This window comes from Saimiri boliviensis, chromosome 19, assembly GCF_048565385.1.
Source record: "Saimiri boliviensis isolate mSaiBol1 chromosome 19, mSaiBol1.pri, whole genome shotgun sequence".
In the NCBI taxonomy this organism is placed as follows: Eukaryota; Metazoa; Chordata; class Mammalia; order Primates; family Cebidae; genus Saimiri; species Saimiri boliviensis.
Genome location: NC_133467.1, coordinates 30,083,855 through 30,366,702, shown reverse-complemented (window position 1 = coordinate 30,366,702; position 282,848 = coordinate 30,083,855). Strand labels below are relative to the sequence as shown.

General features: G+C 40.1%; 5 protein-coding genes and 2 pseudogenes across 12 annotated transcripts; 6 read left to right on the top strand and 1 right to left on the bottom strand.

The window, feature by feature from the left end:
• Nucleotides 1–21,451: 21,451 nt before the first annotated feature.
• Nucleotides 21,452–34,675, top strand: FCGR2B (Fc gamma receptor IIb). Of its 2 annotated transcripts, XM_003943370.4 has the most exons (8): nucleotides 21,452–21,649; nucleotides 26,685–26,705; nucleotides 27,789–28,046; nucleotides 29,433–29,687; nucleotides 30,426–30,545; nucleotides 31,886–31,942; nucleotides 33,942–33,979; nucleotides 34,090–34,675. In XM_003943370.4, the coding sequence occupies exons 1-8, from the start codon at nucleotides 21,538–21,540 to the stop codon at nucleotides 34,174–34,176; spliced, it is 948 nt and encodes a 315-aa protein (XP_003943419.3). In that variant the 5' UTR covers nucleotides 21,452–21,537; the 3' UTR covers nucleotides 34,177–34,675. The 2 variants fall into 2 exon arrangements, with proteins under 2 accessions (XP_003943419.3, XP_074246329.1); XM_074390228.1 differs by lacking the exon at nucleotides 31,886–31,942.
• A 17,174-nt stretch (nucleotides 34,676–51,849) lies between these two features.
• FCRLA (Fc receptor like A) lies at nucleotides 51,850–61,147 on the top strand. Its single transcript, XM_003943374.4, has 5 exons — nucleotides 51,850–51,966; nucleotides 56,002–56,154; nucleotides 56,457–56,723; nucleotides 57,185–57,469; nucleotides 58,318–61,147. The coding sequence occupies exons 1-5, from the start codon at nucleotides 51,891–51,893 to the stop codon at nucleotides 58,611–58,613; spliced, it is 1,077 nt and encodes a 358-aa protein (XP_003943423.1). The 5' UTR covers nucleotides 51,850–51,890; the 3' UTR covers nucleotides 58,614–61,147.
• Nucleotides 61,148–69,366: 8,219 nt separating this feature from the next.
• Nucleotides 69,367–75,635, top strand: FCRLB (Fc receptor like B). 2 transcript variants are annotated; one of them, XM_003943377.3, is made up of 6 exons: nucleotides 69,367–70,079; nucleotides 70,361–70,381; nucleotides 70,740–70,994; nucleotides 73,268–73,534; nucleotides 74,173–74,463; nucleotides 74,660–75,635. In XM_003943377.3, exons 1-6 carry the CDS (start codon nucleotides 69,941–69,943, stop codon nucleotides 75,073–75,075), a joined length of 1,389 nt encoding a protein of 462 aa, XP_003943426.3. In that variant the 5' UTR covers nucleotides 69,367–69,940; the 3' UTR covers nucleotides 75,076–75,635. The 2 variants fall into 2 exon arrangements, with proteins under 2 accessions (XP_003943426.3, XP_074245953.1); XM_074389852.1 differs by having other exon boundaries at nucleotides 74,318–74,463; nucleotides 74,660–75,021.
• A 17,056-nt stretch (nucleotides 75,636–92,691) lies between these two features.
• Nucleotides 92,692–102,611, top strand: DUSP12 (dual specificity phosphatase 12). Of its 3 annotated transcripts, none has more exons than XM_010331241.3 (6): nucleotides 92,692–93,032; nucleotides 94,919–95,032; nucleotides 95,120–95,238; nucleotides 95,616–95,712; nucleotides 96,359–96,545; nucleotides 100,411–102,611. In XM_010331241.3, the coding sequence occupies exons 1-6, from the start codon at nucleotides 92,704–92,706 to the stop codon at nucleotides 100,570–100,572; spliced, it is 1,008 nt and encodes a 335-aa protein (XP_010329543.3). In that variant the 5' UTR covers nucleotides 92,692–92,703; the 3' UTR covers nucleotides 100,573–102,611. The 3 variants fall into 3 exon arrangements, with proteins under 3 accessions (XP_010329543.3, XP_003943427.3, XP_074246323.1); XM_003943378.4 differs by having other exon boundaries at nucleotides 92,692–93,089; XM_074390222.1 differs by lacking the exon at nucleotides 100,411–102,611 and adding an exon at nucleotides 99,217–99,753 and having other exon boundaries at nucleotides 92,692–93,089.
• Nucleotides 102,612–109,308: 6,697 nt separating this feature from the next.
• ATF6 (activating transcription factor 6) lies at nucleotides 109,309–272,747 on the top strand. 4 transcript variants are annotated; one of them, XM_074390220.1, is made up of 17 exons: nucleotides 109,370–109,458; nucleotides 114,478–114,682; nucleotides 115,307–115,383; nucleotides 119,137–119,224; nucleotides 121,156–121,262; nucleotides 130,399–130,528; nucleotides 131,093–131,296; nucleotides 136,385–136,605; nucleotides 149,244–149,429; nucleotides 150,357–150,448; nucleotides 166,445–166,576; nucleotides 171,534–171,647; nucleotides 173,001–173,100; nucleotides 180,266–180,333; nucleotides 183,239–183,353; nucleotides 228,095–228,179; nucleotides 267,237–272,747. In XM_074390220.1, the coding sequence occupies exons 4-17, from the start codon at nucleotides 119,176–119,178 to the stop codon at nucleotides 267,443–267,445; spliced, it is 1,812 nt and encodes a 603-aa protein (XP_074246321.1). In that variant the 5' UTR covers nucleotides 109,370–109,458; nucleotides 114,478–114,682; nucleotides 115,307–115,383; nucleotides 119,137–119,175; the 3' UTR covers nucleotides 267,446–272,747. The 4 variants fall into 4 exon arrangements, with proteins under 4 accessions (XP_010329544.1, XP_003943429.1, XP_074246322.1 ...); XM_010331242.3 differs by lacking the exon at nucleotides 114,478–114,682 and having other exon boundaries at nucleotides 109,309–109,458; nucleotides 183,242–183,353; XM_003943380.4 differs by lacking the exon at nucleotides 114,478–114,682 and having other exon boundaries at nucleotides 109,310–109,458.
• LOC101043421 (proteasome activator complex subunit 3 pseudogene) lies at nucleotides 213,274–225,298 on the top strand (annotated as a pseudogene).
• On the bottom strand, nucleotides 256,780–260,809 carry LOC104650141 (transcription factor BTF3 pseudogene; annotated as a pseudogene).
• Nucleotides 272,748–282,848: the final 10,101 nt, after the last annotated feature.

The window sequence follows — 282,848 nt, the reverse complement described above, 5'->3', positions numbered from 1 at the left end:
TAATGACCAGTGATGATGAGCATTTTTTCATATGTTTGTTGGCCTCATGTATGTCTTCTTTTGTAAAGTGTCTGTTCGTATCCTTTGCCCACTTTTGAATGGGCTTGTTTATTTTTTTCTTGTAAATCTGTTTTAGTTCATTGTAAATTCTGGATATCAGCCCTTTGTCAGATGGGTAAACTGCAAAAATTTTTTCCCATTCTGTTGGTTGCCGATTCACTCTAATGACTGTTTCTTTTGCTGTGCAGAAGCTGTGGAGTTTGATTAGGTCCCATTTGTCTATTTTGGCTTTTGTTGCCAATGCTTTTGGTGTTTTGGTCATGAAGTCCTTGCCTACACCTATGTCCTGAATGGTTTTGCCTAGATTTTCTTCTGGGGTTTTTATGGTGTTAGGTCTTATGTTTAAGTCTTTAATCCATCTGGAGTTAATTTTAGTATAAGGTGTCAGAAAAGGGTCCAGTTTCTGCTTTCTGCACATGGCTAGCCAGTTTTCCCAACACCATTTATTAAACAGGGAATCCTTTCCCCATTGCTTGTTTTTGTCAGGTTTGTCAAAGATCAGATGGTTGTAGATATGTTGTGTTGCCTCCAAGGCCTCTGTTCTGTTCCATTGGTCTATATCTCTGTTTTGGTACCAGTACCATGCTGTTTTGATTACTGTAGCCTTGTAGTATAGTTTGAAGTCCGGTAGTGTGATGCCTCCAGCTTTGTTCTTTTTGCTTAGAATTGACTTGGCTATGTGGGCTCTCTTTTGGTTCCATATGAAGTACAAGGTGTTTTTTTCCAGTTCTGTGAAGAAGGTATCTTCTTCACAGAATGGTAGCTTGATGGGGATAGCATTGAATCTATAAATTACTTTGGGCAATATGGTCATTTTCACGATATTGATTCTTCCTAACCATGAACATAGAATGTTTCTCCATCTGTTGGTGTCCTCTCTTATTTTGTTGAGCAGTGGTTTGTAGCTCCCCTTGAAGAGGTCCTCTATGTTCCTTGTTAGCTGTATTCCTAGGTATTTTATTCTCTTTGTAGCAATTGTGAATGGCAGTTCATTCTTGACTTGGCTCTCTTTAAGTCTGTTATTGGTGTATAGGAATGCTTGTGATTTTTGCACATTGATTTTGTATCCTGAGACTTTGCTAAAGTTGCTTATCAGTTTCAGGAGACTTTGGGCTGAGACAATGGGGTCTTCTAGATATACAATCATGTCACCTGCAAATAGAGACAATTTGACTTCCTCCTTTCCTATTTGAATACCCTTTATTTCATTTTCTTGCCTGATTGCTCTGGCTAGAACTTCCAGTACTATATTGAATAGGAGTGGTGAGAGAGGGCATCCTTGTCTAGTGCCAGATTTCAAAGGCAATGCTTTCAGTTTTTGCGCATTCAGTATGTTATTGGCTGTTGGTTTGTCATAAATAGCTTTATTATTTTGAGATACGTTCCATCAATACCTAGTTTATTGAGAGTTTTTAGCATAAAGGGCTGTTGAATTTTTGTCAAAGGCCTTCTCTGCATCAATTGAGATAATCATGTGGTTTTTATCTTTGGTTCTGTTTATGTGGTGAATTACGTTTATACACTTGCGTATATTGAACCAGCCTTGCATCCCTGGGATGAATTCTACTTGATCATGGTGGATAAGCTTTTTGATGTGCTGTTGCAATTGATTTGCCAGTATTTTATTGAAGATTTTTGCATCTATGTTCATCATGGATATTGGCCTGAAGTTTTCTTTTCTTTTCTACCAAGTCTCTGTCGGGTTTTGGTATCAGGATGATGTTGGTCTCATAAAATGATTTGGGAAGGATTCCTTCTTTTTGGATTATTTGGAATAGTTTTAGAAGGAATGGTACCAGCTCCTCTTTGTATGTCTGGTAGAATTCTGCTGTGAACCCATCTGGACCTGGGCTTTTTTTGGGTGGTAGGCTCTTAATTGCTGCCTCAACTTCAGACCTTGTTATTGGTCTATTCAAGGTTTCAACTTCTTCCTGGTTTAGGCTTGGGAGGAGGCAAGTGTCCAGTAATTTATCCATTTCTTCCAGGTTTACTAGTTTATGTGCATAGAGTTGTTTGTAATAATCTCTGATGATGGTTTGAATTTCTGTGGAATCTGTGGTGATATCCCCTTTATCATTTTTTATTGCATCAATTTAGTTATTCTCTCTTTTCTTTTTTATTAATGTGGTTAGTGGTCTATTTTGTTGATCTTTTCGAAAAACCTGGATTTATTGCTTTTTTGAAGAGTTTTTTGTGTCTCTATCTCCTTCAGTTCTGCTCTGATCTCAGTTATTTCCTGTGTTCTGCTAGGTTTTGAGGTTTTTTTTATCTTGCTCCTCTAGCTCTTTCAATTTTGATGATAGGGTGTCAATTTTAGATCTCTCCTTTCTTTTCATGTGGGCACTCATTGCTATATATTTTCCTCTAGAGACTGCTTTAAATGTGTCCCAGAGATTCTGATATGTTGTGTCTTCATTCTTGTTGGTTTTGAAGAACGTCTTTATTTCTGCCTTCATTTTGTTGTTTATCCAGTCAACATTCAAGAGCAAGTTGTTCAGTTTCCATGGGGCTGTGCGGTTCTGAGTTAGTTTCTGAATTCTGAGTTCTAACTCGATTGCACTGTTGTCTGAGAGACTGTTTGTTATGATTTCTGTTCTTTTGCATTTGCTGAGGAGTGATTTGCTTCCAATTATGTGGTCAATTTTAGAGTAGGTGTGATGTGGTACTGAGAAGAATGTATATTCTGTGTATTTGGGGTGGAGAGTTCTGTAAATGTCTATTAGGTTTGCTTGTTCCAGGTCTGAATTCAAGTCCTGGATATCCTTGTTAATTTTCTGTCTGGTTGATCTGTCTAATATTGACAATGGGGTGTTAAAGTCTCCACTATTATTGTGTGGGAGTCTACGTCTCTTTGTAAGTCATTAAGAACTTGCCTTATGTATCTGGGTGCTCCTGTATTGGGTGCGTACACATTTAGGATCGTTAGCTCTTCTTGTTGCATCGATCCTTTTACCATTATGTAGTGTCCTTCTTTTGTCTCTTTTGATCTTTGTTGCTTTAAAGTCTATTTTATCAGAGACAAGACTTGCAATTCCTGCTTCTTTTTGCTCTCCATTTGCTTGGTAAATCTTCCTCCATCCCTTTACTTTGAGCCTTTGTGTATCCTTGCATGTGAGATGGGTTTCCTGGATACAGCACACTGATAGGTTTTGGCTTTTTATCCAATTTGCCAGTCTGTGTCTTTTGATTGGGGCATTTAGTCCATTTACATTTAGGGTTAATATTGTTATGTGTGAATTTGATGTTGCCATTTTGATGCTAGCTGGCTGTTTCGCCCATTAGTTGATATAGATTCTTCATTGTGTTGATGCTCTTTACCATTTGGTTTATTTTTGGAGTGGTTGGTACTGGTTGTTCCTTTCTATGTGTACAGCCTCTTTCAGGAGCTCCTGTAAAGCAGGCCTGGTGGTGATGAGATCTCTGAGTACTTGCTTGTTCACAAAGGATTTTATTTTTCCTTCACTTATGAAGCTTAGTTTTGGATATGTAACTCTGGGTTGAAAGTTCTTTTCTTTAAGGATGTTGAATATTGTCCCCAACTCTCTTCTGGCTTGTAGGGTTTCTGCTGAGAGATCTGCTGTGAGTCTGATGGGTTTCCTTTTGTGTGTAACCCGACCCTTCTCTCTGGCTGCCCTTAGCATTTTCTCCTTCATTTCAACCCTGGTGAATCTGACGATTATGTGCCTTGGGGTTGCTCTTCTTGAGGAATATCATTGTGGTATTCTCTGTATTTCCTGGACTTGAATATTGGCCGGGACGAGGCAAGTTTTAATCAGTTACAGCCTCATTCATATTTCTTCAAATGTTCTTGTCAAGCATTTATTTGCTACTAAGCAGGACAGCCTCAGCCTTCCCCAGGACCATTTTCCAGCATCCTTCAGCATGTTTGGCTTGAGACCAAGTTCCCACCCTCCTGCATCTTTACCCTTGCTGGAGATACACACATATGATAACAGTTAAAGGACAAAACAGGTGTGACTGGGAGGTTCCAAGCCATTTGAGTTGCAGACCCTAGGTGTTGGGATCTAACTTCTAGTTTTCTACTACAACTTCAAATGCCACCCTCCTCACTGAGGGTCTAAAAGCCAAAATGTGGATGAAGGAAAGCAAGCCTTTCTTTCTGAATACCACTGCTTGAAGCCATGCTGAGGTCAAGAGACATTCAATCAGAAGAGCAGACCAAGTGGCTTAAGGTAAGGGCAGCCCCAGGTTCTCTTTGCTCTGGACTCTGAATCTTGCTCCCTTAGATGGTTAGCTGACTGTTTCTTGCGTTAAACCACTCAGATCTTTCTTCAATTTTCTTTAAAACTGGGTTCCTTTGTCCTGCAGAAGAGATGTACACTGCCCACTATCGTTTCAACAGAGGGCAGCAGACAACAGCAAACAGCTTACATTTCTAAGACCAGAAGAAACAAAACAAACCCATTTCCAACATTCTCCCCAGGTCAAGGTACCCAAAATATGGCACACTGTGCTTCCTGTGTTCATAAATGGGACATGCCTTTGTGAAGGTAGGACAGACCCCAGAGAGTCGGCGACTCGCAGACCACCCTTCCTCTTGCGAACAGTAGTTTAGGTACGTGTAACTTATGGAAGGCTTTATGGAGAAGGAGTTTGATCTTCAAGGGTAAGTATGAGTTGGCAAGATAGCTTTGTTCACAGAAAGCAGCACGGGCTCAAACATGGAAACAGCATGGCAAACTTGGGGAAGTTCGGAATTGGATTGGGGTGGGGGCAGCCTGATATTTACATACACTCTCAGATGCTATGTGCCATCCTGAAGTGTTTGTATGCCACTTAGAATTTTGAGCAGGGTGGTGATCTGACCTGTTAGGCAATTTGAGATTTTTTTGTTTGTTTTTAATTGAGGTATATTATGGTCTTGTCAATCTTTTAAACTTTAGCCAACCAGCTGGGTATGTAGTGATACTGTGTTTTTTGTTTGTTTGTTTTTTTGAGACGGAGTTTCGCTCTTGTTACCCAGGCTGGAGTGCAATGGCGCGATCTTGGCTCACCGCAACCTCCGCCTCCTGGGTTCAGGCAATTCTCCTGCCGCAGCCTCCTGAGTAGCTGGGATTACAGGCAAGCGCCACCATGCCTAGCTAATTTTTTGTATTTTTAGTAGAGACGGGGTTTCACCATGTTGACCAGGATGGTCTCAATCTCTTGACCTCGTGATCCACCCGCCTCGGCCTTCCAAAGTGCTGGGATTACAGGCTTGAGCCACCGTGCCCGGCCTGATAGTGTGTTTTTAATGTGCATTTCCCTGATAAGTAATGACTTATCGAGTATGTTTTCATGTGCGTATTTGGCCATTTGGATAGCCTCTTTTGTGATTATTCTGTTTAAGTCTTTCGTACACTTAGGAATTAGCTTATCTTCCTCTCATTGATTTTTTAGTAGTTCTTTACGTATTTTAGATATGTAATACACCTATTACAAATATTTTCTCCTACTCTGTGGCTTGCCTACTCACTTTTTAAATGATGTCCTACCTTTTTTTTTTTTTTTTTTTTTTTTAATTGGCAGAGTCTTGCTCTGTCACCCAGGCTAGAGTGCAGTGGCACAAGTGTGGCTCGGAGTAACCTCCACCTCCCAGGTTCAAGTGATTCTCATGCCTCAGCCTCCAGAATAGCTGGGACTACAGGCACATACCAGCACACCTGACTAATTTTTTAATTTTTGTTTAGTAGAGATGGAATTTCACCATGTTGGTCAGGCTGGAAAAAAATATTTTAAGCATTATATTTTGATAATGATTATACCAAGAATATATTTTATATTATTGGACAACATCCATAATGTATATTTAGGAGATTAATGAATACAATTATGAAGGTCATGGAAGCATGACTGTCCTAAAACAAGTTAATAATACATCCTACAGAAGACCACTTAGACATTATAATTTCTAACCTATAAAATGGAACTCTAAATACCTTTTCACCATCTCAGTAGTAATTTCTGCCATAACACTTTTAGAAGACTCATAAGCCAACTCACATACAATCGTAGTATTAACGAGGAAAGCAGAGAGGGTCAAAGGAAGAGGATTGAAAGGAGAAGTGTTATGAAACTCCTCTTTTACTTTTTTGCACACCGTCAAAATCACTGCCAAGCATATGAATGTCAGGTCAATTTCCATGGGAAAATCAGTTACCTTTTACCTCTTTAAAATACAATTTTTGTAGAAGAGGGCTGAAAATTTCATGAGCCATTTCAGCACCAAGAATGGAAGTTCAGTTCTCACCATGGTACAGCTCTACCCTGCTGTCATCTTCATTGTGATGGTGGCATAAGTTTAGCAGGGTGCAAGTGACCACTAAATGACAGCTTTTTGTCAACAAACAATTGAAAAATCTTTTCGAAAACCGTATGAAAGATGAATTGGAATGGAGCAAGACTGGGGCAGGAAGACTAGTTAAGAGCTTGTTTCAACCCTTCTGCCATTTGAGGACACACAGAAGCCACGAACTAAGAAGCAGAGAACAAGCCCTCACCAGACACAGAGTCTGCTGGCACCTTGATCTTGCAATTCCCAGCTTCTAGAGCTATAAGAAATAAATTTCTGTTATTTATAACTAGGAGGCAGATGTACTATTATTATTACTATTTTACAGTTGAGGAAACCAAGGCATGGGGAAATTAAATGACTTGCTTAAAGGTTTTCTACTGCTAATAGTTGGCAAGGGGAAAAGAAATGTGCAAGAACTTCATTATTGATTGAATGGGAATGGTAAGGGACATACACTAACTTGAAGGATTTTGTCTTTGATCCTTCTAAGTAGATCATAGAGAAAAAAGACTAAACTCGGGAAAAATAAGTGAATTTCATTTTAGAAAAAAAGTGTGTGTGTGTGTGTGTGTGTGTGTGTGTGTGTGTGTGTATTTTTTAGACAGAGTCTCTCTTTGTTGCCCAGGGTGGAGTGCAGTGGCATGATCTCGGTTCCCTGCACCCTCCATCTCCCGGGTTCAAGGAATTCTCCTACCTCAGCCTCCTGAGTTGCTGGCACTATACACCACCATGCCTGGCTAATTTTTGTATTTTTAGTAGAAACAAGGTTTTGCCACGTTGGCCAGGCTGGTCTCAAACTCCTGATATCCTTGACCTCCCAAAGTGCTGAGATTACAGGCATGAGCCACTGTGCCTGGCCAAAAAACAAGTGATTTGAAGTGGAAATGCCTAATAGGTAGCTATCATTATATTATATATGAGATAAATATATTAATAAATATATTTTTCTAGAGTTAAGTTGAAAAGTGTTGGCCAGAGACGAGACTGAGGAGTCATCAGCATATCGGAAGTGAAGCAAGGCTCTCACTCTCAGCACTATTGATACGTGGGGCCAGATAATTCTTTGTTATGAGGGGTTATGCTGTCCACTGGAGGACATTTAGCAGCATTCTTGGCCTCCACTCAATAGATGCCAGGGGCAACCCTCTCTAGCTGTAGTAACCAAAAGTGTCTCCAAACACTGGCAAATGTCCTCTGGGAGCGGGGAGCAAAATCAACTCTGTTGAAAATGACTGGTGTAGAGGAGGTCATGAATGTAGCTAAAATCATTTAGAAGTAGTGAGACATACACAGATCATGCTTCGTAGCCTTTTCAAGTTCATTTTCAACCTTTTTGAACATAAACATGCTTTCTTTAATTTTACCTTAATTTTCATATCTAGTTTGTCAAATTTACAAGTATTAAGTTGTATCGTAATGCTGAGTAAACTTTTCAAATTATACTTTTACCTCTCCTTCCCCCTCCAATTCTGATATACCTCTTGAGGGAGTCCCTTCTCACTTAGAAAATTATTGACAGAGAATTACATAGAGGACAAAAAGCTGAACAAACACCAATATTGAATGGGCAGGTGAAGATAGAGGGGTGTTAACAAGAGTCATCAGAGGGACACCAGGAGGAGAACCCTGGGAAGTCATGATGAAGCAGATGGTGAATGACTTCAGAGTATTTTGGCCCTGCAAACTGCAAATGTACAACCTAAAAGACTGCATACTGCCCCTGTGGTTCATAAATCACTTCTTAGAGAAGGGAGAGAATTCTGAGTTCTCTCTGGGCTTAGAGTCAAAAAGGCATTTCCAGCGATAGGGCCCAATGCAACATTTAGGACAACTCAGGGGAGAAAACTGAGATTTGGAAAGAAAAATGACTTCTCACGCCAAGGAAGAGATAAGGAAGACTGCAGATGAGGAGCTGGCCAGAAGTTTGGTCCTGAAGGAAAGACCAGAAATCAAGGTCTAGATTCCCGTTTATTTTGGAGGCAGAGTATTATTGTGCATTAGAAACTAGGCTCGGCTGCTGTTCTTTTGCTCATCTTTGTATCTTATAAAAATTTCTTTTAAAATCTTCCAGCCAGTTGAGTCGGCTAACACAAAGATTTAGATATTTTTGACATTTTTGCCAGTATAACTTCTGATTATCTCCTTTGTGGCTGGTTAGAGTGGGGCCACTGGCATCCTAGCTCTCCAGTTAAAACTTTTAAAATTAGGACCGATGAGTATTTTAATAATTTTCTCTTTACTGTTGATTTTCAGTAGTTTAAATATGATATATTTAGGAGTGTGTGCGTGTGTGTGTGTGTGTGTGTGTGTGTGTGTGTATTTTAGTCTGCCTATGGTTCTCTGACCTTCTTGGATCTGTGGCTTGATAACTCTTCCATTATTTTTGAAAAAATTGTTGGCCATTTTCTCTTTAAATGTTTTTCTCTCCCATTCTTTCTCTCCTCTTTGGGATTTCAATTACATATATGTTAGGCCAGTTTGTATTGTCCCACAGTTCTTGTTTTATTTTTTTTATTTTTATTTTTTTTAACTCTTTGAATTTCAGTTTGGGTAAATTTCTATGAACCCATTTTCAAAGTACTGATTTTTTTTTTTCTCAGCTGTATGGAATCTACTGATGACCCTGTTGAACACATTCTTCTTCTCTTTTACTCTGTTTTAAAATTTTCTAACCTTTCCATTAAACTCTTCCTATAGTTTCTATCTTTCTGCTGAAATTCCACATCTGTTTATGTATGTTGTCTACCTTTTCCACTAGAGCCTTTAACATGTTAAATATGGGCCAGGCGCGGTGGCTCAAGCCTGAAATCCCAGCACTTTGGGAGGCCGAGGCGGGTGGATCACGAGGTCAAGAGATCAGGACTATCCTGGTCAACAAGGTGAAACCCCGTCTGTACTAAAAATACAAAAAGTTAGCTGGGCATGGTGGCGCGTGCCTGTAGTCCCAGCTACTCGGAAGGCTGAGGCAGAAGAATTGCCTGAACCCAGGAGGCGGAGGTTGCGGTGAGCCGAGATTGCGCCATTGCACTCCAGCCTGGGTAACAAGAGCGAAACTCCGTCTCAAAAAAAAACATGTTAAATATGGTAATAATTAACAGTTTGATTCTTAAATTCCCTGTTCGATAGTACCAACATCTGAAGCATCTTTGAGACACTTTCTATTGCTTGCATTGTCGCTTGACTGGATTTTTAAGTCTTGCTTTTCTGTGTAGGCTCGTTGTCTTCATCAAATTCTGGACATTATGTGTAGGACAGGAGAAACTGGGATAAACTGTAATTATGGTTGGAAATGAGCCCCCCTCTTTTTCTGGTAAGCTCTTAGTGAGGGCCAGTCAAGTCAAGAGTCGAGTTGAGTTAAGGTTTTGTTGTTACCATAGTTACCTTCAAATTCTTCTAGTGTTATCTTGGGCTTGGGTGCGGGGTGGTATTCCTGGAGGGTATTTTCTCAATTTTCCTGCACTACCCCAACTTTAGGCCTTCCTAAAGTATGCGCCTACACCTCAGAGTCTTTCTTCAGTGATAGAGTACTTTTGCTTCTTACTCAGTACTTGCTAGCCTGGGAGGTAAGGGGGAGATGTCTCCATTGTAAAACTTCCTTTGCAGAATATATATATATATATATATATATATATATATATATATATATACACAGAGAGAGAGAAATCTAACCAGGGCAGTGGCTCATGCTTGTAATCTCAGCACTTTGGGAGGCTAAGGCAGGTGGATCACTTGAGGTCAGGAGTTTGAGACCAGCCTGGCCAAGATGGTGAAGCCCCATCTCTACTAAAAATACAAAATTAGCCAGGCATAGTGGCAGGCACCTCTAATCCCAGTTATTTGGTAGGCTGAGGCAGGCAGAGTATCCCTGGAACCCAGGAGGTAGAGGTTGCAGTGAGCCGAGATCCCACCACTGCACTCCAGCCTGGAAGACAGAGCAAGACTCCATCTCAAAAATAAATAAATAAATAAATAAATAAATAAATAAAAATAAAAACAAATTAATAATGAGATAAACCTAACATGACTGACTCCATCCAGCTTCTGGGCCCACAGGCTATTTTTTTTTTCTTTTGTTTATTCTAGTATGACAATGGTAAAAGCCCCATAAAACTGCATACTTCAACCATACCTCAGCTTTCTGTTGAAACTGCTCTCTACATCCCTGCTGTGACAGGCAAGCAGTCCAAACCCACACCATCTTGGCCCCTGAGACTTGTAATAAGTAACTAAGGTCTGTAATTTCCACCCTACCCAGGCAATGTGTAAACTAACACTTATCTTGACTTCTGTAAACTACTTAAGTAACAATCGGAATATCCAAAGTCCCCTGGCCCTCGGAATGTTTGGAGCCCCTCATCCTCATCTCTGCCCAGGAGGTGATTTACGGAATCCACTGGCCCTCGGAATGTCTGAAGCCCCTCACCCTCACCCCCAAGGTGGTTTACAGGCATAAACGGTCTTGACACCCTCCTTTCAGGGCCAGGGGTCGGAGATATACGCGTGGCTGCCAGCAATAAAGACCCTGCAATTTTTTCTCCCTGCTCTCTTCACTTGTCTGGCTCTGCAATACTTTGGTCTTGGTGTTGACTTTCTATGCTCGGGCCAGTACAACACTAGCATGGAGGTCAAAATAGCTATGAGAGGAATTTATAGTTAAAATTTGAGGTAGGGGAGATTGAACTCTCTCCTTGTTCATGACTGAAGCTACATTCATAAGGCGAGGTTAAAATATGGTAGACTTGAACTTGGCTGAAGAATAGACTCAGCTAAACAATGACCTACCATTGCTTGGTGTGTCTTCCTCACCTCCTCGCTTTCCGTGTGTCCTTACAGTAGCGTGTTGCTTACTGCTCCAGAGTCACGTAACCGGGGGTCGCAAAATTTATAACTTCCCCAACTACTCCTGTAGATAACATCACTATTGTGAAACCTGAAGAAGAGTCTTCGAGATAGTTTTCAGATTCAGCATTTAAGTAGACAAAGAGACGCCACTAGGTCCTGAGATCCACCCCCTCCTGGGAACTTACTTGGCTGTGCGAAGACAGTTTTAGACGCCCCTGTGATTTCATCCCCAGCGAATTGTTTCAGTTTCCAAGCCTCCTGCCCGCCAAAGTACCCTTGAAAAATCCTAGTCTCTGAATTCTTAGCCAGACGGGTTTGAGAAATTGCTCCCTGCTCTCTTCACTTGTCTGGCCCTGCGATTATTAAACTCTTTCTTTGCTACAATACCTGCTGTTCTCATTGATCTTTTCTGGGCAGTGACTGAGAAGAACATGGGGGGCTGGGACAGCTGTTCTAATCCTACTTCAGTTTTAGTCGGGCCTCTGTCCCTGGATCTTGAGGATAGGGCTTTTTCAGTGATCCTGGACCTTGCTCAATAGTAGAAGACCTCTAATCATCTAGGCTTGGGATGGTTTCCTGCCCCTTCCCCAAGGGTAGAGAGTTTTTTTTTTTTTTTTTTGTTTGTTTGTTTTTTCCCTGCTCCTTTCCTCCAGGTGTAATGGGCTCTTTTCTTGTGCCCTGGGGCCTTCATCTAGTGATTTAAGTTATTTGTTCCTTAGAAAAAAGGATTCAGGTGGGCTTCATGCCTTTCTTAGAATTTTGGCTGCATTACCTAGGTACGTGTTCCCTGCCCGCAAGCTTTTCATGAGCTCTGGTAGAGGTCCATGAAGACACTTCAAATGGGTGGGAATAAATGCCCCTTGTATCATCAGCTCCCAGTTCTTGGTCACATCTGGCTTTCGGTGGTTTATTAAAAATTTTAGCTGAATTCTTCTAACCCATTTGAATGGTAGCCTTGTCTTCCTTCCATGCTGCCTTACAGGTGAACCTGTGCTCATGTCCTAGCCCTCTTTAGAAACACCTGTCTTTTCTTAGGTTTCAGGGTACTTGGTTGCCTTGCTACCCCAGCACTCTGATGGGGTCAAGAAAAGTTATCACTTTGTGCAGTATCTGTTTTTTTCAGGTGTTTCTAATTAATACAGGTGTTTCTAATTAATACATTTTAGTGAGGCTGGTTTTCACAGCTGTTTTTAATACCATAAATCAAACCATCCAAGTCCAAAATGAAAAATCACGAGAATGGCAGGGCGTAATGAGTCTAGGCACATCTGTTTCTCACATGACTTGATCATCTAAAAAGCAGAAAGTAAAATGGTGTGTTTTTAAAGTTCTTATCAAAAGTGTGCTGGAGGTAGGCCCCCAGTGTGTCCTGATGGCCATGCAGGCAGGAGTTGTGCTATGTAGATAGGCTCTGCTATTTGCTCTTCTCACCTCTGGCTAGTTTGCAATCTCTCCTTATGCTAAGCTTCCACCAAAGCCTGATATTGGCGTCTGTTTTCCTTGAAGCTGTGTTGTTTCTCTCATAAACATGATGTCCATTTTATGACTGTCCTAACCTTTCATGGTGCAAGCCTGTTTCTCTGAGCTACTGAATTCTTCATATATTTATGTTATTACTGCTTCATATTCAGAACTGCCTTGCAAATGACATGCAGACATGTTTGAAATCAGAATCCTTCTGATTAGAATATTTTGGCTCTATAATCAATTATTTCTTCTAACACTCACATTTTTCCTCATTTTCTTTCTTTTTTTCTTTTCTTTCTTTCTTTCTTTTTTTTTTTTTTTTTTTGAGACAGAGTCTTACTCTGTCACCCAGGCTGGAGTGCAGTGGCATGATCTCAGCTCACCGCACCCTCCGCCTCTCAAGTTCAAGCAATTCTCCTGTCTCAGCCCTCTAAGTAGTTGGGTTTACAGGCATGTGCCACCACGCCTCGCTAATTTTTTGTATTTTTAGTAGAGATGGGGTTTCACCATGTTGACCAGGCTGGTTTTGAACTCCTGACCTGAGGTGATCCACCTGCCTTGGCCTCCCAAAGTGCTGGGATTACAGGCATGAGCCACTGTACCAGCCTCAATTTTTAATTCTAATCTTTTCTGTTCTAATTCAGGTGAAGCACAGGATATGTTTGTATTGCTTTTATATCTGTCTCCTGCATGTATCCTGTCTTTCTCATTATAATGAGGGTTCCTTAGGACAGAGACCACTGTCTCTTCTCATGTCTTCATCTTTTCCTCTCATCCCCACCCCATCTTTCTTACCTAGCAGAGTCAACACTGGATTAGAGCACTGGGTATGGACTGAGTAAATCAGTCACTAGTTGATTCCCATGAGTTATTGCTTTCCTGCTCAGAATTTGTTGCTATTGCCACTTTCAGTATCATTTCCCTCTAGTGATTCCAAAAGTCCTCGTTTTACTTCTGCAATTCTGCCAGGGCCCAAGTTCACTGCAGCCTGCCCTCCTGCTCTGGTCAGAGTAAATTCTTCTCCTAGGGCCTCTACTAAGACTGAAGGCCACAGGAAAGAACAGGTGCTAAGCAGGAACTTCCACTGTCCTCTGTATGAAACACTTTTCCCAGTTTCTAGGATAAACTGAGACCCGATTGAAGGGCTTTTCTGTAAGGCTACTCAACCAGCAGCCATACTTACCTCCGTATTTGCAGCTTTACTTAAATATCATGGTCGGAGAAGATCTCCTTTTAATTTTTGCTATTTATTTACTTTGTAGAGACAGAGAGCTCCTTTATTTCCATTCCAATCACTTTTAGGATCAATCTGCCAGTAAATGCACAAGAAGAAATGGATGGTGGGAACTTGATGTTAACAAGATTTGTTTGTTTCTTCCTTTTTTTAAAGATGGAGTCTTGCTCTATTTTTTAAGACAGTCTCCCTCTGCTGCCCAGGCTGGAGTGCAGTGGTGTGGTCTTAACTCACTACAACCTCCACCTCCTGGGTTCAAGTGATTCTCCTGCCTCAGCCTCTCAAGTAGCTGGGATTACAGGCGTGTGACACCATGTCTGGCTAATTTTTGTATTTTTAGTAGAGATGGTGTTTTACCATACTGATCAGGCTGGTCTGGAACTCCTAACTTTGAGTGATCTGCCTGCCTTGGCCTCCCAAAGTGCTGGGATTACAGGTGTGAGCCACTGCGCCTGGCTGACAAGATTTGTTTCAAACTGGCCCTGGACCAGCACTCTCGCATCTGTTCTGACTCCTTACACACCAGTCCTTCTGCTTTGGATGCCTGATTAATGGGCATTTCTGGTTCTTGACCCTTTTGCTTTCTCTTCAGGGTATGGCATACCTCTTTCTTCTTGACTCAGTACCTTTTTAGGGTGGCACTCACAATTAGCTACCTCTTTGTCCTGACCCTTCTGTCTGTTGCCTCAAGGAGCCTGCCCAAGGATGACTTAAGATCTCAACTCTCTTCTATCCCTGACAGGTTGTGGCACATTGGACACTCCTATACTGAAAATCATCATTGAAGAGAGAGTAGACTCTGGAGCTTCATGGAGGTGGAAAGTTGTGATAACTTTCCTCGCCCATCATGAGTTTCATAGCTGACACTCAAAAGATGGGCTAGCAAGAGAAAAGCATAACAAATTTATTTCATCAGAATTTTACGTGACACAAGAGCCTTCTGAAATGAAGACCCAAAGACTCAGGGAAGACTCTGTTTTTATGCTTAGATTCGATGAAGAATGCCTAGCCCTGTAGAAATGTGGTTGCACAAAGGTCTGACGGGGAAAACTTAGCAAGGCCTGTGTATTGAGAGTCTTCCTGGCCTCTCTGTGTACTACTCCTTCTTACTGAGCGTGGGGCAGGACCCTTCTGAAATGAGGATCTTTAAGGGAGGAGGGAGAGAGTAACCTTTCTAAGTTTTTTTTTTTGAGACGGAGTTTCGCTCTTGTTACCCAGGCTGGAGTGCAATGGCACGATCTTGGCTCACCGCAACCTCCGCCTCCTGGGTTCAGGCAATTCTCCTGCCTCAGCCTCCTGAGTAGCTGGGATTACAGGCACGTGCCACCATGCCCAGCTAATTTTTTGTATTTTTAGTAGAGACGGGGTTTCACCATGTTGACCAGGATGGTCTCGATCTCTTGACCTCGTGATCCACCCGTCTCAGCCTCCCAAAGTGCTGGGATTACAGGCTTGAGCCACCGCGCCCGGCAACCTTTCTAAGTTTTATGGTTTGCTTTGGGGAAGAGGGATTTTGGTTTCTATGACTTGCTTCAGGGAAGAAGGGTAAAAGACAAGAGGTCAAGAGTATGACCCTGCTTCTGGGGCCTTCCAATCTCCTTTAGTTCAAAGTACTCAGCAGGCCAAATTGTCACACCTTCGGGTATTGTTTCTGTGCCCCAACTGGCAACACTGGGTAAAACTGGAAATGAATCAATGCTTATCGTCATTAGGGACATGGTGGTTAGAACCAGGAAGAACTCGTAAAAAGCATCCAATTATTGGTGAAAGAATAGACTAATAGATTAATGGAACAGAATAGAGAGCCCCCAGATAGGCTCATATGAATATAGTTGACTGATCTTTGACAAAGAAGCAAATGAAAGCAACAGAGAAAAGCCATCGCCTTTTAAAGATACAATACCAAAGACAGGGTCTAGAAAAGAAATCATTGACAAGCTGGGCTTCAGTACAATTTAAAACTCTGCCCTATAAAGGACAACATCAAGGGAATAAGAAGACAAGCTACAGACTGGGAGAAAGTATCTACAAAGACGCAGCTGATAAGGAGCATCTAGTCCATCCCCGTCACTTTACTGAGGTTCGCAGAAGCAACACCTTGCTCAAGATCACACCGTGGCGTAGCTGGGTCTAAAACAAGGTCTTCTCTGTCCCTTCCTAACTTAGGTTTTCAGTGATAAATAGCCCTTTGTTGTCTAAAACCCTGATTTTGTCAAGAGTCTTGGTAGTCTTACAAAGAGCTCTGCTCCCATGTTGTTCCTTTTATCAAAACTCTTCAGCACACTACTGCTCTAAAGAAAAGTGACCAGTGAACAAACTCACACTCCGAAGTTAAAGATCCACATAGCTTAGGGTATTTGCCTGCCTTCCTTCCTCCTTCCTTCCTTCCTAGACAAAGTCTCACGCTGTCACCCAGTCTGCAGTGCAGTGACATGATCTTGGCTCACTGCAATCTCCACATCCCGGGTCCAAGGAATTCTTGTGCCTTGGCTTCTCGACTAGCTGGGACTACAGGTGTGCACCAGCACATTCAGCTAATTTTTTTGTAATTTAAGTAAAGATGGGGTTTCATCACATTGTCCAGGCTGATGTGGAACTCCTGACTGCAGGTGATCCACCCATCTCAGCTTCCCAAAGTGGTGGGATCACAGGCCTGTGAGCCACCACCCTTGGCTAAGTATTTGCATTTCTAAAAGGTTGTTAGAGATGATGATGCTTTAACACAAAGACCTGAATTTCCTGAGGACATGATGCTGATGCTTAGTCCTGGCTGAGACCTCCCCAACCAAAACCTCCCTCAGTCAATCATTCTTTCTGTTTGTTTTCCTGGTGGTTGCCTTCCCTGCCAGGCTTTCTTCTCCTTTGGGATTGGCAGCTGATTGCAGTGCCTGGCTGTCTCAGTTTAGGGGGAAGTGGCCGTAAGGAGGAAACTGTAGAGAGGATTGATAAAAACAACCACAGGGATTTACTGAGCCTGTGGTCAGAATATTAAGAGGAAGAGAAACCAAATTCAACTAAGCAGAACAAAAAGAAAAGAGTGCACTTATGAATCAAGGGGCTGAAATCTGAGAGTATGTAAAATGGAACCGTTTGAGTTTATAGCATTTATCTGCCTTCCCAAAGTGGGTCTATAAACACTAGTCCTCACTGGAAGCAGAGACTAGACTCTTCTAGGCTTTTAATGATAATAATGATAAAGACTAAATTTATATGACAGGTTCTGTGTTTAGCATTATTTATGGATTTTCTCATTTAATCTTCACAACAACATTATCAGGTGAGTACTAATGCAATCTTCATTTCACAGATGAGACAACAGAACTTAAAAAGGATGAGTAGGCAGGGCGCAGTGGCTCACACCTGTGATCCCAGCAATTTGAGAGGCTGAGGCAGGCAGATCACTTGAGGTCAGGAGCTCAAGACCAGCCTGGCCAGCAGGGTGAAACCCCGTCTCTACCAAAAATACAAAAAAATTTTAGCTGGGCGTGGTGGCGGGTGCCTGTAATCCCAGCTACTCGGGAGGCGGAGGCTGGAGAATCACTTGAATCCAGGAGGCGGAGGTTGCGGTGAGCTGAGATCATGACGCTGCACTCCATCCTGGGTGACAGAGTAAGAATCTGTCAAAAAAAAAGAAAAGAAGAAAGAAAGAAAGAAGGAAAGAAAGAAGGAAAGAAAGAAAGAAGGAAGGAAGGAAGGAAGGAAGGAAGGAAGGAAGGAAGGAAAGATGAATAATGTATCCAAGATTGCACAGCTGTTAAGAGTTGAGATGAGGCTTTTAATCTCGGTCTATCTCCAGGCGTTTTCATCATGGGTTCTCATGATTTTTGAGTTAGTCATACTTTTCCCATTTCCAGAATACACATTTTATATCAAATCATCCCTTTCAAAGAATTGAATTCTCCTTCCTTTTTTTCTTTAGAGACAAGTCTTGCTCTGTTGCCCAGGCTGGATTGCAGTGGCATGACGTCAGCTCACTGCAACTTCTGCCTCCCGGGTTTAAGCAATTCTTGTGCCTCAGCCTCCTGATTAGCTGGTACTAAAACCTTGTGCCACCAAGCTTGGCTAATTTTTATTTTTATTTTTATTTTTTTCATTTATATTTATATTTATATTTTTATTTTTTTATTTTTTTTTGAGACGGAGTTTCGCTCTTGTTACCCAGGCTGGAGTGCAATGGCGCAGTCTCGGCTCACCGCAACCTCCGCCTCCTGGGTTCAGGCAATTCTCCTGCCTCAGCCTCCTGAGTAGCTGGGATTACAGGCACGCGCCACCGTGCCCAGCTAATTTTTTTGTATTTTTAGTAGAGACGGGGTTTCACCCTGTTGACCGGGATGGTCTCGATCTCTTGACCTCGTGATCCACCCGCCTCGGCCTCCCAAAGTGCTGGGATTACAGGTGTGAGCCACTGTGCCCGGCCCATTTTTAATTTTTATTGAGACAGGATTTCACCATGTTGGCCAGGCTGATCTTGAACCCTTGACTTCAAGTGATTCGCCCACCTTGGCCTCCCAAGGTGCTGGGATTACAGGCATGAGACACCACGCCCCGCCCAAGAGTTTTCCTTTCTGACTGGCATTGTTTCGGTTTTTATAAATAGTGTGCCCCTCTATTTGTAACCATTTTGTTTTAGAACTATCTCCTTGTATTTTGTGCTTTCCCTTTCCCAGTTATGATGTGAAAAAGACACTCATTTCTGTTTTGATTTAATGTCCCTGGAAATATCCTACCTGACTCTGTGACTATCTCCTTTAATAAGTCATCTAAAATATACTGTCTGGTTCTTTTATCTCAGTAAAATGGCTAGGAGTGGTATTTGGATCCTGAGACAATTCAGGGAAGTATCATGTGCACTGTTCAGGACTTCCTGACCGTTTTTATATGGTGGCACAGAGAAAACGATACAAGCAAAGTTGTGAGCAGATGAGGCTGCTCACAGCCAGGGGTGACTGAGAACCCTAGGCCTGAGAACCGCTCATTAGTTCTGTGTGCTGGTAACTCATACAACGCATGCAGGTGGTCCCTGCACACTGTTTGTGAAGCTCCTTTAGTATTGTAGAAAACCTAAGCCTTCAGCATCAGGCAGACTTGATTTTGTATTCTGACTCCACCACTTACTAACCATGTAGCTTTGGACAAATCATTTTAACTTCTCTGAAAGCTAAGTTCTTCAAGTGCAAATGAGGATGATAATACTTATCTTCTGGGGTTGTAGAAATTAGAAATAATGTGAGTCTAGTGCCTCCTCCATAGTAACGTGAAAGGAAATAAAAACTCAGGACCCTAATTCACTATGCCAAAAGTAAAAAAAAAAATTAAACTGAAAGCTGAGTCATGCAAGAAGCTGACTTTCCTTTCACTCCTAAGCAGGTAACTGCAGATAAAAGGTTAAAAATCTCCACAGGTGGCCAGGTGCAGTGGTTCACACCTATAATCCCAGGCCTCCTTTGTGAGGCCAAGGCAGGTCGATCACATGAGGTCAGGAGTTCAAGACCAGACTAGCCAACATGGCGAAATCTTGGCTCTACTAAAAATACAAAAAATAGAAATAAAACTTAGGTGGGTGTGGTGGCACACACTTGTAATTTCAGCTACTTGGGAGGAGGAGGCAGGAGAATCACTTGAACCCAGGAGGTGGAGGTTGCAGTGAATCAAGGTCACACCACTGCATTCCAGCCTGGGCCACAGAGTGAGACTCTGGCTAAAACAACAACAACAAAACAAACAAACAAACAAACAAAAAACCTCCACAGGTCACTCTTATTTTCACTTTATCTTACATAAAGTGCCGATTTCCTGAGAGCAAGGAAATACATGATTGACTATTCCCTTACCTGCTCCTTTTCCCTTACAACATGTGGATCACCATACTTTCTCTTTCTCCTCTGGCCTGCTTTTTCTCTAAATATTGAAGCCCTCAAATTGATCTTTGGAAAGAGGCACAGACAGACCACGTACTGTTTCTGTGATTCTGCGTTTTCTCCTTCCGGGCATGTCCTTAACCTTGGCAAAATAAACATCTAAATTAACTGAGACCTATCTCAGATACCCTTTGTTTTACAGAAAGAATTCATATGCTTACATAGTAACTATTACTTTTGGTTTCTTAGTGTGTTACCTGTATATTGTTGTACGCCTTTGTTTCTAATGATATTTATAAAGTATTGATGCCAGCTCTTTGGTATCTCATTTCGAGTTAGGAAATATAAAATTTTAACCTAAAACTTAGATGAAAGCTGGAGATAGATTTGGGGGAAGGATGGGGCCCATAGTAAAAGCATGAGTCAGAGTGGGTGGGGCTGTTGAAGGTTTCTGTAGACCACAGAGTGTAAGAACAAGGCTTTATAGTGTCATTTCCTTAGGTTTTACAGCTTGCTTCCTGAGAGGGCATTTGGGAAAGAGTCCCAAGGAAGGGGCCCCAAGAGAGATTCCAGAGAAACTTGTGTTCTGGAGCTGTTGCGGGTGAACAAATGGTGACGAGGATGATGACAGAATGCAAGAAAAGGAAGCCAGCATTGACCCAACACATGTACCGATCATTTGCTAACCCTCATATTCGATTTTACTTTCCAAAAACCTGTAGAACTGTGTCTCTCAACCAGGGGTAACTCGTCCCCTGGGGGACACTTGCCAATATCTAGAGACATGTTTGTTTTCACAGCTGGGCTCTAACGGGTAGAACCCAGGGAAGCTGCAGAACATCCTTCAATGCTCAGGGAAGGTCCTCACAGTAAGAATAATTTGGCCCAAAATGTCAGTAGTGCCGAAGCTGAAAAACTGTGCTTAAATGGTAGGAACAATAATATTCATTTTTACAGATTTGGAACCTGAAACTCTGAGAAGCCACCTGGCATTCAAACCTAAACTTAACACAGCTCCAAAGCCCATGATCTTTCACCATGCCATTCCAGTGAGAACAGGGATAGAAATGAGGAGGGCAAAAATGACCAAGATAAAAAACCAGGGCACAGATTGGTGCTCAATAGATCATTATTGGGATATTCATTGAATGGAAGAATGAATAAGTAAAAGAATGACTGATGGCAGGGGAATAATGAGGTTGAGTGTGGTCATTCTATTGCCATCCTGACATACCTCCCTGTCCTGGTTCCACAACCCAAAAGTGAGTCCAAGATTATGATAATAGAGAAAAATTAAATGATGGTAGGTGCCCCGGAGCCCCCATGCTCAGTCTCAGGAGGAGTCCAGATTCTAGTGCCTGGGTCTCCAAGGAAGATTGCTGGTGCATGCTGTCTTCCATCACCCTTTTTCAGGAGGATAGGGACTGAGACAAGAGGTTCTGAGCTGAGTTTTGGTGACCATTTCCCTCTTTCTCCCAGAGACCCAGGCCAGCTGTGGCCTCAGAGGAAGAAGAAGGGAGTTGCTTCCCCAGTTTCTAAAATTTCTGTGAATTTGAACATGGGCTAAGCCAGATTTATTCTGGGAAGCTCTGAATCTTCTAGGAGAGAGCAATTGAGAGGAAAGAGGGTGGAAAGGGAGGAGCCTATGATAAAACAGAACATTTCTTTTCACTTCCTCTTTCAGACTCCAGAATTTGTTTGCCCTCTGGGGTAGAATCTACCAGGCTTGGAGAGAAGGCTGTGACTGCTGTGCTGTGGGTGCCGGCTCACTCCAGGAGGTGATGGAAATCCTGTCATTCTTACCTGTCCTTGCCAGTGAGAGTGACTGGGCTGACTGCAAGTCCCCCCAGACTTGGGGCCACATGCTTCTCTGGACAGCTGTGCTATTCCTAGGTGAGTCAGGGCCCCCAGGAGGGAGAGAGGAGCAGGAACCTCAGTTGGGGCTGAGCCTGGGCAAGGATGAGGGGTGGCATGGGAAGCCTGGCAGCACACCCAGGGGAGGGAAGGCAGGCTGGTGAAGATGAATCCCTGATAATCCTGCTGGCTTTTGCAAGGCATCCAATGTGGCAGAGTTTGGGGTTTTCTTCAGCGTCCTTTACCCAATCTCACTGAACACCCAGCCTTTTGACTTTCTGTTACTTCCCACATCAGAACCTGCTCTGAGGAAGATCTAGTAACCTACATTTGAATGACAAATGAATGGCCAGAGTGTTTGCCTTCTTTGAAATTTGTGTTTCATAAGAAACCAAATCTCAGGCAATAGGGCCAATGCCGCCTTAGCTAAAGGGTAGGGAGGAAGTTATAAGATGCATTTTTTGGAAGGAGGTGACAGTGGCCATTCTCTGTGCCCCTGAAACCACTTCATGCAGCAGAAGCCCATTGTCTTCATGTGTAAGGATATTCCCCTGGGCCGAAGCACAGGGAGATCTGGGTTATCCGGGGAACAGGGGCTCTGAGAATACACAAACATGGGTAAGTCCGGAGTCATCCGCTGCGGGACCAGAGAAATCATGCATGCTTCTTTTTACTACACAGACCATGAAGGGGAGCTCCTGAATCTGATCAGCAAGAAAGCCAGGGTCTTAGACCAACATAAAGGGCATTTTTCTGACCATGTTCTCAGCTGCTGGGCAGGGGACAGGGACTGATCATGCCGGATGGTTGGAAAAGCTTAGGGGAGGCCAGGTAGGGAGACCTACTGCCAGGACTCTCTCTCCAGGCTCAATTCCTGGGGCTTCCACCCTCACATCCCAGAGGACAGCATACTGTCACTTATCCAAGTCGTGTGCTATGCTTGCTAGTGAAATCTAATCAGCTCTGGGGGCCCTCGGCTCTTGGCTATCAATGCAGGATGATACTGTGCTACAGGAGGCAGACATCAGGAAGAGAGAGTATTCCCCTGTGAATGGGTTGGGATGGATTAAAGTAGAGGAGAAGGTAGAGTGAACTACCTCATTTTTCACATGGAGACGCCCAGGCATACAGAATTGATGCACTTCTCTGTCTCTGCTACTAGTGCCACCAATGTGCCAGGCACCTGGGCAAGACTCCTGGGAAGGATCTTTGGTATTTTCTTCCATTTCCCTTTTGCTAAGTCATCAAAGATTTACCCCATTTTTCTCCATTCTTATGGGGGCTTCCACATTTAGGTCTTCATCACTTGATACCTCAATGTTTATAGCACCCTCTGATGGAGTCTTGATTGCTCCCGTCTCCCCTCCCCTGTGCCCATGCTGCACAAGGAGGCCACAGCATCTTCAGGTCCAGCTATGGCTGTGTCAGTGCACTTCATACATGCCTTCCGTGCTGCTCCTTTGCCTACTGCAAAAACTCCAATTCTCCCCTGCTAACCGTGTTCCCCATTGCACTGCAAATGGATCTTCTACAGCCAGGCAGTACGTACACTGCATTTTCTGTATTTACCACCTTTGCTCCTGCTGATTCTCCAAATTCTATGTATAGGCACTGTTCTAGGACTTAGAGACTTATCAGTGAACATGACCGACAGCTTTCCTAACTGGAAGTACAGGTCAATGTACGTATTGCTTCGGGTAGGAACATATTTGGTATTTATTACTATTTAATAAATGTGGAATGGATAAATAGTGACTTCTTTCTCCTTTCCTCATCATTTTCTTTCTTTCTCTCTCTCTCTTCCTCTTCCTCCTCTTCTTTCTGACCCTCTCTCCCACCACACCGCCCCTTTTGCCAAGCCTATGTACTCAGGTTTTTAGCTACCACTTCTATGCTAATAACTCCTAAGCCTATTTCTTTTGCTTGCTTCTGTCAAGCATAATTTTATATTTCCACTGATGATTGGGCACCTCTAAAATGATTCACCAGCCCCAAAGCAAAACATATTCAAAATCCAGCTTATCATGTCCTCCTTACAAATGCTTTTCTTCTCCTAGCATTTGTATTTGCTTAAGCGCAGCCACCCTTTTCCTAGTTATCCAACTTAAATCGCCCCCATACTCTATTAGATGCCAACTTCTCTCTGCCACTTAAACTTCTTTTGCATCTGTTTCCTCTTCTTCACTTCCTATTGCCAATACAACTTCGGGCTCTCTAATCTCCCACCAGTGAATGATTTCCAGAGCAATGGCAAATAAAATTAAATGGCTACTGCTCTCTTTCAATGTATATTCTACTGAGGGATATAAACAATAAGCAAGCAAACAAAAAGGCATAAGTACAAATTGAAAAGGGCTATGAAGATGTAAACAGTGTATTGTGATAAGAGTAGTTGTGGGAAGACAAGGGAGCAGCCTACTTTAAACAGAATGTTATGCAGAGTTTTCCGAGGTGGTAACATTTAAGCTGACGCTTTCAACATGGTAAGAATTTAGCCGTTTGATGATCAGAGACACATTTCAGGCTAAAGGAATTGGCATACAGAAAAGCCCCAAATTTGAACAATGTCAGGAGGGCCATCGTTAATGGAGCTCAATGAGTAGCGGAAGAGGGATCTGAGGTGAGCCTGGAGAGGTGAGCACGGACCCCATCGGGTAGGGCTTGTAGGCCATTTCCATTTTATTTTAAGAGCAAAGAAAGGCAACTAGAGGCTTGTAAGTCAGGGAGTGACATCATCTGTTTCTTTCTTTCTTTCTTTCTTTTTTTAAAGAACTAACTTCTTTGTGGAAAAGGGATTGTAGGGGGAACTTAAGAAGTGAGGGGACAAATTGAGACATGGGAAAAAGCTAATGGTGACCTAAACTGAGTCATCATGGCTATAATGGGGGTGAAGAGAAGTTAGTGGGTTCAAGGTCTAAGTTGGAAGGAGAATCATCAAGAATTTCTGGTGTGGAAGGGGCTGGTTTTGGGTAGACACGTTGAAAGATGGCTTGCAGGTTTCTGGCCTGTGCAGCTGGGTAGATAGTGAAGATAGACACTGACATGCGGAAGACTGGGAGAGAAACAGGATGTGTCCAGTTGATTTGACAACACAAAGCCATTGGCAACTTTGACAAGAAAAGTTCTAGTGGACTGCTGAGGGCTGGGTCCATACTGTAGAGAATTAGACAGTGAATGGGAGGAGAAGAAATGAGGACAGCCTGTGTAAGAAAAACAATGAAGAAGTTTAGTTGTGAAAGAGACGAGAGAGGTCGGGCACAATGGCTCAAGCCTGTAATCCCAGCACTTTGGGAGGCCAAGGTGGGTGGATCACTTGAGGTCAGGAGTTCAAGACCAGCTTGGCCACCATGGTGAAACACCATCTCTACTAAAAATACAAAAATTAGCTGGGCGTGGTGGTGCACGCCTGTAATCCCAGCTGCTCGGGAGGCTGAGGCAGGAGAGTCACTTGAACCTAGGAGGTGGAAGTTGCAGTCAGTTGAGATCATTTCACTGCACTCCAGCCTGGGTGACAGAGTGAGACTTCATCTTAAAAAAAAAAAAAAAAAAAAAAAAAAAAGAACAAGAGAAACGGAGCAGTAGCTGGAATTGTCAAGGAACAGTTTTTTTGTTTTTAATGGAAGATACTGAAATAAATTTACCATTGATGGGAAGATCCAGCTAAGAGGAAGTAACTGGTGATACAGAAGAGAAAGTAAATAACAGAGAAATCCTTGAGAGGATTAAAGGGAATGGGATCAGAGTACTTGTGCTGAGACTGACCGTAGACAGGAGGAGAGAGACTTTCTCCAATGAAATGCAAGGAAGGAGAGGACAGGAAGAGATGCAGTAGACTGGTAGATTTAGTCAGGGGATGACATGAGATCTTCCATGTAACCTCTTTTGTTTTCTCTGTGAAATATGAGGAAAGGCAAAAAGCTAAAAATGAGAGGGGACTGGAGGCAGAGGGTGGGATGGGAAAGTTTGGGGAATGAGGAAAAGATGAATGTCACTACTCAGAGTAGCAGAGCAAATTTCTTGGAGGAAAGTGCCACAATGGCAGCTCTGTGTCCTTTCGAATGCCGTGATCGTAAATTTACTGCGTCAACAATTTGCCTTCTTGTATGGTAATCTCAGTAACACGCAGCTGAGCAAGTAAAGGCATGGAGAGTACAGGTGCATTTGGTGGAGACAGAGAAAGGCAAGGAGGTTAAGGAGATTAGCATAGAGGTAATTATAATGATGCCTCATTGAACTCAAGCTAGATAGGGGTGGGTGGGAAGTGCAGGCAAACATGGGCTCAAGGACAGACAGTGGCAAGACGGATGCTTTGGGGTTCTTGATAAGGTCAAAGATTATTCAGGGAGCTGTACTTGAGAAGAGAATGTTCATCTCCAAAGAAAGTAAATTTACTAATTACGAGTAGTTCAAGTTATGAAGAGGCCAGATGTTTGACAGGTTATCCACATATTCTGGATCACTGCAGACATCTCTCTTTTTTTTTTTTCTTTTTCTCTGACCTCATTCTTCCATCACAATTAGTTTCTTTCTTAATTAATCTCTTTGGCATTTACCCTGTTCCAATGTATTTGGCACTGCACTTTCAGCTCCAGTTTGAAAATTCTAAGTGACTTGCCAATGTATACTGAACCAAGTAGTGAACTTATAAAATATTAAATGTATTTGAAATTCACCATGTGCCATTTGGCTCACTAAATACCTAATCTGTATTATCTCATTTAATCCTTACAACAAGCCTATGAAATCGATGCTGCTGTCATTATTTTCATTTACAAGCAAGAAAACTGAAGCAGAGAAAAAGTTAAGTAATTTGTGAAAGGTCACTTAGCAGTAATGTCACAAAACAGGTGGATGGGGGTGTCATATAATTTTATTTCATTTTCGTATGCGACTGGGAAGGCGTTCTCGGTTCTTCTGAAAGTGCAGCTCATCCAGGAAGTCGCAGGGGATATGGGGTGAGGGCTGTGCTGTAAGTGAAGGGTGCCCTGGGCCTGGGCAGTCTCTGGGCCAAAGTGGGGGTGGGTGTCAGTGCAGACGCTCCACTGTGGGCTGATCTTTGCTTTCTGTCTTACAGCTCCTGTTGCTGGGACACCTGGTAAGTACTCGACCCACAGCCTCTCCTTCCCCCAGCCCCACTTTTCCTCTCCTCCCAGTGCCCTGTCTGGAGGTGCTCTAAATGCACCAGCAACGGAGCCCAGTACCAAGTCAGGGTCAGGAAAAGGCAATTGCTCCTGAAAGATCTCCTGTTCCCTCTTCTGTTTTCCTCCTTCCTTTCCCTCCTTCCATGGGGGCAAGTGGTAGGTAGCCATGGGGGAGCTGTCCCAGAAAATGAGAACTCTGACCCCTCTCTCAACTGCCTACTGCTGTCCAAATAAAACCAAGAGCTTCCTCTCCCCAAATAAAATTCAGGCACATGCAAAATCACATGGCCTTCGTATGTTGTCCCTGTGTTGCTAAATCCTTGACTGTACGTGTCTCTGAGAGCTTCAAGACCTGTTCCCTGGCAGAGAGCGGTCTCTGCATACCTCTGCTACACTTTGTTGGGCACTTCTGTTTGTGCCACTCAGCCTCCATGACCCCAGGACTGGCCCTCCAGCTTATCTCCCTCTCTCTCTATCCTTCTGAGGCCAGAGGGGCTCAACTATGCTTGGGTGTGAGGACAGACCATCTTGACCTCTTTTTAAAAGGAAACAGAATGACATTCGGTCAGAACAGAAACCTAATATCTGACTCCCATGCCTGCCATCTCCACCAGACCCCCCACTGATCTTGAGCCAGCCCAGGAGAAAACTTACCCGCTAGTATCCAAATGCTTGTGTTTATCAGGGAGAAAAGGTAGTCTCAAAAGAGTATGTATGCATGGGGTGTCTGTGTGTGTGGTGGTGGGGGGAGGTTGGTGGGGAGAGAGCAGGAACTGGTGAGGATACCTCTTGGTGAAGTCTGTGTGTTTCTAGGGTGTTTCTCTTGCCCGCTCCCTGCCTCTTCCCTGTTGCCCATTCTGAGTCCCTGGGTGGTGGGATGTATGCAAAAGCAGCTGCCTTCAGTTGCAGAACCATTCTGGACCTGACTCAGGTTTTGGTGCCCATAGTAGGACCACAGGTGCTTCTTTGAGATTCAGAGCCTGCTCAGGCTCTTGGGCTCCCTGTTCCTCATGCTACCTCCTCTCTCTGCCTCTCAGCCGCTTCCCCGAAGGCTGTGCTGAAGCTCGAGCCCCCCTGGATCAACGTGCTCCAGGAGGACTCGGTGACTCTGACGTGCCAGGGGACTCACAGCCCTGAGAGCGACTCCACTCAGTGGTTCCACAATGGGAATCTCATCTCCACCCAAAAGCAGCCCAGCTATACCTTCAAGGCCAACAACAATGACAGCGGGGAATACAGGTGCCAGACCGGCCGGACCAGCCTCAGCGACCCCGTGCATCTGACTGTGCTTTCCGGTCAGTGGAGGAAGGTCCTGGGGTGGACCTGGGAGGGCCAGGATGGTTGAAATCTGTTTATAGGCAGAGGTTTACAGGAAACGGGGGTGGCCTGCTTCGTGGGAAGCATTGCTATGAGTTGCTCACGTGCTTCCCATTTCTCCCTCCTCCTTTGCTTAGCATGCATTCTGGGGGTGCATATTCCTCAACATTTCCTTAGCAAATATCAGTGGTGGTTTCTGCCTCAGTCCTGATTGACCAGAAGACGGTTACAAGGCCACAGACAGGCAGCCAAGTGTGAGCGAAGCAGAAGGAAATCCCTACTGCATAAAGCCCATTTCCATTTTAATGGCAGAATTGAAAAGCACAAACAGACCACCACTGAATCCTAGCCCTGGAACTGACTCACTACACAAACCTGATGAATTCATTTAGCCCTTGCGTTTCTGTTTCCTCACCTGCTCCTTGGGGCACAAACACCTCACGTTTCCCTGCCCCAGGGAACTCCCACCCTCCATACCCCTTCTCTACGTTCTGAAGGTGCTGGGGTGCTCTTCTCTTTCTCTTCCACCAGCCTGTGGGCAACTGAGGTGAAAGTTCTGTCTTATCCATCTTTGTATTTCCAGCACCTGAAACTGGGCAGGGCTTAATAAATATTTTGCTGGAGACGTTGAGGATCTTACAAAGCCCCCAGTGAAAAGTGGCTCTCTGTAAAGCAAAGTTACAATGAGATGATGCTGAACATTTTCCTTGTTACTTTTCACTTAGTCCTCTCCCTTCACCTGAATAGCAAATTTTCTTCAAAAGTACACAGCAGACGAATGACCCATTGGTGCCACTGCTGCCTTTAGACAAAGACCCCGCTAGAGAGAAGCTCCACATTTATGAATATTCCCCAAGTGAATTTATCAAGTAGCATTCATCAGGTAACATTTGCTGCAGGTTCATGACTGTACTGTCCACAAAGGCATATGTCATCCTGATATGCAGTCTCCTGGTCAGATGGGATTTCTCCTTCCCTCCCTGACATGGAAAATATGGCATCTTAGGGTCTCTCATGTTCTTCCTGCAGAGCCTGCTGGGCAGGACAGGCCTGCAGCTGCCTTCCTGGGAGAAGGAGGAAATGAGTATGTCCTGAACACCTATTATGTGCTAGGGGCTGTTGTAGATATATGACATTATTGTGCTGTTTTCACAAATGAGGAAACTGAGGCTCAGAAGACTTAAATTATTTGCCCAAGATTACAGAGTTCATAAATGACAGAGCCAGCATTAGAGTCCAGGACTGTCTGATTTCAAACCCAAGCTGTTCCCTCTGCCTATCATGTCCCACCAGTGAGGAAGGTCTCGGTCTCAGAGCTAAGCGAAGACCTCCTGAGTCCTCTAGGTTTTTTTTCCATCTTTCAGAGTGGTTGGCGATCCAGACCCCTAGGCTGGAGTTCCACGAGGGAGAAACCATCATGCTGAGGTGCCACAGTTGGAAAGACAAGCCTCTGGTCAAAGTTACATTCTTCCAGAATGGAAAATCCAAGAAATTTTCCCGTTTGGACACAAGCTTTGCCATCCCACAAGCAAACCACAGTCACAGTGGTGATTACCACTGCACAGGAAGCGTAGGCCACACGCTGCGCTCTTCCAAGCCTGTGACCATCACTGTCCAAGGTATGGGGAGTCTGCCAAGATGTAGGGAGAGAGAGGAGGGGCTGGACAAGGGCTACGGTCACATGGGCCTACATGGAGACCTGACAAAGGCCACAGCAGCAAAATTGGGTCCTGGAGCAAAGAGGAGAGTTGTGGAGACCCGGCTAAGTATTGGCCAATGAGCGGGAGTAAGGGCCGGAGCTTGGAGCCCTCAGGTTTCAAGTAATAGGTGGCCAGGCTGTTGTTCCACTTTGAAATGCAGGCCCCAGACTAAAGATGGCAGCGGAGCAGAGTTCCCTCATTGATGCAGAGGGGCCCTAAGCTCCTGGGCATTCTTAAGAGCTGAGGTTCCCCTCGTTCCTCCTCATGACTCATGGTATAGCCACTCGCTCCAGAAGGCCTGGCACGTCATGGACTGTTCAGGGCTGTGCTCCATAGAGTAATGATGCCTCCAGCTATGGGAAGCTATGGGGCCACCCTCCCCACTGCCCCGGAGGGCTAAGGGGAACTCTTCTCTCTGCTCCTGCATGCTCACCAGCGCACTTTTATTAGTTTGGTGGAGAAACCTGGGTAGGGAGGAAGCACAAGTCCAGCCACAGAAACCCTGTGCAGGTGCAGCTCAGGATGTGGTGAGTCTTGCATTGGTGAGTGACTCAGACACAGAAGAGCTTTGGGTGACAAGCACTGGGGGAGGAGGAAGGTGGGACAAGGAGAGTACTGCCAGTCCTAAGTACTCTCTGCCCGTCCTGTCTTCCCTAGTGCCCAGCACGAGCTCTCCGTGGATGGGGATCATTGTGGCCGTGGTCGCCGGGATTGCTGTAGCGGCCATTGTTGCTACTGCAGTGGCCTTGATCTACTGCAGGAAAAAGCGGATTTCAGGTTTGTAGCTCCTCCTGGTCCCTTTCGTTATCAGTTTCCACTTGGCCCAGGCCCTAAACCCAAACATTTCCAGAACCCCTCTTTTTGGGCTAGATGTGCATTCAGATCTAGGCCCATATTGTATTATAGTTATTCATTCATTTATCAGGTCATTCATTTGACAAGACTTGAACTGGCTTATGTGTCAGCCAATGTGTGAGACATGGTGGGTGATGCCAAGATGAAGTCCAGTCCCTGCTCTCGGGGAGTTCTCAGCATTGTGAGGAAGACAGAAGTACACCTAGGCCATTGTAATAAGATGGGATAAGAGCAATGATAGGGATATGAAAAGCCTCGGATAGGAGTACAGAAGGGGTTTCATAGCCCAGCAAGGGCTGAGGCAGTTGAAGAAGGTCTTGCGGGGAGCAGTGTAGCGTGGTGATGGAGTGTGCATGTAGTGGGGCCGGACTGCCTGGTTCAAATCTAGTTCCACGGTGTACCAGCTATATGACCCAGGTGAGCCTCTCCACCTCTCTGTGCCTCAGTTGTCTCATGTGGAAACTGGGGACACTAACAGGACTCACCTCACAGGGTTGCCATGGGGATGAATGAGGCTGATGCTGTTACACCAGTGCCTGGCAGGCAGTAACAGCGCACAAACAGGAGCTGTGGCCATTATGGAGGAGGTGGTGTGAGAGGGCAGCGCTTAGCTAGGAAGGAGGACTCTCTAGGCATGGGGCCAAGGCAGGGACTCAGGCTGGGTGGGGCTCATGTGGGGGTCGAGAGGGGAGGTGAGAGGGTGCTGCAAGCTGCTGAGAAAGAGAAATAATCCCACTAACATCTCACAAAGCACTTTGCAATTGGTTCATAGCCAGGACCTCAGTTATTGATGATAAGTAAATACAGAGAACTAGAGAGAGACTGAGACACAGGGGTGTTTTTTGTTTTGTTTTTTTTTTTAAGACGGGATTTCACCATGTTGGTCAGGCTGGTCTTGAACTCCTGACCTCAGGTGATCCGCCCGCCTTGGCCTCCAAAGTGCTTGGATTACAAGCGTGAGCCACCACGCCCGGCCGACACAGGGGTGTTTTTAAAAGGCAGAGCAAGCCTCAGACAGATGCCATGGAGTGGCCTTTCTCACACTCCTGGGTGTCCCCATGGATGAGCTGAATTCTGTTTCCATACCAGCCCTTTTCCAGGTGGGAGCAGTCCCTGAGCAGGGGAGCTGGGGGTGGGAGGACAGGGGCATCTGCCGGAGGGAAGGCCTCAGCTGGTCCCATCTAATCCTGGCCTGGGTCATTGGTCCTGAGGACTCAGGCCCCACCCCATAACCTTACTAACTTCCTATGTGCCCCTCCCAGCTCTCCCAGGAAACCCTGAGCGCAGGGAAATGGGAGGGACCCTCCCTGAGAAACCAGGTGAGTACAGCGTTGTCTCAGGGATTTGGTGATGCCTCACCAGGGCTGCTGGCTGGACTGGAACCAGCAAGAAAGCACTTGTGTGAGTTCAGCTGGGAGCTGGGGAGGGCGCAGCGGTGTGGGGTTGGCCGGGGGCTCAAATCACTTGGTCAGCTCTGAGTCAAACTCCCGGGTCTGAGGAGGACCTCAGTGGAGATGAGAAGAGAAACACCAGTCTCAGATACAGAGGAGAGGGCTATGTCCAAATTTCTGGGGATATTCCAGAGCAGGAAATCAGAGATACTTTGGTCTTTCCGTGGAGCTTTGGCAGACCTGGAAAAGGAGAGGGCTAGGGGCTATAAACCTGAGACCAATCGGATGTGGGAGGCAGGAGTCTAAGGAGGAAAAGGAGGGGCCTGGAAACCCTTCCATTTGCTGAGGAATCTGCCTCTGTGGAGGGATGGGGCGGAGTGGCCAGGCTCGGCTCTCCTGGAACACTAAGAGGAGATTTGGGCTTGAGAAAATTCTGGGGGATTAGGAGCACTAGTGGGCTCTATCCTGCAGGCAAAGCTCAGTTCTGATGCCCATGCACTCAAGGTTGATTGAATTTTGGCCTGGTTCTGCCCCCCTCACACAGTGGAGCCTTGAGCAAGATAGTCTCCCTGATGGGGTTCAGTCCTCACTGGGGAAATGAGTGGGTGTCCGGGGTGACCTCTCAGCCCTTCTAGATCTGACATTCTGAGAGCCAGGGGCCATCGAAGCCCTGGCCCGGGTGGGAGTGTGTAAAGGAACAGGAGGATGCCGGGCAACTTCCAGACTGTGGTTAAAGTCAGAGCACAAAGGACACTGGGGCTTTCTCTGGGAGCCTCCAGGACAGTAGGAACAGGCAGAAAAAAGAGGTCCTGAAAGACCCCAACTCAGATGGCTGGAGTATGACTCAGAGCAGAGCCAACAGATTTGAGAGCTTGAGCAAAATAGCATTCTTCCAGCTGTGCTTTCAGCAGGGTCACATGTCCGCTGGCCTGGCCCAGAACGGATACCAGCCTGCGTTCACACCAGGGCCAAAGCAGATGTGGAAAAAAAAAGAAGTCCAAGCAACTGGATTAGCCGCCTTGATGTGCAGTTCTGTCTATACTAACAGAAGCACATTTCACAAGGCATTTATGCAGCTAGGTACCGGGGGCTGATGATTTCCCAAAAGACAGAGCTGGGTTGCTGGGATTTGCGGGGAATGTATTAGAATGGGAATTCAGAATGTGGTTTGCTGCAGAATTTAGAGCATGGCAATAAATGCTCTCTGTGTTCAAGGGGTGAGAGAAGAGACTAGATGCATTGTCTCAGACTCCTCCCAGCTTCCTGAGAAATGTGGCTTACAGACACTGAGGCTGCTTTTCACGCTGGCTAAGTCAGTTCACAGCAAAATATGAGGGGATTCTGTGTGTTTCAGACACTAACCAGAGAAAGTCCGTCCTTTCTTTCTTCCTCCCTCCCTCCCTCCCTTTCTCCCTTTCTCCCTTTATCACTCACTCTCTCTTCCTTTTTAATGCCACAGAGTACCAAATTTTTCAAGTTCCAACAAAGATGCACTACATTTAGTGGAAATGACCCTCAGCCTTCTCTCCCTGATGTGGTCAGCAAAAATCTGGACTTTACTTCACTCTGATCCTGAACACCAGGCACCCTCCTCCCCACCCCCACCCCCAGCCTCTTCCCTAATATCTCAGATCCCAAAGCTTCCTGGTTTGCTTCTAGGAAAGCTCAGCAATTCCATGAAAAGGATGTGGCCCAAGTGACGGCTTCACTTTCTCAGCGTGGCCTGTGGGGAAGTCTGTGGCTGGGCTACCCCAAGTGTGGCTCCGTGAGGCCGTATTTGCCCAGGGCTTGGCCTTGAGGCCCGAGACAGGTCGTAATGCTTGCTTTGGCTCTAGTTTGGGTGCTGGTTTTGCAGCCTCAGCATCAGCACAGGCAGGCCCTCTTCTCCAGGAGTGCTCTGGCTGACATTTCTTCTTTTTGCCCACAGCCAATCCCGCTCATCCTGACGAGGCTAACAAAGCTGGGGTAAGTAATCCCAGCCATCTCCCCCTCTCACCTCCCTTGTTGCCTTTTCTATTGCCTTCTTTCCTAGGCCCTCTCTGTGGATCCTCACTGCTGGTTTCTTCCTTCTCTAGGCTGAGAACACAATCACCTACTCACTTCTCATGCACCCAGATGCTCCGGAAGAATTAATAGAGCCCGATGACCCGAACCGTATTTAGTCTCCATTGTCTTGCCCTGGGATTTGAGAAGAAAATCAGAGAGGGAAAGATCTGGTATTTCCTGGCCTAAATTCGCCTTGGGGAGGACGAAGAGATGCTGCCATTCCAAAAGAGAAGAACTCTTCCAGAGTCGTCTACCTGAGTCCCGAAGCTCCCTGTCCTGCAAGTCACAGACAATACGGTCCCAGATGACCAACTGCACCTTCTGTGCCTCAGCCCTTCTTCACATCAAGACTTTTCTGTTCCACATCCACATAGCCAATACAATTAATCAAACCACTGCTATTAACAGATTGTAGCAACATGGGAAATGCTTACGTTACAGGTTACATGAGAACAATTATGTAAATCTATATGATTTCAGAAATGTTAAAACAGACTAACCTCTACCAACAGATTAAAAATGATTGTTTCTGGGTGATAAAATTATTGATGATTTTTATTTTATTTTTCTATAAAGATTGTGTATTACTTTTATAATAAAACATTATAAAAACAACATTCTGCTTACTTCTCAAGACTGTATTGGTTGGAGTGTAGACTGTATTGGTTGGAGTGTAGACTGTATTGGTTGGAGTGTAGACTGTACTGGTTGGGGTGTAGACTGTATTGGTTGAGGTGTAGACTGTATTGGTTGGAGTGTAGACTATATTGGTTGGAGTGTAGACTGTATTGGTTGGAGTGTAGACTGTACTGGTTGGGGTGTAGACTGTATTGGTTGAGGTGTAGACTGTACTGGTTGGAGTGTAGACTGTATTGGTTGGAGTGCAGACTGAACTGCCTGGGCTCTGTTTCTCTTCAGTGATGAGACTCTTAGGAAGGCAGGAATGGATAAGATGTGGGGGAGAGGAGAGATGGGGATTTGGAGTGTAGGGTGCCCCTCTTCTTAAAACTGAATACAGTCATGCACTGCATAATGATGTCGATTCAACAACAGACTGCATATACGATGGTGGTCCTGTAAGATTATAATATCATATTTCTACTGTACCTTTTCTGTTCATATGTTTAGATATGTGAGTATTTACCATTGTGTTACATTACCTACGGTATTAGGTACAGTAGCATGCTGTACAGGTTTGTAGCCCAGGAGCAACAGGCTATACCATACAGCCTAGGTGTGTAGTAGGCTACACCATTTAGGTTTGTGTAAGTACATGCTATGATGTTCACATGACAAAATTGCCTGCATTTCTCAAAATGTATCCCCGCATTTCAACAATGCACGATTATACCCTTCTGCCAATGACCTTGTAATTTTGTTTCCACGTCTTCTTCTCTTTCCTCCTATGGCAAATAAAACACTGTTTTGCAACACAAGTTCACAGGAAGGTAAACTTCAGAAGAGCCCTAGGTGGAGACTGCTGACATGTCCTGCTCTGCTGTTCTCCCAGTGTAGTTACCAGAGGATGTGACCTTCTCAGAGAGGTCACCTCAGGCAGATTAGAAACATGACTGGCAGTCTCCTTGAGGGTTTGGTGAGTGCCCTTGAAGAGGCTTCATTTTCCTGGGACTCTAACACAGTATCGTTGTGCAACATTTGTCTTGCATTCAGGACTCAGCCACTTTCTTTGCTGGGTAGTTTCCATGGATTTCTATGATACTCACTTTTTCTGGTCCCACAGTCAGTTTTCACATGTACACATTGTTATAGTAGTAAGGGATAGTAATTAAAATTACTGAGTTATTAATGGCTTACTTTGTGCCAAACTATGTGCTTTGGAATTTAAAGAATTTAAGATTATTAGACTTTTATATTTCCTCTTTTGTGAGTTTCCTATGTATTTATTCTTTACCCATTTTCATAGATACAATGCATGTCCCTTTATTTATGAATTACATTGTAGTGACATTTCTTTTTATTTATATGTGAATTATTCACTACACTAATAATATACTCTTCTTATAAAATTAAGATACATATAGGCAAAATGAAACAATTAGATCCCCCATAAATCCACAAATGCTAATAATTAATGATAATATTTAAGGATATCAATCCACATTCCTGTCTGGTGGCAGGTGTGTATTTGTGTTTTAAAAACTGGATCATGTCATATATTTTTACATGTTCATAAATACACTCAGGCAAAAGTATATGCTCATTGTCAGCAAGTAAGCCCAAATAATACAGAAAAATAAGGAGGAAAAAGTAGAGGTTCCATTTTGTCATCAGTCCCTTCTATCCTATTCCCTTTTCTTTCTTTCTTTCTTTCTTTCTTTCTTTTCTTTTCTTTTTTTTTTTTTCTTTTAAGAGATAGGGTTATAGCCCAGGCTAGAGAGCAGTGGCAGGGTTATGGCTCACTGCAGCCTCAAACTCCTGGGCTCAGGTGATCTTCCCCCGATACCTGGCTAATTTTTAAACATTTTTTGGTTTGGCACAGTGGCTCACGCCTGTAATCTTAACACTTTGGGAAGCCAAGGTGGGTGGATCACCTAAGGAGTTCAAGATCAGCTTGGCCAACATAGTAAAACCCCATCTCTACTAAAAATACAAAAATTAGCCAGGCATGGTGGCTCACAACTGTAGTTCCAGCTACTTGGGAGGCTGAGGCATGAGAATCACTTGAATCTGGGAGGCAAAGGTTGCAGTGAGCCGAGATCATGCCACTGCACTCCAGCCTGGGCAACAGAGTGAGACTTGGTCTCAAAAAAAAATTTTTTGTGTGTGTGTATAGAGACAGGGTTTTGCTGTGTTGCCTAGGCTGATCTCAAACTCTGAGCCTCAAGTGATCCCCCCACTTAGCCTCCCAAGGTGGTAGGATTACCGGTGTGAGCCGCTGTGCCTGGCCTTGACATGCTATTTGAAGTCTGAAACTTGACTCCTGATCCCCAGGGTCAGTTTCTTTACTAATAGTTTTTCAATAAGCCTAGCCATTTAGATAGTTGGCTTGATTATGTAGCCAGAGGGGGCATAGAAATCTCTCTGTGAACCTCTGCTTTGAGCTTTCCCATACCCAAGATTCCTTACATGGATCTTGGTGGTTCAGCCTAGACCAAAAGTGCAAATAAGGTACAGTGACTATAAGGATGCTGGGGAGCTTGCACGTGGCATCTCTTGGACTCCCAATAATTGCCTAGACTCTCTTTCTCTTGCTATACTTTTAAATAAGCACTTTGTGTGAGCAAGCTCTGCAGAGTTTGATGAGTTCTTTCAAATATCCTCTTCAGTAAGGACATACCTGACTACCCTTCCCACACTTATTACTCTGCTCTTATTTCCTTCATGGCATCTATCACTATATGTAATTATCTTATGCATTTTTTTGCTTAAATATTTACTTACATGTTCTAAAATGTAAGCTCACTGTGGGCAGGGTGTTTCTATTATTCACTGGTGTATTCCAGAGACTAGAACATGCAATCACTATTACTGAATGAGTTAATGAATGAAACTTTTACTGTTTCTGGGTTATGTGACATGCGTAGGAAGGTCTTCATCCTAAGAGTCCAAAAAGATAATCCTATGTTTATTAATTTCCCTTGAAATCTTATTATCTTTATCTAAAACTCTTAAGTGCTTTGGATTTGTTGTAAGGTGAGAACCTAACATAATTTTTTCCACATGAAAGTCAGTTGTCTCAATACCCTTTGTTGAATAGTTTAAATGATTTGAAATCCTAAGTTTTCCCTAAATTCCCACTTATAGGTCTATTTTTGGCGCTCTTCTGTTATACTGTTCTGTTTGTCTGTTTCTGCATCAATACCACATTTTTAGTTATTGCAACTTTATAGTGTACTTTGATATACAGAAGGTCAAGTTTTCTCTTATTCTGTTTTTTTTTTGTTTTTGTTTTTGTTTTGAGACGGAGTTTCGCTCTTGTTACCCAGGCTGGAGTGCAATGGCGCGATCTCGGCTCACCGCAACCTCCGCCTCCTGGGTTCAGGCAATTCTCCTGCTTCAGCCTCCTGAGTAGCTGGGATTACAGGCACGCGCCACCATGCCCAGCTAATTTTTTGTATTTTAGTAGAGATGGGGTTTCACCATGTTGACCAGGATGGTCTCGATCTCTTGACCTCGTGATCCACCCGCCTCGGCCTCCCAAAGTGCTGGGATTACAGGCTTGAGCCACCGCGCCCGGCCAGTTTTCTCTTATTCTTTTGCTTCAAGGTTTTCTTGGCTATTACTGTGCTGCTTCTCTTCCAGATATACTTAAGAATTCCATAATACCATTAAGATATTGGTAGAATTGCATTGCATTTAAAGATTATTTGGGTAAGGTTTGACATCTGAGTCATATTGAGGCTTCCCAAGTTACAACTCTTTGTTCATTTACTTTTAGAATTCTCCTATACTATCATATGAGCTTGGTACCTTTTTTGTGATAGATCTTTTTTTTTTTGAGACGGAGTTTCGCTCTTGTTACCCAGGCTGGAGTGCAATGGCGCGATCTCGGCTCACCGCAACCTCTGTCTCCTGGGTTCAAGCAATTCTCCTGCCTCAGCCTCCCGAGTAGCTGGGACTACAGGCGTGCACCACCATGCCCAGCTAATTTTTGTATTTTTAGTAGAGACGGGGTTTCACCATGTTGACCAGGATGGTCTCGATCTCTCGACCTCGTGAGCCACCCGCCTCGGCCTCCCAAAGTGCTGGGATTACAGGCTTGAGCCACCGCGCCCAGCACTGTGATAGATCTTTAACAAACTTTTTTTTCTTGTCATTTTTGGTCAGGTTAGGATTTTCTATCTCTCTTGGGAGTCAATTGTGAAAACTTTTGCTTTCCTGGGAATCATCCATTTTATTGGTATGCAGAGGTACATTGTACTTTTCCCCTATTTTTTGATAATGAGTTGTGTGTTGTTTGTATTTACATCCCTCCTCTCATTCCCAGGTTTTGGGTTTTCTTTCTTTTATCAGTTAGGATGACTTCAGTTGGAAATAACAGGAAATTGTGATTCAAACTGGCATAAACATTAAGGAAATGTATTATCTCACATAACAAAAAGTTCAGAGACAGTTTCTAGCAAATTCAAACTCTTGGTCCATTCTTCTACAATTCTGTGAGCACTGCCCTTGAGCTAGCAGCAAGATGATTACAGTGATTCTAAGCAACATCATACCCAGACCTCTGTAGAAAAAAAGGGACTAACCATCTCTTTTATGTGTCTTTTTTTTTTTTTTTTGAGACAGAGTCTCACTCTGTCACCCAGGCTGGAGTGCAGTGGCGCGATCTCAGCTCACTGCAACCTCTGCCTTCTGGGTTCAAGCAATTCTCCTGCCTCAGCCTCCTGAGTAGCTGGGTTTACAGGCACGTGCCACCAAGCCCAGATAATTTTTCTATGTTTTAGTAGAGACAGGATTTCATCATGTTGACCAGGCTGGTCTCAAACTCCTGACCTTAGGTTATCTACCCATCTCAGCCTCCCAAAGTGCTGGGATTATGGCATGAGCCACTGTGCCTGGCCTGTATCTCTTTGACAATGAGGAAAGTTTTCTCAGAAGTTCTGCAATCATGTTCCCATCATATCGTATTGGTCAGGACTGGGTCATGTGCTCATTCCTAAATCCATCACCAGAAAGGGGACTGAGATGACCACAATTCACTTAGCTTAATCATCTGGAGAGTCAACCATCTCAACACTGCATCTCTGTTCATCCTCATCAGACTTACCAAAGGTTTGCTTTATTAGTTTTGTCATAGATTTTGACTTCTGGATCAAGTAATTTGCCTTTTGCTTTTTTTCTAATATATTATTTCTTTCTTAGGTTTCACTTATATTTACTGTATTATTCACTAATTTCTAAACTTCAGCTTTTCCTATTCTGCCATTTTGGTCACACCCATTAGATTTTGAGATGTTTGTAACTCTGTCATTGTTGTTTCTAAACAATCTATAACTTTAGCTTTATTTTCTTCTTAACCCAAAATTTATTTGGAAGGGCATGTTGTTGTGTTTGTTTTGTTCAAGAGAAATGAGGACTATCTTTTTTGTTTTCTACTTTTATCGCAGAATGGTCAGGTGGTCTGTACGGTTTTCCTGTATGTGAATATCTTTAAGTATATGTACGAAGACAATGTTTTCTTTCATTTTAAAATAAATTTCTGTTTTTTGTTAGAGCAACACACACCCTGAGTTTACATTGTATAACAGAATAGAAGGCATAAAACGAGAAATTGCTGTTTCTTGCCCCTTCCCTCACATCTCAGCTCTACTTACCGGAGGCAACCATGTTCAATTCTTTCAACTATGTCTTCTGCTAATTTACCTACATATTTCCAAATAATACAATATGCTTCTATTTCTAGATTTTTCAATATTAGACATTATCTATTTAATTTCTCACTACAGAATGTGAGGACTATTCTTTTTATACTGTGCTTACTCACTTCCCACCTTCCCTACCATGTGCTCCAACACAACTTTATCACAATTTATGATTACTGTTTGTTCCTGAGACTAATAGTGTTGTCTGATTGCGTTTCCCTTCTTAAGCAATCTTTTTTTCCTCTAGAGATAAGAAGTGCCTCATTTTTTTTTAAGATTTCTATGTGTTTATCAGCTTTTCCAAATATGTAGCTTTTTAGTTTCTCTTTTATTCTTCCTTTTTTTTTTTTCATTATCCAGATGTCCCTCCTTTTTTGACACTATTTTTGGTCATTTGACCTCTAGACCTCTTGCACAGCTGCTGTCCTGGGACTTCTCTATCTGTCTTTTACATGAAATCCTGTTTCCTGCATCTTATGCCTTCCTATTTCTTGGTTTCTTCCTTGTGTGGCTGCAGCATGTTTGCCAAGGACATCCTGAGAAAGGATTTGCAGGTGATATAATGGAGGCCATAATGCCCCATCTCAGACTCACTCAACTCACCTGAATTCACCTGCAGCTGCTGGCTGGTTTAATTTACCCTTAGAATTAAACCATGACAGGGAAAACAGTCACCTGCAAATAGTCACCCTGGGTAGGAAAGAGGCCCTAAGAGTCTAACTTCCCCAACCTAGCAAGACAGGCCAAGATTCAAATTCAGGACATGCAGAGAAAACCACTAAGATACTCTTTAAGAAGAGCAACCCCAAGACACATACTTGTCAGATTCTCCAAGGTTGAAACAAAGGAAAAAATGTTAAGTGCAGCCAGAAAGAAAGGTCAGGTTACCTACAAAGGGAAGGCCATCAGACTAACAGCAGATCTCTCTTCAGAAATCCCTTTTTTTTTTTTTTTTTTTTGAGACAGTTTCGCTCTTGTTACCCAGGTTGGAGTGCAATGGCGTGATCTCGGCTCACCGCAACCTCCACCTCCTGCGCTCAGGCAATTCTCCTGCCTCAGCCTCCTGAGTAGCTGGGATTACAGGCACATGCCACCATGCCCAGCTAATTTTTTTTTTTTTTGTATTTTTAGTAGAGACGGGGTTTGACTATGTTGACCAGGATGGTCTCGATCTCTTGACCTTGTGATCCACCCGCCTCGGCCTCCCAAAGTGCTGGGATTACAGGCTTGAGCCACCACGCCTGGCCTCAACATTCTTAAAGAATTTTCAACCCAGATTTTCATAAGCAAAGGAGAAATAAAATCCTTTCCAGGCAAACAAATGCTGAGGCATTTTGTCACCACCAGGCTTGCCTTACAAGAGCTCCTAAAGGAAGCACTAAATATGGAAAGGAAAAACTGGTACCAGCCACTGCAAAAACACAGCAAAGTATGAAGACCAATGACACTACGAAGAAACTGCATCAACTAATGTGCAAAACAACCAGCTAGCAGCATGATGACAGGATCAGATTCACACATAACAATATTAACCTTAAATGTAAATGGGCTAAATGCACCAATTAAAAGACACAGAATGGCAAATTGGATAAAGAGTCAAGACCCATCGGGGTGCTGTATTCAGAATACCCATCTCATGTGCAAAGACACACATGGGCTCAAAATAAAGGGATGGAGGAAGATTTACGAACCAAATGGAAAGCAAAAAACAAAAAAACAAAACAAATGAACAAAAAAAAAACCCCACAGGGATTGCAATCCTAGCCTCTGATAAAACAGTCTTTAAACCAGCAATGATTAAAAAACAAAAAAGACAAAGAAAGGCATTACATAATGGTAAAGGGATCAATGCAACAAGAAGAGCTAACTATCCTAAATATATATGCATCCAATACAGGAGCACCCAGATTTATAAAGCAAGTTCTTAGAGACCTACAAAGAGACTTAGACTCCCACACAGTAATAGTGGGAGATTTTAACACCTCACTGTCAATATTAGACAGATCAACGAGACAGAAAATTAACAAGGATATTGAGGACTCAAACTCAGCTCTAGACCAAGTGGACCTAACAGACATCTACAGAACTCTCCACCCCAAATCAACAGACTATACATTCTTCTCAGCACCACACAGGACATATTTTAAAACTGATCACGTAATTGGAAGTAAAACACTCCTCAGCAAATGCAAAAGAATGGAAATCGTAACAGTCTCTCAAACCACAGTGCAATCAAATTAGAACTAAAGATTAAGAAACCTGGCCGGGCACGGTGGCTCAAGCCTGTAATCCCAGCACTTTGGGAGGCCGAGGCAGATGGATCACGAGGTCAAGAGATCGAGACCATCCTGGTCAACATGGTGAAACCCCTGTCTCTACTAAAAATACAAAAAAAAAAAAAAAAAATTAGCTGGGCATGGTGGCGCATGCCTGTAATCCCAGCTACTCAGCAGGCTGAGGCAGGAGAATTGCCTGAACCCAGGAGGCGGAGGTTGTGGTGAGCCGAGATTGTGCCATTGCACTCCAGCCTGGGTAACAAGAGCAAAAACTCCGTCTAAAAAAAAAAAAAGAACAAAAAACCACACAACTACATGGAAATTGAACAACCTGCTCTTGAATGACTACTGAGTAAATAACAAAATTAAGTCAGAAATAAAGAAGTTAGTTATTTGAAATCAATGAAAACAAAGAGACAATGTACCAGAATCTGTGGGACACAGCTAAAGCAGGGTTTAGAGGGAAATTTATAGCACTAAATGCCCACAACAGAAAGCTGGAAAGATCTAAAAACACCACCATCCTAACATTAAAAGAACTAGAGAAGAAAGAGTAAACAAATTCAAAAGCTAGCAGAGGACAAGAAATAACTAAGATCAAAGCAGAACTGAAGGAGATAGAGACATGAAAAACTCTTCAAAAAATCAATGAATCCAGGAGCTGGTTTTTGAAAAGATTAACAAAATAGATGGACCACTAGCTAGACTAATGAAAAAGAAAAGAGAGAAGAATCAAATCAAAACAATAAAGAATAATAAAGGGGATATCACTAATGATACTACAGAAATACAAACTACCATCAGAGAATACTACAAACACCTCTACACAAATATACTAGGAAATCTAGAAGAAATAAATAAATTCCTGGACACATACACCCTCCCAAGACTAAACCAGGAATAGACCAATAACAAGTTCTGAAATTGAGGCCATAATTAATAGCCTACCAAGCAAAAAAAAAAAAAAAAAAAAAAAAGCCCAGGACCAGAAAGATTCACAGTTGAATTCTACCAGAGGTATAAAGAGGAGCTGGTACCATTCTTTCTAAAATAATCTTATCCCAAACAATAGAAAAAGAGGGACTCCTCCGTAACTCATTTTTATGAGGCCAGCATCATCCTGATACCAAAACCTGGCAGAGACACAACTAAATAAGAAAATTTCAGGCCAATATCCCTGATGAACATTGATGCAAAAATCCTCAATAAATTACTGGCAAACCAAAGCCAGCAGCACATCAAAAATCTTATCTACCATGATCAAGACGGCTTCATCCCTGGGACACAAGCCTGGTTCAACATATGCAAATCAATAAACGTAATCCATTGCATAAACAGAACCAATGACAAAAACCACGATTATCTCAATAGATGCAGAGAATGCCTTCAACAAAATTCAACATCCCGTCATGCTAAAAACTCTCAATAAACTAGGCATTCATGGAACGTATCTCAAAATAATAAGAGTTATTTAAGACAAACCCACAGCCAATATCATACCGAATGGGCAAAAACTGGAAGCATTCCCTTTGAAAACCGGCACAAAACAAGGATGCCCTCTCTCACCACTCTTATTCAACATAGTACTGGATGTCCTGGCCTGGGCAATCAGGCAAGAGAAAGAAATAAAGGGTATTCAAATAGGAAGAGAGGAAGTCAAATTGTCTGTTTGTAGACGACATGATTGTATATTTAGAAAACCCCATCATCGCAGCCCCAAAACTCCTTAAGCAGATAAGAACCTTCAGCAAACTCTCAGGATACAAAATCAATGTGCAAAAATCACAAGCATTCCTATACACCAACAGCAGACAGAGTAAATCATGAGTGAACTCTCACTCACAACTGCTACAAAGAGAATAAAATACCTAGGAATACAACTTACAAGGGACATGAAGGACCTCTTCAAGGAGGACTACAAACCACTGCTTAAGGAAATAAGAGAGTACACAAACAAATGAAAAAACATTCCATGCTCATGGATAGAAAGAATCAATATCATGAAAATGGCCATAGTACCCAAAATGATTTACAGATTCAATGCTATCCCCATCAAGCTACCATTGACTTTCTTTGCAGAATTGGAAAAAACTACTTTAAATTTCATATGGAACCAAAAAGAGCCCATAGAGTCAACACAATACTAAGCAAAAAGAACAAAGCTGGAGGCATCACGCTACCTGACTTCAAGCAATACTACAAGGCTACCATAACCAAAAGAGCATGGTACTTGTACCAAAACAGGTGTATAGACCAATGGAACAGAACAGAGGCCTCAGAAATAATGCTATACATCTACAACCATTGGATCTTCGACAAATCTGACAAAAACAAGCAATGGGCAAAGGATTTCCTATTTAACAAACGGTGCTGGGAAAACTGGCTAGCCACATGCAGAAAACAGAAACTGGACCCCTTCCTTATACCTTATACAAAAATTAACTCCAGGTGGATTAAAGACTGAAATGTAAAACTCCAAATCATAAAAACCCTAGAAGAAAACCTGGGCAATACCATTCAGGACGTAGGCTGGGCAAAGACTTCATGACTAAAACACCAAATGTAATGGCAACAAAAGCCAAAATTGACAAATGGGCTATAATCAAACTGAAGGGCTTATGCACAACAAAATAAACTATCATCAGAGTGAACAGGCAACTTACAGAATGGGAGAAAAGTTTTTCAAGCTACCCATCTGACAAAGGTCAAATATCTAGAATCTACAAAGAACTTAAACAAATCTGCAGGTAAAAAACAAACAACTCCACCAAAAAGTGGGCAAAGGTATGAACAGACACTTCTTAAAAGAAGATCTATCTGGCCAATAAACATATTTTAAAAAGCTCATCATCACTGGTCATTAGAGAATTGCAAATCAAAACCACAATGAGACACCATCTCATGCCAGTTAGAATGGCAATCATTAAAAAGTCAGGAAACAACAGATGCTGGAGAGGCTGTGGAGAAATAAGAATGCTTTTACACTGTTGGTGGGAGTGTAAATTAGTTCAACCATTGTGACGATTCCTAGAGGATCTAGAACCAGAAATACCATTTGATCCAGCAATCTCATTACTAGGTATATGCCCAAAGGATTATAAATCATTCTACTATAAAGACACATGCACATATATGTTTATTGCAGCACTATTTACAATAGCAAAGATTTGGAACCAACCCAAATGCCCACCAACGATAGATTGCATAAAGAAAATGTGACACATATACACCATGGAATACTATGTAGCCATAAAAAAGAATGAGTTCATGTCCTTTGCAGGGACATGGATGAGGCTGGTAACCATCATTCTCAGCAAACTAACACAGGAACAGAAAACCAAACACCGCAGGTTCTCATTCCTAAGTGGGAATTGAACAATGAGAACACATGGACACAGGGAGGGGAATATCACACACCTGGGGCTGTCAGGAGGTTGGGGGCAAGGGAAGGGAGAGCATTAGAACAAATACCTAATGCAGGCAGGGCTTAAAACCTAGAGGATGGGTTGATAGGTGCAGCAAACCACCACGGCACATATATACCTATGTAACAAACCTGCACATTCTGCATATGTATCCAGAACAATAAAAATTTAGAAAAAAGGAATTAAATTTATTATCAAAATTTTCCTGCAAAGAAAACTTAAGGTCCAGGTGGTTTTACTGCCAAATTCTAACAAACATTTAAGGAATAAATAATACCAGTTCTATACCCAGTCTTCCAGAAAATTAGAGAGGAAAGAACACTTTGCTGCTCAGACATCCAGGCAAGGGCATGACAAGAAACCAGACCTCGGCTGTGTCTCCTTATATGCATATATTAACTCTGTTTCTCTGAAGAACCCTGGCTAATGCAACCAATTTGGAAAACAGCTTGACATTTTTTTCTAAAAAATTAAATATGCATGGCCCCAAGAGAAACCGACTCCCGGGCCGACGGCGCGACCCGCCCGGGGCGCACTAGGGACAGTCCGCCCCGCCCCCTCCTTCATGGACCTCCCCCCCGCGTCGCTGGGGGAGGGGGGAGAGAGCGGTCGCACCATGGGAGGGGCGGCCCAGCCCCCTCGCGGAGGGCCCTCGCGGGGGTGGGCGCTGGGAGCGGGGAGAGCGCCGCGACGGGTCTCGCTCCCTCGGCCCCGGGATTCGGCGAGTGCTGCTGCCGGGGACTGTAACACTCTGGGGGTGGGCCCGCCGCCGCCGCCGCCGCCGCCGAAGGGGGACGGAGAGACGCCCCCCCCCCCCGACCCCAGCCACCTTCGCCGCTGGGCCTTCCCAGCTGTCCCGGAGCCGGTCGCTGCGCACCGCCGCGGTGGAAATGCGCCCGGCGGCGGCCTGCCGGGGGACGGTCCCCCGCAGACCCCACCCCCGCACCTGCCGCAGCCCACCCCGCTCCGGAGAGGAGGAGGGGCGGCGGGGGAGGGAGGACGGGTGGAGGGGTCGGGAGGAACGGGAGGCACGGCCGGACCCGCCGCCGGGTTGAATCCTCCGGGCAGACTGCGCGGACCCCACCCGTTTACCTCTTAACGGCTTCACGCCCTCGTGAACTCTCTCTTCAAAGTTCTTTTCAACTTTCCCTTACGATACTTGTTGACTATCCGTCTCGTGCTGGTATTTAGCCTTAGATGGAGTTAACACCTGCCTTGGGCTGCATTCCCAAGCAACCCGACTGGGAGAAGACCGGGGCCGGCGCGCCGGGATCCGGTACCGGCCTCACACAGTCCACGGGCGCGGCTTTTGTGGCCGACTGGCGCACCTGTTAGACTCCTTGGTCCGTGTTTCAAGACGGGTCGGGTGGGTAGCAGACATCGCCGCCGACCCCGTGCGCTCCTGTAGGCATACACCTACACCTGTGTGATCCAGCCAGTCTATTGGTAGGTACCCAAGATGAATGAAAGCCTGTGTCCATACAACTTGTACATGAAAGTTTATGTTCCTTTATTTGTAGTAGCCATAACCGGAATGTCAATCAGCAGGTGAATGGACAAAGTGTGGTATAGTCATGTAGTGGACTATTACTCTGCAATAAAATGGAAAGAAATATTAATAAACACAACATGGACTAACTGAAAATAATTATACTAAATAAAAGAAGGCAGACAAAAAGAGCACATGCTGTACGATTTCATCTATATAAAATCTCAGCAAACTATAGAAAAATTATCATGACATAAATCAGATTCGTGGTTGCCTGGAGAAGGTAGATAGGGAGGAAGGGGTTTAAAAAGTGCACAAGTAAATTTGCAGGAGTCATTCATCTGTTTAGTATCTTGATTATGGTCATGTTTTCACGGTGCACACTTTGGTTAAAATTCATCAAATTGTTTAATTTAAAGATGTGCATTTAGTGTATGTCATTATTTCTCAATAAAGTGATTTTACAAACACATAAAATGAAAAGACAAGCCATAAATTGAAAAATATTTGTAACACATATAATTGAAAAAAATTGTTTAGAACATATAAAAACTCTTAAAAGTCAATAAGAAAATTTCATTCATACATGTACCTTAGAGAAACTCTTATAATAACAAATTATGAACATGAATAGATGCATGGTTTTTGACAGCAAAAACCTGAAAATAACTCACATGTCCATTGTCAATTGAATAATTTGTGACATGGTCACATGATGGAATACTTCACAGCAATACAATTAAGTGAACGATGGCTACATAGAGCATCTGGTTGAATTTCAGAAACATACAGTTGAGTTAAAAGAAAGCAAGTTGGCTGGGCGCAGTGGCTCATGCCTGTTACCCCAGCACTTCAGGAGGCCTAGGCAGGCAGATCACGAGGTCTGGAGTTCAAGACCATCCTGGCCAACACGGTGAAACCCCATCTCTACTAAAAATACGAAAGTTAGCCCGGCATGGTAGCATGAGCCTGTAGTCCCAGCTACACAGCTATTCAGGAGGCTGAGGCAAAAGAAACACTTGAACCCAGGAAGCGGAGGTTTCAGTGAGCGGAGACTGCTTCACTATACTCCAGCCTGGGCAACAGAGCGAGACTCCGTCTCAAAATAAATAAAAAAATAAAAATAAAAGAACGAAAGTCTTAGAATGATAAACACAGTATGATTCCACTTACTAAAAGTTAAAAAATACAAAATGTTTACTACTATGAAATAAATACAGTGATAAACACAAGGTAAGGATTGTGGTTGATGATGGTGGAAAGGGAAGACAGTGTAATCAGACAGGGATCCATGCAGTACTTCAAGGATAACAGTACTATTCTGTTCCTTCAACCGTATAAGGGTTCAGAAGTATACATTGCATTATTAGTTTTTACACCTTCACCCTTTTTTTTTTTTTTTTTTTTTTTGAGATGGAGTCTTACTCTGTCATCCAGGATGGATTGCAGTGGTGGGATCTCGGCTCACTGCAACCTCCGACTCCTGGGTTCAAGTGATTCTCCTTCCTCAGCCTCCTGAGCAGCTGGGACTACAGGCACACACCACCACCACGGCTGGCTAACTTTTTGTATTTTTAGTAGAGTCAGTGTTAGCCAGGATTGTCTTGATCTCCTGACCTCGTGATCCGCCCACCTTGGCCCCCCAAAGTGTGGGGATTACACATGTGAGCCACAGCGCTCGGCACACCTTCACATTTTTAATAAATATTTTTATCTACTCAATTATAAATAAGGAAAAGATAAGCATTAGCCCACTAGTGACAAGCCAGGAACAGCAAAGGAGGGCATCCAGCACTTAATTTGTCTGGGATGGGATGAGAGCTGGGATTTGTCCCATTTGAGTATTCTGAGTATTCTGAGTATTCTGAGGTGATCCTGAGTATTCTGAGTATTCTGGGCGATCCTGATGGGGGAACTTAATAAATCAAATCTCAGTCTCCATGAACATACAGTAGACCCAATGTTTTTTTTTTTTCCCTAGTGAATCACATCTATTCTAAATAGTTCATCAATCAAGCTTCAAGTGAGTAAATTTTCCCAGCAGCTTAATGGGGATTTAAGTGTAAATAACTTTATAGCTTTACCCCAAATCTTCAGCAGGCTCCTTGCTTTCCATATTGACAGGCGGATCCTGGAAGAACTGCTGCAGATGGTGTAGGGTAGGGTCTCTATTCAGGTAAGATGCTATGGTAAGGGCAGTTAAGGAGGAAGGGTGACATTAGAAGAGAAAGACAGGCTGGGCATACTGGCTTACGCCTGTAATCCCAGCACTTTGGGAGACCGAAGTGGGTGAATCACCTGAGGTCAGCAGTTCAAGACCAACTTGACCAACATGGAGAAACTCGGTCTCTACTAAAAATACAAAATTAGCTAGGCATGGTGGCACATGCCTGTAATCCCAGCTACTCAGGAGGCTGAGGCAGGAGAATCACTTGAAACAGGAAGATGGAAGTTGTGGGGAGCTAAGATTGCACCACTGCACTCCAGCCTGGGCCACAAGAGCAAAACACCAACAAAAAAAGGAGAAGAGAAAGAGACTGTGATTTGTTTAGAAGCCCCTTAGTCTCTGCCTAACCCTGAGGGTCTATGTTTTATGTAGCTTTAGAAGTGGAGATGCATCCAAACACATTTTATTTATTTAATTTTTATTAGGGCTAGTTAGACTTTTCTTCCTCTTCTGAGGCTTCGTATCACATCAGCTGCAAGGCTTACTGCCTCACTGCGTCCCCCAACACCCATATTCAACCACCCCTGGACTCCCTGGGGCCACCTGCACCAAAGCATATGCCTCTCAGATAATGGAAATTTTATTCTAAATGTTTATTTTAGACTCAGAAAGATCTACTCTTTTATGCCCATGTGGTTGATGCGTCTGCTCTGATCTGTGGTTTTTGCACAGCTGAAGTGTCATACTGTCCCTCTCTCTGCCTTCAAGCAGGACTAAATTATCTTCCCCCACTTCTCTCTCTCTCCTTTTTTGAGGTGGAGTCTCACTCTGTCAACCATGCTAGAGTGCAGTGGTGCGATTTCAGCTCACTGCAATCTCTGCCTCTCGGGTTCAAGCGATTTTCATGCCTCAGCCTCCCAAGTAGCTGGGACTAGAGCTGTGCACCACCATGCCTGGCTAACTTCTTTTTTCTTTTTCTTTCTTTTTTTTTTTCAAGTAGAGACAGGATTTCACTATGCTGGTGAGGCTTGTCTTGAACCCCTGACCTCCAGTGATGCGCCCACCCTGGCCTCCCAAAGTGCTGGGATTACAGAGGCATGAGCCACAGTGCCTGGCCTACCTTACCCCATCTCTGATGGCTTTGTTTCATCTCCAGATAACCTATCGGAGGCCTGGTGGGTGTTATGATGAAAGAAAGGGGAGGAATGTAGTCAATGTGAAAACACATGGGCTCTGCCACTGAGAAGGCCTCAAACAAATAGCAAACATTCCAAGGCAGGGACAATGGTTCCCAGAAGGCCACATGGAGCTGAAGGGAGAGGCTGTAGCCTCTATATTGCTCCTATTCCCACGTCTCCTCAGGTTTCTAAAGATAACAGGTGCCTCTGTCTCCAGTTTCCTCAGGATCAGTGGCTTGCGATTTGGCTGTGAGCCTAAGCTCTGGGCTGACTGCTGGATCCTCCGGGAATAGATTCTCTTTTTCCTCTACTCTTTCCCGGTGAACTATCCCTGACTCGTTCACATATTTCCACTGAGACCGAACAGCCTCAGTCACGCTGCAGAAACAAAGAACTGACACGAGTCTGGAGAAATTTGTGTGCAAATTTACGTGGGCTTTGGATAGCCAGAGCCTACTAGAGACTGATCTGATATCTGACTTGGTGCCATGACTAATCTTCCTTTTCTGTCTCCCTGTCTTCTAGTCACTAGAAACACATATGTGTTGGAATGAGCAGGACATCTGAATTCTCATCGATTTCCCGGTGATTTTCTAACAATGTCCCACCTTCTGTCCCCAGTTGCATCATCAGTGAAAAGGGTGGTTGTTGCACTGACCTTTCCCAGAGCGTACATGAAGGCCAGCTGGCTATCAGACAATGATATGCTTTGAAAAGCCCCTGAGCTCTGTGAGGAAATTCCTGAACAGTTGAGAGTACTACCATTTTGTCACAGCCCTAAGGATGCAGATGATGCTGGAAGCACGTTGACCAAATCTGAACGATGAAAGCCAATTACAAGCTTGAAAATGAAAACAGACCCCAGATGCAAGGAGATGAGACAGTTAGATTTACTTCCTCTTTTCTAATTTGAGAGGTTTCGCGTTTAAGAAAATCAGTGTTAGGGTTGCAGGAGACCTAAACACAGTCACCATGAAGCTGGACTGTGTCATGGCTGGGGCCCTCTACCTTTCCCTTGTCCTGTTCTGGGCAGCCCAGACGCTACTGGGTAAGTACAATATCTGAATATTGGTGAGGGAATGGAGGTATGCTTAACTTTGGGGAAAGGATCTGAAGGAAAAAAACATGAACTAATTCTGGCCCTCTGTAGAAGCAGTGTTCAGGTGGAATAATAAGAAGGGTAGGTATAAGAAAGTTTGGTGGCCGGGCGCGGTGGCTCAAGCCTGTAATCCCAGCACTTTGGGAGACTGAGGCAGGTGGATCACGAGGTCAAGAGATCGAGATCATCCTGGTCAACATGGTGAAACCCCGTCTCTACTAAAAATACAAAAAATTAGCTGGGCATGGGGGCGTGTGCCTGTAATCCCAGCTACTCAGGAGGCTGAGGCAGGAGAATTGCCTGAACCCAGGAGGCGGAGGTTCCGGTGAGCCGAGATGGCGCCATTGCACTCCAGCCTGGGTAACAAGAGCGAAACTCCGTCTCAAAAAAAAAAAAAAAAAAAAGAAAGAAAGTTTGGTGTGCAGGATTGAATGACTTTCTGAAGATAAAAATCTTCAAGCCTTTTCCATCCTGAAAGTCTCCTCTGACCATGATGTCCTCTCTAGCTTTAATCTCAACTCTTTCATTTCACTTATAAGACAAGTTTTCTTGAAAGAATAGGCTGCACTTACCATCTCCACCTCCTCACTTCTCACTCACTCCTCAGTGCTTGCATCCTGATTGCCACTGGAATTGGTTTCGTCTAGGGCACAGTGACCTTCGAATTGACTGGGTTTTTGCATACTTTTCAGTTCACGTACTGCTGGACTTCTCTGCTGCCCGGGGCTCTGTTGATCACCGTGGCTTACATAACTCCCTCTTCTCCTCTTACTACATGGACTTCTCTTGATCCCTTAATAGCTTCTCTTCTCTTCCTTTTAAACACCAGTGTTCTCTATAGTTACAGCATTGCTTCTGTACCCCTCTTTCTTTACACAGTCTCCTTCATGAGCTTATTTGTCTATACAATTTTTGCCACTATAAGTAACTCTGTATTTTTCTTTTTTGAGACGGAGTTTCGCTCTTGTTACCCAGGCTGGAGTGCAATGGCGCGATCTCGGCTCACCGCAACCTCCGCCTCCTGGGTTCAGGCAATTCTCCTGCCTCAGCCTCCTGAGTAGCTGGGATTACAGGCACGCGCCACTATGCCCAGCTATTTTTTTTTTTTATTTTTAGTAGAGACGGGGTTTCGCCATGTTGACCAGGATGGTCGCGATCTCTTGACCTCGTGATCCACTCGCCTCGGCCTCCCAAAGTGCTGGGATTACAGGCTTGAGCCACCGCGCCCGGCCTCTAACTCTGTATTTAAGAGTCCCAAATCATATCCTCAACCCTAGCCATGTTTTTGAGCTTCACATCCAAACACCAAGCTTCATACCAGACATATCTACCTACATATCTCACAGGTGTCTCTGCACCACGTGACCACAGCTCAACGTATCTGTCCTTTTGGCCTTCGCCTCTTCAAATTCATTTTCCACAATTTCTGATCTCAGCTAGTGAAACCAGCAACTACCCTTACAATGCCAGTAACCTGAGAAACACCCCAGACTCCTCCTTCTTCTTCATTCTCTAAATCTGATCAGTCATTAAGTTTGTCAAGCTTTATCTCCTAAATTGTAGAAGCAGTCCCTTCCCTGGAACATCACTAATATCTTAGGACAAGCCCTCATCCTCTATAACTTGGGCTAGTCCAGTATTTTCCTAACTAATCTCCTTGTTTTAGCCTTGTGTTCCTGAAATGAATTCTGTACCATGCAGACAGAGTAATTTCTAAAATTCATGTTAACCAGCCCAAATTCCTTATCATGGTACAAAAAGCCAAGCAGAACCTGACATCGGTTAAACTTTTCCTATCCTCTGAGTCTTGTAACTTATGCTCTAATAAATCCCAACCAGTTCATATTTACATATTCACACACCAGACTCTTGCCTGTCTCCAAGGCTTTGCTTATGCCACCATCTCACCTAAAATCAGCTCTTTCCATGACCCTCCATTCCCTGCCTCCTTGCAAATGTGTAGGTTTCCCTAAAGACTCAGCTTAAGTGGTATCTTCTCCAGGAAGCTTTTCTTCAACGCCCCTTTCTGCACCAATGGCTGCTTGTGATACACTTTTCTTATTATAATATTTTCCTGCTTATTCTGATATTTTCATCTACCTGTGTCTTCTACTAAATTGAGAACCATTTGTGGGTAGGGAAAATGTTTCCTTGTTTTTGTCTTGTGACAAGAACTGCAGACTTGAAATCAGAAACTCTGGTTTCAAGCCCCTCTTCTGTTTACCAGCTGTATGTCACCTTAGGAAATCACTTTTTATATCTCTGGTTTAGTTTTCTCATTTGTAGAATGAAAATAATAATACCTACCACCTAAGGTTTGTTGAGTGAGCTCCTGGTAACCCAACAAGATTTTATTTTATTTTGTTTTGTTTTTTGAGACAGGGTCTCACTCTGCCACCCAGGCTGGAGTGCAGTGGTGCAATCACGGCTCACTGCAACCTTGACCCCTTGGGCCCAAGCAGTTGTCCTGTCTCAGCCTCCCAAGTAGCTGGAACCACAGGCAAGTGCCACTATGCCTGGCCAATTTTTAAGAAATTATTTGTTGAGACAGGGGTCGCTCTATGTTCCCCAGGCTGGTCTGGCACTCCTGGGCTCAAGGGATCCTCCCACCTCAGCCTTCCAAAGTGCTGTGATTATAAGGTTGAGCCACTGTGCCTGGACAAGATTTTATTTTTAAAAAGAAAAAATGGCGAGGAGGTAGAGTACAGTCGAGCGACAGTGAGGGAACTGAAAAGAGGTAGTATTACAGTGAAGGGAGCTGACAGAAGATGGAAAGAAAACACCTGGTACTGCTGTGATGAGAATTAGGAAGTAGGGAGGGGCCTTGGTAAGGGGCATTACAAAATCAAAGAATTCTGGGCTATTGGGAGTGGAAGAGAATAAAGGGAAGTGGGGCACAAAATGACAGTCGGATGGAGTGAAGAAGTATGCACATGTGAATGGTCATGAGGCTGGAGGAGGGGAGAATAGCTAGGGAGATAAGGAGCAGGCACAGAGTTGGGAGGAATGCCACTTCCCTTGCCTGGGTCTACCACGAAGGGAAGAGATAGGGTGAGAAGACATGGTGAGAAATGGGTAACCCTAAATTTCAATCAGGAACAAAGAATTGTTCCATGGTTACCAGTATGGACTGGGAGCAGTGGGGCAGGGGTAGAAAGAAAAGACGGAGAAAGCGCTGTGCCACTGCTAGGGAAAATTCAAAGTGGCAGAGGACACTGAAGTAGAGATGGCTGAAAAGTGAGGAACTGCGTGAGGGAAGACAGGAGCGACGCCGCTGGGCACTGAAAGCTCTTTGACGATTAACAGATTCAAGGCTGAGGAGCCAAGCGAAGTTTGGGAAAATCAGAATATGAAAGAAAGTCCCTGAGGAAGGTCTGAGGACAGAAGCAGACCATATCTGCACAGTGAAGTAAAAAGAACACTGATTTTGGACTCAGACACACCTGCCTTTCCTGCTCCATTGCTTAGTCTCTTTTTAAGCACTGAGTACGTTAATTTGGTATTCTAAGCATGTTTCTTTAAGATTGTGAAATAAGGATAAAGTCACATACCTGGAAAGTTCGTGAAGATGAAAGAAGATACTGCACACATGCTAGCAGGGTCTGGTACCCAGTGAACATTAGAATCTGATGTCTCCCTTTCCTTCTTGTCCTATCCCTCCCTCCTTCGGGTTACCATTGTCTTTGCTCCTGGTTTCCAGTACCAGCAGCTGGATGTCATGCCAGTGAGTTCACCACTCTTTCATTCTCTCTTCTTCCTCTTCTCCAAATCACAGTGCATTTGCTGAGAGCCTGGATGCCAATGAATCAAGGTTAAATCTATCCTCCTGAGACACTCACAGGGGTCTTTCCGAAAAAAGGCTTTCAGTGTCTTACTAGTCTCATTCTAAAAAGGGTGATTCTCCTGGGAGATGGAGGAGCCCTGTCCTCCTTCTCCAAGTTGCAGCATCATGTTCTGGTTCTCCCTGGGCCATGCCCTCTTCAGCTGCCAGTTTCAAGGCTCTGCAGTGTGAGAGGCCTGTCCACACCGAGGAGAGCAGCTGCCCCATGGAGGATGACTTGACCGACCCAAGGGAAGCTGGCTTCCAGATCAAGGGCTACACTTTCAGTGAACCCTTCCACCTGATTGTGTCCTACGGTGAGGTCCCGGAAAGGCCTGAGCAGTGCCCCAAACCCCTTCTTTCAGCCCCAGAGCCCACCCAGGAAGGTGTCCCCCAGGAAACTGGCCACAGAATGACGTACTTTTTTCCCAGTCTTCAGCCTACAGCAAGCAGGACACTCTCAGTCCTAGGCCCTAAGGAAGTTGTCCCATACTCCCAACTAGGGGTGAGAGTTTACCTGGACCCTCAGAGAAAGCTTAGGGGAATCTGTTGTAGGTACCCCTGGGGGTAGCTCCCAAGGAGGCCCTGGGTGACACTCAGCTCTTTCTCTGGACCATAGACTGGCTGATCCTCCAAGGTCCAGCCAAGCCAGTATTTGAAGGGGACCCACTAGTTCTGCGCTGCCAGGCCTGGCAAGACTGGCCACTGACTCAGGTGACCTTCTACCGAGATGGCTCAGCTCTGGGTCCTCCCGGGCCTAACAGGGAATTCTCCATCGCCGTGGTACAAGAGGCAGACAGTGGGCACTACCACTGCAGTGGCATCTTCCAGAGCCCTGGTCCTGGGAGCCCAGAAACAGCATCTGCCGTGGCTGTCACAGTCCAAGGTAAGAGCCAGAAGCAGCATCGTCATGGCGGGGGAGGTAAGGAGAAACAGGGAGGCCAAATTGTCTTCCTTTAGCTGGGAAGTGACAAGATCATCAAAAGTTTATGGAGCAGGTTGCTGGCAAATGCTCAAATTGGGCTTCAAAAGGGATGAGACCTCAACATTGCCTTTTCAAGTCATCCAGCCCCTCTCAGAGTCCAGCATGGTTCCTACCACCCACATCTATGCTTCCCAGGCTTCACTGACTGGGTGTCTGGACTACTAACAGATTTGCCCATCTCTGGATATTTCCTAGTCCTATCTACTTGCAGAAAGCACTTGAAAGATTCAAATGGAATCTAAGAGAGCCCATTCCTGCTGGAAATGGGAAAGGAAGGATGACTCCCCAAGGCTCTTCGCTTGCATGTGTCTACCCGTATACAGGATGGCTGAGCTCTTCTTTCTTGCCTATCTTTTCCCCAGAACTGTTTCCAGCCCCAGTTCTCAGAGCTGTACCCTCAGCTGAACCCCAAGCAGGAGGATCGGTGACCCTGAGCTGTCAGACAAAGTTGCCCCTACAGAGGTCGTCTGCCCGCCTCCTTTTCTCCTTCTACAAGGATGGGAGGACAGTGCGAAGCAGGGGACCCTCCTCAGAATTCCAGATCCCCGCAGCTTCAGAAGATCACTCTGGGTCATACTGGTGTGAGGCAACCACTGAGGACAACCAAGTTTGGAAACAGAGCCCCCAGCTAGAGATCAGAGTGCAGGGTGAGTTCTCATCAGAGTACAGGGTGTCTGTTTGGTGTGTGTGTGAGTGAAAAGGGGCAGGGGGAATAGGATGAATGGGCCCGTAAGCTGGGGTTCAGTGCGAACACGTTAAGGAGGGTCACAGAGGAGGCAGGAACAATGAGCCAGAATCCCTGATGATGAGAGACAGCACAAATAGAGAACTGCTCCCTCAGACCGTGGTGCACACCTCGCCAGACCAAGAGCTGAGGCAGCTCTCTATCCGCTACCCCACAGGTGTTAGGGTCCCCCCATGCTCTCTGGGCATTTATAGGAATTTAATATCTAGAATGAAGATGGAGTAGTCTGAAGTCTATGTTCAATTCTAGGAGCCACTTGACCCGAAATACTCCTAGAGGAGGTGACCAGGGTGATAAGGGGGTTTGAAGTTATGTCATATGAAAAATAGTGGAAGGGGCTGGAGATGCTATCCTGAAGAGGAGGTGACTCAAAGGCCAGCAGAGGTGTCCTCAAAAAATTGAAGACTGGCATAAGCACAAGGAATTAGACCAACTTCATATATACTAAAGAGGCTAACCTACCAGTTACCACATTCATGCTTCAGGGAATTAGATTCAGCCCTGATAGAGAAAGAACTGGCTAATAGTTCTAGCTGTTCAATGATGAGGCCTCACTGCTGAAGAATTTCAAACAGAGATGGCCAAGCTTGAGATTAAAATTTGGACCAGTAGGGATACTAGTGTCCTCAAGTCCCTACTGTCATTGGGCTCCACAGCCACTTTCAGAGAACAAGAAAGATTGCCAGGGATAGGAGGGAAGGGCCAGAGTCAGACTTCACTCTTGTATGTGCCTCCTGCCCGGTAATCCAGGTCCGCTCGCCTCTGCTGCACCTCCCACCTCGAATCCAGCTCCTCAGAAATCAGCCGCTCCGGGAGCTGCTCCTGTGGAGCCCCCTGGGCCTCTGCCTCCGCCGCCAACTCCATCTTCTGAGGATCCAGGCTTCTCTTCTCCTCTGGGGATGCCAGATCCCCATCTGTATCACCAGATGGGCCTTCTTCTCAAATACATGCAGGATGTGAGAGTTCTCCTCGGTCACCTGGTCGTGGAGTTGAGGGAATTATCTGGCCACAAAAAGCCTGGGACCACAAAGGCTACTGCTGAATAGACTATTCACCCATGATCCTGCTTAACCACTCCAATAAATCCGATTCTTTCTATTTTTTCTCTTCCTGTCCTGCACATATGCATAAGTACTTTTACAAGTTGTCTCAGTGTCTTGTTAGAATAATGTAGATAGGTGAGTGTAAATAAATTTGTACAAAGTAAGAATTGGACTTTAGCTATAATTGTGTATTCCTTCTGAACATAACAGAATTCTGCTCTCTACATCAGGAATTTCTGTTATGTAGACCAGAATTTTGTGATTTAAAGAGAACTAGTGGAGATGGATTTAATGCAGCAGTCTCGGTTGGGGGCAATTTTGCCCCCCAGAGGACATTGGGCAATGTTTGGAGACATTTTGGTCATCATAGTTGGGGGGTTGTGGGGTGGTGGGATGTGTGTGCTACTGGCACATTGTAAGTAGAAGCCAAGGATGCTGCTAAACTCCTGTAATTCATAGGACAGCACCCCACAACAAGAGATAATCTGTCCCAAAATGTCAGTTGTACTGAGTTTGAGAAACCTCAGCCTAATGAAACCCTAGATGCTGGACTCCGGTATGGGACTTTGCCCCTTGTAATTATTATCTCCTTCAGCCTCATTCAGCTAGTCTGCTTGACATATTAGTCTTTGGTAGGTACTATGGGCTGTGCTTTAGTTTAAGTTTGTGTCCCCTCAAAAGCTGTATGTTGAAATTCTAATCCCCGAGGTAATGGCATGAAGAAGTGGGCCTTTGGGAAGTGATTCGATCAGGAGGGCAGGGCCTCATGATTAGGATTAGTGCCCTTATTTAAAAAACGCTCCAGAGAGCTAACGCACACCTCCACCATATGAGGACATGGCAAGAAGGTGACACGTATGAGGACCAAAAACCAGCTCTCACCAAACACGGAGGCTGTTGTCATCTTGATCTTGAACTTCCAGCCTCCAGAACTATGAAAAATAAATTTTTGTTGTTTATAGGCTATGCAGCTTATGATATTTTGTTATAGCAGCCCAAATGGACTAAGGCAGTTGGTCTCTGCTACGTGGTTGAATTTATGAGATGTTAAAAATACTCATAAGACAGTGTCTCTGTCTACAGAGCGTTTACACTGTGGAATAGAAGGGAGTAGTAGCCCTTCCTATAACAAGGGTATATAAAAATTTCCTACAGGGTCCTACTGTGCTCAGAAATAAGTGACTGAGTATAACGTTGCCAGAGTTGCAGATATTTGTTTTTAATTCATTTGTCTCTGAAATATTTTTCTTGAATAACATATACTAACTCTATTTTAGTCTCTTATTAATATTTTTTTCTATGCTTGGACTTCTATTGTACATTCTCAGCCAAAGAGAGCTGGCCTGGCAGACTCTATAGTAACATTAATGAGTTAGCACATCATTTTATAATAACCTCAGCCAATGCCTGTTCTACTATGCTACTCTGAATTACATGGTTTGATTTTCTCCAATGTGGACTTTCTTTGTGCCATTTATTCTGTGTGGTTTTGACCCAAAATCATTTATGAAAGACATGCACATGATTGTTCTAGACATACTACCAATAAACAAAGACATAGAATCATGCTGATAGCAAAATGAGAGTTTTATGATCATTGTTCTTAGTACCTTAGAGAAAAAAAAAAAAGATCAGGAAGCATCTGAGAATTGCTAGAAATCTGTAAACATCACTACAGCCTGAGAGGACTAATTTACAATTGTATGAATGGAAGTTGCAACAGTGACCAGAACTGTCATAACTTTGGTGGACTTGAAAAAATGGAAGCTCAGTTGCCAATGTACCATGCTGGATGTAACTCCAAAGATACTATGTTATAACCACTCTACTTGGAGTTGATTTCAACTGATGCTCCCACTTGTATTAATGCATCCTTCAAGCTCCTGCTAAATAGGGAATTCATTTATAGGTAGTGGAAGCTATCAGAGATCTGGGAAGGAAAAGATGGAAGCAGCTGGCTGAGATGAATGTCATCTCCATACTCCTCATCTATGTGTATGTGCTCCCCTCTATCATCACACTGCATTTTAATTTTTTATCATTTTTCTTCACCAGAGGGTGAGCTCTTTGAGAATACACCTGAGCTCTTTGTTCCAGGTTGTGTCGTTGACATCTAGTTTAATGAGGCATATGTAAGTTCTCAGTAAATTTTGTTTATTTGAATCAAGTTGGGCCAGTGAAATAAGGGAAAGCATCTTGAAGAGGATGGGAATGAAGCTGGACTTTAAAGGATAAGTGTTATATCTGGCAACAGCAAAATCTCCAGACTCTATCCAGGGGACCCAGCCTCAGTCAAGGACTTAGAAACTTCAGAGGCCGGGTGCAGTGGCTCACGCCTGTAATCTCAGCACTTTGGGAGGCCAAGGCGGGTGGATCACTAGGTCAAGAGATCGAAATCATCCTGGCCAAGACAGTGAAACTCATCTCTACTAAAAAGATATAAAAATCAGCTGGGCGTGGTCATGCACCTGTAGTCCCAGCTACTCGGGAGGCTGAGGCAGGAGGATTGCTTGAACCTGGGAGGCGGAGGTTGCAGTGAGCCGAGATCACGCCACTGTACTCAAGCCTGGCGCCTGGTGACAGAGCAAGACTCTGTCTCAAAAAAAAAAAAAAAAAAAAAAAAAAAAGAAACTTCAGGAGAGAATCTTCTGTCAAAAGGAATGAGGAAGGTAAGAACAAAGCTAAACAAATGAGAGAGACAGAGGGAGAGCAAGCATTTACCTGTCTCTGTCTAGCCTGGAGAGTTTGGAGAGAGAGTAGGGAAGAGGACTTGCTACAAGGGATCTGGTTTATTGCTTGTGCCATTTAGGATTCTGTAATTGACAGAAGTCCCAAGGCAGCTATGCTCAACATGGCCTCTGAAATAAACATTAGATAGCAGGCACATGAAAGGAAAACTGTTCTCCATTCACGATACCTCTGACATCAAATATGTGGGTTTTCTATACCAATCTTTTTTCTGCTTCTCAGCAGAAACCAAGTAGATGTTCTACAACTTATCAATTCTGGTTCTAACTAACCAGAGTTAGCACAGACCCTATAGGTTAAGGGGTCAGTTCCACAAGACTGTTCTCATTTCAAAAGCCAGTGGCTAGTCCCAGGCCTTTGGTACTTGAGACCAACCAGCTGTAAGTCAGAAATTCTCAGAACTCATTGGGTTCAATAGTTTGCTAGAATGGCTCACAAAACTTAGAAAAAGAGTTTTCTTTCTTTCTTTTTTTTTTAGAAAAAGAATAATAAGAAAAAGAATAAAGAAGAGGAAGAAAGAGAAAGAGGAAGAGGGAGAGAGAATTGGGGTATTGCTTTGTTGCCCGGGCTAGAATGCAGTCTAAATATGGGTATGCCTATAATTGTCCTTAATAATGGAGACATGAAAGAAAATGAGGGAAGAGAGTAACAAACAAGGAGCCAAGCAACATTTCGTTTAAACTTCTAAGTTGATATGATGTGGCACTGATAAGAGTGTATATTTTGTGTAAAGTGGAGAGTTCTATAAATGTTAATTACGTTTACTTGTTCCAGATCTGAGTTCAAGTCCTGGATATCGTTGTTAATTTTCTGTCTCATTGATCTGTCTAATATTAATGTTGAAGTCTCCCACTATTATTGTGTGGGAGTCTAAGTCTCTTTATAAGTCTTGTATGTCTGGGTATTCCTGTATTGGGTGCGTGTATATTTAGGACCTTTAACTCTTCTTGTTGTTGCATTGATTCTTTTATCATTATATAATGTCCTTCTTTGCTTCTTTTGATCTTTGTTGCTTTAAATACTATTTTATCAGAGGCAAAAATTGTAACTTCTGCTTTTTATTTATTTATTTTTGCTCTCTGGTTGGTTGGTAAGTCTCTCTCCATCCCTTGTTTTGAGTCTTTGTGTATCCTTGAATGTGAGATGGGTCTGGATGCAGCATACAGTTTTAGTTTTTTGTCCAAATTGCCTGTCTGTCTTTGAATTGGGGAATTTAGTCAATTTAAATTTAGAATTAATAATGATATATGTGAGTTTAATACTGCCATTTAATATTAGCTGGCTATTTTGCCCATTAGTTGATGTAAATTCTTCATTATATTGATGTTCTTTACTTTTTGGTATTTTTTAGAAAGGCTGATACTGTTTGTTCCTTTCTATGTGTAGTTGTTCTTTCAGAAGCTCTTGGAAAGCAGGCCTGGTGGTGATGAATTCTCTGAGTGCTTGCTTGTTCACAAAAAACTTTATTTTTCCTTCACTTATGAAGCTTAGTTTGGCTGGATGTGAAATTCTTGGTTGAAAGTTCTTTTCTTTAAGGATGTTGAATATTGGTCCCCACTCTCTTCTGGCTTGCGGGGTTTCTGCTGAGAGATCTGCTGTAAGTCCGATAGGCTTCCCTTTGTGGGTAACCTGACCTTTCTCTCTGGCTGCCCTTAGTATTTTCTCCTTCATTTCAACCCTAGTGAATCTGACGATTATGTGCCTTGGAGTTGCTCTTCTTGAGGAATATCTTTGTGGTGTTCTCTGTATTAGCTGGAGTTGAATATTATCCTGCCTTACTAAGTTGGGAAAATTTTCCTGAATAATATCCTGAAGCATATTTTCCAGCTTGGATTCATTCTCTTCGTCACATTCAGGTACACCTATCAAGCGTAGATTAGGTCTTTTCACATAGTCCCATATTTCTTGGAGACTTTGCTCATTCCTTTTTATCCTTTTTTCTCTAATCTTGTCTTCTAGTTTTATTTCATTGAGTTGGTCTTCGACCTCTGATATCCTTTCTTCTGCTTGATCAATTCGGCTGTTAAAACTTGTGCATACTTCACGTAGTTCTCGTATTGTGTTTTTCAGCTCCATCAATTCACTTATTTTCCTCTCTAAATTTTGTATTCTTGTTGACATTTCGTCAAACCTTTTTTCAAAGTTCTTAGTTTCTTTAGATTGTGTTAGAACAAGTTCTTTTAATTCACAGAAGTTTCTTATTATCCACGTTTTGAAGCCTGCTTCTGTAATTGGAACACACTCGTTCTCCATCAAGCCTTGTTTCGTTGCTGATGAGGAACTGGGATCCCCTACTGAGGAAGAGGCGTTTTGATCTTGGGTATTCTCAGCCTTTTTTGACTGTTTTCTTCCCTTCGTTGTAGATGTATCCATCTGTGGTCTTTATAATTACCGTCTTTGTAATTGGGTTTCTTAGTGGACGTCCAACTTATTGATTCTCAGCGCCGAAATCTGAGCAACCCACCGCGCTGACTAAATCAGCGGCGTTAAGATTGATGGTGCTTTTCTGACTCTACACCAAGAACCGACACTCTGAGGCGCCAGCAAAACCGCCTCGCCGGTCACAAGAGTGGCGCTGGCGACCCGTGGGGCTCCTCCGCTGGGAATCTCCTGGTGCGTGAGCAACAAGAATTCATGTGAAGGTGTGGCGTCCTCTCGTTCTTTGCGTTTTCAGTGGGAGCTACAATCCCGAGCTGCTAGTGATCAGCCATCTTGGATCTCTCTCTCGAAAAAGAGTTTTCTTAACAGTTAATGGCAATATGCATAAGGCAAGGTATGTGGGAAGAGGTGCAGAGCTTGCACGCTCTCCGGGTGTGCCACCCTCCAGCTTCTCCATGTGTTCACTGACCTGGAAGCTCTTGGAACGCCACCATTTAGGATTTTTAATGAAGGCTTCATTATGCAGGTATAATTGATTAAATCACTGGCAATTGGTGAGTAACTCAAACTTCAGCCTCTCTCTCCTCTAGGAAGTCAAGGTGGGTTTCCCACACCAAGCAAATCTCTAATTCTTAGCAGAACCAATTAGATATTCTGTAATTTACCAACTCTTACTCTAACTACCCAGAGTTAGCACAGACCCCTGAAAGTTCCAACTCTCTATTTGCAGAGTTAAGAGTCACCTTATTAGCATAAACTCAGGTATGATGGAAGGGGCTAATCATACCTAACGAGAGATACTCCTCTCATCCCTATCACTCAGGAAATCCTCTGTGCCAAAGAGCAACCCAGAGGGGCAGAGAAAAATTATACATTTCTTATTATGTGATACACATCCATTATCTTATAAGTTGAATAGTGCACTTGCATGCCCTATAGCCCAGAATTCCATGCCTAGGTGGATATGTCAAAGAGGTAACTTAGCATACGCACACCAGAAGACAGGTATGATGTTTATAGTAACAAAGCTTGTAAAAGCAAAATTTGGTATTGAAATGCCTTTCTTTGGTTGAAAAGAAGTCAGCATGTTGATGTCAGGAAAAAGGAAGACGAATCCTTTGACTGAAACAGGGTTCAGTGGAAGGAAATAATAATGGAGAAGTAAATAGACTATAGGGGCTCTTAAATGTGCTACAGAGGCTCTTTAAATGTCCATAAGAAAACAGATCAAATTCTGTCGGTGAATTTCAATTAGGGGAGGAGCTTGTGAAAAGCGAAGTTTAGGATAATTACTCTGGTATGAGATGACTGGGATGACTAGAAGAGAGGTTGAGGGAGGTGGATTCTAGGTATGGGACCCAGTTTAAAGCCTATTGTTCTCATCCAGCCTTTGGAGACAAGGGCCTTGGCTAGGGATGGAAGGAATAGAGAGTAATGATCTGAGCAGGGTTAACAGGTCTGATATCGACCTATCAGATCAGAGTAGCATTGACTCCTCCCAAACACAAAGGTCTCTTTGCCCAGTCCAGTAGCCTAACCTAGAAAAACTTAGTTCAGTTACAACTTAGAAGAGACTAGGGAAGGGCTAAAATGACCTGCTTAGAGTCATAGGAGGAAGTTTAAAGAGGGTGTGTTGGGATAGGCCTTATTGTCATCCGACAACGCCACACTACTACCCCTTTCCCCCAAATCTCCCAGCAGTCTAAATTCTTTCCCATTTTTAGGTTTCCAATCCCGCTCTAAGAAGCCTGAAGAAACTTCACCCCCACCCCCATAAACCCTGTTACCACTCTTTTTTAATGCTTTCTCTGTATATAAAGGACAGGTACGTCGGGTCTGCATATGCAAGCCTGGACCTGAAAGTCTGAAGTCCTGCTTCCTCCGCTAATTGTTTCACACTCCTCCCACCCCCCTACCCGCCCACCCCCTCACCCCCCCACCCCCCGACCCCTGTGTTCGCCATTTTTCCTAATCACCCATGGGAGCTTCCTTGACAAGCCCCTCACCCCACTCTGCCATCTTAACAGTTATTACAGTATTCTTATCCTACCCGCCATTGTAACTAACTTATGGTAATGTATACTCCCTGCCCCTACCCCTCACCACTGTAACTGATCTTACTCTGAGTAATTTTCCACTGCCCACCCCAAACCTATAAAGCCAACTCCTATTCCACCGCCCTTTGTCAGCGTCCTTTTTGGCCTTAGCCCACCTGCACCCAGGTGAATAAACAGCCATGTTGCTCACACACACACACACACACACACACACGAAAAGTTTACATTAAAGAATAGTAATTAAAAAATATATTATTATCAGCCCTATTCTGAGTTACAGAAAACAAGTAAAACAAAAAAGATTTTAAAAAATGCTCTTATTAAGGAAAAGAAAAATTTGTTTGGAAAAATTACAAAATAAAAAAATACCGAATATAGATGACAAGAGGGAACAGGAGCCCTGTGAATTGCTGGTGGATATATTAACTCTTGCAGCCACTTTTGAGAGTAATCCACTGGATTCAATCTCTTCCTTTGTTTATACCACAAATACTTATACAGCACGTGCTATGTGCTGTCACTGTTGTAGGTGATACATCAGTGAATAAGAAAAAATTCCTATCTCACTGGAGCTTACATTCTAATGCGGAAAACCTACCACAAACAAATAAATACAATGCCAAGTAGTGACAAGTGCAATGAAGAGAAAGAATGCAAAATATGGAGTCAGCGAATGACAGTGAGGAGGTACTATTTTAGACACTGTCTCTCTGAGGAGGTGATATTTGAGTGGCGTGAGGAAGTGAAACTTACAAAGATCTGGGAGGAGAGTAAGAATCTTTCAGGCAGAAAGAACAGTAAGTGAGGCCCTGAAGCAAGACTAAGCATGGAATGTTCCAGCAACTGTTCTAAATGCAATGTGGCTAGATCAGAGTGAGGGAGGGGGAGGGTCATCGGAAATGAGGCCAAGGGTCAGAGAAAGGCTTGATTGTAGAGCCCTGCAGACCATGGGAGGGTGTTTGAAACTTATTCTGAGGGCACCTTTGGGGAATTTTGAAGGAAAGTAACACAATATGGTTAATGTTCGAAAAGTATCTCTCTAGCAACTAGGTGAATAAATAACTGTATGAAAAGATCAGTGTAGCAGGTAGAGTCATCAGGACTTGCCAGTGAATTAGATTTGGGTTTTGGAGTGAGCTTGCATGTAACTCATGAACTTAACTATGTAGTCTCGCTTTCAGGGTGCATCCCACAGAGGTGCTTCAGGGCTCTGTAGGGAAGCATCGTGTCCTTACCAGCACTAATTTACATGAAACCTCCTATGTGCCAAGTCCTGTTCTAAGTCCTTTACATATGTTAATTCATCCAGCCCTCACAATATGTACTAAAAAGTCCATTGTGGAATTGTCTGTGGTAGCTGAGGGTGGGCAGCAACTAGGATGTTAAGGGAATGGACAAGTGCAGTGTAGCAGAAGCATAGAATATTAGGTCAGTCATGGCCAGGTGTGGTGGCTCAGGCTTGTAATTCCAGCACTTTGGGAGGCTGAGGTGGGTGTATCACCTGAGGTCAGGAGTTCAAGACCAGCCTGGCTAACCTGGTGAAACCCCATCTCTACTAAAAATACAAAATTAGCCAGGCATGGTGATGCATGCCTGTAATCCCAGCTGCTCAGGAGGCTGAGGCAGAAGAATCACTTGAAACCAGGAGGTGGAGGTTGCAGTGAGCTGAGATCATGCCATTGCACACCAGACTGGGTGACAACAGTGAAACTCCGTCTCAAAAAAAAAAAAAAAAAAAAAAAAAAAAAAAAAAATAGGGAAGTCAAAAGCAATAAACAAGATTCGAGTAGAGCAATCTGAACAAATTTTAAACATCTGGGATTAATTTTTCAAAGGGAATAGTATCTAGAACACAATGCCACTTACGTAAATTAGCAACACTAAATATTTCTCAAAGATAAAATTGCGTATCTATGGGAACATATAGTAAACATTGTACAGCGGGTGCTTATGTGGAAGGTAGGAGAAGAGAAGTGTGGAGGAAGGTCAACAAAGACTTGACAAGAGGGAGAACTTGCAAAGACCAGTAATAACAGCCAGCCATGAGCAGCATCTTGAATCCCAGACAATCAGAGATGAGAGAACAGATTTTGGAGACAGACTTCTATTCAAATCCCAGTGTCATCAGCTCAATTTCCTCTTATGCAAAACAGGGATATTAGTAATTCTTCTTCAAAGGGCCTTACCAGAATTAAGTAATATCTATGGAGCACTTGGCTGGTGACTGCCACACCCTGAGGCACTAAGGTGAGCTGTCATCAGCAATAACAGCATTAGCTCATTACCATCATTATCACTGAGAACATTTTATCACCAGCATGTTATCAAATGGTAACATGAATTGTCCAGATGTTACCTTGTGATAGGCCTCAAAGAATTCCTCAAGTTACACATGATGATTTTGAGATTTTTCTGCATTGTAAAGGAGTGAAGAATTGGAAACTCTGGGGAAAAGACCTAGATGGAGTAAAAAGACTCACTTTGAGCAAAACTCAGAGGAGAGCCTAGAATAAAGAAATGTCTGGTGGGAAATTTTTCAAGTCAAATTCTGAGCCCTGTATAATATGAACACTACAGACAGTTCCAGAGATTTCTACGGAAGACTATACAGCTCACAAATTTTTGATGTACTAAGGTTTCTTCTGAAGCCACTAAAAGAGCTGAGATCTGTGCTCTGGAGGATGAGAAGCCAAAATAGAGCCAGCTTGTGTTGCCTAAGAGGACAGCTGACAGCTGCATTGCATTCTTACTGTGGAGGTGGTGGCTTGGGGCAGAAGTCAGACCTCTGCGGCAGGCTGTGGATCATGTGGGAAGCCACACACTGGCCCCTGAGCAGAGGCATTAGTAGGGTGGAGGGGAAACACAGGAGCACTGGCCAGATCAGGCACTCCTAAAGCAGGCAGGTGATCATTCCTGTTCCCAGTAACTAGGTCTTCTCTGCCTCCCCTATTCTAGGATGTGTTATCAAATATGTCCCTGCTTTGTTTGAGATCTACATGACTCTGTCTCTCTTTTATCAAAACCTGCACTCAAAACAGTATCTGAAGTGACCAGCATAATTTAAACAACCAGTCACATTTTTCTAAGAGGCATTTGCACTTTTAAAAGAGGCCAGTCCATTAAGCAAAATATGAGGAGATTCTCAGAGTGGAACTTCAGGCATCGGTCAGAGGGGAAGATACTATCTTACTGGGAGTTGACAGTATCTGATAATTGATCTCCTTCCCTCAGATTTCCAAGGGATCTAGGTGGCCCCGTTCTAAACAACCACAGGTAAGGACAGGATAGAGTCCAAGGAGACATACTATCAGGTTGGAAAATTCATTAAGTATTTACATGAAAATTCAGGTTCCTCATTGCTCGGGTATGGTCACATGGCTCAGAAAGCACAAGAAGAAGAGGTCAGATCTGAGAGGCTTCTGAGGGGCTGATGCAGTGACTTCTCTGCCACAGGTCAGGAGTCCTGGAACTGGGGCATGGTTGGGGAGGGGTTGCAGGGAAGGGTGGGAGGAGGGAAGAAAGGAACAAGTGAGTGAAGTACCACAGGATGAGATCATGGGGGTGAGTAGGAAAGAAGAGGTTTTTTTTTTTTAACTTCTTAAGAACTTAAGAATTTATGAGAACTTAAGATTTCAGGAAGGGAGGAAGAAGAAACACATTGCATTTCTATCCTTGACTGGGGAACTAGATGATAGGGACATGAAGAGTGGTTGGTGAGTCACGCCTTTCCGTCTACTCATTGTGACGATGTGAGCTCCAGGGGCAGGCAACCCAACATTGACCTCTCTAGGTCTCACAACAATGTCTGTCACCAGGAGTGAGCAGGGAAAAGGACCTTAAGGATGTGAGGCTGTGTCTTCCTCGGCTGAGCCTTGCAGGGCTGGCTGGAAGGTGGAGAAGGCATGCGATGGGAGTGGGATGTCAATGGGAGCCTGAAGATGTCAGAGTCATCTGCTGGAGCCTGGGGTTCTATGGAACTCTCTTGTGCTATGGAGGGCCTTCCTTATAGTAGTCAGGGCTAGCCTGAACTGTGAGGTGGCTACAGAGGCGGTAGATGAGACATTTGGGATACCTGATATTCAGCCTGTCTCCCACTCATTCTAATCTGCCATCTTCAGGAACTAGGAGTGGGTGGGAGAAGCAGCAATGTCTCCTGGTACTCAGTGGCATCCCCCGGCCACCTTGTTTCTCTCTGTCCCCTGTCCCCTGCCAGTGCATCTTCATCCTTCTGCCACTGCCGCAGTCAGATCCAAAATGTGGGCACTGACAGCTTTTCTGCTTCTGGGTGAGTCTGCAGTGAGGCAGCAGAATAACTTTGGGTGGTGGAGATAGGGTGGAATGAGCTGCGGGGAGAGGAGGGTGGGTATCCAATCCTCAGTTTCCAAGTGGCTCATTATCTATTTTCGGAGGGATGAAGAAGGGGCTTTCTCAGAGCTTGGGAAACCAGGGGCAGGAGAAGAAAAACAGGTTTTGGGACCATTCAGCCTTTCTTGTTGTCAAGGGGCTCTTTCCTCTCATCACCAACATTCTCCTTCTCCTTCCTCTTCCTTCTTTCTTGTTTTGCAGTTCCAAGCAGTGGGCAAGCTGGTGAGTCTTAAACATTCCTCATCTCAACTTTCTACAAATTCCACTCCAACCCCCTAAGTGACCTGCTCAGGTAGACTCCTCACTTCCTGGCTGCTCTGGGATAGTGTCTCTTCCCACTCTCCTCAACTCCCGGGACTAAATTTGCTTGAAGGTATTTAGAAATGGGTGCTGCTTGGTGGACTGAGAGTCTGTAACCCAATGAATGTGATCTCCTCTCCTGCAGGGATGGGTTAGTACATGGGCTGGGGCCTGGGAGCTGGGGCTTCCTAAGATTTCCCGAACTCAAGACTGTTTCTTTGGGCACCTCACCTTGATTCTCTTTGCATGCTGCCTCCTCTCACCCCGCCTCCCACCCCAGCTACTCTGGAGAAGCCCATATTGTCTCTACACCCACCTTGGACCACGATCTTCAAGGGGGAGCGGGTAACTTTGAAGTGTGATGGATACCACCCACTGCTCCTGGAGCTCCGGCCCATCAACACTCTCTGGTACTTGGGCCACCTACTTCTGCCCTCTCACAAGAAGAGCATTGAGGTGCAGACACCAGGGGTGTATCGATGCCAGACACGGGGAGCACCAGTCAGTGATCCCATCCACCTCTCGGTATCCAATGGTGAGTAGTCTGAGCGTGAGGGGATGGGGAGCATGTGTCTCCTCTGGCAATATGGGCCCTCTGGTGGGAGAGGACACTGGGTCAATCCCAAGGTCCAGGAAACAAGGGCCACACTGGGGCCAATCTTAAGTCTCTGGAGCAGGTAGGGACCTGCATGACACTCTGCAAGAGATGCAGTAAGCACGCCTGGCCCCAAAGGTCCCTTTACCCTCCTGTCACAGTGTGAGGCACAGTGTGAAGATTTCTGTTTGTTTCTGAGACCAGCTCAGAAGAGCAAATGCTCCGAGGACCTGGAGTGCTGGACAGAGAACTTTAGGGGTAGGGGAGTGAGCAGGAAAGGAAACTCACCAAGCAGGAAAGGTGAGTCTCCCTGGCAGACGGAGCATAGATGGAGGATCTCCTCTCAATTGAACAGCGTGATGCTTCTCTGTGCCTCAGTGTCTATCTGTAAGAAAGGGACAATAATGGTATGTCCCTTATTTGGCTGCTTTGAGGATTAAAAGTGAATTATGTTTTGTTAAAGAAAAAAAGCAGGCCGGGCACGGTGGCTCAAGCCTGTAATCCCAGCACTTTGGGAGGCCGAGGTGGGTGGATCATGAGGTCAAGAGATCGAGACCATCCTGGTCAACATGGTGAAACCCCATCTCTACTAAAATACAAAAATTAGCTGGGCATGATGGCGTGTGCCTGTAATCCCAGCTACTCAGGAGGCTGAGACGGGAGAATTGCCTGAACCCAGGAGCCGGAAGTTGCGGTGAGCAGAGATCGCGCCATTGCACTCCAGCCTGGGTAACAAGAGCGAAACTCCGTCTCAAAAAAAAAAAAAAAAGGAGCAATTGAACAAAGCACTTACTCAAAATTTTATTACAGACATGTATATATGTGTACACAGGAGTCAACTGAGAAACTGATTCTCAAGGTGCTTAAAGGGTTTTAAAACAGAATAAGAAAAATAACAATAATTTGTTCATTAAGGTACAGGATTGCCAGGCACGGTGGCTCCCACTTGTAATCCCAGCACTTTGGGAGGCCAAGGCAGGCAGATCATCTGAGGTCAGGAGTTTGAGACCAGCCTGGCCAATGTGGTGAAACTCCATCCACCTCTATAGAGAGATTAAAAAAAAAAAATTAGCTGGGCATGATGGTGGGTGCCTACTTGGGAGGCTGAGGAATGAGAATCACTTGAACCCAGAAGGTAGAGGTTGCAGTGAGCCAAGATCATGCCACTGCACTCCAGCCACTCCAGCCTGGGTGACAGAGCAAGACTCCATCTAAAAAAAAAAAAAGAAAAAGGAAAAAGGAACAGGATTGGCTACTTCATAGGGAATATTACATCATCTTATTCAGCCTGCTGGGCCACAATTGTATTCAGAATTTAAAGGACATCACTCAGTGTTCAGATTAGCACTTACACACACTGCATGTTCATACTCTGTGGTTTCTTGTTTGGAAACTGTTAGTGATAGCAATAATTATACTGAGTGCAATAGGAGTAATTACTGCACAGATTGAGAGTGTATGTGGACCGGGGCTATTACTTGCAGGACCCCTTCTCAATGTACAACACCCAAAATGGCATCTGCTCTGTGCTAGGGCTATGTTAAGTGTGCTTTGATGATCACCAGGTAATTATGGGGTGCTGTGGGAGACACCTTAGGCTGTCCTGGGGTGTCAGGGAGGTTTTCTGGAGGAGATGAGGTCTAAGCCTAGACATGCAGGACAAGCAGGCCTCAACTTAAACAGGTGGAAGAGGGTCTACTTGGCTGAGGAAATAGCAGGTACACAGGCCTTGCCCTCAGAGCAAGGCCAATTATCTCAACAGTTCAATATGGCTGGAACTTAGCCTGTTAGCAGTGCGAGGTGAGGAAAGTAGAGAGGAAATGGGGTAGGGGGGAATATTGCCATCGTGCTGGAGAGGTAAGCAGGACCCAGGCAGGAAGACCCTGACACCATCCTAAGGGGGTTGATTCTCGTGGTCAAAACTCTGAGGCTGGAGCCAAGTCTCTGGCATCTTTGCCTCCCTGGCTAAATGAAAGACCAGCCATCCCCCTTCCTCCCCACTCACCTAGGAATATATCTTGCACTATGAGGCTCCTGCGTACCGACCACCAGGGAAGGCCTGTCCGCTCAGGAAAGCAGCGGGAGATGGCGGGGAGGGAAAGGAGAGGAGCTATGGGGAGAAGGCAGGAAGGCTGTGAGAGTGGGAGGTCTCCAGGGCTGGACTCTCTGTGGACGCAAGCGTGTCTGTGGGAGACTCAAGGTGTCTGCCGCAGACTGGCTGATCCTGCAAGTGCCCTATGCTCCAGTGTTCGAGGGCGAGCCGTTGATCCTGCGCTGCCGCGGCTGGTACGACAAGGTGGTCTACAAGCTACACTACTACCACGACGGCCAGGCCGTGCGCTACTTCCACTCCAGCGCCAACTACACGGTGTTGCAGGCGCGAGCCAGCGACAGCGGGCGCTACCAGTGCTCGGGCACCATGCGCATCCCGGTGGAGAGCGCGCCCATGTTCTCTGCTAAGGTGGCTGTGACCGTGCAAGGTGGGAGAGACTAGGGGCCCCGCGAGGGAGGCGAGCGAGCACTGGGAAATTTGGGGACAGGAGCCCGGCGGGAATAGAAGGGGCAGAAGTTCAAATAGCTGCCACTTGGCGGGTTTCTCTTAGACCGCAGACACTGCCTCCTCTCCTACGCAGTGAAGGAGCTCTTGATTCGCAGCCTGCCTGGAGGCTGTTCCCTTTCCCCGACGCACACCCTGGCTTCTCACTCTGGCTGGGGACTCCCATACAGAGGGCAGCTCTGGCCACAGCCACAGCCAGGAGAGGGGCAAACAGGGGCAGGGGCACTGTGGGACTGGGACCAAAGAGCGGCTCCCTAGCGTCCTGCAAGGCAGCGTCTCCTCTTCCAGGCTGCAGAACCCAGGCTGAGTGTCAGCGGGGATGTGACAAGAAGCGTCTGGCCCTGTTCCTCCTCCTGTCAAGCTCTCCCCGTCCCTCGTGGACCTTGTCCCCCTACCCCACATTTCAGAAGGCTCTCCTTCCCCCTCCACGTGGACACACGGCCTCCTCCCCTTTCGTCTGGGTCTGCGGGTCCGCTAGGAGCCCTGGCGGGAGGCAGGCAGGAGCCGGGTCGCGGAGCCGTGGACTAGCAGGCGCGCCTTTGCTCCCCGCCCTCTCCGCAGAGCTGTTCCGGGCGCCAGTGCTAAGGGTGACGGGTCCGCGGGAGGCCCGCGGCGCAGCGCTGGGCGGGGTGGTGCTGCGCTGCGACACGCGCCTGCACCCGCAGAAGCGCGACACGCCGCTGCAGTTCGCGTTCTATAAGTACAGCCGCGCAGTGCGCCGCTTCGACTGGGGCGCCGAGTACACCGTCCCGGAGCCCGAGGTCGACGAGCTCGAATCCTACTGGTGCGAGGTGGCTACAGCCACGCGCAGTGTTCGGAAACGCAGTCCGTGGCTGCAGCTCCCGGGGCCGGGTGAGGGCCTGCATCCGCGAATCTCCCCCGCCTCCCCGCCCCCTTCCCGCCCCCGCCTTTCCCATCTCTCCCTCGCCTCCTTCCTCTTCACCCCTCTTCTGGCCTTCCCCATCCCCCGCACCGCTCCACCCCTCTCCCCCAGCTCAGCGCTAAGAACCCTGCCAGCGGCGCGTGACTGGGCGTGATGCATTCACAGGTTCTCTCCTGGACCCGGCCTCCACCACAGCCCCAGCTCCACCGGCCGCAGCCTTGGCTCCTAGTAACAAGCCGCTTTCCTTCAGAAAGCCCCCGGTGTCCAGATGGGTCCTGTCGGTCACCTCCGTCCCGAATACCACCTCCACCGGGCTGCAGTTTCCGGCGGGCGGCGTCCCGACTGCGGGGCCGCCTGCCTGCTCTCCGCCGACGCCCTTGGAACAATCGGCTGGAGCCCGGAAACCCGACGTGGACCTTCTGCTCCGAGAAATGCAGCTGCTCAAAGGCCTTCTGAGCCGGGTGGTCCTGGAATTAAAGGAGCCACAGGCCTTCCCGGAGCTCAGGGGAACGCCCGAGACCCCCACCTCCCACTTTGCCGTGAGCCGGGGAACCCCAGAGACCACTTTTGTAGAGAGCTGAGGGGCGGCTACCGTCCGGTCTGCAGGCTCATTCCTCCCTGGTCTCTCCTGCTTCCCCCCACGCGGAGTCCTTTGAAAGACATCCGTTTGCATCCTTGCGTTTTGTGGTGGCAGACGATTTCAACTACACACAGCAGTTTGTAACCACAAGCATTCTCTTTGAATTCTCACAGAATTCAGCAAGGAAGTTGAAACCTGTTATTTACTACATTGTACTTTCCCTTTGGAAGTGAGTTTAGTCACCCGTAGCCCTTCAGATAAGCCTATCCAGTACATATTTCCGCACGGGCAGTGTTTTGGTACTTAAGTACATTGAGGTAACTGAGGACTTGAGAATATTTTAGGGTCAAAGTGTAATTATTCGTGATGAATTTACTCTCTGGTAATATTAAAAAGACGTTCAGTCCTATTACTGATGAGTTTACATCTTCAAATAAATCCTGGGTTCTATTTAGTTTTAGAGAGGGAAAGCTGTTTGTGTGGGTCTCCCATTCCCTGGTTAAAGGGGTCAGAGTTCTGTTTGACTCACCCCGGTGCACCCCCTGCCCTAGGGTAGCTAGACAGACTGATGGGCTGCGGTAGCAGCAGGCAGACTAGGCGAACCTTAGCCGTATTAAACAAATGTACCATTTGATTGAGAAATCTTTTCTAGGAAACTTTAAGACAAATCCTCAAAATTGAATTCTCATTCTTAGCAAAATTTTTTTCTTTTCTTGAGATGGAGTCTCACTCTGTCACCTAGGATGGAGTGGAGCGCAGTGGTGATCTCGGTTCACTTCAACCTCTGCCTCTCAGGTTCAAGCAATTCTCCTGCCTCAGCCTCCCAAGTAGCTGGGACTACGGGTGCTTGCCATTTTTTTGGTAATGGTAAGGTGCTTGGCTAATTTTTTGTATTTTTAGTAGAAACAGCTTTCACCGTTTTAGCCAGGATGTTCTCGATCTCCAGACCTCGTGATCCGCTCTCCTTGGCCTCCCAAAGTGCTGGGATTAAAGGCATAAGCCACTGCGTCGGGCCCCTGTTAGCAGCTTTTTTTCCTAAGAAAACATGAACACACCAAGATACACACATGCACAGATCAGTATCCATTCCTGCAATGGTGACTTTACTGTCACTTAGTTAAAAGAAGAAAAGTGAGAAGCCATTTCCATTGCAATTTCAGGGTTATGTTCCTTGAAAGACCCATTTTGATGGTTTTCTCTACTGGAGCCATCAATCCCCTGCAGGGCTAGTGTGACTTGTGCTCAGGAGGTTTCATTCTCATCAGGTCCATGCCCTTCTTCAGTTAAGTTTCACTGTTAAGGCTTAGAGCTGTAACAGCTGGACCCTCTCATCCTTTACTTCTGCTTGATAGAAGTAAACAACCCCATTTATTTCTTAGTTATTAACCAGAATAACATCAACAGCCTTCATCCTATTCTTACTAATATTATTCTTCACCATATTATTACCACAAAGTCACTGAAATTATACAGAGGCAAGTAGGCAGGCTGGTGCACACATAAATTACAATGCAGTGTGATAAGTGCTCTACGAAACACAGGAATTTGGAGAAGAAAGTTGAATCTTTAAGGAAAAGCAAGAATTACCACATAGAGAAGTGAGAAAGATTGAGAGGTATGGCAAGTAGGCTGAGGATGCAAAGACACAGAGAAGTGAAAGACTGTAGTATGTTTAGGAAGCAGCAAATAATTGGAAATGGTTGGAGAATTATGTATATTTATGTATATGTGTGTAGGTATATTTTAGGGAGGAGGTGGCAGAAATGAATATGGGGAAGTAGGAAGGAATCAGAACATGAAAGTCTTGTTAAGAAGTGCTTTATTAAATGAAAGCTGCCAGGAAAATTAAACAACAACAACAAAAAAATGCTTAGCCTGTTGGATACTTGGGATGGATATTTGAAAGCATTCCTGACATAAAGACATCCATATGTCTAACTGGAAGAAATGCTAGCTTAAAATTAGACAGAAAGAATCAAATAAGCATATCTCAGTGAATCTTTGCTTAACTCTGAGAAGGTATGTCCAGGTCCCTGTAATTCATTACTGTTGTCCTAGTCTACACTAGCCTTTGTGGCTCTGATTTCCAGCTTTCTGATGCAGGCTCATCTCACTTCATAGAACTCTCCTCCAGGCCACCTTTCCTAGCTAACTGCAGTCTATTTCAGTGCCCAGGCTCTTTGCCCCTTCTGATTTTGTTCCCCTGAGGTTTCTGCCATCTTGATCTAGACAGGAAGTGACTAACAGTAGTGGCAAGAGGCTTAATAATCAAAGAATCTCAGGTCATTAAAAAAATCAGTTGATCATTTGGAAGAGTACAAAAAAGAGAAATAGTTACTCAAAGGCGAGCTAGGGTGGCAGTATCTCTTTCGTTCATAGCTTTTTGGCAACATCAACATCCTTGTTCTTATTTTGCCCTCTACTTCCATTTAGAACTGGGATGTGGGGGAATGGGGAAGAACAAGAGCTTTTTGGTGAGAATGAAAGTCATTCATGACTCAACCTCCCTGTGTGGGGGAGAGGAATTGACTTTTATGCCTGTAGACTCCATTGTCTCCTTGGTGCACCCCAGCTCTTAAAGAGGAGGGCAGGATCAAGATGATCTTCTAAGATCTCTGTTATTGATCTCCCAGGAAGACCTACAGAAAAAATCCAGTCACATTCCCTTTGGATTACAGCCTTTCATTCTGTCCTCCTGGAGTCTCAGTTTTTTAACTTGACCTTACTCAATGGAAGGGGGATCTTTTTGGGTCTGTGAACCAAAATTAAAATTCTAAGCCCCTCAACAGACTGAATGGACCCCCCTCACAGCCAACGGAATTTCAAAGAAACCTGAAAAACTAGTTTAGGCCATGAAGGAAAGTGGGGGATTGGACATCCCTAATTATACCCTCTCTCTTTTGGAATATAGGCACAACTGCCCAGCATAACATTAAAACAGAGAGCCTAAGACTGACAGAACTGACTCTGTAGCAATAAGATATCAGCTCCAACCTGACTCTGAAATCAAAGTATTTTACCCTAAACTATATTTCTTTGACATATTTTGAAATGACCCTGCAAGGTTGTCTCTTAGAGGGGAAATTTACATTCTGTAGAGAATCCTCTTCCCTCTCCAGGTCTTTTCCTGATCCAGAAGAGATGTAACTAAGAGTCTGACAATTTTTAAGGTCAGATAAGAGACATTCACTGTCTATTCTCTCTGAAGCCTGGAGGTTTCACCTACATGAAAATAACTTTGGCTTCCACAACCCCTCCCTTCCCTTAACTCAAGCTGACTTCAATTCTTCAGCCATAGCTGAACTCTCTCAACCAGGAAATCTTTGAATCCACGTATTACTTAGAAGCTGCCCCTTCAACCCGATTTTGAGATGTCCTGCCTTTCCAGGCCAAACCAATGTATACCTTACATGTATTGATTTATGTTTTTGTTTATAACTTTTATTTCCCTAAAATGTATAACATCAAGCACAACCACATTGGGCACATGTTCTGAGGAACCCCTGAGGCCATATCACGGGCTATGGTATTTAACTTTGGCAAAAGAAACCTACGAATTGAGTGAGACCTGTCTCAGATGCTTTTTGGTTTATAGGTTTCACACTCATGGCTTTTTTCCTAAGAGATTGAATTAAATCCTCTAGGTTAAAGTCCAAACTTCCTATCACAGCATATTGAGCCCATGCATTCTATATGGCCACACTGACCACCTGTTCTTTCCCCAACACACCACTTCCTTTCATGACTTTATTTTTTACATACTTTTGCCTCAATCTTTACAGGAGGGCTATACAGGCCTTCTGAGCCCAAGATTCCTCATTTGCAAAGTAAGGGAAATAACAGTAACCTCAAAGGGAAAGACAAACAGACAAACAAATAAATGGATCCTTTCATCATTAGAGGTTTTAAAAACGGTGATGAGCAGCACAGAGGAGGGATATTAAGCCCAATGTGGGGGTCCAGGAATCAACTTCCTGCCAGTCCCCACTGATGGCCTATTTGTTTCTAAACTTGTGCTGTTTTAAATCATGTTGCAACGAATATCTTTACATCTATATCTTTATGCACATATCTGAATATGTCTGTAGGATAAACTTCTAGAAGTAGAATTGCTGGATCAAAGGATATGTGTCTTTTTAGAATTTCGATAGATAGTTGCAAATTATCTCTCAAAGAGAATGTATCAATTGGTACTTCTACTACTAATTATGAAGGTGAAAGCTTGTTTCTCCTACCTTATCTGCATATGTCTGCAGGATAAACTCCTAGAAGTAGAATTGCTGGATTAAAGGATATGTGTCTTTTTAGAATTTTGATAGATAGTTGCAAATTATTCCTCAAAGAGAATGTATCAATTGGTGCTTCTACTAATTATGAAGTTGAAAGCTTGTTTCTCCTACCTTATCTGAATATGTCTGCAGGATAAACTCCTAGAAGTAGAATTGCTGGATTAAAGGATATGTGTCTTTTTAGAATTTTGATAGATAGTTGCAAATTATCCCTCAAAGAGAATGTATCAACTGGTGCTTCTACTAATTATGAAGGTGAAAGCTTGTTTCTCCTATCTTGATCAAGAGAGCACATCATTGTACTTTTATTTTTTAATTAAACCCACAAAAACCTTTTGCCTCTTTATTCACTGCTGAGTGCCCCTAGTTGGACCCTGATGGATTTGCTCTCCTGTGCCATACAGCAGTCCAGTGGTACAGTCCCCCAAGGGTCAGTGCACTTATTTGTAATGCTAACCCATCCAACTTCTGAATTATTTGCTAGCTGCTCTGTAGTTAAATAACTGTACTTCTGACTATACTTCCTTATTAAATACCGATTTTCTGTCCATTAGAGCTCTTATTCCAAGCTAGATCATTCTAGTCCTTTGAGATTTTCAACATGTACTATTTTTAGCCCATATTGGTTTAGTTTGTTCCCAGTCACTGCACCTGCAAAGATAATTGGTTTCAATGCTTGATATTCTACTTATAATAAGAAGCCTCATATAAATGTACATGCCTGATAGAGCCGAGACTACATAACTGGTACAACACACTGCTGTCTTTTTCAGTTCAAAGGAGCCAGTCTCACTGCAGTGTGGGAGATGACCATTCTCTCATCTCTTAACAGTAAATATACCCCAGTGTATCATGTTAAGTTGTAATAGTGAAGCTAATTAGCTTTGGACCTAGAGGTGGCAGATTTGCATAAAATTAAGAATCTTGGCTCAGGAGTCAATAGACTTGGGTTCAAATGCTGCTTTTACTACTAAACAGCTGGGTAGATTTGGGCAAGATACATTGTCTCTGAAATTCTGTCTCCTGTTTGTAAAACAGCATGATAATTGTATAAGCCTATAGAATTGCTAGAAGGATTAAATGAGATTATGTAAGTAGCGCATCTAATACATAAGAAGCAGTAAATTGTTATTATGACTGTAATTCACTGAATCTAACATGGTATTAGTTATAGGATGCACCATTAAAGGAAGCACTATGAGGCTGGGCGCGGTGGCTCAGGCCTATAATCCCAGCACTTTGGGAGGCCGAGGCAGGTGGATCACAAGGTCAAGAGATCGAGACCATCCTGGTCAACATGGTGAAACCCTGTCTCTACTAAAAACACAAAAATTAGCTGGGCATGGTGGCACGTGCCTGTAATCCCAGCTACTCGGGAGGCTGAGGCAGGAGAACTGCTTGAACCCAGGAGGCGGAGGTTGCGGTGAGCCAAGATCGTGCCATTGCACTCCAGCCTGGGTAACAAGAGCTAGACTCTGTCTCAAAAAAAGAAAGCACTACGAAAAGGGAAAACATGATCTGATACCTACACAATGTCCTTTAGACTTAATTAAAATAGACTTACAAAATCATAGATAATGAATAAACAGGGAAACATACATGAAATAAACTGGGTAAGATACTTCTAAAATGTTTTTACATTCAGAATTGGACGTTTCTAAATCACTTTCCAACTTAGATTTATCATTGTCCATATTTCCTCACTCCTGTGACATCTTCTTTCCTATGAAAAGCACAGGAAGTGCAGCATTTTTTAAAATAACTCATAAAAAAATAACAGTCATTGTTGCCAGACTTTTAAGCTGGTTTTACAATTATCTGGAGCTAACTTGTTTTTGACTTCTGCTTCAGGAATGTTGCTACACAAGTCTGATTCACCACCCACCCCATTTTCCCTACTACTAACAGTTACTTCACTGTTGTCTCTAGAAACTTCCTTCAAACTGATTATACCATTTTGTAAATTTTGATGCTGGCACTTTAATGTTCATATTTATGTAAGTCAGGAAAACTATAACGACAGCAATTATTAGATACATCATGATTTCAGAGATGTTAAAACATTGTTTAAAAAATGTCTTAGAATTAATAAAATGTTAAAAAAAAAAAAAACCCCCAAAAAAACAAAAAAACCCATCCTCAGCTCTAGGCAAACAAACTTCAAAATGTCTAGGAAAAAAAAGTTATATATATCTTATATGTGGCCAGAGACTAATGGTGGACATATTTCAGGATGAATTAGAGGTCCTCAAAAATCTGAAGGGGAAAGTAAAGACTGCTTAGTTTAACCAAGAAACCATTTATTGAGATGCTTCAGGCAGGGTATGGTGGTTCATGCCTGTAATCCTAACACTTTGGGAGGCCGAAGTGGGCAGATCACCTGAGGTCAGGAGTTCAAGACCAGCCTGACCAACATGCTGAAACCCTGTCTCTACCAAAAATACAAAATTAGTGGGGTGTGGTTTCGCATGCCTGTGATCCCAGGTACTAGGGAGGTTGAGGCAGGAGAATCACTTGAACTCGGGAGGCAGAGGTTGCAGTAAGTCGAGATCCCCTGCCATTGCACTCCAGCCTGGGCAACAAGAAGTAAACTCCATCCCAAAAAAAAAAAAAAAAAAAAGAGAGAGAGGTTTCTAAACTTTTCCTGCGATATGGCCACGCAGCTGTGCTTGACTTTTTGTGTTACTTCATTACTTCCCAAGGACAGCCCACTCTACCTTTGGACAGCTCTAGAAATTAGAAAGTTCTTCTTTACAATAATGAGCAAAATGATTTTGTTGTAACTTCTACTCACTATACCTCCTTGCGTCACACAGAACAAATCTAACTCCTTGTCCTCTTGACAGGCCTTCAGATAGCTAGACACTGCTTAGCTCATGCCTATGTTTTCTTAAAAATTCCCAGAAATAAACATCTAAAAAGTCTACAAAAATAGCAAGATACTCTTTCATTCAAATTTTTTTCCCCTCAGGGTTTTTTTGTTTGTTTGTTTGTTTGTTTGTTTTTGAGACGGAGTTTTGCTGTTGTTACCCAGGCTGGAGTGCAATGGCGCGATCTCGGCTCATCGCAACCTCCACCTCCTGGGTTCAGGCAATTCTCCTGTCTCAGCCTCCTGAATAGCTAAGATAACAGGCACACGCCACCATGCCCAGCTAATTTTTTTTTTTTTTGTATTTTTAGTAGAGACGGGGTTTCACCATGTTGACCAGGATGATCTCGATCTCTTGACCTCGTGATCCACCCGCCTCGGCCTCCCAAAGTGCTGGGATTACAGGCGTGAGCCACCGCGCTTGGCCCCTCAGGGTTATTAACTCTTCCAAATTTGGAATTCCTTCTCCATCCTGCCCCCCCCCCAACTTTTTTTTTAAATAGCCTATCTCCAGTTTCAAAATATGGGACCCATGACTGACTTACCATGTTCCCCAGATGGATGTGTCCAGGGAGAATAAGGTAGGAAGACAGGGTTTTATTTTTATTTTTTACAATTAAGCAATTGCACTTGTGACAGGATGTTAAACACGATATTTCAAGATACAGTGGACGTGAAATTCTGAAGTTGGATCATCATACGCAGAATTTAAAAGGAAATGGTTTGAGGATCTGTTCCTTAACTTTTGGACTCTGAAATCATATCAAGGGATAAAAAGGGGCCAGGATATGGAGAGGAGAGGAGATTTGTGAGATGATTTCTTTGCCATATTTCTCCTTCATAGTGGGAGGTATTGAGAGCTTACGTCCTCCTTCTCAAGCCTAATGAGAGAGATACCCATGGAATCACCCAGGTAGGTCTGAAACATGTTCTCTGCAGTTTGGAGACACAGGGAACTGGGCCTGACTTAGGCTTGAGAAAACTAAAGTGAGCTATGGCTGTAGGATAGGATAGAAGAGCCTGTTTTAAGACTAACCAGCCCTACAAAAGATCCTGAAGCCTCATCTATATGTACTTCTGTGGCTTTTGAAAAACAGAGTGCTTGCTGGGCACAGTGGTGCATGCCTGTAGTCCCAGCTACTCAGGGGGCTGCAGCAGGAGGATCGCTTGAGCCCAAGAGTTCTGGGCTGTAGTGCACTATGCCTATGGGATATTCACACTAAATTCAGCATCAATATGATGACTTTCTGGGAGCAGGGGAACACCATATTGCCTAAGGAGAAGTGAATGACCCAGATGAGAAATGGAGCAGGTCAAAACTCTTGTGCTGATTAGTAGTGTGATAGCACCTGAGAATACTCATTGCGTCCCAACCTGGGGAACACAGAAAGACATTGTGTCTTTATTAAAAGAAACAATAACAATAAAATTAAAGAGAAAGAGACCAGGTATGGGCTTGCCTTGGTTCCTGTACTATAAGGTCACCAGGAGGGGGAGACAAAGGCACCAGAAAGCTGGAGTTGCATCTGTATTCCTAGAGGCAGAGGAAAGAGGTGCAACTGAACACCTAAAGGAGAGCTGCATCTGCCTTGAGCACAATACCACAAGAAAGCAATTCCCAGAAATAAACATCCAGAAAGTCTACAAAAATGCTCAGAGGAGAACAAGTTAGCTTTAGCCACCTGCCAAGTTCAGAGAGTAGAAAGCAGCTCAGCCAAATAACTTTCTTTTCCTTTACCCATACTTCGGTTTCAGTGAGAAGCAAAGGAAACATATGCTAATGAGAGGAGGAGATGTGGAGAGAGGAGAGAGAGAGAGAGAGAGAGAGAGAGAGAGAGAGAGAGAGAGAGAGAGAGAGAGAATCTTTAGAACTGGCATTCTGATTTAGAAATTAAAACTATACTTGTAGCCTAAAGTCATTATAGGACTCTCTGTTACCTAAAGAAGCAGAAAAATCATGGATATTTGCAAACTTTACTGTACACATGAGTCACCCAGGGAGAGCTTCTGGGTGATTCGTGTGTACAGTAAAGTTTGCAAATATCCAGGGCAAACGCAGACTGTGATTCAGTGGTCTAGGGTGGGACCTGAGAATCTGCACTTCTGAGAAGCCTCTAACCATTGACGATGTTGAAGGTTCTTGGGCCACCCTTTGAGTAGCAGCTGCTGTGAGCCAGGGAAGAATACTCGGACTGAACAAATTTTAAATGAATTTTGAAAGATAAAAGAGCTACATTTTGATTATGTAATGAATTGCGCTTTCAACATACAAGTTACCTACTTTATTTAATTTTTCAAACATAGCATTATGAAATTAGTCTGTTGGAAAAATGCATACTGTATTTAAAAAATGTTAAGCCTATTTTTCTTGCCACTCTCCCACCTGCTTCCTCAGTGGGTTATAGACATAACCACTATTTAACAATTTGATGTGCCCTCTTCCAGGCCTTTTATTTTTAAAAAGCTTTTTAAGTATATTATTATATTGATCAGAATTCAATTTCAGAGAACAGAGTTAATTCTAGCTGGATTAAGTAGGAAGGAATTTATTGCACAGTATTTAATAGCTTACAGAATGGTTGGGAGAGATGAAGAAACAGACTTTAGTTTGTGTTTTCAGCAAAGTTTCCCAATATCAGTTCACCAAGGGAGTTGCTGCCGCTTCCAAGATAAAAAATTCGCCAGCCTCAGGTCACACAGCCATTGCCATGATTGAGAAACAGCCACGATAGAAAAGACACTGCTATTGTGGGGATGCCAGTACTATACCTGTCTTCTATGGTCCAAGGAATGGATGCTCAGGGCTCTGCCCCTAGCACCATAAAGCTAAAGCCTGGACACTAGGTGGGTACTATTGCTGCTAAAGAAAAACCAAAATTTTCCTCAACCAGGTTTCCAGAAGCAACATCAGCGGCAGAAGTGCAGCCTCTGCTTCACTTTTACCTTCCTCGCGTTGTGCAAGGACTTCGGAGCGGCCAGACTGAAATTACACCCAGCACCTCACTGCAAGGGAGTCAAGTCCCTTGTGCTTTTCCACGCTCTGCAGTTCAGAAAGCCACTTGAGATGGTAATGAATGCATGCTGATACCACTTCTACAGACAATAAAGGGGTTAGTCCTAGAATTTTACTGCTGGAAAGGACTTAGGGATTTAGTCTAACTTGCTAATTTAAGTGAAAGGAAATTAAGACCCAGAGAGCTGAAACGATTTGGTAGTGATGGAATAGAAATAGAACTCTGGTCATTTACATGGAGTTCATGTAGCCTAAGGAGATCGCTTCCTGTCCAAGAGTCAGGTGATATTCTCCAGCCTCATTGGGGTTATTGCCTATAAACTCACCAGAGAGATTGGTTTCATCTAAAGCACACCTCTTTTCTCCTCAACTTATATTTATGCAGTTCATTGTGGGGACCAAAATGCAGAACCTTGTATTTATCTCTTATAAATGATGTCTTTGTTAATGTCATAAGATAATTTTTGAACCTAGTACAGTCCCTCCCAGCTTGTAACACACGCACATTAGGTAAGCATATCTTTGTGCCCTAATCAAAATTACTTTTTTTTTTTTTTTTTTTTTGAGACGGAGTTTTGCTCTTGTTACCCAGGCTGGAGTGCAATGGCGCGGTCTCGGCTCACCGCAACCTCCGCCTCCTGGGTTCAGGCAATTCTCCTGCCTCAGCCTCCTGAGTAGCTGGGATTACAGGCACGAGCCACCATGCCCAGCTAATTTTTTTTTTTGTATTTTTAGTAGAGACGGGGTTTCACCATGTTGACCGGGATGGTCTCGATCTCTCGACCTCGTGATCCGCCCGCCTCGGCCTCCCAAAGTGCTGGGATTACAGGCTTGAGCCACCGTGCTCGGCCCAAAATTACTTTTTAAAAAATGTTGAATAAAGCAGATAAAATAAATTTGGGTGGAGCTCTATCTCACTAGAAATCTGTTTCTTGATTGCTATTTATCTGAGTCATACTCTTTTGATATAATTGCTTAACCAATTACCAGCCTAGTTGACTGTTCTCTCTCGCTCTTTTTTTTTTTTTTTTTTTTTTTTTAAGACAAAGTCTTGCTCTGTCACTCAGACTGGAGTGCAATGGCACAATCTGGCTCACTGCAACCTCCATCTCTTGGGTTTAATCTATCTTCCTGCCTTATCCTCCCAAGTAGCTGAGATTACACGTGCTTGCCACCAAACCCAACTAATTTTTGTAATTTTAGTAGAGATGGGATTTCACCATGTTGGCCAGGCTGGGTAGTTGACTGTTCTCATATTGAGCTTATAATTGTCTCCCTTGTCCACAAGGAGGTCTGTCCAGAAACCTAGGGAAGTACCAGTATATGAACATTTCCCCAAGCTGCCTGTCTATTCACCCTGTCAAAAAACAAACAAACAAAAAAAAAACCCCACCAGCAAACAAACAAACAGAATATCAGGGCAAGACCATTCAATCTGCCTGTCTATTCACCCTGTCAAAAAACAAATGAAAAAACCCACCACCAAACAAACAAACAAAAAACCAGACTATCAGGGCCAAACCATCCTTGGTAAGCTCATGCTGGCGCCTAGTGGATACTGCTTCTTTTTAGGAGCATTTACAAGCCTTTCCTGCAGTCATCTTCTCTGAGAATATCATTTTGGATTGGAGGCAGTCTTAATGTTTGATAGTCTGAAGGTAGAGACGCAGGTGGGACTTGGCCACGGAGTACTCCTGTCATCCCAGTAAGGGAATTTGAGATCCTCTGTGAGAAGGCTGTGAACATGAAGCCTGTGAGCGACAAGGACTGCAGGAGCCCTGCCCATGACAGTGCTGTGACTCTGTGGCCACCATAATGGCGGATGTGGCCAGGGTGACTGAACACATGTTTCAGGACAGCTTGCAAAGTCTCAAAACAAATTCTCCTTTTTGCCTAGACATGCTGGGCACATTGAATAAAACAACTTCAAGTGTTTTAGCCTCATATCTCTGCCACCTTTGCCTCATCACTCTTTCTACCACCCTTTCCAGGCCCTTACCCTTCATTTCTTTCACCTGTGAAAAAGACCCGGTTTAAAACCACCTATGCTGAGAATTTTTCTCAGCTTCTTCCAGCTAAAATGAATTATTTCTTTGGTTCATCCTCCGAAGTATTTTGTTTGTGCTGTCAATTTAACATGTGGTTTGAAACATCTGAGAGAAAGAAGGGGATATATTTGGTGGTAAGGAGATATGTTTGTTGGCATGACATTTTAAAGGATTTGGAAATAATCTGTGGGCTGACCTAAAGTTGATAGGATTTCTGATTTTTTTAGTTCAAAAATCCTTTAGGGAATGTTAGAACAGGCATGATTGGCCTTGACTATTTTGGATAGGGGCACAGGAGTTCAGAGAGCTTAACTGGCTGGGCCAAAGTTATTCAACTACTATACGTCAGAACCAAAATTTAAATCTGGGGATTGTGCATGCAAGTCCAGAGCTCTTTCCGCTATAACACACTGGCCTAAGTGGAGGCAGCAAAAACTCTCCAAGGTTTGTGACACTGGGTGAGGGGACCCACGGCCATTCCCTGCATTTTGTCTGTCTGGGGAAGAATGGAGGGAGAGGGTTTGTGCAAACGTCACTCAGCAAACCTTGATGTGGAATGGGGAACATCTGTGGTCTCCCTTGCCCCACTCATCTGATTCTGTTTACCAGTTTCACCTTGAGTCAAAAAAAAGAACTGAGAGCATGGCCCAAATGTCATGAACTGGCTCCTGCCCCAGCATTTCTTAGAAGGAGAGGCTGGGATTACAGGTGTCTGCCACCACACCGGCTAATTTTTGCATTTTTGGTAGACACAGGGTTTTACCATGTTGGCCAGGCTGGTCTTGAACTCCTGACCTCAGGTGATCCACCCACCTCAGCCTCCCAAAGTGCTGGGATTACAGGCGTGAGACTCTGCTCCTGGCCAATGCTGGAAATATTAATAGAAAGAGGAATTTGTCTTTGGACCATGATGAGGAGATGATGGGACAAAAGAGGGCAAATCTCTCTGTGATTGCTCAGCAGAGAGCTGCACTTACAGTAAATGTTCTATAGATGATAATTATAAATCACATCTGTGACTATGCTCTAGAAGACCACACATTTTGGGAAACAATCAGAGTGAGAAGACTGGGTCGTGTGTATCCTCACGCGATCAGTCAAGTTACATAAAATAAGTACCTTCTCAAAACAGCGAGCCATCACATACTTGACGATCTCTTAGCAATTATAAGAAAATTTTGCTTGCTCAATATTCATCGAGATTGCAGTGTCAATACTCGGTATTCATCAAGATTGCAGTTTCAATGGTGATAAAAAATTGTGGCTGTGTGTGTGTGTGTGTGTGTGTGTGTGTGTAGCTACTAAGCTTAAGACAGAGAGCCTCTTCTCCTTTCCTTGACAGGAAAGCAACCCAGCTCTGTAAATCCTTACTTGGGCCTAACGTCCTGACTGTTCTCTTGCAGGGCTTCTATAATCACTTTTCCTTTTTTCAAGGCAAGGGCTGAGAAAACAGATCTTACAAAAAGGCAAATAATGCCACCTAGTGGCTAAAATCCTAAATACAGAAGCTGGTAAATTCACTTCAGAGGATACAAATTGAGATTTTTTTTTTTTTTTTTTTTTTTTTTTTTTGAGACAAGTCTCGTTCTGACGCCAGTTAGGTACATGCTGAGCCAGCTTCTGTAGGCATTCAATGACAATTGAGATGTGTCTCCTACTCGTATCCTTGAAGGAACTCATGCAGTAATTTACTCACATATTCGCCACTCTCTTCAGGCAATTTGTCCTCAAACTGGCTATTCTCACAGCTCTATCCTCACAGCATAAAAACTAGATTTTTATTTCACCTAGAAAATAGAAACCATCAGAAGAGAATGCCTTTAACTTCTTGCCACCAAACTCCTGAGCCTCCCTCCATCCCTGCCCATTATTTTCTTTTTTCCTCTGGTTATCATGGAAAAGGGTAATTGTCCACCTGGCTTTGGATCCCATCCCACCCCCTAAATAACTCAAGGACTTCTTTTCTCCTGTATCTTTAATTGTTTTCTCTCTTCTGATATGTCCACAATCTTTCCTATAGAAAAAGGAAACACCTCCCTCTTTCACACTTTGCTTTAGGTATGGTCTCTTCTTTCTTTTTATTTTTTATTTTTTTTGAGATGGAGTTTTGCTCTTGTTACCCAGGCTGGAGTGCAATGGTGCAATCTCGGCTCACCGCAACCTCCGCCTCCTGGGTTCAGGCAATTCTCCTGCCTCAGCCTCCTGAGTAGCTGGGATTACAGGCACGCGCCACCATGCCCAGCTAGTTTTTTGTATTTTTCGTAAAGACGGGGTTTCACCATGTTGACCGGGATGGTCTCGATCTCTTGACCTCGTGATCTACCCGCCTCGGCCTCCCAAAGTGCTGGGATTACAGGCGTGAGCCACCGCGCCCAGCCCTCTTCTTTCTTTCTGTCTTGAAAGATGAGTCTACACCCACTGCCTCCATTTTCCTGCTTTCCACTGCCTCCTTTTCCCCTGCAAACAGGCGCCCTTTCCGCAGATATCTTTGAGATCCCGCTTTTAATTCTTTTGGCTATATAACCTAGAAGTGAGATTGTTGGATTACGTGGTAATTCTGTTTTTAATCTTTTGAAGAAACTCCATACTGTCTTCCCTAGTGGCTGCACCATTTTACATTCCCTTCAGCAATGAACAAGGGTTCCAATTTTTCCACATCCTTGCCAAGACTTATTTTCTGTGCTTGAAAAAAACACTAACCATCCTAATGAATGTAAGATGATATATCATTGTAGCTTTGATTTGCATTTCTTTAATGATTAGCAACTTGAGCATCTTTTCCTATGCTTTCTGACTTCTTGTATATCTTCTTCAGAGGAATGTCTATTCAGGTTTTTTGCCCAGTTTTTTAAAAATTGGGTTACTTGTTTTTCTGTTGCTGAGTTGTAGGAGTTTTTAAAAAATATGTTCTGGATATTAACCTATCAGATATATGCTTTGCAATTATTTTCTCCCATTCCATAAATTGCCTTTTCACTCTTTTGACTGTTTCGCTTGATATGCAGACATTTTAAAGTTTGATATAGGCCAGGCACAGTGGCTCACGCTTGTAATCCCAGCATTTTGGGAGGCTGAGGTGGGTGGATCACGAGATCAAGAGATCGAGACCATCCTGGCCAACATGGTGAAATCCCATTTCTACTAAAAATACAAATACATGGTGGTGCACACCTGTAGTCCCAGCTACTCAGGAGGCTGAGGCAGGAGAATTGCTTGAACCCGGGAGGTGGAGGTTGCAGTGAACCTAGAGCACCACTGCACTCCAGCCTGGCACCTGGCAACAGAGTGAGACTCTGTCTTAAAAAAAAAAAAAAGTTTGATAATAGTCCCATTTGTCTATTTTTGCTTTTGTTGCCTGTGCTTTTGGTATTTTATCCAAGAAATTGAGGGACAAGAAAAGGAGAAACCAGTTAAGTACACAGCTAAGGCTAGTCCTTGGAGAAGCAGCCTATCTGAAAAATCACAGCTACAAACAAAATAGAGCAGCCTGCGGAACTTGCACAGGGAGGAGGAGGGCTTACCTAAAACAAACCCGCAGTGACATAAACAAGAGAAGCCATGCTTTGTGCTTTTCTAGGGACTTACCCATAGTGGCAGAAGATAAGGGGAGTTGCACAGACAGCTTTACTCATAAGAGACTTTACTCAAACAGCTATAGAGATGAGAGGAGTTTCTTATAATAGCTTTTGAATTACTGTAAAAACGACACCCCACTTGGGCTCCCCTCTACACTGTGGAGAGCTTTCTTTTTTTGCTTATTAAACTTTCGCTTCAACCTCACTCTTTGTGGCCATGCTCCTTAATTTTCTCAGTCATGAGACAATAAGCTCAGATAACACCTTAGACAACGAGATCATTGACCCTTACCTGTTTCAAAATTTTTGTCAAATTTAAGGCCATGAAGTTTTCCCCTATGTTTTCTTTTTAGAATGTTATATTTTTAGATCTTTATTTGAAGTTATTTTTTGTATATGGTCCAAAGTAAGGGTCCACCTTCATTCTTTTGCATGTGGATATCTAGTTTTCCCAACACCGTTTGTTGAGGAGATTGTCCTTTTTCCATTGTGTGGTCTTGGCACTCTTCTGAAAGATTATTCAAACATATATACGATGTTGCACATGATCAGCAACTTTCTGGGCTGGTGACACGGGTGGTAGGAAGAATTTACCACGACAGTTGTAGGTAAAGAAAAGCAAGTTATTAGAGAAAGTGTGAAAATACATTGCAAGGGAGCAACAGGCAGGTCCGAAAGAGAGAAGCTGACTGACAGGAAACAAAGGCTAGCTGGGAATTTTGTAGAATGGTGTTTATGTTGTGTGCAGAAGAGGGCTTTGTGCAGTACTAATAATGCCAAGGTTGCAGTGGGCTAACTTCCATTTTTCTATCAGCTGAGGGTCTGGTGATAGCTAGGCACAGGAAGATTGTGAGTTATTTGCACAGGAGGGCTATGTGTCCTGGACCACGAAGAAAGGCAGACTTGTGGCTTATCTGCTTTCCCCTTTTGCTTCCCTTCGTCCGGCCAGCCTGACTCCTTTTCCCTAATTAGGACTCCACATGCAAGGGTTTGTTCTGTTCCAGGATAGAGACAAGTCAATCTATCTATCTTTATACCAGTACTATAGCTACGACTTCTTGATCAATTACAGCTTTAGTATCTCTCTCGCCTGTCGTTCCTATGCAAGAAATATATAAAAGATACCCAATCATAGTAGTGCCCCCACTTCCTGGCAGCATTCAATCTGGAGCAAAGCCTGCATCCTTAAACCCTTGCCAAAATCACCAAATAAAAGCCCCAAATCTGTATAGGATAGTCCTAACATCCTCGTTCTGAAATGCCCTGAAATTCTCCGTTGCTCATGACTGAGTAATAAAGCCAACTTGTTTAACTAAAGGCGGGTTTCTGGTAGTCCTGGCTGGAGGGCATTGACTTACAAAAATATTGGATTACTGTCTTCAAAATAAATAGAACAGTTAACATCAACAAGGATTCACACCCCGATAATGAAATTGGGCAGAAAAAGGAAAAATAATCGTAAGATGCAAAGTACAAATGGCTTTATAATATTGAAAAAAATCTTACTTCAAATTCTTAACATGATGCTTCTGATTCAGTTGGTGGGACCTTTATTTCACATTTGAGTTCAGCTGCTCCTGATGTCCCTTTCCTGAAAATCTCAATACTAAAAGCTCGAGAAACCCTGTAGTTGGTGACGTTTGTCCTTTACCATCAGCTCTGGGCGTGGGGGTCAGGCGAAACACGGGTGAAAAGGCAGAGCAGAACCAGGCTGAAGCTCCGCCCCTCAGCAGTAAGTCCGTATTCCTGCGGCCGACGTGGTCCTCCGAGGGAGCCGCTGAGTTGCTGAGGCTGGCGGGTCCCAGGGGAAGGACGTTCTAGCAGGAACCTACTCGATGGTAGGGAATGGAGCGGCCTGGTCTCCGGGCGCGGCCATGTTGGAGGCTCCGGGCCCGAGTCATGGCTGCGAGCTTCGCAACCCCAGCAGCGCCGTTAGAGCCAGCTGCGTCGGAAAGATGCTGGAAGTGCAGTCAGGACTCTATCTGGGTGGGGCCGCGGCCGTCGCGGAGCCAAACCACTTGAGGGAAGCGGGCATCACGGCCGTGCTAACGGTGGACTCGGAGGAGCCCAGCTTCAAGGCTGGGTCTCGGGCCGAGGGTCTATGGCGCCTCTTCGTGCCAGCGCTGGACAGACCCGAGACTGACCTGCTCAGCCATCTGGACCGGTGCGTGGCCTTCATCGGCCAGGCCCGCGCCGAGGGCCGTGGGGTGTTGGTGCACTGGTGAGTGGCCGGGTCAGTGGGCGACGTGCCCCGCCAGGCTTCCAGCCGGCCCCCGACTCCCCTTTCCTTCGGAGGCCCTCAGGGGAGTACTAGGGCTTGGTCCTGCCGAGTGAACCTCCTCCCGGTGCCTCCCATAGGAGGCGGGTATCTAAAAAGAGGTGAAGGCTGGAGGCGGGGCCCTGGTGTGTGTGCAGGCTTTCATTCAATTCATGCTTTAGTTGATTCTTCCTGCAGCAACGAAGGGCTGGGTAGGTGTCATCCGGTAAATGACAAAATCCCTACACCCCAAGGATTTTACAGCTCTGTAAGAGAAGCTAGACACCCACCCCAATGATTGCAATGCAAATTAGGTTGCTTCCTGTCTGGTAAACGGGATTAACAAAGATTTGGGGTTAATGTTCTGGGATGGGTCGGGGGTAGTTGATGAAGAGGTGAATTGGTTTGGATCTAAAGGATCCCTGGGCCTTGCCTAGGAAGGAGATGGTTGCTGCAAAGACCAAAAAAATAAAAATTAAAAATAAAAAAAAATCGGGGCGAGGAGGAATCCCTGCCGGGAGAGGTGGCTCATGCCTGTAACCCCAGCACTTTGGGAGGCCGAGGCGGGCGGATCACGAGGTCAGGAGTTCGAGACCAGCCTGGCCAATATGGTGAAACCCCTTCTCTAATAAAAATACAAAAATTAGCCGGATGTGGTCGTGCTCGCCTGTAGTCCCAGCTACTGAGGCAGGAGAATCACTTGAACCCGGGAGACGGAGGTTGCAGTGAGCTGAGACTGTGCCCCTGCACTCCAGTCTGGGTGACAGAGCTAGACTCCATTTCAAAAAAAAAAGAAAAGAGAAAAAATGGGAATCCCTAAGAGTTCTTGGTTGGATTAGAGTGTAATAACAATAGTTTACATTTATTGCGCACATAAAGGACAGAAGACACTGATAGACTCGAAAGAAGTCGGACCAGATCTCAAGGTCCCTGAACGCTAAGATGAAAGGAGATTGGATTTGTTTTTGTTTTGTTTCATTTATTTTTATTTTGAGACATTGTCTTGCTCTCTTGCCCAGGCTGCAGTGTAGTAGCGTAATTACGGCTCACTGCAGCCTCAACCTCCCAGGCTCAAGTGATCCACCCCGCTCTGCCTCCAGAGTAGTTGGGACTAGAACTACAGGCACATGGAACGCTAAGATGAAAGGAGATTGGATTTGTTTTTGTTTTGTTTCATTTATTTTTATTTTGAGACATTGTCTTGCTCTCTTGCCCAGGCTGCAGTGTAGTAGCGTAATTACGGCTCACTGCAGCCTCAACCTCCCAGGCTCAAGTGATCTACCCCGCTCTGCCTCCAGAGTAGTTGGGACTAGAACTACAGGCACATGCCACCACAGCCGGCTAATATTTTACCTTTTTTTTTTTCTTGTAGAGGTGGGGGTCTCACTTTGTTCCCCAGGCTGTGGTCTCCAATTCTTGGCTCAGGCAGCCCTCTCACTTCGGCCTCCTAAAGTGCTGAGATTTCAGGTGTAAGCCACTGCGCCTAGCCAGAAGTTTAGATTTGTTCTGAGCCCTTATAAAAATATTTTTAAATTACTGTTACTGTGTTTGAATAGGTAATACATTCACATGGTTCAGAATTCAAAAGGAAAAAGGAATAATTCTTTTGTACATTGATCATATTTCAGAGGCAATGGGTTTATTTAAGAAGTAGAGATGAAATGGGCCTAAACTTTACTGTTAATAGGGGGCTAGGTTTTGTGTGTGTGTGTGTGTGTGTGTGTGTGTGTGTGTGTGTGTGTGTGTTTTAATTGTTGCTATTTGCTGTTTTATTTTAAAGGTCTCTTTTTCAGTCATGCAGGAGTCAGTCGAAGTGTGGCCATAATAACTGCTTTTCTCATGAAGACTGACCAACTTCCCTTTGAAAAAGCCTATGAAAAGCTCCAGATTCTCAAACCAGAGGCTAAGTGGGTTCTTTTTTTATAGTAATAATTCTGCTTTTGTGATGTGATTTAAAAAAAAAAATGAAACTATGTATTTGTTTGTCATTACAGGATGAATGAGGGGTTTGAATGGCAATTGAAATTATACCAGGCAATGGGATATGAAGTGGATACCTCTAGTGCAATTTATAAGCAATATCGTTTGCAAAAGGTTACAGAGAAGTATCCAGGTAAGTGATCATTGCTAGTGTGTAATAGGCTTTTTAGATGTCATTTACTTTGGCATTGCATGCATTACCTCACTCCCAGCAATCCCTGAGAAACTATTGTTTCTTTTTGAAACTGTGATTTAGCCAGAAATAACCTGTTCAAAATCATATGGTTTATAAATGGCAGGTTCGGGATTTGAACTCAGGCAGTCTCTGCCCAGAACCTAAGCACTTAAATCACTGTCCTCTCCTACTTTAGCCTGATTTTTCAACACTGGAATTTTATTTATTTTTTAAATTTCTAAGGTTATCACTTGTTGCCTCAATTTGATATTAATTGAATTTATCTCAAAATGCAGAGCTGATTTTGACAAATATATTTTAATTATGTCATATAGAATTGCAGAATTTACCTCAAGAACTCTTTGCTGTTGACCCAACCACTGTTTTACAAGGATTGAAAGATGAGGTTCTCTACAAGTGTAGAAAGTGCAGGTAAAATATTTTGTATCCTTTGGAGATTTTATCTTGTCTCAGTAGCTGAAAAGTACTTAGCGTTTTATTTTCTTAAATTACTATAGGAAGATTTTCTTTAATTGAATAATACAGAAAGTTTTAGTTCAGATATGCTTTCAGGAAGAATATAAATTCTTAAAAAGAGAAATAATCAGATTGTAGGGGTTACTGAAAATTTGAGTAGCATAATCAGTGTTACATTATTTTGTCCTTTAAGAAATATTGCACACTTCACCAGGCATGGTGCTTCACGCCTGTAATCCCAGCACTTTGGGAGGCCAAGGCGGGCAGATCACATGAGGTCGGGAGTTTGAGACCAGTCTGGACAACATGGTAAAACCCCGTCTCTACTTAAAATACAAAAATTAGCTGGGCATGGTGGCAGGTGCCTGTAATCCCAGCTACTCAGGAGGCTGAGGTGGAGAATTAATTGAACCTAGGAGGCAGAGGTTGCAGTAAGCCAGGATATTGCCGTAGCAGTCCAGCCTGGGCAACAGGGTGAGACTCTGTCACCAAAAAAAAAAAAAAAAAAAAAATTAAGCAAAAAAAAGAAATATTGCACATTTCATCCATGTTTTCATTCTTTTGGAAGTCATTAATATTTGTGTTTGTTTGGGGGTTGCAGGCGATCGTTATTTCGAAGTTCTAGTATTCTGGATCACCATGAAGGAAGTGGACCTACAGCCTTTGCCCGCAAGAGAATGACACCATCTTTCAAGCTTACCACAGGGAGGCAAGCTCAATGTACATCTTATTTCATTGAACCTGTACAGTGGATGGAATCTGCTCTGTTGGGAGTGATGGATGGACAGGTGAAAACACATTTTATTTTCTACAATTTTATTGAATCATCTATATTTTATTCCTTCTTGCATGTTAAACTCTATTTTAACTAGTGTTTTACTCCATTTCTTAACTCCTTTATTTCTGAAGATTATATCTTTCTAGTATAGATAAGACTATCAAAAATAAAATATTTTTCAAAAACCAGCTGATCCAAAATAGTGAATCACTTCTGATTGAGAGCCCTGGTCTAACTTAATAAATTTCCTTTAAGGCTATTTATATTTTTCAAATATAAGACTAACATTTATTTTTAAACTAATTAGAATATATTGGCTGGGCATGGTGGCTTATGCCTGTAAATCAGAGAACTTTGGGAGGCCAAGGTGTAGGATTGCTTAAGCCCAGGAGTTCAAGACCAGCCTGGGTAATAGTGAGACCCCATCCCTATAAAAGAAAGTAAAAAAAATTTAATAATAAAAAAATTAATATATATAAAAGAAAAAATATATTTAACAAAATTTGAACTTTATAACAATAGTAAGGTAAATCAGGAATTTTTAAATTAGGTTAAAAGTTCTTTCTTTTTCTCTGTTGGCTTCCTGTATTTGTGTCTTTTTTCTCTGATCTTTCAGGAAAGTGAAATTTAGTATGTTTTGCTATGAGATTCTCTTTCATTTCCAGTTAAAGAATGCAGCTCATCCTATTATTGCTCCTATAACCAGTGGGTGGGAAGAAAAAGAAAGAAAGAATGCAGTTCATGTGACATCTTACATAAAAATGTGTTTAACTTGGTTGGAGTGTGCAATGACAGCTACATTTCTCCTTTAGGTTTACTTGATACTAATGTGAAGGTATTCTATAATAATCATCTTAATAATGATTTTGAATATTTGTATAATTTGTATGAAAGTTTGTATAGTGGCTATTTTATGAAACACTTTATCTATATTATATCATTTGAAGAATGCCATAGCTTTATAAAATAGGTAGAGCAGTTATATTTACATTTTATGCATGAGGAAACTGTTTATGAGTTAGTGTCTTGCCTAGAAGGTGGTAGATCAAACTCACATTTTCAGATGATGCTGGTTTTTAGAAAAACAACCTTATTATAGTATAATTCACAGGACATACAATTTACCTATTTAAAGTGTACAACTCAGTGTTTTTTTTTTAAAAGTGTATATTCACAGTGTTTTTTGCAACTGTCATCATGTATTAGTCCATTTTCACACTGCTATAAGATAGTACGTGAGAGTAGGTAATTTATAAAGGAAAGGTTTAATTGACTCATGATTCTGCATGGCTGGGGAGGTCTCAGGAAACTTATTAATCATGTCGGAATGGAAAGCAGGCCTCCTCTTCACAAGGCGGCAGGAGAGAGAAGCATGTGTGGAGGAGAAGCTGTCACTTATAAAACCATCGGATCTTATAAGAATTAACTCACTATCACAAGAACAGCATGGGGGAATCCACCTTTATGATCCAGTCACCTCCCTTCCTCCACATGTGGGGATTACCATTTGAGATGAGATTTGGATGAGGACACAGAGTCAAACCTTATCATGTTACCATTCACATCACCCTAAAAATAATGTACATATTGTCAGTCACTTTCCATTCTTGATGGCATTATTTGTAGCAGTTAGAGTTTTTAATTTCAGTTATCATCTAATTCATCAGTTTTTCTTTTTTGTGGCTTGTGATTTTGACTTTCTGATTTTATTTAACCTGGGAAACACACACACTCCAACCTAGTTAAATACACTTTTTTGTAAGATTCTGAATCCTGTGCATACTTCTTTGTATATGTATTTGATTTTTTTTCTATAGAATATGTACCTAGAAGTGGAATTCCTGGTTTGAAGAATGTGTGTTTTAAATATTAGTGATATTCTAGGACAATATTCAAAATGCCCATACAAATTTGGGTTTCAGTAACTGAATGCATGTACCTGTTACCCCATATCCTTGACATGATAGATACTATACAACTGGTAATGTTTTGCCAATCTGCAGGGTAAAAAATGTTAATCCTAAAATATTTAATTGGAATTTTATGAAAATAGTCATTGACCACCATCTTTATATATTTACCAGCCATTTATAGTTTACTTTTCTATAAATTGCTTTCATATTCCTGGGCCCATTTGTCTATGGGTTTTATAAACTCTTCCTTACTGATTTTTTTTTTTTTTTTTTTTTTTTTGAGACGGAGTCTTACTCTGTCTCCAGGCTGGAGTGCAGTGGCACAATCTTGGAATCTCCGCTCACTGCAACCTCCGCCTCCTGGGTTCAAGCGATCTTCCTGACTCAGCATCTTGAGTAGCTGGGACTACAGGTGCACACCACCACACCCAGCTAATTTTTGTATTTTTAGTAGAGATGAGGTTTTACCATGTTGGCCAGGATGGTCTCAATCTCTTGATCACGTGATCTGCCCACCTCAGCCTCCCAAAGTGCTGGGATTACAAGTGTGAGCCACTGTGCCCGGCGTTCTTATTAATTTGTTGGAACTTTATATATTCTAGATGTTAATAGTTTATCTAATATATTGTAACTATTTTCTTCGGTCCATTGCTTTTCTCACATTTTTGGTATGTTTTGTCATATTAAAAAATGAAAGATATTTACATAATCAAATTTGTTAGTTTTTTTATTTGTAACTTAGGAATTTTTTTTTGTTTTTTTTTTGAGATGGAACCTGTCACCTAGGCTGGAGTGCAGTGGCATGATCTGAGCTCACTGCAACCTCTGCCTCCCGAGTTCACGTGGTTCTCCTGCCTCAGCCTCCCAAGGATTACAGGTGCCTGCCACCGTGCCTGGCTAATTTTTATATTTTTAATAGAGACAGGGTTTCACCATGTTGGCCAGGCTGGTCTCGAATTCTTGACATCAGGTGATCTGCCCACCTCAGCCTCGCAAAGTGCTGGGATTACAGGTGTGAGCCACCGCACCTAACCCACTTCTGAGTTTTATGTCTAGATTTTCTATAGCTCAAGATTAAAAACCCTTGCCTTATATCATGCACAAATCAAAGAGCTAAACGTAAAAAATAATGCTGTAACTAACTACACTAGGAGAAAATGAAATTGACTTACTAGGTTTTTTTGATTTAGCTATTTTCCTGGAGTATCAGTTTGTCTTTAAATAGCCAAGAATCTGACTTATATGCTGTCAGTACATACAGGTTTTTTTTTTTTTTTTGAGATGGAGTTTCGCTCTTGTTACCCAGGCTGGAGTGCAATGGCGCGATCTCGGCTCACCGCAACCTCCGCCTCCTGGGTTCAGGCAATTCTCCTGCCTCAGCCTCCTGAGTAGCTGGGATTACAGGCACGCACCACCATGCCCAGCTAATTTTTTTTTGTATTTTTAGTAGAGACGGGGTTTCACCATGTTGACCAGGATGGTCTCGATCTCTCGACCTCGTGATCCACCCGCCTCGGCCTCCCAAAGTGCTGGGATTACAGGCTTGAGCCACCGCGCCCGGCTTACAGTTCTTAATATAGCATGAAAATCCTAATGTGCTTTTCTGTGCTTTAGCCGTGATGATTTTCATTTGAAATCCTAAATTATAAACTGATTTAAAAGCTATATATGTATGCCACATCCATGAAACCTTCCTTAAATCACAAGCTTGAACTTTTCTCCCTTCAAGCTACATCTGTTCCTCCTCTAAACTTCCTGAATACAACCTTCTTCCTATGCAGTAATTGTAGTCTAGTATCTATTACAGTAAGCTTCCAGTGCATTTTATCTTAGTGATTAGATTATAAACTCAAGGTGGGGACTGTGCCTTACTTGTTTTAATAGCCTATATCGATTACCAGAGATAATGACTTCTTTTATATAAAGTGAATGAATAAAGTTAACACATTTGCTTTATTTCAGCTTCTTTGCCCAAAATGCAGTGCCAAGTTGGGTTCCTTCAACTGGTATGGTGAACAGTGCTCGTGTGGTAGGTGGATAACACCTGCTTTTCAAATACATAAGAATAGAGTGGATGAAATGAAAATATTGCCTGTTTTGGGATCACAAACAAGAAAAATGTGAACGTGGTATTTTATAGCTTCGGAACAAACTTGCAGATGATATGCGCTGCCCTTACTTCTTACCATTCATGGCAGATTGTTTAGGCTATCAACATTTCATTTGAAATGTGAGAAGATAAAATCACGTGATGTAACCTGGAAACTATGCTTTGTTAGCTTATTATATGATATAAGTAGAATACTTTTACGTGGCAATCAAAACCTTTTAGTCATATACATTTTATTTGATATTAAAATCTTTTATAACCAGATACTGTCTGCATTTCATGTATTTTTTAAACTTCTGATTTTTGGAATGTTATGTGTTCTTAAGGTCTGTACAGACAAAATTATGTACAAAAATTTGAAACTATTAAATTTAAATGGATATTCTTTTATTTTCAGAAATGTAAAGCAGATTCATTTAGACATTTTGGAATTATTTCTCTTTCTTTCTTCCTTTCCTTTCCCTTATCTTTTTCTTGCCTTCCCTTCCCCTTCATTTCCCCTTCCTTTCCTTTCTTTATTTTCTTTCTTTCTTTCTTTCTTTCTTTTTTTTTTTTTGAGACAGACTCTCACTCTGTTGCCCAGGCTAGAGTGCAGTGGGGGGATCTCAGCTCACTGCAACCTCCACCTCCCAGATTCAGGTGAATCTCCTGCCTCAGCCTCCCAAGTAGCTGGGATTACAGGCGCCTGCCACCATGCCCAGCTAACTTTTTTGTATTTTTAGTAGAGGCAGGGTTTTGTCATGTTCCCCAGACTGGTTTTGAACTCCTGAGCTCAGGCAGTCTACCTGTCTTGGTCTCCCAAAGTGCTGGGATTACAGGTGTGAGAGCCACTGCACCTGGCCACTTTTAAAGGGATGTTAGTAAACCCATACATATCTGGATTTTTTTTCTTGGAAATGGAAGGGCCATTAGTAAAACGCTGATTAAAATGCAATTTTCCTATTATTGTTCAGTAATCCCAGTTATCCATATTTTTAGAAAAGTGAGATCCCTTTTGAAGTGATCTATATAAAGAAATGTGTTAATATTAGATGTGTTTCTTTGTTTTTGAGACGGAGTTTCGCTCTTGTTACCCAGGCTGGAGTGCAATGGCGCGATCTCCGCTCACCGCAACCTCCGCCTCCTGGGCTCAGGCAATTCTCCTGCCTCAGCCTCCTGAGTAGCTGGGATTACAGGCATGCGCCACCATGCCCAGCTACTTTTTTGTATTTTTAGTAGAGACGGGGTTTCACCATGTTGACCAGGATGGTCTTGATCTCTCGACCTCGTGATCCACCCGCCTCAGCCTCCCAAAGTGCCGGCTTGAGCCACCGCGCCCGGCTTTATTAGATGTGTTTCTAATGATAAATGTAGAGTTACTATATATCAAGTCATTTTTTAGCGCAATATGTGAATAATGGAAAAGGTAATATGTTCAGATTAGTTTTTTAACCTGATCTATAGAAACTAGAATTATTTTATTCAGTAATTACAATTGGATCTAATTACATATTTGAACATTTACAAGAATGAGAATTAACTAATAAAGGCCAGGCATAGTGGCTCATGCCTGTAATCCCAGCACTTTGAGAGGCCAAGGCAGGCAGATCACTTAAGGTCAGGAGTTCGAGATCAGCCTGGCCAACGTGGGGAAATCCTGTCTCTACTAAAAATAAAAAATTGAGCCGGGCATGGTGGCTCACGCCTGTAATCCCAACACTGTGGGAGTCTGAGGCGGGCGGATCACCTGAGGTCAGGAGTTCGAGATCAGCCTGACCAATATGGTGAAACCCTGTCTTAAAAAAAAAAAAAAAAAAAAAAAAATTATATATATATGTATAAAATTAGCCAGGCGTGGTGGCACATGTCTGTAGTCCCAGCTGCTCAGGAGGCTACTCCAGAAAAACTAATAAAGAAAAATATTGCCCGTGTCCTTAAGACATTTTGCATATTTACACATACATATGTGTCTATGTATATAATAAACACCATAGTGGGAGTAATTTTAAAATATAAAAATATGTTATGAATAATGATCGTCTTAATAAATGCCTAGCTCAGTTTTTTAATTGTATGGGAGTATTATGGAAAATTCTTGAGAAAAATCTTAACGTTGGACCTGAAGCCTTTGGCAATCTCCATGTAATAATTTTTCTTTCTTTCTTTTTTTTTTTTTTAATTTTTTGAGATGGAGTTTCACTATTGTTTCCCAGGCTGGAGTGCAATGGCACAATCTCAGCTTACTGCAACCTTCGCTGCCTGGGTTCAAGCCATTTGCCTGCCTCAGCCTCCCAAGTAGCTGGGATTACGGTGTGCGTAACTGTGCTTCACTAATTTTGTAATTTTAGTAGAAACGGGGTTTCAACATGTTGGTCAGGCTGGTCTCGAACTCCTGACCTCAAGTGATCCACCCACCTTGGCCTCCCAAAGTGATAGGATTATAGGCATGAGCCACTGCTCCCTGACATAAGTTTTCTTTTGAGAAAAAATTACTTCATTGGTTTTAGCTTTCATAAAATCATACTTTTGAGCTTCATACTATTATTATCTAGAAAGCTTTTTAAAAACAGGTTGAGGAGATTGGGCATGGTGGCTCATGCCTGTCCCAGGACTTTGGGAGACAAAGGCAGGTGGATCACTTGAGGCCAGTTCAAGACCAGCCTGGCCAACATGTGAAACCCTGTCTCTATTTAAAAAAATAAAAATAACAGGTTGCAACATATGAAATTACCTCTTTTGTAGGTAAAAAGTAGTTACATAGCTGCAGTTTAATATGATTCAAATTAATGCCTATCCATCGTAGACTGTTGATCAGATTATAAAATAAGATAGTATGGATCAAATGCAATTTAAGTTGTAAATTCACTAGTCATACTCCCCACCATTTGCAGGGTTCCAACAATAGTATACATTGAGGCTCATATACTATTTGTCTTTAACTTTTAAAAGTTATAAATTGGCCAGTGCAGTGGTTCACGCCTGTAATCCCAGTACTTTGGGAGGATGGTGGATCACTTGAGTTCAGGAGTTTGAGACCAGCCTGGCCAAGGTGGGGAAACCCTGTCTCTACTAAAAATATAAAATTAGCCAGGTGTGGTGGTGGGTGCCCATAATCTTAGCTACTTAGGAGGCAGGGAGGCAGGAGAATTGCTTGAACCCTGGAGGCAGAGGTTGCAGTGGGCCAGGATTGCACCACTGCACTCCAGCATGGGTGACAGAGCAAGACTCTGTCTTAAAAAAATAAAATTACAAATCAAGCTACCTGTTTAATAAAATGTTTTATTCTATTATCTTGACAAACATACCTTCATAATGACCTGTCAGACCAGGTTTGAATTTAGAATTCTCTGATTTTATAAGATTCCATGATAAAACATGGCAATGTAGGGAGAGGTGGCCACCACCCACAGGCTGCCTCCTTTATTTCCCCACCCCTTGATTTGCTCTGTGTCATGAAGAGTCTGGTGCATATATATATATATATTTGGATCCCCCTCCTGTATGTATAAGGTCTGGCTACAGCCCTGGTGTATACCATTGGCTCATTTCACTCTTAAGAGGTAAGACGCATGAGCCAGCCCTAGAAGCAGGCTTGAAGCTATTTGGGCTATTTGGGTGTTAGATGCATGTCTAGAAGGGGGCATGTGTTCTAGCTGAGCACATCAAGTTGGCAGTATGGATTCTTATCCTGTGGGGACAGAGCCGAAGGTCAGAGTTCTAGAGTGTGGGTCCAGGGTAGGAGCACCTCTTACCTAGACCAAAGGGTGGTATTGTCTCCAGATATAAAGTTCTCTTTCAGATTTTATTTCTATTCCAAGGGTTTAAGTTGAAAACGAATGAGGAGTAGATTCAAGAGAAAGGATTCAGTAACATCCAAGATTTAACGATTTAAAAAGAAAAGCCTGGCAACTAGAGTGGAAGGAAGCTCCCTTAATCACAGTGTATATAAAAAATCTATGGGAAAAAATCTTATTTGGTGGTAAAACTTTTCAAACATTCATATTAAAATTGAAAAACAAGTTAAAAGATGCCTACTCTAGCCACTACCTTTGGTGTTGTATTAGAGGTCCTAACCATTGGAGTAAAACAAGGGGCAAAACAGTTTAAGACTTAGGAAAAAATCTGAACTCACTAATAAATCTCGACATCTCTAAAAGTGGGACAGTATGGGTATGCTGCCTGCTATGATGCAAGGGAGCACCTATGAAGTATTCTTGCAAAAACAAAAACAAAAGCAAAAACTATCCATTCATGCCTTTAGATGCCACTGGCAGTTTCTGGAACAAATTAAGCACCAACATGAAGACATAATCAGCAGAATCACAAAGTAGGAAATTCTATAGGACCAATGACTTAGATTTTTCAATAAATGGCATGGGGGAAAGAAATGGAGAGGGAATTTTCATATGAACTAAATGCAATGTGAGGACGTTGTTTGGATCCTGATTTTAACTAACTGGAAGGAAGGACATTTTTAAGACAGAAAACTGAACATAGAACAAGTGTCAGATGACATTAAAGAATTACTAATTTTGTTGGGTATGATAATGGTATTATCAGTATGTTTCTTAAAAATAAGAAAAGGCCGCCGGGCGCGGTGGCTCAAGCCTGTAATCCCAGCACTTTGGGAGGCCGAGGCGGGTGGATCACAAGGTCAAGAGATCGAGACCATCCTGGTCAACATGGTGAAACTCCGTCTCTACTAAAAATACAAAACATTAGCTGGGCATGGTGGCGCGTGCCTGTAATCCCAGCTACTCAGGAGGCTGAGGCAGGAGAATTGCCTGAACCCAGGAGGTGGAGGTTGCCGTGAGCCGAGATTGCGCCATTGCACTCCAGCCTGGGTAACAAGAGCGAAACTCCGCCTCAAAAAAAAATAAATAAATAAATAAAAAGAAAAGGCCTTGTCTCTTAGAGATATAGGTTGAAGTAAAAAAAAAAAAAAAAAAAAAAAAGATAAAGGTTGAAGTATTTATGTGTGAAATAATATAATATCTGGATTTGCTTTAAAATATTCCAGGAAGGCTGGGCAGGGTGGCTCATGCCTGTAATCCCAGCAGGAGGCTGAGGTGGATGGATTGCCTGAGGTCATGAGTTCCAGACAGCCTAGTCAGCATGGGGAAACCCAGTCTACCAAAACCACAAAAATTAGCTGGTTGTGGTGGCAGGTGCCTGTAATCCCAGCTACTTGGGAGGCTGAGGCGGGAGAATGGCTTGAACCCAGGAGGCGGAGTTTGCAGTGAGCTGAGATTGCACCATTGCACTCCAGCCTGGGTGACAGAGTGAGACTCCATTAAAAAAAAAAAAAAAAATCCTGGAAAAAAACAAAGCAAAATAAAAAAGTTGTGGAGAGGCAGGATAGATTAAACAAGAATGGCAAATTTTTGAAGCTGAAGCTGGGTGATAGGAACATGGGGATTCACTATATCAGCTCTTGTGTTTGTTTGAAAATACTCATACTAAGTTTATTTTAAAAATTAAAACATTAAATAAAAGAATTTAAAAGGTTGGTATTTGCATAATGTTCTTCTACATAAAAAAACCCTAAAGAACTTTAGACCATTAAAAAATCATTTTTATTTTTATCACATCTTAATTTTCATCTACCATTTCATACACCACACACACACACACACACACACACACACACACACACACACTTTTTTCTTTAAGACAGAATCTTGCTATATTGCCCAGGCTAGCCTTGAACACCTGGGTTCAAGCAATCCTCCTGCCTCAGCCTCTTGAGAAGCTGGGATTACAGGTGCACACCACTGTGCCTGGCAAAGACAAAATATTAGAATGACAGAATTCAGCAAGGTTTTTGGTACAAGATTGCTGTACAAAAATCGATAGTGTTGCTATACCCCAATAATAGCCAAATAGAAAAAAAAGGATGTGAAAAACAAAACTATAAAACTATGAAAATAAAAAATTCATAAAAGGTAAGAGTGGACAGTTCACAGAAAAGGAAATAAGGTTTAATAAGTATGGAAAAAGGCACCACTTTGCTAGGGAAATGTAAATTACAATTTTCACAGTAGTAAAAATGGTAAGAGTCTGACCATTTCTAGTGTTGGAGAGAATATGGAGAGCAAAGAGAACTCATCGATGCTAGCGAGGGTGTAAACTGGTCAAATAGTACATACATTATTAAAGACATTCTTGAGGCTGGGCGAGGTGATTCACGCCTGTAATCTCAACACTTTGGGAGGCAGAGGCGAGCGGATTGCTTGAACTCAGAAGTTTTGAGACCAGTCTGGGCAACATGGCAAAATCCTGTCTCTACAAAAAATACAAAAATTAGCTGGGTGTGGTGGTGGGTGCCCGTAGTTTCAGCTACTGGGGGCAGAGGCAGGAGGATTGCTTAAACCTGGGAGATCAAGCTGCAGTAAGCTGACACGGTGCCACTGCAAACCAGCCTAGAGGACAAAGTGAGCCCCTGTCTGAAAAAAAAAAAAACAGAGAGACTGAGATTTTTGCATATATGCACAAGGAGACCCCATGCAAGGATATATTTTATGTAAACAATGGAAACAACCCAAATTTTGTTCATCCTTAGGGAAATGGAAAAATAAATTGTGATATATGTATTTATTCAAGGAAATACCATGGATATATCCTCAAATAGTAATGTCCAATAAGAAAAGTGATTTGCAGAACATTAGAGTACAGCAAGTTTACATACATTTTTTTTTTTTTTTTTGAGACGGAGTTTCACTCTTGTTACCCAGGCTGGAGTGCAATGGCGTGATCTCGGCTCATCGCAACCTCCAACTCTTGGGTTCAGGCAATTCTCCTGCCTCAGCCTCCCGAGTAGCTGGGATTACAGGCACGCGCCACCACGCCCAGCTAATTTTTTGTATTTTTAGTAGAGACGGGGTTTCACCATGTTGACCAGGATGGTCTCGATCTCTCGACCTTGTGATCCACCCGCCTCGGCCTCCCAAAGTGCTGGGATTACAAGCTTGAGCCACCGCGCCCGGCCTTACATACATTTTTTAAAAAACAACAAAATTCCACTAAATGCATGTATCTATAAACATGTTTAAGCATCATAAAAGTAAAAATAAAAGTGGACTAGAATTCCACTTTTATTTTATAAAAATAAAAGAAAGTAAAATTTTATACCTATAAAATTCATGGTAGAAATGGCCTATGCTGAGGGAGGAAAATGAAGCAGGGAAGAAAGAGGAATTTAATTTTATAATATTTAATTTCTTACGAAAAATCTGGGACAAAAATTAAAAACGCTAAATTTTTAAATTCTTGGTGACAGGTCAAAATGTTTGTTTCATAGTTACTTGCACTTTTTGAATAAAAAATAAAAACTTTCGGAAATTAAAAAAATTGGCGATTTGTCACGGTGATTTTCTTAAAAGTCTGGTGGGATATAGAAGACTCGCTTTTCATTTTAGTTATTTTTGTTTGTTCGAGACGGAGTCTCGAACTGTCGCCCGGGCTGGTGTGCAGTGGCGCGATATCAGCTCTCTGCAACCTCGGCCTCCAGGTTTCAGGTGATTCTCCCGCCTCAGCCTCCGGAGTAGCTAGAATTACAGGCGCTGGTCTCGAACTCCTGACCTCGTGATCCTCCCGCTTCTGCCTCCCAAAGTGCTGGGATTACAGGCTTGAGCCCCCACGCCCGGCCTTATTTTAGTTTTTATGTCAATTTTTGAATTGGTAATTGGATGAGAATAAAAGTGTTATAAAAAAGTAACATTCACCTTAAATGAAAATTTATTAGTTTTCCGGTGACAAAAGTAGTCACACATGACGTCAGGGGATTTCATAATCTTTTTCTGGACTCGCGTCCGGGAGGGATCCTGTATTATGCAATCCGTAGTAATAACCGGCCACGAGCAGTTTGGAGGATTCTGGGAAGCACATTTGTTTTGCTTACCTACCATGGGAAAGATTCCACATGGCCCTAGAGGCATACGTGTTCTTAAGTCACAGTATTTTAAATATTCACTGGCCGCTGAAATTTAAAATAGATGAAAAAGAAATTCTCTTAAGTAGCTTTCTTGAAACTGCTTTATCAAACTCAGTTCATATTTTCAGTTGGAGTTCGTGATGTGTGTGAATTTCTTTTAAATAAAATCCGAACCTTTAGTAATATAAAGATTGGGAACTTCGATTACTGTAGGTCGCTTGGACTTTGACTAAATACTATGTTTTAGAAATTTATCTTTAGGAGATAAATTTTGGGGGTTTATCTTTTACATTTGCTTCATTTAAATAAAAGTAGGCTTTCTAGAAGTTATGTTTTATAGAACCATTTACCTCGGATACTGTGCCAGTTAAACAGTTTCAACGAATGTGGAAAAATAGTAGTGGTTTTTTTTTTTTTTTTTTTTTTTTTTTGTCATACAAGCGTATATGAAGAATTTTTACACTGATAGAGAATTATTCATAAAAATTAAACTAAATTAACTGTTAGCCTCTACGTAATTTTGTTCTGAGGTATCTACGCTGTGGTATTAAGAAAGATCATCAAGGAATAAGCCAGAATGTTCAGAAAGGGGCTTTACTTTTTATTTTTAATGTTATTAATAAATTTTGTTTAGTCGAAGCGATGTCTGCGTGTCTCCCCTCGCCTCCCCCATAAAACTGCCGGACAGAAAGTCCTGGAAACTCCAGAATACAAATATTTACTCACAGGTCTATCCAAATTTGCCTAGTCTCTGATGTTCTCCCGTCTCTTACAAAGCCCTCGTGCGGCAGAGGCAGTTTGTCTTTAATCGGCCACCGTCTCGTCAGCGTTACAGAGTATTTTGTCCGCCAGCCGCCGCCGTCCCAGATATTAGTCACCGAGTTCCAGGGCCGAGGAACTTGTGACATGGAGGAGCCGGTTGGTGTTGCCGGCACCATGGAGTCACCTTTTAGTCCGGGGCTCTCTCACCGGCTGGATGAAGATTGGGGTGAGTGGGATCTGCGAATGTACCAGGGTGGCTCGCGTTCGCGTCTACAGGTTTCTTCCTCCCTACTTCCGCTACTCGTGGTGACAGGTGTGGACCAACCCTGCCTGGGGAGTGAGGCCACTCGTCACTCCCGTCCGTGCTCCTCACAGAGTCTGCGAGGATCGTTCGGTTTCTGTCCTGGCCACAGGGCGAGTGGAATTATTGTCTAACTGGAGTTAGTATCGTTTTTCACTTGTTTCCGCTGGGGAAGTACCAGGTGATCTTTTCGTGGGGCTAACACTGGACGTTATTAGGAGGTTTAGGGCAAGATGGCTGGGACCTCCAAATAGGCTACAAGCTTCTTCCTGAGTGTGAAATGTGGGCGGTGAGCACAGTGGAGTGGGTGTATATGGGAGAATGTGGTTATATACAAGAAATCCTAATCTTACAGCTTTTACTATTGGTTTAAGCCTCGTGTCCATCTTGGGAGAAAAGAAAACACCAAAGCACCTGACCTCGGGTCCTTGCTTTGCTAGACCTAATACTTATGATGCAATCCCGACTGCTCTGCAGATACAGCTCTTAATTTTCTTTTTAATGGATATTTTGTTTCGTTTTGGTGGTCAGGAAGGGTGGAATGGAATGAAGCGGAAATCAGAGTGGAGAAGCTTTGTTATCCAAGTGTTTAGAGGAAACTTTCATTTTCCTCTTGATTGCAAGACATAAAAGTAATATTGTTCTTAGGTTCCAATATGAATGTGGGATTGTGTAGGTTCCCAAATGGGCCCCCAGTGAGCCTAGACCACTCATCAGCCTCGGTACTGGGGAGAACCCCATTTATCTTTCTCCTTTGGACCAGCATTCTCAATAGCATGAGTCTCAACTTTTTATTGAACAAAGTCATCATTTAATTTTTTTCAAGGGCAAATGTTCTCTAAAACTATATTCTATTGGAGATTTATGTCAATCCTTGGGTAGATTTTCTAAGAGTTGCTGGAAAACTTTAGACTTTCTATTCCCGTTTTCCCAAGCCAAATGTATTAGGAACAGTGTGTTAGCTACCATTTATTTAGCACTTTATTTGTGTCAGGCACCCTGCTAAACTCTTTACATGCAGTATTTTGTTTAATCCTCCCAATGTTATTTTAGAGATGAGGAAACTGAGGCTAACAGAATTTGTGCTCAGATTCTTAGAGCTAGTTAGTGGCAGAAGAAGGTTCAGACCAGGTTTTTCTACCTCCAAAGCCTGTACCCCTAGTATCTATTCTATAATGCTTTCCTAACTCGTTTCTACAGATTTTATTCTTCATAAGATCCCTGGTTATTAATAATACTACTTGAATATATTGGGTAGTTATGATTTGTTTTGTCAGCTAGTCAGCTATTATATTTTCATGACATTGCTTAAACTATAATTGTGGGACACTTCCTGGTAGCATTATTTTGTGTTGCCTTCTGATACCCAGGCTGCATTTTCCTGTCTGATCTGATTACAGAGCATTCAATTTTTTATAGTCAGTTCACTGACTCACTTCTGTCAGGTATCTGGCCCTGCCATTCCCTGAATGTGCGCATTTCCATTGTTTTTCAGTTTTCCCTTTTCAAACTGTTCAGTCTTCTCTTTGAACAGTTTAAATTCCTTAGGTGTTCAGTAAGTAGGATAGAGTTTGTTGGCAATAGACTGAAATACTAATGTCTGTTAGTATTTCATTCTGTGGGAATTGCTTTGGGTGTTTTTTTTTTTTTTTTTTTTTTTTTCTTTTAGAGACAGGGTCTCACTCTGTTGCCCAGGCTAGAGTGCAGTGGTGCAATCATAGTTTACTGTGACCTGGAACTACTGGGCTCAAGTGATCCTTCCACCTCAGCCTCCTGAGTAGCTAGGACTACAGGTGCATGCCACCACTAGGCCTCGTTCATTGTTAATTTTTAAATAGTTTGGAGAGACAAAGGTCTTGCTGTGCTGCCCAGGCTGGTCTCCAACTGGCCTCAAGCAGTCATCCTGCCTTAACCTCCCAAGGTGCTAGGATTACAGGCTCAAAGTACCATGCCTAGCTTTGATTTTTTTTTTTTTTTGAGATGGAGTCTCGGTCTGTTGTCAGGCTGGAGTGTAGTGGCAGTATCTCAGCTTACTGCAACCTCTGCCTCCTGGATTCAAACGACTCTCCTGTCTCAGCCTCCCAGGCAGCTGGGACTGACTACAGGCACATGCTACCATGCCCATCTAGAAGAGTGCAAGTCTTTTATTCTACAAGATGATTCTAAACCATTAAGAGGTTCCTAGGAGAAATGACCAATTCATGGCTGGAGAAGTGCAGAGAAAGTGCAAAATCAGCCTGGAAAATCTTGTGCCAGAAATTCTTAGCAAATGAACATGTCAAAAAGAACAAAGGAACCAATATGAATGAGCTCCCAGTGGTCAAATCTGGAGTTTGAGCATTAAAATAAAATGAGAGCTTACATTATAGTATAAATATAATGTTCTATGCCATCACATCATCCTATGATACATTCACATGATCACTTGGTCAAGTTGATATCTTCCAGGTTTCACCACTGTAAATCTACTGCTTCCCCTTTTGTATTTTATTACTATTTTGGGGAAGATAATCTGACATGACACCAATATCCTTTTCTTATTAAACCTCTAACCAGGAGCCCTACACTCACTGATAACCCCAGTCTATATCAGTTACTACTCTAATGGTTGCCAAATGGTAACTATTTAACTCTCATTATCATTCTGTCTATATTTGTTAATTGACATTGCACTATAAGAAGCTAGCTAGCTTGTTTTCTTCCTTCCTTCCTTCCTTTCTTCCTTCCTTCCTTCCTTCCTTCCTTCCTTCCTTCCTTCTTTCCTTCCTTCCTTCCTTCTTTTCCTTCCTTCCGTGATGAGCTAATTGACTCCTTTTTTATTTGATGGTTGGTTAACTGCTACTCTCATTTTATTCTGATGCTCAGATTCTCCCAGATTTGACTGCTGGGAGTTCATTCATATTGGGGCCTTTGTTCTTTTTGACATGTTCCTATCATTTGCTGAGAATTTCTGGCACAACAAGATTTTCCAGGCTTACTTTGCACTTTCCCTGCCGCAGCCCTGGAATTGGTCGTTTCTCCAAGGAACCCCTTAGTGAACTTCCATTTGGTGGAAGATGGTATTTAGTATCCAAGATCTGGGCACCCAGTATTTTCATTGCTACTGGAGTATCATTGCTTCTAGGACCTCTTAGCAGACATAACTAGGAAATATATATACATGTATATGTGTGTGTGTATACAAACATCTGTATATATGTGTACATATATATGTATTTCTATAGCTATCTGTAAGTATATATACTTTAAATGAGTTTATTTACTAATGCTTTCAGTTCAAATCCAACATCTTAGGATTCTTTTTTTTTTTTTTTTTTTTTTTTTTTTTTTTTTTTTTGCGACGGAGTTTCGCTCTTGTTGCCCAGGCTGGAGTGCAATGGCGCGATCTCGGCTCACCGCAACCTCCGCCTCCTGGGCTCAGGCAATTCTCCTGCCTCAGCTTCCTAAGTAGCTGGGATTACAGGCACGTGCCACCATGCCCAGCTAGTTTTTTGTATTTTTAGTAGGGACGGGGTTTCACCATGTTGACCAGAATGGTCTCGATCTCTCGACCTCGTGATCCACCCGCCTCGGCCTCCCAAAGTGCTGGGATTACAGGCTTGAGCCACCGCGCCCGGCAGGATTCTTTTAGTCTCCTGACTCTTTCCATGTTCTTAAATTCTTTCTCAGACTGTGAGAAATCTGGCTCCATTTATTTTAGTAAAAGGCCAAAGATTTATTTGTTCTGGAGAGAAACCAGAACATTCTGATTATTTTAGATATATTCAACCATTTGCTCAATCAACTAACATATTTGTTAAGTATGACCAGTCTTCTATCCTCTCAGGCTGCCTTGTCCATTTGCCACTCCGTTCCCCCTCCCACTGGGCCGGGGCATGCTGCCACCTTTGCTGGGCAATAGTCTCTCCTACACTGTCGTATTTCCTTGGATATCAGGCACATTGCTGGAGATGTCCGTGCACAAAACCCCATCACCCTTGTTGCACTGCTTCCTCGGAAGCTGACATCTCTGTGATGGGACTGGTAGGGAAGAAAAGGAAGGTTGGGAATGGAAGGAAGAATGGGAGGAAAGGTAGGAAGCAATGTTGCAGATGTATATTTTAAGGACAGAGCTGACAGGATTTGTTGGTAGATTGAATATGGAGAGTGAAGAAGAGAAGTAAAGAATGAAGTAATAATGATGCCAAGGTTTTTGGCCTGAGCAACTGGGAAAATTCATTTGTCATTAACTGGGTTGAGGACAAAGCTGTAGGAAGTTTGGTGGGGTTGATGAGTAACTCATTTTGGATATGTTAGGTTTGAGGTGCCTTCTGACATCTAAGAGGAGATGTCAGTACTTAGTGTACGTGCATCTTGAAGTGTGGGTTGGAGATGTATATTTAGAAATCCTTGACATATAGATTTTATTTAAAGCCATGAGCTCAGCTGAGATTACAAAGGGAGTAAGATAGATAGAAATGTTTATGCCGAGCCCAGGGACAGTTTCATGTTAGGGAGATGAGGAAGAACCAGCAAGGTTGGGTCAACCAGTGAGGTGAGAGGAAAACCAAGTAAGTGTGGTATTCTGAAACTCAAGTGAAGAAAATGCTCCAGTTAAAAATGAAAAGATCAACTATGTTAATGCTGTTGACAGGTTAAGTAAGATGAGGAATGTGAATTTACCATTGAATTATGCAATATGGAAGTCACTGGAGACATTAATAAATGTGTGTATGTGGAGGGGGAGCTTTATTGGAGCAGGTTCAAGAATGAATGAGAGGAAAGAAATGAGAAAGCCCAAATAGAGAACTTTTTAAAGGAGTTTCAGCTTATATAAGCCACAGTCCTCTGCTTACCTGTTTGTTAGCTGTGCAGCTGAGTAGTCTTTTCTGACAGTCATGTGAGTAACCTTTGGTTATTATTTACTACATATAAAATTTTTTGCTAAATACTGTTTTGTTTTAGGGTGGTGAAATGTACTGTAATTGGTCAAGTTAATAATAGACTGGCAGTGTACTTCCTAAACTTGTGCAATGAGGAAATCATCAGAGCAGTTTCAGTGGAGTGTAATAGATAAGGAGTACAAAGGAAGACCTAGTTTTGAAAAACTCTTCAAAGTGCCTGAAGTTTTGAAAGTGTCACAGAAAATAGGAACTTCATAGATTCTATGGTAAGCAGCCTTCTTGGGCCTTGGTCAACACCTTGACCTTTCTCTACAGAAAGTTTTCAGTGTAGTGTATTGAAGAATGTTTTTTGTATCCACATATTTCTTGGTTTATAATGAAACCTCATTAGGAAATTGGAATATAGTTAGATTTGCTGAAATGAATTTGATGGTTTAGATGAGTAAATCCTTTATTGTCTAGATAGAAAATTGGTTATACCCTTAACTTAAGGCATGGATGACAAATATGCAGTGCATGCATGCTTTCCTTAGTCCTCTATTATTATTACTTATGAACCACATTAACTTTTCATGCTGACCCAAATATAGCATCTGAATTCTTGTTAGTAATGTTCCATAAAGCCATTACCAATTAGTCTTACATGACATATGACATAAAATCTTTTTTGATCCCTGGTCTAAGAATTCAGCTCACAAGATAAAAATTATGCAGAAAACAACACATAAGTTGGAAACGAGCTTTGAATTGCTTGTCATTTACATTTCTGGAGTTTATTAATAATAGTAATGGCTAATAAGAAACCTTAATAGAGGTGACATAGGGGTACAGTGCTTGTTTCTTTGTCAAGTAATTGAATTGACAGTTAATCTCTATTCTTTTGTCCAAAGATTCGGCCCTATTTGCTGAACTCGGTTATTTCACAGACACTGATGAGCTGCAATTGGACTCAGCCAATGAGACTTATGTAAGTATTTACGAAGGTTGAATAATGTGATATTTAGTCTTTAACCCTAATTATTGCAAGAAAGTTTCAGGACAACAGGTTTAGGCTAGTGATTTAAGTTACATTCTTCATGGTAAATAGCTTCTACCATGAAGTATGAAAGTTAGTAGCCATTTTGTAGTCAGCAAATGTAGGACAGTAGAAATTGCATTGGTCTTGGTATGTGACTTGTATTCTAGGCCCACCTTTGGCCCTAGGTAAAAACTTGCCTAGTTGGTTTTTACAGGTACTTTGCTGCATAAGGGAATGGGTGGGTGACTCTGGAAAAGTCACTAACCTACTTTTTTTTTTTTTTTTTTTTTTTTTACACTTTGGTACATAAGGGAATTGGTGGGTGACTTTGGAAAAGTTGCTAATCTACCTACTTCTTTTTTACAGATACTTTGGTACATAAGGGAATTGGTGGGTGACTTTAGAAAAGTCACTAACCTGCCTACTTCTTGGTTTTTATAGATTATTTGCTTTTAAAAAGGAAGTTGGTAAGTTCTGCTTGACTAAGTTGGTATGTCAAGCAGAACTTACCAACTTCCTTTTTAAAAGTTGTATATTTATGTAGAAAGCTCTGAAGAGTAGGTATATCCTTGCCTTTGGTTAGAGGTCTGTGTGAAAACTATTTTAACACTCTGGGTCCTCAAAAATATCTTAGATTTTCTTTTATTGATTAGTACATATTAAGCTGTTTGACCTGTAGAACTTTGATTTTGTCTTATTCCTTAATGGATGAGGTGCTGTTTCATTGAAGAAATAATTCAGGTGAGCAAAGTAATTTGTCAGTCACGTTGACTATCATCACATCATTTTAAGCTCTTAGTAACTAGAGTACAAAACGTGTACAGATTGCTTAGTGAATTTCAGATATTTCTTAAATAATGATTTAGCAGTTGTTTTACCATGAATCAACAGAAGAGGATGAAGCACATGATGTATTTTAGAAAATCAGTACATGGGATTTCAATGGTTTCATTTACTCCATGAGATACTTTAGAATGTGGCCTGTTGATTAAATTGCCTTTTAATATTGGCTATTTAAATAAGCAGTTGATATTTGTATTTCATAACATCTAGAATCCTAAAGGAAAGTGTTTCTTTTAAACTATGTGAAGAAACTGTGTGTGTAATTGGAAAGATTAAGGGAAATATATTCCTGATTTTATGACTTAATATTCTATTGTTTTATGCAAAGCACTCAATCTTTCACTTCCTTATTTTTTCTGGTATAACATGAAGGGATTGAATCTCTGAGAGCCCTCATGTCATCCTTCTTCCAAATGGTAGTAGAATTTCCCGTGCTAAGTCATTGAAGAGCTAGAGTATATAAGTATGTTTCATTTTGCATAAATTGGGCCCATTAAATTTCTGACGAGATAAAATCTTTATGCTCTAGAAGGTATTTGACTTGGCTGAAGATTGACTCTGAAGTTTCTTGAAGTAGATCATACCCTTATTTAAAAGTATTGCTGGCACTTAGGCATGTAGCATTGATAACTTTACATAGATTAAGAAAGCTTACGGATTTTTTGGTTGCTAAAAGTACAAAGCAGCTTAATTTTTTGTTTTTTTTAAAGACAGAGTCTCACTCTGTTGCCCAGGCTGGAGTGCGGTGGTGTGATCTTGGCTCACTGCAACCTCCCACCTCCTGGATTCAAGAGATTCTCATGTCTCACCCTCCTGAGTAGCTGGGACTACAGGTGTGTGCTACCATGCCTGGCTAATATTTGTATTTTTAGTAGAGATGGGGTTTCACTGCATTGGCCAGACTGGTCTTGAACTCCTGAGCTCAAGTGATCCACCCACCTTGGCCTCCCAAAGTGCTGAGATTACAAGCATGAATCACCACACCCAGCCAAGGCTGCTTAATTTTTTGATGTGTAGATCCAAATAAGAAAAAAAAAGTGAAGGAGATTGATTTTTTCCTTTTTTTTAATTTATTCATTTTTAAATTCATTTTTTCTTTTTCGCCAGTATGAGGTACACAGCTACTTTTTTTTTTTTTTTGAGACGGAGTTTCCCTCTTGTTACCCAGGCTAGAGTGCAGTGGCGCGATCTCGGCTCACCGCAACCTCTGCCTCCTGGGTTCAGGCAATTCTCCTGCCTCAGCCTCCTGAGTAGCTGGGATTACAGGCATGTGCTACCATGCCCAGCTAATTTTTTGTATTTTTAGTAGAGACAGGGTTTCACCATGTTGACCAGGATGGTCTCAATCTCTTGACCTCGTGATCCACCCGCCTTGGCCTCCCAAAGTGCTGGGATTACAGGCTTGAGCCACCGCGCCCGGCCTTAAAAATGGTTCTTTTATGATTTAAATAGTTTTTTTTTTCATATACACTTCCACATATTCTCTTTATTTACCCTGTACTAATATTTACTCAGTTATGGGCACTATAATAAGAAAATAGTTTCCCTTCCCTGTTTCTGTTACAGTCTCAATAAAAATGAACCATATAATAGTCATTTTGAAATAATAACACTCTTCTAGAAATTATTAACGAACGGTCGTTACCAGTTATTACATTTTTCCTTTTTTTTTTTTTTTGCCTGAGGCATATTTTCTTTATTGTTGCTTTTTTTTTTTTTTTTTTTGAGACAGGGTCTGGCTCTGCCTCCCAGGCTGGAGTGCAGTGGCATGATGTTGGCTCACTGCAGCCTCCATCTTTGGGACTCAAATGATCCTCTGACTCCAGTCTCCAGAGTAGCTGAGACCACAGGTTCATGCCACTATGCCCAGCTAGTGTTTGTATTTTTTTTTTTTTTTTTTTGGTAGAGATTGATTTTGCCATGTATCTCAGGCTGATACTGAATCTCTGGGCTCAAGCAACCCTGTTGTTGCTATTTTATCATCTGTGACATTAAGTTAATATTTATTGCCTTTATTGCATTATTTGTATATTAAATTTACTTCTCTTTTTGTCTCTGTGACTCCAGACATTTAATTTAAAATAGTACTGTTTGGTACTAACTTGATCTCAGATTTACATGAGGGCTCTGAAATGATGTGACACTTCTTTATTTATGTATATAGTATAAGGTGATCACCTGGATGACCCAGAATATGCTTATATTTCAGTTAGAAAAACCATCTAAATGAAAAGCACTTAATGGAGCCTTTAAAGTTTGCTGACCCCTGTTTGAAAAACTTAGTTTTATTTTATAGGATTAAAAAGTATATTATAGGATTAACAAGTGTTTTTTTTTTTTTTTAATTCGTAAACGTTTTAGAAATTTAGGATGTATAGAACAGTAGAAAAAAAGGAGAAATACTCAGTGGTAACTACCCTCTTTATGATTCTTGCCTGTCTTTTGAATATGTCTATATTCTTTCTATTTCATATAGAGATTATATTGTGAATAGCGTTTGCTTTGTCTTGTTTTTCTTAATGGCAATGGGAAAATGTATTTTGCCAGACTTCTCTTATGATAAAAGACACCATTTTGACTCCTGTAAAGGTCTGTTCTTATAGAAAAGAGTGAAGCCAACTGAATCTTTTAAATACCGAATCCCTTACCTCTTTCCTAGTTGTTACTGCTGTGCTTCAGGTAACTGAATCTCTAGGCTATCCAAGATGTATTCTCATACAAGACTGACTTAGAATATTCATTTTACTGGGTTGGCTAATAGCAGTTATATTATTTGTGCCAAATTGTGTCTGATAGCTTGATTTTAAGATGTATATATTTTATTCTTTTAATGTTCTTTTGGTGATTTGAAATCTACAGGAAAACAATTTTGATCATCTTGATTTTGATTTGAATTTGATGCCTTGGGAGTCAGACATTTGGGACATTGACAACCAAATCTGTACAGGTAATTATGTGTTTCACTAGTAAAAGCTTTAAACAGGTTAATTTTATTTTGTAGTTTGGTCCTACTCAAAATTAGGCGGGGTTATTGGGCTATGTTGATAGGTTAAAAGATTCCTGGTGTTGTGCATTCTACTTCTGGTATGGCAATTGTGTGAACAAATTTCTTGTCAAAAATGGATATGAGGAATTTCATAGTTATGTTTCAGTAGTGTAATGAACGAATAAATAGTTCATATCAGAAATGGAAATGTCGATTTTGAATTTTGAATAATGTCTCTATATAAGATTAACCTGAGAACCAGACAGGGCTCAGGGAATCCAAGGGAAGAGGCTGGGTTACCAGAACCTAGGAACTTGGTAGAGGAATTCCCATGCATTTAACACATGTAATTCTGAGAAGGGGAAGCACCTTGCTGACACTATCTTTAAGGGGGCCTGATGAAGTCGGGGTTGAGTATACTGAAAGAAGCTGAAACCAGGAGCAAATTGCTAATGTTGGGGTACAGCTGATGGTAGAATGAAGACTACCGCTTCTCCTCGCTTCTAGCATCTTTCTAGTATCTCCTATTGACAGGACTTAAAAGGATGCCAGCTGGGAATACTTTGTATCACAGATTATAGAAAGTGGACTTCGTGCTGAGAGACAGTGAATAAATAAGCAGCACATTATCCTATCTGAATTCCCCCTTCCCCTGCCCTACCTATTCCTCTTTATTTTTATGTAGTATATTGCTTCATGCCTGTCTGCCTTCATAGAATGTGGGATACACAAGGTCAGTGTTCTGGTTTTATTGTTTGACAAACTACTCTAAATCTTAGTTGCTTAAAACAACCACCATTTTATTAAATTGCTAGAATCTATGGGTCACAAATTTTGACTGGGTGCTCCGATGGCACGTCTCTGCTCCATGATGTCCAGACCACAACTAGGGAGATTCGAAGACTGTAGTAGCTTGACATTTGGGGGCTGGAATCATCTTGAGGTTTCTTCACTCATATGTGCAGCGCCTGGGGTGGAATGACTTGAAGACTAGGACTATGAACTGAAGTGCCTGCATAGGGCCTCTCTCTGTGGCATGGTGTTCACAAGCCATGGTGGTCTCAGGGTAGTCAGACTTCAAAGGCTCCAAGTGTGAGTGTTCCAGCACACAAAGCAGAGGCTGCATTTCCAGCCTCAGAATTCACATAGCATTACTTCTGTCTTTTCTTGATTGAAGGAGTCAAGCCCACCTAAATTCATATGCTGGGGAAATGGACTCTACTTCTTGGTGGGGAAGTTGCAAGATCACATTATAGAAGATCACGAGGGAAGATCATGCCGGATGGTAGATATTATATGGCTAATTCTGGAAAACACAGTCTGCCATCCCTACCCTGTTCTATCTTTGACACCAAGGGACATTGCCTGGGCCATAGTTGCTCAGTATATTTTTATAGGATACATTCATGGTTTAAAAGATAGGAACATTTTTTATGAGTTTAAATTGTATTGTCAAACATGCTTTCCACAATAATTATTTCCTGTTTCTTTTTTTAAATTAAATTTTTAGGAATCTATAATATTTTGCATGTGGTATAATACTCATAAGGTACAAAAATCTGTATAGTAGAAAAATGTCTCCTGCTTTTATTCCTCAGCCAACAAGTTCTGCTTTCCAGAGACAACCGCTGTTACCAGTTTCTTCTGTTTACTCTTCCAGAGAATTAGTACAGATGCAAGTGTACACACACGCAGCCCTCCCCACACATACATAATTTGTTACACAAGTGTAAGCATACTAGATACTGCATCTTGCATTTTCACTTGTTGTATTTTGGTGACCTTAGCTTCCATATCTGATTGAATTTTAAAATATTTTACTTTCTTTCTTGTTCATTTTATTCTAAGTTTTTGTTGTCCAGTGGGTAAAACCTTTCCTCTATGTTTTCCAGTTAAAGATATTAAGGCAGAACCTCAGCCACTTTCTCCAGCCTCCTCAAGTTATTCAGTCTCGTCTCCTCAGTCAGTGGACTCTTATTCTTCAACTCAGCATGTTCCTGTGAGTAGCCAGTCTTTTACAATGATTTTGGTTATAATGCTATCTGGAAAATAGATATATGGGGGAGACAGTTAACATTTATTGAATACTACCATGAGTTTTATTCTCTCATTTAATGAGGGTTGAACTGAGACTCAAGAAAGCCCGTGGGAGCTAGACAGTTGTTAGTGCCTTTGGTTTTGCCCTCTTTCCCTTCTGTTCATGCCTCCATAATTTCATTGTTTCATTGCATTTTAACAGTATCCAGTATTGTTTTGTCTATTGGCTTACTGTCTTCTCCCTGCCTTTCTTTCTCCTTCCTGTTAGAATACACGTTCTTTATATATGAACATAGAAGAATGTAATATGGTCAGTCTTTATATCTCTTTAGCCACAGAATCTAGAATGATTGCCTTAGTTTGGGAATGCCTAGTGCTACCTTTAGAAGGGGCTAGTTTTTTTTTTTTTTTACTTTGGGCTCTGGGGTACATGTGCACATCCTGCATCCTGCAGGATTATTGCATAGGTACATGCATGCCATGGTGGTTTGTTGTCTCCATCCCCCCAACCTCCTCCCTGCCTACGTCAGGCATTTCTCCCAGTGTTATCCCTTCCCATCCTCCACGCCCCCCCACCCCTCGCCACTGTCCCTCTCCTCCCCGAAATAAGAGAGGACACAAACAGATGGAAAAACAGTCTATGCTACTGGTTAGGAAGAATCAGTACTGTGAAAATGGCCATAATGCCCAAAATAATTTATAGATTCAATGCTGTCCCCATTAAGTTACCATTGACCTTCTTCACAGAACTGGAAAAAACCACTTTAAATTTCATATGGAACCAAAAGAGAGCCGGCATAGCCAAGACAATCCTAAGCAAAAAGAACAAAGCTAGAGGCATCACACTACCTGACTTGAAACTATACTACAAGGCTACAGTAATCAAAACAGCATGGTACTGGTACCAAAACAGAGATATAGACCAATGGAACAGAACAGAGACCTCAGAAGTAATGTCACACCTCTACAACCATCTGGTCTTTGACAAACCTGACAAAAACAAGCAATGGGGAAAGGATCCCCTGTTTAATAAATGGTGTTGGGAAAACCGGTTAGCCATGTGCAGGAAACTGAAACTGGACCCCTTCCTTACACCTTATACAAAAATTAACTGCAGATGGACTAAAAATTTAAACATAAAAACTAACTTCATAAAACCCTAGAAGAAAACCTAGGCAACACCATTCAGGACATAGGCATAGGCAAGGACTTCATGACTAAGACACCAAAAGCCAAAATAGACAAATGGGATCTAATTAAACTTAAGAGTTTCTGCACAGCAAAAATCATTAGAGTGAACCAGCAACCAACAGAATGGGAAAAAATTTTTGCAATCTACTCATCTGACAAAGGGCTGATATCCAGAATCTGCAAAGAACTAAAGCAGATTTACAAGAAAAAACAAACAAGCCCATTCAAAAGTAGGCACAGGATATGAAGAGACACTTTTCAAAAGAAGACATATATGCGGCCAACAAACATACGAAAAAATGCTTATTGTTTGTCATTGGAGAAATGCAAATCAAAACCACATTGAGATACCATCTCACGCCAGTTAGAATGGTGATCATTAAAAAATCTGGAGACAACAGATACTGGAGAGGATGTGGAGAAACAGACACACTTTTACACTGTTGGTGCGAGTGTAAATTAGTTCAACCATTATAGAAAACAGTGTGGTGATTCCTCAAAGGCTGATGTTTTTATAGAAGTGCCGTAGCTCTTTAAGAATGCTTCTGCTCTGTGTCCAGACAAAAGCCCTCAGGCCAGGAAAAGGAAGTACCTGATTTAGGTACTTTTTAGAATGGGGAAGGGGAAAGTATAAAAATAAAAAATTCAAATAATATTTTAGTATATTGTATGTGCTATAAGTTGTTTGTTCCTGCCGGCTCTACATTTAGTTACTAAATCCTGGTGGTTTTATGCACATGTTAATTCAAGGATTCATCTTTTCTGTCCTGCCAGGCCATCACCATCTCACCTGGATGAAGTCAATAGGATTTTAACTTGTCTGTTAGCCTGCCAACTACTCAAACCTTTCTTAGCAGAGGAATCTTCAAAGAGCAATATTTCAGTATCACAAGCTTGACTGTATCAGTCATTTTCTTAAAACCTTTTAATAACTTCCCAGCCCCTACAAGGATGAAATTTAAATTCTCAAGAGTACTAGGCCCCTATGATCTGTTCCTCATTTACCTTTCCAGTCTCCTTTCTTGCTCTCCCCACCTACTTCCACATTCCCCTTAACTTGAGCCCTGTGAGAGTTCCTGCCTGAGAGCTCTATGCACTCCACTCATTCAGCCACTGTGCCAGGCGCTGTTCCAGATGCTGGCAGTGAACAACAGCAGTGACATCGCTGCTCTTACAGTTCTAGGTTTTCGTACATCCTCTTTCTTCTGCCTAGAATAGCCCCATTTATTTCTTATCTTGGAAAACTCATCTTTCAAGTCCCAGTTCAAAAATTACTTCCTTTATGAAACTTTTCTCTGATTGCTACTATTTGTAGCTCTCTGAGGTCCCGTCCCACAATTTCGCCAATGATTTAATTTTTTTAGAATTAATAATTTATTTTCAAAGTCAAAATTACATAATAAGATATATTCAAAAAAACCTGGTTTCTATCCTTGTCATTTCTGTACTTTTTTACACAAAAGGCAGCATAGTATATACCCTGTTCTATACCTTGCTTTTTTAGCTTAGCAGGATAACTCTAATTTCAGAGTATATAATTTTCCCATGATGCTACATAATATTTCATTGTATGGCCATATCATGCTTAATTCAGTGATTTCCTTATTGATGAGTATTTGTGTTGGTTTTAGTCTTTTCTCGACTCAGATAACCAGTGCATAAGTCTTTTCCAGACTCGAATAAGCTGTAGTAAATAACCTGGTACATAAGTCACTTCATATTTTTACCAGGATGTTTTTGGGATATATTCCAAGAGGTGGGATTGCTGACACCAGGGTAAATACACTTGAATTTTGCTAGATATTGACAAATTTCTCTCTATAGGGGTTGTAAAATTTTACATTCTCATCAGCAGTATCTTAGAGCGCCTGTTTTCCCATCATCACTCCACAATAGGTTTTATTTTATATTTCTTTTATTATAAGTATGGTTAAATATCTGTTCATGTATTTTATATGTTTAAGGCCTATTTGCATTTCTTTTTTTTTTAAATGAACTGTCAGTTCAAATTTTTGTTCATTTTTTAATTGAATTATATTGGTCTTTAATATTTTAGGTGCTTTATTATATATTGGGGTTATTAGTCCTTAGTTTGTGGAATAAGCTGGAAATATTATTTATTTATTTATTATTTATTTATTTATTTTTTGAGACGAAGTTTCGCTCTTGTTACCCAGGCTGGAGTGCAATGGCGCGATCTCGGCTCACCGCAACCTCCGCCTCCTGGGTTCAGGCAATTCTCCTGCCTCAGCATCCTGAGTAGCTGGGATTACAGGCATGCGCCACCATGTCCAGTTAATTTTTGTATTTTTAGTAGAGATGGGGTTTCACCATGCTGACCAGGATGGTCTCGATCTCTTGACCTCGTGATCCACCTGCCTCGGCCTCCCAAAGTGCTGGGATTACAGGCTTGAGCCACTGTGCCCGACCTATTTATTTATATTTTAAAGTTGGGGTTTCACCATGTTGGTCAGGCTGGTCTTGAACTCCCGGCCTCAGGTGATCCGCCTGCCTTGGCCTCCAAAGTTCTTGGATTACAGGCGTGAGCCACCACACTTGGCCTAAGCTGGAAATATTTTTTCCCCAATTTTTCTTCTGTCTCTTTATTTCTGGTGTTTATTTTCCCCAGGTATACTGTTTTCTACAGCCAAATTATTGATCTTTTCTTTTATTGCCTCTTTTTTTGTCACTCAAAGGAAGGTTTTTTACCACTCAGAGGTTATAATTCATTCATGTTTTTATTCTTATTTTTTGTTTATGCTAATTTTTTTGTTTGGAACAATCTCAAATTCACAAAAGTGTTGTGAGTACATTCCGAATAATTTGTTTTTCCCTTATGCACTTGAGAGTAAGTTGCTAGTCCAATGCCCTATCACTCCAATACTTTAGTGTCTGCTTCCTACAAGTACACATATTTTTTTAAATAGCCATAATACAAGCACAAAATCAGAAAATACATTGACATGTTACTATAATCTAACCTTCAGCTCTCATTTAAATTGTGCCGGATATCCCAGAGGTGTCCTTTAGACTATCAAAAGGATCCAGTTCAGAATCAAGCATTGCATATAGTTGTCTTGTCTTTTTAATCTTGTTCAGTGTGAAACACTTCTTCATTAATCCTTGACTTTCTTTACCTTGTCACTTTTGGGGATTAGGGGCTGGTCGAAGAATATTTCTCAGTTGGGTTTGTCTCATGTTTCCTTAGGATCGGATTCAGGTTTTATGTCTGTGGCAGGAATGTCACAGAAGTGCTGTGTCCCTCTCATTTACTTTTGATAACCCGATTTTGATTTTTTCTAATACTGATGATGTTCACTTTGATCACTTCGTAGATGGTGTCTGCCAACCTATTCCATTGCGAAGTTGCTTTTTCTCTCTTTGCCATAAATATTTTGTGTGGAAGATACTTTAAGACTATGTAAAAATGTCCTGTTTCTTTTTATTTGTTCACTTATTTGTCAATATCAGTATGGACTCATTGTTTCTTATTTTATCCAACAGATTTATAATCCATTACTATAATTATTTATTCTGATCTTACATTGTCTTGGATTTGCCAGTGAGGATCCCTTCAAACCAGTTCTTATGTTCTTTTAACATGTCTCCTTTGGTCTCTGACATCTTACACCAGGCTGTCTCCCATGTGGATGCCACCTTCATTCTGCTCTGACTCCTCATGGCAGGCTGCCTACCATATCAGTGCCCCCTCTACAGTTCTTGGACCCTGACATTCCACCAGGCTGCTTCTCTGCATGGGTGATGGTCTTGCTCTGCGTCATCTAGTGGTGTAGGATAAAATTATTCAGGAAAGAATATTTTTTTTCTAAGTGACTATGAATATGTATTTATCATAAGATATTCTTTTTAGCATTTAGATCTCTGATCTATTTGAAATTACCCTTGTGTATGATACGAGATACAAATCCAATTTTATGTTTTTCCAAATGAATATCAAAAGGATTATTCTAGTACAATTTATTAAAAAGTTCATCTGATTTCAATTATATGCATATATTTTAAATTTATGTAAATGATATAGTAGATATCTTTGTATTATTTACTTTTAAAAATCAGCACAGTGTTTTTGGGATCAATTCCTATTGCTCTGTGTACATCAAATCTGTTGCATCTAACTCTGAACAACATTCAAGTATGCATTCACTACATTTTACTTACATCATAATGAATATTTAAAAAGATATTTCCTTGTGGACTCGTGAGAAATCCAATTTATGCCTAGAGTTGCTGGGTGGTAAAATGTGCAGGTATTTAATTTGACAGGTGCTTGCATATTGCTCTCAAAGATCATCATAGTACTCTGTAGGCTGGCAGCAGTGCCTGAGGATCCCTGTGACTACTCTTCTGATGCTTGGCATTGTCTGGCTTTAATTTTTGCCCCATGGCACAATATGTTTTGTTGTTGTTTGCATTTACTTTGTTTTATTTTGTATTTCTTTTGTTATTGTATTCAACATTTCTTTAGATTCTTAAGAGCTTTTTGTACTCTTTTTCCTTTATACATTGTTTCTTCCTGTCCGTTGCTCTGTGTACATCAAATCTGTTTTATCTAACTCTGTACAACATTTAAGTATGCATTCACTACATTTTACCTACACCACAATGAATATTTTAAAAAATGTTCCCTTGGAGACCCATGTGAGAAATCCTTTAGGGTATATACCTAGAATTTCTACTCAGTTGTTGTCTTCTTGTTTATTTGTAGGAATTCCTCGTATATTTGAAATAGTAAACTCTTGTTGGATTTAGACATTGCCTACATCTTTTCCCTTTCTGTTACCTGTTAACTTTGTAGTTTTTATTAAGTATAAATAGTTAATTTTGAATTACTTAGGCTTATCTTTATTTTCTTTTCCTTTATGGTTTATTTTTGAAGTTGTTAAGAAGTCCTTCTATGTTTTTAGGTTACAAAGATAATCTTCATTTTCTTCTGTTAACTATATGGTTTACCTTTCGCATTTAGGTTTCTTAATACTCTTAGAGTTCACTTTAATGTGTGGTGTTAGGTAGGGATCTATCATTAGGTAGGGATCTAGTTTTAATTTTCTCTATAGAAGTGAACCAGTTTTCCTAACTGTATTATCTTTATAATCATTTGTAATCATTCTATTCAACAATGTTTGTGTACCTCTCTGTTTACTCAGATCTTCTTTTATGCCTCTTAGTTCAGTTGTGTAGTTTTCTTCATATAGATCCTGCACATTCTTTAGAAAATTTCTAGGTATTTTGTAATTGTTATTACCATTGTGAATGAAATACTTATTTATTTGTTTTATTTAAAAATCTTTTTTACTTGTAATTTTTCTGGGTACATAGTAGGCATATATATTTGCGGGGTGCATGAGATGTTTTGACACGGCATGCAATGTGAAATAATTAGATCATGGAAAATGGGGTATCCATCCCCTGAAGAATTTATCCTTTGTGTTATAAACAATCCATCCAGTTACACTCTTTTAGTTATTTTTAAATGTACAGTTAAGCTCTTACTGAGTATAGTCACCCTGCTGTGCTATTAAAGAGTATGTCTTATTCTTTCTCCTTTTTTTTTGAGATGGAGTCTTGCTCTGTCACCCAGGGTGGATTGCAGTGGCACGATCTCAGCTCACTGCAACCTCCATCTCCCAGGTTCAAGCAATTCTCTGCCTCAGCCTCCCGAATAGCTGGGATTACAGATGCCTGCTACCACGCTTGGCTAATACTTGTATTTTTAGTAGAGACAGGGTTTCACTATCCTAGCCAGGCTGGTCTTGAACTCCTGACTTTGTGATCTACCCACCTTGGCCTCCCAAAGTGCTTCGGTTACAGGCATGAGCTACCGTGCCCAGCAGCTTTTTTTTTTTTTTTTTTTTTTTTTTAAAACCCATTAACCATCCTCATTTCACTACCAGCTTCTCACTACCTTTCTCAGCCTCTGGTAACCATCCTTCTACTCTGTGTTCATGATTTCAGTTGTTTTGGGTTTTAGGTCCCACAAATAAGTGAGAACATGTGATGTTTGTCTTTCTGTGCCTGGCTTGAAATATTTATTTTTTTATTATGTTTTCTAAGTGAGTATTATTAATACAGTATTTTCAAGGTCAAATTTTTTTTCCAGTGGATTGTTACAGTGCTTCTAGTACATAGCATATTACCTTGCTAAAACACACTCTGTCTTTTTTGTTTTAATGTTTTTTAAAATTTCCTTTTTTTGGTGTAATTATACTAGAATTACAGAAAAAGCAGGTATCTTTTTTTTATCTTGACTTTAATAGTAATGCATTCAGCATTGGCTTTTGCTGTATAATTACTCATAGCTTTTTAATATTAAGAAAATATTCCTCTAATCCTTGTTTTCTAGGATTTTGTTGAGAAATACTTGTCGAGTTTTATCGAATATCTTTCAAGCATCAATCAAAGGCCGTGAAGAGAATAGTCTCCTCCCGTGTTCTTTTATACTCTTTGGTTTCTTGGAAATATATTTTAATACACTCTACATATTGCTCAGCATACGTGCTGAGTAGGTGTTAAGGATGAATGAAGATGCAGCTCTCACTCTCACCAGTGAGACTGAGCGTGTCTCTTTCTCTCATATCCTCTCCAGGTTGTTTTAATTTTTCTTGTGATTAAAAAAAAAACTTTAAATTTGTCTTGGCTACCATTTGCATTTCCTTTTCAGTGAAATGGCTGTTCCTGCCCTTTGCTTGTTTTTCACAAACATTTTCTCCCAATATGTATCTTTTAACTTTGTTTTGAGTCTAGTTTTTATTGTTAAATATTTTAATTATTATTTGTTCAAATCTATTTTTTCTTCCTTTATGGCTTCTGGGTGTTTTGATATAAGAGGGTCTGCAACATCCTGAGAGTAAACAAGTATTCTCTTAAATTTTCTTTTTATGTTATAATCTTATAGATTATTTTGAAGATGGTATGAAGCAGAGATTATGTCTATTGCCTGATCATACATGCCATCTTTTCTGTCTGAATTGAATTGCTGCTTTTATCCTGTGTTTCTTTTTATTCTAACAAAATGAGACAGAGTCACTGAATATTAAAAGACTTCGGAAAAATTCGAATGTTACATTTATGTATCTCAATCACTATGAATTCACTCACTAAATTAAAGAAAATAGCACTGCTGGCTGGGCAGGGTGGCTAATATATGTAATCCTAACACTTTTGAAGGCCGAGGTGGGCAGATCATATGAGGTCAGGAGTTCGAGAGCAGCCCAGCCAACATGGTGAAAGCTGGGTGTGGTGGCACACGCCTGTAGTCCTAGTTACTCGGGAGGCTGAGGCAGGAGAATCGCTTGAACCCAGGAGGCAGAGGTTGCAATGAGCTGAGATTGCATAACTGCGCTCCAGCTTGGGCAACAGAGTGAGACTCTGTTTCAAAAAAAAAAAAGAGCACTGCTCCATTCATGCATCTTTCTTTTATAACATTTAGAACAAAGGCAGTATTGCAAAATAGAAAAGGATAAAAATAAAAATATTTTGCTTTTGATATTCTTTTAAGACTAAAAGAGATTATGGGGAAAGGATATTGGCATTTTAACTGCAACCTTATAATGATACTGAATGTGTGACTAGGAACCGTGTGTGTGTGTGTGTGTGTGTGTGTGTGTGTGTGTGTGTGTAGTTTGTGCAAAGAAATGTAGAAACAATTGTATCTTTAATGTAATGGGATAGCATAGACTTACTCTGCATTTTGAGTTATTTTTCCTTTGGTGTTGATGGCTCATGCTGATAGTCACTTGGTACTTAATATATAGATACAGTTTCTAGGATACCTTTCCCTTGAAGTTACCTTGAGGTATTTTTCTGTTCATATATGGGTCTCTTCTCTTTCTGTGCAATTTACTGCTTAAGGATTGTACTCATCAATTTTTGTTTTAATTTTGCTACAGGAGGAGTTGGATTTGTCTTCTACTTCTCAGATGTCTCCCCCTTCCTTGTATGGTGAAAGCTCTAATAGTCCCTCTTCAGCAGAGCCACTGAAGGAAGATAAGCCTGTCACTAGTCCTAGGAACAAGACTGGTATTACTCTGTCTCCTAACTTCTGTTATTTCTATTTCAGATTGAGGTTAGGTTCCATTTCTTTAAAAGAAAATGCTGGATTAAGTATATGTTTATTAAGCTGGCTATTTTGTTTGTTGTGATTACTGTGGAGAGGAAAGGGGAGAAATAATCTTTGGTTGTCTCTGTCTTTTTATGTGAAAGATACTTTAAAATAGACTCAGACCCCATCATTTTAAGGACAGATTTCAAAGTTTCAGTTAAAGATAACTGAATGGAGGGCCATTCGACTATGACGTTTGTTACCTCATTAATCTCTGGGCTTTATTCTGTGATTTTAGCTATTCTCCTTTACCAGTTAGTATGTCCCATTCCCCAAACTGCAGCTTGGTTATAAAAGAAGGTAATTTTAAGTACTTTTCTTCAGTTCATTCAGGTATATGTATAGTAGCTATGCTTAAACTCCAGTTAAAGATTGTTACTCAGAAGTTAAGATAATGTGTAGAGAAAGGTATGTGATAGAATCTGTTTTTTAGGGCTTGTGTAATTGCCTTCAAGTTGACTTGTGGTCTGGTTTTTCTCCAGAAAATGGACTGACTCCAAAGAAAAAAATTCAGGTGAATTCAAAACCTTCGATTCAGCCCAAGCCTTTATTGCTTCCAGCAGCACCCAAGACTCAAACAAACTCCAGTGTTCCAGCAAAAACCATCATTATTCAGACAGTACCAACACTTATGCCATTGGCAAAGCAGCAGCCAATTATCAGTTTACAACCTGCACCCACTAAAGGTACCTGAGCAGAATTTAAGGCTGTGTATGTTTATTTGGAGGGCAGTAAGGGTAGTGTCATATGATTTGTTTTAATTCAGGTTATAATTTCTGAGCACATGCTTATGTCAGGAATGTCTTTAGTTCTGAGAAAGTTGCAGAGATGACTAATGGGTGCTTTGTGTCACAAAAAGGGAGATAGCTCTCCAGACCAGTTACATCTGATGGTTATTTTGAAAATCTGGGACACTTTCTTGGTGCCATTTTATTCTGGTGGATAAAATATAGACACACACAAATTTTTAGCTAGTTGACGGTTAGAGTTCAGGTCATCCAGATTTTTGTGGCTGTCAATTTCTTTTGTTTTTAAGGAGTGTTTAAAATAATAGGGTCCATATCAGGTGTGTTATAGCAATAGAATCAAGCCCTTAACTCTGAGGAGTCTGCATGGTTTAGTAAACAGGATATTGACTTGGTCATTACAAGGAGACCTGAGCTCTGCTTTCATTTAGCTAAGAATTTGTGCATTTCTGTATTTTATCCACTAGATGGCGTCATATACTTGTGCTTCTACAAGAGGTTTAGGTTATTGAAAGAAGTTCAAGTCTGAGGATTTGGTACTATTAAGATATGGGCCTGTAGTCTCAGCTACTCAGGAGTCTGAGGTGGGAGAATTACTTGAACCCAGAAAGTGGAGGTTGCAGTGAGCTGAGATGGTGCCACTGCACTCTAGCCTGGCAACAGAGTGAGACTCCGTCTCAAAAAAAAAAAATTAAAAAAAAAATTATAAATAAATAAATATATATATATATTTCGTGTGTGTGTGTGTGTGTGTGTGTGTGTGTGTGTGTGTGTATGTATGTATGTGGGGTTAAATGCCCCAATTAAAAGACACAGGCTGGCAAATTGGATAGTCAGGACCTATCTGTGTGCTATATTCAGGAGATCCATCTCATGTGCAGAGAAACACATGGGATCAGGGAATATTTACCAAGCAAATGAAAAGCAGAAAAAAGCAGGGGTTGCAATCCTAGTCTCTGATTAAACAGACTTTAAACCAACAAAGATCAAAAAGGACAAAGAAAGGCATTACATAATGGTAAAGGGATCAATGCAACAAGAAGAGCTGACTATCCTAAATATATATGCATCCAATACAGGAGCACCCAGATTCGTAAAGCAAGTTTTTAGAGACCTACAAAGAGACTTAGACTCCCAAACAATAATAGTGGGAGACTTTAACACCTTACTGTCAGTATTAGATCAACGAGACAGAAAATTAACAAGGATATCCAGGACTTGAACTCAGCTCCGGACCAAGCAGACCTAATAGACATCTACAGAACTCTCCACCCCAAATCAACAGAATATACATTCTTCTTAGCATCACATCACACTTACTATAAAATTGACCACATAATTGGAAGTAAAACACTCTTCAGCAAATGCAAAAGAATGGAAATCATAACAAATAGTCTCTCAGACCACAGTGTAATTAAGAAACTTATTTAAAACCGCACGACTATGTGGAAACTGAACAACCTGCTCCTGAATGACTACTGGGTAAATAACAGAATTAAGGCAGAAATAAATAAGTTCTTTGAAATCAATGAGAACAAAGAGACAATGTACCAGAATCGGTGGGACACAGTTAAAGCAGGGTTTAGAGGGAAATTTATAGCACTAAATGCCCATGGGAGAAAGCAGGAAAGATCTATAGTTGACACCTTAATATCACAATTAAAAGAACTAGAGAAGCAAGAGCAAACAAAAAAGGTAGCAGAAGATAAGAAATATCTTCTGTCTTTAAAATAGTCCCAAAGTTCCCTGAAGAGCTCCATTAAAAAATGGGCAAAGGACATGAAGAGACACTTTTCAAAAGATGACGTAGATATGGCCAACAAGCATATGAAAAAGTGCTCTACATCACTTATCAGTAGAGAAATAAAAATTAAAACCACAGTGAGATACTATCTCACATCAGTCAGAATGGCTACTATCAGAACGTCAAAAAATATCAGATGCTGGCGAGGTTGCAGAGAAAAGGGAATGCTTTTCTCTTTTATACATTGCTGGTGGGAATGTCAATTGGTTCAGCCACTGAATGCAGTTTGGAGATTTCTCAAAGAACTTAAAGCAGTACTACCATTTGACCCAGCAGTTCCTTTACTGGTTGTATTCCCAAGGGGAAATATAAAGACACACACACACACACACACACACACACACACGCATGTGTTCATCACAGACCTATTTGCAGTAGCAACCTAGATGCCTATCAATGGTGAACTGGATACAGAAAATGTGGTACATATGCACCATTCAATACTACACACCCATAAAAAAGAAGGAAATCATGTTCTTTGCAGCAACATGGATGGAACTGGAGGCCATTATCCTAAGATAATTAATGTGGGATAATTAATGTGGGAACAGAAAACCAAGTACAACGTGTTCTCTCTTATAAGTGGGAGCTATACATTGAGTACACATAGACACAAAAAGGGAACAGTAGATAACAGGGGCTACCTGAGGGTGCGGATCGAAAAATTACTTGTTGGGTACTGTGCTCATTACCTGAGTGATGAAATAATCTGTACACCAAACACCTGTGACATGCAGTTTACCCATATAACAAACCTGCATGTGTACCCCCTGAACCTAAAGTAAAAGTTGTGGGGAAAACTAAGTTCAAGGGGAAATGAGGAGGTAAAAATGTGTAATCATTTATGCCCAAGTGTTAACGCGTTTTATCTACTCCAAATCTACGAAGTTATTTTTAGATCTTCTTACTTATTTTACCCTAGATAGGGATAAAATGCTATTTATTGAATTCTGCTACTTTCAGTGTGTTTTTGAGGCCATCTGAAACAAAGACTTTGCTTTTGTAAGTGATTTTTTTAGCCAAGACAGATGTTCTTGACAAACAGGTGTTCTGAAGCATTATTTTTTTTTTTTCAGTATTCCCCGATCCTTTGAAATACTGAGCTGAGTTTTACATGGGTCAGCCTGTCTGCAAGTATAATGCTTTTTTTCTTAAACAAATTACAAATTTATATGGGGTTTTAGTTGCCAGTTATTTTAGTACCTTCATTTTGTTAGATAGGCTCAAGCAGCTGTGGATGTTAGGCAAGGTTTTCAACACCTTATAAAAATCTGGCCAGATCTGAAAGGAAACACTTAGCAGGCAAGTAAAATTTTTAATAGATTAGTGTTATGAGTTGTGTAAGTCTTTAGGTTAATGGTACAGGTTGAGTATCCCTTAAATGAAATGCTTGGAGCCAGAAGTGTTTCGGATTTTGGGTACTTTTGGATTTTAGAATATTTGCATATACATAATGAGATATCTTGGGGACAGAACCCAGGTCTAACATGGTATTTATTTATGTTTCATGTCTATCTTATATACATAGCCTGAATGTAATTTTATATGAATTTTCAATAAGTTTGTGCGTGAAACAAAGTTTACATACATTGAACCATCAGAAAGCACAGGTGTCACGATCTCATGTGGACAATCTGTAGTTTTGTGGCACCACCATCTTCCTGGCTCTGAATTCATATACTACTGACAAGCAATCATTTTCTTACTCTTATTCACAAATTCATGCCTAAGAACATAACAAAAATTATGACATACCATTAATACAGTGGAAAAATAATGTGCGCAGAGTAACTAGGCAGGACAGTAGAATCACCAGAATACGAGCGTCAGCTACTACACAACAGCAACAACAAAAAATGGCAGCTTTCAGTCTCTGCCTTTGATAGTATGTTTTCATTCAAAGCTTACCATACACTGTATTTTATGTCTTCAAGTGAGAAGAAACATCAGAAGCAGTTGAGGGACTGGTAGTGGGTCCTCTAGGGATAAGGACTGTTCTGCTGGATGACTTTTTAAAATGCTTTTTATGGAGTCATCTGCCTCATTAAAGTAGTTTTTGTCTTAGAAATCTCTTTTTGATTTTATAAACTGACACGATTTCTTTTTCTGTTATGAATGCATGCTGCTTGAGTCCTTCACGAAGCCCATCACACATTTTTACCATGTCATCTATAGGCACTTTTTCTGCCCAGTTAACAACATCATCTTCATTATCATTATTACAGATTAAGTATCCCTTATCCAAAATACTTGGGACCAGAGGTGTGGAATTTTCCTCTTGTGGAGTCGTAAGGGCACTCCAGAAATTTTGGGTTTTGGAGCATTCTGGATTTTGGGTTTTTTGATTAAGGATGTTCAACCTCTACTAATTCTCCTCAGATTCACATAAATTTAAAATAATCGTACATGTGAAGAGTCAGAAGAATTGAAGGCCATTTTTTTGGGGAAGAGGGAAAGGGCTGATATCATCTACAGACTATTTTAAATCACAGCTTTATGTTTACCTTTATGTGATTGTTAGCTAAGATTTAATCTCAAATGATTTTAAGTTTTTGGTATTTGTAGTCCTTTCTTTTTTTTTCCCTTTTTAGGGATCTGCCTGCCTCAGCCTTCTGAGTAGCTAGGACTTGAAGCACATGCCATCACACCTGGCTAATTTTTAATTTTTTTTTTTTTTTGTAGAGATAGGATATCACTATGTTGCCCAGGCTGATCCCAAAGTCCTGGCCTCCCAAAGCACAGGGATTACAGGTGCGAGCCACAGTGCCTGGCCTTTAGCTCCTTCTAGTTCATATGTTTTTGGTATTGTATGCATTTGCAAATCCTATTAATTTAGAATACATGGTTCTCCATGTTCAGTGTAAAAAAATTGTTATTTATAAGTCAAATCCTTTTAGCCCTAATAAGTTTCAGAGGTTAATTCTTAGAAATCTAGGGATTACAGCAAATTTGATAGTTGTTTAGTTGACAAAGATAAATAAGAAAGTATGTTAAAGTATATTGTTCATGGTAACTCAAAGAGATGAATTTAGTTGGTCCCATTAAAAACATAATAAAGTTACCGTAAGCATGTGCTGCTATTGATCCAGTGTTTACCTTGATGGTGCCAAATCCCTTGGTGTTGATCTTATCCATTACATCTGTAGAAGAGACCTAAATATAAGCTACTTCCCCTGCCACAATAGTTGTGCACCCTCTGATCGTTGTTCTTTTTTCTAATGCAGGTCAGACGGTTTTGCTGTCTCAGCCTACTGTGGTACAACTTCAAGCACCTGGAGTTCTGCCCTCTGCTCAGCCAGTCCTTGCTGTTGCTGGGGGGGTCACACAGCTACCTAATCACATGTTGAATGTGGTACCAGCCCCTTCAGCGAATAGCCAAGTGAATGGAAAACTTTCCGTGACTAAACCAGTCCTACAGAGTACCATGAGAAATGTGGGTTCAGATGTAAGTTTTGAAACTTGGTGCTTCTCTTAATGCCTGATGTAAAAACCAACAAAAAACACCTTTTGTTTTTGTTGCTTGCTTTTGCTTTTATAGAGCTTCTTATATTGTATCAAATAAAAGAGAGTGCTAAATTGCACTTCTAGTCTTTGGAGGAAAATTAGGGTAAGGCTTACTATGTTCGAATCTAAGTGAAAAGGTTTTTGAAAGTCTGAAGTGGTTTGATGAAAAGCGAAGTATGCATACCTCCCTCTTCTTTACTCCTTCTTTAGAACCAACCCTCTTATTACATTCCTCAAGCCCCTACACTGTCAACCCAGTCATCCACTAGAATTTTACAGATTCTTTCATGTTTCCTTATTGAAATGTTTTAGCAACTCTTCAGATAAGAGTCTATAGACTACGTTTTAGGAAGGTTTAAATTTAGCTTTCTTTCTTGCCCTTTTGAAGGGTTTTCACTACTTCATAATGATGACTTGCTACTCTTAGGAATTCTGTTTCTTAGTGATTATTTGGTACTTTACCACTTTTGCAAACCTTTAAATTTTCTAGCATGTTGTAGGGATTTCTTATAATTTATAAATCACATAGTTTCCTAAGATCTGTCACTCGCTAAAGCCGGCTACTGCACTTGCCAACTAACTCTTGCTTTCTTTCAAAATGATTGGAAATAGCTCATGTTATGTATTAAACAGTAATTGAACATATTGGTGCTAAAATTTAACGAATTTTTTTTTTTTTTTTGAGATGGGTTCTTACTCTGTCACCCAGGCTGGAGTACAGTGGCACGATCTGGGCTCACTGCAACCTACTTCTCCTGGGTTCAAGCAATTCTCCTGCCCCAGCCTCCTGAGTAGCTGGGATTATAGGCATGTGCCACCATGCCTGGCTAATTTTTGTATTTTTTAGTAGAAATGAGGTTTCACCATACTGGACAGGCTGGTCTCAAACTCCTGACCTTGTGGTCCGCCCACCTAGGCCTCCCAAAGTGCTGGAAATAGAAGCGTGAGCCACCGGCACCCAGCCATGAATGTTAAAGTTGAACAGTCAAACAGTGGATTCTTTAAAATTATGCCGGGAAAGCAAAGTCTATATGTTTTCTTTAAAATAAAAATGGATACTACTAGTTGTTAATATTGTTACATCATCCTTTCTTTAGGTAGAATGCTTTTGCAAAGTAATTTTAAAACCCTGCGGGTCATGCAGGTTGTTTATCAGACTACTGTCTGATCTATCTACCAGAATTTATTAACCAGCATGTCAGTGACCCATTTAATTATAAAATTGCTCCACAGTTGCATAAACAGTAATCTCAGTCAGCAATATTGTAAAAATTCATAACAGGAATATGTCTAGTGAAAGTAGAACATCCAATTTCTAGAATAAGAGTCCCATCGTTTGTATAGGTATTGAAAACAATGCATGTCAAGACATGAAATAGGAAAATTAGTGTTGCTATGAGACTAGAGACCATGGATAATACAGGATTAAGCTTGACTGTTATGTTGGTTTGTTTTGAGGACTAGAAGAGGTAAGCAAAATGCATATGGCATTTTGTATTATAGGCTCTAATACATAGTGTGTGTTTAAGTTGAAGATGAAACAATGTGTTGCTGGCTAATAGAAAGGGGGTGAGCACAGGATAGAGGTGGCAACTGGATTGGCAAAATGTTGATAATCATGGAATCTGGGTGTTTATTTTTCTCTCATTGTGGTGCATGGAAAAATTTCTACAATGTGTAAAAAAAATGACAGTAACAAAAATCCAAAAATTATCTGTGATATTTTCAATTAAAAAGTTGTGTGACCAATAAGAAAAGAGTATGGTTTTCATAGGAGACCAGCCAGGTTAAGAATGAAGAAAAAGGATTTTAAAAAAATAATCCCTTGAAATTTCCTTTTAATACTCTTTAAATTATGTACTTGAATGTTTCTTGTATAATACCTCCAAATGAAAGATAGAATAGAAAATATCCAAAGTTGCCTTTATGTAATATGTTAGGAGATTTAAAATATTTTTATAAAATATTTTAGATATGAAAAAAGATAAAGATGAATTAGAATTTTAAAAAATGCATAGGTGAAAAGTAATCATTGTTGTTAAAAATATTAACATAATCTAAGTCATCCCAATCATGGAAAAGTCCAGAAAAGCATAGCTAGGATGGAGAGAGTATCTAGAAACTGTGTACATAGGTAGAGGAGTGGCTTATGGGTTCAGTCATTCAGTAGACTGAAGAAGAGAGGATGAAAAGTAGACCTGGGGAACAATAACAGGAAAGGAAGGTTGTTACGTGGAAAATAGAATTGTTCTGCTTATTCTAGAAGAGCTATCTGGAACAGGTGCAGGAAAAATACAGAAAGGTTTCTTCTAAACGTAAGGTTTTTTGATACAGTCATTGTGTTTAAAAACCAGAAGAGCACCCCTCTGCCTTTTTTTTTTCTACTCTTAGGCTTACCATCTGAATAATAAGCATTTTAATGTTGGCAATCATCACTGTATGCCACTGACCCGTTTTAGAATCTCTAAACGTATTCTAATTAATTATATGTTGGTCTATTAGCCAGACATCTTTTATTAGTTCTTTGATGTGAAAGATCGTGTCTGTTTGGCTTTTGTACTCTTAAGGGGGGCTCTGTAAATTTAAAGCATTTTTAATGAAATATTTTAGATGTGAAAAAAGATCAAGACTAATTAGAACTTTAAAAATGCATAGGTCAGCAGAATATCATTGTTAAAAATATGAGAAAATATGGAACCAGTAAGTACTGCTAGAAACAAAAGCTAATATTTATTAGTTCTATATTTTCTCATCTCACACATCCCCCAGTTCTTCAATGTTAATGGAGACTCTGTCAGCAAAGTCTCAGTATATGAATGTAAAATGTATGAATGTCTACATTTTTTATATTTATATACACTTAGACAATGTTAATATTTTTTAATAGTGATGTACTCTTGACCTATGCATTTTTAGAGTTCTAGTCTTTATCTTTTTTTATGTCTAAAATATTTTATTAAAAATACTTTAAATTTACAGAGCCCCCTTAAAAGTACAGAAGCTGAACAGACATGGTCTTTTCAAATTTTAGAATTGACAGGATTACAAAAGAAAGATTCAATTACTATATGTTTAATGCAAAGAGACCTAAGGACAATTAGAATAATTTTCTAGTCAATCTGCATTGAGGTTTTCATGCTTATTTTTACTTGGCCAACACATCAAGATGTGAGCCAAGCCTTTTCAATATGAGTTCTTTGGTAGAAATCATGACTGAATGTTTATTTCAAGTAAAGAAGCATTAGTCTGTCCTAGTAGCAGGCCAACTCACTCAGGAACCCAAAGTAAATCTGTTCCAGAAGGAGTTGCAGAGAAGAACTTTGATCAGCTTGTATAGTCTTCTACGTTAGTAACTTGGTTGACCTCAATATTACATGTGTTTTTTTTTTTTTTAAAAATACAAGTCCTGTTAAATTAGGATAAATTTGAATTAATATAAATTCCTAATTTAAAATGGCTAAAAAGAAAATGTTTTTATCATACATTTTTTTATGCTTTTAAACCAAAAGTATGGTGAAAAAGTTGTAATTCAGCAAAAAAAAAAAAAAATTCATATCAGTCTCTTGTGGCTTTGTAATGCTGACATGGCTTCTTTTTCTACCTTTTTTAGTTCTTTTGTTTGGCTGGTTTGACTCTCTAGAAGCCATAAGTAGCGTTTTTAGCATACCGTATTCTGCAGACTGCATTAAATGCCAGATTTTCTGTTATGAAACAGTTTGCCTGTTTCAAATTATAATCTTACTCTTTCAGCCTTTTGCTGATAAATCTGTTTGTTTAACTCTTGGAGACCTCACCTAAGTTTTCAAGAAATAATGGTTTGTTTTTGGCTGTAATCCTGATGGAAAAAATGAACATGATCTCTCATTTCAGTGTAGAAGTTCTCTGCAGTTTCTTAATAACTGATAATCTTGGAACTACAAATCTGCCTCCATGATCTAATCACCTTTCACCATGCTTCTCCTCCAACATTGGGGATTACAGTTTGACACGAGATTTGGTTAGACACACAAATCCAGATCATATCACACCCCTTTACCCCACCTCACCCCATCCCTCATATAGTTGTTAGTGATGTGCATGTGCATTTGTCTGGGGAGTCCATAACCACTTTTGTTGTTGGTTTTTTTTTTTTTTACAGCTTCATTGAGATAAAATGCACATTCCATAGTGTCACGTTTTTGACCTCGAAGTGTGCAATTTAGTGGTACCATCACTGCCGTCTAATTCCAGAATATTTTTATCACCCTAAAAAGAAAACCCCATAGTCATGAGCCGTAGTCATTCCTCATTCTCCCCTCCCTGCATCCCCTGATAGCCATTTATTCTGTTTTCTGTCTGTGTGGAGTTGTCTGTCCCAGCCATTTCGTATGAGTGGAATCATATACATTTTTGTGTATGGCTTCTTTCACTTAGCATGTTTTTCAAGCTTCAGCCATGTTGAAGCATGTATCGGTGTTTATTCCTTTTTATGACTGAATAATATTCCATTGTATGGGTATAACACAGTTTTGATAATCCATTCATAAGTTGATAGACAGTTGTTTCCATTTTTTATCTATTGTGAGTAATGCCACTTTGAACACTCACGTTCATTTTCACAGTTTTTTAAGAACCATTTTTAATATATAAAAAGTATAAATCAGTGAGAAAAATACAAATTAACAATGGACAATATATGTGAAGAGATAATTCACAAAGAATGGTAAATTTTGAAAGTGAAAGTATTAATGGCTGTGTATTCTAGAAGGGGTATCCCCTCTGAAAGATTACTGTTTTAGAACTATGTGAAAGAATATTAATTGTTAGCAGGAGAGATCTTGTGGCTGGTTACAGGTAATTAGAGAATGGTATTCAATAATTTAAAGTGTTATGGTTAGACTTTTCTGTGGCTTTTACCTCCCTTGAGTATGAATTCTAAAGGAAAGTATCTTATGGCTTATTACAACCTCCCAGTGTATATACACTGCAGCTGTGTGTGTCTGCTCACACATGTTAAACTTAGTATTTGGTTATTATGTGGGTGCACATGTTAAACTTTGTATTTGATTATAATTTTAAATTTCAAAAAGTACACAAAAATAGTACAGAGGTTACCCAGGTATTCTTCAGACAGATTGACCTGTTGTTAACATTTTACCCAATTTGCTTTTTTATTCTTTACCTACTTATCCGGCTGGCCAGCCATCATCCATCCATCCATCCATCCATCCATCCATCCATCCATCCATATACACACACAATTTTTTCCTGAACTATTTGAGGGTAAGTTACATACCTCACAGTATTTTACCCCCAAATTTTTCAGTGTGTATTTCCTAAGAATAGGGACATTCTCTTATCAATTTAAATAATTTACATTAATAAAATAGTTCAGTTGCCTGTCAATATTACCATTCTGTCAGTCAACCAAATATTTACTGGATTTTCACAGAGTCCTTGTGAAGGGGGCATTATTTATTCCCATCAGTTAGTTAAGCGATTCAACAAATGTCATATTGCTAAGATGGCTAATAATAATCAAGTACTATGTACCAGGCACTTTTCTTAAGTGCATAAATTATAAATACTCTCCTTAAATCTTATAACAGCTCTTTGAAATGAATCAGGGCTCTGAGGAATACAGAGTAAGGAACATAATGAGAGTGCTCAGAGGAATGTTAATTTTTAGACTCTCTGCTTCTGTAGTGACAAAATAAGATTTCATGCTTTGTGTGTGTGCATATGTTTTAATTTTAAAACTTAAAATCTGAAAATGGGAGCTGGAATAGGGGCAGGTATGTTCAATATTGCTTTACTTGCATGGTTTATTAGAGCAGCTGTGAGGTGCATTCTCATGGAAGTAATAATTTTGCCTCCTCCGTGTGTGTGTGTGTGTGTGTGTGTGTATGTGTATTATATATAATTTTCCTAAAACCCATATTTGTATGGTACATTGTAGCTTACAGAGAACTTTCATGTCTGTTACCCATTTGATTCTCACCCCAATCATTTGACCACTTATAATTGAGTTAGGATTCAAGCCTAGCTCAATTGTAACTGGTCTTCTAGTCCAGTGCTGTCATCATTACTCTGGGCTCCATTAATGAGGAGGCTTTACTTTCGTGGTAGTCCTGATGCAGTTCAAACTTCAAATTACCCAAGTTCTTTCCTTACAACTTTATGGAGGAGGGGAATAAAAGAAAAAAAAAGAAGAACAAATTACCCAAGTCTCGAACTTGCTGCTACCTTTTTTTTCTCTTTACAAATATTTTCTCTTAATTTATAAAAATTAAGTAGTTTTAAGATTTGAATTTTAAAAATTAAGGCAGCAGATAGTTTTAAGTCATGAGGGACAAAGTTTTAGAAAGATGGACCTTATTTGAATAATTTGGTGATATCAAATGTAACCTATTGCAAAATTAATCAGATTCATTTTTATTATATAGTAGTCATTATTGTGCTATGTTGTTGTGCCAATAAAATTCATTGTATCTATTTAGCATCAGCCCTAGAACTATTTTGTTTTTGGATTGGATAAGGCCTTTAGAGGACTAACAGAGTGGCTTTAAATTTTCTTGTCCACAATCCACAGTAAGAAATGTATTTAACCTCTCTCTGTCTCTTACACACAATCTCATGAAACAACTCTCACTACATATAAAGCATCATTTATTTTATTCTGTCCTGTGCTTTTCTGTCAAATTGTTTTTAAGGGCTGTAGTGATTCACTAAATTGATAAACCTGATAATTGTGTTATAATAATGTCAAAAACACTATTCTGGTCCAACTCCCTCTTTTTACTAATATATAAATAGACTCTAGAAGGAGATGTGATTTTTTTTTTCTTTTTTTTTTTTTTTTAAGATCTTCCAATTAACTCTGTGATGCTGGGCCAGGAATTAAGGACACCTAACTTCCAATTTTGTATTTTCATTTAATGACCTAAATTACTATTATTTAGTTATATCAAGTATTTCTAAAGACACTTGAAGCCATGGAGTCATTAGCTGAAAAAGACAGGAAACCATTTTGAGGCTCCTTTGAAGATCCCTGTGTAGAGGACTTGGGTCTCTCCATTCTTCAAGAGGCCGTGCCCACGGTGTGGCTTTCCAAAGAGTATCTGGTGCATACTCCTGCTTTTATCTCTCTTTTGGTTGTTCTTTATCTTCATTCAGAAAATGAGATTGGATAGGGCAGCTTGGTCCTACAGTATAGCAGGGACTTTGTCTATTATCTGTTCTCATTCTGGAAATTACACTACATATCAGAAGGCATTCTTCATTTAAAAAAATAATAATAAAGAGTTTGCAGGATGAAGATTATCTCCTTGATCCTGCCAAATAAATGGTTCAGGTTGCCAGTATGAAACGTCTTTAATTTTTGGCAAATGGGAACTGGCTATATGCATACATACACACAAAACTTAATAGACAGAGTAAAATAAAATTTTGACTGTCATGAGATTGAGAAGAGTAGAGACAGTGTAGTCTAAATTCCTCTTTTTTCCCTGCTTTAAACAATAAAGAAGTGTACGTAAGATTCTTAACATAAATCAAATTAAGTTTTTTAATTTATTTGAATATTTAAAGTAGGATTGCCACAAATTAAATTTGCCAATGATTTTAGCTATATATGTTTTTTTAGGATGTATCTATAAATATGTTTACTGACATGCAATAATGTATGTTATGTAATTTTTATTTAATTGAAAGATTGTATTTTTATGTTTGGTCAGATATAATGAAGAGGTTAATCAGTAATAGTTTCCACTTTATCATTTTAGAAGGCAGGGTTCAGCCAAATGAGAATTAGAACTGTTAGAAAGATGTACAGCAAGTCAGTGATTACTGTGTGATTCACCCATAGGTTATCAATACTTGATCTGACTTGAGTTTACATGAGATATTCAAATGTATTTCTTAGCATAAAAATCCCATTAAAAATTTTTTTAAGTGACAGGCTCTTACTCTGTCACCCAGGCTGGAGTACAATGATATGATCATGGCTCACTGCAGCCTCAACCTACTGGGCTCAAGTGATCCTCCTGCCTCTGCATGTAGGGTAGCTAGGACTACAGTGTGTACTAACATGCCCAGCTAATTTTTTATTTTTAGTAGAGACGAGATCTTCCTATGTTTCCCAGGTTGGTCTCAAACTCCTGACCTCAAGCGATTCTTCTGCCTCAGCCTACCAACTAACGTGTTGAGATTACCACCACTCCTTGCTCTTATCTTAATATTATATTTAATTTAATTTATAGTCATTGAGCTCATCTCTTAGCAACATCACAGAAACAAGGATTTAGTTTTGTTAATAAAAAGGAGACTATAATAACTTATGGTATTTATCAGTCAATATGGTCTTAAAAATTATGAACAGGCTGGGCATGGTGGCACACACCTGTAAAGCCAGCACTTTGAAAGGCTGAAGCAGGAGGATTGCTTGAGCCTAGGAGTTTGAGACCAGCCTGGGCAACATAGAAAGATCCTGTCTCTACAAAAAAAATTTAAAAAACTAGCCAGGCGTGGTAGCATGCACCTGTAGTCCCAGCTCGTGGGGAGGCTAAGGCTGGAGGATCTATTGAACCTGTGAAATTGAGGCTGCAGTAAGCCGTAACTGTGCCACTGACTGCACTCCAGCCTGGGTGACAGAGTGAGATTCTGTCTCAAAAAATTAAATTAAATTGACTTAAAAATTTGAACGTACTTGAAACTTTGACTCTTAAATTAATTCAACCTTCAAAAGGAACTTGTCCGTTTGTGAAATTTGTCCTTTTACGTAAGTCTTTCTTACAGTCAAATAAATGTTTACTAAATGAAACACTACATTTTATAGCAGTGGCACTTAAGGGAAACTACTTTGCAGCTGTAGAGTTGTTTCGTTTGTTCTTTCTACTTTTTCCAAGGCAAGATGCCTGGTGGGAGAGTTGTCTGGAGGCAGGAAGATCAGAAGCAGGAACTGGCCAGCTGTTCACTTATTTCAGTCTGTGTTAAAATCATCTGATATGCCCATAAGGGAGATGTGTCAATTGGGTAATGGGCCAGAGTATTGATTTTATGTTTTCAGATTGCTAACAGAGGAGATTAGGCTTCCAGATACAGGCAGTTCCACAAGTCTCTGTTTTCAGACAGGCACGTAATTAAAGTAAGCACGTAGTTCTCTGAGGTTAGAGTTGCATGCTGTGATGCAAGCCTCTCTGTTATTTAAAAGCAGTTTGAAGCTGCTGTGTAGGTACCACTGGGCTTGGAGTCAACTGACCTAAGTTCTAGCCTTGGCCCTTCTACTGTCCTAACAGTGGATTAAATGATGAGGCTTATTTTAAAGCCTTGAAAACTATAGTAATTTCAACAAGAGGAGATTATTGAATATATTATGAAATATCAAGATAATTGAAAAATTGTGCTGCCATTATTGCATGTCAGATGTCGTTATGATACATTTTATGTGCAAAAACAGTTTAGCAAACAATTACATACAGTGTAATCCTTTTTTTCTTTTTTTTTTTAAATTTAAATTTTAATTTTTTAGTCATGCATGAACAACCTTTTTTTCTTATATAGGAAAATACCTACCTCCCCCTCAATACCAAACACCACAATGTGTGTATGTATTTATCCTAAAAATCATATATATATTTTTTGCCTAGGAAGTATAGAATAATTTAAATATTTTCTATTCAGATAGCTGAAGATGGCTTGGTGATACATAACACTGGAACCCTGCGTTTGGTGATTGCCATGGGTTTCATTTATTTTTACTGTCTTTACCCTGTGTATTTATTGGTAGTATTGAATATTTATTTTCAGAACTATGATAATGTATCTTTTTCTATGGGAAGAAATGAATATTTGGCCACAGATGGTTTTCATTATTTTAGTATGGGACACATGAATTGACAGTCTTTGAAACTTTAATGCTGTGTAATATGCAGGTGTTTTTATTGTTTATAGAAATGCCTAATCCTTGTTTGAAATTTATTAAATGGTATGCCATCTGTAACCCCCTCTAAATTCCACACATTAATTAGCCTTTAAGGTTACCTTTTGTCTAACTTTTAGTATAAACTCTTCCATCTGGGAACTTTCACTTTTATGTCCCTGTTCAGTGTTCTGTGTGCTTCAGCACGCTAGTGTTAATTATGGACACTGGCATTACTTACATTCTAAGTAACAATGAAGATCACTAAAAGTAAAAGTAGACTGAACAAACTGGCATTGTCGAGAGAATAGTTTGCATTTGGTGAATAATCAGTCCATCATGGCTTTGCCATTGCTGTGTGTGTGTGTGTGTGTGTGTGTGTGTGTGTGTGTGTGTGTGTGGTGTGTGTTTAGCATTACTTAAGAGGGAGATAGTTATGCTGCAGGAAGCTTTTTACAGATGATGGTTTCATAAAAATCAGCATTTTTGTAATTTAAAGAAAAAACCCCTTTTGACATTTCATGTAACATTTCTTTTCCTTGTGGGTTCTGATTTAAAGGTTGTTGGAAGTATTTTTTTGTTGGGAGATTACTTGGTTGGCTTTGGCATACTTCTTTCTAGGAAATGTAGTATCATGGTGGGAATTGTGTTGTCATTTTAAAAGAAATCAATTACATTTTTAAACTGTATTTACTGGTCTCAGTAAGAGTTATTGAACACTCTAGAGTGTTTATTTTTTAAAGTCTATTGCAAAATATATAGAAATTAGTAATTCAGCCGTCTGTGTGCTCATACTAATCAGTTTAATATAAGTTGGTGCTTTTTATAATTTTGCCACCTCTCTCACTTCCCCAAATAAATTAGACTAATCTATAACAATAGGCTTTCTAACTTAATTTAGAAGACGTAACAAAAATAATTTCACTCAGTAAGTTTTTATTGTAGCAGATATTCTTGGTATTAACCAAAAAAAAAAAAAAAAATAGGATCAGATGTGGTTTGGCTTTCAAGGTATAAAATCTAGGCGGCGAAAGAGAGAGTTAACATTCTTGAAACAATTGAGACCATTAGAATGTTCCAGTCTATCCTCCAAATTTTAAGGGTATGTAAGATGTTCAGAGAAAATAAAAAAAATCAGGTGGCTTAGAATAATTGGAGTTTGAATGGGCCTCGGAATTAGGTTAGTGGAGGAGATAGCGTTCCAAATGGGAATAAACAATATGAATAAAGAAACAGGTTAGACATGTATGGAGATTATGGAGTAGCCTTAAATGGTAAGATGGGAGGAGTGTAGCTTGAATAGCTGTGGATTAAGGGCAGAAGGTTTGGTTAGGCAGTGGGAAGTCACAATATGGAAGACCTTAAAAGAAAAGATGGGTAGCAAGGACACATGACTAGCTTGTTTTTGCAATTGAGTAGTAAGATAAAAATATTTTCTTGGGAGAACTTATCTCAGAAATGGTAGACAGGATGAGATGGAAAACAATAGAAATAAGAGTATTGCAGTAGTATAGGTGAGGAAGGAGACCCAGGCATCTTCCACGTGTAATATCTAAAGTACGAGCCTATATAATGGCAGAACCTTCCTTTGTTAGATGAGCTGAGCTTTGGACAAATTATCGCTTAGGCTCCCGGGCCGAATAAACTTCCTTCTTCATTCAGTGTTCAAGAGTTCCATTTCCCGCGGCTACTCCTGCTACATAGGGATGAGTTAATGAGTGCCTGTGTTAGGAGAGTGGAAGAGAGAATAAGAGAAAGGAATAACTGAGATACATTTTCATTGGAAGAAACTTGGTGATTAGTATATAGTTTTATCATATTCAATGAGTGAATGACAGATTGAGAAGGACTGAATATAGTGAGTAAAGAAAAATAATAGTTACTATTGATAGAAGATGGATAGATTTTTAAAAAATCTAGTTAGGCCGGGCGTGGTGGCTCACGCCTATAATCCCAGCACTTTGGAAGGCCAAGGCCAGTGGATCACGAGGTCAAGAGATCGAGACCATCCTGGTCAACATGGTGAAACCCTGTCTCTACTAAAAATACAAAAATTAGCTGGGCATGGTGGTGCACGCCTGTAGTCCCAGCTACTCGGGATACTGAGGCAGGAGAATTGCTTGAACCCAGGACGTGGAGGTTGCGGTGAGCCGAGATCATGCCATTGCACTCCAGCCTTGGTAACAAGAGTGAAATTCCATCTCAAAAAGAAAAAAAAAAGTTAGAGGGAGATAGTGAGTTCAGTTTGCACATAATGAATTTGAAGTGGTAATGACACTGTAAGTAGAAGTGGCCTTAGAATTAACTGAATATATGGTTCTGGGGCATAGCCGTTTCAGGGCCAGAGATGTAGATTTAAGATGTGTGTATATATATATACATATATACTTAAAGATACTGTTTGAGGGAGTTTCTGAGGGGAAAATTAGAAGATTAATAAATGAGCCTTAGAAAATATCAGAAGAAATTATTTAACATTTGGGTTTTAGAAAGTCTTATTTAATCATTTGATTTTAACTTGTTTAGTTTGAGCAGTGTTTTTTCAAATGTGTTTTGAAACAACTGGTAACCTATGCTTTGAAAAATAGTCAGTTAACAATAATTGGAAAATTAGTATATTCTGATCTATTTTGATCTGATTCTAAAACCAGGATATTCTGATTCATTGTAACTTTTTCTAGATTGCTGTGCTAAGGAGACAGCAACGTATGATAAAAAATCGAGAATCTGCTTGTCAGTCCCGCAAGAAGAAGAAAGAATATATGCTCGGGTTAGAGGCGAGATTAAAGGCTGCCCTTTCAGAAAACGAGCAACTGAAGAAAGAAAATGGAACACTGAAGCGACAGCTGGATGAAGTTGTGCTAGAGGTAAGTGCTAGTAACAGGGCTGGGTTGAGATGGGCTAAAGTATCCCCTGGATAAATAAATAGAGAAACATTTACATTTTAAATTAAATTGTGTAAAACAATAGTGCTAGGAAAAGGAGGGTACAGTAAGTCCTAAAACATTTGCAGTAAGGATAAAGCCTTTGAAGAGGACCCTTTGAATTGTAACTCCCAATCTACATAAAAAAGTTGTCTCCTTTTCCTGGGTTTCTTCTCATTCATTGCCTTAGCACCCTCTTTTCTGACTAAATGAATCACACTGAGGCTTAATAGCCCTGCTATATTTTCCCTTTTAAAAAACAATATAAAATAAAAGTATGTTTTTATTTTTTCTCAGTCCACCTGACTACTAATGTGATTTTTGCATTCTGTTACTATGCTGGCTCCAAGAGGGTTAATCTCCTTAGTTCTATTTGGGAAATTTGCTACTTGCAGAATTTCTCACTGCAGTGCTGAACCATATACCTATCTACCGAGTGGGGCTTCTTACACTATTCTTTTTATCTTGCCCCTGAGTACATAGGAATCCTCCTATATGTTACTGAAAACAATGATTTAAAAGTTAGGGAGGCGAACTGTAGAAATGTCTCAAAATTCTTTGGGGATCCATAAAAATATAAAAATATTGAATTCTTTCCTCTTGGGTGAAGAGGAAACTGCAGTGGAGCGGCTGCTCTGTTTTTTCTCTGCTGGTTCTCTCCTTTTCTCTCTGTGCTAGAAAAGTGAACTTGGAAGTCTCTGCTCTAGTCTTTTGAAAAGTATTATTTCCTCACCTTTGATTTTTTTTTTTTTTAATAAGACAAGCAATGTATTTACATAATTGGTAAGGAGGGATATTCTAATTTTAGGTGTTGTTTTTTCTGAAATTGATGTGTAGTTTAATTGTATTTAATGTGGTCATTTCCTTTAGAACCAGAGGCTTAAAGTCCCTAGTCCAAAGCGAAGAGCTGTCTGTGTGATGATAGTATTGGCATTTATAATATTGAACTATGGACCTATGAGGTAAGTGAATACATATTTGTTTTGGGTACTAATGCTAAACATTTAAATTCTCATTGTTCTTCAGCTCTCTTCATAAGCTAGAAAAAAATGGTTTGTTTTTCAAGATGTGTAAAGAGTAATAAGATAGGAGCCATGCCTTCAAAGATCTCATGATCCAGCTGGGAGGAGAGATAAGTCGAAGGATGACTATGGTGTAATATGAACATAATAATAATAGTTTGAGTGAGTCCTAACATAATATAAGTTAGAGTAGAAATTCCTTGAGGTGAAGGTTCATGTCTTACTGGTAGATACTCGACACATTTTTTTGTTGAGTGACTGAGTTATAAGGGAAGTACCTACCAAAGAAGCTGAAAATTGAACTTCGACATCAGTTTGCCATGTGGAAAATATGAGAAAGTATGTTCCCTGCAAGGCAAAGGGAATAGCATGTTTAAAGGCACAGTTATGAAATGGCATGACATGTTCATGAAAAAGTGAAAAGTTCATTATATCTTGTGTATGTGGGGAATGTACATGAGGCTAAATATGTGGCTAGAGGTATAGGTGCTGCTGGGTACAATGAGGCATCCCTAGATTTTAGGTGGAGGGTAATATAATCAGCTTCGGATAGGACTTTGAGGGTTGTATGGTGTATAGACCCTTGAAGGGAGTGAGGATAAACTATTGGCAGAGAAGGCATTAGAAGACTATTGAGGTATTTCAGGTAATAAATGAGAGTCTGAACTTACACTATGGTTATAGAAAGGATGGGCAAACTTAGGGTATCTCTGATACAGATTTTGTGGGATTTAATAACTAGTACATGAGGAAGAAAAGAGGGAAGTTAAGGATAATTCCAACATTTCTATTTTGAGGGACTGAATGGTGGTGCTGTCATCTGAGGAAGCAGACAGATGGATAGATAGTTTTATGATGTTTATTTTTAGTTTAGGAAGTTTGTGGCACTGACTAGATATTGAGAATTAACATTATAGGTAGGTAGATAGTCTTCTGATGGACAGATAATGTTAGTGGAGTAGATGAGATTATCCAAGGAGGAGAAGTAGAGGAGGGACACCAGTATGAGCAGTAGGTGACCTCGGGGAAAGAAATCCGTAGCAAACGGGCTTGGGCAGAACTGAAAGAAAGTAGCTTTTTGAAGTGAAGTTAAAAAGAGTTTCAGGTGGGTCTTGGGCAGTGGTATCACATGCTGCTAAGAGCCTGGGAGATGCAGAAAGCTGAATTTGGCAGTTGTCAGTCAGTTGTAATCTTGGAAAGCAGATTTAGCAGGGGTAGGGGTGAAGTCTAAAAGTTGGTTGAGAATTGAAAGGAGTTATAAGTTGAATAATCTCTCTTTTTTTTTAACAAAATGTTTCGTTATGAAGATTTTCAAGCATACAGGAAATTTGAGAGAATAATATAATGAACCCCCTACTGTCATGAAATTTATAAGCTAATATAGGTGACATATACTAATCAAAATGATTATACAAATAAATGCAAAACTGTAACAACGTTAGGTGCCATGAAAGAAAGGTACATAATATCATGAGGCCATATAATAGGTTCACTTGACCTAGTTAGGGAAATAAGGCAAGGTTTCTCTGAGAAAGAGGTGATTGTGTTAAGATCTGAAAGAAGATTAGAAATTATTTAGGTAAGATACAGGAAGAACATTTCATATGGAATATAAACGTCTATACCAACATTTGTGTTGTGTCTTTGTGTTTATATGTATTTTGTTTAAAAATTTTAGTTTTACATGAAAGAATTATATACAAATTGTGTTTTCTTTAAAATATATGAATACATTATTCTCTTTTAATACTACATAGTTTTTTTGTAGTAGAAATGTACCATAATTTAGCAATTCTCAAACTTTAGGTCTTGGGAATCCATTTGTACTCTTAGAAGTTACCAAGGATCCCAAATAATTTTTGATTTTTGTAGTTTATATATACTGATATTTATTATGTGAGAAATTAAAAATTTAAAGGTAAAATAAAAAATTTTTAAATTAATTTAATTAAAAATAATAAACCATAAATCATTACTTTACATGTTAATGAAGAATAATTATATCTCCCAAACCTCCAAAAATTTAGTGAGATAGAGAAGAATGGTACTACTTTATAGTTTTGTAAAAATCTTTTATTTTGAGGGGGAACTCTGTTTTAGTGTTTCTCTATATACACATTTATTTACGACTAAAAATTGAAATAGCACATTGAAATTTCCTTTTATTGCAATACAAATTTTTGAAAACCAGCAAACCAAATTAATTATTACTGTGCTCTAGCCAAACTACCCAGTGTTTTCTTTACATTCCTTCCTCACAAGTTGCTTTCCTTCAAATTCTTGATGTTGGGTTTTATCTCACTGACTTCAGGCTTCTAAAACATATGGGGATACTTGAGACCTGTTGCTTCTTTGGGTCAGATCAATAGTTTTGTAAAAATCTTTGATGTCTGACTTAATAGAATCTGGCAGGAATTTCAGATCTGTTTCTTCATGTAATCTGTTGTGGTATATTTGGGTTGAAATAAATGAAGAAAATTTAGATTCACATAGGTATGTAGTTGGAAAAGGGAGGACTTTGCTGACCCTTTGAAAGACTTTTAGGATCCCGAGATTTTCTTGGACTGCTTAAAACCCCAGTGCATACTTACACAACTGCTGCCATAATTTATTTAACCATCTGTTGATAGGCAGGGTATTTCCAGTTACTTACTGATAATGTGTGCATTAAATGTATTTTCATATATCTGTGTGCCTGTATATGTATGGTAGAATCTAGACTAGAACTAGAGGTTGAGTGTCTGAAATTGTGATAGATTTTGCCAAATTGCCTTCCAAAAAGACTGTATCAGTTTACATTCCCACCAGCAGTAGAGAGGAGTATCCATTTTCTCAGGTTTCCTAACATTGGATATTGTGTTTTTTTAAGTATTGGGCTGTCTCTTGGGCCAAAAATGTTATTGTTAGCCTGCCGCACTGGCCTGTGTGGTGTGCTCTTCCTCAAACACACTAAGCCTGCTATTACTTCATGGTCTTTGCATTTATTCCCACTGCCGGCAATGCCCTTCCCTTAGAGACTCTTTCTGTCAGGTCTTAAGCTCAAATGCCATGTACCCCTGAACTTACAAGTTTAAAAAACATTAATTTTTTAGGGTCAAAATTTCAAAAAAAAAAAAAAAAAGCTCAAATGCTACCCCACTGAGGCTTTCCTGGACTACCTTTTCTAAATGTCCATCCCAGCTCCTGCCATTGCATTCCCTATCCTCTTTCTTTCTTCACTTTTCTGCATAGCACCTCTCACTTTCAAGTATGCTATGTAACTTATTTATTTTATTTTCTTTCTTTCCCTGCAGAGATTTTTCTCTCTTTTGTTTTCTAGTGCTTAGAACAATGCCTGGCACATAGTAGTTACTCAATACATATTTGTAGTATGAATGAATGTGTGTCTCCCCCTGACATTAATAGGAAATGTTTTTTATGTCTTTAGCTAGTTGTATTTCCCTTTAAAAAAAATTACTTGCCACTTTGGGAGGCCGAGGCGGGCAGATCATGAGGTCAAGAGATCAAGACCATCCTGGCCAACATGTGAAACCCCATCTCTACTAAAAAATACAAAAATTAGCTGGGTGTGGTGGCGTGCAGCTGTAGTCCCAGCTACTCTGGAGGCTGAGGCAGGAGAATTGCTTGAACCCAGGAGGCGGAGATTGCAGTGAGCCAAGATTGCACCACTGCACTCCAGCCTGGTGCCTGGCAACAGAGCAAGACTCTGTCTCAAAAAAAAAAAAAAAAAAAATTACTTGTAGCCTTGACTAAAGAAAATCCTTCCTTTTTGTATGAGTTGCTATAAATCTACTTGTGTGTATGAAATGTATAGCTAGTATTTATTGACAACTAACCTACTTGCCTTCCCTCTTCAACTGATTTTTCGAATTCTATGTATGATTTTAAGAACCTCTCAGTCCTGCCATCCTTGGTTTTGCTTTATTCAGCCTCTTTTCATCGATTATGCAGTTTGTTGCAGACATTTTCTTCCAGCTGTTAAAGTTTTGCTTTGTGTTACTATTAAGTTTGTGTTATGTATATTTTATCTCAGCAATAAGGTCACAGATCATCTTGTCTAATTCTTTAATTTTCTTCTGTAGAGATAATACAGTGTTCATTCCAGAGCAGGTATACATTTATATATGTTCACGAACTATTTCTTAAAAAACTGTGTGTTCTTTTAGTTCCTCATTTCTTATCTGTGGCTACATGAGGTACTTATTTATTTAGTCATACAGCAAATATTTATAGAGCACTTAATGTTTGCCAGGTACTAAGCAAGGAATCAAGGAGGTGACTATGAATAAAATTACAGTCTAGTAAGAGAATCAGATATATAAACAATTGTGTGAGAATTATATGGATATCATATAAACATGGGCATTAAAAATAGGAAAAACTGTTTTCTGTACACACTTCTGACACCAAATAGATGAATTTTCTACACCGAGCAATTCTCCAATTCTCTGGATACCAACTGGATGTCCTACAACTTAACTCAATTCTTTTTAAAATTTTAATTTTAAAATATTTTTTATTGAGACAGGGTCTTGCTGTGTTGCCCAGGCTGGAGTGCAGTGGCACAATCATAGCTCACTACAGCCTCCATCTCCCAGGCACAAGCAATCCCTTAAACCTCAGCCTCCTAAGTAGCTGGGATTTGCTGGTCTTGAACTCCTAAACTGAAATGATTCTCCTTCCTTGGCCTTCGGAAGTGGTGGGATTACAGGTTGAGCCACTATGTCTGGCCAATTTAACACAATCCTGACGCGAACTACCTGGAGTTAGCATAGGTTGCCACAGGTTAAGGGCTAAGTTCCCAAAGACTGTCTCCCACTTGAGTTGCCAGTTGCAAGTCCCAGGTTGTGACCTGTAACTTCTAAGTGGCTATAAATTGAGGGTTCTTACAATCCCCTCTTGAGGTTTGATAATTTTCTAGAATGGCTCACAGAAGTCAGAAAAACACTGTTTACTAACACTTCATTAACTTTACATCCTTTATTGTAAAGGATATGTGGGGCAAGCCAAATGGGAGAGACTCATTGGGTAAGGTATGGGGAGGAGTGTGGAGCTTTCATGCCCTCTCCAGTTGTACTAGCTTCTTGTGTTTGCTAACCTGGAAGCTCTCCAAATCCCATTGTTTATGGGTTTTTATGGAGCTTCACTATTGTAGGCATGATTGATTAAACCATTAGCCATTGGTGATTGCATGCAATCTCCAGCTCCCTCTCTCCTACCTGGAGGTTGAGGGATGGGGCTGAAAATCCTGACCCACAAGTTATGTGGTTGATTTCTCTGGCAGTCAGCTTTCATCATCCAAGAGTCACCTCATTAGCATAAACTCAGCTCCAGGTAGAAGGGGCTAATTACGGATAACAAAAGATGCTTTTCTTACCCCCCATCACTCAGGAAATTCCAAGGGTTTTAGGAGCCCTGTGCCAGGAAGCAGAATAAAAACCAAATATATTATTTCTTATTATATCACAAATTCACAGGCATATTCTTGAGGGAACATAGAAGTAACCAGCAGTGCTGCTAGTGGCAATCATGGGAGGCTTTATGCAGTAATACTTGATTAAGGAATAAAGGGTATTAGATTATGTTGCAGGAAGTGACGGTAGGGTTGCAGGGGACATGTCATTGTAGAAGCCCTCATGAATCAGTAAAATTTTAGGAAAGAAAAGACTGGAAAAACAACAACAAAAATGTAGTGCCCCTGCCCACCAGGCAAAAAAATTTTAAATGAATTAATGATCTTCACAGCTGCTGAAGTAAAGGGGGCAGGTGGGGATGGATCTCATTTCCATGGTAGGCTGATTATGAAAGGAAGAGATGACGGTCCCTTTTTTTTTTTAATCAAGAAGTGGTTTGTGTTCAAGAAGATAGGCAGTAGTAAAAAGGGAATAAAATTCGGAAAAAGTTTAAAAATTTGAAAATCTTGAGGATCTACCAGTTAAGATCTGTATCTTTCTCTGTGTGAGGCTTTAGGAACAGAAAGCCAAGTAGTGAGAATATTAGGAACTATTCAAGTTAGACATGTTAAAAGACTTAAATTGAAGAAAAGCAACAAGGAGAAGAGCTGGAAGGAATGAGGAAGTATAGAAGTGTCTTAACAAGTCAGAATATCTCCAGACACCAACAAGGAAATAGGGAAGAAACTGGCTGTGAAATTCGTAAAAACCAAGAACTATTTCTTGTAGACAAAATTTGGCATGAACAGTGAAATAGTAAAGCCCAGAGAACCACAGTGATTTGGAAGACTGAAACTTGTCCCTGAACCAAATGTTGCAAATTGAGATGTTTCATTACTTGTGTTATTCAGAACCATTTCTTGATTGGCCTCATTGTTTTTAGTCTTTTTACTGCAAGACTGCGATTTTCTCGATTTTCTCCGGTCTGGGAATCTGCCAGAGGAGCGGGAACTTCCCAGTTGAATCTTATTAGTAACCACCTAGAAGATATTTATTGAACAGGTGTCACATCTATAATTTTGTGTATTTAGAAACCTTAAGCATGCATTATTATGTTTTAATTGGAAACAATATAGGCTTAAAAAAAAAACAGATTGTGAGCTCTATCTGAACTTATTCTTAAGTACCACAAAATTAAATTTCTCAGACAAATAGACATTTGAATCAGAGATTCGGAAAGCATTTTAAATTTAGAAACCTAAACTCTTTTAGAACAGATCACATTACCAAATAAAGTGATTAATGTGGTTTCAGATGTATAATTAAATGTTTGTGTCTTGTTGGTATGGGCCCAAATGAAAAAAATGTAAAACACACAAGTTTGCCAAATACTGGTACGCCTTAAACATTTCCTGAAGGCATTTGGTGATGAAGTGTAAATATATCTTATATCTAAAGAAAGAGAGTTTTGTCAAAGGTAATGTGCAGCCAATCTGACTAGTTTGAAGAGGTTTGGGTTACTGAATAATCATCACACAGAATAAGAAAATAAACTAAATGGAATTAGGAGGGTTAATTTTTCTTACCTTATTGATGTTTCGTGGATGGTAAAGAAGGCATCTAGTTATTTTTGGCATAGGATTCAAGGAGCTGTCCTACTTTGGGTGGTCTGTAAAAATAATAACTCTAGGCATCAGGGAATGGCTAAACAGGACAAATGTGAATTGGTTAAAAAAAGAAAACCTCTTCTTATTACTCATTGGAGTTAATTCTTTTTTTTTGAGACGGAGTTTGGCTCTTGTTGCCCAGGCTGGAGTGCAGTGGCGCCATCTCAGCTCACTGCAACCTCCGCCTCCTGGGTTCAGGCAATTCTCCTGCCTCAGCCTCCTGAGTAGCTGGGACTATAGGCACGCACCACCATACCCAGCTAATTTTTTGTATTTTTAGTAGAGATGGGGTTTCACCATGTTGACCAGGATGGTGCCGATCTCTTGACCTCGTGATCCACCCGCCTCAGCCTCCCAAAGTGCTGAGATTACAGGCTTGAGCCACCGCACCTGGCCCCATTGGGGTTAATTCTATAATTATTTGTCATATTTTATTGTTGAAGAACCTGAGATTTAAGCTAGGTTTTAAAAAAATTAAGAAACCTTAACCTTTTGTTTTTGGCAATATTGTGGACTAAAGGTACAGAGAAACTCATAGCAGTTTAACACACTAGAAAATGATGGATTGAAAAATAAATCAAAACTTCTATTTCCTGGCACAACTGGAGACAAAGTAAGGGCTTCTCAGAAGCCAGAAATAATAAAAGATAACATGAATCTATAATAGTAAGCTAGCCTTGAAAGTGGTGCTTATTCTGGATATAGTTCCTGAACCTTGTGGCCTAGTGTCTGGGGATGGGAAAGAAAGCTCTGGACCCAAGTAAGATGGGAAGTCACAACTGAGGGCCCCTTTTCCTCTACCCAAATAAAGCCAGAACTTATGAAGAATGACATTCTTCGTTGGCAAAAGAAGGGAACAAAAGTTGCCGTACCACACAGGGAGACTTTTATTAAGTACCAGTCTTGGTTTTGGCTTTAGTTAGAGTGGAAACAAATAAAAGTCTTTCCTGATAATCTTTAAGCCCCTGACTCATGCAGGTTTGAAGACACTTTAAAAGAAATGTCTTCAAAGACTTCACAGAAGAAACACTTTAAAAAAGAAAGTGTCCATCCTTGAAAAATTCCCACAGATAGAGAGCTAGTTGAACATGAGCACATGTCTGCTTCTTCCCCTCAAAAGTCATTAAACATACCAGGAAACCATGCCACCATGAATAAGGTTTAGAAAATACATACTACAGAATCATGCTCTGAAAGACTGTAGATCTTTCAGTTTTCAGAGAATATAAAATATATTAAAAGAGGGAGTTAAATAAAGTCTGGTAAAGGAACAAAAGACTACCAGAATTGAACATAACATTTTGGAAACAATTCTGGAAATAATTTAAAATTACAAAAACAGTGACCAAGTTAAGACAATGAAATAGGTGTTCTTGAAGAAAGAAATAGTGAATGGAAAGATGGATTTGAAGAAATTATATAGAACATAACACAGGGAGACAAAGAGGCAGAAAATGTGAGAGATATTGGACAAGAGGTTATGTCGCTGTATCTAAGTAATAAAGTAACATTCCCAGTCGTGAGACATGATGGCATCTGCAGCTCGTGATGGGATGCACCGAGAAGGGCACACTGCCACTTCTGTGATATTCTTATCCCCAAAAATGCATAACCTCAATTGTCTTTAATTTTATTGTTTATTTTTATTTTTAGAGACAGGATCTTGGTCTGTTTCCCAGGCTGGAGTGCAGCAGCATGATCACAGCTCACTGCAGTCTTGAACTCCTAGGCTCAAACCTCCTGAGTAGCTGGTACTCTAGGTACATGCCACCACCCCTGGGTCATTTAAAAAAATTTTTTTGTAAAGATAGTGTCTTGCTATGTTGCCCAGACTGGTCTCGAATTCCTGGGCTCAAGTAATCCTCCTGCTTTGGCCTCCCTAAGTGTTGGGATTATAGATGTGAGCCAGCATGCCCAGCCTCACTCTGGAATCTTAAAAATATTGCTAACTGAGTCCTATCCAGGACTTAGGGAGTCTGATAGGATAGGTTGAAGGCATTTGTTTATAAACAAAATATTTTTCCCAGGTGATTCTGAAGTATGTGTAGGGTTGAAAACTGTTGTGTATGGTTTAGTATTTTTTTTTCCTATACATTAGCCACTATGGAGATTGTAAAAGCACTTATTCATTAGATTGTAAGATAATGTACGTAAGGGAAGTTTTTATTAAAGATATCTGTAGACAGATACCTCTATATAGATAGGTTTGTCTTATATACTTGAGGAAATTTGTGGACCTCTGTTTTGGACAGAGTAGGGGCCACAGCATAATCCTGTGAGGGGAACTTCTTTCTGGCACATAGGATTGCAGATGATAAATTCCTTTATTATGTTTTCCCCTTTCTATTTTAAAGGTCACTATAGTCATCCTCCTTTACTGCAATATATAAATGAACATCCTAAGGAGGTTTTACATATGTTTTAGTTAGGTCTTAAAAAGTTAACAAATGTTTGGAATTGACAGGGCTTTTACCTGTTTTTATTCTGGTTTAGTGCCCTCACTAGGTCTGGAATCTTTATGGTTTGAGACATCAGACTTGGTTGAGGAAGGGTGAATCATGCTACTAGTGGGCCAGCTACTCTGTGGTTTTCTTATGAGACTGTGCTTTAAGGAAAAGGTAACCACAGAGCATATGGCATTGAGTTTGAGTCATTTGGAACTGGTTAGAAGTAAAATGCTTCTATTCCAGCATTCTCTAAGTGTGTCAGCTTTTCATTATTTTATAGGAAGAATTCTAGCTTCTTATCCTGAGATGAGCTTGTTCCCAAATCTGGTTTCAATTTTTTTTGTGTTGTTCAATTGTTGAGAACATTTCGCCATATGATATCACTATTGGCTGTAGGTTAAAAGTTACTGTGTAACTTAAATGTCAGAATTCAAACCACGAAGTATATATGGTTTTATTGAGCCAGTTTTAAATGAAATCTAATCTGAGTTTTTGGCTAAAACTACTTTCCACATTTATCAAAGTGACACATGAACTGAAGAAATACAATGTATCTAAGTACCAGGTGTTATTGAATCTGGAATTGCAGGAAGGTAACAGAGCCAAAGGCTGTCCTTTTCCCAGGTAGTCTGATTTATTCATGTTTGTCAAAAATGTGTCTGCACAAAGTAATTGGTTCTCTTTTCTCTGTAGATTTCATTCTTTGTTGAAAAAGATGTCTCAGAGCCTATCAAGTGCAGAGCTGGGTTTTGAGGGCCTGGAAAATTCTGTTGATGCTTTTCACTAGTTTTGGCTTTCATGTGAGTTGTATATGGGGAAACTTATTAGGAGCATCCCAGTGGTTTTATCATGTATCACTTGGCTACCTTTCCCCCACGCTTCATGGTTGTAGTGAAGGGAAAGGCAGTTGAAACCAGAAACCTACATCTCTTGCTAACTTCAGAGATAAAAGGAGATAAAGTGTTAACTTCTGCTTTCTATGGAGAAGGGGTCAGTGAGAAACTAGGCCAGATGAGAAAACTACTTTCAGAGTTTGAATTGAATACTTTGGTATGTTCTTCAGACCATACATCTTAGTTAACATAAAACAAGGACGGGAGGGTGGTTTGTGTGAAATAGCCTTCTCAGCCACCATTTTCAGTTCTTAATATAGTCAGGTGGAATCACACTGTGTAAGCTCTGCAGAATATAAATAAAAGATATAAACACCTTAATTTTGTAAAGTGAAGGTCTAGCCTAATATTAAGGTAGTATAGATACCTTAGAAACTTTTGAATATACAGAAATACATATGTAATTATTATATATAGCTTAGGCTTCTAGGCAGTTTGCCACTCATGTCTTTTTTGTCTCCGGATTGAGCTGTTTTGTCACTTCAGGAAGCATCTGAAACATACATTTTAAGTGTCATTCTACAAATTGTTCTTAATTGATATATGACTAACGTCAGCATGAACTGTGGGTGTGTGCCATGCCTTTGAACTTTTTGGTGTCTGTATGTTCAGAACATAAATTGGCATCAGTATGCTATGCCCATGGTCAGTTTATCACAATTCATGGCCTCTGAGGAACTAGAAGTAGGGGATGTACAGATGATCTCTATACCTTATATTACTTTCTGTCTCAGCCCTTTTCCATAATTCTTAATAAAGCATTTCTCGATTACTTTTATTTTTCCTTCGCAACCCCCCCCTTTTTTTTTGTAAATTAGAGTGAGAGCTAAATGGAAATAAGGCAGTTGGAAGAAAAGAGGATCAGATTCTTAGTTCTGGAATAAGCTAGGTTGGCTGTTGATAACCATGTGTGCTTGGGTAGTAAAGGTAACTAGTATTCTCTGCTTGTTGCATTAGGCCATTATTTATCAAACACTAATTACTTTTTATGCACCAAATACTAGTCCAAGTATTCTATTTAATATATGGGTTAATTCATTTGTTCCTCCTGGTGCCATGAGGTAGGTATTATTATCCGCACTTTACAGATGAGAAAACCGAAGGCACAGCTGATATGTGGTAGAGCTCAGATTCACAGTCTACCTGTGGAGCCTTGGCTTAATCACAGACGGTGCCGCAGCTACTCAGGAAGAGGAAGGCAGCTGGAGGAGTTAGGACTCTATCTAGTAACTCTGCCCATTTCCCTAAAGCTTAGGATTGGCTGTGATAAGGGAAAGCATCTTATGAATTGACTGAATTGATGTAAGTATAACAGAAAAGAGAGATTGTATTGAAATTGACAGCCATGCTTTTTGACATTTAAAATAATCAGAAGATACCTTTCTGTAGTGAGACATATGCAAAAAGTTGTTCACATACACTTTTTATATTAAACATTGACTCAGTGATGTCTGCAATCTAATAGCCATAATGTATCTGTTATCTAATACTGTGGAACAACCTCCCCAAAACCTAAAGGCTTAAGACAACAGCAGTTATTTTGGTAAAAAATCTGCAAATTGGGCAGGATTCAGGAGAGACAGTTCTTCTTTGCCTCCATGGAGTGTTAACTGGGGTGGCTTAGGTTGGAGGACCCACTTTCAAATTGGCTCATTAACATGGCCAGCAAGTTGGTGACGGCTTTCAGCCGGGACCTGAGCTTGGGATGTACGCCACGGTTCTTGGTTTTTCTTCATCTGGACCTCTCCACAGCTGCTTGGGTTTCCTCACTGTTTAGTGGCTGGGTTCCAAGAATGAGCATCATCTATTAGAATAGTGCTTGCTTTATAATTGCTTATTGAATGAATGAAAGAATCTCAGGTTGTTTTCTTGCTCATGTTGGCCATTTGGCAAATAGCCACTGTAAAGTGCAGGTTTCTTCTCAGAGCACAGTAATCCCTGGCTCTGAGAACTGCTATTTAAAGGGTTCTTTTATCTTGACTTAAAGGTCTATTTTTTCATTTAACCACATTTATGTTTCTAATATATTACTCCCAGTTACTACCAGGCTGCAAAAATCATCTATGAGCCATTCAGTGAACAGAGAAAAGAAAACCTTTTTAAAATTTGGAAACTACCTTGAAAACTACCATTATTTCTACTTTTAGCCTCAGTTGCATTAAAAATTAGCGTAATGTTCTGTTCCTGGATCTGGAAATTCTGTAATAGTAAGTTCACCACCTGCCATTCTTGAGTTGTGGGTTAGTTTCCCTAAAATGTAGATGGTGCATAAAGTTTGTTTATTTTTTGAAAAAGGAATACCTCCTGTGAACCAGGAACTTGGAACACCCCTTAGCTTATGGTCTAGCGAGAAGAGTGACAATAAACATAAGTAAAATGAGAAAGTTATAAATTCTTTGAACAAAGGGATAAAGCATAGTAGGGTAAATGGTTTTACATGTGGAAGGGTAGTCGTTGGGACTATAGTTTTATTTACTTATTTTTAATTTTAATTTCTTTGAGACAGGGTCTTGCTCTGTTCCCCAGGCTGAAGTGCAGCAGTGCAGTCACAGCTCACTGCAGTCTTGACCTGAGTGCAAGTGATCGTCCCACCTCAGCCTCCTGAGGAGCTAGGACCACAGGCACACCCCATCATACCCAGCTAATTATTGTATTATTATTTTTGTAGAGATGAGGTTTCACTATGTTGCCCAGGCTGATCTCAAACCCCTGGGCTGAAGCAATCTGCCCACCTTGGCTTCTCAAAGTGCTGTGTCCCCTGCTGGGACTGTAGTTTTAAATGGTGATCAGTGTAAGGCAGATGTGAGGGTTAGCCATATGGATATCTGGGAAAGAAGAGCATTCCTGGCAGAGGAGCAGCCATTGCACAGATCCTGGCGTGGAAGCGTGTCTTGCATGTTCAAGGAAAAGCAAGGTGCTCAGTGTGGCTTGGCTAAAGTGAGAGTAGTAGGAGATGATGTCAGAGAGGTAAGTAAGATACAGGGAGGGGTCGACTGAAGTAAGACTTTGGTCAATTTTAAAGATTTGGGCTTTTATCATGATAGAAATGGAAAGCCATCAAAAGGTTTTGAGCAGAGGTGACATAACAATCTGATCTATATTTTAAAAGGAACACTTTAGTTACTCTGTTGTCACCAGCCTGAACCTGGTAGGCAGGAAGACAAGCGTCCTGCTCTGTGTCATCTCTGGACTTTGTAAACCATGTTCCCATCTGTTGTCTCACTTGAATCTCAGGAAAACCTTGTGAATTATTTGTTATTTATCATGTTTTACATGTGAGGAATTGGAGGCTTAGAGAAGTTGACCATGTTTCCCAGGCATACTCAAGCGAGGAGTCTCAGAGTAACATCTTGAACCCAGATCTCCTGTCTTTAAATTTTGTGCTCATTCTACTATTTCATATTAAAACCTGAAGAACTCTATGCTCTTTTCATCTTAAAGTAATTTCAGCTTTTTGTGTGTGGTTCTCGGAGCCACAGAGCAGCAGCAGCAGCATGCAATTTCTTTTGAGGATAAGAAACAGTTTGATTCTTACCTGCTGAGATGGCTTAAATTTGAAATTGATCTACTTGTACCATAAGAAAGCAGGTTTGCAAGGAGTAGACTAGACTTGGAGATGTGCCATTTTTTGTTCAGCTACTTGGTATGAAGACTGAGTATCTGAAGTCACATTGTAAGGATTAAGTGGCTTCATAAATAATGTAAAACAGTTGTTGGCTTTTAGAATTTAATAAATGAAAAAGTAAGGTAACAATTCCTATAATACTTTTTCCAGACTTTCGGGGAAATGGAAATCATTTGTGTTTTATTAATCCATGCTTTTCAGGACCAGTGGCCCATAATATGAGCAAGGTTTACTGGGTAATGATTATTTTGTGGCATAAAACTATCGTGACTCTTGTGGACTAGCATGTGTCTGATCATAGAGACATAGAGACTTCTATTTTTAAAATATTTATAGCTTGTTTTAAACATATTGAACAGAGCCTGATTTAAGCTAATTATAAAAAGTTTGGTTAGATTGCTTTATTAATATTATGAACTAGAAACTAAAAATGATGCAAAAACATTCATGTCAAGAATCTAAAAGTTCATATAAACTATAATTTTCTCATACTTTTTTGTACATTTGACCATTACAAGAACTGTCAAATTCCTCTCAACATTTGTGGTGTCACAGTCATACTAAAACAATCTTGAATTCTGGCAGTGAAATGAAGTTCTTACCTGTCTTTCAAATATTGATAAAAATAAGGGAAATACAAATCTGTAGTTATTCAGATGGTTAAAATCAGTTTCTGTGGGTCACTTCATAGAGTTCAAACATTTAACTTTTTTTTTTTAGCTGAATTGGACAGTCAACTTGTCTGTAATTTAGCTTAAGAGAAATTCCATTTTAAGATAAAAAAAAAAACTACAGGGAATGGAAGCCAAAAAATAGTAACAACCAAAAACAAGCAAGTGAAAAACTTTAAAAGATTCTTAGCAGAATTTCTTGTTATATTACCTCTTCAAAATATATTCTAGCCAATGGATAGAGAATAAAATTGAGACTCAGATTATTTCGATCTTAAATTTTGCTTCATCATGACTCCATCAGAGACGGGGTTTCACCATGTTGACCGGGATGGTCTCGATCTCTTGACCTTGTGATCCACCCGCCTCGGCCTCCCAAAGTGTTGGGATTACAGGCGTGAGCCACCGCACCTGGCCTAAAAGTTTTTAAAAATAATATTTTGTTAGCTTTATCTGATAGCCTACCTTCTGGAACTGTGAAAGGCTAATAATGAATTTGACTAATGAGAAAGAGAATAATTCCTACTTCATTTAAAGTATTCCCTCATTGAAAACATCAGTTTGCACCATCCAGGAGGCCTTAATTCAGTTATTACCTAGTTTAAAATTTGTTTTTAGCTGTGTTGTATTTATCTCTACTTCAAATGCACATGTAATTACAGGGTTTTTAAAGCATATAGAACACTGCTGTTGTTTAAACAGTTTATAAATAAGGTACTTTTTTTTTTTTTGAGATGGAGTTTTGCTCTTGTTGCCCAGGCTGGAGTGCAATGGCATGTTCTTGGTTCACTACAACCTCCGCCTCCTGGGTTCAAGCAGTTCTCCTGCCTCAGCCTCCCAAGTAGCTGGGATTACAGGCACATGCCACAACGCCTGGCTAATTTTGTATTTTTAGTAGAGATGGGGTTTCTCCATATTGGTCAGGCTGGTCTCAAACTCCCAACCTCAGGTGACCTGCCCACCTTGGCCTCCCAAAGTGCTGGGATTACAGGTGTGAGCCACTGCACCTGGCCAATAAGTTACTTTTATACTTATAAAAATTGTTTTTGATATGTGCAGGATACCAAGCTAGGGATTTGAACACATCAGTACAGTATTTGAACTTCTGTGCCTAGCATTTTTGTTATATGCATGGATCTACAGAAGAATTGTCGTTTGTTTCAGAGCTGCATGTAGCAGGCATATGCGTGACTTATTTTTATTTTTATTTGAGCTGTTATTTCCTGTTTTTTATTTTCAGCATGCTGGAACAGGATTCCAGGAGAATGAACCCTAGTGTGAGCCCAGTAAATCAAAGGAGGCACCTTCTAGGCTTTTCTGCCCAAGAAGAGCAGGACACATCAGATGGTATCATCCAGAAAAACAGCTACAGGTTAGATGTCATGCATCTATCTTTTGGTCTAAGTGATTTAATGAAGTTGAAACACAGAATTATCCTTAGTATAACATTGCATCTAAATTGTTCATGTATCATTGTGACTAGTAGAACACATAAATTACTGAAGTTATTAATAAATTTTACTTTTAATATTCTAAATATATATTTACTTTGAAACCTTTTGTAGTTTTAATCTTAAAATCTCAATTTGTGTGCTTTAATATACATATTGAAATACCTACAATGTATACATGTTATATATAGTATCCTCAATATTTTATCTATCTTATCTATTATGTGCTTATACACGTAGTGCATCTAATATTTGTTACTGTCTCACCTGTGGATGGATATGATATGGTGGAATAATATTATTGAACCTATCTGCAGTCATTAGGTAAACTCGTTTATACTCATTTATTGTGATCTTTATTGATTCCATCCATTGTTGCAATTTAATAGTGACTTGCTAAATTTCCATATCGCTTGCAAATAGCAAAAGGCTTTAATTGTATAAGTGCAATTTCTGCATTATGTTAACTAGAAGAAGGTATAGTGGCCATTTTTATAGTTGTATACTTTTGATTAACATTTTCCCTGTATTATGTAAAATTTCTATTAGAGCCAAGTGGAGCCAGGTCCTTGACTAACAAGGCAAAGGGAGATCACAGCACGGTAACCATTGCAGAGTACAACACTTGAAAATGATTACAGATTTGTTACTCTTATCTCAAGGATTTATAGGCTGAGGGCAATCATTCTTCCTGGTTTTTACTGTGTTACATCCATACTATTGAAAGGTGATTACCACAATCCTGCAGGCTTGTCTGCACTTAGCCTTCCTGAGAAACTGTTATTTTTGTGGAATGCACTATGCTAAGTCAATGGAGGACCAAAGGATTTTGTGGTAGTAGCTGCAGTGCAACATAGCAGTGATAGTTGGAAAGTGTATAACATTTCCCGCTTTTTTACATGCCAAAATTTATCGTACTTCTTAAATACTGATCTTGATCTCTTAACAATGTCCTTGAATATTGGTAGAGTTTAATAGTATCTTTAATTTTGCTAAATTATTTGTCCAGTTTTGCCCTACATATTCTATGATTTTGAATTCTGTTATTGTCCACGATCCATCAAAAACTAAATTTTAAACTTAATAGTCTTTGGATTTATGAGAGTTGAGATAGCTTCTTGCTAAAGAATAGAACAAGTTATGGGTTGAATTCTTGAAATTACAATTCAGGTAACCTTTACAAGAATATTATTTGTTCTGCACTAACTGCAGCAAATAGAAGCCTTCACTTTTTTATCCACATTAGCATAAGATAACATGGTGGCTCCCAGAAAGCATAGTAATCTGATCATACTAGTTCAACATAGAAGTCTGAATGACTTTCTGGCTGAAATTTATCAGCTTTCAAAGTAGTACATGAAATGCAATCTATTTTCTCTCTCCCTACTCCAAAGTCACCATGGAGTGACTAATCTAGGTTACTGGTCTTGGAAAAAAAGAAAAAAAACAGGAAAGATTATGGATTCTTGATTATATGCAAGTCTCTTGAAATATTACGTATTCAGCAACTTAAGAGATTTAAATATAGTCCATTAATTTGATGTTCTTGCTTTTATCAGTATAAACATTAAATTAAAGATACCAAAAAAGTTTGTGAAACACTTGAAAGCACTTTATATTACTTTGTTCTGGACTGAATTTTAGATATTTTATCTATTTCCAGCCACGATACTTATACTTATTTTTAAATGCAGCTTACTTTATGTTTCTTTTTCTAAGGAGAGTTAGGAGACCTTGCTCAAATGAAAAAGGAGTAGATTCTGATGCCATGGTTTATAATATTGTATTTGCCTGTCATTTAGTAATTAACTACATAAATTTTTTCAGTCATTGAAATGTGTGGCATATAAATAATATGACTATATAATTTTCAATCAAACGCGGGGACACTTTTAAGAAGCAGAGGTAGTGCTAGTAATAATTATATCGGAACATCAGTACCCCTGTCCTGGATCAATGGGAAAGAATAGTCATCTTATCTTACAAGATGTCAGCCAGAACTAGTCTTTACTCCAAGAATTCTCATTTACTCTAGCTCCCTAGCACTGTCCTTTAGTGATTTATTTGCTGATTTTTTTTTCTCTTGGCATAAAGTGTTTGCAAGCAGACTAGAACTCTGATTGTTTCTGGGTTAATGTTGGTCTAATTGTCTCCAGATTGCATGTTGGCTGATTTTCTCTCTGCTTTAACTCCACCCAGTCCTTGTCCTGGTATTTCTCCTATCAGACTTTTTTTTTTCTTTTCCAAAGAATATTTTTGGCTGATAAAACAAAGCCAGACGGCGCAGATTTGCAGAAATCATTACTAGAGTTCAAATCAGAAATATATTTTTAAAAGCAGTTTTAGACTTTTCTCATGGACTACGGTGTTTGTATTTTTCTAAGTATGCTGGCATGGTTTTTAAAATAATGTGTATGTCATAGATTTATAAGAGGCGGTGTTAAGCAACCTCCTCTTACAGGCATTCAGATTTATCAAACACCAAACAGATATTTTTTTCTTCTCACTCAGTGCTTCATTTTAGGCTGATCCTTTTGTGTATGCAGTTATTACCTGTGCACCAACGCGTCTGTTTTATTCCAAACAACTTAAACCTACTTAACTCTTACAGCTGCAAGAGAGGACATTGAGAATATTCCCGGTGCAAGTTGCAGGGAAGAGTGCTCTGTGTATCCTCTGCTATTGTTTCTTTTCTCTCTTGTGTGGCATAAATACGTATCTCTAACTTTTAACTTGAAGTTAGCCTTTGACTCTACCAAAATTATTTTTGTTAAGGGGCCAGCGCTTTCTGTTATTTTGCTTGCCCTTTCCTGAGCATTTGGCTGTGTGGGTCATTTGCTCCTTGAAAGACTTTCCTTTTGTGTTGCTACTTTTTTTAGTTTCCTTTTTTTTTATTGGCTGCCGCTTCACAGTAATCTTTGTGGCCTCCTCCTTTACCCAAATCTCCAGGTTTGGAACTGGAAACTTAAAAATCTTTTTGTGCATGTAGGTGACTCATCCATAATTTCGGGCACAATCCATATCTTTATTTCCTGATGACTCTCAAATTTATGTTTTCAGTCCAGACTTCTGTTCTGAGTCTCCAGACTCACATATATTAAGAGTCTCTTTGGCATCTCCGTTTTAACATTTCAAACTTAACATGTACACTGTGGAACTCAGTTCCTCTCCCTATTTTACTTCCAACCAATTTTCTACAGCTGTGTTTTTTCCTTTCCATTGCTTAAGCCAGAAATCCTGATTTCTCTCTTTCAACAAGTATTGTTGATATTCTTTTCAAAAAATTGTCTTGAATTGGTCCACTTCTCTCTGTCTCTGCTGCCATAAGCCCAGTCCATGCCCTCATCAGTTCTTGCCAGGGTTGCCATAGCTCTTTCCTAATTGGTCTCTTAGCTTCCCCTCTTGTCTCCATTGAGTCCATTTTTGGTACTGTGGCAAGGTATAAATGTAAATTAAAAGATATCACTTCTGTATTTGAAACATTTTTGTGACTTACTACATTTAGTAATTCCTTATTATGATCTGATCTCTTTCTTTCCAAACTCATCCTGTTCCCTACTACCTCCCCACTCTTCAGCTAGTGGTCTTTTTAAAGTTCTTTGAGCCCACCTTTCCCCCACCTGCCTCTCTCTGCCTGGAACACTCTTACCCCAGTTTCTATAGAGTTGGCTTTTTCTCATCATTTAGGCCTTGGTGTAACTACCATCTCCTTCTCAGACCATTTTGTCTGAAGTATATACTACCGTTGTTTTTCCATTCCAACCATTCATTTGTTTCTTTCATAGCACGTACTAGTGTTTGGATTTATTTTATGCATTTATTTTCTTCTGTTTGGTCCATCTTCCCCATTAAGATCTTTGGGAACAGAAACATTGATTCTGTCATTCCCTACTGGATTCTCAACACCGAGTACAATACCTGGCCACACAGTTGGTATTCAGCAAGTATTTGTTGAATGAATAAATGCAAAGTGTGAATCTCACTATGTTCAGTTTTATGTATTTACATGTTTTCTTTTGGGATATTAGCATATATAGTTTTCTAAATCCAGATCATCCTATATAAAGAAATTCGGGAGAGATGCAAGTTTTGTTAGTGAGAGAGATTAGGATTGCTGACTAAAGAGCATAAATAACAGTAATGTCCACAACTCAAATTCTAACTTTCAAGTCTGATTTTGTTTCCTCCATCACACCTTGGATATGAATTCACAGTGTGATGGCTAGGAAAGTATATATTTTTGAAGCAAATGGAGTAACTAGTTAATATTAGTCACCCTGGTGTTTTATTAGTAATTCAAATTCTTCTGTGATTCCATAGTTTATATTCAGCTTTTCAACTCTTTCAGTTTTCTCCTGCCAAGTATTTTATGTCTCACCCTATCCCTGACATAAACACACACACACACACACACACACACACACACACATACACATTCCCCACCCCCTCTCTCCCCCTCCCTCTCTCTCTCTCTCTCTCTCTACCTGTTTTAGGGATACTATTCTGGTCAGATAATACCAGTTGATTTTCCCCTCAGTTACCCATTACTGTATTACCACCTCTGTACCAGCAGTATTGTGTATGTCTTAAGCTCATTGAAGACATAATGAACCATGTGTTATTGTATCTCTTATTGCAAATTAATTGCTCAATAAATGGTGACTGGACAAATGTGAATTACCATGCTGTCTCTGTAGACAATCAGAAAATGATATTTCATGTAAAATAAGTTTCCTTATTTTATACTTTATCTTGCAGTGTGTTCTATTTACTTTTTAAAATTTTCATGAAAAGTTAACACTAATGATGCTTTTCTTATAGCAAATTTCTTAGGAATTTAAGATCTAAGGAAACAAATTTTGTGCATCCATGTTTCAGATACGATCATTCTGTTTCAAATGACAAAGCCCTGATGGTGCTAACTGAAGAACCGTTGCTTTATATTCCTCCCCCTCCTTGTCAGCCCCTCATTAACACAACAGAATCTCTCAGGTGAGTGTTGGAGATTATTGCAGAAACATCTGAGTTGGTTCCCATGTTTGGCTTTGAAACCCAGACAAGTAATTGGTCAGGTTTATTAAATGACTGAGAGAATCTCTGAATTATTTGTTGGATAACTGTAGGCATATTAGTTGTCCAGTTTGTCCACCAACCTGATAGGGATGGTGATGGGTCTGTTTTATGTGATGGTTGCTTACTGAAATCTGTCTTCTTTGAAAACTACAGAAGGAAATTAATACTAAAATTTCAGTGTAAGTGTTAGGCTTAACAGTTGCTAACATTTATAGCAGAAAGTACCTTTTTCTTCAAATTAGGAAGATAATAATTTGTAGATATGTGATTCTGGAGATACCTTACCATTAGTACACACTTCTTTATCAACTTTTCCCTTGAATTTTTTTCCTGTGATTTTGGACCTTATCCTTAAACCTCAAAAACTACCTCAGGTTTTTTTGTGATAGGTAGTGATCAACTACAGTTAAACAGTTTAACATCTTTACAGCTGCTGTAAGAAGTAAGCAAAGTAAAAGAAGTTATATTTGAGCTACGCTTTTATTTCCTGTGTTGAAAAATTAGAATTTTTTTTTTGCCCCAGGCAATTAGATTCATTCTTTTTATTCTCCCAAAAGAGCATGATTTTCAAAAGGCTTTAATGCAGTCTATTTGTTGTTAGGGATCCTATGACTCGTTAAGTTCTCTACAGTGTCTCAAATGTTTGTGTTTACATAGCCCAAGAACAGAAACAGGAAATACTTTTTATTTTGTTTTGTTTTATTTTTAGACAGAGTCTCACTGTGTTGCCCAGGCTGGAGTGCAGTGGCTCGATCATACCTCAGCTGCCCCAAACTCCCAGGCTCAAGCGATCCTCCTGCCTCCGCGTCTTGAGTAGCTGGTACTACAGGCACATGCCACCATGCCCAGCTAATTTTTTTTTTATTTTTTATTTTCTGTAGAAACAGGGTCTCTCACTGTGTTGTGCAGGCTGATCTCAAACTCCCAGGCTCAAGCAGTCTTCCCACCCCAGCCTCCCAAAGTGCTAGGATTACAGGTGTGAGCCACCGTGCTGGCAAGGAAATACTTTTTTTGGTGGAAAAACCTTAGCATCTTGTGTTTGTATTTGGCAGGTATTTAGCTATAGTTTTCATTGAATTTTGAATGCATAGTTGACGAGTTTACCATATAAAAATGCGTATCTTAATAAAAATATCAGTTTTTTCAGATCAAAACTATTGCGTCATCAGGCACTCAGAATGCTCTTTGGAATCTACAAATGATTAGATTCATTTCCACCCACAGGGCGAAACATTGATTTCTATGTTTAATTAATTAAACTATATTTTATAGGTTAAATCATGAACTTCGAGGATGGGTTCATAGACATGAAGTAGAAAGGACCAAGTCAAGAAGAATGACAAATAATCAACAGAAAACCCGCATTCTTCAGGTTTGTTTCTGCTTGTCTTTGAACAATAGCTGGCATATTTGTTGGAAGGCTTCTCCCAGCTGGGTTGCTCTCTTCCCTGGAAGATTTGGTAAGCTTGAGCTTTAGCCACTCCCCACTGTCTCCTGCTGCTTCTGATGCAGTTGTCATTGCCACTGAAGTCTTCCTCCCAGGTTTTATAGCACTAGTTTAGAGTTTGTAGTATTAGTAGTTCCCTGATCAGGCATTGTATGATTTCTTGCTCTCACCTTCAAATTTGCTTTCAAGCCAGGAGTTCCTATGCATGGATATCTACATCAAATGTCTTTGGCACAATGGTATAATAAATAATACTGTTTATCTCCTCTCTTGTTAGAGCTTTTCAAAAAGAGAATGTTGAGACATGGGACAGTTTGGAAATGAAGACACATCCATGGAGGGCATTTCTGGACTTAGATATTTACCACTCTGGCTTAATGACAGATCTTACTTAGAATCTGTTAAGTGAGGCTTCCATCTCAATGTTGTTTGCCACAAAACACCATTAAGTCATTCCATCATTCATCAAATATTTGTTGTTAGCACTTAGACTAGCAATAGGCATATACAAGTTCCCAATAATGAGTCAAGGACTATTCTTGACCCTGAAATAAAGGAGTGAGTATGATAAAGTCCCCACCTTAATGGAGTTTACTCTCTAGTGGGAGAGCTAAACAATAAGCAAGCAAATAAATACACAAACACACTCAAAATTAGAGATGAGTTCTCTACAGAAACACAGAGCAGCATAGGAGGTTAGAATCTGAATTAAGAAATGAGTTACTAGACTGAGTGGTCAGGCAAGGCTTCTGAAGAAGTCTTACCTTAAGATGGCATTGTCAAGGTAATTAATGCTAGCTGTTATAACAGGCTCCAAAATCTTAGTAGCTTAATGGAATAAAAATTTTTCACTTGCACAAAATTTGACATCATCTTCTAGGATTGCTTTTCTCCAAGCAGCGAGTAAGGGGATCTGGGTTCATTCTACTGTGTAGCCCCAACAAGTTAAAATTCTTTGCTTACAGCTTGGGATGTTAGGGAAGAGAGAGTCTGGTGGATTATGCAAAATGTTTTAGGGAACAGGCCTGGATTTTAGACAATGTTTAGTTGGCTAAAACTCTTGTCACTTTACCCAACCTACTGCAAGAGAGACTGGAATCATGTATCTTTCTGTGTGCTCAAGAAGAAGAAAAGGGTTGGGTGAGAACATTGCTTTTGCCATAGACAGAAAAGTGACTGAAATAACAATGTAAAGATTTAGGGGAAAATCTGGAGCAAGAGCTTCTAGACAGAGGGAGCAGCAAATGTAAAGACCCTCAGGAGGGAACAGTTTGTATATTTGAGGAACATGAAGAAGCTGAGTACGACTGGAATGCAGGGGCTGAGGGAGAGTGGTGGATGAGATTAGAGAGGCAGCAGACAGAAGCACATAGCAAACTTCCTAGGCTTTCGTGGGAACTTTGGATTTCATCCTAGGTTTGAGGGGATGCCATTGAAAGGTTTGAGTAAGGGAGTGACTTGATCTGATTTATATTTTGAAAAATTTGTTGCTACATAAAGTGGACCGTGATAGGGAGCATGACTGGAAGTAGGGAGACAAGTTAAGAATGCATTTTAGTGAGCTAGGTGAGAGATTGTTGTGGTCCATACTAGTGTACTAGTGTGGTAGTCATGAAGGTGGCAGAAAGTACTTGGATGCTAAATATAGTTTGAAAGTAAAGCTTATATAAATTCTTGATATAATGATAAATCATATGCTTAGGTGACAGATGATTGGTGATACCATTTACTGAGACCAGTACTGGAGAAGGAGAAGTTAGAGGCAGGAGTCAATAATTTTAAATATGTTAAGTTTGATATGGCTATTAGGCACTCGAGTGGAGAAGTCAAGTGGACAATCAGGTATCTGGGTCTGGAGTTTAGGAGAGAGGTTGAAACTGGAAGTTTAATTTGCGGTGCTACTACCTAGAGAGAAATAAAGTGGGAAGAAAAGAGAGTGAGGTACCAAGCTCTGGGCCAGCTCCAACATTACAGGCTTAAAGAGAAAGAGGAACCAGTACTTGAAAAGGAATAAGGGTCGCTGGCCAGTAAAATAGAGAAAATGTAGGATAGTGGTGTCCCAAAACTCAAGCAAAGAAAGTTTTTAAAGAAGGGGATGTAGCAGTTAGTTACAGGGGCTAAGAGAGCTAAGAGACGCTGATTAAGCTAAAGAGTGAGGAATTACTTTTGGAATTGACCGTTAGAACTTGTTAGTGACCTTGGTGAAAGTTCTTTCCTTGGAGTGGTGATGGCAAAAGCCAACTGAAGTGGATTCAGGGAGGGAATAACAGAGGAGGAAGTGGAGAACATTATTTCAGGGTGATCCCTATACATGAGAATAGAGAAATGGGGTAGTTACAGGAATCAAGGAAGAGTTTTATTTTTTGGATGGGAAATCTTTCACCAAGTTTACATGCTAATGGAAACATCTTAAACTGTTTAATTATTTCATATTAATTGGAATCAGTATATGTTATGTTCCAAAGTGTATTAAAAGGACAATAAGAAACACGGGTTTTTAACTATTATGGGATTGTTTTCCTACATAAAATGAGGTTAGTGTTGGTGAGCTCAAACTGAAATTCTGAAATTTTGTAATTATCTACTGTGTGCTTCTCTTGGCCTCTCCAACAACTTTTTTCACCCACTATAGTAGGTAACTTTATTGGTTAGTACTTCTAGAGGCTGCAGGCAATCATTAACAATGTCACAAGCACCCCAAAGTCCCAAAGCTGCTTATTGGCATTGGAATGTGGAGTCTAGTACTTCAAAAATTCTTGTCTGTCAAAGCCTACACATCAGCTGCCACCATGGTCAAAGGAAAAATGGACTCTATCCCCCTTCTGCTTTCCAAGTATGAAGCAAGTGCATCTTATTGGCAGAATCTAAATTATATCCAGAACCCTGGTGGCAAAATAGTTTGAGTGATACAGGTTTCAGGCTTCCATCCTTTGCTATACAGAGGAAGAACACAGGAGTCAGGAATAGATCATTGCCAGTAGGTAATCCCACACAGCTAGTATAATGGACTTAATGAAAAATTAGATTAAAATTCTTGCTCCAAATGCTTTTTTTTTGGCCTTATCATTAGATATAATTTGTCATGTTTTTCTTTACTGTTCATTAGATAAATGAATTGAGCATTTACTGTGGAAGGGGTGCTTGGTATTCTTTAATCTTAAAGGAATTCCAATGCAAGAAAAAGAATTTTCTTTTAATTTTACTGTCTGTTCATTTGGAGGAGATTTGTAGTTTAGTCTTATTTCTTTCTATGCTATTTTGGGCACATATGTTTCTGTAGGGAACTTAGATATGCTCAGAATTATGGGAATCTTAGCTACTATAGAAGGGAATGATGGGGAAGAATCTGTATTTGTCAATCGTAAAGAAGTTCCTGGTTAGAGGAGGGAGAAGAATTTTTCATTCTGTTGTCAATGGCAAAGCATATTAAGATTTTAAACAATTCTCTTTCTTAATGTAAAGAGGCTATAACTGCTCGCCTTTTTCTTTTTTCATTTCAACCTTCTTTTCTTCCAGATACCACTTTCAGTTGCTAAGAGTATCCCAAAGTCTTACAAAATATTCTGTAATTTTAGTGAACTGACATTTCTTTGAAATATCTGCTGTATCTAAGCATTATTATATCTTTGACTTGACTGTCCTGTTTTCATAGTTCTACCTTCTTCCTAGACAGTTTACCTTTTAGAAAAGGTAAAGAGGAAAATTAATGAAATATCTTTCAAAATGAAGGCAAAATAAGGACATTTTCACTAGAGAAAACCAAGGGAATTCGTCTCCAGAAGACCTGCAGTGTAAGAAATGCTAAAGATGTTTTTTAAAGGACTTGGGTAAATGATACTAGAGAGAACCCCAGATTAGCAGGAAGTAAGAAAATCAGAATGGACAAATATTTGGGTAAAAAGCACAGGCCTTTAAAAAAAAAAAAAGACAAAAAAAGACAACTATCTTGTGTGTGTGTATTTAAATGTCTTTAAAAGACTGTTGTCTTTTTTTTTTTTTTTTTTTTTTGAGACGGAGTTTAGCTCTTATTACCGAGGCTGGAGTGCAATGGCGCGATCTCGGCTCACCGCAACCTCCGCCTCCTGGGTTCAGGCAATTCTCCTGCCTCAGCCTCCTGAGTAGCTGGGATTACAGGCACGCGCCACCACGCCCAGCTAATTTTTGTATTTTTAGTAGAGACGGGGTTTCACCATGTTGACCAGGATGGTCTCGATCTCTTGACCTCGTGATCCACCCGCCTTGGTCTCCCAAAGTGCTGGGATTACAGGCTTGAGCCACCGCGCCCAGCCGACTGTTGTCTTTTTTTAAGCAATAATAATAGCAATTTGTTGTGGGATTTATAGCTTATATAGAAGTGAAATATAAGACAATATGAACACAAAGAGAGGGAGGGATAAATAGAATTACATTCTTTTTTTTTTTTTTTTTTTTGAGACGGAGTTTCGCTCTTGTTACCCAGGCTGGAGTGCAATGGCACGATCTCGGCTCACCACAACCTCCGCCTCCTGGGTTCAGGCAATTCTCCTGCCTCAGCCTTCTGAGTAGCTGGGATTACAGGCACGTGCCACCATGCCCAGCTAATGTTTTGTATTTTTAGTAGAGACGGGGTTTCACCATGTTGACCAGGATGGTCTCGATCTCTTGACCTCGTGATCCACCCGCCTCGGCCTCCCAAAGTGCTGGGATTACAGGCTTGAGCCACCGTGCCCGGCAGAATTACACTCTTAATAAAGTTTTTATGTTGTTCAAATAATATTTCAAGATCTACTACAGTAACTTAGATCAAAGTATAAGCTCTAGAGCAACTACTAAAAGCCAACCTAAAGACGTACAGCTAGAGCCAGGCATGGTGGCTTGTTCCTATAATCTCAGCTACCAGGGAGGCTATGGCAGGAAGATTGATTGAGCCCAGGAGCTAAGAAGCTGTGGTGAGCTATGATCATGTCATTGCTCTCCTGCCTTGGGAACAGAACAAGACCCTGTTTCTTAAAAAGAAAAGAAGTATAGCTAAAAAGACGATGTAATAAATAAAAATGGAATGCTAAAAAAAAAAATGCAGTTTGATGAAAAGACAGAAAAAGAGAAACACATAAAGAATAAATAGAATAAATTAAAAATGCATACCAAGATGGTAGACTTAAATCCAACTATATTAGTAATTAAATTCAGAGGGCTAAACACATCAATTAAAAGGAAGAAATTTTCAAACTAGATTTTTTTAAAAAAGGAAAGATCCAGCTATATGTTGTTTATAAGAAATAAGATTTTAAATATGAAGATACCAACAGATGGAAAATAAAAGTGAAAAAGTGTGTATGCCATGCAAACATGAAGCATTAAAAAGCTGGCATGGCTATATTAATCAGAAAAAGTAGACTTCCTAACAAAGGTTATTCTGAGACAACAAAATAAATTTTTTATTGATAAGAGGAGCATACAAAGATTTAACAATTCTAAACATATAACAATAACAAAGCTTCAACATACACAAAGCAAAAAGTGACAGAACTAGAGAAACAGATCTGCAACATAATTGGACATTTTAACATCCTCTCATTTCTGTGTAAATGCCTCTCACATTTTTGCCAATTATGATCTTTTGCTAAACCCACACAGCTAAAAATGCAAAAGCTCATGACCAGTTTTTCAGAGCGTCCTTAGTGAATTGTTAAAACTCTTGGATAGGTAAACGGAATATCTATTTTCTGTTTACCTTCTATCTCTGTAACTTGGCTTTCCCTAAGGCCTACCCATTCCTTTCTGAGACTAGGGAAAGAAGTCTGGCTTCTTTCAGACTTCTTTGCTTATTTTATATGGGCCAAAGTAGTACAAATCATTTCAAATTCACCAGCTGTTTAATTCTGTTCATTTGAAACCTTGTATTTATCAACTAGCTATAATTTAGTTTTTGCTTTATTTACTATTTACGTGATAACTATTCCAGTAAGTATAGCATTTCATTATTTAACTGTGTGTTTCTTTTAATTTTATTGGTGATTTTTTTTCATTTGTTGTTAAAACATTAATTGAGCACCTACAATATTACAAGACCCACATTAGATTTTTATAAAGTAAGATCTTTGACTTGTTACAGAGCCAGAAGTTGGAAGCCCCATAGTCAACCCTGCATATTGGTTCCATCCACCAAACAAAATTGTTTCCTCTTCTTTTCTTTCTTAAACTTTTATACGTGCTCTTTTAGCACTTATCACATTGTATTGGTTTCCTGTATCTGTCTTCCCAGTTAAACTGCGAGCTTCGTAAAGGCAGAAGTCAAATATTTAATTTTGTAGCTTGGGCGCGTGTAGGTGCTTTGATTACTAAAATACGGATATATGGCCACAGTAATGAAGACATGATTAAAAAACTATTTAAATCATTGTTTGACAGGGTAAGATTACTTTCTAATGTAATAGAAGTTGGTAATATGCTCTTGAATGCTGATACCCTGACAAATCTCTTCTGAAAATCAGCTTTCAAAACTACCAGGGAGAATAAAAAGGCATGATGCAAAGCAAATGCTATGTGAAAGACAGGATTCCAGTGTAGCATATGTGGGCCACTAATGGGTCTAGATTGAACTGTTCTCTTGCCAAGAGTCATCAGTGAGAACTCTTTAATGATGGCTTAGTTCATAGATGTATTTTGGCATGAAGATCTCTGTGTTTAACTCAGTAAACAATAGGATCTAGGTTCATTATGGACCTTTCATACTTCTTAGGAACTTGTCATTGGTAAGAGAATTATTTTAGACAAGCATATATTGTTATATGTCCATTAAAACTTATGTGGCTTGGTCATAAAATTTGTGGTGCTTGGACTAAGCTTTTGGGCTCTTTCTTTAAACTTAATGGAAAGTGCCTTAAATGCCTTAATCTCCATAAGACTTCTCCCAGACCCTAATGGACCTAAATAGTTCTAATATTTGTTAGTGTTTAATTATTTGAACTGAATACATCAGAAATCTTAGCAATGCAAGTTTAACAAATGTAAGTATGTAAGTATAGAATGAACCAGTATAGGAGGATTTCATATAATTTCATGATACAATATTAAACTTTTTTTTTTTTTTTTTTTTTAAATATTCCAGGGTGCTCTGGAACAGGGCTCAAATTCTCAGCTGATGGCTGTTCAATACACAGAAACCACTAGTATCAGGTAAAACAGTGTGGAAGCTCTTGGCAGAGGAATTTGAAATAGGTGGTAGTTTTAATAAAGTTGAAACTCACACTTCCCTTTCACCTTAAATTAATTTGTTCTCATCTATGATTTTATATTAATTATATACTGATACATACATATATATATGAAACGTATACTACTGAGCAGTTGGAATAAAGCCAGATAATTTCTAAAGTTCAACTCTTCCAAATCCCTTAAATACAGATTTAGTCAGAATGCTGTTCTATCATCATTTGGATGAAAGTCTTGAATACCCGTAGCTCTCTTGCCCTTGATTTGCATCTGTTTCATGAGCCTAGGAGAAGGGAATGTTACTTTTTTAGTGCTCTGTGCCCGGTATCCTGCTAAGTGCTTTACATACATTTATCTTTAAATCCATATAATAACTAAAAGTATATTTTATATACAGAAAAACTGGTCAAGTCATATATTTACTTTTTGAAATTTTCAGAGTCATAAGACCTAGTGGCAGACTCAGAATTCAGATCCTAGCTTTATTACTTACAGTACATTTTTTACTACACAATACTACTTAAGATTTTGAAAGATTTCAAAGAGAATGCTGTATCTGGAGGTTTAAATATCTTCAAAGGGAAAGAGATAATATGGGAAGCAATATGGTATCATGGTTAAGATGCTAGCTTTATTTGGTCTATTGGGCAGAGTTCAAATTATAACTCTGCCTCAGGCAGGTTACATGCAAATAAAGTTTCCTCATTTACAAAATGCTGGACAGAGTTGATGTAACGGTTAAATTAGTTAATATATTTAGAGCACTTAGCATGGTATTTGGTGCATATTAAATGCTGCCCCAAAATGATAAATGACAATGATGTGATGTTACTGAAAATAGTATCACTGAAGTGAAAGCTGAGAATCTCAGCTTCTGTCTGTAGCTCTACCACACATTTGTAGTTCATTATTTATTAATATTAATTTAATATTTACTTAGAATATACTGTGTGCCAGTGTTCTAGGCACTGAGAAAAAAACATAGATAGTAAAAATGTAAGTCAAAAGCTATTTTATTCATTATGCTAATAACTGAGAATTCCTATTAAATGGCAAGACACAGCATATCAGCAATCATGAATGTTTAAAATCCTGAAATTGTATTATCCTGTTGAAATTGATAATTAAAATATATTTAAATAGTAAGTAATAATTCTCTCCTAACCAGAGTATATCATTCAGTTATAATACATTTATTTTTTAAAAATATCAATTTTGGGATGCATGGTTATGATGGCATGGTATTTCTTCATTAGTTAAAATGTTTTAGTGAATTACAGTTAATATTTATTAATTGTGGATTCCATATTTGCTAATTCACCTACTAAAATCTGCTAAAACATATTTGTAATCCCTAAATCAATATTAGCAGTGCTTTTGTCATCATTTGCAGACATGCATAGATGCTCCCTGGTGAGGTTGAACAAGGAAACAATTTGCCTTCTAGTTTCAGCTGTATAAATAAGGTCCTTTTCACAGTCCACGTTTTTCATATTTTTGTGCTTTTTGTTGATAATTTTGCTGTTTGAAATGACCCACAGGCATATTGCTGAATTGCTGTCTAGTGTTCCTAAGCCCAAGCAGGCTGTGATGTATTGTGTGGAGAAACTGTGTATTAGAGAAGTTTCATTCAGGCATGATTTATAGTGCTATTGGCTGTGAGTTCAAGTTAGTGAATGAATAATATATGTCAAAGAAGGTGTCTTTAAACAGAAACACATAAGTAAGGCTATATGTTGATCACTTGACCAAAATATTGTAACCAGAGGCTTGCAGGAACCTAACTCTGTATTTCCCCTAGGAGAATGGTTTAGGATTCACTAATTCATTGTTGTCAGTAACTTTTTAGAACATAACCATCACAAAATAGCAAGCAGTGACTATATATTCAAAATATTATAATCAGAAATGGCCTAGTGAACAAACGGAATTATTTCAAAGGAAGTTCTTATGACTCATTTATTATTTCCATTTAGGTCAGTCTTTTTCTTCTCTTAATAAATAATGTTTGATTGATACATACAAATTTTCTCTTTGAAGAAAAACGAAACATAGGATCTCTTTAACTCTTCTGGATATTGGTCCTAAACACTAGAAGATCCAGAACATATCAAGAACTCTGTTAGAATCATTTGACTGTATCTTTTGGAGTATGATGTTGTTTGAGGTATTATCATTTTAGTTTTTAATTTTAGTAAGGCACATACATGGTACTTTTAATATCAGTGACTAGCAATTGTTTAGTGACTCCTGAAGAACAGGATCCAATGCTTGGCACTTTACATATATAACCTCTCCAATAACAATCCTGCGGGGTTTGTGTGGTTATCCTCTTTTTATTGAAGAGGAAATAAGTTGCTCATAGACGGCAATTTACCTAAGAATGCCCACTTGAGAAGTGAAGCAGGAATTCTAAACCAGTTCTGTTTGTTTTCAAATCTTAAGCTTTTTCCACCTTTCACACAGCCTCATAGGCAAGCACACCTTCATATATTTGACAGAGTGGTGAGAAATAACTTTGCCTCAGATTTAATTTGTATTACTAAAAATTTCAAAATAATTTGAGCCTATGCAGAATCTATTTTCTGATGCTTTTATTATTTTTACATGCTTTGCAACTTACTTGACCATCTAGTACATTTTAGAGCCTTGATTCAGAAATCTGAATTTTAGCATCAGTAAATGAGATCTTATAAAATACCCTGATCTTGGGCTTTACAAAATGTTGTTATAAAAATTACTGCCAAAGTGCAACTAATATTTTGGTTGAGAGAGACTCTTAGAATTCAGACGTAGCCTTAGAATGGGAAGTATTTTGGGGAAACATTAAACTTTTTATTTTAGTAAAACCTTATTTTTTTTACTTTAGCAGGAACTCAGGGAGTGAGCTACAAGTATATTATGCTTCACCTAGAAGTTATCAAGACTTTTTTGAAGCCATCCGCAGAAGGGGAGACACGTTTTATGTTGTGTCATTTCGAAGGGTAAGTTCATCTTGAAAGAACAAAGCGCACTTTGGGAGGCCGAGGCGGGTGGATCACGAGGTCGAGAGATCGAGACCATCCTGGTCAACATGGTGAAACCCCGTCTCTACTCAAAATACAAAAAATTAGCTGGGCATGGTGGCACGTGCCTGTAATCCCAGCTACTCAGGAGGCTGAGGCAGGAGAATTGCCTGAACCCAGGAGGCGGAGGTTGCGGTGAGCCGAGATCGCGCCATTGCACTCCAGCCTGGGTAACAAGAGCGAAACTCCGTCTCAAAAAAAAAAAAAAAAGAACAAAGCAAATATTTTTAAGTACTTGCGGTATTGTGAATATTGTGGAAAATACAAAGATGTGAGAAACAGGAAGCAATATAAAATAAATTATGTGAGTGGAACAGTCTAAATACTGTAATACATGCTTTACTTGAGCTGCTGAGTATTATAAAGATGAACATGGAATTGGTGTCACACTATGAATTTATATTTAGGAAATATAAATTACTTGTTGATTTTTATTCTTTGTAATCCTGATAGCCATACTGTTTATAACAAAAGGAAAAGTAAAAAGATAAAAATATTCTATTTAGGCTTTTCCTTTTTAGGCTTTTAAACCAATTCCCATTTGGTTATTGAGAAGTAGACTTCTGAAATGTAGGTTTGAGATGGATTGTAGGCTGATTATTGTATTAATTGTGGAATGTTTGGATCTATATTCCTAAGAATCTCTATTCCTCTTTTATATCTTCTTAATCAAACACATGGTTGGTGAAGAATGTGTTAATCTGTTAGCTCTGACTCTCTATACCTTTTTTACGTCTTCTTAAACATTTGGTTGGTGAAGAATGTGTTAGATAATCAGTTAGCTTTGACTCTATTCCTCTTTTATATCTTTTTAATCAAACATTAGGTTGGTGGAGAATGTGTTAGATAATCAGTTAGCTTACGTAAAAGTAAATGTTTATACTAGCACTGTTGAATGTTATGAATCTTAGGCTAAATGGAAAAAATGCATAGCTATTTATATTTCACCTACTTTTGCCATAAAATGAAAATATTTTCTTCATAGAGTTGCCATGTGAATGTCTCTGTTAGAGTGCTGTATGTTAACCCAGGAGCACATGAATGAGTTGGAATTCCTCAGTGGTGGTTTCCATCTTAAGCCATTTTTTCTTTCTTTCTCTCTCCTTTTTTTTTTTTGTACTTTGGGCTCTGGGGTCCATGTGCACATCCTGCGTCCTACAGGATTGTTGCATAGGTACATACATGCCATGGTGGTTTGCTGTCTCCACCATCCTCGTCACCTGCATCAGGCATTTCTCCCAGTATTATCCTTCCCCAACCTCCCCGCCCCTGGCTGTCCTTCCCCTCCTCTCCCCTCAACCCCTTACCTTCCCTGTGCCCAAGTGTTCTCAGTGTTTGTCACCTGCCTGTGAGTAAAAACATGCAGTGTTTGGTTTTCTGTTCTTGTGTCAGTTTGCTGAGAATGATGGTTTTTAGATTCATCCATGTCTCTACAAAGGACATGAAGTCGTCATTTTTTATGGCTGCATAAAATGTATATGTGCCACATTTTCTTTGTCCAGTCTATCATTGATGGGCATTTGGGTTGCTTCTGGGTCTTTGCTATTGCAAACAGTGCCGCATACTGAACAGGCAAAAACTAGAAGCATTCCCTTTAAAAACTGGCACTAGACAAGGATACCCACTCTCACCACTCCTATTAGTATTGGAAGTCCTAGCCAGAGCAATTAGGCAAGAAAAAGATATAAAGGGCATTTAATTAGGAAGAGAAGAAGTCAAATTGTCCCTATTTGCAGACGACATGATCGTATATTTAGAAGACCCCATAGTCTCAGCCCAAAACCTCCTTAAGCTGGTAAGCAACTTCGGCAAAGTCTCAGGATACAAAATCAATCTGCAGAAATCACAAGCATTTCTATACACCAACAACAGACAAACAGAGAGCCAAATCATGAGCAAACTCCCATTCACAATTGCTACCAAGAGAATAAAATACCTGTGAATACAACTAACAAAGGATGTAAAGGACCTCTTCAAGGAGAACTACAAACCACTGCTCAAGGAAATAAGAGAGGACACAGACAGATGGAGAAACATTCCATGCTCATGGTTAGGAAGAATCAATATTGTAAAAATGGCCATACTGCCTAAACTAATTTATACATCCAATTCTGTCCCCGTCGAGCTACCAATGACCTTCATCACAGAACCGGAAAAAACCTCTTTCTCTCTTTTTTTCAACAAGAGAGGGGGTCTCATTATGTTGCCCAGGCTGGACTCAAACTCCTGGACTCAAGTGATACTGAGTAGCTGGCTTTCTTTTCTTTTCTTTTTCTTTCTTTCTTTCTTTCTTTTTTTTTTTTTAAAGAATGTACTGGGTGTGGTTAGAAGTAAATAGAGTTGACCCTTGAACAAAAGTTTAAATGAAGCAGGTCCATTCCTATGTGGATTTTCCTCAACCTTAGCAGAATGCTATATGCATATCCACTTATATGCATGGCCAACTTTTCACACATGTAAAGTCTGCAGGGCTAACCGTGGGACATGAGTGTGTGCGGATTTGGATGTATGCAGGCGGCTCTGTAACCAGTTCTCCACATACACAGAGGGTTAACTGCCTATGCTACCAATAGAATGAGCAGCTCATTCTCTGATTATTGTTACCACTCACTATCACTGAAATTCTCAGTAAACTAGCTCATTCTTTTCTGAAGGTATAAATATCTAACAGCTCAGGTTTTTAGGGCCAGAGAACTTTGACACTTGAAAACTAGGGAGATCAAGCGTTTTATTTATTTTCAGTCATTAATAAAAAATGCTAAGAGATTTGGAACACTTTAGCATAGCATCTCATGATCACTGACTTTTCACAAAATTCCCTGTGCTCATGTTACTCTCTCAGACATAATTGGTATATTTCTATGCAGCACCAGCCTCAAAGTTTCTTTTCAGCAGCAAGGGGGCAGCTGAGAACAGTGTTTCCCACAAGGCTACAACTGTACTGGCCTATGAAAACAAAGTATTTCCTTTACTGTTGACACAATTATGTTCAAAGTAGGAGAAAAAAAGTAAACTTTTAAGAATAGGATTCAGCACTATGAAGAAGAAACCTGCTGGGTGTTAAAATGATTGTGTTGAAGTATATTTTATGGAAGTTATTGTAGAAGAATGCTTTTAACACTCAAATAGACAGTTTTTCTGAGGTTCTTGATAATTACTGTGTTATTTGATCAAAACAGTATAACAGATATTAGAAGTAACACTTGTCAAGCCATAGATTGAAGTCATGGTTAGTAATTTCTTTCTAAGGGAAGAGAACAAGTATTTTTTTATAGAGAAAATAATCCTAGCTTTAAAGGGACTGTGTTTTTATTTTATTTTATTTTATTTTATTTATTTTTTTTTTTGAGGTGGAGTTTCGCTCTCGTTACCCAGGCTGGAGTGTAATGGCGCGATCTCGGCTCACCGCAACCTCCGCCTCCTGGGTTCAGGCAATTCTCCTGCCTCAGCCTCCTGAGTAGCTGGGATTACAGGCACGTGCCACCATGCCCAGCTAATTTTTTGTATTTTTTTTAGTAGAGACGGGGTTTCACCATGTTGACCAGGATGGTCTCGATCTCTTGACCTCGTGATCCACCCACCTCGGCCTCCCAAAGTGCTGGGATTACAGGCGTGAGCCACCGCGCCCGGCCAGGACTGTATTTTTATAAAAGATAATGAATGGTGGTCTAAAAATATATAGGCATTGCATTTTTTTTTTTTTTTTTGCATTTGTAAAAAGTGATTTCTCATTAGTTACTGTAAAGTTCTTTTAGAAAATTACTGATTTCCACCCCACCAACCCTTTGATATTCAGGAAGACTGTTAGGACTGTCTCTCACACAAATACTATTAGGACTATCTCACATTCTGGTTTGATCTTTCATTTCCCAATTACTGATTTATCACATTTTGGTGTTTTATATCAAGGAATAGTAGGATAAACCTGAACTGAATTAGATAATAGTAGTTAGACAACATTTATTTTTTCTTGTTTTGTTTTGTTTCGATAGTAGGGAATAGGGGAAAGAAAGTCAATTTTATCTTGATGACTGTAAACTATGCTATGGGACAGGAATTTAGTTCTTAAATACCTGGATTGTTCATTTTGCTCTCCCTAAAATGAAAAAGAATAAATTACCTCATACTTGGTCTTTTCTTTTATCTTTCAATGTAAAACATTCTAGCAGTTTCATCAAAAAGGTGAGTGACATCATTTCTTATACAGAAGGATGTAGACTTTTTCTCCCACTTAGGTTCTTAATTTTATTGGCAGAAATTATTGTAATTGATACTATATGGGAAATTTAGAAATAGATTCCAGAGCCCCAGGGTTTGGCTTAGCATGAATCACACATTTATAATGAAGCCAATAAGCAAGCCATATTATTTTATGTTATGAATGGACATGTATTTGACAAAATATTTTAATATCTAAAAACATGGAAGTAGCCATTGACTGTTTAGTACTGTTATTTAAGCCACTCTCTCCCAAACTTACACTCCCTCACACCCTGCATTCTTGTACCCTTTAATCTCTTTGCTGTTGAAATTATTTTCTCTAAAGCAGACATACTCTTGGATAACTATTGAGTTCCTGTTATAGCTCAGCAAGAAAAAATGCTTATGATCCCAGTAGTCCTGACAAAGGTTCAAACTGCTTCTGTTCTTTTGACTTTCCTTTAAGAGTTTTTACCTCCAACACAGTGACCTATTCTGCTTTTTTTGCTTAGTTCCAGTTATTTATAGCTTATTTTCCTGTAAATACTATATCTTTTTCTCCTCTCTTTGACTTGTTTTAGTATGATTTGGAGAAGGAGTTTGGGGAAAAACCTTTTCTCAAACTTCCAAGTCACTAAGTGTAGTATAACTGATACATTAATAAGAAAAAAATCCAATTAAGGTTAATGCTTTTTTTGTTTAAGAGACAAGGTCTCTATTGCCCAGGGTGGAGTACAGTGGTACGTACATAGCTCACTTCAGCCTCAAGCTCCTGAGCTCAAGCAGCCCTCCTGTGTCAACCTCCAGAGTAGCTGGGACTACAGGAGAGTGCCATCACACCCAGCTAATTTTTATTTATTTTTTATAGAGATGGGGTCTCACTTTGTTGCCCAGGCTGGTCTTGAACTCCTGGGCTCAATAATGCTTATTTTAAAAATGCTTTTGTATGATAGTCTATTTAGGGAGGGAGGGAGGAGGTCGATTAAATAACATAACAAAATGAATTCAAGAGCTAAGACAGAAACAAATACTCAGGAAAGCTCAAATAAAGTTAAGAAGATGATGTTAAAAGGGCGGAAAAGAAACATTGAGAAGAAAGGTGGGGAGATGATATTAATTTATCTATTATTTCAGTACACATTTTAAATACCATCCTTACCTATTACTGTCTCATCCACTAATATATAGGGAAAGAATTTCTTCCTGGGGAACTTTTTCATTAAAAACAGGTTCTCTTTGATTCAGATGGCTATGAATGTCAATTTGCCATATTATCTCTGTCTGTTTAGTGTTTTTTCTTTTGCAAATGAGATGGATGCCTACTTTGGGAACTTTTTTGTATCTTTTACATTTTCTGTTTTCAGCACCTGTCTCAAATCATAAGTAAACAGATGAAGTGTCTTTTCATCAGTTTCAAATACAGACATAATATTACAGAAGAACCTGAGCTACAGCCATATAACTGCCTGAGAGATGTCTCTCTCTCCTCTCTTTCCAAGTATTTTATATATTCTAGCAATAGTACCATATTTGGGTATTTACCCCTTATTGGTCCGTTATAAAAATCATTAACACTATCATATATGTGGCATGGATTATAAGGGTAACCTTAAGTAATAGGGACTTATTGTAAGATATATGAGATTAAAGAAGCACAGGAAACTGGCTCAGAATCCAAATAATCCCTCTGTGCTTATGCTTCGTAGAATAGAATGTGTACTATTCTTCATGGAGAATTAGAATAGTGGTTTATTGTCATTTCTGATTTGACAGCAGCTCCAGTGATTCCACTTTAGTCTTTTTTTTTTTTTTTTTTTTTTTTTTTGAGACGGAGTTTCGCTCTTGTTACCCAGGCTGGAGTACAATGGCGCGATCTCAGCTCACCGCAACCTCCGCCTCCTGGGTTCAGGCAATTCTCCTGCCTCAGCCTCCTGAGTAGCTGGGATTACAGGCACGCACCACCATGCCCAGCTAATTTTTTGTATTTTTAGTAGAGACGGGGTTTCACCATGTTGACCAGGATGGTCTCGATCTCTCGACCTCGTGATCCACCCGCCTTGGCCTCCCAAAGTGCTGGGATTACAGGCTTGAGCCACCATGCCCGGCTGCTAGTCTTTTTTTTTTTTACACATTACTGATTCATACTCCTCAAATACAAATATTTGATTGGGTAGTTCTGGTCACCATCTCTTATGCAGAAAATTACTATGGCAGCTTTGGCTTATGATCCGTAGTTCATTCATTTGTGATGAGGGAAATAGGGTTGGCTTCATTAAGTGTATTCTCTTGCTTTGTAAGCCAGCAACTTTATGCAGAAGGAAAAACCTGGGGCCACTTTTCTAAGAAAATGATTGTGGCAGGCGCTGGGAACTTCATAAACTGTTTATTATACCAGGCAACCTGTTTTTCATTAATTCTTTTTTTCCCTGTTCTTAGTAAGTGTGCATTAAATTCTTTCTTGTATTGGTTCCTAATTGTTTGATTTAAAAGGCCCATCTTCTTGTCTATATGATAAGCCTTTTAAAGGCAGGAAATATCATATGCTTTTGTGACCACCCCTAATACTTAGCGATGCCTACCACCCAGTGCTTTACTGAACAGAATAGTTTTAGACGTGATCCACTGAGAGAATTCACAGTGATGGAAATTTGTTGGTTCTCATAATCATTTAAAAGGTATTTTTTTTACATTGGTTTGCTTAAAGAAATTGGAATCTATTTTACTGATCTAAGAAGTAATATAAGCTATGCTAAATTCCAGTAGAAAGTGAAGTTATTCTGTTTTTTCCGTTTATGGTTTGCACTAGCCAGATATCATCAGTTTATTCATGTCTCAGAATCTAAGTGTAGGGCTAAATAACTCACCTGGGTGCAGTGTTTAACAGCTTTCTGTGTCAGAAAGTAGAACTTTGAGGTATTTGCATCTTCATTTAAAATTATTTGTTGGCAGCATTTTTGGAGTAGATTGTTGTTAGACCTCAGTGCTTTCTTTTTTGGAGAAGGGATGGGTTGTGCTGTTTGCACAGATTCAAGTAGTAGGAGCCAGAAACTTGAAACTTCGGAAACACTGTAGGAAATGCTGTGATTATTGCAAAAAAAAAGTTGACTGATGATATTTGTTCAAAATGTTTGCCAGAGGTTTAGTCTCACGAATGGGCAGAAAAATGAATTTCAAAAATAGTAGTGATATTTTCTAAATTAATACCTAGATTGATATCTAACACATAAAGAATGGCATATTCTCTTAATGCCAGTTATTTATTTCTTAGAAATGCATGTTTAGTTTATATGCACATTTAAAAATTCTATATACAATAATATATGTATAAAATCTTCAGAGGCAGGAGGAATTTGTTTAGTAATCAAAGGAAATTAGTTTATAAAGTCTATTTCAAAAGGATACAGCTCCTTCTTTTGTTTTTGAGACCTCAGAATTTGAGCGTACACGTGGATCTTGGAGTTTGCCCATTTTCCTATCTCCACTTTCATGGCCTTTCAGCCAAATTCTAGCTGGAAAAAAGTGTGAATAGATGAGTTTGGAAAGATACTTGCATTTTAGAAAAGGGTCTTATTTCAGAAGAGAGATTTTTAAAACACCTTCTTTTAAAAGGCTTTTTAAAAGTAGTTTTTCACTTTAAAATACGTTCTCATTCAGGTCTAAAGCATGTGTAAAAAATAGAGCAGAGTTGACTGAGTACCCTAGGTTAATAAACTTAAGATAGATTTATTTTATCACTATACCAATAATGTTCTTTTTATATGTCCATTTTCTATTTCACTTTATTATATACAGATATTAACACTTTAATGTATCCTACCTTTGTAGTTTACAAACCTCTTTCATACACGTAATCTCAGCTGTTCCTTACGTATAATCACATAAGTATTCTTAGTCCTGTTTTATGGCTGAAAGAACTGAAGCTCTTAGGTAAGTAGCTTATCTAAGGACACAAAAATGGTCAGCATTAGAACTAAGGCAATAACTGATGTATTCTAATTTAATACAGTGATTTTTTTTCTTTACATTGTGGTGCTTTTTTCTCTGTATCTGGTACTTTTAGATATATTATAGCAGAAGTAAATAACAAATTACTCTAACCCTCCAAATCCAAGATGTTTCATTGCCAAATCTGCCAGACAGTTTTGGCAGATTCATTACATAACTTCAAAAATTTTTTGTTTGTTAATTATCTGATTATAGATTAAGTACTTTATTAGATTATGCTTTCATAATACTGGAGAATAACTTAATAGTTTGAAATATTATAATATAGCTTCAGATTTCAAGTTAGGGAATAGAATAAATAGGCCTTGAAAGTTTCTGGTTTCTTTTTAAAACAGTATCTGAAATTTTGAACATAGAGGGAAAGAAATGTCTTTGCTTTGTCTTAAAAAGGAAGTAATTTATTGAAAATATAAGCTGTTTTAATTATTGGTATTCTAGAGCTTCTCATTGAAAAGAGTGGGATTTTTGTGTGTGTAAATACATTTTATTATGGATTCTGTGTATGGCATGCTAGATCTTTGAGATCAAAAGCATTTGATCTCAAACTCCTTCTTAAATGTGAGTTACTGTTGTGTAGTTTTAGAGGATTTAACAATCTGTTCTTTGTCTCTAAAACATTGCTAGCTAACATAATTTTTTTTAATTTACACTTTTCAATCACAGAGTCTAAAATAAATTGCTTTATATTTGAGAAATGATTGTACAGTAGTCTGTAACTAGGCTTGTATGGAGCCACAGAGAACTTATAACTCAAGAATAATATGAAGTCTTCAAAATTCTCAGAATGGTGGGCAGATCCATCTGAGTCATGATAATTTTTCAACTGTTCATTATTTGTTTGCTCTATTTGGTAGTCTTATTATTGTAACATGTGTTTTTCATATGCATTTGTTTAATCTCCCCTTTTTAGGTTGTATGCTTTCTCTGGGCAGGGATAAAATCTATTCATTCTGTTTTGTCTTTTACAAGATCTTTTGCAATGCATTGCAGGCTATGCAGAGTAAGTCCTAAATAAATGTTGACTATTCAGACCACTGACGGTTTATTTGTGCCCTATACCATTATTTTTTATGTCCTACTCTTCAAAAGATTACTAGAGGTGGGGTGTGCAGAAACAATGGAGGACGTTTTCTCAATGAATGTTTAGAATTACTTCTGTAACTTGGATAGCAATGAAAACTTTAAGAATATATAGTCTGCTTTGATGTGGGTGGACTTTCAGCTGTGGAATGGAATAATTCCTGAAAGACTTCTAAAGTTACATTGAAAAAAGGCAGGCTTTAGGGTGAGAAGAGGGAGAAGAGCAGAAAAAATAACTGTTGAGTAACTAGGCTTTCTCTCTGGGTAACGAAATAATCTGTACGACAAACCCCTGTGAGACGAGTTTACTTATAAAACAAATCTGTGCATGTAACCCTGAACTTAAAATAAAAGTTAAAAAAAGAAAAAAGCTAGGATTTAATGATTGATAACTTAAAGTTCTCAATTTTTTTGTAGTGAGGGAAGAAAATATTTACCCAAAGCAGAACTGCATTCCCAGAAAGAACATTTCTTCACATCATGAATATGTGAGGAAAAAAATGTATGTTAAACGACTCATAGGTGCAGATCCTAGGGACCTGCATTCTAGCCCCAGTGTTGCCACTCAGTGACATTTACTGTGTGACTTTAGACAAATCACTTAGTCCCTCTTATCTTCAGTTTCCTTATCTGTAAAGTGATAAAGTTAGTGTAGATTTGCTTTTTTCTTTCTGGCTCCAGAAATCTATAGTTTTGTGTGTTTGTGTATGTGTGCGCTTTCCTCTTAGAAAGCTGCAGTATTGCTTTAAACTCTTTGAAGTTGCAAAAGTGATTCAATCTAGTGGAGTCAGTATATTTTAAGAGTTTTTGGGGGGAAAAAAAAAAACACCAAAACAACAAAATGTGAAGTTACAAGGTGGGTGGGGCTATAAATTAATGAGTTTATTTTTTGAAAGCTGGCAGTTTTGTAATTTAATAACATTTATACAGGACATAATACAATAATCTTTAATCTTCATAATATTCCTATGAGATAGGTACAGTTAATTATCATCATTTTGCAGATGGAGAACCTGAGGCAGAGAGATTAATTATTAGGTCCATTGTGAACTGCAATAAGAAGGAAGAAAAAGTGGGCTTTAGAAATGAAAAAACAAATTTGTCCATTGTGACATAGTTTAGAAATGGCAGAATCAGAATTTAACTAAGAAAGTCTGGGTCCGGAGTCTGTGTTCCTCATCATTTTCCTCTATTGCCTATTTAAAACTTTTATAACCAAATATCATATCTTTCAAGGTAGTCAACTTGGAGTTTGATTTCATTGATCTCTCTTTTCAAAACATATTTTGAGTTGTTTCAGGATCGTTTTCCAGAGACCAAGACAAAGCCCTGTGGAAAACCAAGCCACATTTTACTCAAAGTAACAGTGTGGGAGGACTAAGAGCCAGCAGGGTAACACAGAGGAAATTATTAGGACTATAGGAGAATTGGAAGAGTACAGATGAAGGAAAATAAATCAACTTGTTTATGTTATTTTAAAACATAGAGGTCAAGGAAGAAGAGTTCAGAAAAGGAGGTTGTCAGTGGTATCAGATGTTACAGAGCTCCCTGAGAATGAGAAATGAAAGAAACTCATTTGTCTTGTGTAAACATAAAAATCATTGGTGGCTTGAGATTATATTTATTGTAGAGTAATCAGAACAGAATCCAGAGAAAGACAGAAGAGAATGAGAAAGAAAAACAGAGGTTTGGTAAATTTGACACTGAAAGGAAGTAGAGATAGCCTGCATATAGATAAGGAGAAGAGAACTAAGAGTGTGTGTGTATGTGTTTGTGTTAAGGATAGGAGAGACATAAAGATAGGGTATAAGGTAAATAGGGACTACTGTAGTTAGTTTATATACATGTAAATATAAGAATAGAGTATGTTTTATGCTTGACAGATGTTCTAAAGGAAAATAAAAGTCATTGTTCCTCATCTATTGTTTTCTGTTTAAAGTAAAAGCATGGAGAAAGTGGAACACTTTTTGTTTATTTGCAGTAGGACTACAGAAAAGAAAAAAGAGTGTATGGAATTAAAACCAGATTTAAAACAATAAAAATTATATTTAAAGTATTCCTTGACATATCAAAAGTCTTTTAAATCTTAAATAAGGACCTAGTTTTTAATAACAGTAAAGAGTTTTCGAAATGTTAAAGTTGACAGAACTATTTATCATTTAACTTATATATAATTTTTTTCTCATATTAAGTTAGAAAACTGGCAAAGTAACCTACATAAAATTTGTATAACCTTTTTGGTGATGTCATAAAACTTAATTATGGAGGAAGCAATTATTGTAATTAGGAAAAGTTGATGACTTACGATCTGACTCAGGATCAAGGTCTGAAACACTCATGTCATTTCCTTCCCTCCTCTGTATACCGTGATTTGTTCATTTTGGGCTCTTAATATTTTAACTTTTGACACTATCAGCACATCTAAACACTGACACTTAGTTGCTGTTTTCCTGAAAAATCTTAAGGCTAATAATTGTGTGATACTTATTTCAACACATTGCTGCTAATCTTCTATCAAGATCTCATTATGGGTAGGCTTTGAGGAGTTATCCAGGGGCATCACACTGAAGGCCTGCAAGATGGATGATTGGGTGAGAGTAGGAGTATAGTATCTACCTAAATAAGAATTATGTGATTGTTTAATGTCTGTTTCCCCTGCCAGGCTATAAGCACTCTGAGGGCAAGAACACTCTCTGTGTTAGTCATGACTGTTCCCAATACATGGCATATCAGGTGTGTAGCAGGTATTCAATAAACATTGAATAAATAAATGAATTAATGAACTAGATACCAAATCCATCATTTTGTCACTGTATTCTAAATTAGTTTATATAGTCACTGTAATGTGATAAAGAATTTGTGATAGGCCAGTTAAGAGTATTGTTATCAGGGCCATCTATGTCTCATGTTTAGTCTAGCAATCAGTCTTTGAAAATGAGTGAATTCAAATGCATTTTTAAAAGGCTAAGTGCCATTTTGCATGAGGGAAACTATATACCCAGTAAGAATTTCTTACTGGGTATATAGTTTTTTATATTTCAAAGTTGAAGCACTGATCTTGGTAATACGTGGACAGAAAAGATTATTTTCAGTAAGGGTGCTAAACAGATTGTGCTATCATTTTAACCTCTGGAGTGAATAAGCCCCAGACTGAATAAGCTCTTTATCTATAAGATGCCTGTCTGTAATGTGTCTGTGATGTCCTAGAAGGATGATTATCCCCTGCATAGTGCTTATTTCATGTATGGAATGAATTTAAGATAAGCTCGTCAGCATAGACTATCTTTTAAATGATTTATTTGGAGTCATAAACAATTATAATATGCCTTAAAATCTTGAAAAATTAACCTACAATATACAGAATAGACAATCTACATGTAACAGTTAATAGTTACATATAAACTGTTATTCAGTTTACATTTTACAGCTATTTCTTTTCTAATTCCATAACTTTTATTACTGAGGGTCAGTGTCACATATTTACTTTGAAGTTCCTTGAAAAGGTTAGTTGAATTCTACCCCCCTAAAATGTGCTTTTGAATTAGCAGCTTTTGAATATTCTAGTGGAGGTACAAGCAATGTGAACTAGAGGGAATGATATATAGTAAAAATAATAATTTTTCTTTGACTTTGGAATGAGGATAATCCGAGTCACAGCCATGTAGGCAGACATTTTCTGATGTACGTGGATATGTATGCATGTCCATCTATGTATCCATTCTCTTGTTTTCTGTACATTTGACCCTAACCTTTCAGGCTCCTATTTTGCCATCAGGTCCAAAACCAAACTGAGTAATAAGAAAGTAGAGATCCTTAAGTCATTGGGTCTCAACTTCTTAGTTTTCAAATCAGAGAAACAATGAGAAAAGTAGCATTTTTTTTTAAACATTAAGAAAAACCTCTTTAATAACTGGCTTAATAGAAACCAGCTAAATTCTTATATCTGTTCTTTTTGGTCAAAATATATGAAGAAAATCCAGCCTCACGCAGAGCTGTAGTTGGAAAGGAAGGAATATTTTGAAACCCTTTCAGATAATTGTGGGTATTCTTTGATGCTACAGCAAAATGCAACAAGAGGTAGTTTCTTAAAGGTTAGTTGCAACAATGGAAACCAAATCTATGAAATTTTAGTACTCTGAAATTAAAGTCCATTGGTTTATCTTGTACTTTGAATGGATCTTTTACGTATGCAAGGTTTTATAACATCACACATTGGTCGTTTGAAAATACTGGTTCACTGAGTTATACAGATCTTCCAAATGTTGACACATTTTGTTGTATATTAAAACATCATGTTCTTCAATATTAACACAAATCTTATCAGAAAGGTCTTTAAGTATTGTGAGGAGTTCATGGTAGCAGATTCAGGTTTTCCAAAATTCTAGTTTTCATTTGAAGATTCAAATTTTATCATTGTCATAAATATGTCACTTTTCTTTGAAGTGGTAGATTCACTTAATTCATTTTCAAGAACATATCTATCAGATACCCAAGGCTAAACAACTATAGTTTATCAGTCAGTCAGTCAGCGTTTCAAGTAAAAATGGTGTTCCATGAAGAAAGTAGCTAGGATAGCTCACAGCTCGATTACACAAGTGATTTTCCTCTAGACAGCAGCTGTACTTTGATATACGGCAGAAATGCTTTATGTGTATTTCCCATTTTGTCATACAGAATATTAAAAAGCCATCTATTCAAGGGTCAAGATTTTATATAATTAATAACTTTTATCGCTTTGTCAAAGACTTCCCTCAGTTAAATTGACTGTATGGTACGTGCATGCATACAAACATGGGGCAGTAATATGATGAATTATATAGTATATTTGGTGTTGCTGTCTTAATTCATGCTAAGGCACCATCATTGCTTTTGCATCAACAGTGTAGATATCAACACAGTTATTCAAGATAAATGATAAGATTTAAGAAAGTTATTCAACACTGAATATTTCAGTACTGTTAGTGTTTGTTGCCAAGCTTTCCTATAAAAGGTCTTTGTTGGCCGGGCACGGTGGCTCACACCTGTAATCTCAGCACTTTGGGAGGTTGAGGCGGGTGGAACATCTGAGGTTAGGAGTTCAAGACCAGCCTGCCCAATATGGTGAAACCCCGTCTCTACTAAAAAATACAAAATTAGATGGGTGTGGTGGCGGGCACCTGTAATCCCAGCTACTTGGGAGGCTGAGGCTGGGAAAATTGTTTCAACCCGGGAGGCGGAAGTTGCATTAACTTCACGCCACAGCACTCTAGCCTAGGTGAGATCATGCCACAGCACTGAAGCCTAGGTAAGCTGACACCACAGCACTCTAGCCTAGGTGAGGTCACACCACAGCACTCTAGCCTAGGTGACACAACGATACTCCGTCTCAGGGAAAAATAGAAAATAAAGGGTCTTTGTTGTTGATGCTTGGGGCTCATACTGAATGAAGATAAGCAAAACATAAAATCTATAGATTCTTCTACTTGTGAAACAAAAGCACAATTCTCTAATCAAGATATTAACTCAGCCTTTATATTTGCAGCTAATTCTAATTTGATGAGTTACCACATGGCTGGAAAGTGCCATGATTTCTTATACTGACTTTTCAGCAGGCATTGAGCCAGGTTGATTATCCACAATTTTATTAGTCTCTCAGCTATTAAATGCACTTTTTTAGGCAGTGTGTCATATTAATAACTTACAACGTAGAATACTTCTGTGGTCTTTTCATTTCCAGTATGAAAAGCTGTAATGGAATTTTTCTTTTAGAGGATTCATCATAACTATGTTTAAAATATCCAGTTCCTTTTTCTTTGAACTCTACATGATTGGTCGCAGAATGACATCAAAACTTAATTGGCACCATTATAGTATTTGAAAGATACTTTTGTTGCAAAAGAGACAAGAAGGAAGATTATTAATACCTCTGAAACAAGAGAAAGATGGCTTTTAACATATGGTCATTTTTTATTAACAATTTTGACTAGTTTCTTTGCTGGATTCTACCTTTCCATGAGTCATAAAATTCTCAAATATATCAGATTTATCTTTTTCTGTATCTTACATGTAGACAGTATCGTTGTGGGTTAAGGAGGCAAGTTTTCTAATCTCCCATCTTTTAAGCCACAATTCATTCTTAAATATAAGAAAAAAAGTAATAGATTTTCATATGAAATATTAAAATATAAGAAGTTTTAGATAAAATAAAAAATTTAGAAACTTTTCCAAAAAAATTTAATCATACTATTATAAAACAAAACAAAGTATACATTCTTCTTTGTTGTATTTAGACAGAAGTTTTAGTAGTGGAGTCCATATAACTAAACTCCATAATAATGTGTTTTTATAACTTTCTTCATTATTCTACTACTAGATCATAGGAGGCTTGTTTCTCTTAAGGTTTAGTTTTTCATGAACTCAGAAAATAGTTTTATAGGAAATACCTACTGAGTATTCTGAGGATGTGCAAGGAGGATGTGTTCCAGTGATAAATAATACACAGCCTCTGTGCTCAGGGAGCTTATAGTTTAGTTGGTGCTAAACAGATAAATTAGCAAAACAATTGACAGATAAGTATTATGCTGAAAACACATAGTGGCTCAGAGAATAACAAGGATGCTCTCCTCAGACAGCGACATCTAGCTGATATTTCAAATATGGGGTGAATTCAAGGATTCCAGGCAGAGGAAAGAGCCTATAAAGGCAGTTAAGTAAGGCAGGAAAGAGCTTTATTTGAGGCACTGAAAGAAAACCAACGTGACAGGAGTAGTGAATGGCATGGGGGGTGAGTAATGAAAATGAGGTTTCGGGGATTGGAAGGAGCTAGATCCACAGGGCCTTAGGAGATATAGGAAATAGTTTGGGTTTTATTCTGAGGGCCAGTGAAGGGATTTAAGCAGCAGAATAACATGAATGATTTAGTTCCTAGAAGGATGTTCAGTGCTACATGGACAGTGCATTAGAGAGAGACCTATTAACAGTAGAAGCAGAGAGAGCAGAGATAACAATTAGACGTCTTTTTCAGTAGCTCTGGCAAAATGATGGTGGTAGCAAAGTGATCAATGGATTCCAAATACATTTTGTAGCTAGATTTGGTGGGAATATATTAGATGTGTTCAGATTTCTGTCTTGAATTACTAGGTAGAAAGGACTTAGTAATTTACTAAAATAAAAATATTTGGGGGGACAAGGTAGTATGTTTGGTATAAATGTGGAGAGTTATTTTTGGACATATTTAAATTTGAAATGTCTGTGAGACATTCAAGGGAATGTTTGCAATTGGCTCTAAATCTGGGACTAAGGAGAGGATAGATCTGAGCTAAGAAGAGGAATTAAGAATTGTCAGCTTATACACATTTATTTATTTATAGACAGAGGCTAGCGTACAGTGGTGTGGTCTCAGCTAACTGCAACCTCTGCCTCCTGGGTTCAAATGATTCTCCCACCTCAGCCTCCTTAGAAGCTGGGATTACAAGCATGCGCCACTACACCTGGCTAATTTTTGTATTTTTTAGTAGAGATAGGGTTTCACCATGTTGGCTAGGCTGGTCTTGAACTCCCGACCTCAAGTGATCCACTTGCCTCAGCCTCCCCAAAGTGGTGTGATTACAGGCGTAAGCCATTGTGCCTGGCCAGCTTGTACACATTATCCCATGGATTTACATGGAAATACTGGAATCATCAAGGAAGAGAGCATTTAGAGAGAGGAGGGTTCAGGACCAAATTAGATTTTGAATTGGAGAAGGGTGAGAGCAGCAAAGGAGACTAAATAGGAGCAGTTAGCAGATAGGGAGAAAAGTAAGAGAAGAGACTTGAAGAGGGAAGAAGTGGTTTATTCTTGAATACTGCTGAGACATTAGAAGGATTAGTTTTCACTGAATATGTCAACATGAAAGTCACTGATATACTTGACAAGAGCCCTTTAGTGATGACATGAAAGTAAAAGTTAAAGATGGATTAAGTAGTAAGGAAGTGAGAACAGCATAACTATTTTAAAATTTTTGCCTATAAAAGAAAAATAGAGAAAAGGTAGGGTTTTGTCTTGTTTTTTAACTCTAGATATCAATATACATTTTAAAGGAATGAACCCATAGATAGGAAGAAAGCAATGTTGAAAGAGAAGTGAGGTCCTTGAGAAGGGGCAAAAGGGTGGAATTCAGATAACACGTGGAAGGATGGCCCTTTGCTAATAAGGCAGGACATTATGGTAGAGGCAAGATGAGTTCATAGATAGGACCTTAGGTTCCAGGAAGATAAAGAGAAGACATTTCTAGCAGTTTCTCTTTTCCAGTGAAGGACATCTCAACTGATGTCATCAGCTGAAAGTGAGGATACTGGAGGAGGTATAGGAGATTTAAGCAGAGAGGCACAAGTATGAAGTAGTTGTCTTGGCCAGTGGGATAGTCAGAGACATTTGGATTGTGAGGCCTTGGTGGAGTGCCAATATGCAGTATGCTTTAAAGTCAAATCTCTGCAACAAAATGCCAGGTGTAGAGTTACAGTTGATTAATAAGACCCAGCCTCTCTACTCAGGCAGTTTATAATTTAGAGAATGAAAGACATATAGTTAATTATAATATGGTACGATGGTTCTGATGAACAATGCAACCATAAGGTGTCGTAAGAGCACACATTAACCAATCTTGGAGGGGCTGTCCTGTGCAGGGAGGTCTTCATGGAGACTAATCAGATAAGCCAAGACCTGCCTGCTCTGCAGGCACCTTACTTAAAGCTATTACATCTTAGCGCCTGGGGATAAAAATATTCTAGAATGTATGATAGTCACACTGTATTATTACATCTTTACGCAGCACCTTTTATTTCTGCTCACATCATCTAGCATCTTTGAAATTTTTTTTAACACTCTGAAATGCTGTGAGGAAAAGTATCATCCCTCTCTTTCCTCATCTTCTTCTCTTCCCTAACACCTTTCTTCAGTTCTAGCTGTTGGTAGCTAGAAATTCTACAATAACTTGTAGATGTAACTTAATAATACCATTTTGTTTTCATTTGGCATGTCGTTTATCATTTTCCAAATATATAAACTTCAATCTTGTGCTGCTACAATCAGGAATATTTGAACATTTAGTGCTTATCTTGAATATCTGTCTTTATTGCTTTCTGAGGAGCTACGCTAATTTATAGCAATCAGGGAACTATACCACTTGGAAGACTAACTGTCTTTAAACAACAATAAAATCCTTCTGTTTAGATTTCTGTCTTGAGTGGCTGGTTTGAATCTAATTCTCTGGTATATGAAGCAAAGATTTATTATTTAACAGTTTCAAAATTAAAATTGATAATGAAATTTTATGTGCCATGCAATGCCATATGTGTTATTTTAAGGTGAAGATTCAATTTTTAGCAGCTTTATTGAGGTATAATTGACATATAATAAACTGTACATATTTAACTCCACATTTTGATATGTGTGTGTGTATATATATGTATATACTTATATGTGTGAAATTGTCACCATAGTCAAAATAATTAGCATGTCCATCAGTCTCAAAAATGTTTCTCATGAACCTTTGTAATTTTTCCCTGCTCTCTCTTTGTTCTGTCACCAGGCAACTGATCTTTTTTCTATTACTACAAATTAGTTTATAGTTTTAAAAATTATATATAAAAGGATAATAATTATATCTATTTCCTTCCAGCAGAATTATTTTGAGATTAATCCATGCTGTTGCTTGTATCAGTAGTTCATTTCTTTACTAATATTCTGGTATAGGGATAAAGCACAATTTACTTATATATTCACTCCCTACTGTTAGCTACTACAAACAAAGCAACCATGAATATTTGTGTAGAAGTCTCTGTAGGAACATATGTACTCACTTCTCTTACATAAATACCTAGGAGTGGAATGGCTGGGTTATATAGTAGGCATATGTTTAGCTTTTTTTGAGAAACTACTAAACTACTTTCCAAAGTGGTTGTACCATTTTATATTCCCACCAGTGGGAATAAGAGTTCCAATGCCTCCACATCCTTGGCAACACTTGATAATAGCCTTTCTTTTTACTTTTAGCTATTCTAATAGAGGTGTGTAGTGGTATCTCAGTGTGGTTTTAATTTGCATTTCCCTAATGACTTAATTTTGACCATCTTTTTATGTGCATATTTGCCATGCATGAATCTTTGATGAAAGGTCTGTTCAAATCTTTCCCCATTTTTTATTAGGTTATTTTCTAATGATTAAGATTTCATTTTGAGGATTTTGTGTGTATGTGTGTATGTGTGTGTGTGTTGTTTTGTTTAGCAGCTTAGAACAACACACATTTATTATCTCAGTTCCTGTGGGTCAGAAGTTGAGGCATAGATTTGCTGGGTCTTCTACTCCAGGGTTTCATCTTAATCACAGTCTTGGCTGGGGCTGCAGTCACATCTTAAGGTTTTACTGGGGAAGATTCCACTCATAAGTTCACATGATTGTTGGTAGAATTCAGCTCCTTGTGGGATGCCATACTGAGGGTCTCAGTTATTTGCTTAGTTGGAGATTACCCTCAGTTTCTACCACATGGGCTTCTTGATAAGGCAGCTCACAACATGGCAACTTGCTTCATGAAAACCAGCAAGTGTTTATGTTTACTGGTTTATTGTGATTAACAAAGGATACATATGAATATTCTGATGGAAGAGATACATAGTGCAAGCTATGTGGAAGGGGTGTGGAGCTTCCATACCCCCTCCAAGTAGGCTACCTTCTAGGCACCTCCTATTTTCAGCAATCGGGAAGCTTTGCCAATTCTTTATGTATTCTATATACAAGTCCTTTATCAAATACATGACTTGTAATATTTTTTCCCAATTTGTTGCATGTATTTAAATCTCCTTATTAGTGTTTTTCAAAGGGCAGAAATTCTTAATTTTGATGAAGTCTAGTATGTCAGCTTTTCATTTTATGGACGGTGCTTCTGTGTTTTTAGGAAATATTTGCCTAACTAAAAGTCACACATATTTTCTCATATGTTTTTTCCTAAAAGTCTTACAATTTTAGATTTTACATTTAGGCATATGATCCATTTTGAATTAATTTTTGTATATGTACAAGATGTATGTAAAGTTCATTTTGTGTTCTGGATATCCAGTATTGTATGATCTTCAGTGCTGTGTTTTCATCTAATAGCTTTTAAAGGAAAAATTAAAGCAAAGCCAAGTTAAATAGGTTCTACCACACTGTCAGTTTTCTTTGTGTTATCCTTGACGTTGTTAAGTTGCACATTTTGCTGGAACTTCTTAAAACAGTATCCTATGATTGAACTTCTTCAACCTCAAATTTCCAGTCTTTATACTTAACCAATGAAATGTTATTTATATATTCTTTGGAAACATAATATATACTGTAGATAATTACAGCAAAAGTGTAATGGGTAGCAGAAGATATTGCCAAACCAAAATTCTGGAGACCAGATGAGACAAACACATAATAGAACACAGTGCTAGGAAATACACTGAAAAGTGAAAGAACTAAAAATAAGCTTCTTATAAGAAGAGCTGATACTTCTGAGCTAATCTATTGGTAGTTTGTTTTCCTTAATTTGGTAAAGAAGAGCTTCAGAATCAGACTCTAGAATGAATCTTTTAAAACTATATATATATATATAATATATATATATGTATATATATAATATATTATATATTATGCATGTATACACATATACATATTCTATACATTGGCTTAAAGAATATAGAAACAGCACATGAATAGTTTATGCTGTAGTATCGTGCAGGCTTATTCAGAAATAAGAAGAAAAGTTTTTTCACTCAGCTGTGAGTCACTACTTTTTAGTTTAGTGGAGAAAATAACTTTTAGGGTGGTCAATAATGCGTTGTTTTGTTTGTTTGTTTGTTTGTTTTTGTTTTTAGTAGAAAATCAGGTAGCATGGGCTTTGGAGTCAGACAGATCTCGGTTTTAATTTTCAATGTCCTTAACTCTAATACAGTAATATTAATAACTCTTCCTGGGTTGTTGAGAGGTTTAAATGAAATAATAAGTACTGGCATAGTACTTAACACATAGTAGTTATTCAAGATATGTGTATTTCTTTATCATCAGGGGGTTGACCTTGGAAGCATATGGCTACATAGAAAGAACCCATAAATGGATACGACAAGGGGAGAAGAGTTTTCGTTAGATTGAGTAAAATCATTCTTTACCCGGACACCCCAGAAAGATTCATTTTAATGCTATTATTTTCCTTATCACCCATAAACAGACAGAAAATTAGCATGTTTTGAAAGAGTGTTAAAACTGCAAGAGTGTTGCATTACATTGCCACCCATTATCTAACTGGGTTTATTTATGAAGGTTAGATTCAGATACTTTAGACTTACCCTTTTTCCATTTTGTGAGGAAAGAGAATCAAACTTGAAAGAGCTCTTCCAAACAGAAAGATAGCTAGAATCTCCCTCCATAGTCTGTATAATCTCTTCTAATAATCTTTAACAAAAGTGACTTTTGAGTTCTTTTAAATATTTCCTGTATTGATTCTAATTCAATGTTCATTTTATGTGATGTCTATAGAACTAGAGACTTAGATTACAGTCAGAAAACTGAGTAACAGCAGACACTAGGTTTTCAGCTGTTTTTAGGGTTTACTCAAATTGACTGCATCACATTCATTTGGATGGATTTAGTGACATTAGCTGGTAATTGTAAAGAAACTAGCCTTTAGTCTGACAGTTTCATATTGATATTAGATAGGAGCCACATGATGATTTTATGGGTTCATTCATAAGATATAATAAGCATTATTTTCACTTGTAGCATAAAAGCAGTCTTTATTATTTTCTTAGAAGCATAAACACACACACATACACACACACACACAGAGTCATATATAGATTTTAAAAATCCTATCAGCATAGGTTCTGTAATTGTTAATAAATGTATTTGTATAAAGTTGCTATTCATTGTTCCTCATTTCCAGATGAAGCCTGTTACCTTTTTTATATATAATAGGAATTTTTATATATAATAGGGATCCACAGGTTGTTAAAAACAAAGAAATTAAGATAATTTGAATTCAGATTATAAAACAGTTCAAGTCTATTCTGATGAAGCAACTTAGGTCTGAGGCTTTTGGGTCAGCTTTGAAAAGTTTATCTTATTTTTCATTAAAATATGTATGTATAATATTCTATCATGCAAAAAGAAATGGTCAACAGAATTTCTGTGCATATATGGTTGCTGATTATTTGAAAGCCATTCTTCTCCTAGGATTATTTGGCCAATTTTGTATTCAGCCTAGATTAGGGAGAATATAGTGTCTCCTTATGTAAAATATTTACTAGAACCAAAAAGTCCAGATTAAATTGTTTTTATTTTTATTTTACTGCAGTTTTGTGTAGTTGACCTGATTTTAAAATATAAAACTAGAAAGGCATATTTCCCATCCACCAAAATGTGAATCTTACTTTCATTTTGAAACAACTTTAAGAAGATGAACAGTGGTGATAAATACAAAAACATTAAAAATTTTTAAATGAATAGTGTTTTGTTGCTCTTTAAGAGAAAATTTAAATGTGAAATATCTTTAGAGCTTAAAAGAATTCTTCCTCAAACTTTTTAGGAATTGATTTTACTATCCAAGCAACTTTATTCATACTAAGTGTAAGTATCTGAATAATTGCCTTACTTTTACAGGTTTTTTTTTTTTTTAAGGCTCTTCCAACTGCAATTATCCTCAAAGAATTAAGAAATTTAATCAATTTTCTGTCATTAGTCCCACAAGATATTTACTGAATAGACATTATGTTCCTGGCTGTTAATCACTACAAGGAATCTAGCAATGAGCAAAACAATCTCTTTTCCAGAGCCCACATTCTAGAGACAGATGCTAAACAAATACACAGATAAATATGTAGTAAAATACTGGTTTAAGTGTTGAGAAGCAAAATCAGAGTAAGAGGGCAGAGTCATTTTAAATCTAACTTCAACTAGTGAATTTAGCATTTATAAATGGAGGTGTCTAAAGAGGAATGAAATCTTTGGTTAGCCACTACTTTACTTTTAGCAGTAAAGTCTGCAGCTCATGAAATTTGTAATTCTGGAGTGGTTTCAGTTTGCACCATCCCCTGGGGAGCCTGTTGATACAGCACTGAGCTACAGATTATTATTCAGCTGTAGAAGTTTTATGCTTAGGCATTTTCTTACATCTTCCTCTCTCAGTCAGTTGAAATCTTGTATTTTTGCCAAATTAAACAAATCCCATATTAATAAGAAGCTATAAATAAACAGTAGGAGCATGAGTCAGAGCCAGCATCACCCTTATTCCTTGTGTGTACCTTTCTAGTACCCCCCAGTATGTTCGTTTTGCACAAACATGTAGTACTGCATAACTACTGTTCTACAGATGAAATCCAGTTATTTAAGTGAGGCCTATTTTTTAGAGCTAAGTAATCCTGTAACTAGTAGAATTCTGGCATATTACCAGAGTCAAAAGCAGAATGTGAAACTATGCTATTGATGGGAGGAAAAAAGAAATATATGTCTTACCTTTCCTGTATAAAACCCTAAAGAGTTCAACCCAGAAGACTGCTGTTAGATTTCCAAAATGGGTTTTTATATGATGTAATATAATTCAACATTTTTTTTTCCAGAGGAAAAAAAGAAACAGATACGTTGCTTCAAAGTCCCATCTCTTGCTAGTCAGCTTCTGATAAAATTTTATTCTGTTTTGCTTCATTGTTTATTCATTCAGTAAATGTTCAGTGAACACTTACTGTTGCCAGGCACTGTGCTACCCCATAGGCTATATAAAGACAAATAAGTGAAAATCCTTGTTCTCAAGGAATTTATTATTGTGGAGAAAAGTGACTTGTAAATCCATAATTCCATATTGGTATAGGAACTATAAAAGAGACATCCTGCAGAATACTGAGATTACAAATAAAACTACTATGTTTGAAGCATTTACTGTCCTAGCTGTTTTACGGAAGTTATTTCATTTAATCCTTTCAGCACTTAATGAGGTAGATAATATTACACTGTTTTACTTGTGCCAAGAGTACTACATTCATCAAGAAAGGAGGAGGTAGTATCAAATTTTTCAGAAAACAATTGAGTTAATTATAGAAGGATGAGTAGGGTAGTGAATATGTAAGCACATAGGGTGAGTGAGAGAATTGTTGGAATGTAATCAGTTCTGGGAAATAAAAGATGGCAGGATTCAGATCATGTAGGAATTTGTGGGCCATGCTTTTAAGGAGTTTGGTTCTTAACCTGTAGAAGACAGAAGTATGATCAGACTTTGATTTCAGGAAGATAACTCTGTAGTTTTTTGCACAAGGCATTTAGAGGCATGTTTTTCCTTTTAAAGGAAGACATTTTCTCCGGCATTGACTTGTTTTTATTAAATAGATCTAAAAACTAAATTTTAGAAATATCTTATATAGTTATGTGTCACTTAACAATGGGGATACACTCTAGAAAATGCGTTGTTAGGCAATTTCTTCATTGTTGTTAGAGTATACTTACACAAATCTAGATGTATATCTTTATGTTTATTTTTTCATATGGAAAAACACATTTCTTAGCCACATTACTGAATATCAGTCATTTCCCATGCTTGATCTGCAGTGCTAATGTTAAGTGCCATATATCAGATTTCTATATATGTTCCATTATAATCTTACGGGACCATTGTAGTACATGTCCGTTGTTGACAGATACATCATTATGTGGTGCGTAAGTGTACGTACAGTTTTACAACTACAAAATGAAAGACAGAGAGGTTACCTAACTTAGCTAGTGTCACACAGCTAATAAGTAGCAAAGTCAGGATTCCACATGTTAGGCTAACTTCATAGACTTAACCACAGTCCTGTATTGCCACTCCTCTTTATTTATTTTTTATCTATATTATATACATACATACATACATATATATATATTATACTGCATTTTAGGTTTGGGGGTACATGTGAAGAACATGCAGGATTGTTGCATGGGTACTACACGGCAATGTGGTTTGCTGCCTTCCTCCCCATCACCTGTATCTGGCATTTCTCCCCATGTTATCCCTCCCCAGCTCCCCACCCCCCGCTGTCCCTCCTCTAATTCCCCCCCACAGACCTCAGTGTGTGATGTTCCCCTCCCTGTGTCCATGTGTTCTCATTGTTCAACACCTGCCTATGAGTGAAAACATGCGGTGTTTGATTTTCTGTTCCTGTGTCAGTTTGCTGAGAATGATAGTTTCCAGGTTAATCCATGTCCCTACAAAGGACATGAACTCATCATTTTTTATGGCTGCATAGTATTCCATGGTGTCTATGTGCCACATTTTCCTCTTCATTTAAAGGCATGCATGCACAAATTAGATTTGGAGACAGTTCTGGAGACACTGAATTGGCAACTATAGTCGACAGACATTGCTGCGCAGCAAATACTTCTACATTGTTTCTGTACCCTTAATTTGCAGCAGTCTAGGAAAGAATGAAGGAAGGGGAGTAATATTTGTCAACCCTAACTACATTGTAAAATGAAGCTTTTTTTTTTTTGAGAGGGAGTCTTGCTCTGTCACCCATGCTGGAGTGCAGTGGTGCAGTTTCAGCTCACTACAACCTCCACCTCCTGGGTTCAAGTGATTATCCTGTCTCAGCCTCCCCACTGGCTGGAATTACAGGCAAGCACCATCATGCCCACCTAATTTTTGTGTTTTTCTTAGTAAAGATGGGGTTTCACCCTGTCGGCCAAGCTGGTCTCGAACTCCTAATCTCAACTGATCCGCCTGCCTCAGCCTCACAAAGTGCTGGGATTATAGGCTTGAGCCACTGTGCTCGGCCTGAAGCATTTTATGACGCTCACTACAGGGTGTTCATAAGTGGTAAATAAGGTCATTGGCCTAGATAACTTAAGATCCTCTGCAACCTGGAGATGAAGAACTTTATAAAGAACTTTATAAAGGGGTTAATTATTACCACCCATCAGAGTTTAGATTTAGTCCCACCGATTATATTTCTCCTTTTATAGACAGAGAAATCAGTGAAAAATAAATATATATTTGGAGGATTAAATCCCAATCTGTATCTCGAGGTTACCTTTATGTCTAATAGTTGTGATATAACATGTTGCTTAGAATAGTTCTATAAATGGAATTCTCACATAGGACCACAGAATTGCTTCTTCACAGGGTTTCAGAGTTGGAGGACATATAAAAGGACAAATCAATCCATAAATCTGTAAATAATCCTAAAAGAAGAGTGGTGTGTCAGTTATTGGCACCAGTACATGATGAATCCTGCTGGGTTGTGGAAAAAGGAGAAACTGACCTGAACAAAACCATACTCTACACAGCTGTCCCTGACATTCTACCACCTGTTAGCATTCAGTATTAATTTCATGGATCAAATCAAGGCATGCAAGTGCATTAAATAATTTTTTATAAAAACAACTGCTGATTGCTGAGGGTCTATGAGAGAAGAAAAATTAGGAGCTGTTATTTTCCTATCAACCATTACCCGCATTAACAAGAACAGGAAATGTGAATGAATAAAACTCTTACATCATACCAGAAATAAGAACAGCTGAATCCCCTAAAGGATTTTATATTCTATCATCAGACAACTAAAGAAAACAATTCCATATAAATGGCTGCATTAATCATTGAAAGAAACTTTCCTACTTTTTTAAAAGAGCAACTAGAAATACTTACTTTTTGAAAATAGAGTAACCATTTGTTAAACCATGTATACCATTGAGGATACTTTGGGCATAAAAGGGAATTTCCACAATAACTCTACAGTAATCTTTTATAGCCAAAGTTATGAAGAAGATCAGGATTTGGGAAAATTGTGGTCGAGATTTGATTTTCCTTTTCTGTTTGATAGGCTTATCTAAATTCTCCTAGCTTGAATGTAGTAAATATGAGTGTGTAAAAACGTATGTATATCTAATTCATCTCTTGGGGGAGGTTTAACGTAACTATAAATAAAAATTCTTTCCCCAAGTAAAAAATATGTTACATAGTGGTGAATTCTACCTTTTCTCATTTCTCTACATCCAAAACTATCACCAGGTACTGCTAATTTTACTTTATAAAGCTCTCTCGATTGGTCTCTTCAACTTCATCACCACTGCTTTAAATGAGGCATACTTTCTCGTTTGGACTATGGCAGCAGTCTCTCTTCCTTTAGTCTCTTCTTCAAATCCACCTCTGCCACCTCCACCCTTCATATCATCCATCATATATTTTTCCCTGCCTAAATTCCTTGGTTGGCGTCTGTTAAATCCAAGTTCCTTAAGCATGGCATACAGGGGCCAGCTTCTATGAGCTGTTCCTTACTTACTTCTCCTGTCTCATCTCCTGACACTTTCCCTTATGCCTTGAGATGCAGCTTACCAGTACCTCTACCGCATATACAACCACATACATACACACCCTGATCCCCTCCCTCATGTACAGCCATATATAATTCTCTCCACCACATCCTTTATCACACTCCTGCAAGCCTTGAAGCAATCTGAACACAGAAACCATCTTTGATTTTCAACTCGTAATTGGGGCTGAACATACTTGTCTTGAACACACATTGCTGCTTTGTTAGTACAGGTATCCTAATGTGGCACATGTATATAGTTAAAGCTATAATGCATTCCCCAAGTTCCCCTTCAGGACTAAAGGGTTATTTCCCAACAGCTGGAAGTCTTGCTGCCAGAAAGCCTTCTTTAGGAATTGCCTTTTCTCAACTCAAGACAACCCTAAAGGACGCTTCCCAGTTTCCTGCGGGGTCCACTGAGGCCTTGAGATTGTACTGAAGTCAACTTCTCCCTCTGCTGTTGCTTCCCTTCCACAGGTGTTTATCACAAGAACAATCTCTGCTAAACTTCCTGTAAGCACACTCTCAGGGTCAGCTTGCTGGGGAACCCAAGCTATAATATGTTTGTCTTGTTGACACTTTCTTCTGAGTTCTAAATCATGGGAAGTTATGGTTACCTAAAATCTTACTAATTGAAGATTATTTAATCAGACTTGTATTCAGCACCTGCTCCATGCCAGGCATTGTGCCAGATACAATGGAAACGAATCAAGACTTGGCCCTTGCCCTGGAGTTTACAGTCTGAGGTGACAGTTACACATGAAACTAACTGTACTAGAGCGTCTTGAGAATCTGTTTGACTTAAACATCAATAATTTTAGCATAGAAGTCAAAAGCAGGGACTTTATGGCGTTAAAAAAACAAAAGGAAAATATTTCAGGGGAAGGAAAATGAATATAAATAAGTAGAATGAAATTTTAGAAGGGCACAGAATTTGTCTTTGTAACTCTGGAAGCCTTTAGGGAAAAGATAATTTTTACTTTTCATTTTGAAATAATTTCAAACTTATAGAAAAGTCACAAGAATACTGAACTTGCATATACCTTTTATTGCAAATCCATCAGTTTTTAACATTTTCCCTCATTCTTTTTCTTTACACACATACAATTGTTTTTGTGACCATCTGAAAATAGGTTAAATACTACATTATATCACTTTATTCCTTAATAATGTACTTCCTAAAAACAAGGGTATTCACCTCTGTAACCACAATGTAGTTATCAAAGTCAGGAAATTTGACTTTGATCTTTAGAGTCCAGATTCAAATTCTGTTAATCGTCCCAAAAAAGATGAGTTTAGGAAGAGTCATATAACTTAACATTTGTGATGTAAATTAAAAATCATATGAAGTAAGCCATAGAAGATCTCGGAAGTTTGCTAACATTATTTAAATACCACAGTGAGGCCGGGCACGGTGGCTCAAGCCTGTAATCCCAGCACTTTGGGAGGCCGAGGCGGGCGGATCACGAGGTCGAGAGATCGAGACCATCCTGGTCAACATGGTGAAACCCCGTCTCTACAAAAAATACAAAACATTAGCTGGGCATGGTGGCGCATGCCTGTAATCCCAGCTCATCAGGAGGCTGAGGCAGGAGAATTGCCTGAACCCAGGAGGCGGAGGTTGCGGTGAGCCGAGATCGCGCCATTGCACTCCGGCCTGGGTAACAAAAGCGAAACTCCGTATCAAAAAAACAAACAAACAAACAAACAAAAAAAACCACAGTGAAATGAAATACCACTTCTTTCTCTGTAGAAAATACCACTTCTTCTTCTTTTTTTTTTTTTTTTTTTTTTTTTTTTTGAGACAGAGTTTCGCTCTTGTTACCCAGGCCGGAGTGCAATGGCGCGATCTCGGCTCACCGCAACCTCCGCCTCCTGGGTTCAGGCAATTCTCCTGCCTCAGCCTCCTGATGAGCTGGGATTACAGGCATGCGCCACCATGCCCAGCTAATGTTTTGTATTTTTTGTAGAGACGGGGTTTCACCATGTTGACCAGGATGGTCTCGATCTCTCGACCTCGTGATCCGCCCGCCTCGGCCTCCCAAAGTGCTGGGATTACAGGCTTGAGCCACCGCGCCCGGCTAACCACTTCTTATTTTCTACAGAGAAAGCAAGGATTAGGCTCATGTTACCTGTAAAGGTGTGACTTATGGCTCCCCAGAAATGAACCTTACTCTGGAGAGCCCATTGGTGAGGTTCTTTTCACAAGAGATTGTATATTTTTGACCCAGGGATTGTCGATTTGTTGAGCTCCCGTGGAGTATGCCGCCCTGTCCTTAACACGTCTTCACAACGCTTATCTTAAAGGACATTCTTTGGAACTGTCTTTCACAGTGAGGCGCCCCGCCAGCCAGGCCGGCAGGTAGGTAGACGGGCGGTTTCGGGAACTAGATCCTGCTGGTCTCCCCTAACACGTGGTCCTTGATGCTCTCGAGGACTGGGCCATGAACCTCAGCACACAGCGCTTTGCCAGGGCTCGGGGCCGCACGCCAGCCTGCCGAAGGTGTCTGGAGGACTTGGGCGGGGGCGCGACTTCTGCTGCACCGCTTCCTCTCCAGCCTCGTGGGCTTCTAGGACCCTATGACGTCACTTCCGGAGTGGTCTGTTGGGAGTTGTGGCGGTGGCGAGGCCCAAGCACAGCCGGCCAAGCGGGGGCAAAACCCATGTCGTGTCCGCCCCACAGCTCGGCGCCTCTAGAAGCCATGGCTCTTCCGCTGAAGCTGGAGCCGGACATGCAGGGAAAGGTAGATTTGTTTCGGGCCCGTATCGCCCGGGAAGCCGAGGATCTCGTGTCCACCTTCTTTCCTCAGAAGCTCTCAGAGTTGGATAGCCGAGTTCAGGAGCTCCGGCTGCAAGACCTGCCCAGAATCCATTCAGTGCCAACCCCGGAGCCCCTGGACACGCCAGTCACCGTGGGGGATGGACCCAACCGGGATCTGCCGCCTCTGCAGACCCAGTTCTCCATCAAGGTCCCAGCACTGCCTGGCAGCGAGGGACAGCTTCTGCGGAGCAACCAGCATCTGGTGGAGCTGATTGAGCGGGTAAAACCTGAGATCGAGCTGCTGAGAGAGAAATGCAACACAGTGCGGATGTGGGTGCAGCTGCTCATCCCGAAGGTGGAGGACGGCAACAACTTCGGGGTGTCTATCCAGGAAGACACTGTGGACCAGCTGTGGACCGTGGAGAGCACAGCGACCTCCTATCTACGAGGCTTCTCTACCTACTACAACACCCGGGCCAAGTTGGTATCCAAGATAGTGAAGTACCCGCAAGTGGAAGATTATCGCCGCACTGTAGCAGAGGTGGATGAAAACCAGTATCTGAGTGTGCGCCAGATCCTGCTGCACCTACGGAACGAGTATGCCACCTTGCATGATGTAATCCTTAAAAACTTCGAGAAGATCAAGACCCCTCGGAGCACCAACACTGATAACCTATACTGATAGCCTTGCTTCACCCCACTTGCCTTCAGGAGTTGGCTGAGCTGTTTAGGCAGCTAGAAAGCTGGTTATTAATGACTCTACGGGTGGTGAAATGACTGGAAATGTGCGTTATTACTTAGTTAGAATTTCATACAGCTTACCCTCATATTGAATGATCTTTTGGTGTAATTTTCATTTGATTTTCCATTTGTGGGGAGAATGGGGACAAACCATCAAGGAGAAAGGACTGCCATTTTTAAAAGCAGCTTTGTAGATGAATGTTGGCCAAGATTTCTTTATTATGGCGTTGGTGACATTGAATGGTTTCAGGGGTTACTTAAAAACTAAAGCTTAAAAGAAATTTAAGTGAAGCTTTTCCTAAAGTTCTGCTGTCTGTTAAACTTTGTTCAAACTTCAGAATGCTGCTTTTACACCATCATTTTTCTTTTTTGCAAGGAAGGGAGTTTAAAGGGATATGTTTAGGTCATTGTATGCCTCCAGTTTAGCAGATTGAAATAAAACTGGTTATAAAATTTTATGAGGCCTAAGTGTGCTTATCTGAACTTTAATTTGCAGATGGGGACAATTCAGATGATAATTTCTTACTTCAGATGGACTGATACACTTGATACTTTTCAACTCTGATATGTAAGAAAAATGAGCAAAGAGTAATAGATTTTAATTCTTCTAAACAAATGGATACCCACTTCCCTTAGAATGAAAAGGAATCGATGGAAAATGACTTCCTTCTGTAACTTTCTACCATCTCAGCATCTTCATTTCCTTTTACACAATGTAGAATTTCTTCTGTGTATCCATCTGTCTCTTTAAGTCTCTGCTAAATCCATCAAGCTTTGAATCCCATAATACTTTTCCCCCAGTTGATTTTCATTTTCGTTTCTTTTTGTCTCTTAAGATATTTATTATAGTCCCTCATTAGCATTTATCTCTCACGTTATATAGGTCATTCTCTAAAGGCTCTAAAATGTGGCTTAGCGTTTTCCCACCTCACTGAGGGGAAGCCATTGTCTTCTCAACAGTGAACTATATGGTCGGTATTTTTAAACTTCAGCATTTCCAGATTTCATTTTCAGATAAGGTAAATTACTGTACTATGAATCTATTCTAGCCTATGTAGATTAGAAAAATCATGCACTGGATTAGCAGAAACTTTATTTTCAAAGTAAACCCTGAAAAATGATAATAAGTGAAATTATTCTTTTGTTGAACTTCTGAAAAGCCCAAGTCTTTCAAATGTGTGCTTAAAAAGTAACAACAGCAAAAGGTATTACCTAACAGACGTCTTACATCCTCCCCCTTAAAGTAAAGAGTTCTTTTTATTTTCCCTTTAAGGTATTCTGTCTGATTCAGAAAAGTGCCAGGAACCCTAAATCAGTTCATACCGTTTGACAGACTTTAATTGCACACAAATATGTAATGGACAATGTAAGGAAACAACAAATGTTGCTTAATTTTTCAACTAATGTTAATCATCTAAGATTTAACGTATCTGTTCCATACATTATATAATCATCTTTTGCTTGTTTCTTTTACTCAAACTGTCAAGTCTTATGCCAGGTTGAAATAAATTTTCTCCAATCCCAGACATTCCTTTTACTAAGAAAATACTCATGTCCTTTGTAGTTAAAGATTTCTGGTATATGCATTTTTTACCTTTTTCCATCTCTATATCGAATTTAGTTGGCTCTGGAATACTTTATAAAAGTCCCTACTCTGCAAAAATCAATCCCTTTGTGATTTTCCCCTTTCTTGCAAATGGTTAGAAAAACTTTTATAATAATAGACTTAGGAACTGGTGTTAAAATAATGGTATCCAATATGAATCATTTGCCTATTATTAGTACTAGAGACTTAAAGCCACCCTTTTGTTCCTTTTAAGATGACAACCGAACTGCATGGCTGTGTTTTGAAGAAATGGTTTTAAAAACTTATTTTGGAATTAAGTAATTTTAGTTTTAAATTCTAAAACTAAAACATGAAAGCCACTAACTGAAATTTGATTGGAAATTGAAATTTGTAGATCTGGTTTTTAAAACCGAGTGAAAAATGTCTTTCTTAAACATTAATGATGGAGACAAGTCTTAATTTTAAAGTTCTTAAACTTCAGACTTCTTAAACATTTGGGCTTAGAGTTTTTTTGTTTTGTTTTGTTTTGTTTAATGTTGAGAAGGAGTCTCATCCTGTCACCCAGGCTGGAGTGCAGTGGCGCCATCTTGGCTCACTGCAACCTCTGCATCCTGGCTTCAGTCCTGCCTCAGCCTTCCAAGCAGCTGGGACTACAGGTGCATGCCACCACGGCTGGCTAATTTTTTGTATTTTTAGTAAGACGGGATTTCACTGTGTTAGGTTGGTCTCAATCTCCTGACCTTGTGATCCACCTGCCTCAGCCTCCCAAAGTGCTAGGATTACAGGCATAAACTGTGGTTTGGAGTTCCTAAATATTACTGAATTATTTAAAAATTCTTCTTTGGTTATTAGAGGCAACATTTATTTTATAGTTTTTATATAGAATTCTTACCAAATGGTCTCAACCATTATAAACCAAATAGAGGGTAGATTTGACATCTTATGAATATTGAGACATTTACTCTGTGTTTTTATCTGGATGAAAGAACAACGTATCTCTTGTGCCTTGAGAGAACCTATAGGTAGTTAGGCTTTTCCTCAGCAAGCAACATTTGAAAACTCAATTAAATCCCCATCATTTCATTGAATTCCCATAATGTGGTTTTATAGTACTCATTATATTCTGTGTGTGTGTGTGTGTGTGTGTGTGTTTAAGATGGAGTCCCACTCTGTCACCCAGGGTGGAGTGTAGTGGTGCAATCTTGGCTGCAGCCTCCGCCTCCCAGTTTCAAGAGATTCTCCTGCCTCAGCCTCCCGAGTAGCTGGGGTTACAAGCTTGTGCCATCATGCCCGGCTGATTTTTGTATTTTTAGTAGAGATGGGGATTTCACCACATTGACCAGGCTGGTCTTGATATCTTGACCTCAGGCGATCCTCCCACCTTGGCCTCCCAAAGTGTTGGGATTACAGGTGTGAGCCACCATGCCCGGCCTGTATTCTGTATTTTTATGTATATCCTCACTAAATACATTTCTTGAGAATAATGAAGGGTTTTTTTTATTCACCTTTTTATCCATTACGGCGTTTTGCATATGGTAAAATTCTAAAGCATGAGCCAAACCAAACCTGGATCAAACTGAAGAAAATTGTTTCTCCCCTTTCTTATTAGAGGAGGCACTTTGTTATAACAGAGGCTACATGTAGGTAAGTGTACCCAGGAATATGTAAGAATGTTAAGACATCTGAAAATCTGATTCAGAATTAAACAAAGGCAAATGAAGTTTCTACACTGTTTTTTGGCTTCTAATTAAACTTTTTTTTTCATATCACAATAATGTAAATATTTTAAAGTACTCCAGGCAGTTCTCCTTCAGTATTCCCAGTGATGTCATTAAGCCTATTCACCCTGCAACAGCTGCAAGTTATTCCAAACATCTGTACTGAATCCTTACACTATACAAGACCATTTGAAATCAACTTTCTCACCCCATTAACAGCTTCAGTAATTCTCTATTACTTTTCTAACCAAGGGTTAGGAAGAAATAAATCTAGTGTATCAGAATGAAAAATCCTGAAAATTGCTTTTCAAAACTAATTCTCTGTGGTCACGAACATAATATTTAATTTACTCTTCCAGATTTCTGTACTTAAAAAGTTAGTTTCTTAAATACGTAAAAGTTAGATCATTTGATAAATGCTTAAAAAGACTTAAGTTTATTAAGTCTTATTTGGTAGTAAATATAAAAGACAAAACATTCCAGGTAAAAATTATTTCATACATTTTAAACAGTTTATTTAGAGTAAGTATAATCAACTCAAAACTCCACTGCCTTATTTCTCTGGGTCTTGCATATTGGTGGAAATTTTTCTCTGCTCTTTTTTTTTTACATTTTATGTTGTGGGATAAGCATGGAATTAATTGAACCTATGACCTATATATTCCACAACTTACTTCGATCCTTCCATTAGGCACCCATCCAGAGTAGAAGAAACTTCTCAGATCACAGAAGATCCTCAAAAAAATGTCATTTTGTTTAGTTTCATTTTAGTATTACATTGATGAGAAAAAAAATGAATTCCCAGTGGGGGCCACTATCTGTGTGGAGTTTTCATGTCTAGTTTTGTGCCACTACATAGATCTATGCTAAGGCCTAGCAGTTTTGCCTTACTTTTTCACCAACAGAGTAAATTTCAACAAAGTGCAAAAAGGCAAATAATGTCCTAGTGCTAACTTGAAGATAGCTTGACCTTAGTATTATTATGAAAATAGTTTGACCTGAAAGGGTTCTTGCCTCCTTAGGGAAAAAAACTAGTCAAAAAGCTATTGTAATAGTCCTCCTCTAGCTAATTTACATTGTAAATTATCTGTGGATAACGACTATATGAAAGTTGTAGTAGATCCTGGGGATTCAGCAATGGATAAAACAGATGAAATGTCTGCTGTTACGGAGCTCATTTGTAAAAGGTGAAGATATATAATAGGGGTTAGAGAGAAAAGTAAAGCAGAGAAGGGAGAGGAGGTGAGTGTGTTTGGTAAGGATGTGTGTGTACAATTTAACTAAGGTGGCCAGGAAAGACCTCACTGAGAAGCTGATGTTTGAATGAAGATCTGAAGTGGGGGCAGGTAAAGGTGTATGCCTTATACAAAGGTCACAGCTGAGCCTGCCCCTCTTTATCCATCTCTTTTCATCTAACTTCCAGACCTTTTTTTTTTTTCTGCTGGTAACTCATACCTTTTAAAGTTTAAACCAATTTACTTTCTTCCAGCTCTGCCCTCCACCACTTCCTTGCCCCTAGCACACACACAATTAATCAGCACTTAAAAACAAAAACCTAGCTCTTTACAAAAGGTGCAGGGATAGAGTGGAGGTTTTGAATACTTGTGCTTCAATTATTTTTCCCCTGTCATCTTTTATATTAAAGGAAATAAAATATAGGGGTGTCTTTTCCTGGTGGAATTGGTAGAGAATATCTGTGGCAGTTAGTGCTAATGTTTATAGAAAGAATAAACACTAGTGAGATCATGATGGAGAAAGACCAGATCAGTAGGGACCGAATTATAAAGAGATTTCGTTTCTAGGCTAAAGAGTTTGGATAGGTCATGAGTGCATGTCATCCTTTATTTTAATCAGTAGTGGAACTATGGCTCTCAACTATGTGGTTGAAGGAATAAACTTAGACAACAAATCTAAATTTCATGTATCCATTGCATTTACCTGTTACATTTCCTCAAGGACTTCGCTCTCCTCAAACTTTTTGGTCCTTTTTTTTTTTTTTTTTTTTTTTTAAATCAAACACTTATAAGTGTTGGAATACGTACTAGCTTGTCTAATCTTTATAAACAATTGATGCAATAGGTGTTGTTACTATCCCTGTTTTACTAATGAGAAGACAAGGACACAGAGAGATTAAGGAACTTGCTCTGGATTCTACAGCTAGAAATTAGGTGGTGGAAGCAGAATTCAAACCCAGGCCGTCTAGCTCCAGAGTCCCTCCTCTTAATCTCTGTCTGTGCCACTCTGGCCAGTGTTTGTGAGTCCAGGAACTATCTGCATCAGAATCACCATGGATACTTGATAAAAGTGAAAAATTCTGGTCCACCTCAGACTTATCATGTAAGAATTTGTTTTTCAAGAGTCAAGGAATGTGGGTAGATTATAAAAACCTGCAGGTGATTCTGATGTTATATAATTAAAATCCTGCAGGTGATTCTGATATGTATACTTTGTTAGGAACTTCTGTTTTAGAAGGACCTACTACTGGCACTGTATTTGCTTCTGATCCCAGCTTCCTTTGATTAAATACTTTCTGAAAGATACACAGTTAGTACAGAACTTAATATTATTATATACTATTATACCCCAGAAATCCTTTTTAGAACAATACTTAACCAAACAATTAAAAATTTCATTTCCTACAAATGCATCATACTTTAAAACTGAATAAAGGCCAGGTGTGGTGATTCATGCTTGTAATCTCATCATTTTGGGAGGCTGAGGCAGGTGGATCACCTGAGGTTGGGAGTTCAAGACTAGCCTGGCCAACATGGTGAAACCCTGTCCTACTAAAAATACAAAAATTAGCTGGGTATGGTGGCGGGTGCCTCTAATCCCAGCTCCTCAGGAGGCTGAGGAAGGAGAATCACTTGAACCCAGGAGGCGGAGGTTGCAGTGAACTGAGATTGTGCCACTGCACTGCAGCCTGGGTGACAGAGTGAGACTGTCTCAAAAAACAAACAAAAAGCAACCGGAATGGAAACTGAGAACTTACTGTTCTATTTATGATGAAAGAAAGCTGCTAGACTTTAGAAAGTACACCATATGCGATATGAAAAGTGAACTCTTCTGGATTGTGGAACAGCCCTATACAGTATCATACCTCCATCTTTAACTAGGATTGCAGCTGGCAATAAAGCTCAGCTTCCAATGCAAGTGTTGAGTTTGGCTGTTTGTTAACCCAGGATCCTGAGTGAAAATTTGTTCATTGAAGAACATAAAGCGGATTATGGTTACAATTTTTTTATTTCACTTTGTTAGTTTGCCTTGTCAAGACTAGTCTTTCCTAAAATGTGCTTTAGGGGCATTTTATAGTCCTCCCTATTTCTTTATGTGAAGCCAAGATCAAAATTGCTTGAAGAAGGATTAAGATCTGGAGTGAAGGCTGGAGAAATAGCTAGACACTGAGGCTCCTGCAAGCACAGATAACTTTAGAAATATAAACTATATGGAACCCCTTTTTTTCTGCCTTTCCAGAAAGTTGTAGAATAATGGATCTGAAAGAGTTGGCTAGTTTATCTCCCCGTGTTCCCTTCCTACGCTGCTGAGCTATCTACACAAGATACAGAGCTATCTACTTTGAGATTCTTCCCGGAACATACAGAATTATTTTTTATCTCAACGCAACATTTTCCCTCTTTTTTTCCAACAAAAAGTAAAATGATTCTCTTAGATATCTATGTTTAACTTTTTCCTTGAAGTGTTTCCTAGTAACTTTTCTCAGGAAACTTGTTGACTCAATTTGATGGCGCCATAGACCTTCCTACCTGCCCCTCTGTGGTTTGCTTTGGTAGCACACCTGTAGGACACAATATAATCCAGGAAATTCACTTCCTACTGGTAGTCCTGAGTAAACGGAATTTTCTAAAATGAAGCACCTTGTAAACATTGTGTATGACAAACTCCCAAATGGTTAAACTCTTTATGCATTTAGTGTTTGATCTTTTTCCTTAAGAAGAATTTTTTTTGGATTGCTGCTCTGCTGGCACTCAACAAATTACAATTGCTAACAAGTTTCAGGGGCCCTAACTTGCTTTACTAAATCATATGCTTACCAGTTTTTGAAAAGGCTATTATAGCTCACAAAGTTTAGAACTTTGATTAACTCGAGTTATTGAATAAAGTAATATGAAGCACATGGTCAAAGACTTCCTGCTTCTATACCTGTCCAAAGCATGTAACCAACATTTTGTCTAAGAGCTTTCCCTAGGGAAATCAATCCTGACCTGGTTTAGAAACATTTTTCCTGAAACTCTCACCAAAAGAGAGGAATGATTTTGGATGCTACTATCTTATCCTTAGGAAAGTATTTACAAGAAGTCATTTTGACCAAGAAACTCAAAATTAATTCTGGTTTTTAAAAAGAGAAGCATATGTAACTCCTAGATTGAACCTTATGAAATTACTGATACTTGACTCACAAAAATGACACGTTTTTTATGGTACAGCCTAATACTTTTTGGTGTGAGTAAAAGGGGAGGCAGGGATAGTTAGGCAGTTTTGGGGGGGCATCCTGTAGACTTGGACATGAAAAGCATATCTTAAATCAAAATTTGAATTTGTACTTACTAGGATTTCAAGCTCATTTTTTTCTCTTGTGACCTTGCCAGCATTATCAGATTTGTATTAAGTGTAAAAAGTTTCCTCTTGTCAAAGCATAAACCTTGGCTCATTCTTGGGCCATCTGTTGTACACTAATAGTTTTGATTTATTCTTCTGGCTGACATGCATACTAATGGTACAGATGCAAGCTGGTATGTAGTTTTATTGCATACATTAGTGACACAAATACTACATTCGTATTAGCTATTTATATTAACTATTTCTAGTTTTGGGGTAATATACTTTGCTTGTGTTTTTACTGTGCTGAGAAGCCCTGTATCATAGACATTTTTAATAGACTTTAAATGATTAGATTACATTCTACTTAATTTTACCACCCCTAATTTTTTTTTTTTTTTTTTTTGCGATTTTTATTTTCAGGATATGTCACGATGTGTGTCTGTGTATTTTCATGATTTCAAATTTTCTAATTGCCATTGCTTTAATGAATGAACAATTTGATTTTTGCTCAGCAATTACTATAACTACTAGAAAACAACAAACACTGGTGCCAAATGTAAATTTAGATAGATAACTCTGGAAGGCCTACTTCTACCTGATGGGTTGGCTCTGAGTTTTGAGAGTTAACGTACTCTTCAACTTCTTTGACAGCTTGAGAGATGTAGAGTGATAGAAGAAAGCAAAAGCTCTCTAGGACAGGGACGTAGGTTAGAGAAAATTTAATACAAAGCTATTTGTGAAATAAGACTAGGTGCTATTTTTATTTTCGATCTGTTTTTATCAGTTTTCTATTTGGAAAACCAACCCATCTCTGGCATCCAGTGGATATGGGCCAAATATAAAATGTTAAGAGGCCGTTGTTACTGTTGGTCTGCTATGCAAAACTTTTTGCCTAATAGAGGTCTGTGTGTTGATTGCGTGAAAGCTGCTCAGTGTCACAAGTGCAGCCTATTGCAGCCTGAGTTTCCTTCATTGTAGGGGAAATTATGATAGAAATACATTCCTTTCTGTTAAAGATAAAGGGCTCCAACCTTGAGCCAGAGTTTTCTAATACAGTAGAAGCCATCTTATCTAGTATAATAGGGACTGTTAATGGTCTGTTAATAACCAATACTGGTTAAAATTATTTTTAAAAAAGATACATATCTTTATTTTACTTGATGATGTTAATTTGCACTCATTGGCTAGTTTTGTGTGTAGAGCTAATGTCTTTCTTTGAGTCCAAATCCACTCTTCAGAGTTCCATGTTGCCTTTCTTTCATTAACTATACTCACAATTCGGCAACCATAATTTCCAGTATTGGTTAGTTACTTTAAATTGGAACAAGAACTTAGAGGTACTTGTTAAGCAATCTGAGGGCAGACTATTAAGACTTTTATGGTTGTTTTGCAAGGAGAGAACATTTCAGAACTTATTTTTATCTTTTTGCTCTCTTTTCATGCTATTAGTTTATGTAATATTTTATTAAATTACACAATAATACTAACTAATACAATTAGTGATTCATCTTGAAAAAAAGACACAGCTCAACTAGTTGTGAATGTTCCCTGTGCTATAGGCACCAGTCAATGAGTTTTATAGGGGAAATGGGAAGGGTCATTTAATCAATTTCTACTCTACATGGATATGTAAACATTTGATAACTCTCAGTAGGGTCTGAATTTTATTGTGAGTTACCATCATACACTTCAGCTGAGCAAAATATGGTCCTTTTCTTTTGATAAGCTAGTCTCCAATGCTTTTGTTTTCTTAAAAAGAGAAGAAACATAACTTTGAATGGAATGCTATGTTATGCACTAATATTTTGTTGGTTTCTATCAAAGTGCTTGGAAGAGGGAATTGGGAGAACTGTATGAAAGTAGCATATTTTCTTGTGTACAATATTGCATAACATTAGAAAATGGATGTTTTATTTTCACAGTGAAATGTTTTGGTGTTTCTCCCCACTCCCCGCCCCCATGTTTCTCTAACTTCTGGGAATAAGAGTAGCAACACATTGATTATATTTGTCCACATGATTTCATTCCAGAGAAAATCCTATGGTATCTAAGCCCTACGGAAAGCCTGATAAAGACATTTCAGGAGACCATTTGAAGATGTCTTAAAATTAGTGACAGTTTTAAATGACAGTGCCAAAGTATATTTCTCTCTATAGTAAGATTCTTTTTCTACTAACCTTTTTATTCTTAAGTAGTTTTATTTTTCTTGCAGTCGGATTATTTTTAAACGATTTAATTGAAGGGAAAAAAATACGAAATCATCAAATTGTACCTCCAGGATTGAATTCCCTTCACTAGTTCCTTAATAGTATTTAAGTAAAAGGGGGTGCGATATCAAGAAGACTAAATTATAAATATGATTTTTCTATGCTGTTAAAAAACAACAATGCTGTCCTTGATTAACCATTATGGAGATTCCTCTTGACCAAATACCTTTAGAACTGTTTCACAAATGTATAATTTAACTAGTAATTTGGTTTAGGGTTAGGCTTTGAGTGACAGAAAATCCAAAATATAGTGGCTTAGATAAATTAGAAGCTTATTTGTCTTTCATGTGTAAGTTTCAGAGATCTTATGGTAGCTCCTTAATCATCAGGATCCCTGTCTCCTTCTGTCTTCTTGCTCCATAATCCTTAACTTGCAACTTCCCTCTCATGGTCCAAAAGATGGCTACTCAAGCTCTAGCAGTCATATCTGCCTTCTAGCTAGCAAGAAGGAGAAAAGGGAAGGAGCGAAGCCTTCAACACCACGTTGAAGAAGTTGCCATTTCCCCTTGCAGTCTGTTGACCAGATTGTATAGCCTTACTTGGTTGCAAAGGAAGCTAGGAAAGAAATACAGTCTTTATTCTGGGTGGCCCTGTGCCCAACCAATTATCACAAGTCCTGTTGCTATTTTGATATTACAGAAGAAGGAGAGCATATATTGGGGGGGGGGGGAAAAAAAAGGCTGTTTCTACCACAAGTTAGTTTCCCTAACAAAATAAAAACTTGGATTTATATTCTTTAAAAGAAAATATCCTCTGTAGCAGTGCTGACTACATGACAGCACATTGAGCTCAGTAAATTTTTTTAAATGAACAGCAAGAAACCAGCAAATATTTGTTGAGTGATTACAGCTGCTTTGTTTCTGAAAACGTGACTCACAGGATTAATAATCTAAAAAAGAGTAAAATGAACACAGAAAATAATGATTCGAGATTCATTGTTGTGAGGTTCAAGAAACATTTATTTTGAGGAAGTATTGAGGAAGTGAAGGTAAATGTTCAATGAAGTAACTACACTCCCAGATATATAGATAAGCTAGGTAGATAGAGAAAATATATATGATATATTAAATATATATACACTTATTTTTATTATAAGATAAGTACTGTAGAGTTGGTAGTATACCAGCTTTGGTTCCCTACAGTCTGATTTTTGGGCCTCTTGGTAAACAAGTACTTTAAACTGTTCCCCCAGTTTGCAAACCTTTAATAATTAGACACAAGGCAGGTTAACTGTAATAATTTGTATGCATGCAAGATGTGATTCTTCTGCCGGGCATGGTGGCTCACGCCTGTAATCCCAGCACTTTGGGAGGCTGAGGCAGGCGGATCACAAGGTCAAGAGATCAAGACCATCCTGGTCAACATGGTGAAACCCCGTCTCTACTATAAATACAAAAAATTAGCTGGGCATGGTGGGGCGTGCCTGTGATCCCAGCTACTCGGGAGGCTGAGGCAGGAGAATTGCTTGAAGCCAGGAGGCGGAGGTTGCAGCGAGCCGAGATTGCAACATTGCACTCCAGCCTGGGTAACAAGAGCGAAACTCCATCTCAAAAAAAAAAAAAAAAAAAAAGATGTGATTCTTCTTTTTTCATAAATTATAATGTGGTTTTTAGCTTTCTGCTGCAAAAGTAACTAATTTGTTAGAAATTTAAAAAGAGAAAGTAGGAGACATTGTGTTCAGAAAATCATGTTTAAAAACAATTAGTATGGCATCTATATCTTAGCAGGAAACTCAGACTAAGTCTGAGCCTAACCTTAACCCGTGACCAGTGGAATCTAAGTGTGTTTATTTTTACAATAGCCTTAATTTGGGGCTTGCAAGTTTTTTGGTTTGTTTTCACATTCAATTTAGAGACCCTAAAGCAGTATTTTAATGATAGGAATTAAGCTATGCATAACTTTCATGGCTTGAAGATCAGCAAATTCTGTTTTTCCTTGCATATAATGTTATCTTTCTCAGAAATGTGTGATCTTTGTGTCTAACAATGCACTTAAAAAAACAAAACAAAAAATTCCCTTGCTGCAGTGCTGGAATTCTAACAGAACTTTACTCATCTTCTCTCCCCTCACCGATTTTTAAAAACATGTTCTCATGGAAATATTGCCTTGAATTACACAAAATAGAAGCAGTTACTGGAAATATTTTCTACACAGTTCTGCTCATGTATATCAATTTCCATTTGTTTTTCAGTTTTTAGATTTTTTTCTCAGTTTCGCTGATAATCACACTTCATATCAACTTTGAACTTTGAAGTTGTGTTGAATTTTTATTGCTCTCAGCTGTATCAGATCCTACTTTTTGATAAGTTATTTTATATAGTAGATTTGTTGGATGAATGGTGAACATAGGAACAAGAAAAGAAAGCAAAATGGGTCAAACTTAGGTTTTGGTTTCTCACCAGTGTAACCAATGCTCCCTTAAACGGAAATGCTAATATACTTTTTTTTCTTTTTTCTGTGACAGTGCTTATGTTTTTGCTAGGAAGAAGAGGGGTTATTGAAAACAGTAGTTAATATCAAAGTCATAAGTCATTTATAATCAGCCTTAGAATGCCTACAGATGTACAGACATTTTTCAAAACACTTATATTCTGCCTTTTCTGAAGCGAGACTTCTCTTGGCTCAGTCTTACTTTCAGTGCTTGTGTGCTGGAAATTAGAAACTTCAGATGCCCTGTAAAATATAGGACTATACAGTTGTGGTAGGCATATTTTTATAATTTTTTTAACTCTTCTACCAAACTGTATGCTTTTTAAGGGCAAAAACTGTACATCTGCTTTACTATACACCTGTTCTTACAAATAAATGTCTAATGCTGTGGTGACTTCAAAGGGAGAAGAGGAGGCTAAGCAGGTAAGGCTCTAGGCCTTGGCCCTGCTTCAGTCAAAATCTTTCTTCTGCAGGTTGGCCATTTCTTTATTCTACATGTAGGAAATTCTTGGGATAAGAATTTTGATGGGAAGAAAAGTTTCTCTCCTTTTAAAAAAAAAGTTTGAAAATGACTGTTTAGTGGATAGATACTTTCAGTATCTTGTGACATTTTTTGGTCTAGCCCCCATCATTTTATAGGACTGAAAACGGAAACACAGAAAGGATATGTAGTCTCGTCCAGATTATACAGGTATTTAGTGGTAGAATTAGGATTAAAATCCCTTGTCTTGACTGCTTGACCAATATTCTTTATAGTGTGCTACAGCATATGTGTTGTAAGAACCTAAGAGTTTTCCAAGATCACTGCACAGTGCCTGATAACGGTAGACATTCTGTAAACGTGTATTACATTAATGAATGAATGATTCTAAGACGGTTTGTAGTTAATTACCTCTAAGCCAACTTCAAATAAAAACTCATTTTTCATGATCCCAATGAAATATTGGCCTCTTAGAAACCCTGAATTTGGCCTGTCGTAGGACTAAGCCAATTGTTATGTATAACACATTGTTCTTTGTTAATTTTAGGATCACCTGCTGTTACCAGCTACCACCCATAACAAGACCACAAGACCAAAAATGTCAATTGTGTTACCAGCAATAAACATAAATGGTAAGTTGAAATTTTGGTTTATGAATAACACAAAATTTCTTTGTTTAACCAAGATTCTCTGCATTAGTTCAAAGACATTTAAAATGTTCAGTTAAACGAGTATATATCCATGTATTATTTCTGAAACATTTTCCCACTGTTTTCACAAAAATATTATTGTTAAAATCTGTTATTCTTTTTTTTAAAAAGTACTATATCCTTAAAAGAAAAAGTAGCTCTCTTTTACTTACAAAATTGGAAAAGCTAGCATTTTGACTGCTCTACAGGCTTGCCATCTGGGACCTTTCTTGTCATAAATGCAGTGTAAGAAGCTTCTGCTGTGTTCTGACAGTGAATTTGTAAATTAGATTTTTGGAACTCAAAGAAGTTTCCTGTGTTACCTAAATATTGATACGATCCTAGACCATGCCACAGAAGCTTATTTATGTTTAATTGATAATACAGACGAGTTTGGTCTTGGTAGTATTACTATTGCATTTTGTTCTATTACTAGCACTGGACATTAAGCAAAATACAAATAATAATATAAGACACAGATGTTAAGGCATAGTATACCTGCTTATAGTTTAGAAGGAAAAAAAAACAAGCACAAAAATCACTGTACTCCAAAGAGAAAGTCACATAACTAATATGTAAGGTACTGAGAAATCTAGTGAAGGAGAGATTACTTCCAGCTGTATTCTTCTTGGAGAAGAGAACTAACTCACTCCCATTACCAGCTGTGGATTATAAGTGAGCACAGTGTATATTATTGACTAATCACTTTCTCTGACACATCATATTGAAAATCGGAGAGTTGGCCATCTTTTTCAAGTTTGTGTATCTGACAAAATGGAGGTACTAGTAAATTTTCTGTCTGGTAGTAAAAACCTCATAGTATATGAAGAAGATGAAAATGAGAAGCCCTTTGAACTAACCTGCAGTTGAACCAATTCACATTCTGATTAATGAATATAATTAAGCCATCAAATACAATTATAAAACAAAACACTAGGACTTTGGGGAAATTCTAGATAAGTTTCAATAAAATTTAGTCTTTGGGGAAAATGTAGTATTCATTGTACATTTTAAGAGTATAGAGGACTATAGAATTTCCTAAGCTGTATATAGACAGCTTGTTAGAAATGCTTAGGAAGTAACTTTATAGACATAAACATAAATGGTTTATTGTTAAAGCATAAAAAATTACGGTAGTTGCCCGGCACAGTGGCTCAAGCCTGTAATCCCAGCACTTTGGGAGGCCGAGGCGGGTGGATCACAAGGTCGAGAGATCGAGACCATCCTGGTCAACATGGTGAAACCCCGTCTCTACTAAAGATACAAAAAATTAGCTGGGCATGGTGGCACGTGCCTGTAATCCCAGCTACTCAGGAGGCTGAGGCAGGAGAATTGCTTGAACCCAGGAGGCGGAGGTTGCGGTGAGCCGAGATCGCGTCATTGCACTCCAGCCTGGGTAACGAGAGCGAAACTCCGTCTCAAAAAAAAAAAAAAAATTACGGTAGTTACTTAGCCTTACAAAGACATTCAGAAGAAGTTTAAGAAAAATGATAACATTGAGAAGAAAGTATCTTTCTTTAGTAAAGACATACCTCTGATATTATTCATGGAATAAGCATATTACTACCTGAAGAAGAAGAAGAAATTCCAAAGTGCACTTTATTACATTTCAAAGAATGTATTTAGGAAGTCTCATTTATTCTCAATCTACAGGTACCTAAGTTTCTCCGCCTGAACTATAATAGACCAGAGGGTCTGCTTATGCTCAGAAAGGCTATTTTCTAAGCTTTATCAAGGCAGAATTCACTTAATTTCGTTATTCTGATATTGGGTTCTTATGCAAGAGAATGCCTGGTCTTATTTTGTAACAGTGAGCTATCTATTTATATTAAGCCAAACCCAACAAGATGATGTTTGAATATGTTTATCTTGGCCAGGTGACTGTTTTTGAAGAGGAGCCTTTCATGATTTGGAAAATCTAGTCATTAGAGGATCCTTGTCTTTTTAATCTGTTTCAGACTCTTTGTAAATAGTCTTCTTAAAAACTTCCCTTTTTAGGATAAGTCCTATTAAAAAATTAAGATTCCAATTCAAGAAATCCAAGAAGTATTGATTGAATATGTACCATGCTACATCCTCAGCCTTTTCTGAGCAGTCTCTTTTTTATTTTTTGGCTCTGAAGATGCTTCTTAAATTAGAGCCTGATTTTTCCCCCCTGCCTCATGTACCTCAAAGTCTGCAGCAGGGTAGGTGATACCTTTGCTTCCCACTACACCTTTCAAATTATTTCTCCTTCAGTCCCCCTAACATCTTACAAATCTATCACATCACAGTTTACTCTTCCAACCCTTCTTTGTTGCTGTCGTCTGCTCCGCCTTGACTGATGACTCCTCCACTGCCTCTGTCATCCTGCTGTCTATCTTCAGCATCCACATAGAGGCGTCATTTAGTCCTTTGGCCTTTTTTGATCCAGTCACCTTTTATTTCAGGCCACCTCAGCCTCCCATCCACCTTGTCATAATCTAGACCTTACTGTCATCAATAGTAGTGCTGTCTTTGAAATCTCCTTTTCAGATATCCCACACTCTGTTACTCACTCTCTTACTTCAAAATTCACACTCCAACTACTCTCTTACCTCACAAGTCTACAGTCCTTTGACCTATCACTTATTTTCTGTATCCAGCACATCCTTAATGGCCATGTTACATTCCTCCTTGCCCAGCCTAAATTTCATGGTCCTGTACTGTCACCACTGTCTTGGGAACACCCCTGACTTCCTGGCTCCTTTCTTCTTAAGTGCCACTCTCTTGGCAAAACTGCTCTCTAGGTAAACCCAATTCTCCTCTCTATGGCTGCTCACAAACAGCTGAGAATTGCTAGAAAATATTGTCCAGTGAGAACAAGTAGATTCACTTCAAATTTATGACCATTGATTTCAAAGGGATATTTAATATTGCCAGTCATTGCTAGTAAATTCACTTTCCCTCTCTCTGAAAAAAGAATTTCTCACCTTCTCTTGTCAAAACTCCAACATCCTCTCTCCCACCCCGTCAGCTGATGAACTCACCAAATACTACACTGAGAAAATAGATGTCATCATGCAAGAATGACGTCATGTTTCCACTACCCCTGGCCCAGCTGCATCTGCACCCACAGACTCTGCCTTCCCTCTTGTTGCACTGAAACTAAAGTCTCTTCCATTGGGTTCTAAATCCCAGCTTTGCTACTTACTAGATATGTGTCATTGGGCAAGTTAATTAATTTCTGTACCTCAGCTTCCTCATCTGTAAAAGAAGATATTAGTAATACCTTCCTCTAAGAGTTGATGTGAGAATGAAATGAGTAAAAAGCTTTAAATAGTGCCGATTTTGGGGTTAGCCTCTATGTTACTGCAATAATCATCATTGCCATTGTCCTTGTCATCATCGCCAGCTTCTAAGGTGATTTCTTCCTTTTGGACCCTGACTCTTAGCACCTCTCACAGTGCTCAAAGACTTTACTCCTGCATTTATATCATTCCTCTTTTAAACAGTTTCTTCTTTTCTACTGGATCATTCCCATCAGCACACAAATGTCTTTTTTTGTTTGTTTGTTTCCGAGGCAGAGACTTGCTTTGTTGCTCAGGTTGGGGTACAGTGGCATGACCCGTGGCTCACTCTAGTGTCCCCTCCTGGGCTCAAGCAACCCTCCTACCTCAGCCTCCCAAGTAGGTCCTGAATGCAGGTGCATTCCACTCCCAGCTAATTTTTAAATTATTTGTAGAGACAGGGTCTCCCTGTGTTGCCCAGGCAGATCTTGAAACCAAGACCAAAGGCTCAAGTGAAACCAAAACCAAGGCTCAAGTGATCCTCCTGCCTCAGTCTCCCAAAGTGCTGTGATTACAGGCATGAGCCACTGCAGCCAGCCCAAACTGTCTTACTATTACTGTTATCTCTGGTGTAGGGAGACTTCTGTGACTTCACATCCTATTTCTCTGTCACCCTTTACAGCAAAATACTCAAAAGAGTTACACTCACTGCTTCTACCTCCTTACCTCTGATTTTGTCTTCTTTTCATCCTTACCAAGCTTTTGCCGCTTCTACTCCATGAAATGCGCTTGCCCTTCCACTCCACAGAAATGCTTTTGCAAAAGGAAGTGAATGACAAATATCTCGCCAAAGTCAAAGGTCATGTCTCATTGTCATCTTACTTGACCTCTCAACAGTATTTGACACAGCTATTTCCTCCTTTTTTTTAGTCCACCCAATTCTTATTTTTAAAAATTTCAGATCTATAGAAAAATTGAAAGATGAATATGGTAAATATCTAGAGATCCTTACCTAGATGTCAGCAATTGTTAACATTTTTCCTGTATTTGTTTTATATCTATCTGTGTACACTCACCAGATTTTAAAAATCTATTTGAGGGTGAATTGCAGACATCATGATACTTTACCCCTAAATATTTGAAAATACATCAGCTATGAAAAGGACTTTCTGATACTTAACCATAATAAAATGATCATACCAAAAAAGTTTAACAGTGTTACAGTGGAGTTCATATGTAGCCTATATTCATATCTCTCCATTTTCTCCAAAAATATTCTTTATAACTTTTTAAGTTTACGTTCCTAAGATTATACATTACACCTACTCATCATACCTCTTTAGCTTCCTTTAACCTTGAAAAGCTCCTAGCCTTCTTACTGCCTTTTGTGACATTTACATTTTAAAAATTAGACTTATTTAGGTGTAAGGTACATACAATAAAATTCACCAATTTTTGTGTACAATTTAATGCGTTTTGACAAATGTAAACCATTATGAAGCCACCATTTCAACCATGATATAAATATTTTCATTACTTCAAAAAATTTCCTCATGCCCTTCTCTAGTCAGTCCCCTTCTGTACATTTTGACATCTCTTCTTTCTTGAAATATGCTATTTTCTAGGCTTTCATGAAACGATGACTTTTCTAGGTTTCCTCCTGTATCTCCTCAGTCGGTTTATCCAGCATCTCCTCTTCTGTGAGGATGGAGTTTTGTCTGTTATGTTTGCCACCTCTCATCATACCCCCAGCAACTGGAACAGTACCTGGTGCAGAAAACTTTGAAAGATGAGGCACTTTCATTTACATAACTCATGTAACGCTGAGCTGCCAGCTAAGTGCAGGTTGACTGTTCTTTTTTCAAAATGTTTGGGATCATGTGGTATGAATCCATTGGTCAAAAAGGAAGGATACAAAGGACAAAATGCAAGGGACCAGAATTATTTCAGATTTTGGAATATTTGCATATACATAAGGAAATATCCTGGGAATGGGACCCAAGTGTAAACATGAAATTTATCATTTTTGTTTCAGATACACCTTATATATACACAGTCTGAAGGTAATTTTATAGACAATTTTTAACAATTTTTCTTATGAAACAAAGTTAATATACACTGAACCTTCAGAAGGTAAAGGTGTCAGGTGTGGATTTTCCACTTGTGGTATCATGTCAACACTCAAGAAGTTTTAGATTTTGGAGCAATTTGGATTTCAGATTTTTGGATTAGGGATACTCAACTTTTATTCTCTTTATTGTTTTGTAGATAAAGACATTATGCCTCAAGAAAGCAATTCTTGCCATTTACACAATTACTATATAGCAGAGCCAAGATTTAAATAGATTGTATAAAATATCTTCCAGTTAATTACATTGTTAATTCAGTATTAAAGACAGATGTGCAAGGATTAAAAATATTTGGGACTCCAAAATTTAAAATAGATTTTATACCACTTTATTCCTACACTATAAGGTTGTAAAGATTCATTGGGAGCAGTATAACATAATACAGTTGTTTGAATTTGATAGGTGTATGTTTGTTGAGTGAAAGCATATGTAAGGTAAATGTTATTTGGTGATTACGTTGTGGCCACTTGAATATATTTTACTAGTTTAATTCTTTATATGATTAATAATAGTTGGCAACCACAAATTAGTCTCGTCTTTTCAAGTGTAACATAATTAAAACATGTATTAAGCCACCTTTGTACCACATTGAGATTTGGAGTTCAGAGTGAATTGAAATTATTAGCCTCCTTTTCAGCAATCGTTCTATAAACAAAACTGTTCAAAGAGTTGTCCTATAGGAGACTGTAATTCCATAGAATTCCCCAGAGATAAATTTCTTAGGCTTATTAGACATATAGATTTGACAAATTATATTATAATTATATAATGTATACTCTGAAGAGTTTAAGATATGTAGGCACAAAAAGTTTGAGTACCTATTTATTGAAAGAACAGAGACTTTGTAAGAATATCTAACATCAGAGTTTTTCATTCTGAGCATATAAGCATTTGGGAAAGTTGACTAAAATATATTTTCTGTCATTTCTGAGTTTAAAAGTTACATATAACTTGGAAACAAAAATGAATTGTGGATGATCCCTCTCTCAGACTCAAGTGGAGCTTGTAAAATTTTGGAGAGGGTGGCAAAGGACCCGAAGTGAAGACAGAAATTCAGATTTTATTGAGCAACTGGTTTATGTAATACATTGGATGAGGATGTTTAGAAGATGAATTTGATTTTCCAATTTGAGCACAGTAAATTACATTTCCAGGTCAATGTCTGGTCTTAAACTGTAATGTATTATGGTTATACTTTGTGGTTTTGAGTCGTGGAAAAAAGTTTCAGAAATCGCTAAAGAGAGTTGGATATGGGTGTGAAATTAGTGCCATTAGAATTATCAGTCCCATCATTTGTGTTCTCCATGCCAGTTTTACTTTTGTAATTTATTGTTTTTTACTTTGCATTCTGTTTATTATTTAAATTCCTTTGTTTCATAAGAGAGTTGAAAACAGGTTAGAGAAGCTGCAAGAAAGAAAGTCTTTTTTTGTCTGAGGAAGTTGTCACACAAAAGATTATTGAAATAAAAAGAGAATGCTTAGGTATGCTTTGAAAAGGCATTTTAAAAAGATGATTGCATGGTTGGTGGAAGAGTGGATGATGAATTAAACCCTACTGCTATTTTTTTTTTTTTAAAGGATTTTGGAAGTTCTTCTAGTAGTTACTGTTAGCTAACATTTCATGCTTTAAAATTATTTCTACTTATGTTGAGGTAAAACTGCCCATTGCCTTTCTTTCACTTTTGATAAATAATTGAACAAGATAGAACATAGAAGAGGGGTTTTTTGGTTTGATTTTTTAGTGGTAGATACGTTTGGTTTTTTAAATGGTAGGTAGCTACTTTGTAGGTATCTTTCATAAGGGAATGAATGCTATGAACAAGTCATCAGCAGATACGTTTCACAATTTGACCAGCACATTCACTGATTTGTCCTTACTATTTCCCTTCCCTTCTGTATGCCAGGTGCCTGTTTGTGTGGTACATGTGTAATCTTACCTGGATTAAGAGCCCACATAGATGAACAAATGACTATCAGGCTAAACTGTAATTACATTTGATCTCAAAGTAATTTCCATATAAAGAAAATCTAGAAGAACTTAATGACAATGGTTGCAAATGCTAGTGCCAGCACATGAAACACATTTTTAGTTGGAGAGGTCGAACAGAAGGGCAGGAAGCAAACCAACCAAATAAATGCATTGGTTTTAAAAAATAAAAGAAAATGTGTCACATATACACCATGGAATACTATGCAGCCATAAAAAAGGATGAGTCCATATCCTTTGCAGGGACATGGAAACCATCATTCTCAGCAAACTGACACAAGAACAGAAAACCAAACACTGCATGTTCTCACTCATAAGTGGGTGTTGAGCAATGAGAACACATGGACACAGGGAGGGAACATCACACACTGGGGCCTGTCAGGAGGTGGGAGGCTAAGAGAGGGATAGAAGGCGGGGAGAGATAGGGGAGGGATAGCATTAGGAGAAATACCTAATGTAGATGATGGGGTGATGGATGCAGCAAACCACCATGCATGTGTATAGCTGTGTAACAAACCTGCATGTTCTGCACATGTATCCCAGAACTTAAAGTATAACAATAATAAAAAAAAGAATATTGATGTAACTGCTTTTTGGTTATGTCTAATTGAACACAAACTGTGTCAACTATTTAGGCCTAGCTTCAAAGAAAGCTCAGAAATATAATATTTTAACTCGGCACAGTATGATTTGAAAAAAAATTTGGAGTTCTTTTAAGGAAATAATGGATATTGGGTAGACATATTAGCAACAGCTGCTTGCTGCAGCACTCCATCATGTGCTAAATTGGAATTGATCAAGGTGTCTGGGAAGAGACAGTACAGAGAGGATTCATGTTGGAAAGAGAAATAAGTATTTATTGCATGGATGCAGCCAGATGATTTAGGTCATTAATGAGTTAAGGATGTAACTTTAAAGTATCAAACATAAGAATAACACAGTGAGGACTCTATTAGGAGATTATTAATGTGGCTGAGAATTGTATACAGAAAAAATGAAGAGAGAAGACGAGCTGGGATACTTTGCAGCAATCTCAGGATGAGGTGATTCAAAGCTTGGAATGAGAAGAAAGGAAAAATTTCCAAAGAAATCCAAAGGAAAAATTTATAACATTTGGCAGCTGATGATTTACGAAGGAGAGAGAAGGAAAAGCTGAGTCCATGATTTTGAGGCAGAAAACTGAGCGACTAGTACCACCATTCAAAGAAATGGGTAAAATGGGAGGGACAGTGTGAGATTTATACATCTTGAATTAGAGATGGCATTGGTGGGTATTTTTGTGTATCTCTTGTAACAGAATACCACCAAGTAATTGTTGACTGATGAATTTCATTTTCTCTTTCCTTTTTGTTAGCGAATACCAGCCCTCTCACAAGTTAGCGTCCCTTTCCATCACTTGTATTGTCGTAGACTTCTCCTCATTCACCACCTCGATGCTTTTACAAGATACACAGCTTATGGAGATAGGCATGGGGCAGCAAGAAATATAGAGTGGGGCTCTGCAGAGAAAAGGAAGAAAGATGAGCTCTGTCTTTGCTTGTTTTCCCTTTTTTTTTTTCCTTTGCTTTGCCTTGGGCATGATTGGGATTACTGAGATTATTCCTCTTGTTTATAGTTGCGGTAGCATTTTAACTGGTCTCCCTAATTTATTATTTTTCCATCTTACTTCCTACAATTCACCCTGCATACTGCTGCCAAGATGAGTCATCCTTACATACTGCTTTTGTTATATCATTATCCTTCTTGAGAACCAGCGGTAGATTTTCAGTGTCTTTCAGATGAAATCCAAGTGCTATAGCCTGGCATCAAAAGCCCAGGACAGTCTGTCCCCACATTACCTTTTCAACTCAGTTCTAACCAAACTGGTCTACTGACAGTTCCTTGAATCTCTATTCATTAGTTCATTTAAAAATATTCATTCGCTGAGAACCTTCTTTATGCCGAATGCCGGAGATACCAACATTGAAAGTACACATGATTTGTACTTTACTGTAGACTCTAAGTAGAAGACACAATCATTAGCAATCCAAACAAAACAATTGCAGCTTATGATAATTTGGGAGAAAGAAAGAAATAAGGTCCCTTGATGAAATATGATGGTGGGAGTCAGGGGTAGAGAAGGCCTTTTTGATTGGATAGTGAGAGGATAAGGGTTAAACCAAGATCTGAAGGATGAGAAGAATCAACTGTGAAGAGCCTAGGGGCAGAAGATTCCAAGCGGAGGAAGCAAAAGGAGAGCAGAGGCCCTGAGGCTGGAAAGAATGTCAGTTTTAGGAATTGTCAGAAGACTGGTGAGGCTAAAGTAGGAGCCAGTAGAGAGAGGTAGGAATGATAGGAGATCAGATCAGGAAGGTAAACAGGAGCCAGATCAGACAGGGAATTATAGGCCGTAGTGAAGAGTTGTGATTTATCAATATAGTGGGAAGGTGCTGAGGAGTTTGAGGTGGGAAGTGACTTAATTTGATATACATGTAAACAGATCACTTGTAGCGGCCATGTCTTGGATTGTCTGCCCTCTTCCCTCCAGGCTATCTCCTACCCATCCTTAAAAATCCAGCCGAAATCCTACCACCTCTGCAAAACTTTTTGCTTTACTTCTGTGGACCACTAGAATACTTCTGTAGGTCCTAGAATAAATAGTCCTTCCTTCACTAAACATCCCTAATGTAACCACTTCTCATTTATGGCTTTATCTCACACTACTCAAAGATAATTACCTTGAAGCTGTTGTGTTTTTTAAATTTATCTGGGTCTCTTCCTTCTCTTCATCCCATGCCCAAAGAAATGCCATGATACTTAATTTTCAATATATACTTGGTGTTGGGAATTTTTGCCTTTTTATGATTCACATAAAATGGCCGTTCTGTAGCTATATCTTGCCTGCCTGATCTCTTTGGGTTGACTTCACTTCCCTCTTATTTCTTGAATTCATTAGTGTATTCATTTTTAACTCTTCCCAAACCATTAGATTTTCTCCCACTTAGCAGAGTCTCTTCTGAACTCCCTACTATAAAGTAGACCCGGAAATAAATAGATTTCTTAAATGGAAAAAATAGGGTTAATAGTAAAGCGGTCTTTATGTACTTGGAATGTTATTACTTTGCCAAGAATAATTATTGTGTTGATGATTTATTGGCAGTTGCATGGGTAATTTTTCCATGAATAGTTTGTCTTTATTGTATTTTATTTACTAATTATTTAGTTTATAGGAAGCTTCACAGGACCCCAGAGGTGTAGATTCAGTCAGCTTGCATTGCACCTTCTAGGATGTTGGCTACTTCCTTGACCCAGAGGAGCCAGCTGCTGAACCCACTGTACATAAGTGACCTTCAGAGTCCTGTTACCTTTCAGTGAGATCACTTTCACTCCTTTTCCCTTCTAGCAAAAATCTGTTTCTACTCAAACAGATGGTTTAGCTTTCAACAAATAAAAGCTAGAGATCAGCGTCTATTTAAGCCAACAGAGTTGGTTTGAGCCTCCCACTAACTCTCCAAAGTCTGTGTTATTTATTTTTAAATATTAAGCTCCTCAGAATGGATTTATCCTTGTACGGGGAAATCAAGAACCTTGCACACTGTCAGAAGATGAACCACTTCACATAATCTCAAGTTTCCGTTTTTCAGAAGAATAGCTTAGTAGCACGGGTTCAACTCCTCTCTGTATTCCCTTTTGCAGTTACACCAACTGGAAGCACTGGAGATCATAACTTTCTGTAAAGTGTTACATAGGTCTGTCAACACTTACATGATACTTTCTTTGTTACTGAAGACATCTGTAAGCTGAGGATGGCCAGTGTGATTTCACAGATGTATATGTCAAGGACATGGTGGTTTTCATTCACATTGGAAAATACTCCTTCTCTTGAGCTGTTATGAATAGAGAGTTCTAAGAAATCCATATTTTAAAAAAAAATCTAGAATCTTGACGTTGAACATATAAATGCAGATTGTTAGTTACATGTTCCTGTGTTGAGAGAGCATTCTTGCTTTGGGGATCTTGAGTATGTCAGACAGGAGTTGCCTTTGAACTCAACCAAGTATCCATAGAGACATTTGCCTCCATATGTATTATAAATTTTACAGAAACAAATGCCTGGCTTAAATATAAGATTTAGATTAAATAATGAGGCAAGTGTAAACTGCACAATAGTTTGTTGCAGGAAAGGAATTGTTAGGAAGGCCATATAAGCAGTTTCTTTGAAGATACCAAGGACTTATCTCTTTGTTTTCACTGTAACTATTATATAGGACAGAACCTCATGGGAAATGTGATCTACTTAGCATGATTATGGTGTAGATTAGGACAAAGAAAGATGCATTAATATTTGTGTATTCATGCCATAAAATATCAGGGTTAAGGCTTTAGTGCAAAGTTATCCATGGTAACTCCCTTACAGGGGGATTGGATTTCTTTCTGTAACATGTTGCTCAGTGAACAAACAGTTTAGATATAATCACCTTTATGTATAGTGACTGCCTGCTTTCAATAGCTGTGGCAATTTGTAAATTGTTCCTTTTCTGTCTCTTCCTTACATTAAATCAACAGGATTATATATAAATATAATCTTTCTTCTGCATGACAAACCTTCAGCTGTGTATACACTGTATACCTTCTGAGTCTTCACATACCAAGACCTTCCAGTTTTTGGAAGCTATTCTTGTGACCTGGGTTCGTGGTGCCTCGATTCTGATCATTCTCTTCTTAATGGGCTCTGGTTTTTCCATATCTCTTAAAGAGGGCCGATAACTGCTGAGCATAATGGAGTATCTCTAATTCTATATACTATATTTCTATTGGTGAAACCAAGGTGTTTCTTTTCTGGTTACATCATACATTGTACCTCTTTCAAAGATAGTCTTTGGCTTTTCATATGTGTTATTGCCAAGCTTTTTTGTTCTATTTGCTGATTTGGATTTTTGGGCTGAAGCTTTGGACTGTGTTTTTATCCTGATTAGATACAGTTTTTCATTAAGTCCCTTACTCAATAAACAGTTAGGGAAGGCTTCCCTAAGTCCATGGAATAGATTAGGATCCCTTCCCACTTTATATATTCAGAGTACTCTGAACTCTCTTATTTTTGTAACATTCATCTCATTTGTAATCAGTAGTTATCATCTAACTTGCTAAACTGGAGGCTTCTTAAGGTTAGGGACCTTGTTTATTCAATATTCTTTGTTATTCCTGCTGCCTGACAAAAATAAATGCTTAATACATAGTAGCTCCTCAAAAATGTTTGTTGAATTGAATTAAATATACGAAGTATTTATATAAGCCAGGCACTGTCCATTGCATCCAACAAACAATGTAATTAATTAAATGAACACATAGTGAAATTTGTACTGAATCTTCAATACTGGCCAAGTGAATGAGGCATTCTGAGCATAGGGAACAGTATAAGTAGGGATATCAGAGAAAGAAAAGTACTTAGTCCATTTGGAAAATTAAAGTTAGACTAAAGTGCACATGGGTCGAGGTACACATGAAGCTGTAAACCCAAGCAGAAGCCAGTTCATGATGGCCTTGTAGGACATGATACAGAGTTTGACTTAAGCCTCTGAGTAAGGGGGAACTATTAAAATATTTTGAGCAGGGAAGAGGCACAAACAGAATTATATTTCAAAAGATTCCCCTAGCAGCAACGTAAAAGATAGATTAGAGGGGATGATGTTTTCGTAGGGTCCACAATTAGAAAGTTATCATTTAGGCAATAGATGATGGGTACTTCATATTTAAAAAAGGATTCTTTATGTATATTATCTATTGTGTGTAACAAGTTACCCCAAAGCCTAGCAGCTGAAGGAAAACAATCATTGTCTCAGACAGTTTCTGAGGGTCAGGAATCTAGGTACAGCTTAGCAGGGTGATTCTGCTTCCAGGTCTCTCTTGAGGTTGCAGTGAAGCTCTTGACTGGGGCTGAAGACTTAATCCGGTCTCAGGAATGTGCCTCCATATTCACTCACACAGTGGATGGCCTCTCCCTGGGGCTGCTCACAACATGGCTTCCCCAAAGCAACTGCTCCATAAGAGTGAGAACGCAAGTGAGTAAGAGCACTCGCAAGATGGAAGCCGTTATCTTTTAAACTTAATCTTGGAAGTCTTACACCATCACTTCTACTGCGTACTGCTAGTTACATAGACCAACCCTGGTACACTGTAGGAGGGGACTGTACAGAAGTATGAATACCAGGAAGTGGGGATCATTTGGGGGCATCCTGGAGACTGCCTTCCATGCTGCTTGTCACAGAATGTAAAGAGTAAGTCTACAAGTTCGTAATATTTTGATGGCTTATGGGGATAAGAGGACAGAACGCTCCACATAGAAACTGTCCTATTACCTAGAGAAGGTAAAGTTATTTGCTTGACTAAAAGGTAAGAGAGTTAAGACCACCATTTTAAGGCCGGGCGCGGTGGCTCAAGCCTGTAATCCCAGCACTTTGGGAGGCCGAGGCGGGCGGATCACGAGGTTGAGAGATCGAGACCATCCTGGTCGACATGGTGAAACCCCGTCTCTACTAAAAATACAAAAAATTAGCTGGGCATGGTGGCGCGTGCCTGTAATCCCAGCTACTCAGGAGGCTGAGGCAGGAGAATTGCCTGAACCCAGGAGGCGGAGGTTGCGGTGAGCCGAGATCGCGCCATTGCACTCCAGCCTGGGTAACAAGAGCGAAACTCCGTCTCAAAAAAAAAAAAAGACCACCATTATAAATGTCAAGTGATAGTTACTTTGCAGTCGTTGCTTAGTTTTATACTATAAATTATGATAACTTAATTGCTGTTCATCTTTATATTCAGCATATAGCACTATGCTAAGTAATGTACAGGTTTCAAAAGAAGAATAAAATGTGATTCATGCCTTCAGAGAGTTAATAATCGAATTAGAAAGCAGGGTATACATAGATCATAGGGAATCTTAGACCCAGGAGAAAACTTAGGGGCAGTTTAACACAATAGCTTCATGAAACAGCTAAGAAAATAGGTTGAGGGAGGTGAATGGCTGATCCAGCCCAGCTACTAACAGAGCTGAGACCAGATCTCAGACCTTTAGGTCTGTAGGCGAACGTTTTATTTAAATGTAAAATGAAATTTGTTTATAACACCAAGAACATTCTTTTTTTAAACATAATTTTAAAAACTTTATAAATTTTTAGAGATATGTTACATCTGTGTTTCCCAGGCTGGTCTTAAACTCCTGGGCTCAAGCAATCCTTCTGCCTCAGCCTTTAAAGTGCTGGTATGACAAGCGTGAGCCACCGTACCAGGCCAAGAACATTCTTTGATGACTTAAATCATTTTTATATTTGAAAGCAGAATGACTTAGTGTTTGATGTGGGGAAAGGCAAGACATAAATGTGTTAGAAGATATTTCTGTCTTCTCTTGGAAGACCAACTCCTCCTGTCACCGATTACTGTGTGACTCTGAGCTAAACACATTCATAAATACAGAAGAATTTAATGAGCAATGCCACATCCCTTGCATTTTTTTAAAAGCAAGGACCACCCTAATTGACAGTGAGATCTTTATGTTAATTTCCCCATTTAAAATAGATAATCTTTAGGGTTCAACAAGAAAGAATTATGGAATAAATAATAACATAGTGATAGGAATACTATTACTGTTAATAGTAAAAAAAAGTATGAACTATACTGTTGGAATAATAAGAGTAGAAATAAGTAAAATTAAGTATTTACAAAGTTTATTCAGTGTGTGTCACAGTTCAAAGTATTTTGAAGTTTTGTTTCCTTTTTTAAAAACAAAATGCTTTTAAACTGTTCATTGCCTATATTACTAAATAGTTATAAGTTGCACATTCAGGTTCAGCTCCCCTTTTTGAGTACCTACCGTGTGTGTTAAGTATATTGCTGGTTCTTTAACATATGCAATTGCATTTGGTCCTCACAAAAGCTCTGTGATATAAACATTTTCCTTAGTTTACAGCTCAGATAGCTGAGAAATTAGGAGAACCACAACTAAACTTTCTGCATGGTCCTCTGCAGTCATTTTTCTGAAAAGCAAGTGCTAACTTTTAATAGTGTCTTTAGCCTTTCCCTCAAGTAACAGTGTGTGACTAAGTCAAGACAGTAGAACTAAATACCAGTTTATGTTACCGTAATTTCAGAGTAACAGCTACTGTTTTATGTTCTGGTCATCTATTATATAAATATTTATTATTGAGCACAAAATTTGGCATGATGGCAGCAAAAAGATGTATTTATCCTGGAGTTTTCATGATAAACCAGAAAGGTTTTTTTCCCCCCAACCAGTTTATTAAAATATGGAGAAATAAATTAGGAGATGGTAAGCTACAGCCTTCTTGGCATCTTAAGTTTACTTAATTAAAGCACTTTAAAATAAATTCATTCCATCCAAATTTAGCAGCCATCTCTTGCAAAGTTTGCTTACTTTTTCCATGGCATTTTAAATATACAAAAGCCTTTAAAAAAAAAAAAAAAAAAAGCATTTTCTAGTAGGTAAATGTCAGTCACTTTCTTAAACTAGTCTGTCCTAGACCAACAGACCAATTCTACTTTCAAAACAAAACGTACCATTTAATAGTAAAAATAAACAGTCTGTCTTCTCACTAATGAATTTACTGTCTACATTTCTATAGATGTGACCATGTGTTTTCATAGGAAAACTGGCTTGCACTCAGACTAAGATAGCTAGTAAGATCCATTAGACAAAGTGGGCTATAAACATGAAAAATCTCCCACCCCCTATTCTGTTTGGTTAATTTTGCCGCTGTCACACATTCTGGTGATGTACCATCCTGTTCTCCCTTTTACTCCAGGGAACCTCATTTGGCGTATAGTTAGTATACAGTTATGCCATCTAGTTTGGCATACACCTTTGAAAATAGTCAGTACAGTTCCACATTTATTAAGACCCTAATAGGTACTAGGCATTGCCTTATGAGCTGAGAGGTACAAATATGAAAACTATATGAAGTCCCTGCCCCAGATAAACTCACAGTATAGAAGAACATTTGTTAGCTACTTTTTAGGTACTGTACATCATCAAACAGCTTTCTTAGTTTCAGGTGACAGAAACTCACTCTGGGTAACTTAAGTAGAATTTCTAGGAGGGCCAAATAATCTGACTTGGATAGAGGTACAGTACACAAAAACAAAGTCCCAAGTTACAGCACAGAGCCGGACATAGACCATAGCTTACGTCAGTGATATCACTGATCCTGAACTGTACTTCCAGGACCAAAGCCATGGCTGGCTCCTGCAACTAGATACCACTTCTTCCGGGCCACCCTTCTTTCCGGAAGAGTCTTTGTAGTCTGGAGCTGGTGCGTCTGTCTGGCAGAGCCTAGGCCATATGCCTGTACCCTTCTTACAAGAAAGTCTGGGAAATAAATTATCTGGTACTTCATATACTTCACTAGTAGGAGGTCAGCTCTATCTCACAAGATAGGTTCTGTAAACCTAGGTATGCAGTCAGGCACTAAGTGGCCAAAAACTTATCTATCAGCAGCATTTTGAATAATCAGAGAATATTCAACAGGAGTTAAGAACAAGGAAACAACAACCAAAAAAGGAATACGGTGAGTTTCCCCTTAATATCACAAAAAGAAGAAAAAGCATTTAGTGAAAGGCTAGGTGATAGCCTATATTCTCAGAAGTTATAACGTCCTAAAGAATGTAGCCTCTACTGGAGACCCATTTGGTCTGTGCAAGTACAAGCACTATCATCTCTCTCTCTCTAAAGGGTCAGTATGATGTCTAGGAAAGCAACCCACGTTTGGAGTCAAAGCCTTTTGTTCTCACGCTGCCCAGTCTTAACCAGATATGTGATGTGTAAGCAAGTAGTTCTGTTAGTATCCTCATCTATAAAATGAGAAGGTTGAGGTAGGTGATCTTTCAAGTTCCCTCTTGGCTCTAAAATTCTATACTTTGTGCATGATAGGCCAGTGACAATTAATGTTTTTCCTCAAGTCCATTGTATGTTTTAGAAGGCAAATAAATCATGAGCTTATTTTTTTTGATGACAGTATATTTTCATGAACCCAAAAAAATTAAATCTCCACCTCCCACTTAGTTTAGGTTGTTTTGGATTTTTTTAAACAATTTTATTTTCCCACACAGTACAGTTTAGGCGTTCAAGTTGCAGCAGGGGAAATACTCACTGAATTTGTCATCATTATTTTTGGCTTCTATTTTTATGTGAGCTGTTTTAGTTTTCTAGTTTCAATGATCTATTTTTTAGATTTTAAGCTACAGCATACTTTAACATTTGAGGATTAAATTGCATTTGTCATAATCAATTAGAATCTTATGTTTCTTTCAAAAATAGTTTTATTTCAATATGAAATGCAGGATTCTTCACATTTATTATAAGGTGGAGAATTTTTGAGACATTCTGTATCCACTGGTCAGTTATTTTACTGTTTTGATTCAATGATGGAAAATGGTAGCCAATTGTACATTTAAAGTAAACCGAAGAAATAACTTTATGCCGAGATAAAGGTTGAAGTAGCCATTTGGAGATAAGAATTTTATCTCCATACCTTCAAGAATGACTATATGTAAACCGGGTCAGAAAAATAAAATTTATACAATATTTATTTAATAGAACCATCTTTAAGGCAGACTATAAGACCTAACACAAGAGAATTTATTTCTGGAATTACTTGAAGGAATTTATTTAAAAAAAAAACTGTTCCATCTAAAACATGTTTCTGTAATGTAGGCTCCAATAATAGGTTCCTAGAAATTGTTTTTTTTGTTGTTGTTTTGTTTTGTTTTTTTGAGACACAGTTTCACTCTGTCACCCAGGCTAGAGTGCAGGGGTACGGTCTTGGCTCATTGCAACCTCCGCCTCCCAGGTTCAGTCTCTCCTGAGTAGCTGGGATCATAGGTGCATACCACCATGCCTGGCTGATTTTTGTATTAGTAGAGATGGGCGTTTTACCATGTTGGCCAGGCTGGTCTCAAACTCCTGACCTCAAGTGATCCACCTGTGTCAGCCTCCCAAAGTGTTGGGATTACAGGTATCAGCCACTGTGCCTGGCTGGTTCCAAGAAATTCTAATGTTTGTTCTGTTTTTAAGGAGAAAACTTATTGAACAACTTATGTCTAAACTGTAGTCCTTTACTGATAAACACTACTGTTAACAAATTCTTATAGTTAACATAAGCTGATATTGTGGCTTAAGTCTTTGAGGAAATAGAGAAAAACTAGCTAACATCCCTTATGAATGCATGTTTTTATGTATTAAATACCAGTACCAAATTGCCTTCTACTGTCTTTTTCACACTAAATAACGTAGATTTAAACCTTACAAGTCTTACACTTTCTTATACTTCTTCTTTTTTTTTTAAATATATATTTTATTGCATTTTAGGTTTTGGGGTACTATACATCTTTCTTCTAGAACAACTTTATTGAGTTATGATTCACATACCGTATATTTCACCCATTTAAAATCTTTAACTCAGTGGTTTTTAGTACAATTTTAGAATATATCACCTCAAAAGAAACGCATCCCCATTAGCCGTCACTCCTCACTTACCCCTTTCCCCACTCCAATAATGCTGAGCACCTTTTCGTGTGTTGCTGGCCATTTGTATATCTTCTTTGGAGAATTGCCTATTCAGAACATTTGCCCATTTTTTATTGGATAATTTATCTTTTTATTGAGTTATAAAAATTATGTCTTCTAGGTATATGACTTGCAAATATTTTTACTCATTCTGTGGGTTTATCTTTTCACTTCCTTGAGCAAGTCTTATTCTTAACTCTTGTTAAATTTTGGTTTTCTGAACATTCTGCTACATTTTCTAAATGTCTCCAGTTGTGGAGTAACCTGAAATGAATATTTTTTGAAAGCGGAACTAAACTCTAATTTAAGACTATAATAGAAAATAATAATTGCTATAGGAACCAACTTTTTTTTGGTTGTTTACCGTGTGCCAAGCATTGTGCTTTGCAACCCTAAAATATAAGGTTGTTATTCCTCTTATATAGATGAAGAAACAGAGGCTTGAAGAAGTTAAGTAAGTTGCACAAAATAAAAAAGTGCTAGTAAGTGGTTAATTGGAATGACAGTGCAGGGTTTTTTTTTTGACCAGTTTTCACATTTTATTTGGGGTGTTTGTATTCCACTATTGTACCTTTTAAAACAATATTATTTTACAGCCTCATTTTCCATCCATTACAATCCTTAGATTTTTTCAGGCGTGTTGGAACCTAATCATTCACTTCTGTCTCTTTAAAACTGGAATTTCTTGGTTTCTGACCAAATCTTTTGATTTCTGTAACCTTTCGATTTTTTGACTGTCCCTTCCAAATTGGCCCTTTTAAATGAATTCTAATATTAGTCAAAGCTAAAAAATATATATATAAAGGTAAACATGCTATTAAGATGATTAAACGTATGTAGCAGACCATTTTAAATGTTTTTTTGATTAGCCACTGTTAAGAATTTAACTGATTTACTTCATTAAAATGTTTTAGTAGCTCAATGAATAATTATATAGTGCCGTGTAACAAGTTACCCCAAAACTTAATGGCTTAAAGCAGCATTTTTTATTCCACAGTTTCTTTGGTTTAGGAATCCAAGTATAGTTTAGTAAGGTGGTTCTGCTCTAGGTCTCTCATGAGGTTTCAGTCAGGCTGTCTGCTGGTGCTGCAGTCTCATTTTTGGGGAGGATCTATGTGCAAGCTCACTCATGTGGTTGTTAGGAGGATTTAGTTTCTTGTGAGCTTTTGGACTGAGACTTGCAGTTCCTCACTGGCTGTTGGCCGGAGTTCTCCCTCAGTTCCTTGCCACATGTGTCTCTCTATGAGACAGTGTATGACATGGCCTCTGGCTTCTGTCACAGTAGCAAACAAGAGAGTGTCCAAGATGGAAACTATAATATCTTTGTAACCGAATCTCAGAGTTGATATATCATCACTTTTTAACCATACTCTACTCATTAGAAGCAAACTATTACATTCAGCTCACTCTCTATAGAAGGGAAATACCAAGGGTATGAACACCAGGATGTGGGCTTACTGAGGGTCATCCTAGAGGTTGCCTATCACACTCAGTGAATCTATTGTTCAATCATGGAGAATCCAAAAGTCATGGTGTTTTTACACAGAACACTGATATACACAATTCCATCTTGTAAACAAGTGATAATTTTATCATCTGAAAATATATGAGAGTCTCTCCATCCTAAAATATGTGTATGTGTATATATATTATTTTTAAAGCATCTTTATTCCACATATTCATTTGCTACTTGATCCATTTTATCAAGAGACAGCATTAAAGTTGTAAGACACAACTAGAATAGAAAATTTTATGTGTAACTTTATGTTTTCCTCTTGACTTGGAAAGATAGCTATTGAATTTTAATATTGGAAAACTTTGGCCAGTGTATAAGCTGATTTTAACTTAAACATGTACAACATGGAAAAGAATATTTTTTTTTCTTAAATCATGCTTTAGACTTCAACCCTAATTTAAGAAAGTAAGTGATCCTCAGTGGACTTTAATTCATTTGTTCAGCAAGGTTTATTGAATTACTCTTTAACTCATCATGAGTTACACTCATAATAAAAGTCCACATTCCTAATTTTGGCCTCCCATAGCTCAATTGATCTCTGTCTTTCCCATTTCATTTCCTATTGCCATCTCCCTTAACCTTCCACTCCAGCACAGATTTTCTCCTTCTTCCCCATGTTGACTGCTTTTGCATGCCTCAGGGCTTTTCCATCTTCCTGAAAACCTTTTACCCAGATCATTACATGGTTCACTTCACTTCATTTATTTCTCTGCTCCAGCATCACTATCATAAAGAAGCATCTCACCACCACTCTTCACAATATAGCAGGGACCATCAAAAAGCAAGAGACGCAATTAAAAATGATGGTTGAAAAGATTAATCTCATGACAATGTACAAGATAACTTGTATGTAAACAGAGGCTGAATTAGACACGGATGAGCAGGGGCCACAGTTAGGAACTTTCACATTCATTCAGGTATGAATTGATAATGATCTGGTTATGACCGCCTTGGGCATGAGCAAAGCTATGCAAACATTCCCCCCAAACCAAATCTTCTCTCAGATTTGTAATGCCAGTAAATTGTTTCCACCTTCCTCTATCCTCTTCTAGCAGAGCCATTTCAGAACCCAAAACGTTTTAAAGAAAAGTTTGAAAACTATAGGAAGCACCAAAGAAGGAGCAGGAATTGCTTAGGTTTTAGGTCTAGAAACCACGATGCAGTGGGGGCTTTGCTACAGGAAGGAGTGAGTGTGCTTCAAATTGACATAGCAGCTGTGTGCTTTGTGCCTGAGATTCCTTCCAATCCTAGATGTTTCCTAGTGGTGTTGGCAGAGCTTCTGTTGGCTGTACCACGCTCTTTCCCAGTGCCCTTTTAAAGAAAGTGTATGGCCAACTCCCTCTATGTAAAGTCCCATAACTCTCAGGAGTGTGGGTTCAGCTGTAAGTTTCTTCCATAGTAGTTACCATTTGGGTGTTTCTGCTTCTTCTAAACTCCCTTCTAATTGTTTTTCCTCTTGTTTTTAAGCCCAGTGATTTTTTCCCCTGTATTTTACACATGCTTATGGAAAGAACAGATATGTTTTCATGGCACTTAGCATGTTATAAATGCCTTGTTTTCCATGGAGTAAGATCATTCTACCACTGAGAACATTAAATCCATGTTCCTAAGGTAACCCATGTTTTCTTAGAGATAGGGAAGAGTCATGACCAACTTTCACATTCTCTGCTTTGTTTTTGGGGCATCACCCATTGTGGTAACCATTCCCAAGAAGTTTGCTCCCCAAAACAAAATTACTTCTCTCCCTACCCTTGATTCAAGTGGCCTTTCATTACAGATTGAGATAATCTCATTTTATAGAGAAATCTAGTAGGTAGTGCACTCAGTTGTAAAGACAGATGCAAATGCGTTTCAGTAATTGGTACAAAATTATCACAAAGCTCTTTAGATTAACAAGTACTTACAGACTAGGTGGAAAATGTTTATTCTGTGTTGTTAGTAAGAATGCCCTAATCTTCTGTACACATTTGAAAATATCCAGGGAGCAGGGAGAAAGAGAGACAGACAGGGAGATAGACTTGTATATAATCATGGACTTTTGAGATAGGCAAGCAATTCTCCTGCCTCAGCCTCCTGAGTAGCTGGGATTACAGGTGCATACCACCACGTCCGGCTGATTTTTGTATTTCTAGTAGAAACCGGGTTTCACCATGTTAGCCAGGCTGGTCACGAACTCCTGACCTCAAGTGATCCACCCACCTCCACCTCTGCCTCCCAAAGTGCTAGAATTACAGGCATGAGCCACCGCGCCCAGCCCCAATACCTCATCTTGAATTATAATTCCCACATGTTGAGGTTGGGACCACGTGGAGTGACTGGATCATGGGGGCCGTTTCCCCTGTGCATTTCTCATGATAGTGAGTCTCACAAGATCTGATGGTTTTATAAGTGTCTGGCATTTCCTCTGCTTGTACTCGCTTGGTCCTGCCCCCTTGTGAGGAGAGTGCCTGCTTTTCCTATGCCTTCTGCCACGATTGTAAGTTTCCTGAGGCCTTCCTAGCAGTCTGGAACTGTGAGTCAATTAAACTTCTTTACTTTGTAAATTACCCGGTCTCAGGTATTTCTTCACAGTGGACTAATACAACCTGTAAGGAGACTGGTCCACTGGTTTCCTTTCCAGCCTCATCGCCTCCTACTCTTCCCTTGATCCTCTCTGCCCCAGTCACACTGATCCCCTTACTATTCCTCAGATACTTAGGGCATGCTCCTTCCTAAGGGCCTCTGTACCTGCTGTTCCCTTTACCTGTAATGCCCTCTCCCCAGACACCTGCATGACTAGCAACCTTAAAATGTCATTTTGCTGGTCAGACCTTCCCAGACTGCTCTTTCCAAAAGTCTAGTCTAGCTCTTAACATTTCGTATCTACCTTCCAGGCTTTAGTTTCATCCTTAGTTTTTATCAATTTAAAACATACTGTGTATTTCCTTACTTCTCTTGTGTACCGTCTACTCACTAGAATGTGACTGCTGTGAGGGTAGGGCTTTCATGTGCTTTGTTGTTCACTTTTCACTCCAGCATTTATAACATGTGAGGCACATAGCAGGCACTCAGTAAATATTTGATGAATGAAAACAGATCAGAAAATAGAAAGTCAAAGAAGCTAAGTGAGTTTCCCCAAAATGATGTGGTATAGCAATATCAGAGTTAAAACTGAGAGTGGTCTTCTGATCCACATGCAGTTTGGAGCCCAGCTACGCCAGAATCAGAAAAAGTTGTAATACTCTGAAATAAAACTCAGCTAAATATGGTACTTTTATGTAATTTGCAGTTTCACATAATTGATAATTGTTTCATCAGTATCATAGAGGATGAAGAGCAGTCCTTCCTTTGGACTGTCTCCAAGCAGCAGAAATAATGAGAATAAGTTACAGAACTTAAAATAAACCCAGGTGTTTCTGGGCCTCAGATTCCTAATGTCCACAATGAAGAGACTATGTCATTTCAAAGCTCGTCACAGCTCTAACTAATCTTGACTCCATCTCATGGATGAATGAAATGCCTGGTTTTCTTTTTAATTTGTTCAGTTCTATGCATACAAGGTATGCAGTTTGTTCTGAGATGATCTACACATGGGTATTTCTGTAATTCCCCTTTTATCATCAGTAGCATCTGTTTGATTCTTTCCCCTACATTTGTACAAAATGTAGGCTTCCCATCTCACTGTGTTACATTGCAGGATCAGCAAGCATGTCAAGGGTCTCATGTGTCTCTGATCTCATGCAGCCTCTGCTGCAAGGAAGCTCTCACCACTGCCTCCTCAGAGTTATCCAATGGGTAAAGAAACCAGAAGGCAAGACCACTTAAGGCCAGATAACTAAACCAGCAATAATGGTGTCTGGGTCAGGAAAGGAAATATTTGTACAACATGGCCTAGCACTATTTGCCACTCTGAATTAAATCTGCATGTGGTAATCAGACCTAAAAGAAGTGCGCCAATAAGTCAGGCCATTGGTTATTCAGCTCTGTACAAGTTTTGGCCAAGAAAGTTAAATGCAGTGTTTGGCATTGTATCTCAGCCTGGTTCATTTCTTCATTAGAAATTCCCTCTGTAGAGAGTAAAATACAGTTATTTTGAGGTGGTGTCCATATCCTTAAGAACAGGAGGCACTGACCTAAGTTCCTTTACACATACTAGCTCTTAAATGCACAACGTTTTTTTTTTTTTTTTTTAAGAGACGGGATTTCACCATGTTGGTCAGGCTGGTATCAAACTCGTGACCTCAGGTGATCCGCCCGTCTCGGCCTCCCAAAGTGCTGGGATAACTAGCATGAGCCACCACGCCTGGCCTAAATGCGCAACTTGAGTAAGGTTTATAATTCTCATTTCTATTATATGCTGCACATGGCTTATGACAAAATCAACCTGCAAATGATGGCAAGATAGAACAAGTCTGCGAAAGAATGGCAAGTTAATTACAGAAGTTGAGATCCTATCAATAATTTAAACCAAAACTTCTATTTGAAAACAAAACAAAACACCAGTGCCCTCAGTCACCTTCTTCTTACTCCATTCCCATTTGCTCCAGCAGGAATTAATCTCTTCTTTCTCCTTATTCTTGAGCACTTTTATATATCTGCACTTGGGTTAAAGCCAGTTCTATTAATTTCTTTGTTTGGATAGAAGTTTCCTTAATTTACTATAACCATTACTGCTGTCACTGTGCCAATCCAGTATGTTTGGACTTCACAGATAAGTCTTGCAGTTTCCACATCATCCCATCCTTACTGTGTTTGTTCTTGAATGACTTTTCACTGGAAGATAGTATAATTATCTTTTACAACATAACTACAAATAGGATCCTAATAACAAGTTTACTGTTTGTTAATTTGTGTTAGATACAGGCATACTGTTAAATTTTCCTATGATTTTTCATGTCTGTCTGGTCTTGTGAACTGTTACTAGTGTTTTTCTTCCATATGTATTTTACATACCAACTTGATTTAAACTGCTTAAAGATAGAAACTGTGTTATATAAGCGTTTTACATGCTGGCTTTATGAATAATCACAAATAGTTGGGAATTTGGTTGGATGCCTCATCTGAAACAGTCCCTACTCTGATACCACCCTGGAACTTCAGCCCTTGGCCACCTGCTTTTATGAGTGCATTTCTGTGTCTCCCGCTTAAGTACTTACATAAGATGCTACTGAGTACCTGACTTCAGACCTACAGAGTCTTTTTTTTTTTTTTTTTTAGACAGGGTCTCAGTCTATCACCCAGGCTGGAGAGCAGTGGTGAGATCTCAGCTCTCTGCAGCCTGAACCTCCCAGGTTCAGGTGATCCTCCCTCCTTAGCCTCCTGAGTAGCTAGGACTACAGACACGTACCATCATGCCCAGCTAATTTTGTATTTTTCATAGAGACAGGATTACTCCATGTTACCCAGGCTGGTCTTGAACTCCTGAGCTGAAGCAATCTACCTACTTTGGTTTCCCAAAGTGCTGGGATTACAGGTGTGAGCCACCACACCTGGTCCCTGCAGAGTCCTTAAAAAACAGGAGTGAATATAAGGAGGAGGCTGGGGAAGAATCCTCATTGATTTTAACCCTGGTGTTAACACTCCTGCGATACAGCTGTGGATCCTCCAGAAAGACTGTTTTTGCTGTATCAGTGCCACCTATTAGGAATTGTTCCATAAGAGAGTATGAGAAACTCTCTGGAGTTCAAAAAGTCAAAATGACATCCTTGCTAAAAAATCTCTTTATGGTTTAAGTTCCATAGTTACAACCAGGAATCTCTGGGAATTTGGTCTCTAAGCTCTTCTCAGACCCTGTGTTGCATACATTCCGCAAGGTCCTTGGGGGATGGAGCAGGCCTAGTTTTTGGTTTTCAGCAGTGTTTGTTATCTTCACAGCGAAATGGAACACTGGAATGTGATATTTACTCAATTTTGCACATTTTTCATTCAGTATTTGTATTTTTTATAAATGGCAGTTCTTCTAAAAAAAAACCAACAAAAAAATCTCTGATTTTGTGAATTTAGTTTATAAAACAAATGAGAGCAAGAAACTTCTCACCCCTGAACTCCATCCCTGGCTGTTACCCTTTGCTTTCTGTTCTTACTCTTTCCTAAGCAAGTTAAGTTATGACATTTATTGATCAGAGCATCTTATGGTTAATTCACTTTCCAAATTTCTAACATACCATTTGGCTTCTTACCTACAGAGCTATAGTACCAGAATTCAGTCAGTATATTTGTAAGAGCGACTGCTTCCATTTTTTGAAAGAAATAGAAAGGACTAAGAGCAATGATCTCCTTGTGTTAAAGAAAAAATTTTCATGACATTTGTTGACGACAATAAAGAAGACTTTATTCAAGGAAGGCTGTGGGAACAAGTACAAGGATTACTGCAGTGGAGTCTTGCAGTGTGGGAGAGAGATTAGGCTGGAGCCTGACTCCAGCAAGGACAGTGGGGATTTATAGCCAAGACGCAAGTCGGGAGTCATTAAGTGGAAAATATCTAAGTGGAAATATCAAAGGTAAGGGAGATTCTTGCTAGACCAACTCAACAGAATTCTTGCTGAAGGCAGGCCAGGGTGATTAGATATCAAGGATAATCAGATACCAAGGGTAGAGGATTTTTGTTAAACTTTACCTGGATTCTTGCTCAAACTGGATCCTATAAGGACAGAGAGGGAAACCCAAGGTCAAGCCCATTTGAGCAGGGGCTCAGGGAAGTCTGATTAGAGTTAGTTTAAGGAGAGTCTTTGTCACCTGTTAAAAAGAATTCCTTTTTATGGCTCTGAATAATCATAGCAAGAGATGTGTCTATATCCCATTTTATAATAATTCAAAAATCTTGATAATTTCTTTAAAAAAGAAGCATTTGTTATCAGTCATAAATGTTGCTGTTTATATGCTAAAGTAGTATATTGGAATTCACAGAATGAAACCGTTGTTTAATGTGCAGGATAGTATATTCCAAATTATTTCATATTATGGAAATAAAAAATATTCCATAGTTGTTAAGCCATTTCTTTTCTTCTATTTTTTTTTTTTTTGAGATGGAGTTTCACACTTCTTAGCCAGGCTGGAGTGCAATGCTGTGATCTCGGCTCTCTGCAACATCTGCCTCCTGGGTTCAAGCGATTTTCCTGCCTCAGCCTCCCAAGTAGCTGAGATTATAGTCATGTGCCTCCACGTATGGCTAATTTTGTATTTTTAGTAGAGATGGGGTTTTACCATGTTGATCAGGCTGGTCTTGAACACCTAACCTCAAGTGATCCACCGGCCTTGGCCTCCCAACGTGACTTAAGCCATTTCTTTTGAGACTCTGAGGAAAGGGTACATTCCTGATGTTTTTGGTTTGGATTATCAGTTCACGGTAGAGCAGTGCTTTAATTATACTTGGTAGTGAACCCCTACTAGCTGTTCAATCATGAATCCTCCAGTACTTCTTATTTGAATAATACGGAGATCCTTTTTGTAGTACTTTGTTAGACAACTTTTTTAGATTGGTTTCTAATAGAAGCAAAAGAGAACATCCTTTCTCCCATCTTTTCCAGAATTAATGTTTTCTGATCACTATATTTATAAGAGTAAAGTGAATATTGAAAATACCAAAGTGAGCTTTAGTCATTTATAGGAATTGCTTAAAGAAGGCAGTCATCAGTTACTTGCCTTCCCATGATTGTACTACTGAGAGTAGTATCTGCATTAGTCTCTTAGGCAAGATTTCAAAGAATCCTACTGTTGTCCCAACCTTTATTTTCAAAAGATAAACTTAAAAATTATGTTTGTAAAATTTTAAATGACTCAACACTTGATTAAATTACATCTAAGGATGAGACTGAATTTGCAATCTCAAATTTTCTGCATTTATTTGGCCTTACCTATTGTTTTTGTTTTGTTTTGTTTGTACTAGGCAAAGAACTTTATTAACCTTGGTTTGAAACTTGATTCCCAGGCTTCTTCAGCTTAATTAGCTGCAAAGAATGAGTTGTGTATACGCAAAAACTGAAAAGAGCTGTAGTGTCCAATGGGCTTGGGCTTAAAAATATTAGCGATCTAGATTTTATCAGATCCATAAACAAAAATTTCCTAGAAAGCAGTCATAATATAAAATAGCAGCACCCAGTAACTTCTTCAAGTTTTATCTTCAGAAGTTGACTCAATTCAGTTTGCCTCAATCTTGGAAGCCTCATCAAAATTCTCCACAAGATCTGGAACTTCATCATCATCTTCTTCCTCTCTAGTAGCAAGTGCTGCTTTTCCATCCACAGACTGTTTGGGCAGAGCCTCAGCCAGGCTCCTTAAACTAGTCAGACTGTCTGCCCCGAGCTGGGTTAAGATCAGCTGCTTTGTCTCAGCATGACCTGTAATGGTGAAAGCGTTCGCTGCCAGAGATGCCTGCACTTTAGGGTTGTTAGAGTGGATCACTGTTCCTTGGTTTGTAAACATATTCACCTCTTCAATACCAGAGATATTGTTTACCCCTAACTTCTTTAAGGAGAACCGAAGTTTTTTATCATCTGCTGTGGCTGTTCTATGAACCACCACCTTCTTTCTGCGAGCAGTTCCTTTCCCACCAGTGCACGCTTGTGCCGGCAGTTTGGTGAGTTTTTCCTGGTTCACGATTGTTTCTTTCTTCTTGTCAGAGTGGATAAGGGGCCGCGCAGGGGTCTAGGGTTGATGCTCAGGGAGTCACGGTGGACCAGCTGAGATTAGGTGCACATACTCAGGGAAGCAAGATGGCAGCTAAAGGGGGCCTTACCTATTGTTAATGAAAGTTGCCTGCAAGTAGGGCTGCATGTTGCAAAGCTTAAATGGGGCAGTAAAATTATTTATAAATCCAGACACCTTTATGAAGATGTTTCCTTGGTTTCACTTATATAAGCCTACAAAACGATCAGTTGTAAGGAACTGAGGGAATTAAACACATGAATGTTCCCAGACATCTAGGCTTTGCTGAATATTATATGATTAAAAAGCAGCCAAGCTCAATGCGGACTAAGAACTGCTGACCGTGGAGAAAATGAGATTCAGAATGGCAAATAATGTTTCAGACATTGACTTGCGAGCTTGTCTCCACCCTGTACTTAACCCCCACTCTCGCCCTTTTTTGGAGGGGAAAGGAATTATCTAGTTAAAAACTGAATCTATAGGACAACCTGTCTCTCCCGAGGCAGCTGACTTAATGCCAGTTCTTTTTTAGCTCAGTTTCTTGCGTTTAGCAGAGGAGAACACTTCTACTCACACAGTCTTTAAGTCAGCCTCCTGTGGGGCCATTTCTATGCAACCAAGGCCTCATTTATTCAGTTATTCCAAAACATATTTATTGAATGCCTTCTGTGTGCCAAGGATTGGAGATTTAGCAGTGAATAAACAGATAAAAATGCCTGCCCCTAGGGAACTGATATTCTAGTGTGATTACTGCTAGGAGTGTGTGTGAGTTGAATTGAGGCTCAGAAGTGGATGTGTCTGAGAGGCCTCAGGAGTTTGGCAGTGGGGGTGCCCAACCTGTTTCTATGTCTTCCAACAGGCTTTATTACCTGTACAGGTATGGTTGGGGAGTGTTGTAGTCTGTTTTGTGTTGCTTTAAAGGAATACCTGAGGCTGGGTTATATATAAAGAACAGAGGTTTACCTAGCTCACGGTTCTGCAGGCTGTACAAGAAGCATCGTGCCAGCATCTGCTTCTGGTGAGAGCCTCAGGCTGCCTCTACTCATGGCAGAAGGTGAGCCTGTGTGTGCAGAAATCACATGATGAGAGAAGCAAGAAGAGAAAGAGGGAAGATTCAAAACTCTTTTTAACAATCAGCCCCCATGGGAACTAATAAATCAAGAATTCACTCACCCCTGAGGGAGGGCATTAATCTCTTCATGAGAGATCTGCCCCGTGATCCAAATACCTTCCATTAAGCCCTACCTCCAACATTAGAGACCAAATTCCAACATGAGATTCGGAGGGGACAAATACCCAAATCATAGCAGGGAGAGACATTCCCTCCTGTGAAGACACAAATTGAAGGACAGTTGCCTTCAGTGTTACACGAACTGCTTTCTGACTGCATATAAGAAAATTCAGTTTACTGGGTTTTGGTCCAAAATTATAACGCCATGCCAGATCTCAGTCATTTTAACTTAGGGCAGTTATTCTAGCCTTTGAATACATTTTTCCCTTGAATATCCATAGTATTGTGTGACAACCATCCAAAATATTTTAAGATTCATTTTGTCAGTAAAACGTATGCTAGGCTTTTTCATAGGCAGAGAGTAATTTGGTAGTATCAGTCCTCTTATTCTTTAAAGTTCCTTCATGCTCTAGAATTCTAATTCAGTGATTCCTTGTAGAAGCTGAGCCTGCCCAACACAATGGGCAGAGGTATTACAGAGAATTCCATTTTCATACTCTGAGGAGAACATGTAATTCCCATGCCTTGATTTTAAATGCAGTTAAAGAGCCGTAGTTTTTCAGAAGAAAGAGTACTCTCTGGCCCAACAGTAGTAATTGCAGAGGTTTGGTCCTTAATCTGTCCTCAGGGTAGTTATTTCATGGTTACTAGATGTTATAGGGACGTGCTTCTGAATATTGGTTTAGTTTTTATGGGTCTTGAATTTCAGATTGTGACATAAAACAGTTTTCTAACTGGTGCCAGTGATTTAATTGTTAGAAGCCAGAAAGTAATTGGTCATTCCTCATGTTGGCTCACGACCCCAGGCTAAACCTCCAAGCTGTGTTTAGGACAGTGAATCAGGTTCCAGGGCTAGTTCGTTTAGCCTTCAGAATGACTTTTTACACCAGCCCAGTCTTCTCATGGGCCACTTTGTACACCAACCTGAAGTTCATTTGTTTTCTGTTTTTGAGGCACTAATCGTAACTACATAATTGGCTGTCAGTTTGAAGAAAATGAGTAATAATTTTGTTATTCATACTCCTTTTAATGCTGTTTCAGGAAGTGTTTGAGATCGATGAAATGGTACTCTCTTCTGTGATCTAATGAGAAACCTTCCTCAATTGTTGGGCAGCATTTTTGGAAAAGAGTAGCCGGTCCAGTGAAAAGCAAATGTAATACCATTAGTCTTTGAACTTCAATGGAATTAGCCAGATTTCCTGAAATAGTCTAGAAGACTACCAAAAGCCCTACGGGAGCTAAACTTGATTGAAAATAATACAGGAACTTGACCATATAGAGCTTAGATCTCTGTTGCATAGGCTGCTAAATTTCCCACAGGAGAAATGTCATTGGAACAACTTTCAGAGAGTCATTGTTGATGGTTATAAATTCAAAAGATAAGCTTGAGGTTGAAGAGAAGTGACTTTGACTGTGTTTTAGGGACAAGGTCTTAACAAAATGTAGTCTAAATTTGTATTTGAGGATATTAGAAATCCAGAAAAGGATTTCTAATATCCTCAAATACAAACTTATATTTTAGAAAACCACCATTTCTTGAACTATTCTGGGATGGCACTTTCTCAAGTTGGAGCCAAGAATGGTGGAATTTTCAGAAAGCAAAGAATTTCTTGATGACTTGACCAGCAAGTATGAGAGGACAGCCTTCTCAGTACTGAAGGTTGTGTTCTATATTTTCATCATCTGCTGGGTGCCAGGCACTGTGCTAGCTTTGGGTATGTAGTGGTAACCAAAACAGATGTTCTGTTGTGATTTTATGGAGTGGATAGTCTAGTGGGGGTGACACACTTTTTAAAATAAGCAAATAAGCCAAAGTTTAATTACACTTTGTAGCAGATGCTGTGAAGCAAAAGAACAGACATGCTTTGGGGGTGCTACTTGAGTTTGGGTCAGAAGAGAAGACCTTAGGAAATGCATTTGTTTGATGATTTACCCATATTTTAAATGTAATTTCTGCTTGCACAGCACTTGAGTAAGCTGCACAAGGGAAAAAAACCTCATCTTCTGTAATTCCTCCCAGTTTCTAATGCCACTCACTAAATGTTGACTGTGGTTTTGTGGATCCATTTTGTGATGTCCATTTTCCTTCAGGCACTCCTCCCTCTGTCTAATACGGATACAGAATCTAAATCTTTGTAGGAGTCTGTAACAGTACCTGGCCATTACTGGTCTATAATAAGTGCTCATAGAATTGCTGAATGAATTAGTGAAGGTTACAAACCGAGTGTGGTTTCTCAGTTAAAAGTGCTCTTCCAGCGATCTAACGGAGCCATAAACCTTCTCTTTTCCCATTATGCCCCTCCTTCATAACACAGGTGTTCCCAACATTCTCTCCCCAAGAGTGATACCCTGTGGCCCCAGGGTTTCATCTATGTCTTATCTACAGATAACTCCCAACCCTGCAGGTTCTAGCCCTGTTTTCTCCTGTAGAGTATCAGTCCTCACCCATTTCTTATTGCTTGTCAGTCCTCTCCACTAAAATGTCCTCCTAGAAACTCAGACATGTGTGTGCAACTCTTCCCCCTTTGCCACCTTGGGTCTTTAGAGGTCACCTTCTCATAGAGGCCTCCCGTGGGCCCTGCATTTAAAACTGCAAGCTACTCTCCCATCCCACCTCAGCCCACACTCCCTCCCTAATCACCTTCCATGCTTTTTTCCCCCCATAGCATATATTCATCATTTTCTACACTTATTTATTTTCTGTATCTACCCTCTCACTCTCTTCTTTTATAAAAATTAAGCTCTACAAGGACAGGGATTTTTCTTTTTCTGTTTGGTTCACTCCTGTATCCCCCAGTGCCTGTCATGTGGTAGGAATTCACTAAATATTTGTTGAATTGATGCATATTTAGTGTTCAGACATTATATACTATATATATTACATATCATAATGCTTCTGTTGCATTAGGAGACAGTGAACAAGTCAGATGCTTGCACTGATCTGCACTGTCACTGTGAATGTCACAAATATGGACTGATCCAAGTGTGTCCTTATGGTGATTGAGATATCAGGATCATGTTTGGCCATAGGTGATGTGATTTTCTGAAATGATGGACAATTCTTGATTGAGTTCAGATAACAACAATACTCCCAGCAAAGTGGAATGGTGGTGAGAATGGATTCTGAAGCCATACTGCTTAGGTTTGAATCTCTCCTGCCATTTGCCAGCTGAGTGGCTTGTCACATGATGTCTCCATGTTTCATTTCCTCATCTACAAAATACGAATAATAATAATTTTTCCTGATTTAGGAGCTTTTTACAAGAATTAGATGAGCAGTGTTTAGCACACAGAAACATCTAAGTGTTTCTTCAGTAAATTTTTATTTAGTAGTTTCATTCTTATTTAGGGTATATTAAGCCCATGTAAAAGTACTTTATATTTAAATATAAAACAATGAACTTCTAGACTAGTTTCTTTTTAACCTATATGAATTATATGAGATACAAGACAGTTGTCATATGGGACTGTCCCTGTGTGTCACAGAATGGCCAGCAGCCTTGGCCCCTGCTCACTAAATTCTAGTAATACCCTTCAATCATCATGACCACTTAGAGTACCCTGGAAGTTTGGTGGTTTTTATATACACTGTTCTAGCTAGGCCCATACATTTGTGTCATCATTATAGATCATCTAACTAGACAAGCTCTCCGTCTTATCTGAATGTTCATTGCCCAGTGTCCACAGTGCCCTTACCACAGTGAACAAATTCCATTCCGTCACAGCTGAACGTGTGCTATCTCTTTTTTTTCCCTCCCTGCCTTTGGACACTTCCCATCCTAAATGTCTCCTGTCAGAGGATCTGTTTTTAATTTATTTCAGCAAAGGGCATATGTGGTGGTGGCTAGGAGCTCTTTGCCCCATGCATGTGTTCTACCTTAAGCCTCCAGAAAGATTCTTCAGTTTGGAAGCACTTACCCTATCAGCAGTTTGACTGCTTGCCAGTCCTCTCCACTAAAATGTCCTCCTGGAAACTCAGACGTGTGTGCAGCTCTTTCCCCTTTGCCTCCTTGGGTCTTTAGAGGTCACTTCAGATAGGCATTCTTCCTGTTTATGAATGAGGGGCTCTAGTTTTACCACCTTCACTGAACTGCTTCAATTTTACCCCACCTCAGTTTTTGCCAGGCACTTCTTAAGAGAGCCAAACTTCATTTCTAAAAGTATCTTAACATTAATTCAATTAAATAGAACATTTATAAATATTATAATGGAAAAGATCAATATTGGAGTTCCCACGGAAGGTTTCTAAGAAGAAGTAGGCCTCAAAGAATTAATAGAATTGGACTAAGTAGAGAATCAGACTGGGCAGAAAAGAGCAAGAAAGGAGGGGCGTTGTTTGTCTGTTTGCCAAACAGAGGGAAAAAATACTAGCAGAGGTGCAATGCATGTTGTGTGGGATGATCAAAACCAGGACTCAGATTGAATATTAGGTAAGAATGGCATATAGAGTTAACTTACGGAAGTCCTTGGAAACCACGTAAAAACATGACATTCTACCACTTCCTTGTTCATTGTATTCCTACCTCCCTTGTTTTTCTGTTTGTTTTGCGTGAAGGTATCTCTCGCGGTCCATGCATGAGTGGATATTTATTTACCTTCCATGCCCCCATACATGTGTACCCGACATACCAGGGGATTCAGGCACAGATACAGCAAGCAGCACTACCTGTAACCAGCCTAGTTTACAGAGAAAGCTACCTCTTTTTAGGATTAGTGTTTGATTCTGAATAGAAATCTCATTATATAGGCTTCTTTGCAAAGTACTGGTGAAGTCTTATCACTTTTTAGTATTAAACTTCATGTAAAATTTTTGGCTATTTAATTGTTTATGGTCAAGGTCTTTCTGGCTTGTGTGTTAGTCATCTCCCAACTAACAGTCTCTTGGCAGGCCGTGCTTAATTCAGTCACTGCGTATTAACAGGCTGTTCAAAATTCCACATTGCCTAGAGTTTTTCCAGTGTCCAGACACTTCTGGCTTCTCCAACCCTTCCAAGCATTCAGAATCATATTTTAGTGCTCATGTTGGAAGCCATTTAGCTCTTTCCTTTTTATTTGCCTGATTACTTTTGAATTTGAGGTAATTATATTTTATACCCTTTTCCTGACTCAGTTCAGGGTTCGTCTCATTTTGTTTACTCAGAAAGCCCAGAACATGAGATTTGTATCATTTGTGCAGTGCTCAAATGTGTGCTGATGGAAGAGTGAACCTTTAACATGTTTACTCCGGTACTATTCTATTTAGTTCTATTTTTCCTAAATAAGTCATGGTCTTTTTTCATTAAGTATACATTTGCACAAATGGTTCATGAGTCTTTGCACATAACTTAGCTCTCACAATTCCCTAATCTAATGTTGACCATGTTCTATTTTGTCATAAAACGCATGATTTTACAGCTTTTTCATTACTAGAGCCCTGCATATTAGCGTGAAGACCTGGTCCTTAATGAAAGTGTGTGGTCCATCCTCAGCGTCTCACATCTCTCCTGTGTTTTCCTTCATGAGACCTTCCTTTCCTTCCCATCTAAGCCAGAATCTTCTCTGTTTCCCCAGTTAAAACTTGCTCTGATATTTTTTATTCACACTGACGGGCAAGTTGTAGGCAACAACTGAAGGCACCGTTCTTCCCAGGGGTGGTCACTTACTAACAGTAGCAGAAGCTTCATCTGCCATGATTAAGAATTCTCAGGACGCTCTGCTGCTCCTGGGTGCCTACTGTATAAACAGATGCCCGGCCACCCACCCAGGGGAAGGGCCTACAAAGATGAGTTGTCACAAGCTGTTTCCAGTTTGTCCTCCTTTAATTAAAACAATTACAGCCTCATCAGTAATGATAAGATTGTCTCACTTAACTGTCCAAGGGTGTTAGTACTAAGCCACCCAATGAACCCTTTTATAATGTCTCATGAGTAGACCAGAGGATGTTGCTGTGACTCCTTTATCCTTTAGAGGTGTGGCTATGTTGGGACACCTAATGGCTTGTTACCTCAAACTCTGTATCCAGCTTATCATTCAGAAGGAGCTTTCTGAATTCACCTTCAGGCATTCACATGCTATCTGGTAGAATCATCTTCTAGCTATGCTGATAGATAGTTTCCTTGGTCCAGAATTTGTTATCTTCAGAAGAAGAGTCCGAGGAACAGATCTCATTTTAAAGCCACCTAGACCAAACCTAGCCTGAGTCTCCTTCTGGTTGGGCTTAAGATGGCAATGCCATTCCAACCATGGCTAGGAACTCCTGAGTCTTGGAATCAGATCACAGCTTTACTTTTCCCTCAAAGCATCTGAGCTTATATATTCCCAGGTTTTCCATCTCTTCTTGATATTTAAAGCTTTAAAAAACCCCAGTTATCAGTTTAAACCATCACAGGCACATGGGCTCTAATGACTTTTGCAGGTGATTTGGGCTATATTAGAGAACCTAGTCTTGATCTTAAACTGTCATCTGGATTCTCAGTTAATCCAGGAAACCAGTAAAAATTAGTGATGTGTATTGCATGTCTCTGATACATGTGTTTTCCATTATTTGGTCTTCCACAGCACATGCGCATACACACACACACTCACTTACTCACTCTCTTTCAGTTTTTCTAAAATGGGGAGAGACGAGACTATGGTTCCAAAAGGAAATGACTGGTGTGGTGCCTTGAAATCTGAACTTAGTCACGTGTTCTAAATGAAATGACTCCAAGCACATTAACAAGACTTCCTTCTTTCATCTCCTACTTTTTGGAAAACACTTTGATGAGAAACACTGGTTAACTTACAGGCATTCAAATTTATTTCTGTAAAGATAAGTAATAGCCATTGCAAAGCAGTAGTACTTGTGAAATTGGAGTTAAGCTTCCATAACAGTGGTCTTAAAGAATAGGTAGGGTTAGTTAATACACAGCAGCAACCAGCTATTCTTCATCCCTGCTAAGGCTGGGAAAGAAGGAAATTAGCTTCAACTATAATAGAAGAGATTTTCAAGACTGATAATGGGAAATTTATCATCAATAAAGACTATTTTAACCATTGGAACAGATGAGTGACCAGTAGAAGTGGAGGAATGATGTTATTCTATTAGATTTAAAATAGAATATATCATCTGCTCAAGGCACTTAGAATTGGTAGATTAGATCTATCTAGTAATTTTTAACTTTGCAGGGAAGTCACAAACCCCCCATTCAGAATTTGATGGCCCCTCTCTCCAAAAACATGCACACACACAAAACTTTGCATACAATTTCAGGGAACTTACAGACTCCCTGAAGTCTATTAATTAGACCCGAATTTAGGACACCCTGGACTAGATGAGCTCCAAAAGCCTGTTTTGCTCCCTATGTGACAAACTCCATGGCTCAGTTTTCCCATAGATAACAATGGAATCTGAAGACCAAGTGTCAGGCTTTGGATTTTCTTCCTCCAGATTCGTAATGCTTGGCATGCCCAGTGTCAAAGTTAAAAAAAAGAATAGAAAGAATTCTACTTTTAATTCAGTTATTTGTCCTGGAAAAGCCAAACATTTAATTTTAAAAATTATTGGTTGTCTCTGTGTCATCTTTGTAGAAAGGCAGTACAGAGCTAGGCTGTCACCAGCAGTTCTTCCCCAGCCCCGCAACCCAGTCTGGAGTCACAGATGCAAATGCAAATTCAGATGCTACATTCACTACCCAGAATTCTTCCATGCCCACACATCTTCTTACTGTATTGCTGTGACTGTTCAGCTGGGCTTGAAAAAATATTATCTATTTATAATTTTCTCATTAGTTTTATGTCCACGTTTCATTGACTACAAGTTAGAAAACGACCATCCAGAATTACAAATCAGGGAGTAATTTGGTCCTCTACCTAAAATAAAGAGCTTTTATCCTCTTAAGAAGTAGGAATGGAGTGTAGTCTGTGGCTGTGTATTTTAAACTCATGATAATGAGTTGCCCTATATGTAAAAAGTATGACTACATGGTTTTCCTGTTCCCTTCCGCAAATATTCTCTAGTTTACCTGCAAGTTCTATAGCACTCCCTTTAATTCCATGTTGGGATTACAAGTTAATTACTTGACTCTTTGCACCTGGAATCAGGAACGCTGGAAATAAAGATTGCCTCAATGTGGAAGGGAAGTGATCTTTGGGAAAGAGCATAATTGTCAGATGTCTGTAACTTCTCAGTTTTCACTGAGCACTTCATGCTCCTAATGGCAAACCCTTAAATTCATAGTTGGAAGTGACTTAATGAAGTTAGAAATATTACTGATGAATAGGAGTTAAGCACACTTAGCCAAGGTCTCTTTACCATTCACATGGAACGCTGGTCCTTTTGACAGCTGTTTCTTCCCATTGTTGAAGGCAAGGAGGAGGATTTAAGGATTCTTCTCTGTACTCCCCACTAAAAACCCATTCTGTTCCAGTTGCTCCAATCAGAGTAATACACTGCATGGAAAGCATACAAGACATACAATGTCTGGACAGCTGCTGCGTGGCATTATTAACCCTGGCAGCTGCTTTAGCCCTTGTTGTGCCAATAGAGGTTGTTTGGGAGCTAGAATAGGGAGAGGACAGGCCATCCTGGCACCCAGCCCACCTGTAGCTCTGCTTAGTGACCGAGACTCCCTCTGCATCCTTGAAAGTTTATTGACATTTCACATTGTTAAAGCACATTTCTGTCTTTCTGGGGCTGAAGCTTGCGGCAGAGATACACATTCTGTTGAATATGTATTTTTGTGTATATTCCTGTCTGCAGAGAATGTGATCAATGGGCAGGACTACGAAGTGATGATGCAGATTGACTGTCAGGTGATGGACACCAGGATCCTCCACATCAAAAGCTCATCAGTTCCTCCTTACCTCCGAGATCAGCAGAGGAATCAAACCAACACTTTCTTTGGCTCCCCTCCTGCAGCCACAGAGGCAACCCACGTTGTCAGCACCATCCCAGAGTCATTACAATAGCACCCTGCAGCTATGCTGGAAAACTGAGCGTGGGATCCTGCCAGACTGAAGAGCAGGTGGACGAAATGCTGCTTTCTGCCTTCTTGGTGGCAGCCAGAGAACTGCCTCTGCTAGAATTCAAGGAGGAAAGAAGAAGAAATAAAAGAAGCTGCTCTATTTATCATCATCTACCCATCTATTTGGAAAGCACTGAAATTCAGACACCAGAGAACAATATTTCTTCAGTGGCAAATGTAGCCCTGCATCCTCCAGTGTTACCTGGTGTAGATTTTTTTTCTGTACTTTTCTAAACCTCTCTTCCCTGTGTTGGTCTTGTGTTTAACCAGTCATCTTCTTTCAAATAAGGTCCATCTCTCCTTTTTGCCATTTCACTTATTGATTCGTAAAGTGAATTTTATTTAAAGCTATGCCACACATGCATGTTCAAATAGTTTCCACTGATTCGATTTTTCATTCATTTAATGCAAACTCATTCTGGATATTATGCTTATTTTTTAAAAAATACATTTCAAAACCAGAACAGCCAAAAACAATCCAAAAAGAATCAAAACAATTTGGACCCTTAGGTAAAAGGGAAAACTCCCAATTGGTAAAGTTTATCTTTACTTAGGATTTGTGGCTCGAACCTGAACAAAGCAGGTGAGGGAGTGGGTGCAAATTTGGGTGAAGAGAAGGGAAGGGAAGGACCCGTGGTGCAGTTTGGAGAGAGGAGATAGTTCCATTCATATACATGTTTAAAAGATGGCAAGTTGGATGTGATTGCAGTATGAGATAAAGCCACAGCTATCATTTACTTTGAGGACTCTAGGCCATCAAGTATTGGCACACATACTTAAGTTTTCTCTTTACTAATGTGGTCCTCATGGACCACAGGACACAGCTTTCGTTTTCATTCATTCTTCTATTGAAATTATACCAAATTCAGCTGAGGAACATGGAAGTAACTTTAGATTTAAACAAGACAAAAGCTTTTTCACTGAAGAACTGAGATGTACTTGTTCCTTAAAACAATGCAGATTAGTGAATGTGGATTCCTGCTGAGGGAGTGCATCCCATAATATGGCAATAATTTTCAGTTTTTCCAATGAAAAGACAGTGAAAGAATTAAATCATTTGTCCTCCCATGGTTTTTTAAAAAAGCTGTGTTCATTTTTACTGTACTTTGCCTCTTTTTTCATGTAGACAGTTTTGTTTCATTTGATGAATTCACAGAAGTGGATCTCAGTGATGTCCTCTCTAATGTTCTACCTTCAGTTTCTAAGGTGAGTCTTCCTCCCTATTCTACAAAACTTTTCAATTTCTTGATGTCATTCTACAAACACTGCTTCTTACCCCAGTTGACTTGCCTTTGTCAGATTTCTTCCCGTTCCACACTGTGTCAATCAATTCCTCTTCTTCCTTGCAAGAAAGGGAAGGAGACGTTATAGCAACCTCTCAAGGATTATATGCAGCTGGTTAGTTTTCTGCCAGTGAAATTAGGCCTGGCCCCTAAATAATTTTAAACAATCATCAGCACTTCTAACTCTCTGGATAGGTGACCCTTTGTCCAAGCTAGTTAGATGCTTTCCAAGGAAATCAGTTCAACTTTTGTGAGTGGGAAAAAAGGGGGCTTTACTGTTGTATTACTTGGGCATCTGGAGTTTGAAAAATGCGAATTAACCTTCCTCTTTTTCCACATTACAAACCATTTTAAGTTAGGGCAGCCCTCCCTTTAGATTTGGCTATCCTGGGTGATTTTCAGACAAGAACCATTTTCCCTGGGGGACATTCTTCTAGTGGGTACCAAGGAATATAAGGCAAATGCCCAGAAGTCCTTCAGGTGACTGGGCAGTCTTATCGTGGGATATTTTCTCCTGGCACTGCTCCTTCCCATTCTGTAATGTGAATTAGCCACACAAGAGGCTGTGAGCACGGCTAGTAAACAGCAGCAGCAAAGTCTTCCTTAAGCTGCTAATCTTCTGCTGGAACTGTCATACGTTTTCATGGTCAGTGTAAACCTGGTTCGAGTGGGGTGATTAGAAATGGAGTTTCCCTCCTCCGTGGCACAGAATCACAGAAGGACCCATCACGCGGACTTGTTCTTAGCGCTTCACTTTTCCTTCATCCCTCGATTCCCAGCTTTTTCTGTGATCATTTTACCAACTCCTCAGTTGGAAGACTTCGGTTATGACGTATTCACCAACGTTAGTCCCTGTCTTCCAGGTGAAAAGGTGGGGAGCGGTTGGGAGGAAGTCTCCACTGAAGAGCAGGAAGGTTGCAGCAGGGCCGGCAGCCCGGCCACAGAGCTGCGGGTGCCTGTGAGGTGCCGCCCAGGGCAGCCTGGGAGCTTTGCCTTCTCTTCTCTCTCGCTGGCCCTTCCGCTGTTTGTCATTGCCTGTTCTTGAATGAATCTTTGAGATGAGGGAACAGGTTTCTCCTAAGGGTGGAGTTTCAGGAAATGAGTGAAAGGCAATTGACAAGTGCAAAGAAGTATTCTACTTTTTAAATTGCTGGCAAAGCTATAATGAATCCCTAGGCATAATTGTAGTTTTAATTTTCATGTTTGTATGCACAAGGCCCTTTAGGAAATGGAAAGTTACCATGCCAGATTAAAATTTTTTTGAGGGGGGGATCGCCTTTTGCAGGGGTTGCAGCCAGAAATTGTGGGGAATATGTGTATTTATTTATTTATTAAATTTTAAATGGGATTTTGCAAGCTTGTGAGAAAAATAGATGATAAACTCATGGAGGAGGTCAATCTTCCTGTTATTAGAGGATTTTGTGCTCTTTGGACTGGCAGTAATATAGTCTTGGGAAGTGATGGTGGATGCTGATGGAAACAGTCTTTCTGCCTGGTTGCAAGTCCCAAATTTTTAAGGCTTAACGGAAAGTAAGTGGATGTTTCCTCATATTAACTACTGAGTCAGATGTTCGAACTTATCCCTTGAAACAAATCTGTTGTTTGCCATGCCTGTATTACAGAAACTTCACGTTGATTTTTGGGTGGGATTGTGTTTTCACAAGTAAAAAATCCCCCATAATTATAAAACTGAGAGCATCATCTAATTTTTTTTTTTAATGACTACAAGTTCCAGCACAAAACTGGCATATCTTTGCCATTTCTTGCTAGTAAGAAGTAGGGATGGAGGTATTTGAAAGCCATATTATGTGAGTCATTCTTAAGTGCTCCAAGCAAATTTAGAAACAGACAAGGAACTTGGTATTCAATTTGCTTTTTAAAATTATTTTTAAAGAGACACCATCCTAATTAAATCCTCTTGGCCTGAACCTTCCTCCCCGGTGTGTATTCCCCGGTAGTCACCGCAGTGAGATGCCGGTAGGACTGCCGTGGCAGTATTTCGCACCATTAAAACTGGAAAACTCTCAAGCTCTTCGCCACTTTCCTACTATTCTTTCATTCTTGCCATTTTAGGAAGCTCAGGTTGTGAAACTTGACAGAAATGTATTACAGGAAAAGCTTGTAATTATATTTGACTTTCTAACACATTGAAAAGTTTCAAAGTGACTTTCACTTTCAACAACACATCAGAAGTAACCACTTCTGCTTTCACAGCCTGAATAGCTAGAGCCTGATCCGACGCCCCCTTTCAGTCTGAAGTCATGGGAAATTTTCCAGCCACGAAAGCCCTCTTTCCACTGCATACTGACGGGCTGACTCAGCTTCCTTCAGCCGACTGAGATCTTTTTATACTATTGGCTATTTCATACCAATTAACCTCTTAAATAAGATTGCTAATTGATAGACACTTATTACCACCTGTGGACCCCATAGTCCTTACCAGAATGTTTTTTTTTCATCAGTCCTGAGTCATTTCAACTTACAGAAATCAGGATTGTTGCTGCTAATATGAATACCAATCATAACTTTTAAAAACAAAAATAAAGCCTAAAAGAGAATGAAATATAAGAAATGTTCATTCCCACCCCTAATAACATTTAGAAGTGAATATTCCCATTTCCTTCAACCCACAGGGATTGGGATTGATTTTTAATTTTCTAGGAAACGATGCTGGACTACCCAAAAAGATGTTGCCAGAATCCAAAAGGAACTATGCTCATAAAAGAAATGCAGTTTTCGGCCGGGCGCGGTGGCTCAAGCCTGTAATCCCAGCACTTTGGGAGGCTGAGGCGGGTGGATCACGAGGTCAAGAGATCGAGACCATCCTGGTCAACTTGGTGAAACCCCCGTCTCTACTAAAAATACAAAACATTAGCTGGGCATGGTGGCGTGTGCCTGTAATCCCAGCTACTCAGGAGGCTGAGGCAGGAGAATTGCCTGAACCCAGGAGGCGGAGGTTGCGGTGAGCCGAGATCGCGCCATTGCACTCCAGCCTGGGTAACAAGAGCGAAACTCCGTCTCAAAAAAAAAAAAAAAAAAAAAAAAAATGCAGTTTTCTCCTGCCTGAAAAAAGAAGTGTGTTCTGATCTTTTTAATGACTAAGCTTAAAACAGTTTATTTTGGGTAAGACTAGAACTTTCAACAATTTGTTCTAATATCTGTGTTACTAGTCAAATGCAATAGAATTTATGAAAAGAAGAATGACAAAGGTGTCTGATTAGGAAATTTCATCTTATGTATGAATCCATGTCATCGCCAGCCACTGTCACGTAGTGGATGGCATTCTCAACATACTGGTTCTAACTTTAAGCATTAGGAATTTAGCACATTAAAATACCTTTAATTCTATTAGGCTTGGTAACTAAGGAGTAAATAAATAAGTTTATCATTTGCCAAACAGCACAAATAACTGTTGTGCTGTTTGCTCTCAATGAAGTTGGTGACCATTAGTTAAATAAACCAGGAGGCTTGGCCTATCCCCTTTATGTTAATCCCAACTGGAGATTAGCAGGTAGACTTTCGCAGCAATTGTATATTGATCCACTTTCACTCATACTTGCCCTAAGTTCCAGGCCAGTCACCAGGACAGAGGAGATGATGGGAAAACAGAGCTTTAGATGAAAACCACTATGCACTACCAGCCTTAGAGGCACTGGTTTCCTGTTACCACTTTGGCAAGTGTGGTTAGGCTAAGTTCAATCAGGCTTCATCCATGGAACCATTAGAACTGAGGAGGGTGTGTTAGAGATACCATTTCACCAGGATCTTTTTTCTCAGGTTGTACGCATGTCACTTTAAGAACATGTTGAAGATGAGGAGGAGAGAGGCACCATTCTCTCCCTTAACAATGATGATGTTTGCAAAACCTAAAGAAATAACAGATTATTTCATACTTTCAAGCAAGTCTTTATAATGCAATACCTGTTATTTCTCTAAAATTCAAATAAAGAATTTTTAAACTTGCCTTGTTTTATTCTGTATATAGAAAGAGAGAAAAAGCAGCCCCCAAATGAATCTTCAGTGTTAAGGGGTTAGTCATGGGAAAGGAAGCCTGAAAAGGCCTTGTGGGTTGTGTTACTGTTAAGATGAAACTGTTGGACTCTTTTCTGCTTTTCTCCCAAGCCAATTAAGTAAAAATGTCCTTTATGTGTCCAGATATTTAAACCACAATCTTATCAAGGAAAAAATAATCTAAAAACCCCATATTTTATCTTTCTGTGTCTTCAGGAAACCGTGTTACTCAGTCACGCCTCTTGTCCTCACCAGAGGCCTCTTCCCAGCTTGCAGTGGCAAATGCCACCACACCTGAAGCTAGTCACTGCAGACTGACAGCAAGGGCTCCATCAAGGAGTAATTAATGCAGGCATTTACTGAGCACCCAGTGAATGCCTCGGACACTGCTTTATTAACTATATTATTTCAATCTTCTACAACCTATTTTGTAAGATGGTGTTATTAATAAGTGGAGCCGGCCAGGCACGGTGACTCATGCCTGTAATCCCAGCACTCTGGGAGGCCGAGGTGGGTGGATCACCTGAGCTCAGGAGTTTGAGACCAGCCTGGGCAATACGGTGAAACCCTGTCTCTACAAAAAATACAAAAATTAGCCAGGCATGGTGGCAGGTGCCTGTAATCCCAGCTACTTGGGGAGCTTAACTGGTAGGATCACTTGAAACCAGGAGGCAGAGGTTGCAGTGAGCCAAGATCACATCACTACAATCCAGCCTGGGCAACAGAGTGAGACCCTGTCTCCCTGTCTCCCTGTCTCTCTCTCTCATATTCATATATATATATATATATATATATATATATATATATATATATATATATATATACACACACACACACCCCTTCCTCCAGCCTCCCACCTCTTTATGGCATTGTCTCCTGAGACTTCTCACTCTATGTGGGATATAGTTCGAGCCAATTTTTGAATCTCAAAGGGTACCCACAAATGACATTTGCGTTATAAAATACATGGTATCATAAATAGAGGGCTTCTTTAGCATTCACCTTGTAATGTACCTAACTGGTCTAATTTTGGTAAAGATTTAAATCACTTCCAATGTTTTGTTCACAATAGGAAACATATAGCATATTTCAATCCATTACATTCATTGAGTGTGATCTGTATAAATGCCTGAAGAGAATCCTTCTCTTAGTTCAGTTAATGGTGGTAGCTGATGCATATTGAAGACCTAACCTTCCAGACACTATGCTAAGCCTTTACAAGCTTTAGCTCATTGGAGCTTTGCAGCAAGCCTTAATCATAGACATAATAATATTAATACCTGCATCTGTGAATTACAGATGAAGAAATAGTCACAAGAGATTTGGTAACTTGCCCAGGAACTCACAACTAGTACATAGCAGAGTTGAAATTTGAAATTAAGTCTGTCATGATTTCGAAGCCACGTTCTTTCTACTATGCTACATTGTCATTCATCCTTTGAAGTCATAAAGAGACAAATGAGTGAGGAGGAAACCAAGCCACACAACATGGGCAAGCAGGTGCTGAGGCACGTTCAGGAAAGAGGGAGAGTCGCTAAGGGGCAAGGTCCAGTAGTATCCGAGGGTCTTCTGTGAGTGACTCAGAAGCATACACTCAAGGCTGTGTGCAGAGCCTGCGCTGGGCTGGTTCTTCCAGGCTCTGTAGTCCCCATCTTGGATGAGTTACCTAGTGAGGTGGTTTCAAGCTGGCTCCCCCATAATTGATCCCAGGCTCTCCCAACTCTCCTACTCTATTCATATCCAAAAGCCCACCCAAGTGTGACATCCATCTCCATTGCAGGATGTATCCACTGTTTGCCTTGTGATCACAAATTCTATAGGAAGTTTTCACTGCAGAATTAACTGCTGATGTGGATGCTGGACTATGAAATAGAGATGCTTATGTGAGAGATCACCACTACTCTGCAGATCCAAAATTGAAATGTTTCAGAAGTGGACATATCTTTAAAATAAATACAATACACCATATTAACAAGCAGATCATCTTGTAAGATTGACTGCAGCAGGCCAGGCTCGGTGGCTCAAGCCTGTAATCCCAGCACTTTGGGAGGCCGAGGCGGGTGGATCACGAGGTCAAGAGATCGAGACCATCCTGGTCAACATGGTGAAACCCTGTCTCTACTAAAAATACAAAAAAATTAGCTGGGCATGGTGGCATGTGCCTGTAATCCCAGCTACTCAGGAGGCTGAGGCAGGAGAATTGCCTGAACCCAGGAGGCGGAGGTTGCGGTGAGCCGAGATCGCGCCATTGCACTCCAGCCTCGGTAACAAGAGCGAAACTTCATCTCAAAAAAAAAAAAAAAAAAAAAAAGATTGACTGCAGCAGTATCAGCCCTGAAAGCTGTATTCATTTAGAAGCGGGACCTTGTCAGGCTAAGAGAAAATACTGTTTCCAGTTCTTTACGGGATAGCCCACATGCCTGCAAACATCAAAGGGGTACAAAGAAAGAACTGACAGCCTCAAAACCATCTCAGACGCTCCTCCCCCAGGTGTCCTGCTTGACTTCTGAAGGCTCTGAGGTTATCTGCATTGCCACAGCACCCGATGGAGCTTCGATTCTTGGGCTGCATTTCTTCATAGTGGACTAGAGGCAATGGCCCTGGAATTTAAACCTTTGCTGCCAGTTCTAAGTGTTGTGTGAAGCTCGGACATCCACCATGGAGCTGTGGGAAGGCATGGCCGATGAACTAGACAACATCCTTGACATGCCCTTCACATGTCTAGAGATGGGAATGGTGTCTCTTCCATGGGACTATGTGGTCACACTTCTGTCCCCATGGAAGAGTAAAGATAATTTCCAGGCGAGGGTAAGATTTCTGGTCAGCCTGAAGAAGAAAGTTCAGTTGGACACAAGCTGCTCTCAGGAGAGTTTTGGGGCAGGAGGTTCATGGCCAGCATCTTTGTCATGGGTACAGAGCGCACCCACTCACTTGGCTGCTGGCCCCAGGACATCAAATGATACATTTTACCATATTGTTTCTGGTTTCCTCAAGTTGCCGGAATTCTGCTCTGCTAAGCCACTCGTTCACATCAGATCGACACGTTGCCCCCTTCAGCCTGGCAGCCTTTAGGAAGACAGAATTACAGCAACCCACACACATCCAGCTAGGCTGTTTCCATCAAATTGCCAGCTGGGGGGAACTGGAAATTCGTCTTAATTTAGACAATATGAGCAGGAAAGATGCTGAAACACATATTCTCTTGTTTGAAATGGCTCTATGGGTCACCACCCAGGGGAGCACAACTAGAAGCACATTGCGAGTAGCAGCACAGTTGGGGCTGATTCCATCTTCCCAGGATGTATCATCCAGTACAAGTCAGCAGGGCGCGCACAGTCCAAGGAAGGAAAAGGCCACTCACAGGAAGATTGCTTTTGTCACCACAGCAGCATCTTCCTCACTCTCATTGCCTTTGCAATTACCAGTTAAACATTTATCATCCCTGTGGGACGGTGAGCTCCAGAAGAGCAGGAACCCTACTAATGTCTTGATTTTTTTCTCCAGTAGTGGACATAGTGTGCTTGGGCCATGGTGGTTTGGGCATTTTAGGCTAAGTCAGTATTTCACTGAATTATAGAGCATTTAGAGAGCCACAGATACACCCTGTCCTTCCGGGAGTGGGCATGACAGACAGGCATTTGTCACACTGCACTAGCTACCGCATCCTTTGCAAATATTCACAGGGCACACATGTTGCAGGATGTGCAATGCCCAGTGCCGAGGCAGGACTGCAAGGAAAACAGCAGAGATCCCTGCCTTCCCCTAAAAGATGAGGCATTGTTAGTTTTCCTCTTCCCCGTTTCATTTCATCCGACTGCCTCTTCCTCTGGCTTCAGTCTGGGGCATATTAGAAATGGGCCTGGAAAGAGCATGTAAACCAGCGAGTCTGCAAGTGGGACCCTGAGACTCCAGCAGCACCTCAGAACTTGCTAGAAATGCAACTTTCCTGACCCCAACCCAGACCCACTGAGTCGGACAGTCAGACTCCGAGGTTGGGCCTAACACCCTGTGTTTCAACAAGTCCCCCCAGAGGACTGAGAGGAGTCTGAGAAACACCCATGTAGTTCTCTGTCAGTGAGGCTGGAGGATAGGAAGACGCAGCCTCTTGCCAGAGATAAACCTCACAGCTGCTATCGCTGTGGTGGGTAGGAATATCAGGATCATCTGAGGTCAGGAGTTTGAGACCAGCCTGACCAACAAGGTGAAACCCCAACTCTACTAAAATACAAAAATTAGCTGGGCATGGTGGCATGTGCCTGTAATCCCAGCTACTCAAGAGGCTGAGGCAAGAAAATTGCTTGAGCCTAGGAGGGGAGTGAATGGAGATCGCATCACTGTACTCCAGTCTGGGCGACGGAGCTCGCTAGACTACATCTCCAAAAAAAAGAAAGAATCGTGTGTGTGTGCTGCCTTTTTGGAAGTCCACAGGGGTTAGAGCTTCAGCATTCACAGCCTCCTTCCCTGCTGCTGCCCTGGGTGGCTGCACTCCCAGCTGAGGGGCCAGAATCAGGCCTGTGCCCTTAATCAGTTACGTGCACTCAGCCAAGTCAGCAACCATCCAGGCATGGAGGCTGCACCCAGGACGAGGAGGCAGAATCGGCTGCTTGCTCCCCCACAGGTCCGTGGCTCTCCTGGGCACTGAGCTCAGGGAGGTCCTGCATTGAACCAGCACCCTTTATCATGGGAGGGGACATCAGCCTCCCTGGAGCAGGTTTTCACTGGGTGGCTGGGAGAACCCTCGGCACTGGGCAGGGGCACCCTGGAGAGAATGCTCCTGGCCCTCCCTTCACAGCTCTGAAGACAAGGTGTGTGCCCCAGGCTCCATGGGCAGAGGCTTGGGCTAAAGGCTCGAACCCCCTTCAATTCAGCCCTAGCTTGGTGGTTCCGAAACTTTGCTGTGCTTTGGAACCACCTGGGGACCTTTAAAAAATACTGGTGCCGGAGGCGGAGGTTGCGGTGACCCGAGATCGCGCCATTGCACTCCAGCCTGGGTAACAAGAGTGAAACTCCGTCTCAAAAAAAAAAAAAAAAATACTGGTGCCTGCCTCCCACCCCCAGACAGTCTGACTTAATTGGTATAGGGTGTGACCTGGGCATAGGAGTGTGAAAACTTCCCCAGGTGATTCTAATGTGCAGAAACGCTTGGGAACTAATGAACGCTGTCTTCCGAAGCCTAGTTCTGATGTTTACAGAGCTACACCATCCTGGAGGTCAAGGGTGGAGTAGGGGCCCAGGAACAAGAAAAAAAAAATGCGTTTGGATATTCAAAGTCCAAACCTAGCAAACAGCTGGTAAAGAAAGGAGGGGAGAGAGGTAGGGGTGGGGGTGGTGAGTGCTGGATTCGCTCGTGGAGATGTTGTCAGACATTCCTCTGCGGTAGAACGGGGAAATGCACGAAAATAACCATGGCTGTGAAAATGGAACCTTCTGGGAAATGGCATATTCTTGGAAGGCGAGGGAGCCGGGAGAAGAGGGAGAGACGAGACAGTAGGGAGAAGGAGAAAGGGGAACGGGAGAGGAGTCTGCTCCTGAGGCGTTAGGGAACTGGAAAAACAAAAACCAAAACGGTTCAGATGGGAAAAGAACTGCAGAGGGAAGCGGAGAACGTTTGGGTCAGGGGAGGAGGGGGGAAGAGGACCCAGAAGCAGCCCGAAGCAACCCAAGAAACGGTAAACCAGGAGGAGAGAAGGAATCAAGCCAGAACAGCACACAAACAGCGGCCCTGCCAAAGCCGCCCTGCTCCGGGCTCCCAGGCCAGTGCGAGGCTGAGTGCACCCCTCCTCGTCACAGCCCTCAGGCAAGGGACAAGACACTGGCGTTTGCCTCTGTGTTCATTCCCTTCCGTCCTCAAGGTTCTGTCCCCTCCAGACTTTGCAGAGCTCCTAGTGGAAGGAGCTCTGGGCCTGTGGCTGGAAAGCCAGGCCCTCCCTCTTTGAAATCTCCCCGTAGGGTAGAGGGCTTGTGTGGCCCAGGAGGCGGAGGGGCAGTGCCCTGGGGACAGGCAGGTGGACTGTGGGTTCAGGCCTCTGGCTCCACGACTGTTGGGGTGGAGGCAACTCCTCTTTCCTAAGGCTGGCTCCAGCCTGATTCTTAGATCTCACCCCGATGGCTTCTCTCAGGGAGAGACATCCAAATATCGAGTCATGGGGGCGGGGAGTAGGGGAGAAGCTTTGAAGACAAAACCAAGAAAAATTACACAGGTTTTTAAATTCCTAGAAGAAAGATTTGACACCGACTTTGTACAAAATCAGGAGACGTCTCACAAGTGGGTGTGAGCGTAACTTACCTGCTATGACAAGCTGTAAGGCCGGCTGCCTCGCTGGGAGGCCGGGCACACCCACCTCTGCACCCGGCACCAGGTTCTGCTGCGTGGCTGCCCTGGAAGGTTCCAGCTGATGCAAGGCTCCTAGCCAGCTCTCCCACCGGAAAACCCGCCCAACAACCCGCCAACCAATAGCCAATCCCACTCCCCTGGAGTCAATCAGAGCACCCAGCTGTTGCTCGTTCCTCCTAGCCATAAAAACCCCACGCCCCAGGAAGCTGGTGCAACTTCCCTGGCCCCTTCCCCCAGGACCGTGGAACCTCGCCTGGGAGTTAAGTAAATTGGCATTTAATCTTCTTATGCTGGTCTCAGTTTCCTCATTTTAAACTCGGCAATAACCCTTACACAAGCCATCTGCAAAGTCAAAATGCCAGCCCATGGCATGGCCCCTCTGGTTCTCGGTGTGCCCTGGGAGCAGGCAGGCAGGTCCCATCTTTGCTAGTGGGACAGCACAGGGCAGAGCAGGCACGAAGACCCGCACCATCCCAGCCTGCGATCAGTGCTTGCCACCAGTGGAACTGCTTTCCTGACAGTGTCAAGATAGGTGAACCATTTGGGCTTATTCAAAGCTAATGTCAATATCAAGTGCTTCAAGATACTGAGTGTATCCACCAGCCAGTTTCACTCTTCTGGGCATGGCAGGCCCCTCGGCACCTGGGCTCAGGCTGTCCTCTCCCCCTGCACTGTCCTCTCCCCCAGACTGTCCTCTCCCCCCGGACTGTCCTCTCCCGCAGACTGTCCTCTCCTCCCGGACTGTCCTCTCCCCATGGACTGTCCTTTCCCCCTGGACTGTCCTGTCCACCCAGACTGTCCTCTCACCTTGACTGTCATCTCCCCCAGACTGTCCTACCAGCTAGGTTTGAGGTGCTCTGTGGATTCACAGGACAATGCTTTGTGCCCCGCAGCTGAAAGCTCCCTTGCATGCCTCCAGACAAGAGTGGCCTGGGGTCAACTCCTCCCTGCCTGGCTGGCCTCCCTCCTCTCTGTGGTGCCTTGTTTCCATCCTGACCACTGGCCTGGCCTCACAGGGGAACAAAACGTGGACTGGCTTCCTCAGAGTGAGAAAGGCAGCAGAGCCTGGGGCCAGCACCAGCCACTGGCCCTTCTTTTTCAGGAGAAAGGAAAGAAGTTAAGGGCGGGGGTCACCCGGGGTACCAGGGGGCCTGTCTCCTGAAGAGCTGCAGAGAGTAGGCCAGTGCATTCTGCAGGAACGCCGTAACCCCAAGGGTGTTCCAGTGAACGCCCTTTCTGTTCTGAAAATGTGCCACAGTGGGGTATGGCCCCTCCATAACAGAAGTGGCCATTGTGAGGTGAGGGAGTCAGCGCGGGGCTAGGGGCTTTCGTGGGTGGAAGAGAATTCCACTGCTGGAAGAGAGGGCCAGAGGGGCAGGGTGACCAAGGGGCTGCTGGGGCCTGGTGGTTCCAGGGGCTGTTGAAGGGTCAGAAGTCCTTCTATGTAACCAGAACTGGAGCTTTCTGGTGGCCCCACATCAGCCCATCAAGCCCCTCTAACGTCCGGGCTGCGCTCCGACAGGACACAGAGATGTCCTCCAGCAACCAGGCTGGGGAGAAAAGCACACAGAGGCGTGAGTGGCTGGAGGCTGCCAGATGCCAGGCAGGCTAAGACACAGGTGTGGAGGCCCGAGGGAGAAGAACGGGAGGAGAGGATGGGGCTGGGGCTTCCCGAGGGAGGTGGGCTTTGGCCAAACCTTAAGGGAGGGGGGAAGTCAAGCAGGTCATGACTGGGGAGAGACGCCTGTCCAGGCAGGATTCCATCTGGATCCTGAAGCTGTTTCTGGTGAGAACAGCTTGAGCAGAGATAGGGAAGACACACTCAGGAGCCAGCATAGCCTCATGGCAAAGTCCTGTTGGGCCTCAGGGGGTGTAAAGCTGGTGGGTGGACAACTTTCTGCGTTTGGAGTACCACTTCGATGGGAAATTGGTGTTGGATAACCCCTGAGGGCTCACATGGTTCCCAGAACTTGGGTAGCTTTGTCTCAAGAGAGTCATGCTGGAGGACGTCCCTAGGAGGAATTACGCAGGTGTCAGCCTGCAAAATGAGTCTGTTTCTTTGGAAGTCACAGAGCATTGCTCTTTGTCAGTGACCAAAACACACCTGGTGTCCTCAGAGTCCTTGAGCCCAGTGGCCCTGGGGTGCAGGAATCCCTCCCACAGCGCTCTCGACAGGCCCCTCCATCTGAACCCTGAAGCTCTCGAGGGTCCTCTCAGTGACCCTTCCACTAGAGGAAGAACCAGTGTTCACTTCCCAGTGGGATTCACATGTACTGAGTCCTCTTATGAGCCTTGGGGTCTTCTCGGCCAGCTCCTCCTACACAGATGGCTGGATGAGGAATGGACATGGTCGATCCCCATGCTCAGCATGGACAGATGAGCTGAGCCTCTCAGGGAGTCTGAGGGGACGGTGAATCGTGGATGCTCCAGCTCGGGGGGCCTGGGGAGGCTCCTTGTGCTGCTGCCATGTTGGGCTACATTGTAAGATGGGTGAGCAGGGAGGAGCAGAGTGCTCTGAGGACGGTCATCCCAGCACTTTGGGAGAAATTTCCTGTCCTGGTCCCTGAGAGGAGCCTGAAGCCTCACTGAGTACCCGTGGGACTGCCTGGGGTACTCTTATGGCTAGCTTCGCTTTGAGCCAGGCTGAGTGGGTTTCTTACCTCCACAACCAAGACACCCTTGATGAGAGCATAGCCCTCGGGCCTCTCCTAGCCTCTGAGCTCAGCGGGGAAACGCCGGCTTATCACAGAGGTTGGAGGGTGGAGCTGGGGTTCTTCTGAGGGCGGCTGGCAGACCTCTCGCTTTTCACTCCAACCCCAGACTTGCCTCTCCAAACCGTAACTGAAGTTGCTGTGTGACTCCGGGATGTTCACCAGCGTTTTCCAGCCCTTTCCTGGCACCTGCTGCTGTTGGCCGCACTTTGCCTCAGGCACTGCCAAATTTTCCTTGGTGCTTCAGGGCCAGGCAGGCTCCTCCAGAAAGAGAGAGCTCAGCTGAGGTCACATGGAAAATAACCCCCAGGCAGGGCCCTGCCCCAGGCTGCACCAGCCAACCACCCTTTGTTCTCGCTCACTCTCTCTCTCTCTCACTCAACTGGCCTGTCTTACCATAGGTCAAATTACATTCCCCTAAGCATAGGAATACTATGCAGTAAAAGTTCCGATGCAGCTTGTCTGCATCTAATCGCTCTGGGAAAGCTTTAAAAGTAGAGAACTCCAGGGATCCCGCGCCACGAGGACATCTTCGTCACTGTTGGCTTCCAGATTACAAGCGCTTCCAGTGGGAAAATTCGCAGCACAGACAAACCTTGCTTTACACCATAATGCATTCCCGAAGAGTCACCGATAATCTTTTCATTGATATTCTGCCTTATTCCAGAAAAAAAAGTCACAGCCCACACCAAGGCAGCAAACTAGAGATAAAGGAACATTAAAAACAAACAAACAAACAAACAGAACACCATAAAATAGAACCAGGAGAGCGTCAAAGGCAACGTGGACACCATCCAGATCCTACATGCTTGCTATGAACCCTAAACTTAGTAGGAAAGAGAAATTCAGTTAAACAAAGAGTTGTGTAGAAACTGAACTTTGGAAAATTGAACCATATTTCAAATATACTAATGGGAATTGTTTTCCTGGACATCTGGTTTTGTTTCTGCTTTTTATTTGTTTGTTTTTGTCTGCTCAGCAGCCCTTCACTGGGGGAACCGGCCCCTC

Coding starts and splice junctions, on each gene's coding strand:
- FCRLA (XM_003943374.4), top strand. CDS start 51,891: ATGAAGCTGGACTGTGTCATGGCTGGGGCCCTCTACCTTTCCCTTGTC. Junction 56,724..57,184: donor CGTGGCTGTCACAGTCCAAG/GTAAGAGCCAGA, acceptor TCTTTTCCCCAG/AACTGTTTCCAGCCCCAGTT. Junction 57,470..58,317: donor GCTAGAGATCAGAGTGCAGG/GTGAGTTCTCAT, acceptor CCGGTAATCCAG/GTCCGCTCGCCTCTGCTGCA.
- FCGR2B (XM_003943370.4), top strand. CDS start 21,538: ATGGAAATCCTGTCATTCTTACCTGTCCTTGCCAGTGAGAGTGACTGG. Junction 21,650..26,684: donor GACAGCTGTGCTATTCCTAG/GTGAGTCAGGGC, acceptor TCTGTCTTACAG/CTCCTGTTGCTGGGACACCT. Junction 33,980..34,089: donor ACGAGGCTAACAAAGCTGGG/GTAAGTAATCCC, acceptor TTCCTTCTCTAG/GCTGAGAACACAATCACCTA.
- ATF6 (XM_003943380.4), top strand. CDS start 109,377: ATGGAGGAGCCGGTTGGTGTTGCCGGCACCATGGAGTCACCTTTTAGT. Junction 171,648..173,000: donor AACACAACAGAATCTCTCAG/GTGAGTGTTGGA, acceptor TATATTTTATAG/GTTAAATCATGAACTTCGAG. Junction 228,180..267,236: donor ACCAGCAATAAACATAAATG/GTAAGTTGAAAT, acceptor TCCTGTCTGCAG/AGAATGTGATCAATGGGCAG.
- FCRLB (XM_003943377.3), top strand. CDS start 69,941: ATGTCTCCTGGTACTCAGTGGCATCCCCCGGCCACCTTGTTTCTCTCT. Junction 70,382..70,739: donor TCCAAGCAGTGGGCAAGCTG/GTGAGTCTTAAA, acceptor CTCCCACCCCAG/CTACTCTGGAGAAGCCCATA. Junction 70,995..73,267: donor CCACCTCTCGGTATCCAATG/GTGAGTAGTCTG, acceptor TGTCTGCCGCAG/ACTGGCTGATCCTGCAAGTG.
- DUSP12 (XM_003943378.4), top strand. CDS start 92,704: ATGGTAGGGAATGGAGCGGCCTGGTCTCCGGGCGCGGCCATGTTGGAG. Junction 95,713..96,358: donor TACAAGTGTAGAAAGTGCAG/GTAAAATATTTT, acceptor TGGGGGTTGCAG/GCGATCGTTATTTCGAAGTT. Junction 96,546..100,410: donor TGGGAGTGATGGATGGACAG/GTGAAAACACAT, acceptor GCTTTATTTCAG/CTTCTTTGCCCAAAATGCAG.